At 40.2% G+C, this 258,710-nt stretch overlaps 15 protein-coding genes, 1 long non-coding RNA gene, 1 pseudogene and 7 gene segments (V, D, J or C); 18 read left to right on the top strand and 6 right to left on the bottom strand.

The window, feature by feature from the left end:
- Nucleotides 1-17,655: 17,655 nt before the first annotated feature.
- On the top strand, nucleotides 17,656-88,759 carry LOC129096877 (semaphorin-6D-like). The gene is made up of 16 exons (XM_054605561.1): nucleotides 17,656-17,740; nucleotides 35,931-36,059; nucleotides 67,857-67,958; nucleotides 75,133-75,369; nucleotides 76,525-76,639; nucleotides 77,163-77,220; nucleotides 79,230-79,286; nucleotides 79,765-79,866; nucleotides 84,155-84,245; nucleotides 84,893-85,015; nucleotides 85,740-85,828; nucleotides 86,277-86,366; nucleotides 86,526-86,653; nucleotides 87,094-87,225; nucleotides 87,323-87,478; nucleotides 88,582-88,759. Exons 4-16 carry the CDS (start codon nucleotides 75,222-75,224, stop codon nucleotides 88,757-88,759), a joined length of 1,467 nt encoding a protein of 488 aa, XP_054461536.1. The 5' UTR covers nucleotides 17,656-17,740; nucleotides 35,931-36,059; nucleotides 67,857-67,958; nucleotides 75,133-75,221.
- Nucleotides 88,760-89,099: 340 nt separating this feature from the next.
- On the top strand, nucleotides 89,100-123,277 carry LOC129097743 (semaphorin-6D-like). The gene is made up of 9 exons (XM_054606643.1): nucleotides 89,100-89,146; nucleotides 89,575-89,715; nucleotides 90,919-90,996; nucleotides 103,037-103,095; nucleotides 103,286-103,339; nucleotides 120,697-120,947; nucleotides 121,635-121,766; nucleotides 122,178-122,852; nucleotides 123,113-123,277. The coding sequence occupies exons 1-9, from the start codon at nucleotides 89,100-89,102 to the stop codon at nucleotides 123,275-123,277; spliced, it is 1,602 nt and encodes a 533-aa protein (XP_054462618.1).
- An 8,895-nt stretch (nucleotides 123,278-132,172) lies between these two features.
- LOC129096914 (zinc finger protein 771-like) lies at nucleotides 132,173-135,781 on the bottom strand. The gene is made up of 2 exons (XM_054605608.1): nucleotides 135,566-135,781; nucleotides 132,173-134,549 (listed from the first exon to the last, which is right to left on the bottom strand). Exons 1-2 carry the CDS (start codon nucleotides 135,762-135,764, stop codon nucleotides 133,888-133,890), a joined length of 861 nt encoding a protein of 286 aa, XP_054461583.1. The 5' UTR covers nucleotides 135,765-135,781; the 3' UTR covers nucleotides 132,173-133,887.
- A 672-nt stretch (nucleotides 135,782-136,453) lies between these two features.
- On the bottom strand, nucleotides 136,454-146,822 carry LOC129096899 (major histocompatibility complex class I-related gene protein-like). 5 transcript variants are annotated; one of them, XM_054605591.1, is made up of 10 exons: nucleotides 146,738-146,822; nucleotides 146,586-146,646; nucleotides 145,716-145,768; nucleotides 143,570-143,836; nucleotides 141,814-142,092; nucleotides 140,867-141,169; nucleotides 139,322-139,429; nucleotides 138,602-138,619; nucleotides 138,405-138,476; nucleotides 136,454-138,106 (listed from the first exon to the last, which is right to left on the bottom strand). In XM_054605591.1, exons 3-9 carry the CDS (start codon nucleotides 145,762-145,764, stop codon nucleotides 138,430-138,432), a joined length of 1,071 nt encoding a protein of 356 aa, XP_054461566.1. In that variant the 5' UTR covers nucleotides 145,765-145,768; nucleotides 146,586-146,646; nucleotides 146,738-146,822; the 3' UTR covers nucleotides 136,454-138,106; nucleotides 138,405-138,429. The 5 variants fall into 5 exon arrangements, 4 of the variants coding, with proteins under 4 accessions (XP_054461566.1, XP_054461567.1, XP_054461564.1 ...); XR_008531500.1 differs by lacking the exons at nucleotides 146,586-146,646; nucleotides 146,738-146,822 and adding an exon at nucleotides 138,218-138,257 and having other exon boundaries at nucleotides 145,716-145,991; XM_054605592.1 differs by lacking the exon at nucleotides 145,716-145,768.
- A 4,209-nt stretch (nucleotides 146,823-151,031) lies between these two features.
- Nucleotides 151,032-152,828, bottom strand: LOC129097742 (Ig kappa-b4 chain C region-like). The segment is given in 3 exon segments: nucleotides 151,032-151,504; nucleotides 152,693-152,768; nucleotides 152,820-152,828. Coding segments are annotated over 3 exon segments (420 nt in total).
- Nucleotides 152,699-154,330, top strand: LOC129096938 (immunoglobulin kappa variable 4-1-like). The segment is given in 2 exon segments: nucleotides 152,699-153,775; nucleotides 153,872-154,330. Coding segments are annotated over 2 exon segments (393 nt in total).
- Nucleotides 154,331-155,793: 1,463 nt separating this feature from the next.
- On the bottom strand, nucleotides 155,794-157,476 carry LOC129097741 (Ig kappa-b4 chain C region-like). The segment is given in 3 exon segments: nucleotides 155,794-156,281; nucleotides 157,126-157,177; nucleotides 157,468-157,476. Coding segments are annotated over 3 exon segments (399 nt in total).
- On the top strand, nucleotides 157,474-158,252 carry LOC129096937 (Ig kappa chain V region 3381-like). The segment is given in 2 exon segments: nucleotides 157,474-157,723; nucleotides 157,820-158,252. Coding segments are annotated over 2 exon segments (393 nt in total).
- Nucleotides 158,253-159,855: 1,603 nt separating this feature from the next.
- Nucleotides 159,856-163,925, top strand: LOC129096867 (gastrula zinc finger protein XlCGF57.1-like). The gene is made up of 2 exons (XM_054605549.1): nucleotides 159,856-160,238; nucleotides 161,215-163,925. The coding sequence occupies exons 1-2, from the start codon at nucleotides 160,046-160,048 to the stop codon at nucleotides 162,762-162,764; spliced, it is 1,743 nt and encodes a 580-aa protein (XP_054461524.1). The 5' UTR covers nucleotides 159,856-160,045; the 3' UTR covers nucleotides 162,765-163,925.
- An 8-nt stretch (nucleotides 163,926-163,933) lies between these two features.
- On the bottom strand, nucleotides 163,934-165,698 carry LOC129097740 (Ig kappa-b4 chain C region-like). The segment is given in 3 exon segments: nucleotides 163,934-164,440; nucleotides 165,293-165,344; nucleotides 165,678-165,698. Coding segments are annotated over 3 exon segments (408 nt in total).
- LOC129096936 (Ig kappa chain V region 3381-like) lies at nucleotides 165,297-166,458 on the top strand. The segment is given in 2 exon segments: nucleotides 165,297-165,916; nucleotides 166,013-166,458. Coding segments are annotated over 2 exon segments (393 nt in total).
- A 961-nt stretch (nucleotides 166,459-167,419) lies between these two features.
- On the bottom strand, nucleotides 167,420-168,043 carry LOC129097739 (Ig kappa-b4 chain C region-like). The segment is given in 1 exon segment: nucleotides 167,420-168,043. A coding segment is annotated over 1 exon segment (435 nt).
- Nucleotides 168,044-173,386: 5,343 nt separating this feature from the next.
- Nucleotides 173,387-177,761, top strand: LOC129096863 (gastrula zinc finger protein XlCGF57.1-like; annotated as a pseudogene).
- A 1,505-nt stretch (nucleotides 177,762-179,266) lies between these two features.
- On the top strand, nucleotides 179,267-182,699 carry LOC129097738 (gastrula zinc finger protein XlCGF26.1-like). The gene is made up of 2 exons (XM_054606642.1): nucleotides 179,267-179,459; nucleotides 181,014-182,699. The coding sequence occupies exons 1-2, from the start codon at nucleotides 179,267-179,269 to the stop codon at nucleotides 182,615-182,617; spliced, it is 1,797 nt and encodes a 598-aa protein (XP_054462617.1). The 3' UTR covers nucleotides 182,618-182,699.
- Nucleotides 182,700-184,424: 1,725 nt separating this feature from the next.
- Nucleotides 184,425-193,239, top strand: LOC129097737 (gastrula zinc finger protein xFG20-1-like). The gene is made up of 5 exons (XM_054606641.1): nucleotides 184,425-185,043; nucleotides 186,484-187,655; nucleotides 189,944-190,073; nucleotides 190,671-191,429; nucleotides 192,059-193,239. Exons 1-5 carry the CDS (start codon nucleotides 184,851-184,853, stop codon nucleotides 193,150-193,152), a joined length of 3,348 nt encoding a protein of 1,115 aa, XP_054462616.1. The 5' UTR covers nucleotides 184,425-184,850; the 3' UTR covers nucleotides 193,153-193,239.
- Nucleotides 193,240-194,221: 982 nt separating this feature from the next.
- On the top strand, nucleotides 194,222-198,536 carry LOC129096874 (gastrula zinc finger protein XlCGF57.1-like). Of its 2 annotated transcripts, XM_054605557.1 has the most exons (3): nucleotides 194,222-194,811; nucleotides 196,448-196,845; nucleotides 198,363-198,536. In XM_054605557.1, the coding sequence occupies exons 1-3, from the start codon at nucleotides 194,619-194,621 to the stop codon at nucleotides 198,414-198,416; spliced, it is 645 nt and encodes a 214-aa protein (XP_054461532.1). In that variant the 5' UTR covers nucleotides 194,222-194,618; the 3' UTR covers nucleotides 198,417-198,536. The 2 variants fall into 2 exon arrangements, with proteins under 2 accessions (XP_054461532.1, XP_054461531.1); XM_054605556.1 differs by having other exon boundaries at nucleotides 196,448-198,536.
- A 2,021-nt stretch (nucleotides 198,537-200,557) lies between these two features.
- On the top strand, nucleotides 200,558-203,538 carry LOC129096880 (zinc finger protein 260-like). The gene is made up of 2 exons (XM_054605564.1): nucleotides 200,558-201,176; nucleotides 202,185-203,538. Exons 1-2 carry the CDS (start codon nucleotides 200,984-200,986, stop codon nucleotides 203,369-203,371), a joined length of 1,380 nt encoding a protein of 459 aa, XP_054461539.1. The 5' UTR covers nucleotides 200,558-200,983; the 3' UTR covers nucleotides 203,372-203,538.
- A 4,331-nt stretch (nucleotides 203,539-207,869) lies between these two features.
- Nucleotides 207,870-210,151, top strand: LOC129097735 (zinc finger protein 236-like). The gene is made up of 2 exons (XM_054606638.1): nucleotides 207,870-208,215; nucleotides 209,187-210,151. Exons 1-2 carry the CDS (start codon nucleotides 207,870-207,872, stop codon nucleotides 209,930-209,932), a joined length of 1,092 nt encoding a protein of 363 aa, XP_054462613.1. The 3' UTR covers nucleotides 209,933-210,151.
- Nucleotides 210,152-214,420: 4,269 nt separating this feature from the next.
- On the top strand, nucleotides 214,421-215,294 carry LOC129096982 (uncharacterized). Its single transcript, XR_008531503.1, has 3 exons — nucleotides 214,421-214,505; nucleotides 215,084-215,140; nucleotides 215,236-215,294. It is a non-coding gene; the product is annotated as an uncharacterized LOC129096982 (long non-coding RNA).
- An 11,878-nt stretch (nucleotides 215,295-227,172) lies between these two features.
- LOC129097734 (gastrula zinc finger protein XlCGF57.1-like) lies at nucleotides 227,173-233,146 on the top strand. Its single transcript, XM_054606637.1, has 4 exons — nucleotides 227,173-227,258; nucleotides 229,115-230,441; nucleotides 232,854-232,930; nucleotides 233,091-233,146. Exons 1-4 carry the CDS (start codon nucleotides 227,222-227,224, stop codon nucleotides 233,144-233,146), a joined length of 1,497 nt encoding a protein of 498 aa, XP_054462612.1. The 5' UTR covers nucleotides 227,173-227,221.
- Nucleotides 233,147-234,297: 1,151 nt separating this feature from the next.
- Nucleotides 234,298-237,747, top strand: LOC129097732 (zinc finger protein 135-like). The gene is made up of 2 exons (XM_054606636.1): nucleotides 234,298-234,490; nucleotides 236,109-237,747. Exons 1-2 carry the CDS (start codon nucleotides 234,298-234,300, stop codon nucleotides 237,155-237,157), a joined length of 1,242 nt encoding a protein of 413 aa, XP_054462611.1. The 3' UTR covers nucleotides 237,158-237,747.
- Nucleotides 237,748-237,901: 154 nt separating this feature from the next.
- LOC129096895 (zinc finger protein 180-like) lies at nucleotides 237,902-240,802 on the top strand. Its single transcript, XM_054605582.1, is given in 3 exon segments — nucleotides 237,902-238,432; nucleotides 239,802-240,563; nucleotides 240,566-240,802. Coding segments are annotated over 3 exon segments (1,116 nt in total). The 5' UTR covers nucleotides 237,902-238,239; the 3' UTR covers nucleotides 240,727-240,802.
- Nucleotides 240,803-243,642: 2,840 nt separating this feature from the next.
- LOC129096903 (zinc finger and SCAN domain-containing protein 5C-like) lies at nucleotides 243,643-246,277 on the top strand. The gene is given in 3 exon segments (XM_054605596.1): nucleotides 243,643-244,168; nucleotides 245,321-246,094; nucleotides 246,097-246,277. Coding segments are annotated over 3 exon segments (1,050 nt in total). The 5' UTR covers nucleotides 243,643-243,975; the 3' UTR covers nucleotides 246,180-246,277.
- Nucleotides 246,278-251,357: 5,080 nt separating this feature from the next.
- LOC129096894 (zinc finger protein 177-like) lies at nucleotides 251,358-254,208 on the top strand. Its single transcript, XM_054605580.1, is given in 4 exon segments — nucleotides 251,358-251,579; nucleotides 252,810-253,526; nucleotides 253,695-253,742; nucleotides 253,745-254,208. Coding segments are annotated over 4 exon segments (1,158 nt in total). The 5' UTR covers nucleotides 251,358-251,386; the 3' UTR covers nucleotides 253,945-254,208.
- Nucleotides 254,209-258,710: the final 4,502 nt, after the last annotated feature.

Genomic DNA, 258,710 nt, shown 5'->3' with positions numbered 1-258,710 from the left:
TTATTACATTCTTCTATCCTTTAAAATTGTGTCATTTCCTGTGAACTTAACCATTCAGTCTGATTATATCTCATTCTAGTTTCACTTACTCATTTATTGTATCTACAGTTTGAGATGGTTAGACAGTTGTTATTGTTGGTGTTTTGTTATTTCACTGATACATCTTCTTTAATCTGCTCTGCCTCTATAACCGAGCTCATAAAGCCTCATCTGATCTCTTACCTGTGTTGTTCAGTAGAGTTATGGACGATGAAAGAAGCTGCTAGAAGCACTTTGATCGGAGCGGTCATGTTCTGTTAATGTTCTGTTAATAATTCAGAGGAGCATGAAACCAGATTTACAACATTTAGGTCTGTTCTAGAAGAAGTAGTACTGGACTCAGATATATCCTCTATCCACATAGATACACATAGATCTTATGGACATAATTCACATTTTATTGACTTTTACATTTTATTTGACATACATTTATGTCCATTTTCTCTCATATTTCTCTTTGCTGATATATAAGAGCAGCTGTACTGTTCACATTTCCCCTCAAGGATCAATACATTTGTCTGATTCTGATGATTCCGATCGATGTGTATGTTTGTTCATTTGTTTTAAGATCTTCTCTCTAATCCCGACAAACAGAAATAATGGAACGTTGTCACAGAAAACGCGTCTTCATTAAAGAAGTAAACCCGTTGTGTTGAGCTCATTTCAGTGATTCAGCTCTTTGTTTACCTCCTGAGCACGAACTTATAATAAATGACATCATTTTATTTCAGAGCGCTTATTCGTCTTTGTGCTTCGACGGCGTCCACATCCGTCACTTCAGCATCGATTGAAAGATTAGAATCTGCTCCTGCTGCAGGTTTCCTCTCTGCTTCTTTTGTTTCCAGACAGAAAGTTATTCCTAAAAACAATATGAGGTTTGTTATCTGCAGAAATAATTGACTTAAGGAGGAAGGCGGCTCAACGCTGAAACAATGCTGCACGCTTTCTATCCACGCCTATTTAAATGTAAAGTAGGTAGAATGGAAAACAAAAGAATGAACAACTGAATAAACATTAGCTTCATCCTATTTACCATCATCATCATCACCATCATCATCATCATCATCATCATCATCATCATCATCATCATCATCATCATCATCATCATCATCATCATCATCATCACCATCCTCATCATCACCACCACCATCCTCACCATCATCATCATCATCATCATCATCATCATCACCATCATCATCATCATCATCATCATCATCATCATCATCATCACCATCCTCATCATCTCTGTTTAAAACCAAAGTTACAGAGTAAAAAAAAATAAAAACACAAAAAGAACAAACATGGATAATTAGTCATGCGGCCGACATTATTATGCATTATTTGTATATTTTCATAAAGAAAGAGCTTTACCTCATAAAATGAGAAACAAACTGGAAATAGAGCATAAAACATACAAACACACATGTAAAAAGTAATGGAAACTATTATAAGGAAGATTGAAAACATAAAAACAGAGTTTGTCTCGGGGAACAGTTGGTTCTTTCGCCTCAGAGAACATAACGTCTGTTTGTCTGTGTTGAGCTGAATAATCAGGTTCATCAGTCTCTGGTTTGTTCTAAGCATCTCTTAAGACCTCGATCACACACATCAAAAATACTTTTCCAGGAGACAGAAGGTCGTCTCACTGTGCTGGTAGCTCACAGTAAATTTATTTAATAGAATGATGTTTCAGAGAGAAAGGTAAGTATGGGTGTCGTCTGCATAAGTACGAAAGTTGATTTCATTGTTTTGTGTAACTTTGCAGAATAGAAGCAAGTAAAAATAAATAACAGAGGCCCAGGATTGAGCTTTGGGGAACTCTGCATCACATCATGTCAGTCTGTTGAGATGAACTCAAAGTTTCCCAGAGAGAGTTTTGCTGCATAATGTTAACCATACATTTAGTATTTTATATTTGCATAGCCTTAACCATACTGTAGTTGCCATGCAGAAAATGTGGAAAACATGAAATAGTGTTGACATTGTACATAATTTGAGGTTTGCAGAATGGGTCAATGTTGATAGTCAGGATGAACATCATTCAGAACTAAAATTAGACACTACAGGTGAATAAAGTAAACAATTTTAACTAAAAGACATATATGAAACTTTTATGAAACAATTATTGTTTACATTACAAGTTTCCTGAAATGTTGTGTTTAAATATGCAAATGAGGCATAATCTAATTGTAACTCTATATGAATTTGAGGAACTCTACAGATTAAATAGACAAAGTAGTTTCTATAAATCTGAAAGAAGACATGTTATGGACGCAAATTGGCCGAAATCGCCAAATTGATCCTGAAAACAATGTTTCTGCCTGTAGTTCACTGCTGGAAAGATGGTGTCTTCATCAGCTATCACTTGGAATGCACAAACACTTTTGAAATTGGTGCAAGAAGACCAGAGAAATCAGAGAAAAAGTTTTTGTGGTATTTCCTTTGGTTCATTAGGTAAAATCCTCCACATTGACGTCTGGCTCATGTTAGATTAGATATTAGTCCTGAATGTCAGATTCCAGCGTTTAAATGTTAAAAAACACACTGGCTCCTTTTGGTGTTTTGTATAATGTGCTTTAAATGACCTTCTTGCTGAAACGTGCTTCCAGTGGTTGTTTTTGTGGAGAGGAGGGCATTCAAAAAACAGCCGGCATCATTAGCATAAACTGCTCAGAATGTAATGATACAAAGCTGGTTGGAAATGAGCAAAGTGTCTTGTTAATGAAGGCAGTGTTGAAACCATCTGAGGTTGAAAAAGACGACGTTTCATCTGAAATGCGGTTTGATATGAGTGTTTGGTTTCTCATCACAGATGTAAGTAGGATACTATAGAGAGGTTAAGTCTAGAGGAAAATCTGTGGTTTGAATGTCCAATATCTTTAGGAGATGATGAACTGTTGAGCCGATCTTGTTTTAGGAAACACTGGTTTATGTTTTCTTGTCTTCATTTGATGATCTTCCATCTTGATTATATTTTATTTTATTGTCATATCTCTTGCCGTGTGTGTGACGTGACCTCCTGATAATGTTTGTGGTGAATGTGGACGTTGCAGCAGCGTGTTGGAGATGAACGCCGTCGTGTTCAGAAGGAGGACGGGTCTGACTGAGCGAGCTTCAGACAGAACCACTGCTGCAGCTTCTGTGGGCCGGGACTAAATAATCCAGAGCAGAGGAATCACAAAGTGAATGCTGGATGACACTGTGGGTAAAGCGGCTATGAAGTAATCCGAGCAGGACCTCCCAAGATGCACTGCTGCTCCTAATGAAGCGCCGCCACCCTCCGCTGGCGTCCATATCAGATCCAAGCAGCAGCCGCTCAATAAAACATGGAGTCAACATCCGGAACCGACTGCAGGAAGTCACAGCAGAACACACAGAGACAGGGACAAGGGTTCGATTCCCTGCTTAGCTCAACGGCTACAGGAAGTAAACGTTCAGTCACATGACAGCTCCTCTTTTCTCGTTTATCTCAGAGGACAGGTTGTTTGTTTTCTCATATTTGTTGTGTTGTTTGTGTCATTAATTCAGAGTTACATGAATCTAAAGCATTCTGTTTGTTGGACAGATTACATGTGGACATAAAATAAAATAACCACTTTGAAGTATTAGATAACTACACTTAATGGACATACCATTTACATATAATCTTAATTCAATTACCAAACAGATAATTGTTTGTAGAATAAATAAAACATTAGAGATATTCAGTTATAACAGGAAAAAAAACCAAAAATAATTTCTTATATACAGCGTTGAAGCAGATTAGCAGTAAATAAAAAACGACCAAAAACAAAACAGAAACCATATTTTTCGTTCAAATAATCTGCAAAATACAAACAAATTACCATCAGTTTTCACAGAAGCAGGTTTTGAGAGTATCTACTTTATCATCAAGGTAAATATAAAGTGAAGTGGAGATTAAAGTACTAAAGTTCAGAACTTCGTAGTATCGAAGCGTTTCGGTCGGTCCACATCTCCTCTCTGGGGCTTTTGAACAGCATGCTGGGTAATGAGTAAATCTCCAGCGGAGGTGGATTTAGATAAAATGTGTGTTCATAAATAAACTTTGTTTCCGTGTTTAACATGGCAGACTAATGAGATCCGACAGCAGAAGGAGATCTGAGGAGGAGCTCCTTCCTTTAATCAAATCCTCGTCACAGCCGGCGGAGCAGAATTTATTCTGTTCAACATTTATTTCAACAAACAAATAAAAAGGAGTTCAGACGCGTCGGCCTGCCGAGCAGAGATAAATCTGCCCGTTAATATGCACTAATGTCAGACATTCATCCTGCTCCTTAAATACACACGTGAACATGTGGAACCAAAAGATTAATCCACTCCGACCAGAGTCCCTTTAGAACCCGGACGAACTGCCTGTGTGTGTGTGTGAGTGTGTGAGTGAGTGTGTGTGTGTGTGAGTGTGTGTGTGTGTGTGTGTGTGTGTGTGTGTGTGTGTGTGTGTGTGTGTGTGTGTGTGTGTGTGTGTGTGTGTGTGTGTGTGTGTGTGTGTGTGTGTGTGTGTGTGTGTGTGTGTGTGTGTGTGTGTGTGTGTGTGTGTGTGTGTGTGTGTGTGTGTGATATCCTGGAGTGTGTGTGTGCAGTGAAGTGAGTGTGTATGTAACATCATTAAGATAATAAACATCATTGAGGCTGTGATGCTCATACAACGTTTATTTTGAAAAGACAGCATGCATTGGAGCAGTTCTTGTTTCCATCTCGTGTCGTGTTTTTTCATATCACTGATTCTGGGTCTGTTTCTACCTCTCAGTTCTCTAATTAATTTAGTGTGTGTGTGTGTGTGTGTGTGTGTGTGTGTGTGTGTGTGTGTGTGTGTGTGTGTGTGTGTGTGTGTGTGTGTGTTGGCAGCCCTCTCAGAGTGGAGAGTATAATTAAGGAGGTTGCTAACAGGGTCACCTCCCCTCCACCCCCTCTCTCCTTCTTTTCTCCCTCCATCTTAAATCAACAGTCCATGTTTATTGTTGTTGTTGAGCGACCAGATTCTCTTCATGAGTTTCAAAATAAGAGTTTGAGGAGCAGAAACCAACATGTGTGATGCCGATCAGAGTTTCAAACCATGTTCAAGTTCAGGTATTTTACGTGATCTAAGTACTTTACTGATGCCGGTTACGTAACAATGTGACTTATTTTATGTAACAAACTTATTAACTTTAACCCGAACCATGATCTTCATCCTATCAGTATCTCCTAAGTATTTTTGTTGCGTAAGTAAATCAAAAAACAAAGTAACTCTATACGTTGGACGTTTATTTTGAAAAGACAGCATGCATGTAAGCAGTGGAGCAGTTCTTGTTTCCATCTCGTGTCGTGTTTTTTCATATCAACAAACTTTGGTTTCCTTTTCTTTGATTCCTCTCTTTAAGCCCTCTCCGTTTTGTTTTCTCTGCAGCTCCTGTTTGTGTTCTCTTATTTGTTTCCTTCTTCCTTCACTTAATTCCTCCTCCCTCCTTCCTTCCCTCCTTCCTTCCCTCAGCTCAGAGCTTAAAGACTCAAATCTTTGGGGTAAGCCGTTAAAAAGCCGAACTTTAAAGTGGAGCTTAAATGTGTTCAGCTGCTAATGAGACTTCATTCAGCACTTTAAGAGAGTTTTAACAACCAATTAGAGAAACGGAGGAAAACAAACCACACAAACAAAACTTTGATGGACTTTCATGCTGAATTTGTTCAATAAAAACAGGACAGAAACATGTGTTCTACTGGTGTTGGAGAGAAAAAACAACAAACTGATGATTTAAAGCTAAACATATTTATATCGCTTATGAGAGAATCAGTCTGGTGATACTTTCCATCATGTTCAGACCGTGAATAAGTAGTCAAAGTACAAGTATTGTGTGTATCACAGACTGATATCTTCTCTCCTCTGAGCCACATTAAAAACACAATGTCGCACTGAGTCAGCGTGTCAACATACAACGCTTCCTATGATATGTTAAAAAAAATAAATTCTTACATTTTCCTACAAAACACAAGTCAATTTCCAACTCAGTTACGTTTAGGAGCAAAAAATATTTAGTTATGTTTAGTAAAAGTTCTCAAATGTTTTTGTGACAAATAAATCAAAGTTGATTTCTGGTTTTATTAATGATGTTTTTGGATGGTTTAATTTCTGTCTTCCCTTATTTATGTTCATTTCCTTTATTTCCCGTCAGTGTTTAGTTGGTAGACTAAACTTTTTTATTATGTTCATCCGGTATCCAGATATGAAGGGACTTTTATCGTGATAGCCTTTCATAAAAGATATGTAACCTTATAGAATAGGAGCTGATTTATATGAAATGTCTCCTGAAACAACAAAATGGTTTGGACAAATAAATATAACATAAATCTAGATTACTAATATATACTAATAAACTCTATATGGGGACTATTTGTGAGGTGTTTTAAAGATGAATGACTTCGTTCTTCACCTGTTCTATCGATCCAGTGTGAGTGTCTGTAGATAATATTCATGTCTCGGCTCCTCAAACTGTAAACATGAGATGAAATGCTTCCTGTTTGTCAGATGAGACATAGCAAATGGAAAAGCTTTCATGACGCTGTAGATGTTTAAACAGCGAGGAGACCAGCTGACATTTATTTACAGCAAAATGTCTTTAATGAGGTCGATCTATTAAAGCCTCTAACATGGAAGACAGAGACGCATTTAAAAGACAAAAGACAGAAGGAGGGACACCTGAGGAGGAGCAGGAGATGAAAGGATGAACCGGAGAGTTTAGAGAAGAAGAAGTGTCGGCGACGGACAGATGAGAGGAGCAGAGAGGCCCTCACGCTGACTGAAGGAGGAGTAAATATTTAGAAAACGAGGTACCGGTAAGTCTTTGGCTCCAGGCGGCTTAGCGGCGTCTTAAAGCTCCGTTAAGTCCTTTAACTGCCCCCCCCCCCCACAAACCCCGGCGTGAACCTGGCAGCGGCGAGGATCCATGTGGCTCTGATGGTGCGATGACAAGCTGACGGGACGAACGCTCCCTGAACCGACAGCTGCAGTCACGAGGATTAGCCATTAGCTAATTCTGCTGTCAAGTGTTCGTCTGGACGGCGAAGCTATTTGTCCCCAAACTGTCTTCGGCTCATAAATGTCAGATTAGGGCTCCAAACGGCGCGGACTGGACCGGACTCGGCCTTCGTTAGCCCCAAAATACAGCTTAAGAAAATGCTGTCAGGCTGTAGCTATTTGGAATCCTCATCATCCACATTTTACTTTTAAAGCATGTGGTTCTTAAACTTTACTAGCACGCTAATATGCTAAAAACTTAACATGGGATCAGGTGAGTTGTTAAATGCATTTGGACAATGTAGCTATTTGGATTCCCTGCTGTCATCATCTTACTTCAGTATTTATGTACTATACAGCCTTTTACTACTTTGGTATGTTACTGACAATAAGGGAAAAAAACAATGGAGCCCTCTGAGTTTATCAGCAGTCCACAAAAAAACAACAATGGGACAGAGTCACTGAGTCAACACTGTGAAACGCAGTTGGACTCTGGAGCTATTTGGAGTCCCTTTCGTCGATATTTTATTTCAGTTCCTGACTTATGAGGTCAATACAACTTCGTAACTTTGCAAGAGAAAAGTAAAATGGATTGTTACTGATGATATAACAATAATGGGGCCTACTGTATTTAACAGTGTAAAATGTATTTGAACTCTAGCTATTTGGAGTCCCTTTCATCTCCATATTTTATGGATTTTTTACTTTACATCAGATTTAAGTTAGTGTGTTAATAACAGCAAATGCTACTCAGACAATGTTGGGTCCCACTTCATTTTGCTGTCCAATGCATTTGAAGGATAAAGCTATTTGGCATCCCTTCTAGTTGTATTTAGTTTAGTTATATATAAGTGTGGTTAGGTATGTAACTGAAAGTAAATGATGGAGAAACTAAAATTCTTAATTACTGTTTGTAATATGTGTTAAATGTTTGTTTATAACTCTGCACACATTTGGACTCCCTATTTTCTTTATTGTAATGTTTAACATGTTGTAGATCAGCTGCTGAAAAACTGATATCGTTCCAAAATATCATGATGCACAAGGAAATATTTCCATGTGATGGAATAAGAAAGTCTTTCACTCAGTGCTACCATTACACATAAATTAAACATAATGAAAAGTGTTAATGGTTTAGAGTTCAATGGTCAATAACTCGACAAATGGTCTCATTTTCTTTCTCTGAGGAACGTCACTGACCTCTGACTGACCTCTGCTGCAGAACTCCTCCGTTAGTTTGGCCTCAGAGAAGCGTCCGTCCTCGGCGGGTTTCAGGCTCGGAGCAGAAACGTTAACGGGACCTTAATGGTCTCCCGGGGGAACAGGAGCTCTGACCTCGGGACCGCCGGGCGCTGCAGAGATCTCATCGGTCGGACCGCCGGGTCGAGGGTTCAAATCCATCTGATCTACCCCCCCCCCCCACACACACACACACACGCTGCTAATGGATGTCAACTCACGCTGTAAAATCCCAGGATATTGGGTGATTCAGCAAAAGCCTCACGGTGCGTTCACAGGAAGACAAATGAGATTGTAAAACCAGATTTAATGCCACATTTATTACCGCGGAGCCGCCGGCAGAGAGAGGCCGTGTGAGTCGCCTTAAAGCTGAAATAAAAACCTCATCGCCGGGTGAATCACCTGATAATGTCACTTTTTACAAATGATCTTTTTTATTGAGCAGTTCCTAATTAAAAAAAAAAAAGGATGTAAAGTTCTGTTATTTCCACAAGTTAACTTTTAACCTCAGAGCTGCTCTCGTTCAGAGACAGAAGCTGGATCATTGTTACATATTCAGAATGAAATACACACTGCTGCGTGTTTTTAATACGCCTCATTAATTATTGGACGGTTTGTCATGAAGTTGGATGTAGATGGACCCTGAAAGACGAACCCTACAGATGTTACTGATCATCATGAACGAGGAAGTATAAAGACTGAAAAGATCCCACGGAGGGGGGGTGGTGGAGGAGGTGGATGAGTCCAACGATCAGTGATCTTTGACCCAGGAGACGGCTGTTCATTAACGAGAAACAAGAAGTCAACTACAACTACAAAGACACCCTACATATAGCAGAGACACAAAACAACCACACACAAATACAAAATGACCACAAAGAAACTCAATATGACAAAATGTTGTTGACATTTTGTTGACAAGACAAAATGACAAAAAAACAAAAAAATGACAAAGAGAGATACAAAATGACAATGAAAAGAAATACTACAAAAGACAAAAAACAACCACAAAGAGACACAAAAAACTACAGAGAGACACAAAACAATGAGAAAGTAACAAAAAAATTAGGAAAAAGACACAAAGACAAGCACAAAATGATACAAAATGTGTACAAAGAGACACAAAAAACTACAAAGAGACACAGAATGACTACAAAAGACAAAAAAACAATGACAAAGGACACAAAATGTGTACAAAGGGAAACAATATGGCTACAAAGAGACACAGAATGACCACAGATCTTTGTGTTCTGGACTTTTGTTCGGTCTTTCCAGCTGAAGACGGTCATCTTTGATCCTGATCGGGGTCTCTGTCTGATGCTGATCGGGGTCTCTGTCTGATGCTGATCGGGGTCTCTGTCTGATGCTGATCGGGGTCTCTGTCTGATGCTGATCGGGGTCTCTGTCTGATGCTGATCGGGGTCTCTGTCTGATGCTGATCGGGGTCTCTGTCTGATGCTGATCGGGGTCTCTGTCTGATGCTGATCGGGGTCTCTGTCTGATGCTGATCGGGGTCTCTGTCTGATGCTGATCGGGGTCTCTGTCTGATCCTCCCTGTCATGGTCTCTGCTGATGAAGACTCTGATAACTCACAGGGTAGAATATCTGCTGAGTCATCACAAAGCTTCTGACCCTGAGAGCAGAAAAAGCGAGTCAGCAGATTAAAGTGACAGGAGAGACGGGGGGGCGGTCTGTATGTCGCATTATATTTGCAAATCTTTGTGTGTATATGTGTTGTTTTATTGATCTGTGTGTGTGTGTGTGTGTGTGTGTGTGTGTGTGTGTGTGTGTGTGTGTGTGTGTGTGTGTGTGTGTGTGAATAATTTTGCCCTCGATTCATTTTAACCAACATTTGCACATAAATCTGAATACTTTTAATACCTTTGTGTATTTTGTGTATTGTAACTTCTGAACCGATGTTTTCCCTCAAGATGAATAAAGCATTTTATTAACTTATCTGATGTTTATCAATCAAAGTCAAAGTTTTATTGATAATCATTCCATTATTCAGTGAAAATGGTCCAATAACTGAAACGCTACAGTTGGTCACATGTGGAACCATATTGAACTCATGTGATTGTAATTTTATATTAATATTTTCAATCCTTTTATAACTAAATAAAATAAAATGAAATAAAATGAAATAAAATGAAATAAAGTGAAATAAAATTAATTAAATGAATTAAATGAATTAATTATTTTATTTTATTATATTATATTTTTAATTCATATAATTTTCTCTTTTTCATTTTTGACTATTCAATCAGACAGTCTCATTTAGATAAATATATTTTTACCAAGTTTGATAAAACATTAATTTATTGAAATGTAAAACAAATTTCATTAAAACCATGTTTTTGTTTTTGCTTATTAATATAAAATATTTAATAACATTGAGTTTAAATGTCACTGAGGTGTTTCTATGTTTCTGGTGTTTCAGGCGACAGCAGACTGATGGTTCTCCGTCCTCCATCAGCTCAAGGTGACTCCTCTACACACACACACACACACACACACACACACACACACACACACACACACACACACACACACACACACACACACACACACACACAGACACACACAGACACACACACAGACACAGAGGTGTGTGACACACACACACACACACACACACACACACACACACACACACACACACACACACACACACACACACACACACACACACACACACACACACACACACACACACACACACACACACACACACACACACACACACACACACACACACACACACACTGATTTGAATTTGAAATATGATTTGAATGATGACGTGTTCCGCCTCTTATTCTCTCACACACAAGGGTTGGGAAGTGATTAGCATAAGGACAATATGCTGCACACACACAAAAACACACAACACACACACACACACACACACACACACACACACACACACACACACACACACACACACACACACACACACACACACAGGAGATACGACTCAAGATAAAGAAGACGATTATTCTGACACAAAAGATTAAATTATATCTGGATCCATGATTAAAATGTCTCTCTTTGTTTAGCTCACACACTCTCTCTCCTGAGGGAAGGGAGGAGGAGGAGGATGGAGAATAAGACGAGGGAGGAGGAAACAAGGCGACAAAGAGTGGGATTAAGGGGATAAAGCGGCGGCGGCGGGGGTCTGATTGGATTCTTCCTCTGAATATTTAATGAGCTGCTTGTGAGGAAGACGTGGGGTGTTTAAAGACACTCCGTCAGCAACAATCAGCAAACAGCGAGACATGAGAATTATTCACATTTCAGCGTGGAGGTGTTTATGTCGGAGCGTCTCTGCTGTCTGACAGAACTACAGGTGGAAGGTTTTAGTTATTATTCCCTCTTTATTTATACTTTTAAACAACTAAACAGAACAAATCAAGATTTTCTAGGAATGTTGTCTCAGCATAAACACATATATCCTTGAAAAAGACACAAAAAAAGTCAAATAAGAAATAAAGTAATATAAAATAAAATGAATGAATATAATATAACATAATATAATAAAATATAATATAATATAATTAAAATAAAATAACCATAAAACATATTGATGAACACCAAAGATTACATTTCAATGTTGGTCCAGCATAAAATAAAATCATATAAAATAATTAAATAATTCAAATAAAATAATCTAAAATAAAACTGTATGATAAAAATAAAATAAATAAAATAAATAAAATAAATAAAATAAATAAAATAAATAAAATAAATAAAATAAATAAAATAAATAAAATAAAACATATAGGTTGATGTTTTAAAGGAGCAGCCACAGTTTGGCTTTAACTACTTTATATATATATTCTATTTCTCACTTTAAACATTGATTTATTTCTGATTATTGACCTTTAATTGAGAATGTGTTAACCTCCAGCTCAGTACGAACATTTCAAATCATTTTGAAACTATTTGAATGGTTGAAGTCTGAACTGTGTTGTTAGCATTGTTAGCATTGTTAGCACTGTTAGTCTCTCTTAAAGGGTAACTACTCCGTTTACAACCATCTCTCAGCAGATTTAAAAACCCCATGATCTACACACACACACACACACACACACACACACACACACACACACACACACACACACACACACACACACACACACACACATACGAGTTAGCTGTCATGCACGTGTTGGACAACACATATCAGGTGTTACACACACACACACAGACTGATCACTTTCTATTGTACTGTAATCCACACACACACACACACACACACACACACACACACACACACACACACACACACACACACTCTATGAAGCGTTTGTTGCTCCACCACTTTGTTCGGACTGATATATCTCAACAATTATGGGATGAAATGTTCTTCAGACACTCATGATCCACCGTCATCATCACAATCTCTGTTAGACTGTACAATATCGGTAAAACGGTAACCAAGTAAAAGTATTTTTACTCTAAAATGACTTGACTCAAGTAGAAGTACAACTAAAATAAAAAAATAGAAAAAGTATCTGCAAAACAAAATTCTGGTTGTATAGAAGTCTATGAGAAAATGACTCTACTTCTCTCTTGATTTATTCCCTCAGTAAACATTGTAAACATGAGTTTATGGTCTCAATCTCTAGTTTCAAGTCTTCTTCAATACAGCATGATGTTCATTTAGTAAATGATGCTCCATTTAGAGTCAAACAGACCATAAAGCAGGGGATGCTTTAGGGCGGGGCTACACACTGATTGACAGGTCCACACCACAGCGTTGATTAAGATGGTCGATCTTGACTGGGTGTTGTCCGTGTTTTCATCTTAAAACTTTTATGGTGTTTTTTTTTTACTTAATGAAAGTTAAATGTAACATTTTGATCCTAAAATGTCTTATTTAGCGTTAAACTAAGCTCCGCCCTCTGCTGTCACTTCCGGTTGCGAAAAAACAGGATGTCAACAGCCAAAAATCTAAATGTTGACGGCCAAAAACTTAAAATGGTAACAGCCAAAAAAAAAAGATGGCTTCTGTTTATAAACCAAGATGGTGACGGCCAAAAACTTAATTTGCAACCGGCAAATTCCAAGATGGCCTCTGTGAAAACCAAGATGCTGTCACTGGGCATAAAAACCAAGATGGCGTCTACGAAAAAACAAGATGGCGATGGCCAAAACCTTTGATGGTGACAGTTTATAAACTAAGATGGCGTGGACATGAAACATAAAAGTGGCGCCCAAAAGACTAACTCCAGTCTTCAACCGTAGTCCACAGACCAATGTGTGATGTCATTGTGATGTCTTTGAACGGACACACTGAAGGTCACAGAGAGGTCACAGAGAGGTCAGAGGGAGGTCAGAGGGAGGTCAGAATTTATTCCAACGTTCCCCAGGTGTTAACGGAGGCTACTCATCGAGATTTAGCCACAGAAGTCTCATTTTCATCAAAGTATGAGCTCAGCAGCTGTTCTCTGACCCGGTGTGTGTGTGTGTGTGTGTGTGTGTGTGTGTGTGTGTGTGTGTGTGTGTGTGTGTGTGTGTGTGTGTGTGTGTGTGATAAAGAGCCATATGGGTAATATTTCCTTTGTTAGTAGACACATTTTCCCTCTCCGTCATGTATACGATGCTGCACTATCATTAACTCTGGAAGACCTCAGACCGGATCTGATGCCGGTTGTTCTTGTGTGTGTGTTCCTGCAGCCGTTAAGCTTTCAGTCCCGTGGGGATCGAACGCCTCTGATTTATTGTTTTCCGTTGCGGACAGAGTGACGACTTAAAGCTGCAGAAGTCGATGTGTGAAATGAAAACGCTCATGCATTTATTTATTTCATGCATTTCATTCTGCGAGGCTGCTGCTGTTTAATATTTGAGCTGTATATATATATAAATATTTATATATATATATGTATTTATATATATACGTGTTCTGTAATCTGCTGTTTACATCTGAAGCAGATCACACTGGGAGGATGAAGATGATGATGATGGTTTTTATACTGAAAAGCCTCAGCACCAAAGAGTGTCTTCATAGAGGAAGAATCACGGTACTGTGTATGAGTTTGGGGGGTTGTTGGTGAAAATACGTAAAAGTAACTCTTATCAAACCTAACTTTTAGACACGTTCAACATTCTCTGAGGTAGAAAATGTCCCAACAATCTAATTTGTTGGACATTTTTGTAAAGTGCTGAATCAACAGACCAGTAGGTAGTTTTAGATGTCGGTAAAACACAGGTGATCTTTGATTTTAGGAAAAAGGAGGCGAGGACACATCAGTGGAGTTGAGAACGAGGACATGAACAGTTTTAGGATCCATGGAATCATCATCACGGAGACACCTGACATCACATCTCCATCCTGGAGAAGTTTTTATGAAGATACTTATGTGACAAGTTCTTCATAACTTCTAGAGACTAAAAAAAAGACGTGTGAAGTTTCTAACTCTTTAACGGGTGATTAAAGTACTGTCTACACGTATGCAGATATTTTTTAAACAGATATTTTCCTCTTTGTTTTGGCCATGCAAACAGACTTCTAGGTCACTAAAACAGATTTCTTTTTTAAATATGGTATACGGTGTAGGTTTTTAAAAGCTCTTGTTTGGGAAACGATGACATCTTAACATAACAGATGGTTTCACTTCGACAACTACCAGTGAAGATCAGTGAAACGTGGGGTGTCCACTGTGCCATTGGACTTTGACCAGACGGTCTTAAGATTAGCTGATATTCATGTTTATCACGTCTTTATCTTCAGGAAACTGGTTCTCCACCTTCTCAGCGTCTTCTTAACAGGAGACTGTTCCTGAAAGTCCACTGAGACATCTGAATATTTCAGATAAAAAGACTTCCAATCAACGTTCTCATCTCGTTGTAGGTAGAAACTCTACCTCGTCGTCCGTAAACACATAAGAGTCAATTTTTGTTTTTGCAATGGAGAAAAATATCACATATATATAAATCAGGTAATATTTAGCTATAGCTTTACTATTGTTTACTATTTATTAACAAAGCCAAAGGAGAACAAGCTCACTGAGCATGCTCAGGATCTTCTTCTCTGGTATTGGACGTATCGTTGACGTAGCGTTGGAGTCATCTACGTTTTTGGTTTCTAGTGTGGACAGAGATATTTTGTAAGACGAAGGTGGTGTGGACATAAGTTCATTTTAAATATATCTGTATAAAAAAACGCCCATAACATCATTGGTACCATCTACTGAGAATCAGTGATATTAGTGATAAGAGGTGCCTGCGCAGACTAAATGACATGAAAGACAAAACCCACACAGACGCATTCTGTCCTCCGTCTGGAAAGAGATAAAAAGAATCAACAAGTTCTAGCTTTCAACTTATAAAATATTGCCGACAACACTTATGTCATATTACGATATCCAAAATCTAAGACCATAACTAATCTCATACAATATAGATATAATATTAATATATTGCCCAGCACTAATCTGTCGCCCTAGTGCATGCTGGGAGGGTCCCAACACACCAACCTCATCTAACTGGGATCACATGACTAACCAATCATATCAACACCGATGGTTTCAACTCTCTACTCACTCAGCCTTTATTTCAAATAGAAACGTATCATTACCTTTACTTAGTTGAGCCACATTTGACTTCCTGTTCAAAGCTTTCTGTCCCTCAGTGTCTCCGGGTGGAAACATGGAAGTTCAGAGTGAAGACATCATCGTTTAATCAGGCGAACAGGAACGCTAACTCAAGCATAATCAAAAGATTATTTCCCCAGACATCACCACAGCTCATATCCTGTAATTTGTTATTTTTCATAAACAGGAGGAGGACATGAAGGGATTTGGTTTATGTTCTGAGCGTCTCCTTCACTTTTCTTTTTCCACTTTGCTCTAATTATCCTGCAGAGAAACAAAGTCGGTTTGTCAGCTGGAAATTTAATTGAAGTTTCCGTGTGGAAATCATTTTGCGGGCGTGGAGAGTTCTCAGGAGAGGAACGCTCTGATTATTACTACTTTTAATTTTTACTGCACCGAAGAGGAAGTAAAGCCGGCGTTGGACCTGCTGAGTGTGTTCAGTTTTATCTCCACAGCAGGAAATCAGAAGATGAATTATGAGTCTCTGTTTTATTCACACACAGATAGAATATAGTTTGTGTTCATGATCTTTTAAAACATAATTATTTTATTAGACAAGCAGCAGAAGGAAGTTTATTATATCAAACTAGAACAAATTGCACTCAATGATTAATTCAATATTTGATAAGCAGAACATTTAATTAAAAAGCATAAGAGGATGTGCTTCTATTTTGTCTTTCATATCATTATAGATTTAATGTTTTAGATTATTTTCATCTGACAACACAAACATCACATCGAGTATTTTAATATTTTCTGACATTTTATAGATGAAACCATTAATCGATTCTTCAGCAGATGAATGGATTAATGTAGCGCCTACATTACCCACAAAGCACCTCTTCCTCTGTCAGTTCAGTGTCAGATTGAGGTTGTGCAGAATCCCCCAGACCTCTTTCATTTCACACACTCATTTTAACAGATGTGCATTAGAAGTTAGAACACCTGGAGCTAAAAGTGAGGAGACGAGAAACAAAAAACAATTATTCATTATTTTACTATTATATCAGTCCTGCAGTCTTTAAATGGCTTATCGTTAATCCTGCAAGTACTCTAATATTACTCACTGTATTCCTATTAGTTGTTGCACTTATTGAATTTGTATTTGTTTGTTGCACTCGTAGTAAGTAACTTGCCTCTGCACTATACTTTTGCTCTGGTTTATGCTTTAAGATGCTTGTTTAAGAAAGGAGATGCACTGATGACTTCTGGTGACTAGTAGTTCTCTTGAATACCTATGTTGAATACACTTCCTGTAAGTCGCTTTGGATAAAAGTGCTAAAAATGACTGTAATGTAATATTATGATTATATATATTCAAATATATATCATTAAAAAAATGTATTGAGACAAATCATATTACAAGCAAAGGAAGAACATTATTTAATATATATATATTTTATTTAAAGAGAAATAGAGGTTAAATGATGAACACAATCAATCCTTTCCTTCTCTTCAACATGTTTTAATCTAGTTATTAACCACTGAGAGAACACAGTGGCTTTAAAGTGAAGAGGGGCGGAGTCAGGCCTCTGATTGGCTGCTGGGGTCTGCTATGTTAATGAGGAGGGCGTGGCCTGGAGCCGGAGCCGCTGCGCCGCTGAGCGTCACCTCAGAGCCGCCTGGACCCACACACACACACACACACACACACTGTTAACACACACACACACACACTGTTAACACACACACACACTGTTAACACACACACACACACACCGCACCGCTGGACTACACCGCACCGCTGGACTACAGCAGGCTCGGTACCGGAGCAGGACTGTGTCTGAGGGAAGAACAACCGGAGAGACTGTGGATTACCGGGAGCGCGCTCCGTGCCTGCGGAGCTGCGGACGCAGAGGTGAGCACACACACACACACACACACACACACACACACACACACACACACACACACACACACACACACACACACACACACACACACACACACACAGTATGTATGTATCAAGTGTATGTTAATGCGTGAAGAAGCAACGCGTCACGGGATGAAGAGTGAGTGTGTGTGTGTGTGTGTGTGTGTGTCAAGTGTGTGTGTGTGTGTGTGTGTGTGTGTGTGTGTGTGTGTGTGTGTGTGTGTGAGTGTGTGTGTGTGTGTGTGTGTGTGTGTGTGTGTGTGTGAGTGTGTGTGTGTGTGTGTGTGTGTGTGTGTGTGTGTGTGTGTGAGTGTGTGTGTGTGTGTGTGTGTGTGTGTGTGTGTGTGTGTGTGTGTGTGTGAGTGTGTGTGTGTGTGTGTGTGAGTGTGTGTGTGTGTGTGAGTGTGTTGTGTGTGTGTGTGTGTGTGTGTGTGTGTGTGTGTGTGTGTGTGTGTGTGTGTGTGAGTGTGTGTGTGTGTGTGTGTGTGTGTGTGTGTGTGTGTGTGTGTGTGTGTGTGTTAACAGTGTGTGTGTGTGTGTGTGTGTGTGTGTGAGTGTGTGTGTGTGTGTGTGTGTGTGTGTGTGTGTGTGTGTGTGTGTGTGTGTGTGTGTGTGTGTGTGTGTGTGTGTGTGTGTGTGTGTGTGTGTGTGTGTGTGTGCGCGTGCATGTTTGGCAGTTTTGATTGATGGCTGTCAATCACCCGGTCCTCAGTGTGCAACAACAACAAACAGTGTGTGTGTGTGTGTGTGTGTGTGTGTGTGTGTGTGTGTGTGTGTGTGTGTGTGTGTGTGTGTGTGTGAGTGTGTGTGTTAGGACTGATGTGTGTGCTGTCTGACGGACTGATGGGGGCTGTCTGTAGGACTGATGGGGGTCAGTCAGGACTTCCTCAGTCATGGGGGATGATGGGTCATCAGGACTCTGCGGCCTGAGAGGATGATGGGGGAGTAGGATGAGGGTCTGTGGACTGATGGGGGTCTGTAGGACTGAAAGGGTCTGTAGGACTGATGGGGTCTGTAGGACTGATGGGGGTCTGTAGGACTGATGAGGGTCTGTAGGACTGATGGGGGTCTGTAGGACTGATGGGGGTCTGTAGGACTGATGGGGGTCTGATGGACTGATGGGGTCTGTAGGACTGATCATGTGATCACTGATGGGGTCAGGACTGATGGGGTCTGTAGGACTGATGAGGGTCTGATGGACTGATGGGGTCTGTAGGACTGATGGGGGTCTGTAGGACTGATGGGGTCTGATGGACTGATGGGGGTCTGATGGACTGATGGGGTCTGTAGGACTGATGGGGGTCTGTAGGACTGATGGGGGTCTGTAGGACTGATGGGGGTCTGTAGGACTGATGGGGGTCTGTAGGACTGATGGGGTCTGTAGGACTGATGGGGTCTGTAGGACTGATGGGGGTCTGATGGACTGATGGGGGTCTGTAGGACTGATGGGGGTCTGTGGGACTGATGGGGGTCTGCAGGTCTGATGAGGGTCTGCAGGACTCATGCGGGTGCAGGACTTGGTCTGACCCCCTTCGCTGCTCCTGCTCCTCGTTTTCTTCACATTTCCTTTAAAACCCGCTGAGCTCCATGAAGACTCTTTATTTATGGATCCATATCCGGGTCCAGGTTCTGATCCTGATCCAGGTCCAGGTCTGTTGCGTACTGACCCATTAGGAGACTGGTTTTATCCGGGCTCTGCTCATGATGGACTCATTTGTTCAGATCCTCATAATGAGTCTTCATCTGATCCCCGTCCAGAACCCAGACATGTGATCCTGGATCTGGTTTGGTCCCGGTTCTTTGGACCCGGATCATCAGAGTTCACGCTGGTGACTCAGCATCAGTTTTATTTCATATTTGATCTCTGCTTTTATTTTGAAATATCTTTATTTATTATAATGTATCCTCTCTGATGACATCATGAGTTTATTAAACAACAGAACCCTCATAAATGATGTAAACACTGTGTTGTGGTTCTGGATTATGAATCTAATGACGTCACTAATGTTAAGTCTTGATCCTGGAAACGATCCATCAGCACTGAGTCTACTCTGGAGGGCTGGAGGTCATCTGACCGGACCCTGATTATCTAACCCAGTGGTTCTGAACCTCATTGGAGGTTCTGAACCCTGCGAGCTTCATCAGTGCATTCACCGAACCCTTCGTATTTGGAAAAATAAAATATGATTTCTTCAAAACATAGGTATATATTTTATTAGTGCACAAAATGAACCATGCATCAGTTCACTGTGTGCAAAGAACAAAACCAACAAAACATGAATTTCACACAAAAACATAACTCAGTGAATGATTTGCGATCAGGTACGCAAGTACGATGCTGTGAGGATCGGTTTGTCGACAAACAAAACATGAATTTCACACAAAAACATAACTCAGTGAATATTTACTGCAAATCAATGTGACTTTTGCTGTTGCCTTTCAGATACAAGTTCAGAAATGCGCGGCTTCACCTTGGCAAGTGCCACTCTCATATCATTTTCACAGCAAAGTCTGTTCCTTTTCTTAGTTTTCATGTCCACATCCTCAAAGGATTGCTCACAAAGATACGTTGTAACAAACGGTGTGAGTATCTCAAGGGCTTTCTGCAATACGAGAGTATGGTACGATTTGGTGACACCAACACGTTGAGAGCGTTGTTGTTCTGAAGAGTTGCTGTTGAAGCTGCTCTGCTGAAGCTCAATGATTTCGTCGAGGCATTCATCGTTGACATCTGCTGTCATCTGCTGAACGCAGCATAAGTTTTAGCTTTCTCCGTGCTTTTTGGGCTACCCGAGCCACCGTACCGTTATGCGGCGCTCGGTGTGAACGCACCTTAAGGAATAGACGGTCATTAATTTTTAAAGCGGCGGCTCACTTGACCGCAGTGTGTGTCTGCCGAACCCCTGAGAGTGACTCATGAACCCCTGGGGTTCGATCGAACCCAGGTTAAGAACCACTGATCTAGACCCTGATCAGACCCTGATTATCTAGACCCTGATCAGACCTCGATCAGACAACAATCAGACCCTGTTTGGACCCTGATCAGGATTTAAGAGTAAATTCTCAAAGTAAACATCGTCAGTCGTCCTAAACGTTTTTATTAACGGGTTTGAACTTTTTTATTAAACGTGTAATCAGATTCCTCATAACTTAACGGTCTAAACCGACCCGTGGTCCTGAAGGTCCTGAAGGTCCTGAAGGTCCTGAAGGTGGTCTTCCTGCTCGTCTCTTCAGGAAGGACGCCGTTCCGCCAATTAACCGCCAGTTATGAGTCGGATATTGAATTATTAATGCCAACATTGATGCTCTCCGGCCTCCTGATCATAAATATATTCATAATGTATCATAAAGCTGACGGAGGTTGAAGCGTTTGACACGGGAAACAGATTCCACGCTCCGTGTTGAGCGTCCAGAGTGTTTAGAGGCGGACGTCAACGTTTATGAGACGATGATTTCAGATTCATTCCTGGTTAAAACACAAACGTGTGTTTCCTGTGGAGAGAAATGGGTCGTAAAACGTCCCGATGCACCTGAACGCTGCGCAGGAGATTTATTTCATTTAAAGGCTTTTTACACACAATGTTTTATGGAAGATGAATTTATCAACTGGTGATAAATCACTTAGTTCATAAAAGGCAGAAAGTAGTGAATTCAATCTGAGAGGACCAGAGAATTAAACATTAGTGATTATTAAACATTTTATCATGCACGAATAATCATTTATTATTTGAGCCTTCAGCAGAGTCCAGAGGTTTACATTCTGTAACTGTTTAAGAAGTAACAGAAAGAATATTAAAACACTCATCTGGACAGAAGTATGTGGACACAACAAACCGTGTGTCTGTTTCCTCCTTCAGTCACATTTTGTTTCATAGCAGTGAAGGTCGTTCTTCTTTCTACCATGAAGACGGCGGGTCAGAAATATGGAATGTTTTTAAAAGACGATAAGAAACGATCAGATGACATGTTGGAAAAAATGTCCCTGAACACAACGTAAGAAATGTTGATCACGTTTGGTGAGAAAGACTTTTACCTCAATCACCTCTGATTGAACCAGAATAACCAAGACCAGGGTCAGGGTCAGGATCAGGATCAGGGTCAGGATCAGGGTCAGGATCAGGATCAGGATCAGGGTTAAGGAAGAAGGAAACAGTTTAAAATGGAAAACTGGAGAAATGAAACTTTGTCATCATCATCTGCAAGAAATAATCAAATGTTGGAGGGAAAGGAGAGAAGGGAGGGAAGTAAAATAAAGGGAGGGATGAAAGGAAGTGAAGAAAAGGAAAGTGAGGATAGTGGAGGGAGGAAGGGAAGGTAGTAGGAAAAGGAAAGAAGGAAAGGAAGAAAGGGAGGTGAAGGAAGGAAAGAGAATGGAAGTAAAAAAGGAAGGAGGGAAGAAAGAAAGGTAAAGAAGTGAGGGAGGAAGGGAAGGAAGTAGGAAAAGTTTCAGGTTCAGGGTTCAGGAAGAAGGAAGCATCCTCAGTGAGCCGGTCCTCCTCAGTGAACCTGGTTCATGATGTGTTCACAGACTCCTTCCTGTAGTTTGCATGATTTAAATCTATTGTTTTCTTGTTGTACATCCGTCTGTGTTTCCTCTGTCATCCTGCATGAGGTCAAAGTTCACCGGTCTCTTTGTTTAGAGAATATAAACCCGGATTAACACCAAAACCACAGTTCCCAGTAACCCCCCCGTCTAGACTGCGTCCTCTATTGTTCACTACGGTGTGTTCAGGTGTTGTTGTTAAAACCAGACTCACAGCTACCGGTCAGTGTGTGTGTGTGTGTGTGTGTGTGTGTGTGTGTGTGTGTGTGTGTGTGTGTGTGTGTGTGTGTGTGTGTGTGTGTGTGTGTGTGTGTGTGTGTGTGTGTGTGTGTGTGTGTGTGTGTGTGTGTGTGTGTGTTAACCTTGAGGTGCGTTTGAGGTGCGTTTGGTCACAATGACCCGGGCGTCCCCGGTGGGTGGGCGGGGGGGGGGGGGAGTAGAGAATAATGTTTTTCCAGAGCAGATTAGCGTCGTCGCCGTGGAAGCCTCCGAACCGCCGCATGTCATCAGACAATGAGAGCCACGGGACTCATCTTCTGTTCTAATCCTGTGTGTGTGTGTGTGTGTGTGTGTGTGTGTGTGTGTGTGTGTGTGTGTGTGTGTGTGTGTGTGTGTGTGTGTGTGTGTGTGTGTGTGTGTGTGTGTGTGTGTGTGTGTGTGTAAAAATGGAGAAATGAAACTTTGTCATCATCATCTGCAAGAAATAATCAAATGTTGGAGGGAGGAGCAAGGAGAGGGAAGGGAAGAGGGAGGGAATGGAAGAAGGAAAGAACTGAGGGAATGGAGGATAGGGGAGGTGAAGGAAAAAAAAGGAAGGAGGTGAAGGAATGGAAGAAAAGGAAAGAAGTGAGGGAAGTGGATGGAGGAAGGAAAGGAAGTATGAAAGGGAAAGAAGGGAAGGTGGGATGGAAGTGAAGGAAGGGATGATAATGGTAGTAAAAAAGGAAGAAAGGGAGGGAGGAAGGGAAGGAAAAAGAGAGGAAGAGAGAGTGTGGTTCTCTGTCAAGTCTTCCTTTGAGCAAGGCAGCTCCACTGGTAACGGGTCACTGGGACGACACACCATTTAAATATGATGATAAATAAAATGTCTCTGGCTTTTCTAAGATAAATTCTTATAATGGTGGAAAACACACACACACACACACACACACACACACACACACACACACACACTGTATATATGTGTGTGTGTGTGTGTGTGTGTGTGTTGTCGTGGCGCTCAGCGATACAAAACGAGGGAATCCAGACGACAGGAAGTTCTCAGACCTTTAATCTGTCTTCATGTGCGTTTGATTTCCACTCCCTCACCTTCCTGTTTCACCGCCTGTCTCTGTGGCTGCAGGGTGTGACGAATGAAACGCACCTTTCTTTTTTTTGTTTCTTCCTCTTCCTCTCGTTGGTTTTTCGTCAGTATTCCGTTGTGACGGTGACGCAACGCGGTGAAAACTGTGATGAGTGAGAACGACAGATACTGAAGATAAACAGGAAGTCAGACTCTAACGTGTCTAACGGAGAAGTTTACCGGGTCGTCCTCTCAGTGTTCGTTCATCTCCTCCTCTGGAGTTCAGTGGTGGTGTGGGTTCATTCATTCATCTCCTCCTCTGGAGTTCAGTGGTGGTGTGGGTTCATTCGTTCATCTCCTCCTCTGGAGTTCAGTGGTGGTGTGGGTTCATTCGTTCATCTCCTCCTCTGGAGTTCAGTGGTGGTGTGGGTTCATTCGTTCATCTCCTCCTCTGGAGTTCAGTGGTGGTGTGGGTTCATTCGTTCATCTCCTCCTCTGGAGTTCAGTGGTGGTGTGGGTGTTCATCTCCTCCTCTGGGGTTCATCTCCTCCTCTGGAGTTCAGTGGTGGTGTGGGTTCATTCGTTCATCTCCTCCTCTGGAGTTCAGTGGTGGTGTGGGTGTGTTCATCGTGGCCTCAGGTTCTCTGTGTGTTTGTAGCGTCTGAATCATGCATGAACGCTAAACAAGAGCTGCATAAAACATTAAACTCTCACATGCATATTTCACGTGAGAGCGTGTTGGGAGATCGTTGTGATCCTCCAGAGTCACATGACACACGGTGAGGCCCAAAGCGAGGACCGGCCTAACTGTCCTCACTATGAAGGTCCGACACGTGGTCCCCACAAGGATAGCTGTACAAGTACACACACACACACACACACACACACACACACACACACACACACACACACACACACACACACACACACACACACACACACACACTCTGCCAGGTGACCTCTGTGGAGCTTCACTTCCTGCTCTATTGATCAGCTGCTGGCAGCAACACAACACACACACCTCTGTCTCTACAGGTGTGTGTGTGTGTGTGTGTGTGTGTGTGTGTGTGTGTGTGTGTGTGTGTGTGTGTGTGTGTGTGTGTGTGTGTGTGTGTGTGTGTGTGTGTGTGTGTGTGTGTGTGTGTGTGTGTGTGTGTGTGTTGCTGACTGCTGGATCACAGCAGACTCAAACTTCCAGAGAGAGAATCAATAGTTTGGCAAAGGAAGGTGTTTTCTGACATGATGTGGATCAATGAGCTGTAGAGACCGATAAAAGATAAATGTTATATAATAGTAACTGCATGATGAATTAATATGAAAGGTAAATAAAAGCATGTTTGAACTTTGAATGAGGAGAAGGAGTTAACGACATAGAGTCCGTTGTTTTAAACTTAAAGACAAAAACATGTTTGGTCTGCTCCGTCTGCTGTACAGCTGGGCAAATCAAACGCACCCGGGGGGCGAGACAAATCAAACAACACCAAGGCTGCAAATATTATATGTCGAGGGCTTTTATTGTGAAAGGAGAGACCAGAAGGAGTGGATCTGGTCCGGCTGCATTTGTCAAGGTTGAAACGACTAATAAAGTTTGCTGTTTTTGGTTCTGTGTTGTTGTTTGTAAATAAATCAATGTGTTCCTGAACCTCACTGAGTTGTTTCCTGTGGAAGTTTATTTTGAAAAGGCCGCATTCATGTAACCAGCAGAATGTGACACGTGTTTGTGGACCTTTGTAGAAAAAACGAGGAGTAACTTTTGAGAAGATCATCTGAGCGGTTGTTTGAGGACACGTTGACGTGTTGACTTCAAGAGTTTGAGTTGTTTGTCTGCTTCATGTTGATGTTCTTAAAGAGGAGACACAAACAGAGACGGCTAGAGATGTTATCTTTTTCAAAATAAGAGATTGTCGTGTTTAATCCTGGACGAGACGGCAGGAATCTGATAAAGAGCTTTTACTCTGAAGCTTAAACGTGAATCTGAGATGTCTGATAAAACTTATTTACTGCTGTTTGTTGTGTCTGTAGTTTTATTTTTACATATTTGACTGACGTTAGCTTGATTTAAATTATTTTTATTGGAGGTGAAAATCTTCTTTCTCATCGTTTTAATTAAAGCAGAAACAGAATGTGTGCGTTTTATCTTTTAATCTGGCGGGGCTCCGTTCTGGCCGATTCTATTTGTCGTTTTATATTTAAAAAATAAGATATTAAAGATCTTGTTTTGTTTAGTGTTAATAAATCCAGAGCAGCCTCTTCCTTTACAGCGGTGCGTTCACTTGCTGTGGGAAGATCCGGCTCATTTCCTTTATGGAAACATTTATAAATGTTTTTATACTCAACATGCAGTTTGTTTCATTATTCTCTGAAACTCCAGAGGACGAACGAAATAAATGAACTGTGAAGAATTAAAAACACAACGAGTGTAAAGAACAAAACCTCATAAACCTCCACTATGAGGAGGAGGAATCATAAATAATGTTATAATTATCTATAAACTCATATCTCATATTCATGGACTACTTTATTGCCTTTATACAAACCCTGTAAAGTATTAAATGTTTTATATCGTAATAAAGGTTGAATATCCTGTAAACTATTTGATTTGGCTGCAGAATATTTAGTATAATGTAGATTTATAACACTTCCTGTTTCTAAAACATCTTAAACAATAAATGAACCTTCTCTGTAAATCTCATTTTGTCGTCTGATAGACGACAAAGCGTGACGACCTCACGTGACACGCCGGTCGTTATGACGGCATTTTCTGACACAGGAGGAGGAGGAGAGTGAGGAGGATGAGGAGGAAGAGGACAAGGGGGAAGAGAGTGAGGAGGAAGAGGAGCAGCAGGAGAAGGAAGAGGAGGAGGAAGAGGAGCAGCAGGAGAAGGAAGAGGAGGAAGAGGATGAGGGGGAAGAGGAGGAAGAGAGTGAGGAGGAAGAGGAAAAGTAGGAGGAAGAGGAGGACGAAAGGAGAAAAATAGAGAGGAAGAGGAGGAGGAAGGTTAAGTTCAGTACGTCTGCTTTACTCTTCTGTTGAAACACATCGAGTGTTCGCCTCAGACTACAGAGGTCAAAGGTCACCGGGTTCAGGTTGGGGTCTGGACAGCATGTGGTCCCGCCTCCTGCGATTAGTCCCTCCCCTTTGAACCTGGCCCCTCAGAACAGGAGCCTCAGTGTACATATTCTTTTTATCAGTGGATATTTGTGACGGTGACGTCTGATAAACAAAGCGTGACGACCTCTTGCAGAGTTTTTGCACGTGACACGCCAGTCGTGATGATATTTTTAAACACAAAGGAAACAGAATTCTGAATTATTCTTCAACAAACTGCCGAAGAAAATAAACTAATAATAATTGAAATAATTGAAATGAAAATGATTCTGGTTTTCTGACAGAAAGAGAGAAACTTCTTCATCTGCTGACGGGAAAGTGATTATTAAAAATAAAACTCAGAGGTGAGGAGGAGGGAGAGGAAGAAGAAGAAGAAGGAGGAGGAGGAAGGGGAAAAAAGTGAGGAGGAAGAGGAGAGTGAGGAAGAGGAGGAAGAAGAAGAAGAGGAGAGTGAGGAAGAGGAGGAGGAGTTCCAAGCAGAAATTGACAAATGTTTCTGAACTTTATTTTGAAAATACAGAAGAATAGGAGTTGTTTTTCATAATAAATCCTACAAATCGTCGTCTGAGGAGAAGTTAACTTGATATTTTATATATTTTAAGGTCTTCTTGATCTTCAGCATACGTTCTTCAGTGTGGTGTGAGAACTTAATGGTCTCCAGTTAGAGTTTGTTATCAGGACCAGTTCAGTCACTGGTTCCTCCTGTTCCCAGTCTCTCTCTGTTCTGATCTAACTGGTGAGGTTTCAGCTTCTCATCCACACAGTGAAGTGTTGCTGTAAAGTGCTGTAAACACTTAGAGGAGTACTTCATGTATTTATATGACGTTTACTGTCTTATGTACCAAAAGGATGTGATGCGTTCAGGGTCCCGACGCTTCGCCGTCGTTCACAGCTGCATGTCTCTGTTTGTTTCAGCTCGTTGTTCAGTGAGAAGAATGTGTGAAGAGCAGAAAACCATTAGAGCTGGTTGTGTGTGTGTGTGTGTGTGTGTGTGTGTGTGTGTGTGTGTGTGTGTGTGTGTGTGTGTGTGTGTGTGTGTGTGTGTGTGTGTGTGTGTGTGTGTGTGTGTGTGTGTGTGTGTGTGTGTGTGTGTGTGTGTGTTGGCTGACCTCCAAGCTACCAGGATCGACTTGCTGCCAAACATGTGCAGAGCGGCTGCAGCGCATTTCACACTCAAGCTGTGTGTGTGTTTCAATGTGTGTGTGTGTGTGTGTGTGTGTGTCTCTCAGCATGTGTGTGTGTGTGTGTGTATGTGTGTGCGTCTCAGCATGTGTGTGTGTTTGAGTGTGTGTTACCTTTCTGCTCTCGTTGATAATTTGTCGACTCATCCTCTCGTTTTTATCGTATCTTTATCCGTCTCACTGGAAAGATTCATCCGGTGACCTTCCATTCACTCTGATCAACACACACACACACACACACACACACACACACACACACACACACACACACACACACACACACACACACACACACACAACAATACATGGATTAGTCCGTTCTGTGTGTTAATTAGCAGCAGATTTACCAAACAGAAACTTGTTTGTTTGAGTTAATGAGTTTATTAAATGTATTACTTTATAGGTATTATTATTATTATTATTATTATTAATAATAATAATATCCTATTATAATAATAATAATCTTAATATTTTAAAAAGAAGTATAAATCCGAGCTGTTAAAATCATATTTTTTCTATTTCAATTGTAATCTTTAACACTAGTTCATTGGCTGTTAGTCTCATGATGTGTTACAAAGGTTTAATCTAAAATCACATCTATTGTGATTGATAATGACAATAATAATTATTTTTATATCACTTATCAAAACGAGCATTTTGCAGTATTTTACAGGCAAACAAAGAAGAATAAAAGATAGAATACAATATCAGATACACATTTAAACAAATCTGAACATATTTATTAAACTACAAGTAGCCTACAGATCTAACAGGATGTAAACATTTCTGTGACTTCCTGTTTATTCTTTACGCGTTCATGAAACACAAAATGAATCGTCTGAAAACACCTCGTATAAACCAGTAAAAATAAGAGTTTCTTCTTCTCTTTAATTCATTCTTTTCTTCTTGTTGGAGGCTGATCCTCGTTTTCATTCTGAAACGTGAAATAATGAATACTCCTGTTCATGACCTCCTGCTGTATGAGGTCTGATTTGCATCCAGCTGAAGTGAAATCTTCCAGCTTCCTGTTTGTTCTGGAGGAGAGCGAGTGTCTGATTTCCCTCGGCCATAAACCAAATCACAATCAAATCGGCCTCGACCGGCGGCTTTGCATGAGGCGGGAGTCTGACTCGGTGTCACGCTTCACGCCGCCGTCTCTTTTATTAATTTCATCTCTGATTCTTTCATTTTCTCCCCGGCTGCACGGCTTCCTCGCTCACAGCCTCAAAACCTCTCACAAGATGTTTTTTCGCCTCATTTGCTGAAAAACCTGCCGAGAACTCACCGCCCAACGGCTCCAACGCCGGGGTGTGTTTTATTTACAGACAGACCGTTAACCATCACAGTGTTAAATAAAGTTTTACTGACGATCGTTCTCCTCCAATATTCAGTCAAATATGAGATCAGAACGTCATTTATGCTTCTCTAGTCTCTGATCTCTGATAATGTTACATTGTAAACAACCAGTCTGTGTTTAAACCAACAGGAGAGCTAGTAACGTTAGCAGCACCGCTAACGGCTAACAGGAGGAGAGCTAGTAACGTTAGCAGCACCGCTAACAGCACCGCTAGTAACGTTAGCAGCACCGCTAACGGCTAACAGGAGGAGAGCTAACGGCTAACAGGTTAGCAGCACCAGCACCTAACGGCTAACAGGAGGAGAGCTAGTAACGTTAGCAGCACCGCTAACGGCTAACAGGAGGAGAGCTAGTAACGTTAGCAGCACCGCTAACGGCTAACAGGAGGAGAGCTAGTAACGTTAGCAGCACCGTTAACGGCTAACAGGAGGAGAGCTAGTAACGTTAGCAGCACCGTTAACGGCTAACAGGAGGAGAGCTAGTAACGTTAGCAGCACCGTTAACGGCTAACAGGAGGAGAGCTAGTAACGTTAGCATGATGTGTTCACATGCAATCTGTAAAATGTAGTGTTGGTGATAAACTTGAATAAATCCAGTAGTTGAAGGAGATGTTTGAATTGAATTTGAATTGTGTGTTTTTATGAATGAATAAAAACACTATAAATTACTATAACAAAGTAAAAGTATAACATTTAGTATATTTGATGGTTTACTGACAAATAGTCTGGATCCTTGTAGACCAGCTGCTTTAATCAAACAACAAAGGGATCTTTATCTGACAATATGGATCAGCAATGATTATTGATAAGTAGTCATTTTTTTTTTGTTAAGGATCTCTAAAAGTTATATTTGCTCCTTTTTTTATTTTGTTCCGATCGGTGAGTTTATTGACCCGTTGCTGGTCTATCGCCGTCTCTCAGGAGCTCCAGTCTTTGTCTGGTCTTCAGTTAGATAACGGCTTCATCGCTCTGATGAGGCTCTTCACTGATGGAGAGCTCAGTTTCAGAGACCGGAGCCTCCACTTCAGTCTGTCTGATGTTTGGACACGTTCACTGTCTCTTCCTCCAGAGTTTCATTAAGTGACGGTCTTCATTCGAGCAGCTCCTCCCAGGAGAGAAGAGAGCAGCTCAACCCAAATGATGTGGAACTGAATTAAGCAGATAACGACGAAATGAATCCTCAACACATTCAAATGAATTCACATAATAGAGCTCTGCAGGAATGAGTCCTAAACCCAGACATGAGTCAGCAGTATTTCAGTTCCTGTTCGCTCATCTGGAAGTCCATGTTCATTCTGAATGTGTCTGAAATAAAGTCTAAAACCAGCTGGAGAGATTTTAACGTTTAGTTCTACGATATAAAATAGGTCAGTGAACGCACCTCTGGTGAGTTTAGATCAGTGGTTCTTAACCTGGGTTCGATCGAGGGATGAGTCACTCTCAGGGGTTCGGCAGACACACACTGCGGTCAAGTGAGCCGCCGCTTTAAAAAGGAATGACCGTCTATTCCTTAAGGTGCGTTCACACCGAGCGCCCCGTTCGGTGTGAACGCAGCATAACGGTACGGTGGCTTGGGTAGCCCAAAAAGCACGGAGAAAGCTAAAACTTATGCTGCGTTCAGCAGATGACAGCAGATGTAAACGATGAATGCCTCGACGAAATCATTGAGCTTCAGCAGAGCAGCTTCAACAGCAACTCTTCAGAACAACAACGCTCTCAACGTGTTGGTGTCACCAAATCGTACCATACTCTCGTATTGCCAAGAAAGCCCTTGAGATACTCACACCGCTTGTTACAACGTGTCTTTGTGAGCAATCCTTTTCTCGAGGATGGTGGACATGAAAACTAAGAAAAGGAACAGACTTTGCTGTGAAAATGATATGAGAGTGGCACTTGCCAAGGTGAAGCCGCGCATTTCTGAACTTGTATCTGAAAGGCAACAGCAAAAGTCACATTGATTTGCAGTAAATATTCACTGAGTTATGTTTTTGTGTGAAATTCATGTTTTGTTTGTCGACAAACCGATCCTCACAGCATCGTACGAAGTTGCGTACCTGATCGCAAATCATTCACTGAGTTATGTTTTTGTGTGAAATTCATGTTTTGTTGGTTTTGTTCTTTGCACACTGATTTTGTGTGCAACTGATGCATGGTTCATTTTGTGCACTAATAAAATATATACCTATGTTTTGAAGAAATCATATTTTATTTTTCCAATTACGAAGGGTTCGGTGAATGCACTGATGAAGCTCGCAGGGTTCAGAACCTCCAATGAGGTTAAGAACCACTGGGTTAGATGCTTTTTCTGTGTCCTTTTCTTTATGGCCTAACGTTAGCTTTTATCTTTACACTTTAAAACATCATACAAGTTGTGTTTGTATGTGAAGACTATCTTGAAGAACAAGAACTGTAAGACTCAAATGTTTGTTTGGCCAAGAATGGAAGAATCCCATTGGCTGTTTGCGGAGGAAACCAGTGTGATGACTTCCTGTTGGACTACAAACATGTGTCATCGCTGCCGCTCTCCTTACCTTCCGTCTCATAGAAATAGAACCAGAGTACGACAGACATTGAAGTGTTTTCCGTGGTCGTTAGTTTAGTGCAAAAGAACGTGGTGATGGTCGCTAGTTGTCATGGTTAGTTGTCATGGTTACAACACACATTCGGTGGGGTCGTGAAGTGTTAACGCAGATCGACAGGTAGAGAGCGGACGCAGCGCCAAAGAAGAATGGCTGGCTAGTTAGCTAGGCAGCTAACGTTAGCTCGTCCTTCGTAATGTCGAGGAGTGAGGTGAAGGGACTGCTAGACCCAGAAGCTAACTAACGAGCTAGCTTGTTCTGGAACCAGTGTAGCATTAAAGCATTGGGAGAATTAACGAGTTAGGTAATTAGCTAACTACCTAGCTTGTTATTTCCACCATGCTTTAGTGCTACACTGGTTCCAGAACACGAGGCTCATCTGTTGATAGCAGAGATCTTTCATGGCTGTGAGAAGAGTGTGAATGAAGCAATAAACTTAACTAATTTACTTTTGCTCTCTAAACACAGTTATTTCACAGATTTATTCTAAATTATAACGACCAAACATAAAGTTTGAGATTGAAAAACAACAAAATAAAATCAAAATAAACATATTAAATCATCTCAGACTTTAGATCCCAGTGTTTATGTTTAGATTTAATGTTTAAATATTTAAATTAATGTTAAAAAGTTGCAGAATTAGAACGTAAATACAAAACGAGACTCAGTGTGAAGGTTCTCCTCACGGCTCAGTAAGCTCAGCCAATCAGAAAGTCAACAGGAAGCTGTGTGTGTGTGTGTGTGTGAGTGTGAGTGTGTGTGTGTGAACGATGTTAATGGAGACAAATAGATTTGAGTTTCAGCATGAAAACATGACACGGTGTTCCGGGCCGTTAATGAACCGACCTCGTCCGCTCCGTGCGTTCACGTGTCAGAGCGGTGCTGCAGGGGCTGCTGGGTAATGGCGTGCTGAGACGAGTCAGCTGTGATTTTAAATTAATCTGTGTTCTGCACATTCAGATCAGAGAGAACAAACGAAGCGTCTGCAGAACATTCTCTGGTTTATTTACTGCAGTTTGTCTCCGAGATGCTAACGAACTGACACAAAGTTAATGAGTTATTGAGTTAATGAGTTAATGAGTTAATGAGTTAGTTAGTGAGTTAATGAGTTAATGAGTTAGTGAGTTAGTGAGTTACTGTATGAATTACTTATTGAGTTAGTAAGTCAGTTAATTACTTAGTGAGTTATTGAGTTAGTGAGTTGGTGAGCTAGTGAGTCAGTTAGTGAGTTAGTGAGTTAATTAATTTATGAGTTAATGAGTGAGTTAATGACTTAGTGAGTTTATGAATTAGTGAGTTTATGAGTCAGTGAGTTAGTGAGTTAGTTAGTTACTGTATACATGACTTATTGAGTTAGTAGGTCAGTGAGTTATTGAGTCAGTGAGTTTGTTGAGTCCCCTGAGTTAAAGTGTGTTTGACCGGTCCCTCCTGCTTTAGAGGACTCTCTCTCTTTAACCCTCTGAACCCTAAAGCAGTTTGGGAGATGCTTTTGCTTCCACAAGTTTCCACAAGTGTTCCCAATGTTGGAAATAAAAATTGAGGTTCTACATATTTTATATATTAAACTTTTTACATTTATACAACCTCTCCTCTCTGCTCTGTGTTCAGCAGCCTGAAGTTCAGTCAAAGATTCACAGATTTGTTGTCACATGACTGTTGGTCTCAGATGAATCAATCATGTCTTCATAGTTTCACTGAGGAGTTCAGAATTTAATGTTTTTATCAGAATCTGGTTAAAACAAACCGTTTATTTGTGGCGAGATTTTAAATCAGACATGAAGAATAAAATGGTTTTGATGAAATATCAAGATTTTTGTAATGGAAGCGTTTGTCTCACACAATGTGTTCAAGGACCGTCGGAAAGATGACAATCTGACGAATAGGACTGATTATACAGCTTCTGTCTGTGATAAACGGTGTAGTTATGGGGATTGTTGGAAGAAAATATGCTTTCACTACGTCAGCTCAGAATGATGTCGTTGTGTTTACTTTGGAGTGAGTTGGAAGCCGGACGTCTCAGACAGACTAAAGGTCGTCTTGGTCACGTGCTCTGACAGTGAGACCAGACTGTTCCTTCAAACATGGACCTTTATCTCCACCAGCCTACGTCTCTTCTCATGAATCAGGCAGCATGAACACTGACTCACTACAGGAAGTATCTCCAGAAGTTTTCTTCTTCTTGTGCATGTTTGGTCTTTTTCTTCCTCCACACTGAAACATCTGGAGATCTTTTCTCCAGACCTTCGTCTTCTCATCGGGACGGACGTCTCTCTTTGTCTCTGTGCGTTTAGGAATCACATCAACTCTTTAGCTCCAGTGGAGACATTTGAACTCCTGTTTGAATTTGTCTCTGCAGCTCTTCTTGTGTTCTAAAAGGATCCTTAAGAGGAAATCAGTGCAGAGCAGAGTCGTAGCTCTAATGCATCACACCGCTGGGGTTCTTTGTCTGTGTTCTCCTTTGTTCTCTGACTGCGTTCACACAGAAGCTTCATGTTCCTCAGATTGCTGCAGAGAAACAAACAGCAAAGTCTCTGTTTTCCAATTAAAGCAGCTAATTAGAGCCGAGAGCCGGGAAACAAACGAAAGAAGAGAGTGAAATATATCGCAACGACGTGAAAACGAATAAAAGAGAGAAAATGAAGTTTTCAGACGGTGTTCAGTTTGAGCCCTCAGTCGGTGGTTTCATGTCTTTAGGACGCCGTTCTCTCTCTCTTCACTTTAACTCCACTCTGCTGGTTCTTTTACCCGTCGAGCCGCTCAGAGACTCAAACAGCGGCTTCTCTTTCTGACCTTTCTCGTCCTGAAGCGTGGACCCGGTCTGAGCCTCGGGCCTGGATCCGGAGCGGCGCCGCGGCTCGATGGATTTTCTGCTCCGCTGCATGTTTCTGGACTTCAAAGTGCTTCAGAGGCCAAAAACATGAAACCCATCAATACGAGTCGTCATCCAATCATCTGAACATTTCACACTATGAGGGAAAGTTCTGACCGGCTGAAATATTCAGGACGTCTGTGGAGGAATGAAGTCACATGATCAGAGAAAGTCACAGCTTTAGAACAGATCCCAGAACAGGAGAGGAAACCAGGGACAATTTATAATGAATGTATTGTTTTATGACACACGTTGGTTTATTTGATGCTGCTGCACGTCTCTCTTTCTAAACACACGAAAAGATTAGATTAACAGTGATGAAATAGAACTTTACTAAATCGATACAATAAGATACGATACGATGAGAGGAGATTAATTATTTTATCTTATCGATTCCTTTCAATGCGAATCGATAAGATAAAGTACGATATGTGACGTTTCATCATGTGCATCACGATACGGGAAGATATAACTTATTCATCCCAAAGGAAATTCTCTCTTACAGCGGCTGGTTTGGACAATTGATTTATTTTTTTGTGAAATATAAAATGAGACGTTTAGAAAAAAGTAATTTTGATTTAGATTCACTATTTTAAGATCTGGTCCATTTTTTGAAGCGTTCATGGACCGTCGTCAATTTGAAAATCAAATGATAATTTCAGTTTTTACAGATTCTGGCTTTGATAAATATTGTAAGTTTGGCCATCTTTAAAATCCAGACGGAGAGTTTTTGGGTCCCGATATAGATCTTTAATTTTCTTTCTCTTTATATATATATATATATATATATATATATATATATACATAAAAGAAGTTGGTCTGTGTGTTCAGACTCGGATATGAACCAGTCCTTCCAGTCCGCTGTGGTCTGATCTCTACGTCCCACAATGCATCTGGATAAAGATGAAAGCAGAGTGGCTGCCTCTCTCCTCTGACGGGGCCGCTGTGGCGTAGTGGAGAGCAAGGTAGTTCTCCAATCAGAGGGTCGGTGGTTCGATACCCGGCCTCGGCAGTCGATGTGTCCTTGGGCAAGACACTTAACCCCAAGTTGCTCCTGAAGGCCATCGGTGTGGACTGATGATGAATGTTAGTTAGAGTCTGATGGTGGCACCTTGATGGTAGCCTGTCATCAGTGTGTGAATGGGTGAATGATATGTAACATACTACTGACTGTAAGTCGCTTTGGAGAAAAGCCTCTGCTACATGATTGTAATGTAATGTAATGTAATGACGTCTCTTCTTCTGTGGTGTTTCAGATTTCCAAACAGAGGAGTTAACCAGGAAGTGGACCACACCTCTTCTTCTCTTCCTGGATTTGGACTCTTCTCCTTCACTGATTGGCTCTCCTGTGACGCTGCTTGTGATTGGTCGGACCTGGATTCAAGGTAAGGAGACATTTGATCTCTTCTTCTTCTTCTTCTTCTTCTCCTTCTTCTCCTTCTTCCTCCGAGAATCTTAACGTTTTTAATAGATTTAAATTTAGATAAACAGATCAACCATCCTGCTGTTTGTTTCCATGTTTGAAGCTGTGAATATCTTTCCATGTGGACAAGAAGCAACCTGTTAATGATGACTGTGTGTGTGCGTGTGTGTGCGTGTGTGTGTGCGTGTGCGTGTGCGTGTGTGCGTGCGTGTGTGTGTGTGTGTGTGTGTGTGTGTGTGTGCGTGTGTGTGTGTGCGTGCAGTTGTTACATGACAACAAACTGCAGTGAGTAATTAATGAGTAAACACTGGAGGATGTGTACAGTTTGTGAGCCTCAGGGTGTGGGTGTGTGTGTGTGGTGTGTGTGTGTGTGTGTGTGTGTGTGTGTGTGTGTGTGTGTGTGTGTGTGTGTGTGTGTGTGTGTGTGTGTGTGTGTGTGTGTGTGTGATATATCTTCTCTATAAAGTAGAGAGTAGTAAACTAGAACTGATATGATAACAAAATGTTTTACGGATGTCAATGATTATCACAATATATATTTATTATTAATATTATTATTATTGTTATTATTATATAGAAAATAACATTATAAAATAATGTTAATGCACATGGTTTAAGTTTCTTTTTCCTTTTTCCATTCATAAAAGGAATGTTACTGACATAACATCTACATCTATCAATGAGGTCATCACAAATACATAAATGTAGCAATAAATATTTAATATATAAAATAATCATATTTGTTTACATTCACATGGTTTTTGGGATAAAATACTAAAATAAATTAACAGTTTTAAGAGAATTCTCCTGAAGACAGAACAGTAAAGAAAGCAGAAGGTTAATTATGGGATATAATATTCAATCATTTATTATTAGAACAGATTGTTGACGGTTTATTATGTACTTATAGAAGTACTTCCTCTTTTTGAAGGAAAACACATTCAAAAATAACTTTATTGAAAATAAATCTCATAAATATACATAGTTTTTGTAATAAGTATTTTCAAAAATGTTCTAATAAGTATTAGGGGTTTGGTTTTGAAATCCAAAAGGAGCAGATGACAAATAATAATATGGTATTTCTGATGATTTTATACAGAACTCTTAATTTTGTTACAAAAATACTACAATTTTATATAAAAGTATTTTCTTCTCCATCTTTCCTCTTATTATGTTTATTCTGACGGAGATAAATACATTAAACTGCTGCTGACACCGCAGTGATGTCATCGGGTTAAATTAGCATATTCATGAGGGAGAACAGGTGTGGAGAACTCTGTTCCCATGGCAACGCTTGCTAATCGGTGCACTAATGACCCGATTTAAGGAGCATCACGGTTTGTCCGCTCAGATAACAGGACGCTTCACAGCCCGGTATCTGCGTTTCCCATGATGCATTTCACCTGAGAGTATGTTCGCTCCTGTGTTGTGGAAATTACTTTTTGAAAGAATGTAAAGTATGGAACTTTGTTTTGTTTCTCATCTTCTGAAAGACTAAGAAGTAAAATAAGAAACTTGTTGAGGAAAGTTTTTTGGTGTCAAAGCGGAGACATTTAAAGGGCAGTTTGAGGGTTTTGTGACTTGTTCTAGAGTTGAGGTTCAATTCAGGTGTAGTACATATAAATAAGTAATACAAAAACATATGTGTGTGTATATATATATATATATATATATATATATATAAACAACATCCTTCCTCTACCTCTGATACTGAACGTCCAGTCGTTTTATTCTCATTCTAGTTATTCGATTGTTGTCAGTTTTGGCTTCCGTCAGTCATCACAACATATTATTATTAATTGATTGATTGATTGATTGATTGATTGATTGATTGATTGATTGATTGATTGATTGATTCCACCAGACTGCTAGTCCTCTTCTCTGGTCGTTATTGCTGCTGATCATCCTCTCATCCATTCCTCTGTGAATCTGTACCGACTGTATCTAACAATCCACACGTTGGCCGGTTCACTTCAGCGGTTTGAACCCAAAATATGCAGATTAAGCTGTGATTTAATCGTAATAAACAGAACAAAAGGTTGCTGAAATAACTCCATCATGATGCAGAACTTTGCTTTATCTTGCTTCGTCAGGTCTCTCCTCAAGATGACAAACAAACAGCGTTTAAAATGCTTGTTTTCTGAATGGAGTTTGGTTCCATTGGTGATACGATTGTTTCAGTTCTCTTCTGTTCACGTCTTTGCATCAGCCTTTATAGGAAAACACAGCTTCTTGTTGGTGGGAACACTACCTGATTAGCATATGTAGCATGTTAGCATTCTAATGTAATCGTGGGGGAAGTCCCCAATAATCGTCCAGATATTTCCACGTCATTTATTGGACAAAGATACAAGATTTTTTCTGCACCATTTTAGACAAATTATTGATCACCATAAGAATTTCAGCTCTAGGTTCATTCCTATCTTGTACAGATGAGTTCTCTCTGTGGTTGACCCGACCTCCAGCCGTCTGTTTCCTCCCGCCGGACAGGAAGTGGCGTCTGCGTTGTGTCTGAGCGATAATGAAACTGTGAGTCGGCTCTGAGAGGAGCAGCACCTCCTCGTCCTCAAAGGAACATAACTCCTATTTTTACACAAACCGCCCGCTGAGACGCTGCTCTTCTTCTGTCTCCGTGTTTCATCCTGTCGGCTGCTCTTCTTCTGCGTTTTATTGACAGCAGAGCCGCTGCAATGTGGGAATATTAAATATAATAATAATATGTGGTGTTTCTAGAGAGCAGGTTGTGTTTGGATGAGGAGGGAGGAAAGTCAGATGGAGACATGTGATTCTACGGGAGGTTAAAAAAACAATGTTATTAGTTTCATTCACTTTGTAGATTCAAAAGATTCAGGAAAATATATTTGAGTTTCCAATCTAGAGCCGAATCAGTCTTAACATAATAAAACATAAAATACTGTAAAAATACATAAAAGATACTATTGACTGTAAAACATTTAACAGGATAAACAGCTGTTTTCTTTTGGTTTCAAGCTATAAAATGCAACATTTCTGCATTAAAATGTCTCAAATTGACTCGACCTGTTATATAAGTTGTTGAGTTGTGTTTTAACATTATCAAAAATGTTTACAACTAGTTTCAAAACTCAGAAATCTGTAATTTAACGTGACTGCTAGGAACTTTCGTGACTAAATAATAATTTATTGTCTGATATCTGCTGAACACAGAAGAGTTGTTGTGATCATCATTTACCAAAAGAGCAGGTTCAGTCGGAGTGTCTCTCTGTGGAGTGAAGACGTGATCTGCTGTTCTTCTTCTGTGGTGGTTGATGTTGTTCTGATATCTGGGTCACAACAACCTGATGAGAACAGGAATAAATATGAAGACTTTCATATGAAGCTTCTTGTCTTCATCTGTCAGTTGTTCTGCGTTTCCTGTCATCAACATAACGTCTCTCTGTTATTCCCATAAAGTGCTCTCTTTCTGTCACAAGGCTTTCTGGGTAATTAGACCTCTCTTCTCTTCTTCTTCTCTGGTTTTACAGACACATGAGTCTGTTGTCTTCTCTGCTGTTCAAACGTTTCTCTGCTCTCATTCACCTGATTCTGTCTTTTTATATGATATTATATGTAATATTTCTGACTGAACCATTGGTTTGTGGACATCAGTTCTCAAGCCTCCAGTTTGGCATTTTGTCCATCGCCATCTTGGTTCTTGGCCGTCGCCATCTTGGTTCTTGGCCGTCGCCATCTTGGTTTTTAGCCGTCGCCATCTTGGTTTTTAGCCATAGCCATCATGGGGCTTGGTCACCGCCGTCTTGGTTTATTAGCCATTGCCATGTTGGTTTTATCATCTTAGTTTTTTATATTCTCCCCTGTCACAGTCACTTATCACCAATAGAGTTATACGATTTGGGCCAATAAAACACCACCAATAAAACCTTTAGTCAGCTATTAGTATCTGTATGGTTGTTTCCAGGTATTAGCCACGTCCATTTTTGAATCACTTCCTTCAAACTGAGAGTTTTCAATTTTACTTTTTGCCAATAAATATTAAAAACCAACTGAAAGATTACTAATTGAAATATATGAGAGAATAATCATAAAAATAAACTCTGTCAAACATAATTTAGCATAATTAAAAGCATCGTTGGCCTTAACTGAGTTGACCTTCTGCTGTGTTCTATTCTCTTGGACCATGTTGGACTTTAATGTTCGTCAAAATGAAGAAGCGTCTCAAACAGCGTCGTAGGAGTTGGTGTGAAGCAGATTTTCGGGGCGTTCGGTGACTCTCGGCCCGCCGGAGGAAGGTGCTGCTTGGCTTCGGTTTCAGGACTCGAGGAGGAAGAAAGTGAATCCTGAGCAGCATTTGGTGTTTTTAATTTGGCAGGAAGGAAAGTGAGATTTAAAGCTGTCATTAAAAGGAAGATTTGGCAGAAACAGTTTTTATCCGTCGGCAGCGTTTGAGCCAAGAGGGTCAGCTGTAAAAATAAGAAGCTCTGGTTTCCTGTAAAAACATCCTGAACACTAAAAGAACTCGTTTTATTACCAGTTTATTGTTCAGAGCTGCTTCCAACTTTTATCTGCCATTAAAACAAAAACCTGGAACAAAGGAGTGTTAATGTTCTTGGACTGAACTCTGATCAGGAAGACGAGTTAAAAGCTGTGTTTTAAATGTGTGATATTAACACAAACACAAACACAGACGACGTTTGAGACTTTTGTTCTGCTTAATTAATTTTAGATTCAGAGAGAAACAAAACGTCCTGATCTGGTTCCTGCTCCTCAGTGGATGGGCTCTGATCTGGTTCCTGCTCCTCAGTGGATGAACTCTTATGTTTTAAAGCTAATGAAAGTGATGAACCACACAAACACAAATCTTTGCCTATTTAGGACAAACCATTTGTCCTCCACTGTCCTCTCTCAGGTCAGGGATGAAGAGCAGAGATTATCCATGAAGGCCAGAGACCCCCCCCCCCCCATGTCCTCTGTTTTTACAGCATCGACCACAGACACAACAACAATGATCCCAAAGTCCAATCATAGAGCTGCAGGATGAGCTAAGCCCCGCCCCCATCCGCTACTCAGAGCGACGTTACCACGGAGACCACACTGTCACTAACTACACTCCATGAAAAAATATTCGTATTATATTAAAACTAAAAAAGGAATTTGAAAGAGAAGCAGACAGATGAGTCTACAACATGTGTTTGAAGAATACATCAGGATGAAAACAGGTTAAAAAGACAAGACATTTATTAAAATACATTCAGTAAACCTTCAGTAGCTAGCGTAGCATAGGCGTGCTAATGAATGCTATGCTAATGTTAGCTCCACTAACGTTTTATACACGTATACCTTTACCAACCTCTCCGGGTAACGAGTATAACTACAACGTAATGTTTAAACGAGCTCCAGATCCCTCCAATGAGTCTGTGGAAGCAGAGCGCTGCTACGCTGTGATTGGCCAGTCTGCCTTTGAGGGGCGGGACTTGGCTAAAGGTCAATTTCAGCCGTCATTTCTCCGCTCAGTTTGTTATTGAAACCATAATTTTCTCTTCTGTACAATCGAAAACATTAGTTATAGATCCGATATTGTAAAAAAAAAAAGAAAGAAAGTCTTACTTCCTGTCCAGCCTGGTTAAATATAAAGACGTTTTTGAGTCTCTATTTTGTCAAAGTGAAATATTTTGTTTAGAATAATCTGACACCAGATTATTGAGCCGCAGCTCGTGGATTAAAATCTTTATCACAGATTGTTATTGTTTTGTTTTCAGACATTTAAAGTCGATTCTTAAAGTTTTTCACTAAAACCTGCAAAGTGAAGCTGTAGATACGTTTATATTTAGTTCAGCTCCACATGAGTTCTGCTTTGATCAACGTCAGCAGCAGTTTAACATGTAAATCTGGCGGTTGTGATGTTTGTTGCTGGTTTGAAACCTCAGACTGCTGCTCAACAAACAGTTAATGTGTCCGTGGCCTCGATTCTGAGACTCTAAAAGGCTAAAGAAGGGGTTAATCTGTGTGTGTGTGTGTGTGTGTGTGTGTGTGTGTGTGTGTGTGTGTGTGTGTGTGTGTGTGTGTGTGTGTGTGTGTGTGTGTGTGTGTGTGTGTGTGTGTGTGTGTGTGTGTGTGTGTGTGTGTGTGTGTGTCTTTGAGCGGTTGGGGGGTGTTCGTCTGTTTTTGGGTTTAATCCGATAAGATTTGACCTCCTCCCCGTTTCCCTCCAGTCTTTATCCCCCGACTGGAGAACCCCCAACTCTTATACAGTTGTGTGTGTGTGTGTGTGTGTGTGTGTGTGTGTGTGTGTGTGTGTGTGAAGGCATGTCGCTAATGCTAATGCTAAGCGCCCTCACATGCTTTAAGAGCCTCCTGTTAGTTTGAACAGCAGTGAAACCTGGTTGTGTTTGATGAACCTCATCACCGTTAAACGGAACAGAACAAAGATCCATCCGCCTGTACGTAAACTAGTGCTGCATAAACCCAACGATTAAATGAACACGATCGACGTTAAAGATCTCTACTTGTAGAAAACTCTGCTGCAAATCAAAATCAGGTTTATGAAATGATTGTGCTTTTGGGTTAAAATAACTTCTGAAGAATGGAAGTCACATGACAAATAAATCAGCTATAATTTCCTGTTTTCTCGCGGGGGAAACCCAGCAGCTGTTTCTTGTAATTAAATGACAGTGTGGATCAGTAGATCCAGTAAATACTGTGTTATGAATCCAGATTAGACTGTGTTAAACATGAGGTAAACATCGGCTCCTCAAATGATCCAGTGAGTAAAGATATGTGATCATTCACTTCCCGTCTTACTTTCAGAAGGGTTGCCATGACAACTTCATATTACAGCAGCATTTTTCCATTCAAATGTATTTTGCTAATGCTAGCCCTTTTCCTTCCTCTATGAGCTGGGACATGTTGTTTGTGCGTCTCCTCTTGTCTCCTCTTTGTCCCACTTTGGTTTTTTCTTTTCCACCGTTAAACTTTCAGTCTTTGACCTGTTTTTTCTGAGCAGCTCCAAAACAAAATCAGCTTCTCCGTCTGATAAAAGAGGGAGTGGGGGGGATCGGTGTCGACCCTCCTATTGGTCATCTGGTCCTGGAGGTGGCCCACTTCCAGCAGGTGTTAGTCACCTGTTTTTTATTAAAGCGTGTCCCACATTGTGAGCTGTCTGCCCCAGAAACCTGCAGGAGACTCCCAATGTGAGACTGGCTTCACGCTCCTCTGGGAGTTGCAAAATAAGAGAAGAGAAGCCGGATCGTTATCTGAAGGTGATCTTCAGCGTCTCTGAGGTCTGAAGGTCCAGACGGAGACGTTTAAACTCCTCGCTGTTGAGCTGCAGATAAAGGATGGTTCTAGTTATTGTAGCATTTAACGTCCTTTCTATCAGTTATACCACTTTAATCTGCAGGTTTATGTACCTGTATTGCACATATTCTCCATAAATCCCTTGTAAAACCACCGTGGACCACTACACGGACCTGATTGGACTCAGAATAACTTGGACCCACCCAGACCTGCGTTTGGTCTTTATAACCAAGAACAGCGTGGACCCATGAAAAAAAATGAAAAAGAGCAAATTAAACCAAAGTAATAACACCATGAAATCTTATTTCAAGGTGTCATTTTAAAAGGTCCTGCTATATTTCACTATTAAAATCAAAGACTAAAGCTACAAAATCAGGTGTTTAAATTCAAATATTAGCCCACTTGAGCCTGCATGAAGCTCAAAAATGATTTTAAAACTCTCCTAATCCACATATTTCATACGTTTGCTGGTAAAATGATATGCAGAAACTCTCAGTATGTAAATGTATTAGATATATTGAAGACATCAGACTTTCTCTCATGTTGCATTACAGACTGTGAAGCTGAAAAAGTTAAATTAAAGCATTAATTCACTTCACGATCTGAGGTTTGACTGTAAAAACTCCTCCAGTCAAACTGATATTATGTGGCCTTCAACATGCTTAAAGCAGTGCATTGTGGGTAGTTCAAATCCTCCGTCCTCCCAGGAAACGGCTCTGAGACTTTAGAGGAGTTATTTTAGTTTGATCAGATTCCTTTCAGACTGAGGGGACGAATATTTAAATCTCATGGAGATGAAGCGCCGTGAGCTCCGAGCTTTTAATCTGCGTCTTCTTTTTTAACTCCGAGATAAAAGATGGGGACGGTTTCAGGAAGACTCAGACGTTGTGGACCGACGGATCTGCAGGACGTCCATCAGAATAAATGTGATGGACGTCGCCATAATATATAATAACTGATGGGGGGGGCTTCATAGAGGAGCTTACAGACGTCCTACGGAGAGAGGATCAACAGCCAGACTGCTGATTAACAACCAGGAAGAAGTGAAGACGTCATGGAGAATAAGAGGAAGAAACCTCCACCTCTAACCAAACCTCATTAATATTAAAGACATTCATAGGAATGGAAACAAGGAGTTAAAGGAGGTATCTCTTAATGTGAAATGTCATTGATTTAGTTTCGTTTGAGTTTAGTTTAGAAGGACTAAAGGAAGTGACGAATGCACACAACAACCAACACATGCAAGAATCATCCGAATACTTATCTTAACACGATGGGATGCAGAACAAAAAAGAAGAGCAGCTGGTACCGTTGTGACGTCAGGCTGGTTCAGAAAGTAATGACGCCGAGTTAAAAACCGTCAAAGGAGGTTTGTCATCCGCTACTTCCTGTCTTCATAAACGTCTTGTTGTCGTCGTCTTCGTCCGGTCGTTGGCGCCTTTGTCTCTTCGCCGTCTACGTTCCGTTGTCGTCCCCAATGCTGCCGCCTATGTCACGTCACTGGCACCTCCATCCAGCTACCGTCCATGTCCCGCGTCCCATCGTAGCCCATGTCCTGTTGTTGGTGTCTACTTCCTGTTGTCTTTGCAATCCAATAAAATATTTCCACACTAGAGAAGAACAGTCGATCTGGACTTGGAGCGCCTCTTATTTCAGCTGTTTGGTGTCTGGAGGTTCCACATTTGTCATTTCGGTTCGTACTAAACAAGACAGATGTGAAAAGAACCTAAAACCCTCCTGTTCAAAGTCAAACAAAGATTCCTGGTTAAAAGAAACCAACACTGACTGATGATAAAAGACAGGAATAGAACCAGCAGAATTTTCAGAGCAGAGTTTGTTGTTGCGTTAATAAAACCAAAGTTGTAATAAAATAGAATTATCTTTTAAGGTTTAAGGTAAACACCGTAAAACACCTTGAACTTCTTTTGTAAAAAGGCTCTTATTTTGAAAGGTTGTGTCGTATTTCAGCATGAAAATCAAAGACTAAAGCTCCAAAATCAGATGTTATCATGAAGCTTCAAAATGACCTTTTTTAAAACTCTTCTTAATCCAGATGTGATGATTGAATCCACATATTTCATACATTTGTTTATAAAATGACGATGTTATTGACTAGATTTACTGAAGACATCAGAGTTTCTCAAGCTGAAAACATGCTGCACACTTTAACTGCAGATTTGACATCATTCAATAGGAAAATGACAGAATTAAACAACTCAATCACATTTTTACATAAAACTAAACAAACACACCTCACTCATTACATTAATTAATGGAGGTTTTAATTAGTTTAGTTAGAATAAAGTGGAGCGGGTCAGTTCACAGCGTGAGAAACAGCAAACACAGCGAGACATCCTGTTCCATCAAAGGGAATAAACAATGTTCACAACAAGAGAAGTAAAAGAAAACCAGTCCGGTAATAAATGCTTCACGTTTTATCTTATCTTAACTCCACAAAGTTTTGGGGCGTTTTATGTTCCCGTCACATTTTTTCTTTCTGTAGCTTTGATTTTCACTTCAAAATAAAAGTCCTGCTCCTCTATGGAAACAGATCCATCATGACTAGAAGTAGAGAGAACTCAGACATGTGTTGAGTGCAGAATAACAGCTAGAATGACATAAATCATAGAAAAGAAAAAAACGAAAAGTTGAATATCTTTGATAAGTTATTTTACAAAATAATACAAAAATTGTGACAAGTGTGACCAATGTTTCCAGCCTCTCCTCTCCTCTCCTCTTCTCCTCTCCTCTCTCTCTCCTCTCCTCTCCTCTCTCTCTCCTCTCCTCCTCTCCTCTCCTCTCCTCTCTCTCCTCTCTCCTGTCCTCTCTCTCTCTCTCTCTCTCTCTCCTCTCTCTCTCCTCCTCTTCTCTCTCTCTCTCTCTCTCCTCTCCTCTCCCTCTGTCTCCTCTCCTCTTCTCTCTCTCTCCTCTCCTCTCTCTCTCTCTCTCCTCTCCTTCTCTCTCTCCTCTCTCTCTCCTCTCCTCTCTCCTCTCTCTCCTCCTCTCCTCTCCTCTCTCCTCTCCTCTCTCTCCTCTCTCCTCTCCTCTCCTCTCTCCTCTCTCTGGTCTCTCTCCTCCTCTCTGTGTTCATGACTGTTGGTTTCAGATGAATGAATCATGTCTTCCTAGTTTCAGAATGTAATGTTTTTATCAGAATCTGATTAAAATAAACGGTTTATTTGTGGCGAGATTTTAATTGAGACATGTAGAATAAAATGTTTTTGATGAAATATCACAATTTAAAGCTTCGTTTTGGCTGCTTTTTTCTAAATGAAGTGTTCCTGATACATGATGTGTTCAAGGACCGTCAGAGAGATGAAAATCTGTGTTCTGGTCATTCCAGCTTCTGTCTGCGATAAGCGGTGTCGTTGTGGAGGTTGTTTGCATCAGATCAAATGTTTGATGAGATCATAACGAATGCTGCCTCTGAGCAAGGCACTCAACCCGACAGCATGCTAACAGCTGGTAGCTGTCTCCTTCCTCCCCCTTTCCCATCATGCCCTCTCTCTCTCTCTCTCTCTCTCTCTGTCTCTCTCTGTCTCTCTCTCTCTCTCTCTCTCTCTCTCTCTCTCTCTCTCTCTCTCTGTCTCTCTCTCTCTCTGTCTCTGTCTCTCTGTCTCTCTCTGTCTCTCTCTCTCTCGATGTCTCTCTCTCTCTCTCTGTCTCTCTCTCTCTCTCTCTCTCTCTCTCTCTCTGTCTCTCTCTCTCTCTCTCTCTCTCTCTCTCTCTCTCTGTCTCTCTCTCTCTCTCTCTCTCTCTCTCTCTCTCTCTCTCTCTCTCTCTCTCTCTCTCTCTCTCTCTCTCTCTGTCTCTCTCTCTCTCTCTCTCTCTCTCTCTGTCTCTCTCTCTCTCTCTCTCTCTCTCTCTCTCTCTCTCTCTCTCTCTGTCTCTCTCTCTCTCTCTCTCTCTCTCTCTTCTATCAGTGTTTTGTTGCCTCTGAGTGAGAGATCGCGTGTTCATTAAAAAAACCAAGACTGATGGCTCCCCCCCCCCCCCCCCCTCTCATTTGTCTAATGGATGAAGACTTAAGCCCCTTAAAACACACCGTGCACGCTCGCCACTTGTGCACGTCCATCCATTAATTAGCTTAAGTGGACCCGCAGGCTTCCTCTTCCTCCCCCCTCGTTCTTCCTGGAAGACAACAGATCCGACCATCAGTCCTCCTTCCTGTCGGTTCTCCTCCTCCAAATATTTATGCCTTAAAGTGGCTCGATGACAAGCCTCCTCATCCTCCTCCTCTTCCTCCTCTCCTTCTGCCTCTTCCTCTTCCTCCACCTCCTCTTCCTTTATTTCCTCCTCCTCCACCTTTATCTCTGCTTCAGAGTGATTATGAGTCGGGCAGAGTTCTGTCCTCAGAGGAGATGGTGCTCAACATGAGGTCCAGGGACGGGGACGACGACGCTGGGAGGTCTGTGGGGGGGGAGGGGGAGGCAATTTACAAGGTGACCAGCGATCCAAAACCTCGAGACATTCAGTTTATTTTCATTTAAATTCTCCCATTAGAGAAGCAGAAATCGATCAATAATCATATTGTTATTTTAAATTAAACTTTAAACTTTTCCAGCGTTTTGGTTCAATCTTAGTTTTGACCTTCAGAGAAGTCCACGTTTACTCAGAAATAAACCAGACACCGTGCATTGTGGGTAAACTGTGTGAGTGTGTGTGAGAAAGTGAAGCGCTCATCACTGAGGAATGCTGGGAAACTGGAGGACGCAGGAAACAAAGTTTATCTGAGAAGAAAAAATACATTCCTAAATGTCAGCTTATCTCACGCACACACACACACACACGCACACACGCACACACACACACACACACACACACACACACACACACACACACACACACACACACACACAGGGTTTTATTGTCCGATGGCTTTTTAGGGACTTTGTTGAGAGTCTGAGCCGAGAGGACGTGAAGTCCTTTATTCAGTGAAATGCATGCTGGGAAGTTTCTAAAATGTTTTGATTGTTGGTAAAATCGTCGCCTTCTCTTCAGATTGGATTTATTCTGGTGTCAGATTTATAATTACTTCAGAGTTCAGAAACCATATAAATAATTTAGTAACGAGTTTTAAAGTCGTTCTGCTCACAAGGATGAAATAAAAAGATGAAATATTGATGACACATTATGTAGCTCAGTCTGGAGGACTTTATCATTAAATTGATAAATTGAAATCATTACTATCATTACTATCATTATTATTATTATTATTTATTATTATCATTATTATCATTATTATTATTATTATTATCATTATTATTATTATCATTATTATTATCATTATTATTATTATTATTATCATTATTATTATTATTATCATTATTATCATTATTATTATTATTATTATTATTATTATTATTATTATTATCATTATCATTATCATTATTATTATTTATCATTATCATTATTATTATTATTATTATTATCATTATTATCATTATATTATTATTATTCATTATTATCATTATCATTATTATCATTATATTATTATTATTATCATTATCATTATTATTATCATTATCATTATATTATTATTATTATCATTATTATTCATTATTATTATTATTATTATTATTATTATTATTATTATCATTTATTATTATTATTATCATTATTATCATTATCATTATTATTATTATTATTATTATTATTATTATCATTATTATCATTATTATTATTATTATTATCATTATTATCATTATCATTATTATTATTATTATTATCATTATTATCATTATTATTATTATTATTATTATTATCATTATTATTATTATTATTATTATTATCATTATATTATCATTATTATTATTATCATTATTATCATTATCATTATTATTATTATTATTATCATTGCTGAACTGGTTATTTCATTTATCTGTTTTATAGAAACAACATTGTAGACTTCCTTCCTTCCTCTTTTTCTCCATCCTTTCTCTTTCTCTTCCTCTTCCTCTCCTCTCCCTCCCTTCCCTCCTCCCTTGTTGTCTTTCCTCACATCCGTCTCTCCATCACTCTTCTTCTCTCTCACGTCTCAAGGTTTCTGTGTCCTCCCAGATTGAGCTACTCTGTGATTTAGACTGAACACACACACACACACACACACACACAGACACACGCACACACACACACACACACACACACACGCACACACACACACACACACACACACACATACGTAATCTTACTCTTTGTCATTTCTTGCTCCATTTTTCTCTCTTCCTCCTTTTCTCCCCCACTCTCTCCTTCCCTTTCCTCTCATCTTCATCACCTCTCCTTCCTCGAGACTTCTCCTTCTCTTCTCCTACCTTTGTCTCTCTCCTTCCTTCCTTCCTTCCTTCCTTATTTCTCCCTCTTGTTTCTCCTCCTTTTCATTTCCTCTCCACTCTGTCCTCCTCTTGTTTCATCCCTCCTCCTCTCTTCCTCTCCCCATTTCTTCTGTTCCTGCCTACTCCCTCCTTGCTTCCTCCTTTATCCTCCTCCTTCCTACTTTATCCTCCTCCCTCTGTTGTTTCTCCTCTCCCTATCATCTTCCTCCTCCCTCTCTCTCCTCCTGCAGATTTTATTTCTTCTCTCCTCCTCCTTTTGTCTCCTCTCTCCTTCTTCCTAATGTAATCCCATCCTTCCTTCTCCCTCTTGTCCTCCTTCTTGGCCTCCTTTTGTTTTCTACTCGTCCTCTTCATTTCATCTTATTTTCCTTCTTTTCCCCTCCTCTCCTCTTCTTTCCTCTCTCCTCCTCCTCCTCCTCCTCCTCCTCCTCTCTCCTCCTCCTCGTCCTCTATTGTTGCTCCTGGCTCCCAGGTGATGGCAGCGGTTGCTATGGAGTTGCCAGGTGGTTGCTAGGTGGTCTGGGTCATGTGATATCTGTTTGTGTTGAGTCATTGTCATTAATCTGTATTAAACTGTCTCCATATTGATCCAAACAACAACAACACACACACACACACACACACACACACACACACACACACACACACACACACACACACACACACACACACACACACACACACACACACACACACACACACACACACACACACACACACACACACACACACACACACACACACTCTCTCTCTCTGCGTCTCTGAGGTCCAAACACACAAACGACACAAAGAAAACACTGATCCGGCATCTTTTTCTCTTTAATCCTCATAAAAAGAAAAATAAACCTTTTTGTGAATCTAAATGTAATTAAATGTAATTACATTTTATATTAATTTATTCTATTAAACAGACGTAAAGAAACAAAAACGTTTTGAGAAGCTGCATTATTTAATTAGATTTAATAAAGATATGTATTTGTGTCTAATTCAATATTAATATAAAGCAGTCTTAGATGAATAGGAGTTGTATGTCTCCTCACAGCGTGAAGGTCCAGCTTTGAATCTTGTTCTTAAATCAGATTATTGATGATGAGTAAACAGAAATGTATTTAATCTGACAGGATGAAAAAACGTCTGAAGCTTCGGTTAAAAACATTCAAATGTAAAATCGACTTAATCAAATGAAATCCCAGTGAACCCTGCAGAACCCAGTCCAACCAGCAGCCTCCCAGTTCAGAACAGCTTCTTTAGCCTCGGTCATGTTTAGCCCGGGGCAGCCAGCTGTGACAGGCTAACAGGCTAACAGGCTAACAGGCTAACTGTGTGACTCTGTTGTATTATTCATGGTGGAGCAGCCTCCGGCCTCCGATCAATGATTCATACTCAGCTTCCTGTCAGGTGTGAGTCTCTATAATCTGTCATCGCTCTCAGATCCATGAAATGACTTTCTGGTGAAATGATTTCAAAATAAAACGAGAAGCTGCCGATGGAAAAACTCAGAGTTCACCTGTGACTCGTTTGTTTGTTTGTTGTTGTGAGCGGCTCTGCAGAATGGAACTCTGTGACATTTAGAGTGAAACAGTGAAAAACAGTGAAAAACAGTGAAACAGTGAAACGGTAAAGCTGTTTTTATTCTTTTATTTGTGTTTATGTGTCTATTTCTTTATTTATTCATGTTTGTTTATTTATTTATGTATGTATTAATACATTATTAACACATACATAAACACAAATGTATTTTTCACATTTGTGTTTCTCAATTTCTCAATTGATGTTTATTTAATTCTTATTAATGTATGTTTTTACTTATAATGTATATATTTAGTTTTTTGTGTTAATAGATTCTATGGGTTTATCTATATATTTAATTTTATATATGTGGTCATCTATATGTTTTTATTTTTAATTTATGTTTTTAATTTATTTATTAATTTACTTAAATTTGTATGTTTTTAGTTATAATGCATTTATTTATTTATTCCTGTTCATAGATTTATTTATTTCTGTATTTATTTCTGTCGTATCCTGGGAGACAGACAGTTAGATAACTGTCGGCTGTTAAACTGACTTCAAGCTAAAATATAAACATTAATCAGTGAAAAATATAAATATAACATGAAACATATTTGCTTAAGAAAAAGAATAAATTGTGAAGAAGCTTTTGTTTTCATACTTCATAAAAAGCCGTCGGTTGATTCAGACTCGTTTAATAAATGTGATTAAAAAACGTCTTCAGAGAGAAAATTAATTTTAATACAAGTTCCTTTAGAGACGAGTCGGCCTGAAGCACACACACACACACACACACACACACACACACACACACACACACACACACACACACACACACACAGATTAAATATATGTGTGTGTGTGTGTGTGTTTGTGCGTGTGTTGACTGTCTGTCCTTCAGTTACCCAGCATTCCTTTGGAGCAGGCGTGGGGGATTGTGGGTAGATCTGATTGGCTCTTATCTAATTTGGAGGCTGGAGGGGGATTAACACACACACACACACACACACACACACACACACACACACACACACACACACACACACACACACACACACACACACACACGCACACGATGAACATTTCCCAAAGTCTCAAACTAGTTTCTTTAAGAGAAATCATTTCCTCTGGGTTTTATTCTTATTGAATAGAGTCATTGAAGAAAATATAAATATATAAAAACAGAAATGAACCTTTTCTGATTTGAAAGCTGCTGAAGAAATGAAAAACAAACCTTCTTGTTTCTTGTTGTTGTGAGAAAGAAACAGTCTTTATTTTATTATTTCATTCGTTTTAAAAGTTGATTATTTATTTCAAATAATAAAATGTGAAATGCTTGTTTTCCAAATTGAATCTCTTCTTATGAAGAGCTTTATATGACAAAAAATAATACAAATAAATGTGTTATTTATAATATCCTCATCCTCCATCTTCATCCTCCATCTCCATCCTTCATCTTCATCCTCCATCTCCATCCTCCATCTTCATCCTTCATCCTCATCCTTCATATTCATCCTTCATCCTCCATCTCCATCCATCTCCATCCTCCATCTCCATCTTCATCCTTCATATTCATCCTCCATCTTCCTCCATCTTCATCCTCCATCTTCATCCTTCATCCTCCATCTTCTTCATTCATCTTCATCCTCCATCTTTATTTCTAATCACTGTTTTTATTTTTACTCTCTGTTTCTAATTAAGCGTCTCTCTCTTCTCTCTCCGTCCGTGTTAATCGTCCGTCTAATGTGTCTATTTATCTGAGAGGAGGCAGCGAAAACACCAGCTGACAGGCCATCAAACACACACACACACACACACACACACACACACACACACACACACACACACACACACACACACACACACACACACACACACACACACTCACCAGCTGATGTTTATGGTCCAGATTGCAGTTAATAGCTGTTTCATAATGTCATGAAAGCAGAGTCGTGACGGGTGTGTGTGTGTGTGTGTGTGTGTGTGTGTGTGTGTGTGTGTGTGTGTGTGTGTGTGTGTGTGTGTGTGTGTGTGTGTGTGTGTGTGTGTGTGTGTGTGTGTGTGTGTGTGTGTGTGTGTGTGTGTGTGTGTAGCTGGCCTCCTTCCTCTTCCTTAATGCAGAGCGATGACTCAGCAGATGTTGACATTATATCATAAATCGAGAGTAAATAATGGGAGTACTAATGTTAGCACGCTAAGCTAACTAGCCTCCACCGTGATATCTATTGGATACAGTGTTTAGCCTCTTCACCTGCAGCATCTCCACCTAAAGTTTCTTGCAGGTAAAATAAGGAAAGATGATGCACATATTTGAGACATTTCTGAGACACAATAACACACACACACACACACACACACACACACACACACACACACACACACACACACTCAGAGTCAGTCGTGGCTGCTGTATCTCCGTGTTTCAGTGTTGTAGCTGTCAGAGAGACATTCAGCTCTGACAGCCTGCAGAAACACCAGCTGCATACATTTAAAACTCCTCTCTGAGTGTGTGTGTGTGTGTGTGTGTGTGTGTGTGTGTGTGTGTGTGTGTGTGTGTGTGTGTGTGTGTGTGTGTGTGTGTGTGTGTTTGCAGACCCATCCTCTCCTACTAAAACCCTCCAAACTGAAAATATTTCCATATTCCCAGCTGCCAGTCAGACCTGACAGAGAGTTTTTTGTCTGTGTGTGTGTGTGTGTGTGTGTGTGTGTGTGTGTGTGTGTGTGTGTGTGTGTGTGTGTGTGTGTGTGTGTGTGTGTGTGTGTGTGTGTGTGTGTGTTTTCTGACAGTTTGACTCGGTACCTCAGTGGATTCACTCTTAAACTCTGTCCACTGCTGACCTGTTTTCTTATAAATAGCAGAGTTCTGTGCAGGTTTGAGCCTAAACTGCTTCCTGACAGTTTAACCGTCCGCTCTGTCCTGAAATCATCATCGATGACCTCGTTTTAAAAATAGATGCTGCTCACTACAAACCAGAAAACACGATGTAACTACACGACTAATAAACTACTTTCCTATGCATTGATTACTTCCAATAATGCTGCAAGAAATTGTTAAATATGAACAGGTGATTTCAATGCTTACATTGTATGCTAGCATGTAGCCCTTGCATTCTTCTTCCCAGTTGATTTATAATATATAAATAACATAATATATATAAGGTTCCTCAAAACCCCTCAGAAAACACAATTGGAGATGCAGTTTGTTTCAGTTATGCTCCCAAACTATGTTCAAGTTTTCAAGCATCACTTAAAATCATATCTATTTTGCCAAGCCTGTCTTTTTTAACACTTTATGTTCCACATCTGTCTTTCAAATGATCTTTTTATATATTTAAACACTTTTATGTCTATACATTTTTATTTATTTATTTAAAATCTAACACCTGATGTCCCAAATCCATAACTTGCGGAATTACCCAGGGAATCATCTCGGGGCCATTGTTGGTTCAATGATAAATTGATGATTTTAAATCAGTCTCTATGCAGACGATGCTGCACTGATCCCAAAGAGTTAAACATGTTCAGTAGATGTTAATTATTGCAATCTGGCTCTCAGAATATAAACCTCCACTACATTTATATTAAAGAATAATTGACAAACCCCAAACAAAACTATAAATCACTTACTTTTAATAGTTAATAATTCAAAGTACATAAATAAACAATAAATCAACCAGCTCTGAAGCAACAAACTGTGACGTGAAGTTCTTGAGAAAAAATGTGTTTTCATGTCTGTTATTTGTGTTTTTTTCTCCTTTCCTGGTTAAATGTGTTTTAATGTCTTAAGGTTTGTTTACACTTCATCAAAACGTCAAAAGCTGAAGTTTGGTCCGTGGTCCTACACCTCAAACTCTAAGTTGTCCTTTAAAGTCAGTTTTAGTTTAGGTTTAGGACAGATTATGTTTGACGTGACAAAATGTCAATGTTTACTTTAAGGTTCACACGAGACACGAACAGAGGTCTGCTGGACGAAAGTCCTGAGTTTGTTTCTTTTTCAGCGTCTCCTCAGAAATTCTAAGTTCTAAGGTTCTAAGTGGTTTTTCATTTAATCATTTTGTTTTCGACTGAGTCAAAGTTATTTGTTTTTATTTGTTTTAGCTGCAGTATGAATTAATATCTCTCTCTCTCTCTCTTTTTTCCATGTGTGCCTCCTCTCCTTGATCGTCCCTCCTCACCAGGTATGTTAAACCAACACCTGTGTTTATTTGAACTCTTTGCTTCAGACACCTTTTAAATCACAGGTGCTTTCAGGAACCCTCCATGTTGTTTGTACGTTTGTGCTTCCTGTAGTTATGGGTTAACATGACATTATGATTGTGGATCATTTTGGTCCAAAATGCACTGAACCAGGTGTAAAGGTTGAGTTGCAGGTTTTGGTTCGGTCCGGTTCAGGATAAAGATTTAAAGTTTGATCGGATGGAAGTCTGATTTATTTGTTTTTTTGCTGTTTATTGTCTGATTATTGTGCAGCGTAAATGTCTTGATACATAGTGTGTCTGGTTTCATTGTCATGCATCTTGTTTCTCATCTGAAAGCACTATAACAGGACTATTATGGTATGTATGTGTGTGTGTGTGTGTGTACAGCTGCAGTGTTTGACCTGATTAAACCGCCTCAAAGCTTCTATGAAAAAATCCGCTTTTGGAAGAAAAACTTCTCAGTCTTTGTCCTCGCTCTCCAAAAATGTAAAGTCTGATGGCAGCGAGGCTGCCAGCGCCGCTTAACTTCCCTTCACTGAGTTTTAGCAGCTAATCTGCCAGATGGTGAGTTGTATGGGAGCCGAGATGGAGGGAGTCCCAGGTTAACGTGTCTGAACACGACCCAACACGGCCAGCCGGCAGACAGAACACACAGGTGGGAGGATTTACTGCGTCCTCGCCGCAGACGCCTCCGGGACAGAAAAGTAAAACTACTGGTCCTCTGGTTTAACAGCGAGAAACTGTTCCACCAAACTGTCTCCACTGCTGAGAGAACGTCTCCGATGATCTCCTTCTCACGGTTTCCTCTTTTGTAAGACGATGGATTGATGCTGACAGGACTTTAGTTTTCTCTTCAAGATAAAACACCTCGCGTCCAGAGAGGAGCACGCTGATGTCGATCTGCAGTTAAAATGAAGGATTCAGAGTTTTTAGATTTCAGATGTTCAGTCACATTGATCTGACGGCTGTAGTGAGCAGATGATGAGTCAAGTCTTTTCTCATTTTTGGAAGAAAGAAATCTGCAGAGGTTACATGGCTATGCTTTTATCTTCTGTTCTCTATCGTCTTCAGAGTCAGATGTTTCACAAACCAGTTTTATCTCAGTGCATACGTTAGACGTCCCAACACCAGAACTGTCCCTTTAAGTCTGGTTTGAGGTCTGACATGTTGTGGCACTTCCTCCTGTTCTGCAGAGTGAAGTCAAAGCTCCATGTCTTAAAGCTGCATTCTCTCTCCTGTCCATCAGGGGGCGACTCCTCTGGTTGTATAGAAGTCTATGAGAAAATGACTCTACTTCTCTCTTGATTTATTCCCTCAGTAAACATTGTAAACATGAGTTTATGGTCTCAATCTCTAGTTTCAAGTCTTTTATATATATATATATACGGATCCAAATATGGTCCACTACTTCCACTCCTATAGGCGTCTATGGGCGACAGCAGTAGAGTTCAGGGTGGCGTCTCAGTTTTAGGTTTCCTGCAGAGTTCACCAGTGTTGATATTTGTGAGTAAAATGCACTCAGCTGTGTTCAGAAAGCCTCCCGTGTTTGAACCGTTCTAAGGAGCGATACGTGGAAACAGATCAGGTGTGTTCTGAACCTCCGGACCTCCACGGGCTCCACGGGACGGCCTAATCCCAGAGGGGGGCCGGGAGCCGATTACCCAACGTGTGTGTGTGTGTGTGTGTGTGTGTGTGTGTGTGTGTGTGTGTGTGTGTGTGTGTGTGTGTGTGTGTGTGTGTGTGTGTGTGTGTGTGTGTGTGTGTGTGTGTGTGTCTGTCCGTCCTGCCATGTTGTCAGATCTCTGTTAATCAGATTACCTGCAGGTTAAGACTGAGTGTCGCCGTCTCATCTCTGTCTCATCCCTTCATCCTCAAATCCTTTCCTTCCTTCCTTCCTTCCTTCCTTCCTTCCTTCCTTCCTTCCTTCCTTCCTTCCTTCCTTCCTTCATCTACTCTTATTTCTTTGATCTGTACAGACGCGTCACCTTCGTCGTTGCTTCCCTCCCTTTCCTCGTTCTTCGACCCACTTCCTCCCACATTCTTTACCTCTATCCCTTGGTTGCCACGGTATCCCAGCATGCTCAGCGGGAGGATCAGACTGATGAGCGTCTGCTCGTATCGTCTGCAGCGAAGCAGAACATGTCGCCACAGAGCGGAGGAGGCTGATATGATGAAGAGATGAAGTGATGAAGAGGATCATATAGAAGAAGTTTACCTGCTGCTTGTAGTTTGGTTCTAGGTGAGGTAGAGAACGTGTTTGATCGTATCTGATTGGCCGATACACCGTGTCCTGAGTCTTTCTTCAGGAGGTAAACGCAAAGAGAGAAATACAGTTTTTTTAAACTCTGAATCATGGCAAGTTTTGTCAGATTTTTTATTCCTACAATTTCTGCTCATAACATTTATTTAGCTGACTAACAAGACGTCCAGTGGAATCAAGTAACTTCATCAAATATTCAGCTTCAAGTTCTCCGTTTAGAGGCGATAAGAGATGGAGAGAGAGATTTTGCTTATTTCTTATTTCATGCGACGGCTGTAAACAGATGACTGCTCAGCGTGAAGATGTGTGGAGTCTGAAGTTTGTTTCATCGTTCTGGAGCCACGACAACAAACAGTCGTTACTTTGTTGAGTGCATAGAATATAAGAAATGGACGTAGTCATCATGACGTCACAGATTGGTTTTTGGACGGCGGTCTGAATCCTCAAGTTTATAATTTTGGCCGTCAGCATCTTTGTTTTTTGTCATCAAGTTGACATCTTGGTATTTTGTCAGTTGCCATTTTGGTCTTTGGTTCTCAAGTTGAAATCTTGGGTTTTGTACCACGAGTCACCATCTTTGTTTTTGTTCTACAATTCGCCATCTTGGTTTTTTGTCCATCCTATCGTGGTTTTTGGATTTCAAGCTGCCATCTTGGTTTCTGGCCGTTGCCATCTTGGTTTTTGGTTTTCAAGCCAACATCTTGGTTTTTGGTCGTCAAGAGGAGAGAGGGCGGAGCTAAGTACATCTGAGCAACATTTTTAGGCTACTGAAATGTTACAGTTAATGTTCAAGATATGACTGTTGGCACTGGACGTCCATAAATCCATGACTCCTGGTATACCGGGCTGTTTTTTTTTCTACATGCGGAGCAGTTTTCTGTCTTTACACGGCCTCACAGTTTTCTCCCCGTTCACTTCATATGTTCTCAGACAACAATGGCCGACTATTCAACCTGAAACCGTTCGTTCCAGCTGCAGCTCCAACTCAAGAAAGAGGTCGTCTCTCGTTTCTGCATTAAAGAGCTGCAGCAGCTCTGCAGCCTGCAGGGGACACGTCAACACACTACCAGAAAGTACACTGTGTGTGTGTGTGTGTGTGTGTGTGTGTGTGTGTGTGTGTGTGTGTGTGTGTGTGTGTGTGTGTGTGTGTTTGTGAAGAGACTTTGGCAGGCAGCTGATTATTCCTGCTTCGTGTCTACCTGCCTGTCCATGTGTGGCCTTTATTATGTTTGGGCCTGTGAGAGAGTGTGTGTATTGTATGTGCAAACACACACACACACACCCACACACACACGCACACACACACACACACACACACACAGCGTCAGTAGCTGAGTATTTAAGAGCCGGCGGTGTGTCTGACATTATTGGAAGGACAAATTAATGGAGCTCAGATCTGATGTGTTCCCGGCTCTCCGCTCGGCTGCTCTGGACTGCAGCCAATTTGACTGGAGGCTGTGTGTGTGTGTGTGTGTGTGTGTGTGTGTGTGTGTGTGTGTGTGTGTGTGTGTGTGTGTGTGTGTGTGTGTGTGTGTGTGTGTGTGTGTGTGTGTGTGTGTGTGTGTGAGAGAGAGGTATACAGTCAATTTGTGCAGATAAAGGATGTTACTTCAGAGTCCCCTCCAGCCGGTCCAGACTGCGTTCTCTGAGCTGCTGAGGCTGAACTCTGTAAGCTGATCTCTGCTCTCTCTTTCACTCTGGACATCTTTCATTGACTTTCTCTTCAGAAGATCTTCTCCAGATCTTCTCCAGATCTTCTCCAGATCTTCTTCAGATCTTCTCCAGATCTTCTTCAGATCTTCTCCAGATCTTCTCCAGATCTTCTTCAGATCTTCTCCAGATCTTCTTCAGATCTTCTTCAGGTCTTCTTCAGATCTTCTTCAGATCTTCTTCCCAGTCCAAACACCAGTATGACAGTCTGTCCTGACGCTGTTGAGGAGCGTCAAAGAGAGTCTGAGCTCCAAGGGCCACGACTTTACTGTATAAAAGCTGTAAAAGAGACCGATATTGGCCTCAGGAGGTGGTGGAGACCAAAATCAGAGCTAAAAGAGAGAGAATATTGGAGTTACATTCATCAGGTGAAACGAACACAAAGACTTCTAATGGTTCATCATGTTGATCTGTAAATAAGCTAGTGTTGCTAACGAGTTCAACACATCAACCTAATCTGATCATATGTCAGAAAAAAGTTACGTGCTGTAATTCGTAGATATTTCAATGAAATAATTGTACATGTTATGCAAAAATAAACAAGAAAGTATAAAGACTGCAAATAAACCCAACCGAGTTGAGGAAAGAAGTTTATTTTGAAAAGACTGTATTCATGTAATGAGCTGAAATTTGCTGGAAAATCCATAAAAAATAGGAGAAACTTTTCTTGCGAAATCATACAAACTGTTGTATGAGGATACGTTGATCAGTGATGCAGCCAGAGTCTTAGGAAAAACATTCACAAATAACTCAACTGAAATAGAGGATTTTGTTCCTTGGGAAATACATTTTAATACGTTTTAAATGAGTCAGTGGAGGTCGAGGTGATGGACGGGTCAAAACACAGAGAGACTGCTGTTAGTGTCCCCTCAACATAAACAAGTAGTTCTGTTGCTTTTTTAATTTAATTTAATTAGAATTTTACTATTTAAATTCAAACCATGATGTTTTTTGCTAAAAGTAACCGATTACTTTTGATAGTTGTTCTCTAGTGTTTAAAGAAAAATCTATTTATGTTTCAGTTTTAGTGCAGTTTAGTTGTATGCGAGCTTTATTTAGTAGGAGACAGGGTTGCCCTGACTTCCTGCATGTGCTTTAAAGTCAATTATTTTATTGTGAAGGCATTGATGGACCTTTATTGTGAAATCTGGAGCGGTATTTTTGTAAAAAATCACGAATATGTTGGTTTTGTTCTGTGAGGAAAATAAAAACGATGCATACTGAAGTTACAGTCACAGATTCGTTTTCAAGAATCTTTGTGTTAACCGTGATTGTAGTTTGCAGACGGATCCTCGTGTCCACCTGTCCTTTCTTTTAAAAGTCTCCTTGTCTTCTTCTCAGATGGTTCTGTGTTTACAAAACAGACAAGACACTGAAATATATCCATGTCGTTACTTTAAGGACGTTTATTTACTTAATAATTCAGATATGTATACGTTTGGTGATGGTGTTTCTTTATGCGTTGGTTACATCAGAGGAGATGTGACGACGGATCACCGCTTTGTGTTGGACGATTCGTTATCTCGATGAAAAGGCTGCAGGTTTAAAGACGCAATACATCTTTAAAATGAGCAAAAAGTCATTTTCTCCAAACAGCTGAGTGAGTCACCCTGTGGCCACACACACACACACACACACACACACACACACACACACACACACACACACACACACACACACACACACACACACACACACGTTGTCATCAGCGTATCGGTCTTTGTTAGTGCTGCTGTTCACAGCCGGAGGATCAGCTTGTTAGTCTGAGAGATGTCGCCCAGCAGGAAATGTCACTGTGTGTGTGTGTGTGTGTGTGTGTGTGTGTGTGTGTGTGTGTGTGTGTGTGTGTGTGTGTGTGTGTGTGTGTGTGTGTGTGTACATGAATAAAACATGTCTACAAGGTGAAACAGAGCAGGAGGCTGTACTGTCAGCGTTTGTGCTGATGCCTGGTTATTTATTTATTGTATTTATATTTAAAATATAAAAAATAAAGAAACTGCTGAATCAGCTCATAATTTCTCCCCCTAACAAGTGTGTGTGATGTTCTTTATGTTAATGAGCATTATAAGTATTATAAATAAGGAAATAAAAGCTTAATAATACTTTAAAGCTGTTCAAACAGACTTTATTAAGATTACGATCGTTACTAAAGACGTTCCCGTCCATGACTTTGAACCAAAGCCTGAACTTTAGATGAAACCGAAACGTGAATCAAGAGACGCAATCAGTTGACTTTTAGCCTCAAACAGGACACGGACAGCGGTCTCCTGGGTGAAAGTTCTTTGAGATTATAAACAGAAGACGAGAGTTTTCTGTTCTAGAAAACCTAAAACTTCAGACTCTCCTCCGTCTCTCTCTCATGGAGGTTAAAAATAACTCGGGACTGGACGCTGGGCCTCTATTGGTCGTCTTTAAACTCTCGGAGAGATGTAATTGGCTCGGGGGGGGGGGGGGACACGTCTCCATGGAAACGAGCATCCAAGGAGCTGAACGAGGACCAGACGGAGCTCCGTGTTCGTCTGAAAGGGTCAGAAACGTCTCTTTGTTCTTTCTGAAGCTTCAAATCAGCGTCAGTTTGTTTCATTGTTGTTCTAAAGATCAATACAAACGACCAATAAATATTAAGTTATTAATATAAGGAAAAACGTCAGCTAGACAGGATTAAACACATTCTGACACAAAAGTTGTGATATTTATATAAAAAGTAGAGAAGTTAATTAAAGTCATAAAGAGTTTTCAAGAAAAGTCTCTATTTTTAGAATGAAGTAAAAATGTTTGGAGTCATAATGTAACTCCATCCATCCATTTTCCGTAACCTGCTTATCCAGTTAAGGGTCTCAGGGTGCTGGAGCCGATCCCAGCTGTCAATGGGTGAAGGCAGGGTTCACCTGGACAGGTTCACCTGGACAGGGTTCACCTGGACAGGGTTCACCTGGACAGGGTTCACCTGGACAGGTCTCCAGTCTGTCACAGGGCTGACATATAGAGACTAAGCTGAAAAATCATAATAATCCATCAAACACACTCGTGATAGAGAGCTTGAAGTGCACAATCACACACACACACACACACACACACACACACACACACACACACACACACACACACACACACACACACACACACACACACACACACACACATAATCCTGCAGACTCATATTGTATTACAACATGACAGATGGTTAAAGTACATATGACCAATTCTGAGCTTTCATAAAACACCAACACACACACACACACACACACACACACACACACACACACACACACACACACACACACACACACACACACACACACAGATCAGATAATCCAGTTTAATCCCGTCGTCTCCCGTTTCCTCTGCTGCTCAGAGACAGAAACAGTCTGAAGTCTAACGAGCCAACCAACATGAACTTCCTGTCTGGTCATCTGACGTCACTTCTTCTTCGGTGGTGTTGTGGTTGTCTCATCAGACGAGGAGGAGCTCATCGTTGAGCTCTGAAGATAATCTGAGCTCTACGACACGAAGTCTGGGGTCAGTGAAGAAGATATCAAAGAGCTTTGTTTCACCTGAAGCCACGCCCATCAGTGATGTCAGCATGCACCGAACACACCGGAATACACTGTGATGTCATCAGATGCTTGTTTGTCTGACGAAAACCAAAATCCAGTCATTTTTTTTAAAGCATTTTTTGCAACAAAAAACCCATTTTCCTGTAGATGAACCAATCGATCAATGGACTAATCGTTACAGCTCTAGTGTTTCATTTAATTATGAAGACATAAAATACCTCAAATAAAAAACAAACCACTCAAGGGCTGCTTACTAACTTTTTCTCAGGCTTTCAGTCACATCCCAGAAGACGATGATTGATATGGAACCAATGACATATTGATATCATGTCTGAGCTCACGTGTCAACACAGCGATCTCCTTGGCAACCGAGTAATCTCCATCTGCTGGTGAAGACCATGTGGTGTGATTAAAGGTCAGGAAGAGCTGCTAACTTGGTCATTTAGACGAGTTCCTTCAGTGGATCAGGAGTGAGATTTTAAGATGAAAAAGTCCCCAAAAAACTTCATATTCTGTCTTGTTGTTGCATCACATGACATCACAGCGTCTTATTACATCATCACAGCTCATTTTTCCTTTTCTTCTTCTTATTGTTTTTTTTAAATCTTATTGTCGTTGTGAGGGAGAACGAGGGACAGATGGAGGAGAAGCTTCAGTCCGGCTGGAAACGGATCAAATCTGAGGGTTTACCAGAGATTAAAAAACCTGCTGCCGGCCGAGCTGCCGACACTTAGTGACTGTTATTGTTCACCACGACGATAAAACACCGTCTGTACAGCCGGGAGCGGGTCTCGATCAATACAAAAATCAATAAATAATAATAATAAATAACACTAGGAGGTCCAGAGATCTACAGGAGATCTCTGAAGAGGTGATCAGAGACATTATTAGGCTCATTAATCTTTGAAGGAGTTCATGAAGTTCACAAACTCTCACATATCAGACGTGGTGAACATTTACTTGTTATGATGGTCGTGGTCGGGGGCGGGGCCTAATGAGCTCGTTAGCACCCCCTATAGACAATCTTCCTTTAGGTATATGTAACAAAAACTATATACTAAATACGTTCAAAATAGCCCTTTTAAAGGTTTACTGTAAACAAAATGGCAGAATTGACTAAATATCTTATAAACAAGCTGAATAATAGTTTTTAGATTTTTTATTTACCTAAGATCCTCCCTTATTGTCCGTGTTTTGGTTTAATTTGTTAAAAATAAATCAATTGGTTTAGTAAAAATCTAAAGTAAAGAAATAAAAATGAAACCCCAAAGTATGATTTATATTTTGTAATACTTCATTTAAAGGTAAATGTAACAAATAGAGACTTTAAAACGGTAAACCACATCCCAGAATTGACTAAATACGTTGCGAACAAGCTTATCAATAATGTTTGTTTTTAATTCAAAACAGATCTTTTTGTAGTTTAGAGGGTGAATTTACGTTTTGAAGATCGTTAGACATTCGTTGTTCTCAGTGGTCTGGTTCATTTTGAGAAAAAGATTAATGGAATCCTCAGTAAAGAAGTAAAAATGAATTTCTATAGTTATAAATATATATATAGAAATATAGATTTACAGAACCTCTTTGAGTCGCTGCTCTGAACGTTGTTGTCCACAAACAGGAAGTGTTTCTGGGTCATCGCTGACCTTTGACCTCTGGGGAACGCACCAATTAAGTTGATGTTGTTTGTTTGTTGTTTCTCCGTCCGTGACCTCTCTGACCTCCGACAGTCTGTGTTTAAACCTGAACTCTTCATCTACGTGTTATAAATATATTCAACTTTTTACATTTCTACAGCCTCTCCTCTCCTCTCGGTGTTCAGCAGCAGTTCAGTCACAGTTTCACAGATTTTTTGTCACATGACTGTTGGTCTCAGATGAATCAATCATGTCTTCATAGTTTCACTGAGGAACTCAGAATTTAATGTTTTTATCAGAATCAGGTTAAAGGAAACGGTTTATTTGTGGGGAGATTTTAGCTTCACATTTAAATTCCTGGAAACCGGAAACTGGAATGAGGAGCAGGAGTTTATGATGGAGAGTAAAATATGAGAAAAGGTGAACGTCTGTCTGCTAGAAGGATTTAGTAGTCTGTTATGTGATGATGGATCCGGAGTGGCTTCATAATCAGAATATGAAGTATTATATTTGAAAGCTGATATCTTTAGTCTGAAGGATCATTGGACTGGATGTGAGAGGTCGGGTTGATTTGAATAATTGATTGATCGGGTCTGACGTGAGGTCAACAATCCGTCATGATCACTTCACTGTGAGTCTGAAATGTGACGGCTGTGATTATGACGCTCCTGTTCTTCCATAAAGATATTATTTTATTCTGACAGGACGCCTCGGTGCTCTGATGCTGAGAAATCAAAGATTTTTCCTTTTTTTTAACTCAGAAATATCAGAGAGAGATGAAGAAGGAGATCAGGACAGAAACAGGATGAAACATCTCAGGTGAACGCAGAGGGAGAAGGATCTAAAAATACACTTTGATGATGAAGAATCCAGGCGAGAGCTCTGAGGAGAGGATAATAATAATAATAATACAAATAATAATAAAAAATGAAAAAATAATTATAATTATAAAAATACATATACTAATAATAAAAATAATAATTATAATAAAAAAAAATATATGATCATTATAATTATAATAATACAAATAAAATAATACTAATAATTTAAAATGTTTTAACTGAATAAAAGAGATTTAAAGAATGAGGCTTCGTACACGAGCGGCTTCAAGACGTCTCAATGTTTCTGCTGTAAACATGACGGAGGCCATGTTGTTTGAGCTAGTGGAAAGTGTTGCTGGACTTTTGTACGAAAACCCACAAAAAATAAGGAGTAACTTTTCATAAGTTATCATATGAACTGTTGAATGAGGATACGTTGACCCAGACCAAACTGAAGTAAACTGTTTATTAGTTTAAACTACTTAAATATATTTTATTGAGTTTCCTCTGAGAGAAAATCTCAGAGTGAATTTGAGTTCTGCAAAGCCTGCAGAAAAAAAGAGCTGCTCAGTGTTCAGATGGATTCACTTCACTTTACTGTAGAAGTCAGAGAGAGGAACAGTTAAATATCCGTTTTTAAAGAGTGGTCTATAAGAGGAGATGAAACTGATGATGAGGAGGTGAAGAAGAGGAGTTGAGGACAGATAGAGAGGAGGAAGACAGACGACGTCCATTAACAGACAAGTTTAATGAGACAGAGACGGATGGAGATTTAAAGTAATGAAAGAGAGATTTAATTAGTTTAAAGAGACGAGGAGAGAAAATAAATCAAAGAGAACAGGAAGCTGGGATCGATACCGCTGATTAGAACAGGAAGAAGGAGGAAGGAACACATAAGAACAGTTCATCAGAAAACAAGAGAACCGGAGGAAGATAAAGAAAAATCATCATTTTAAATATTAAAACACATTATTTAGCCTTTATGTTCCAATCCTTCTCTGCACTTATGAACAAAAATAACGAGGAACAGGACAATTGTTTTTGATAGAGACTTTATATTTAAGTAGGTCTACTGTAGAAAAATAAAATGTGTTTCTATTAAATAAAAAATAAAACCAGCAGCAGTGTTTTCTCTCTCACATGTTTTCATGTAGATGAATAAACTCAGAGGAGGAAGACAATGATTTGTTGTCACATGACTGTTGGTCTCAGATGAACCAATCATGTCTTCATAGTTTCACTGAGGAGCTCAGAATTTTTTTTTCTTTTACAGAATCTGGTTAAAGTAAACGGTTTATTTTTGGAAATATTTTAAATGAGACATTTCTAATAAAATATTTCTGATGAAATATCACAATTTTAAGCATGATGTGTTCAAGGACCGTCGGAAAGATGACAATCTGAGGTTTTTTACAGCTTCTGGTTGTGATAAACAGTGTAGTTTGCAGATTTCTTTTCAGGAAACATGCCTTTTTAATCCCGTCGATGGTTTTGGGGTTCAGATCAGAACTCAAAGATTAATGAGAAACTGTAGCTGATGTTGGCTGAGCAGGAAAATACACTTTTATTTTGAAACTGAGAATAAAATATGTAAATAAACAGAACGATAACAACGTCAAAATGTATTGACATTTGTATGACTCACTCTGCCTCTGTCCCGCTCGGCACTCTCCCATGATCCTCTGCTGTTTGACCTCGTTAGGGAGGTGGCCTCTAATTGGACGCCGCTCCTCTTAACGGCTCCCGTTAGCGTCAGCAAAGGTTACATCGAAAAAAACACTTCCTGAGGCCGCATCGCTAACGAGAGAGAATCAGGAGAGAACTCTTCTTCATGTGCTTTATTTATGACGTACCGAGGAAGAGGAGAACTCTTCTTCATGTGCTTTATTTATGACGTACCGAGGAAGAGGAGAACTCTTCTTCATGTGCTTTATTTATGACGTACCGAGGAAGAGGAGAACTCTTCTTCATGTGCTTTATTTATCCCCCTACTCCTCTTACTCTTCCTCCTCCTCCTCTTTTTCTTCCTCTTCCTCCTCCTTCCTCCTCCTCCTTTTCTTCCTCTTCCTCCTCCTCTTCCTCCTCCTCCTCCTCCTTTTCTTCCTCTTCCTCTTCCTCCTCCTCTTCCTCCTCCTCCTACTTTTCTTCCTTTTCCTCCTCCTCTTAATCTTCCTCCTCCTCCTCCTCCTCCTCCTCCTTTCAGTGGATCTGGACTTCAGCCATGAGACGAGATGAAGAACCTCCAAACATTCGATCCTCCGGTTGCAGAAATCCGATTAGCTTCAGAATGCAGCGAGTAAAAAACCCATGAAGAAGAAGAGTGTCTTTGTTTGAACATGTGAAGCTCCTGATTGGCTGGAAGTTCCCGTTAAATGAGTCGCTAATGAGAAGCCTCATGTTCTTCTGTTTCTATAAATATAAACCTTATTCATGTCTTTTTTTCTTCTGTGTTGTTTCAGGACGTCTGAGGGGGTCCACCCCCGCCTCCTGACTTCCTGTTTACTTCCTGGAACACCGTGAGCACTTCCTGTCCCGTCACCTGTCCGTCACTTTCACAGACGGTGAGTGTCTCCTCATGTCTTTCTATGTTTAACGTGTGAGACACAAAAAACAGATCATTTGTTTTTGGAAAATTGGTTTTCAAGCCTCGAATTTTGGTGCTTTGTTTTTATCCGCCGCCATTTTTAATTTTTTCAAAGAAGGAAGGATGAAGTAAAGGAGAAAGGGAGAACGTAAGAAAGGAAGTGAAAAAGGAAATATAATGTGGCAGCTGCAACAGTACAATAAAGAAGAAAGAAGAACATGAAGACAGGAATCCATCCTCATCCTTTATTCATTCATCCTTTATGGTTTTATTTCCTCTCCTCCTCTTCTTCTTTACTATTTTTCCAGCTGTCGGCTTCTTTAGTTTTTCTGTTTCTGACATCATTGAACTTCTTCTCTTCTCTTCTTCTCTTCTTCTCTTCTTCTCTTCTTCTTCCTTCACATTTCTTTTTCACTTTCACTCTAATTAACCTCCATTCAGTCATTCTGTACTTTTATTCTGGAGTTCCTCTCGTTTTATTAACATTCATTCTCATTCACTTCATTTACTCTCATTCTCTCCAGCTGACCCTCAGATTCACACACACACACACACACACACACACACACACACACACACACACACACACACACACACACACACACACACACACACACACGCTGCTAACATTTCTGACAGAGCTTTTTAGATCAAATATAAATAACAGACTTAAAGATTGGATTTAAAGTTTATCAACTCTAAACACATCTGGATGTTTCTGACCTGCATTGTGTTGATAAACCCAGACAGATGTTTAAGTATTTATCATTGAACAAACATCTGCATGTCTGAGTTTAAGAGGATTAAAAAGCTCCGAACACGTTCACAAACCGCAGAGACGGAATGATGAGTTTATTTAAACTGATTCTTTAAATCATTTTGGAGCCAGATTTCATTCCGCGCATTAAAACTGGAGAAAAAAAAAAGCATAATCAGCTTTTCATTTATCTTAAAGACTTTTATTGTGAAAAAGCAGAAACGTCTGGAAGCCAGAGGGAGTTTAGCTAACGCCTCCTCGTTATTAACACCGAGGAGAATCTGAGAACGAGAGGAGAAGAGGCTGGAGTCAGGATTTCACAGAGATTATAGATCAGTTTATTATCTATAATACTGAGGAGGAGGAGGAGGAGGAGGAGGGAGGAGGAGGGAGGAGAAGGAGGAGAAGGAGGAGGAAGAGGTGGAAGAGGAGGAGGAGGAAGAAGAAGAGGATGAAGAGGAGGAATGAGCTTCAACACCAAACACACAGCTCACTATTTATTCTGCTCATTGTCTCCTTTTCTCTCATAAGGTCTTTTTTTTACAATTTGTCCTTCAGCCTGACACACACACACACACACACACACACACACACACACACACACACACACACACACACACACACACACACACACACACACACACACCGAACACACAAAAAACGAACACACACACACCGAACACACACACACTCTGGTGGATTGCCTGTCAGGATGAAAACTGATTCCACTTTCTCAGTCTGGCACTCGGGGCTCATTCAAGGCCAGCAGACACACACACACACACACACACACACACACACACACATACACACACACACACACACACACACACACACACACACACACACACACACACACACACACACACACACACACACACACACACACACACACACACACACACACACACACACACACACACACACACACACACACACACACACACACACACACACACACACACGCACACACACACACACTGCTGGCAATAAACAGATCTACAGTGAATCAGTTTGTTTTGGTGTAAATGTGAAAGTCTAGTTCAGATCAACATGGAGGATATTTAAGAAATGTGCTCCATCCTCCATCCTCCATCCTCCATCCTCCATCCTCATCCTCTATCCTCCATCCTCTATCCTCCATCCTATCCTCCATCCTCCATCCTCATCCTCCATCCCTATCCTCATCCTCCATCCTCCATCCTCTATCCTCCATCCTCCATCCTCCATCCTCCATCCCATCCTCCATCCTCCATCCTATCCTCCATCCTCTATCCTCCATCCTCCATCCTATCCTCTATCCTCCATCCCATCCTCTATCCTCCATCCATCCTCTATCCTCCATCCTCCATCCTCCATCCTCTATCCTCCATCCTCTATCCTCCATCCATCCTCTATCCTCCATCCATCTCTATCCTCCATCCCATATCCTATCCTCCATCCTCTATCCTCCATCCTCCATCCTCCATCCTATCCTCCATCCTCCATCCCTATCCTCCATCCTCCATCCTCCATCCTCCATCCTCATATCCTCCATCCTCCATCCTCCATCCTCCATCCTCCATCCTCTATCCTCCATCCTCCATCCTCTATCCTCCATCCTCTATCCTCCATCCTCTATCCTCCATCCTCTATCCTCTATCCTCCTCATCCTCCATCTCCATCCCATCCTCCATCTATCCTCCATCCTCCATCTATCCCTATCCTCCATCCTCCATCCTCTATCCTCCATCCTCCATCCATCCTCCATCCTCCATCCTCATCCTCCATCCTCCATCCTCCATCCTCCATCCTCCATCCTCCATCCTCCATCCTATCCTATCCTCCATCTCCATCCATCCTCATCCTCCATCCTATCCATCCATCTATCCTCCATCCATCCTATCCTCCATCCTCCATCCTCTATCCTCTATCCTCCATCCTCCATCCTCTATCCTCTATCCTCCATCCTCTATCCTCCATCCTCCATCCTCTATCCTCTATCCTCCATCCTCCATCCTCCATCCTCCATCCTCTATCCTCCATCCTCCATCCTCTATCCTCCATCCTCCATCCTCTATCCTCCATCCTCCATCCTCCATCCTCCTCCATCCTCCATCCTCCCTATCCTCCATCCTCCATCCTCCATCCTCCATCCTCCATCCATCATCCCATCCTCCATCCTCCCTATCCTCCATCCTCTATCCTCCATCCTCCATCTCTATCCATCCTCCATCCATCCTCTATCCTCTATCCTCCATCCTCTATCCTCCATCCTCCATCCTCCATCCATCCTCATCCATCCATCCTCTATCCTCCATCATCCTATCCTCCATCCTCCATCCTCCATCCTCCATCCTCTATCCTCTATCCTCTATCCTCCATCCTCTATCCTCCATCCTCCATCCTCCATCCTCTATCCTCCATCCTCTATCCTCTATCCTCCATCCTCTATCCTCCATCCTCTATCCTCCATCCTCCATCCTCCATCCTCTATCCTCCATCCTCTATCCTCCATCCTCTATCCTCCATCCTCCATCCTCTATCCTCCATCCTCTATCCTCCATCCTCCTATCCTCCATCCATCCTCCATCCTCATCCTCTATCCTCCATCATCTATCCTCCATCCTCCATCCTCTATCCTATCCTCCATCCTCCATCCTCCATCCTCTATCCTCCATCCTCCATCCTCTATCCTCTATCCTCTATCCTCTATCCTCTATCCTCCATCCTCCATCCTCCATCCTCCATCCTCTATCCTCTATCCTCCATCCTCCATCCTCCATCCTCCATCCTCCATCCTCTATCCTCCATCCTCCTCCTATCCTCCATCCATCTATCCTCCATCCTCTGTCCTCCATCCTCTATCCTCCATCATCTATCCTCTATCCTCCATCCTCCATCATCTATCCTCTATCCTCTATCCTCTATCCTCTATCCTCCATCCTCCTCTCTTGAGGCTGTAAATGACCAGATCAGTGAACTAGCCTCCACCCTGACGGTGTTAATCACATGACCGATGATCAGCCTTCATAATAATCACCTCCTCTGATCCGCGTTGACCTTCCTGACACCTTTCTGATTAAAACGTTCTCCGACGTTCTCCGATAACGTTAATCCAGCAGTACCGACCCGCAGCGGAGAACCGGAGAACCGGAGAACAGACGCTGATTTGTGGTTCAGACAGGAATCTGATCTCCATCAATTATCTAAATGAAAGCAGCAGTACTTCAGAAGATGAGAAGAAGAAGAGAAGGAGAAAAGGAAGAAGAAGAAGATGAGAAGGAGAGATGAACCAACCTGAGAGATGTTAAAAAAAAACACGTTTTGACAGGAGACAGACTGTGAAACGAGAAACCTCCTCTCTCCTCCTCTTCCTCCTCTTCCTCTCTCCTCCTCCTCCTCTCTCCTCCTCTCTCCTCTTCTCTCCTCTTCTCTCCTCCTTAACAAGAAACTGAATGGCTTCCCAACAAACGCAACGAGAAATAAACCCCACAAAATGAACCTTATTTTATCCTTCTCCTTTCACCACATCGCCTCTGTCCTCCTCTTTTCTCCCCTCTCATCTTCTTTCTCCTCCTCACCGCTTCTCCTCTCTCCTTTGTTCTCTCTCTCTCTTCCTCGACCTCCTCCTCTTCTCTCCTCCTCCTCCTCCCCCCCGTTGTGTCACACAGTGACAAAGCAGAAAAGAAGGAATCATGAAGGTGACACACGCTCTCCTCTCATCTCCTCTTTCTTCACCTCCTCCCTGTCGTCTCCTCACCTCTTTGGCCTCCTTCTGTCACACATGGAGACAAATGAAAAGGAGAGCATCTCCCCCTTCTCCTCCTCCTCCTCCTCCTCCTCTTCTTCTTCTCTGGTTTAGATGAAGTAAACAGAAAAGACGTGTCACTGCTCATCTTTCCTCTGAGCTGTCGTCACAGATACAAACATGAACGTTTGATTTGACTGATCTCCTCCTCTGTCCTCCTCTGTCCTCGTCTGTCTTCCTCCTCTGTCCTCCTCCTCCTCTGTCCTCCTCCTCTCCTCCTCTGTCCTCTCCTCCTCTGTCTTCCTCCTCTGTCATCCTTCTCTCTCCTCCTCTGTCCTCCTTCTCTCTCCTCCTCTGTCCTCCTCCTCTGTCCTCCTTCTCTCTCCTCCTCTGTCCTCCTCCTCTGTCCTCCTCCTCTGTCCTCCTCCTCTGTCCTCCTCTCTCTGTCCTCCTCCTCTGTCCTCCTCCTCTGTCCTCCTTCGTCCTCCTCTGTCCTCCTCACCTCTCCTCCTCTGTCCTCCTCTGTCCTCCTCACCTCTCCTCCTCTGTCCTCCTCCTCTGTCCTCCTTCTCTCTCCTCCTCTGTCCTCCTCCTCTGTCCTCCTCACCTCTCCTCCTCTGTCCTCCTCTGTCCTCCTTCTCTCTCCTCCTCTGTCCTCTTCTGTACTCAGCTGAAGAAGTCCTCCTCTGTCCTCCTCGTCCTCCGTTACAGATGTGTGAGAGGAGGACAACGGTCTCATCAAAGTGATTGATAATATTTCATATTTGTTGTTTGTTTGAAGTTAAAGTGAAGCTTCATGTTTTAAGTCTTTACTTAATAAATGTGGACGTGATCGTTTGTCTGGCAGTGTGTGTGTGTGTGTGTGTGTGTGTGTGTGTGTGTGTGTGTATGTGTGTGTGTGTGTGTGTGTGTGTGTGTGTTTGTTTGTGTGCGTATGTATGTGTATGTGTGTGTGTGTGTGTGTGTCTGATGGACAGGTATGATGTCAGTAATTTAGACTCTCAGTCAAACCTGGATGATTACTCTTTTGCCACCAAATAATGAAATGGAATATGAAAAGCCTTGTCAGTGTGTTTTTTGTGTGTGTCTGTGATTGTGTTAGTGTCTGTGTGTGTGTGTGTGTGTGTGTGTGTGTGTGTGTGTGTGTGTGTGTGTGTGTATTTTATCCTTTAAATCATTAATTTGCTGCTCGGAGCCTAAAGTTGTCCTGATGTCAATTCTTATTCAGCGAGACAAGACTGAGACAAAGTGCTGCTGTAATGAAGGAGTACTGACACACACACTCAACACACACACACACACATTTTACACTTTACACACACACACACACACACACAGTTGTCACATGTCACATTCATTCACACACACACAAGACTGAGACAAAGTGCTGCTGTAATGAAGGAGTACTGACACTCACACACTCACACACACACACACACACACACACACACACACACACACACACACACACACACACACACACACACACACACACACACACACACACACACAGCTCACCTTGGAGGAGGCTGTTTGTCGGTAATCTCGGTTCATGTCTCCATGAAGCCGTTTAACGCTTCGGTTCATTCGTTCATCTGATTTATTAAAAGAAGACGTACCGTCTCTTTAAGGAACAGGAAGCTCAGTAAACACTGACTGACTCTCTGATCCATCACATGACGTCTGTTTTCAGGGTCCACGTCCAACAACAACACATATCTACATATCTACATATCTACATATCTACATAAATATCTCATATCATATCTAAATATCTAATATCATATCATATCTACATATCTATAATATCTACATATCTAAATATCTACATATCTACATATCTAAATATCTACATATCTACATATCTAAATATCTACATATCTACATATCTAAATATCTACATATCTAAATATCTACATATCTACATATCTAAATATCTACATATCTACATATCTAAATATCTACATATCTACATATCTACATATCTACATATCTACATATCTAAATATCTAAATATCTAAATATCTACATATCTAAATATCTACATATCTAAATATCTACATATCTACATATCTAAATATCTACATATCTAAATATCTACATATCTACATATCTACATATCTACATACATGGTTTAGTTTTCTGGGTTTTATTGTGTTCAAGAGCAGGAACGTCACAAAGATTCATATCTCAATAACTCATTTTATAGCTCTTTTGTTATTCGCTCTTTTGTTATTCGTATTTTTTCAAGATAAACGTCCAAATTTGAGATACAAATTATCATGATTTGCTGACTCATCAGTATATGTGTGTGTGTGTGTGTGTGTGTGTGTGTGTGTGTGTGTGTGTGTGTGTGTGTGTGTGTGTGTGTGTGTGTGTGTGTGTACGTGTGCTGTCAGCATCAACACAAACACGCCAAGGCTAAGCTAATGCTAATCCATGTGATCGATTGCAGGCTTTGCTCTGTGACCCGGCGGGTTAATACAGAGCTAACTGCGAGGCTAAATGCTAATCTCATAAGATATAGCTGCACACACACACACACACACACACACACACACACACACACACACACACACACACACACACACACACACACACACACACACACACACACACACACACACAGTTCTTCCTAACCTCTCTCTCTGTTTCTCCTCACAGCCGACGCCCACCATGACCTGCTGACATCTTCAAGCCCCGCCCTCCTTCCTCCTCCTCCTCTTCCTCCTCCCCTCTCTCTATCCTTCAAAATGGCCCAAACCAATTGGCCGTCGTCGTGGCGACCGCTCCCGTCGTTGTTTCTTCCACTGCTGCTCGTCCTCACTTCCTGTTTCCTGTCGGAGTCGGTCACGCCCTTCCCCAAAGACCTGGAGCCAATCAACGTGGTCACCTCAGAGCGTGAGTAGACCCTTGGTCGCCATTGGCAACCAGTTCTTGGCGTTGGCCTATTTTGGACTTTGACATGAGAATAATATCGACAACAAACAGCCAAAAAAGTTACACCAAAAATAAAATCTAATTTGTTGTATTAAAGATATTTACAGTGGAGCAGATGAAGTTTTCTGACTGTGAACGGAGAGTCTAATTAACACGTCAACACCACAAACGAATGTGCAAATTTATTCATTACATTACATTACATTACATTACATTACATCATTTAGCAGACGCTTTTATCCAAAGCGACTTACAGGAAGTGTGTTCAACATAGGTATTCAAGAGAACTACTAGTCACCAGAAGTCATCAGTGCATCTCCTTTCTTAAACAAGCATCTTAAAGCATAAACCAGAGCAAAAGTATAGTGCAGAGGCAGATTACTACGAAAACAATAATTGCAACAGACTAATACGAATATAATAAGTGCTACAAACTACTACGTGACTTCAAGTGACAAAGAACCAGATGAACCTAAACGACAGACAAAAAGAAAAATCGTCTTGGGAGTCGAAGTATCCTGTCATCTTTGATGACGGAAGATTAAACTGCAAACCATCGTAGTTTCTGTCAAATGAAATCTTGGTTTTTGACTGTTACCATCTTGTTTTTTGGCCATATCTCTTTTTCTTCATATCTTTTTTTTTTTACGTAACCAGAGACAACTGAACACTGAATAACATTTTTAGGCTACTTATATGTTACATTTATATTTGATGAAGTGAAAACACACTGCGAAATAGTTAAAGTTGCAAGACTAAAGAACCTGGACAACGCCATGTTAGAGACCTGTCAATCAGTGTGTAGCCCCGCCCTAAAGCATCCCCTGCTTTATGGTCTGTTTGACTCTAAATGGAGCATCATTTACTAAATGAACATCATGCTGTATTGAAGAAGACTTGAAACTAGAGATTGAGACCATAAACTCATGTTTACAATGTTTACTGAGGGAATAAATCAAGAGAGAAGTAGAGTCATTTTCTCATAGACTTCTATACAACCAGAGGAGTCGCCCCCTGCTGGACAGTAGAGAGAGAGAATGCAGCTTTAAGACACTTCCGTCCGTTCATTAACATCCACTCTTTGTGTTGTCTCTCTCTCTCTCTCTCTCTCTCCAGATTCCTACCAGTTTCCAGGTTTTCAGGGTTTGCTTCAGGACAACGACACACTGCGTCTCGGTCTGGACTTTCAGAGGTTGTTACGCATCAACCACATGTTGTACATCGCTGCCAGGTCTGTCAACACACACACACACACACACACACACACACACACACACACACACACACACACACACACACACACACACACACACACACACACACACACACACATTTTCATCAGATACACCAGTTCTTCTGCATCAAAGCACCTTTAGATGTTCAACATTGTTCAACAATCCCACAGGAATAAATCCACTGGAGACACATAAACCCACCAAAACAATGGTTTCTGTATGAGCTTTGGACATTCTTCAGCCTTTGAGAGCAGGAACAAGCTGTTTTTTGTTCTATGAATCAGCTGATGAGATCTGATTTGAGCAGGTTCTCTTGTTCTGTTGCTTGTAATGAAGCTCATTTCTTCTGGGTTTTAAGAGGCATTTAGGAAACATTAAATCAAAAGTTGTAGATTAAATCATGTTAACATGCTAAAGACATGGAGCAAACAAGCCGTACGTATGAACAGAACATTTATTCTAAAGTATGATTGAATATAAGAGTTGTGGATCAGCGTGATGACCCTTTGACCTCCTCAGGGATCACGTGTTCGCAGTGAATCTGACGACGGCTTCAGAGGAGTTCGTCCCTCGACTGGTGAGTAACAATATATGATAAACAGTTTATTTGTGGATCCGTAGCTTCTTTGAAAAACACAAATATGTTTTGCATTCAGACAGACAGACGAGTTTGAAGATAAATAATCTGCTGCTCAGCAACGTCGACCTCTGAACCACGGAGGAAGACAGTTATGTCCACAGATGATTATGTGATTTAACATAATAACAGACACTGGAACTGTTTAGTAATGTTTGAAACAACGGCTCATTGAGTTCAGGCAGAAGTAGAGAAAATAAAAGGCTTTCAGGATGAAGACTAATGAGTTAGACAAAGTCATCTCAGGTCAGCTCTGATATCACTCAGGACTGAATGTTTCAATCCTGACCGGTTTCCTATCGTACCTGTAACTCTCGGCCTTCAAAGTGATGCTGATTACCACTGTAGTTCGTCAGCTGGTTAGCCATGAATGCTAATGTTAAACTAAACTGGCTACAGAAAATGAGCTCAACGGACAGATTGTGGTCAGCGGCAGTGCTGGGTCTAAAGGTCGTTTTGCCTCAATCCCCGTCACTTCGGAGAAAGACAAGCTAGCTCGCTAACTAGCCAGCCATCCGTCTCTGTAGCGGCCTCTACTCTCTCCCTGACAAGCTGTGACACACTGACGTGTTTCTGACTATAACAAGTGACAGCAGCAGCCATTTCTTCTGTACTTCAACGTCAAATGACCACAGAACACTCTTCAGTGTCCGCTCTACTCTTTTTCTCCTCCTGTGTCTTCATCTCTTTCCTGTCAGATTAGGATTTAGTTTCTAGCTTCTTTTCAGAAACATCACAGAGACTGTGTTCTGCTGCTCCGCTCTGTGATTTATTCTTACATAAGAATCTTCCCCTCAAAGCGTCGAGAGCCGCATCAAACCTGACGGCTGACAAACGCAGCCAAACATCTTTTTCATTTCTTAGGTAGTAAATATCAGAGCGGCAGAACAAAACTACAGCAGCTCGTAACACAGAGGACACGTTTCCCTTTGATCCGCTCACCTCCTCCTCATCAAAGAGGAAGGGTTACAGGGTGGCCCCCGACTGTAATGGGCCTCCTGGTGCATTGTGGGACGGCCCACAGCAGCTCTTTGATCTGAGATGTTACTCTCGTTATCAGAGATCCGACCTCAGATCAGTGCTCCTCTCTGTTTGTCTTTAAAGGAAAGTGTTGAATGTTTTATTGTGAACTTGTGTTCTCCTCCGGTTTGACATCCTCAGCTGTTCAACATCCAAACGGAGACATTTTCTAGTTTTTGTTCTGCAAAACTGACATAATCTATTCTCGATGGTTTTCCAACGTTATGTTCCATAATAGATCTTTTTTCTGCATATCAGATGGAACAATAGCAGCTGATGCCACATTCACTTCATGTGGGATGGAGAGTAAAAATGGGAAATATTCCCATGTTTATAACTCGCAAGCATTCTCTGACAATTACAAAATTGTAGTGTTCGTTGTGTGAGGGTTAAAAGCAAACTGTGCATTCACATTAAACACTGCATTAACTGGCTGTCTGTTAAAAAACATTATCAGAAACATAATCAAAGTTTCAACATAAAAAAGCAATGTAATCCGATTATATTCAGTTACTTTTGGATTACCTCATTACCAAATATGCCAATAAAAACAACAGAAAAGAAAAATGCTGACATTTCCTCATTATTTGTGTGTGAAAACGTGAAAGAGCTCCTGTCATTTGGCTCGTTAGTGTTTCTGGATTTTAACTCGGAGCAGCAGCAGAAACCAAATAAATGAAATTATGTCATTAGCTCCTATTGAGGTTTTTGAATGAAACTTTTTTTACATCATCACCATTTAAAGGTGACTTATACGTCCATGTCAGGAGTGATTTATTGATCTGACGTCAGATTCATGACCTGGAGTGTTCCTGCAGTCAGACATGAGTCATTCTCCTCCTCACCTGAGTGTTTTTACATTTATATCAACGAAACGCTAACACCTTTATCTGATGAGTGTCCTTCTGAAGTCTCTGTTCCTGTTTCAGAAGCTGACGTGGCGATCCAAAGACGTCAGCAAGTGTACGGTCAGAGGGAAGAACAGCGTGAGTTTCTTCTTCTTCTTCTTCTTCTTCTTCTTCTTCTTCTTCTTCTTCTTCTTCTTCTTCTACTCCTTCTTCTTCTTCTTCTTCTTTTTCTTGTTCTTGTTCTTTTTCTTCTTCTTCTTCTTCTTCTTCTCCTCCCCTCAGCTTTACCTCAAATCCTCCAGTTCTTTTTCTTTTCTTTTCATTTTAACTCGCTGCTTCTTTTGCGAGTTGTTTATTGATAGATGGTTTATAAAACACATTATCTAATATGTACTTGAAATCAGACATGAGACAACTATTTTAGGAATATGTTTCATCGCTGACAGACTTGATAGATGATCAGCAGTGAAAGTTCAGCGACACTGAAGATAAAATTAGAAAGCCTCTCTGTGCTTCTGCAGAACAAACACACTGAAGACGTGTCTGTCTTTTAAAAAGATAAGATGTTTGTCTCACGATGAATGAGGGTCGTCTCATGCTGGTGTTTGTGTTTCAGGACGAGTGCTACAACTACGTCAAAGTTCTGGTGCCGCGAAACGACGAGACGCTGTTCGCCTGCGGGACCAACGCCTTCAACCCCACCTGTCGAAACTACAAGGTAGACAAAGCACTGAGAGCTCAGACAGACAGGACGGCAGCTGTGAGCTCATTTACCCAACTTTAGTTCTTCTACATGTTTCTACCCGTTAAATAAGAATTCTTTTTCAGCTCCACACTCTGACACTCTGTCATTGGTTTAATGTATTTTAAGACCTCATCAGAGCAGAAACACTTTTTGCTTTCAAAATAAAAGCCTTTAAATAACCACCTTCTCCATAAGAGATTCAGACAATATCTACGTTTGAGGGACTGTCTCCACACAGCTCTCAACATGGTGGCTGCTGAGCCGGCGACTAGCAGCTAACGGTGCTAACAACAGCGCGGGTGTTTGCAGATGCTAACAGAGCGACGGCCGTTAGCTAACCAGTGTGACACGCTCACATGCACTTACACAACGTATCCTCATGACAACCTCAACTATCTTACAAAAAAGTTACTCCTCATTTTTCCTGTAAAAGTCCTGCAACAGGGATCATTTTCAAAATAAACTTATGTGTTCACAGGAAACAACTTATTTGGGTTCAGACAATAAAACTACTTTAGGAAGAGATCCTGGTTTTGGTTAAAATAACTACAGAAGTTACAGAACTAACAACTCAAATGTTGTGATTTCTGGTCTACTGGATGAAAGTCTGTTGGTTTTTTTCGCATCCATCCACCTTCTTTCCACACGTTGTTTGACGCTCGTTATACTACCTTGTGCACGTTTACATGGAATAAATACGAATTGATTTTGTAGTATATATACGAATGATAGTGTATTGAGTATGTCACATCTTTACATAGAGGATAAAGGATAGTTTATTAATATATTAATGCTCTGAACATCGTAAATAACACCTCTAATTACTAACTTACTGCTTTAGTTCATAATTGTTTAAAAAAGGGGGGAACTTGATTTTTTGCAGCAACAACAAATGAAGAAGCTTCAGTTTAAATGTCACCTTCCCTGCACAACGTCATGTGTGTGTGTTTGTGATCCACTGAATCTACACAGTGTGTGTTTGCTCTTTAGCTTTCCCCGTTTCCCTCTCAGCTGTTGAGTTTCCAAACACAAACGGCGGGTTAATGAGCAGAGAGACTTTTATTTTGACGGGGCTCCTTCAGCTCCTAATTGAAAGTGTCAGGCAGCTCGAGGCGCCTCGTCAGGACCAAACACAACACCTTCATAAAAAGCCACAATCTCAGGTGTCAATCCAGAATTGTGTCCCCCCCTTTTTTGTTCACGTTGCCGCAGCATCACAAGTTTGATTGACAGGTGCTGACCCCGTTTAGAAGCAGCTTCCTGCGCTTTGAAACCTCCGGCGGCGGGAAAAACAACAAGTTTACCTGAAGACGAGAAGCTTTACATCCTCTTTGGATGTTTGGATCCAAAAGGAGAAAAGCGACACTCTGGAACACTGTGCTGCTCTCATTTCATTGATCGATGGCATGAAATGAAACCAGCTTATAAACAGGAAGTGGTTTAAAGGATGCAGTTTCACAGATAATCAGGGATGAAGCTTTAAAAATATCTTACTCTCATTTTATGATTGATGTGATGGAAGTGTTTTTTAATCAAAAGTTAAATTAAATGCTGCTGTCCAACGCAGGAAAGTTGGCCTTGAGTTCATGTTTCTATATCAAGTTTATTATTATTCATCTCTGCTGGTTCATAACGGAGTTGTGAGATTATTATGGAGGAAGACGAGACTGTTTATTTAACATAATTTGATTTTAAATTTTTTTAAAAAGCATGATGTTCATTTAGTAAATGATGCTCCATTTAGAGTCAAACAGACCATAAAGCAGGGGATGCTTTAGGGCGGGGCTACACACTGATTGACAGGTCCACACCAGAGACGTATACGGCGTCTCTACGTCACTCCTCCTCACTCCATATATGGTCACTTCCTGTTCACTGGTTGCACAAAAAAACAAGATGGCGATGACCAAAACGCTGAGCTTGAGGATTTAAAACGTCCAAAAACCAATGAGTGACATCACGACGACTACTTCCACTTCTTATATACTGTCTGTTGTCCCATCCCAGAAGTTGGCAGAATTCAATCTTTTCTTAGGTTTCCTTAAAAAACACAGACCTCTGAAACCACTATGAAGCTCGTACATATCAGTTTTGTCCTCTTTGTAAGAAGCTTTTTCCTTAATAAGGTCACGCAGTCTGTTGTGGAGTGAAGACGGTGATGCGATGGTTTTTAATGTCCCCCCCCCACAGCTAACGGACTCAGATAGTGATGGAGATGAAGCTGCTGTATGTGACTGCTGAGCACAAACTGATAAACAACAGATAAACAAGGAAGAGTAAAAAAAACACCTTTAATTAAAGCGTGCCATTAAATGTTTCATTTAATTTTGGGATGATTCACCTCGTCAAGCTGATTTCTTCATCGATTAGGACACGGAGTAGAGACAGGGAGGTGGTGTAGGAGGGAGGTGTTATCACTCTGTCATTCTTCATGATGGAGGAGGGCGAGAGAGATAAAGGGAGAATTAACACGCAGAGAACGAGGTCAGTGAAGGCACCGCTGGCAGCTATAAACAGATTCAGATCCTTCAGGGTGAAAAAACAGCAGACAGGTGTATGTGTGAGGCTAACCGTTAGCCACTCAGCTAACGTAGCTTCTGAACACACTTTGTAAAGCTTCTCTTCCAAAGTCTTCACTGCAAAACGGAAACATGTCCTTAAGTTTTCTGTCTTTATTCTTAGATTAATAAGCCTGTGATACTTTTCAGGGTAGTGACATTCAAACAGAGGCGATCATCTCCGTGTGAGGCCTTAACTTTATGTTTAGAGTCCTACACAGCTCAGAACGTTGCTCTATGCCATTTTAACAATTCATGACAATACATTTTAAATGAATGCTTGTGTGACTGAGCTTAATCATATAAAAAGTCTTGACTTGCTGTGAATGAAAGGCGTTAACGTCAGGAAATGAATTGATTCCTGGCAACTTTTTGAATAATATACTTTATAATCTTTGGGTTTCGGAGGGAAGTGTCAAATGTTTCCTCCAACCCCAAAAGGCTCAAGTCAAAGAGAAGTCCCAACTCATTGGTGTTTAAGTCAAAGTCGAGTTGCATTTCCTTTTTTGATTTCCATTAGTCGAGTCTGAAGTCGTCATATTCATGACTCAAGTCAAAGTCATGTGACTGGAGTCCTCACCGCTACTAAATGTTTACGCCCCTCAATAGATTTGATGTCTCTGCTGGTCCAGGATATTATCTAATACAGTTTTACCTCACTGAAGAAAACTTTACATTCAGCTCCAAAACACTTAAACATCAGTTATCTGGTTGATTATGGAATTATTCAGCAAAACACAGGTTGTTGTATTTTCAGTTAAATATGGTATGCATGAGAGCAACTATACACTGAACCAGAAAGAAAGAGAAGGTTCTCCTGAGTCATTTGATGGACAACACATTAACTCAAAACAAAGTCCAGTCATTTATTTGTCTGTTTGGGTTTAAAGTCTGAGGTCATCACTGATCTGTCTTCCTGTTTGTCCGTCAGTCATTGTGTCGTTGTCAAGGCCGTTGCTATGACGCTTGTTGCTCTTACCAGCAGTATCGGTGTGCTAACGGTTCAGGTTTACTGCTTCCTTCATAAAGTACACAGTAATAAAAACGCTGCGTTCTGCAGTAACTGCTAAATGTGTTTGGTCTCAAACGGTGGAGAACGCTGATATAAAATATTTTATTAAGCCGGGCAGAAAGTTTTATTATAGAGTTTACAAATAATATATGTTTGGTGGATTTTGGGAAACAAAACATGATATTTAATATGTTGATGAGCTGTCCATGGTGCTGAAAGCTGAGCTCGGGAAAACGAAAGGAAATAAGATTTATTTTTTACAAATTATACTTGAAATGATGAAGGCACTTTCAAATGACAAGGTAGTGCAAAATTCATTTTTCATTTTAACAAAATGAACCAAAACAATGAGAACAAAGAAGATCTTTGGTAGATTACAATGAGAATAAATATGGAACAAACATTTAAATCATACTTTCTATACTCTGAAACAAACTCATCACTGAGCTTGTTATTTATGAAAACACCTTTTTGTTTGTGGTACTCTTCAAAGTTGTTAAAGTATTTTATTGGTGATTTGTTCTGATGACATCATCATCATCTTCATCATCAGTAGACCTGTCAGTGTATTATTATCTGAGGAGTAACATGCAGTGAATCTCTGCTGAACGCTCTACATATACTCCAGCTAGTACTGTGTTGTGTGTACTTTTACTACCTAACGGGACCCGTTGACTGTGTGTCCTCTCAGATGACGTCTCTGGAGCAGGTGGGGGGGGAGGTGGTGGGTCAGGCTCGCTGCCCCTTTGAGTCCGGTCAGTCCAACGTGGGACTGTTCGCTGGTGAGTCATCAAACACACTACAGACATATTCTGATATGTAAGACATGTCTGAGTGAGACTGAAAGATGTATTCATAACGAACACAATCTCCATCTCCATGTGCATAATCAGGAACAAGTACTGAGATTATTTACCACAGTAAAAGTACTAATACCACACTGTGAAAATACTCTACAAGGAAAAAGTCACATTCTAACACCTTACTATATAAAAGTATGTGAGTGATATCAGAAGTTACAGTAAAAGTACTGATTGCTTAGTAAAAGAAAAAATCAATTATATCTGATGTTGAAGTACAATATGTACCTCTGAGATGTAGTACAGTAAAAACTACAATATGTACCTCTGAGATGTAGTACAGTAAAAACTACAATATGTACCTCTGAGATGTAGTACAGTAAAAACTACAATATGTACCTTTGAGGTGTAGTGGAGAAGAAGTAGAAGTACCTTGAATATGTACTTAAGTACTTGAGTAAATCTACTGTGCATAATTCATGTGTATTAAAATGGAATAAAAAAACAATAAAGGATAAACAGGAACATTTTAGCAAAGAAACGTGTTGTAACAGATTACTAGAGACCAGTACAGATGTACAATAAATACACAGTATTGTATTCTTAAACTGGCGATGATGTTTCCTCAGGAGGAGACTTCTACTCGGCCACCATGACGGACTTCCTGGCGAGCGACGCCGTCCTCTACCGGAGTCTGGGAGACGGACGGCCCGTCCTCAGGACCGTCAAGTACGACTCCAAGTGGCTCAGAGGTCGGTCGTTCGATTCCCACGTCACAGAGTTCATGTACACTGAAACATGAGTATTTGGAGGAGGAAGACAACCACGAGACTGTGATTCTACTAAATATTATTTTCAAATACCCGTGAATAAAGACAACAAAACAAATAATTTTCTCTCAGCTGGAACGAGACGTTGATTAATTGATAAGTTGATTTGTAGTTGAAAATTAATTAAATTAATTAAAAGAAGGTCTCGTCCTCATGTCTCCTCCTCATGTCTCCTCCCTCATGAGAAGGTGTCTCCTCCTCATGAGAAGGTCAGAAGGTCTCCTCCTCATAAGAAGGTCTCCTCCTCATGAGGAAGTCAGAGCGATGAAGATCCCCTGATGTTCCTTTAGGAGTCGATGGTTTATGAAACATGATTCTGCCTCCGTTTACAGTCTGAAAGCATCACTCACACATCCAGTCTGATAAAACCAACAAGGCCGTATTTACTCTCAGAGGGGTTTTGAACGGCATGCTGGGAAAATGAAGAAGTCAGTAACTGTGAAGTAAAGTAGACCATGAAGGTGATGTTATAAAAAGATCACAGCCGGAAGGTGTTGAACATGAAGTTACAGAGAAAGAAGAAAAGAGGAGAGGTTTATCTCAAACACGCAATAAATAAATCTTCTTCTTCTTCTTCTTCTTCTTCTTCTTCTTCTTCTTCTTCTTCTTCTTCTTCTTCTTCTTCTTCTTCTTCTCCTCTCTGCAGAGCCTCACTTCCTTCACGCCATCGATTACGGTAACTACGTCTACTTCTTCCTGAGTGAGATCGCAGTGGAGTACACCGCCCTGGGCAAGGTAAGTCTATCTATGTGTGTGTGTGTGTGTGTGTGTGTGTGTGTGTGTGTGTGTGTGTGTGTGTGTGTGTGTGTGTGTGTGTGTGTGTGTGTGTGTGTGTGTGTGTGTGTGTGTGTGTGTGTGTGTGTGTGTGTGTGTGTGTGTGTGTGTGTGTGTGTGTGTGTGTGTTTGAGCAGGTATTTGAACTGGTTCTGAATTAAAAAGCTGACAGAGTTATAGATTTGTGTGGATCTGTTTGTTTGTTTGTGTGTGTTTGTTTGTGTGAATATAAACTGTGATTATAGTTCAGTGAGGAGCTGGAGGACTCCTGAAACTGAAATATTCACACACAAACCTCAATATCTGCAGAGTAATGAAGTTTGTTAAACTGGTCCTGAACCAGTCTCAGTTTAGTCCTGATCCTCTATATGACTCAGAAGCACTCACAGTGTTTGTACCCTCTCTCCAGGTGGTGTTCTCTCGGGTCGCCCGGGTTTGTAAGAACGATAACGGAGGTTCTCCCAGAGTTCTGGAGAGATACTGGACTTCCTTCCTCAAGGTGACTTCACACTGACAGAAAGACAAAAGGACATGGACGAGGACTTTCATCTGAGGTTTATAACCGTGTGTGTGTGTGTGTGTGTGTGTGTGTGTGTGTGTGTGTGTGTGTGTGTGTGTGTGTGTGTGTGTGTGTGTGTGTGTGTGTGTGTGTGTCCAGGCCCGTCTCAACTGCTCGGTCTCCGGAGACTCCTTCTTCTACTTCGACGTCCTTCAGTCTCTCACCAACGTTCTGCAGATCAACCAGAGACCGGCTGTGGTCGGAGTCTTCACCACGCAGTCCAACAGGTAAAGAATGATGAAGATATTTTTTATTTTTTTTTAGAAATTGAGGAAACTATTTTAGAAAGTTTGGAACTTTTTTAGAAAGTGAGAAAACATGCTTAGAAGGTGAGGACACTTTTTCAGGAAGTGTCCTCACCTTCACAGTATTACATCTATATGAGTAGGTAATCTATATGTTTTCAGTGTCGGAGTCTTTTGATGCAGTTTGTTAGTTTTGGTTTAGTTTCACTTTTGGTTTATTGCATCAGTTTCCGTCTGACAGAAAAATGTCCTCTGAACTCCCTTTGTCTCAAGTCAAGTTTATCTTTATTTTACTTTATTTGTCCCTAGAGAGGTAGTTGGTTGAGCAGCAGTAAAAACAGCGATAACACTAAACACACTGTTAATAAAATAGAAGGTGAAATAAAATCTTCACAACAGATTGATGCTGATTCTCTCTGCAGTATCCCCGGATCGGCCGTCTGTGCTTTCTACATGGACGACATAGAGAAGGTCTTCAACGGGAAGTTCAAGGAGCAGCGGACCAGCGACTCGTCCTGGACTCCAGTTCCTGACGAGCAAGTTCCCAGACCGAGGTGAGACCCTCAACAGGTCCTCTGAATCCACGACTACTGAAGTCCAGATACCTAAATACTTTTTTAGAGAAGAACATTGATTATCTTTCCCTCTCAGACCCGGTTCGTGTGCAGGCGACGGTCCGGCTGCAGACTTCACGTCGTCGATTCAGTTCCCTGATGAGACGTTGACGTTTATTAAGTCGTATCCTCTGATGGACGAGGCGGTTCCATCCGTCAACGACCGGCCATGCTTCACCAGGACCTCCAGCAGGTAATGAGGCCGTCTCTTAACTGAACGACTGGTATTACTGGGATTACTGGGACAACTGGGGTTTGAGTTTGGTGGGTCAGATCTCAGGATCAGCCCAAAATAAGCACCTTGTCCAAGTCCCTACATGTCAAACTATGGCGCATGAGAAAAGCGAACTGTAGAGTCGTCTTCGCCTGTGATGGGAATGTTTAACACAGCTTTAGTTCCCTCAGTCAGCAGCAGCCAGCAGTGAGGCCGTCTTTAATCCGCCCAGATAACAGAACAAAGCTCTCCGGGAGCCTGAAATGACTCAGAAAGAGATCCGACACGTCAAGAGCAGAGTGGAGAACCTGATCTGAGGCCAGTTTGAAAGTTACAGCAGCTCTGTGAGGCAGCGAACCCACCGTCCTGGACCTGATAATCATCTGCATCAGATCTGATTGGTCGTCGGCTCACAGGGAAGTTCTGAAGTCACCTGACCTTTGAGAGACCTGCAGGTTTCAGATGAGTTTCTGACAGATTCTGATCACCGGACTGGAACAGCAACAAGACTCTTAATTCCACGTTTGAATGAGTCTCGGCCCAGATAACGATGACGTCCACGACCAGAGGGACAAACGGATCCTCTCACTCGGTTATATGACATCAGTCTGGGACAAAAAGAGACGAGAGCACTCCCTCCATACACCAACAACGAGACGAGACTTTGAGAATTTATATTTTAAGGTGACGGACAGATAAGAAGACGGAAGATAAGAAGAACTTTTAATGCCTAAAAAACGCCTGAAAACTCGGCACAAGAGACACCGTCCCAGAGGACCCTCGTCATTCTAAAAACCCAAATCACTGGTCAATATTCTCCTCAGGTTTTGTGATGGATCGGTTTCGTGTTGTGATTTAATTAGTAAAGTAATTGGCTTTTACAGGCAGAATGTGTCCTTGTGTCTACAGATCTTAAAAAGATAGAGCAGGTTTACTGTTGAGGTTAATGTCGGTAATAAAGAGGTGGATGATTTGCTTTTATTTCATTACATTATCCGCCAAATTCCCTCTGCGAGTTTTAAAGACTTTCAGATTTTTATAGTTCCTCACAGGTCACAGAGCGTCTTGTTTTTAACCGGCAGGTCCAAGCTGACCCAGATCGTGGTGGACGTGTCGGCCGGGCCCTTCAAGGACCGGACGGTGATGTTCCTGGGCTCCGACGACGGCCGGGTTCTGAAGGTTCTGGCCAGCACGCATCCCAATGACAGCTTCGGATCCAAACTGCTGGAGGACATCGACGTCTACAACCCGTCCAAGTGAGACCTGAGGGGGAAGTGTTCTAGAATGGGTGCTCAGGAGTTCACAAATCTGTTTCAGTTTGGGCCGTTAGAGGGGAAACGTGATGGGAACCTCCAAATACAGAACATAATCGTTAAATAAGTGTCACAGACTAACTAAAAAGAGCTTTTATTGGGACATTTCTATTGGCTAAGGATCTGAAATCTCTGTTCAATATCAACGATTTATCTTTCATTTTCCAGAACAGGTTACTTTGTGATATTCAGGAGTTCAGGACCAAACAGTTTCTCATGTAAGGAGAAAAAAAGAATAACTAAAGTGCAGAACGTTATTTGAAGTATAACTTAAACACAAGACAAAGATGTGCACAGTTACACTTAGAACCATCACCATAAACCTCAGAGACCGGTAGGTTGATATCACTCCAGAGGAGAACAGGATATATTTGTCGTGAAATTGAGATTGAAATTCACTTTTTGTTTTACTGTCCTGTCTGAGGACATAAGGGACGTACTCTTTTAGTAAAATGAGTTCCATTTATGTTGATTTATTTTTGCTTCAGGAAACAAAACCTTTTTTTGTATCAGATTGTATTTGCCATGCAGAATATTTAGTTTAAGACCGAGTAAAGTCACCTGACCTGTAAAGTCACCTGACCTGTAAAGTCACCTGTATCTCTGGTGTCTTATAAACCCAGGAGGGTTCGGACACGTTATGATCACGAGACGATAATAAAGATATCAATCCGTCCATCTGGTCCTGGTTCCTCCTGCTGAACCTTCTCACCTCCCTGTTCTTTAAGTCATTACCGGCTCTCTGTGTGTGTGTGTGTGCAGGTGTGACGTTCAGGGGCAGGAGGACAGGACGGTTCTGGGGTTGGAGCTGGACAAGGACCATCACGCCTTGTTCGTGGCGTTCACCAGCTGCGTCATCAGAGTGCCGCTCAGCCACTGCACCCGACACGGAGCCTGTAGGAAGTAAGAAAAACTGTTTTTATTCTTAAGAAAAGATATTCAAAGTTTAACGCTGGAGTTTTTATGACACTTAGAAATTCACTGAAAAGACTTCATCAGTTTGTTAATTCCTGAAAACATGAATAAAGGAGCTTAATTTGGCAACATAATCAATCCTGTAGAAGCTGTGTGTGTGTGTGTGTGTGTGTGTGTGTGTGTGTGTGTGTGTGTGTGTGTGTGTGTGTGTGTGTGAACATTTAAATATGAGCATAAAAAAAAGGCTGAACAGATCTCACTGCCCAAATTAGAGCACATTCATCTCTCTCTCTCTCTCACACACACACACACACACACACACCCGTAATGAATAATCAGACTAATTTTAATTACTGAGGAGGATGAATGAACGCCAGCTGCAGAGAGACTTCCACCAGTTTGGAGGAAAATAATCTGTTTCTCTGCAGAGCTGCTGAAAAGATGGAGTCAGGGTGGACCTGAGGAGTTTAGGATTTAGGACACTTGAGGACTTGAGGACTTGAAGACTTGAGTAGTGACTATATCTCTTTAGTGAAATCATTCAGGTCTACGTTTAGTTCTTTATCAACGTCTCTATTAGCTTCAGACTTGACATGGACTCGTCCTCAAAGACTTGAGACTAGATTGAAATGTCGTTTGACTTCATTTAAATGACTTAATTAAGGATGAGTCATTCCTTCTCTTCTCTTTCTCTATTTTCTTTTCTCTTCTTTTCTATAATTCATCGTTTCTCTCTCGTTAACTCTCAATCCTCACGAAGCCAAATTCCTTGTATGTGTCAAGAACTTGGCAATGAAACTGATTCTGATTCTGATTAATTCACTTTTCTACTGTTTTCCTCTGTTTCATTTCTTCACCTTTTTTTCTTTTTCTTTCCACCTCTCTTCGCCCGTTTTCAGATGAAGAGCCACACTGAAAGATGATGTCAGTTTCTCTAACAGACAAAGTTTACCATCTTAGCAAAGTTAAAAACAAAAAAATTATCATTTATTTTTTGTGACCTTGTAAAATGTTACATTTTTCCCATTTAAATCCATTGAAATTGTCAATCTAAACCTGAGAAGGACAAAATCTTTTTTTGAAATATGATCATAGAAGCAGTGCTGCTGTGGAGCTGTTGGTGGAGTATGTAGCAGTAGATAAGTAGATCATGTTGATCCGGATCAACCGGCCTCTCCTCTCTCTCTGCAGAGCCTGCCTGGCCTCTCGTGACCCATACTGCATCTGGCTGCGGACCGGGAGCTGTGCCAACATGGCGCCGGGTTTCAAGTACGTGTCACTTCCTCTTTCTCTCTCTTTCATCCGTCTGCTTCCTCTCAGTGGTCGTCAATCTCACGGCTAATAAAGCTCTGACGGCTCGGCTCGTATATCTGCCGCTGCGAGCGACGGCTCGTATATCTGAGGGATGTAAATCCACAGGCCTTTCACACTCGCCCGCCAAAGTAAAAGCACGAAGGAGGAAACATAATGAGAACAAATGTTAAAGCCGGCGGCGGTGGGAATGTCGTTATAAAAGGACTCGCAATCATCTCAGTGAGTTCTCTGAGTGCAGAGACGCTCAATTATTTCCTAAACTCAGTTCTCTCTTTCTGACAGCATCATGTTCACTAACAGGCCGCTTTGTTAGGAACACGCCGACATGTCACGCTGACATGTCACGCTGACATGACAGCGTCACACAATGTCAGCAGTTTTGTTTCCAAATCCAACTCTTGATGATCAGATCTGGAGAGTTTGGAGGCGACTGCAGCACAGCGAGCTGGGAGACTTCCTGCTGGAGGAAGGCTTCACTGCTTCCTTACAGATACACATTTAATCAATGTTTACCCTCCATATAGTTTCACTTTGTCTTTGGATCAATAGAAAACCTGATGAATGACCTGATGAGACAAAGGGGAAAACTGAACGACATCATTTTATATTAAAATTCTGTCTTTATATATTTTATGACGTCATCCCCCCCCAAAAAAACATTATTTTATTTTAATTAAATCAACTTTAAATTATTCCAAACTTTCTAGTTGATGTTGGTCGTCGTAAAAGTGATGGCGTTTTGTATTAATTTAGTATTATTATGGGTCTATAAATGTTGTTTATGGCGCTGTTAGATTGCTGCTTAACGTTAACGCAGGTTCGGCCTCCATTTGTGTTATGTGGGGAAGCAAACTGATTTTTGACCTCAGTGAAAATGTTTTTGAAAGGCTAAACGCCAACAAATTGGAGATTGGAGGCAGGAAATTTCGTTAGATAAAAACATTTTGACTTTTGGGGTTATTGGAAATGTTTCGATCACACAAGTCTGAAACAAATACTACAGTCACCACTGGAATCTAATCCTACAAGTAGTCTAATAATAATATCAGTGTAGTCGGGTCTTTATCTGCAACAGTGCAGAAAAAATGCAACAAGCAGCTCAGAATTCAAATGTTTGATTCCGGATTTGAATGTCATTTTTATGAACGAAGCTTTGAACTATTCCGTTCGGCTCTAAAACAAGGAATCAAAGCTCTACTTTGCCATCTCGGGTTCTCCTGATTGTTGAGTCAATAAACCTCATAAAGGAAATATGTCACGTTGTCCCTCGCTGCTCTATAAATAATGGTGTGGACTCTCAACATTAAGCAAACAGGAAGTGTCCTGATGTTTAGGTGCTGGAGCTTTCACATCATCTGAGGAAACGAGTTCCCTCAGGAGACGCTCAGCTGAGCAACCGTCTCAGAGGTCAGACGGCCAGCGGTTTGTGCTCGGCTGGTTCTCGACGTGATCGGATGGACGTGTGGCTGTCGACCTGCAGGAGTTCACAACTGATGATATTTACAGACGAGGAGGCAGCGAACGCACCGCAGCTCTCACAGGATTAAAACAACTCCTCCCCCGAGAGACGAATATGGAAATAATATCACTTCGATTTGTGTGGGGGGGTGGATAACTGGCGGTTTGTCCGCAGATCGATGGTCATGAAGTGTTGTGGAGTGGGCGCCAGCTACCTGACACTTTGGAGGTATTGATTGGAGGTTGGCGCGAGGGAACACATTTGATTTCACAAGCTACTTGCTGCTGCAGAGTGTGTGTGTGTGTGTGTGTGTGTGTGTGTGTGTGAGTGTGTGTGTGTGTGTGTGTGTGTGTGTGTGTGTGTGTGTGTGTGTGTGTGTGTGTGTGTGTGTGTGTGTGTGTGTGTGTGTGTGTGCACTGCTAAAATCTCATCTTGTCTCGGCATATTGATGGACTGGAGCTCAGGAACACGGGGGATTTCATCTACCGGCTCTCGTGTCTTGAATTCAGAGTCGGACTAAAAGCGTTTGGGGAGTTTTTAAAGAAGCAGCTGAAGAAGTCTCTCTGCAGGCTTTTGGCTCATTAACTACAAACACACTTTAAATTAGCGAAGGCCTTTTCCCCCCAAATGCTCCATATTTACATGCAACGTGAGCGGTGTAACGTTACATATTTAATGCAACAGGGAAAACAAAAGAAATGCATTATAAATAATAGTATTTTCCTCCATGATTCGGATCCCTGCTGCTGCACAAATCACTGATTGTATTTAATGACTTGATCTCTCTTCACTAACAACAATGACCTTATTTGTAGCGTCGTTGTTGCTATAGCAACAGACTACAGTCTAATAATCTCTGATACTTCCTCCTTTAGTTCTATTGTGCACTTCTTTATAAACATGCTGACTCATCGTAGAGCTGCACAGGTAATCCAATAATAATGCCAATTCATTATTTTTAGTTGGAGTTTGTTGGTGGGAATCTGCTGAAGGGGATTTGGATTTGGTCATGTTAGCGATGCACAAAAGTTACTTCTCATTTTATTTGCATTTTTAGCAACACGTGTCAATTTCTGAAATGCTGAATGTCAGAGGAAGTGTCTACATGAAACCCCCACATGGGACACGGCGTGACCTAACCCATAGAAGTACTGGTGTTTTCTAAACGGAGCTCGTCTCTGCTATTCAAGACTTCCATCAAATGTGAACGCAATCAACGTCAAACTCAAATATCCCAGCAGGCAGACATAATCCGTCTGTAGACAGATGACAGATCTTTCTATTCTCCCGTCTGCTCCCAACGTCTCTTCACATCGATCGACAGCTCGCAGAGCCTCGGGGGGGGGGTCTTATGTCTTTCTGTTAAAACGTACCGGGTTGGTCGAAAGAGTTCAGACTAGTCCTAGTGCTCATAGAGATTTATTTCTTCATGTAAAGAAGAACTCCTCAGACTGTAAGAAGAGATTGTTAACTGATGCTGTGGAAGAGAGTTCTCCACCCTATGATGACAGTCTTTACTGGGATTACTGGGAGTTCAGTGTGGCCGGAAGGAGGTGGAGAAACTGAGAAAAAACAGCATGCCTGTTTGCGTCTTACCCTGCTTTATGGTCTGTTTGACTCTAAATGGAGCATCATTTACTAAATGAACATCATGCTGTATTGAAGAAGACTTGAAACTAGAGATTGAGACCATAAACTCATGTTTACAATGTTTACTGAGGGAATAAATCAAGAGAGAAGTAGAGTCATTTTCTCATAGACTTCTATACAACCAGAGGAGTCGCCCCCTGGTGGACAGGAGAGAATGTAGCTTGAAGACATGAAGCTTTGACTTGAGCTCACAGTGCAAAAAGTTTGGACACCACATCAAATGCTGATCTCAGTATTTCTAAAAAAACCTTCGTCCTCTTGCTTTCCTACAAATGGAGAGTTTGAGTGAGTTCTGGTAAAATGAGAGGAACAGTTGTGTTCTGGTCCGTTTCATTTACAGACGTCTCTGTTCAGCTGTTAAAAAGGGAAGCAGGTCGACAGTCTGTTTTCTCCAGACTTCAGAATCAATGAAACAGGAAACAGTCGGTTTCCACAGCGACTGTAACGCTAAAAAAACACACAACCGGCAGTTTTTAACAGAAACCACACCAGCGTGCAGCCGGAGCAGAGAGGAGAAACTACAGAGGGATTGAAACGGACAGGACGAGTCGGAGGAGACCAGGACGGGAAAAACGGAGAGAGAGGGAGGTGAAGACGTGATGCAAGAGGTGGAAAGGGAAGAAGAAGAGAGACGGAGAATTACAACAAAAAGAGAGCTCACAGAGAGATATCTGTGGCAGAGCAGTAGAACCAGGAGGAAGTCAGGAGGATGAAAAGCGAGCGGTTTGGATGCTGCTCAGGTGATTTATACTTTCATTTACTCTCAGTCTCTTCTGGCTCCGACTTCAAGCTTCAGTGGATTCACCGACTTTAACAGCTGGAAGATTTATCGCTTTATTGTCTTCGTGCTCTTCTCTCTCTTTTGATTCTCAAAATGTCCGCCACAAAACGCAGTTATTTACCAGTAATCACCCATCACAAATACGTTTTTAGAGGAAGACGTCGAAGGACTTTGACAGCAGAGACGAGGGTTCACGGGGTCAGAAACAGACGTTTGTGTCGTAACTCATAAATATATGTGGTATATTTATTATTAATTAAGAATAACTAAAAGAGCACCTGGCGGGAGTCCAAGTCCAACAAACACGGATCCTTGACCCAGCAGACCGCTGTTCGATCCCCGCGTGAAACAAGATTTGTCATGTAACTTCTGTAGTTATTTTATATGTCTGAACCTAACTAAGTAGTTTAGTTGTCTGAACCTAACTAAGTAGTTTAGTTGTCTGAACCTAACTAAGTAGTTTAGTTGTCTTAACCTAACTAAGTAGTTTAGTTGTCTAAACCTAACATAGTAGTTTCCTATGTTTATTTTGAAAATAAGACACGTGTTGCTGGACTCTTTTTTTAGGAGGTCACATGACCGTTACATGAGGAAACATTGGCAGGTTTGGAAACCACCAGCAGTGCATCAATGTTTTATTGTTTTGTTGCAGACTTCGCTGAAGCGGTTTAAATCATTCTGAACTCCATTCTCCATCACGACAAAAGCAAAAACGTCAAATTACTAAAAAGAAAATGTCTCTTATCAAAACACATTCAGCTGAATAAGAACAACGATGATGATGATGATGATGATGATGATGTAACAGTGGCGATGGAGCGATCGTGTGAGGAAGAGACGAGAACAGAAAAGAGGTTAAAGAGTAATAATGGTGGACGGAGAGTATTTCTATCTGAGAGCATCATCAGAGAGAAGAAGAAGATCCTGGATCAGCGTTTTCTCTGTTTCCAGTCCGTTAACCTGTCACACTGAGCCACTAAACATCAGCCGACATCATTGCCTTTAATAACCATCATAATAATCTTCATAATCTCTGAGGCTGATGGGAGAGCAGTCGTAGCTCGGCGGAGAAGAGGGGCAAAGTTTGACCAAAGTTCGGTGATTACGCTCGATTAGTGTCAGTGAAGATCACATCACGACCGTCCTAGCGGAGCCTGGTCCTGGATCTGATCTGCTGCTGTTAACATCACAACCTCAGACACAACACAGTCCACCAGACTCTGTAGTCTGGATTCAGTTATTAATTACATATTGTTTGACTCTTATTCAGCAGATTATTTAACAGGTTTAGAACCAGAAACCAGAACCAGAGGGTCTTCAGTCTCTAGAAACCCGTCAGACTGGTTTCTAGAGACTGAGATTTAACTCAGAGCTTCACTCAGCTGTAAATATTCTGAGCTGAAGGGAGTTTAGTTTGTCAAACTTCTGCAGAGAAGACGGAGATTTCCTCCTCCAGGGAGAGAGAGAGAGAGAGAGAGAGAGAGAGAGACAGACAGATGAGGGTGAAGGAAGGATGGGAATAGAGAGAAAACGGAAGTTTTACAGCTTATATAAAATCAGCTAAGTTCAGATAGACAGATAGAGAGACAGACAGACAGACAGAGAGACAGACAGAGAGACAGAGAGAGACAGAGAGAGAGACAGACAGACAGAGAGACAGGGAGAAATAAAGACGAGGGACAATCAGACAGGTTCCAGAGGAGATGAACACCAGATGGAGTTGGTTGTCGTGGCAGCCGTTTCCCCTGGAGACGGTGTGTGTGTGTGTGTGTGTGTGTGTGTGTGTGTGTGTGTGTGTGTGTGTGTGTGTGTGTGTGTGTGTGTGTGTGTGTGTGTGTGTGTGTGTGTGTGTGTACTGTTCAGGTTGATTGAGAGAAAGAGCAACAGCAGCACAAACACACACACTGAGGCATGTTTGTCTCAACAAAGACTTTTGTCCCTCAAATGAAGATACAATGACGGAGACATGGTGATGAAGACATGCAGGTAGAGATGCACTGTGGGTAATGTAGGCAGGAGGTGTTGATGGTATCTCTCTCTCTGGAGTAATCTGTTAGCACAGAGGTGAGATCATAATTAATCATAAGTCACAGGAAATCATATTTCACACAAACGCCAGACATCCTCGTTAAACATAAACATCATTTTCATATTTAGCATTTTAATAAATTACTTGGTGAAGTCTCCTGAGTGAATATTTTATCTGCGTGAAACACACTAGCACACACACACACACACTCACATCTTTTATTCCTCCATCATCTTCACTCATCACCAAACCTCTCACCTCCAACACTTTAATAACTCCACCACATCTCACCTGTCAGGTGTTGAACATCTGCTGCCGTCTCATTGGTCCTCGCTGGGTCGAGTTTATGACTGTTGACGGTGCAGGAATATATCGCTGCTGTTCAGGTTTAAATAACAACAGGCTAACGCTAACCTCTAGTCCTGCTGAGTGAAGTCACTGCTTCCTGTGTTAAAGCTGCATTCTCTCTGCTGTCCAGCAGGGGGCGACTCCTCTGGTTGTATAGAAGTCTATGAGAAAATGACTCTACTTCTCTCTTGATTTATTCCCTCAGTAAACATTGTAAACATGAGTTTATGGTCTCAATCTCTAGTTTCAAGTCTTCTTCAATACAGCATGATGTTCATTTAGTAAATGATGCTCCATTTAGAGTCAAACAGACCATAAAGCAGGGGATGCTTTAGGGCGGGGCTACACACTGATTGACAGGTCAACACCAGAGACGTATACGGCGTCTCTACGTCACTCCTCCTCACTCCATATATGGTCACTTCCTGTTCACTGGTCGCGAAAAACAACAACATGTCAAAGCCTGCTATCCAAGATGGCGACGGCGAACCACAAACCAAAGGGTGACGACATGATGACTACGTCAACTTCTTACATACGATCTATGGTTCCAAATTAGACGTGGATATATTATTCTTCTCCCTAGTGTGCAAAAAAAACTAAAACCAAAACCATGACCAAAAGAGCCGACACAACAAAAACTTAACCGCTGCACCACCAATGAATATTAATAAACTGTGTGTTGACTCGTTGATCTGACGGGACATGATGGCTAGTTTATGCTGAGTGTGGTGTTATACGTACAGAGTTGTTTTTAAAACTTTTGGTGCAAGTCCTGTCAAGAGTCCTGTCAAGTCTTGACTCATTTGAGACCAAGTCCAGGTCAGATGTCTAGTCATTAGATTTAAGTCAAAAGTGATAGTCTCACGTCTTTTGGGGGCAAATCAAAGTCGAATCTTATGCTATTTGAGACACCCAAAGTTATTTAATTTAACACAAGTGTCATGTTTATTCTGGAGTCATTTGATTGAAGTTTCAGGTCAATTTTGAGTCATTTATGTCTCAAGTCATTTGAGAAAAGTGCAAGTCTCAAGTCAAGTCCAAATCAGGATTTCCAAGTCTTAGTCAGGTCTTGAGTCATTTGAGACCATATCGAGATAAGGTGTCTCGTCATTGATTTCAAGTCTACATTGATAGTCTCAAGTCTTTTGGGGCAAATTAAAGTCCAGTCTCACGCTATTTGAGACAAACCAAATCAAGTCTGAAGTCACTTAATTGAAGTCTTAGGCCATTTTTCAAGTAACCAGAGACAAGTGTCATGTTTAGTCTCAAGTTATTTGATTGAAATTTCAGATAATTTTGAAGTGATTTAGGTCTCAAGACATTTGAGAAAAGTGCAAGTCTTAAGTCAAGTCTTAAGTCAAGTCTTAAGTCATTTGAGTCTTGAAGTCTTTCAAAGTATTTTTTTAGTCCAATCTGAGCTGTCCAAGTCTTAGTCAAGTCTCGAGTCAACCAGGTCCATTTTTGACACAGTCAGTCAGAGACGCAACAGTTGGCGAGTCGGTCTTCAGGTCTGTTGGTGGACTATAATTGACCTCCTTTAGACAAATTTGTTCCAGTACCTTTCGTGAGAACCAAAAGCATTGTCTCTCTTCTGCTCGGATACCAGGACCGAGTTGGGACCAGCATATTTTCAGTCCAAACTGAGCTGTCCAAGTCTGAGAAAAGTCTCAAGTCATTAGAGACGAATCCAAATCCAGTTTCAAGTCTTTTAGAGCAAGTCAAAATTCAAGTTTCAAAACTTTTAGGGCAATAAAAAAACAAAAGTCCAAAGTCTCTCAGTCTCTTCACGGTCCCCATTAACCAGAGAGCTGAGATCACACCAAATAAAGTGTTGCATCATGGGAGTGCACAGAACCTGTAAGTGTTCTCTCTTCTGACTGAAGCTTTCTGCAGTCATTTATACGTCGTAATTACATTTCACAGCCTCTGAAAGCTGTTAACACCTCTCACTGCTGAGCTCCAACGCTGAGAACATGAAAATACAATTCAGCAGCAACGCCGCCTGATAACTCGGCGCTATTTTATAACCGGCGGAGTCTATTTCCATCTCCTCCTCCGAGTCGCTTCCCAGCTAGATGAACGAGGCGTTTAGGTGCCCGAGAGGTTTCTGGATTTATAGCCGCCCGCCGGCCGCAACGACCTCCTCCCGTTTCTCTTCCTCTCACAGCTCAGCCCACGCTGATGGAAATGTAGCTCCAGAGAGACGGTGATGGAGAGAGAGAACGAGTGATAAGGGAGATAAATATTGAGTGAGGGGGCGGAGGAGTTAGCAAATAAGTGAGGTGGAGGGAAGTAAATATAGAGTGAGTGAGGAGAGGAAAGCATAATGATTTCATGATAAATCCTTCATTAAGAATGATGGAAATGTTCTTCTGCTCCTCTTCTGTTCATCTTTTATCGGATTATATGATCTGCATTTATGCGCTATATGAAGAGAGAAAGTGGAGACAGGAAAGCTGTGTGAATGTAAAATCACAAAACACATATGTGATGGTTGAACATGTGATTCATGGATGAGCTGCTCTAACAGCCTCCACTCTCCAACACATTGGAACCAAACTCTATCTCCTACAAAACTACGTCATTGTACCAATAAACTGGAAGCTCAATTATTTCTCTTCCGGATAACGGTTGCAGTTTGAAACACTTTGAAACACGTGGTTGGTTAGGTTTATGAAACAAAAATATTTGGTTATGTTTAGGTTACAAAAGTACTTAGGTAGGTTTATGCAACAAAGGTACTTGGTTAGCTACAGAGCTTGTGAGGTGATTTTGGTGACATTTTATCCTCCACAGTCAGTACAGACGTCCCGGCTGAATGATGTACACAGTCTTATGAGCGTAAACAACAATATTACTATTACTAAGTATAATCTGAATTTCATTTGTTCAGTACAATAAAGTTGAAGAAGTCAAGAGCTGTATCAGTAAACTATTTTATCCCATTCATGTGTGCAGGTAGTCAGCTGGTTGACCAGTAGAAGTGACGGTGACTCTGCTCAGTGTTTAGCTGGATGGGCGAACGTACCCAGAATGCAACTTTCAGGGGAATTAAATGGGCGCCGTCTTTGAACATGGTGTCCTCTGTTCTGTCTGTCAACACGTTAACAAACTAGTTCTGTTCTAACCTAATCTGAAAAGATAAAAGTGATTTATAAATATGGACAACAAAGTGCAAAGTGAAACCAAAACTAAGAGCTAGAAAACAGATGTTATTGAATCTATACAAAGACACCAGAAAATAAGAAAAAGTCAATAAAGTAGGAGCAGGTGAGGACTCACAGTGAAGTCATTTAGTCACTTCTTTTAAACCAGAAAAGAAGTTTGAATAAATGTTTCTTCACTCTCTCGATCACTCAGGTGCTAAATGTTTTTGCCAATACAGACGGAACGTGACAAACCGAGCTGGAGACACTTGTTCCAAATAAACGGAGACGTGGGCTGAGCGTGAGCAGACTGATGGATGCTTCTGTCTCCGAGTTCAGCACTTTGAGAAACAAAGTACCTCCAAATTCTCTGAAATGTTTGTTTGTTTTCTGAGAAAATATCCGTCCGCCTCCAGAAACATGATAACGAGAACTCCGGCTGCCTGTTGATGGTTTTGAGACTTTAAGTTGGTTTATTGGGGTGTCGCCAAATGTTTATGGCATTTACATAATGCCAATGTTGTTATGAAAATGAATAACACAAATTGAATTATTTTTCTGGATGTTCTAAATGTTGGAGCTGGGTTTGCCAACTGTGGCCCGCTGCCGGTTTTTAAATGGGGAGATGTTTTTATTTAATTATCTAGAAGAAGGCTTCAGCATATTTCTAATAAATTGTACACTATGAACATTGAACATCATATTTTAAACACGAGTGAAATCATCTCTGTCTTAACCTCTTGTTACAGGAATCCATATTTTACCATTTACCATTCCACATCTTGATATAAGAAAGATTTACAGATTTAAATCTTACATTTACATTTGCATCATACTTTTAAACTTTTAAATCAATATTTCTGCCTGTTTTAACTTGATTTATTAACAGATTTACACAGAACAACATAATATTTTAACTGTGCACTGAGGTCATGAATGTATAAGAGTTTAATATTATTGAATTAATCTTAATTTCAATAATTTGTAACATTTATCTTTTATGCATTTATTTTTTTTGTGCAGTGTCAGATGTAAAAACATGTTAACTTAGACGACAAAAATATCCCAAAACTGCTATAAAAATACAATATATTATTATACTGAGTTAAATGTTCTACCCAGCTTCAGTCCTGATCATAACTAAATATTCAGTCATTTAGAAAGTGACAGAAATAGTTAGAGAATGAAAACAGTGTTTGACTATGTCATGATTCTGTTGCTGGACTGATGGAATTAGTGTTGAGGAAATGCACTTTGTACTGAATGTTTCAAGTTAACATCAATCAATCAAGTTTTACTCATATGGCACCTTTCAAACCAATCAAATCCAATTCAAAAGTGTTTTACAAATGATTGACAAGATGAAAAGCGACTGAAGTGGAGAGAAGGTGACGAGACGGCCAAATAAAGTTAAGAAAAATTTAAAATAGATACGTAAAAACAACTCTAAATAAATTGATCATGGTAGAACAGTCAAACAGTAAAATTTGAGTGAAATAAAATATGTATAAATTCTAAAACCGTAGCATAAAAACACATAAGACACTGAAATAATTAGATGTTATAATAAGTAATTATTTAATACAAATTAAAAAAAATATAAACACTATATAAAAGCCAGAATGATTAGATGTGTTTTTAATTTCTGTTTGAAAATAATAAAATTAAGGCAATATATATATATATATATATATATATATATATATATATATATATATATATATATATATATATATATATAGGTACAGTATATGTACAGTATATATATATATATATATATATATATATATATATATATATATATATATATATATATGTGTGTGTGTGTGTGTGTGTGAAAGGCTTCCTACTTTCTGCCTCCTCTTTTGAAGTATTGAAGTATTTGTCGTATTTATATTTTTACAGAGACAGGGTTTCTATTCTACGCCTGTTTTTCTTCAGCAGGTGAGCAGTGAGAATTAAAACAAGCAGAATGGATGTCGAGCTCCGCGGCTCAGACAGCGCCGTTATTCTGCAGCCGCGTTGTGCTGTGTGGCAGTAAAACCTGATTAGTTGCCTGTTTAGAATTGATTTGAAGGTCAGATGGAAACGGCGGCGGCGGTGACAGAGGGAGAGACGGTAAACAGCGGGAACACAAACCCAGAGGCTCGCCGAGGAAAGTAAATGTCTTCATTTAGTGAAACCGCAGAGAGAAACTCAGCGCTTCACTCTCCTGCTGCTCAGACTCAGTGAGGGTTTCATGGTCGCCCTCTTGTCACTGTCTGTCTCCTGATTGGACAAGTCCACCTTCCTTTATCCCTAATTGGACGATAAAAAAAAAAAGTTGCATTTGTCTGGTTTCTCTCCTCAGTCGACCTCTGAAAGTCTGCACCCTTCAAAGTAAAGGATGAACTATGTGACATGATCTAATTAACGTCGTCTTAACTCGTTATATGGATGCACATCATCGATTAATTGCCCAGGCAACGGTAACCCACGGCAACCGACATGAGCCGAGGCAGTGTGTCTGGTTCTGTTTTTTTCCAATCGATGTTGAATTCTCTTTTGTTTGTCTAAACTCCTCCTCCGTGTCTCTGCAGGGCCGGGTTTGAACAGGATATCGAGGGCGACCACTCGTTTCACCCGGACAGCTGCCACGGTGAGATAAACCCGCCGTTACACAGCCGCCATGCTCACGATAACAATATGATATGAGGTGTAAACAGTGTAGAAGATGGTGCATTGTACAGCTGCTGCATTGATACAGGAACAAAAAGAAAATAGTTTTAAGGGGGTGAATGTTTGTGCTCCAGAATGTGACCGTGGTTGTGTTGTTTTTCTGTTTGCAGCTGATGTGTTGGCGACGACACGGAACCAGGAGTCTGCAGCCGACTCCGCCTACGGTAAGAAACTCTTCTTAATGCTGGTTTTAATCAGGCAGCAACCTCCAGTTCTCAAAGTGAAGTCACTGCTTCATGTCTTAAAGCTGCATTCTCTCTCCTGTCCACCAGGGGGCGACTCCTCTGGTTGTATAGAAGTCTATGAGAAAATGACTCTACTTCTCTCTTGATTTATTCCCTCAGTAAACATTGTAAACATGAGTTTATGGTCTCAATCTCTAGTTTCAAGTCTTCTTCAATACAGCATGATGTTCATTTAGTAAATGATGCTCCATTTAGAGTCAAACAGACCATAAAGCAGGGGATGCTTTAGGGCGGGGCTACACACTGATTGACAGGTCTCTATCTCCGTGTTTTAGTCTTCCAGCTTTAACCCTTTCAAGGTGTGTTTTCATTTCATCAAAGTTAATTGTTACAGTTTTGGTCGCCTACAAATGTCAGCGTGGAGTTGAACTTAACTCCACCCTCCCCTGTAGCTTCCAGTTGCAAAAATGGCGACGGCCAAAATGCTAATTTAAAGGCTTCAAAACCGCAGTTCACAAACCAGTGGGTGACGTCACGGAGACTACGTCCACTTCTTTCATACAGTCTTTGATTTAATTCAGGTTCAGCAGCAGAGTCACTGGAAAGAGACAGACAGAGATGTATGTGTACAGGTGGATGTTTAACACCGTCAGAGCGTGGTGGAGGTGACAGGTGGGGTTTTACTCTTCTCCATGAAGTCTCACTTGTGGAAGTCCACATCCAGCAGGTACACAGCAACTTAAGGAATCATTTAGAGTCTTTGTGTTTGAGTCACCTGATCAATGTGAGACCAGTATCCGCTCTCTTTTTGCTCCGTTTTTGGTCTCCACCACCTCCTGAGGGAAATGTCAAAACAATATGATAAAAAATGACCAAACCATAGCTTTAAGTAAAGGCTTTAAACACTCTGATAAGTGACAGATGGGAGGGATTTATAAAATTAGAAAGGTCCCAGAAGACACAAATGAAATGAAAGTGAGGAGAAGACCTGGGGGGTTTTAAGAAAGACCACCTCCGCTAATGAGCTCAAACTCAACTGGAAGATATTCCCTTGTTACGGCTTCATTCGCTCGCATTGTCGTCCAGTAGCTGGTCGGTTTGACCTCATTAACCTCCAGCTGATCAAAGCGCCGCCTCGCTCTGTATTCACGGCTGCTTCTACCTGACTGTCAGCCGTGCTGCTGGTACACCGGCCGAGGTGAAGGGATCGTCATTCACGCCGCGACGGCCGACCCATGTGGTGAATCTCATTACGGCTCTTTAAGCTGCATCACTGTGATTAAAGCTACGGGGGGGGGAACAAACACAGATCTCTGATTGGTGGTGTACTTGAGCGTGAGTTTGTCTGCTAGGAACACTTGAGTTGATGTAACACGTCAGCAAAACTCTGAGAAACCTTAAGAGGATTAAAACACAAACTGAGTGATTTAAATGAGTTGTTCTTTTCCCCACAAACACTAATCCGGTCTGTTATCGGCTCTGAGCCTCCGTTTTCACCTTGTCATGTTTGGATCGTTTTGCGTCATTCCTGTCGCTGACGTATTGCTTTTTTTTTTTTTTTTTTTCTAGCCGAGCAGCTCTGATGCTATCGGAGAGCTGCAGCTTCTAAACTAAATACCACGTTTTCTTTTTTGTTGGGTGGTAAAGAGCAGCCGAGTCCTCGGAGCTTAGAGGGCGGCTCGCTTTGTATTCTGCCACCTCAGTTAATTGCATTCACCTGGAATCTAAATGAGGTCCTGTTAGACGAGTGGAATGAGAAGTACCCGTTAAAACAGACAAGACAGGAGCTGCTGTCCACAAAGGAGCCCAGTACATCTGAGTTCATATGGTTTTACTATCTGCTACAAGTTTTAGAAGGAAAAGTCAAACTCATTCAGTTCATTTTTTCAAGCGTTTATTGTATTTATGTTAACTTATCGGACGTCCAACTTGAGTATTTATGATGCAGACTTTTTATTCACTTAATATCGTTATACTAGATACGTTACAAGAAATACCAACCATCATAAATGGATAAACAGATCTGGGTCTGTCCACGGTGGACTGGTCTCTGCTGGTCTCTGAGCTGAAGGAGTTTCTGGTGAACCTTCATGATTTCATCTGGTTTCTCCAGAATCCGACCCGGTGGCTCCGATGACGAGCTTTAAGAATAACTTTATAGAAACAGACGATCTTCTCTCTGATGGTCTGTTTACTGATGGAGGTCTATAGAGGACCAGGACTAAACTGAGACTGGTTCAGGACCAGATCAAAGTTCCTCACAGTCACTTTAAAGGTTAAAATACGGCAGCAGGTATTGTGTAATTCCAGTGAAAGCTAAAGTTAGCATGCTAACATTTAGACTTGTGGTATATTTAATTCAGAGTTTTTTTGCCGCCATTATCTTGAAATCTTAACGGCCTTTTAGGAAACACTGATGTGCAACATCTGGAATCAGCTGCAAAGAGCCAGTAAAGCGACGCTGATTCCTCTTTAATGTTGTTCAGAATGAATTTGTCAGAATTGACACAGTTTCGGTTGCACCCAGAGGACAAACGGAGCTCGGGTGTATTTTATGTTTAACTGCTTCACCTCCACTTTGCCTCCTTAATGGCTGAACACAGCAGCAGGATGCAGAGGAAGAGAAGAGCCTGCAGTCACTCACATGCCGGGTTATAAAACAATGATTTGAACGCACCACGCTGTGCAGCGATTAGCCCCGACCGACTGACGTGATTACCGGCACAGCGGTGGAGAGGCGGTGGAGAACCCACGTTCATCTCTAACTGTGTGCTGATTAGCCGTGTCGTTTAAGTTCTTTAGATTTTTATTGACGCCTGCGGGGATTATTAGCACCGCCTCCACACACACACATCGCCACGCTCGTTGTTCACACCTCCACGCTGAACATGTGGCGGTTAAACAGAAACCACTTCCTCCACACCGCCGCCAACGTAGCGTGAAGGGCTCCGAACACGACGGATGGGTTTTCCGTGCTCGTATCTATTCGCCGTGTTCCGCCAGAGTGGCTGCCGTTACCGTAACGACATCACTTGGCGGGAGAACTGTTCCCCGTAACGACGTTTTCACTGCAAATTGGTTATTGAAGGCCCCCCCCACTCCTGCTCTGAATGGCCGTTATGCTGCCGGCGTGTCATTACAGAGCCGTTCTATCAGAGATTGGACGTCGTGCAGAATGTAAATGATGATGGTTCCTGGTTGACGTGAACGCCGTCTGCCTGCGACCTTTACATTAGTTACTGTAATGTTGGTGATCCAGGAAATGAGGTTTGTCCTGTCGGCGAGCTCACGAGTGTCAACATTTAAAACAGATGTCAAGTGTCGGATTAACGTGACAAAGAAGAAAAAACATGAAAGACAGACGTAAAGACAGATATACAGACAATAACATCAAGCAGTAACAATGACGAAGGGAATGAAATGATAAGCGTGGTGGCTTTCACTGCAAGAGGGTCCCGGGTTCGAATCCCGAGCTAGACGGGCCTTCTGTGTGGAATGTGTAATAGTAATAAATACAAATATAACAGCAATAACCTATTAAAAATAACAATATATCTATACGTTATCATTCAATAGTCATATGATAATAATAATAATAATAATAATGATTAATAATAATAATAATGACATAAGAATAGTTATGATAGCTTTGATAGAGCAATTAGGTGTGAGATTAAAGCAAATCCTTCTATTGGAAGAGTTTCAGTGATATTAAACCTCACTACATGTTCATTAAAGGTCATATAATGTAAAAGAAAGTAAACGTTTTATAGCACATTTCAGCCGCAACGGAAGTAGAAAGATATTATAAAAAGTTTTGTAAATACAATTAAAAACGGTCATATGAGAACCAACATTAAACAAGTCTAGAATAAGTAAAAGATATTTGGAAAGTGTCAACTGTTCTGGGATGAAGATTTACAGTGTTTTTCTGTAAAAAGAGAGGTGGAAAACAATGTCAAAGCATGAATATCACCAAATGAAGAAGTGTAACTCGTCTCATGCATGAAGGATTTGTCCACATCCGTCCCTCCTTTCTGCTTCCTGGAGCGAGACGACTGCCTTCAATGACATGAGAGTGGAGACTCTGACATTTACAGGATACTTAACGGCTCAAACGCTGTTTTAATTGAAGCGTGAAGCGTCTTATCGCTCCACAGCAACAGTCGCGTGACATTCCAAAGAAACGTCTTCCCCGTTTCCAATCCGACGCGTCCTCCTCCAAACATCATGGACGTCCCTCAGAGATGAAACCTTTATCTCGTGGGTTTGAAGCCAGCTGGAACTGAAAACAACCAGAATTAACCCTCACGTCCTGGAAATTATGTTTATATTCAATATGTGCCAATATGTGTTGAAGGTTAATGTAATGCTGACAGGATTATGTTTACTATTAACATAACGAGGAAATGTTGATTATTATATCTGTCAAGGCGCAAAAATTGTTCGCAGTTCAACATATTCAATTAGTGTTTCTGCAAATGATCTGATCTAACACTTAGTGAATGCTAAACTCACAGAAGTGTTAAACTGTTTTATGTTTTATGTTCAATGCACAGGTACATTTTTTGATTTTGGTTTATCTTTCTTCTATAACACGTTTTCTTTTAGATTAGTGGAAAGAAAACATTTATTTTACTTTTTTGTCTATTTGCGTCTGTAGATTTCTCCTAAATTTACCAAACGTTACCATTACATAACGCCTCATTTGCATATTTAAACATAATATTTCACAAAACTTGTAATACAAAGAAAAATACTCTTAATGTCAGTAATCACCTGGTGAAGTTTCATGTTGATATCTATTAGTTATTTTTTTACCCTATTCACCTGTAGAGTCTTCAACATGTATGTAATTTAACTAAACATTTCTTTAAAGGACGTTTTCTCTAAATGAGTTTTTTCTCAGACTCTGATCCATAAATCTCCACTTCAGTAGCTCTTACATACACCAAACTTTACAGCTTCATTCCTCTCTATATTCTGAAGGTTAACACAGAGGGGTTTGTTCAGATATCATTCATAGTCTGATTTATACAATATTTCTTAATAAAAACATTGGTGATTTTCTCTTTATTTCACTCTAATATGTTGATTAGATGAAACAAAAATGTCTTTTTGCAATGTTCATATTTCTACTCTGGAAATGTATGAGAATTAGCACATATTTAATTAGATAATGCCTCATTTGTATATTTAAACATAACTTGTAATACAAAAAAATCTCATATTGTCAGTAATCAACTGGTGAAGTTTCATGTTGATATCTGTTAGTTATGTTTTATACCCTAATCACCTGGAGTGTTTTCACTTAAAGCAAATAAAACCAAAATCATTCTTTGACTTTAACTAAAAGAGCAGCTCGATACATGAATAAAAACACGTCATGTCTTTACAGAATCCGGACAAAGATTAATGTTCGTCCCCACAAAATAATCAAGAAAACAATTTATAGTATTATTTTAATGTAATTTCCAGGAGAAAGAGTTGATATCATTTTCTTTTGTTTTTGTTTTAGATTGAGCATTTATTATGCTGAATTATTATCGGATTCAACACCTTCCATCTTTCCTGAAGCTCAAAGCAGCGTGGGAAGATGTGTTACACACACACACACACATACACACACACACACACACCCACACACACACACACACACACACACACACACACACACACACACACACACACACACACACACACACACACACACACACAAACTGCCTCCGAGGTGACATTTCTGCTCCATCATCTACTCCGCATCTCAAGGTCTCAGACATGCTGGGGAGAAATGCAGCTTTTCAGTGTGTGTGTGTGTGTGTGTGTGTGTGTGTGTGTGTGTGTGTGTGTGTGTGTGTGTGTGTGTGTGTGTGTGTGTGTGTGTGTGTGTGTGTGTGTGTGTGTGTGTGGAGGAGGTGAGGACGTCTCCATTAGATCCTCTTCTCTGCTGGAGTTGTATTTATATAAAACCAGGAGGTGACAGGTCAGTCCTAAAGAGACGCATCCTAAAATGCCACATATCCATTTTACAAAACGCTCCTCTCGTTAAGTGCAGCTGAATATCAAACCTCAACACCTTTTGATGTTTTAGTTTCCCAAACCACCAAGAAATGACTAATGTTATACTCGATATATAGACAAGAGACTTGTGCAGGTGTTTATTTTGAAGCACTTTTTACCTCTTTGAAGCAAAGCACAAGCTATAAATCCAGTATTCTCTCTCTTTTAGCTCTGTTTTTGGTCTCCACCACTTCCGCAGAAGAATATTTGTCCCTTTAGCTGCTAAATGCTCCACTTTGTTCACCAGCTAGTCTTTAATTCTGTCTTCTGTTTGCTGATCAGGAAATAATGCTGCAAAACAAAATGGCTAAAAGAGGCTAAAGAGATGCAGATGTAATATATATTTTTTCCTAGTAATTTATATTATTATAATATTGCTATACCAGAAAATGTTATGCGATATAAAGGCTTCATTTACCCAAAAGAGAAGGTGAACACTAAAGTGATACACATGACGGTTTTTATGCAATAATTATATATATATATATATACAAAATCACTGATGAGTTTTAGTTTTTTTGGATGTGTTGAGTGTTTGGTCTCAGAAATTAATCTACAGCCTCATTATAATTAACAGAAACAGAATTACACGATAAAACAAACAAGAGTCTTTCTTTAACGCCACCAGTCTTTATCTCCGTGGTAGAAATCCACAAGCTCACTTTCAGCTCTCCACTCTGCATAAGAGACGGTCTCCTAATTACCGAGTGTGTGTGTGTGTGTGTGTGTGTGTGTGTGTGTGTGTGTGTGTGTGTGTGTGTGTGTGTGTGTGTGTGTGTGTGTGTGTGTGTGTGTGTGATGGAGAGACAAAGAGTGTGATTAAACCCTACCAGTGTTTCTGATGTGCTTCCACACACGACCACAAAAACAAAGTGTGTGTGTGTGTGTGTGTAGCAAGTAAAAGTGTGTGTGACCAATTGCTTGGCGAGAGATTTTATGAGTGGTACATGAGTGTGTCTTTGCGTGTTATTGTTTGTGTGTGTGTGTGTGTGTGTTCATCACTGAGCAGGCAAAAGAGCCATCATGGTGTGTTTAAGTGTTTTTTAATGAGCTGGAGCTCTTACAAGTGGACTGAGTGTGTTGTGGCTCATGCTGAACAGGCGGGAGGGGGGGAGGAGGATGGGGGGGGGGGGGGACGCAGCCAAAAGCAGTTGTGTTGACACTAATTATCTTCATCTCCTCCCGGCGTCGAGCAAAATGAGGCTCAGAATAAAAGCAGCTTCTCTGCATGAATATGAGAGTCAGTAGTTTACAAGTTCTACCAGTAAGGTACATGTTCTACCAGTAGGATACAAGTTCTACCAGTAAGGTACAAGTTCTACCAGTAAGATACAAGTTCTACCAGTAGTTTAGAATACCAAGGATACAAGTTCTACCAGTACAAGTTCTACCAGTAGTTTACAAGTTCTACCAGTAAGGTACATGTTCTACCAGTAGTTTACAAGTTCTACCAGTAAGGTACAAGTTCTACCAGTAGGATACAAGTTCTACAGGCTGAAAACTCACCTCTTCAAGAAGTAGGATACAGTAGTTGCTGCACTTAAGTTCTACCAGTATCCAGTAGTAGTTTGTTGCAGGATACAAGTTCTACCAGTAGGATACAAGTTCTACCAGTAGTTTACAAGTTCTACCAGTAAGATACAAGTTCTACCAGTAGGATACAAGTTCTACCAGTAAGGATACAAGTTCTACCAGTAGGATACAAGTTCTACCAGTAAGATACAAGTTCTACCAGTAGGATACAAGTTCTACCAGTAGGATACAAGTTCTACCAGTAGGATACAAGTTCTACCAAGTTCTACCAGTAAGATACAAGTTCTACCAGTAGGATACAAGTTCTACCAGTAAGATACAAGTTCTACCAGTAGGATACAAGTTCTACCAGTAAGATACAAGTTCTACCAGTAAGATACAAGTTCTACCAGTAGGATACAAGTTCTACCAGTAGGATACAAATTCTACCAGTAGTTTAGAAGTTCTACCAGTAAGATACAAGTTCTACCAGTAAGATACAAGTTCTACCAGTAAGATACAAGTTCTACCAGTAGATACAAGTTCTACCAGTAAGATACAAGTTCTACCAGTAAGATACAAGTTCTACCAGTAGTATAAAACTTCACATCTTTTTTTATTATTCTTTCTTCCAATGTGTACAAGTACCTGCAGCCAATCAGAATGAAGTATTCCCTCAGCCTATTGTATCACAGTGTAGTAATTAAAGACACAATCAGCAGGTCACTTCCATGTTGGTCAATTATGGAATGATTACTGCGTTTCCTGGTAAATGCTACGCTGCTAACGAACTGATGAGACACGTCGCCTACACACACACACACACACACACACACACACACACACACACACACACACACACACACACACACACACACACACACACACACACACACACACACACACACACACACACACACACCTCCAGCTGATTTCATGAGACCTGCCTGATTGTGAACATTTACTTTGCTGTCTCCTTGCTGACCTTCCCTCATCAGTCTTGATTTACTCAGCCAATCAAGAGTGGGTGTTGCCTGTGGCTAACACACGCACACACTCACACACACACACACACACACACACACACACACACACACACACACACACACACACACACACACACACACACACACACACACACACACACACAGCGAGAAGCCCACATTGATTGACCCGGTCGATAAAAACACAATATGGAGCTCAGTGGGAATCAATCAACAGCAAGGAAGCACACAGTCGGAGGTGTGTCACCCTATCAGCTACCTTTGTGTGTGTGTGTGTGTGTGTGTGTGTGTGTGTGTGTGTGTGTGTGTGTGTGAGTGAGAGAGAGAGAGAGAGAAGATGGCTACCTGTGTATGAATTTGGTCCGATGCTGAAATAATTGAACACTCTTCTTGTTAAGATTGAAACTTGTCAGAAACACAAACACAACACACACACACACACACACACACACACACACACACACACACACACACACACACACACACACACACACACACACACACACACACACATATTTAGGAACGGCTGGTCTTGATCCAGACTCTTCAGAAACCAGGACAAAGAGAAAGATGAGTTCTACCAGTAGTTAACAAGTTCTACCAGTAGGATACAAGTTCTACCGGTAGTTAACAAGTTCTACCAGTATCGTATAAGTTCTCGCAGTAGTGTGTGTTAAAGTTGTGATTTTTCAGTCAGAATGATTATAACATGAATACTGTATTAAAAGTACGTAGCTAAGAATCTAATTTGCATACAACAGACCGTATTACTGGACCCACTGGAGGGAAGGGAGTCACAGGAGAACCAGGACTGAGCGGGGCAGACTGTCAGACCCTGCTGCAGTAAAATGAGAGGTTTTCTAAAGGGACTCTGGTGCTCTGAAACACTACCACTTTAGTCCACAGGGGGCGCCAGAATCAACACTAAATGAAAGTTCCTCCTAGTAACTTTAAGTACTTTAGTAAATGTACTTGGTAACTTTTTTTACCATCACACTGAGAGATTTAAGGGCCGTAGTAATCGGCAAAGATGGTTTGGAGCAATAAGCACAAACTTTAGGTTTCAAAATGTTCCTGCAGAATGTTGGGAGTGAAAACTAAGACGCTTCAGCTGAGTTTTGTTTCTCAGAGTTTCTTCTCGGTTAACTTTTGCAGCTCAACGTGTTCTTTTCTAAAACCGTTTGTCACCCAGAGACGGAGAATCCTCTGAGGCCGGTTCTCTGTTATATCACGGAATTAAACTCCCTCAAAACGTACTGATAACAACGCCGGGAATACCGCCATGAAAAGGTCGAGTGAGCAGTCCATTAACACCACTGAGGGAGCGTTTAGTGCCGCTTCCCTTCCCATTATCATCGTCATCATCATCATTATCATCATCATTATCATCATCATCATCATCATCATCACCACATCAGGGCTTAATGTGACACAAACATTCCCTCGATGGAACATGACTAAACCCAGTACGGCTAACTGGGCGGCCTTAAACACATCAGAACTCGTATTTCTGAGTGTTCCTGAATGCCTCGTTTGTCCTTCAGACTGCGTCTCGAGCATCTGTTCAGCTGCTAGCTGCAGTAATTACACACCTGACCATCACCTGCAGGACGATCTCCGTCTGCTCAAGGTTCCCTCCTCCTCCTCCTCCTCTTCTCTCATTGAGGGTTTCAGGAGACGTTGCCTTGATCCTCTAACGTTTCATTTGCTGTTTTGACGGCGTGAGAGCCGTGAAGACCTTTGACTTTAATGAACCAGACTGTCAGCAAGCAGCCGGCCTGCTGAGGTGACCTTGGGCCTGGACACTGAATCCCTCTATGAAGGTGCTTGTTTGTTTGTGTCGTAAAATGTGAGGCAAAGATAAGCTGAATAAATCTTATCTGTGTCCACTCCACGACCTGAGGTATAAATAAATCTGTCTTCAGACGGGGTAGTCGTCCTGCTGATTGTGGAGTCGGATCAGAAACACTTCTGTCTCTCCAGAGGGATAAATCACCTGTTGTGTTGCTGTTGAATTCAGTATTTTCTCACTAAATCACAGCCTGTGTTCCTCTAAAGTGACTCAGCACCGACGTCCAGCTTATCTTCTCCCCTCAGCTCAGTGATTTCACCGAGAGGACATCCTTCTCCTCCCAAACAGATCAATGAAGGATCTCAAGAAGAAAAGAATCACAACATTTCTAACGCGGTCTGATTTACCTCCATCTTTGTGCAAATAACGTACTTTTTAATCTTTTGGCTCGGAGGATGTCTGGTGTAAATCACATCATGAAATCACATGAGATCACATGAGATCACATGAGATCACGTTTGGTGGGTTGTTGCTTTCTTTGGCATGATACTCTTAATGATATTCTATAGTTGTGTTGAGCCGTTATTGTATTGTGTTTGAGATCAGAGAGAACAACATCTGTAAAGTTTCCGTATGAGATGAAACCCGGTCAGATCAGTTTTTTTATTATGAATGTTTGTCTGGACCAAGTTTTGCATTTCTGTTCTGCAAATTCTTCTCACGTATCGTCAAATATACACTGAAGCCAATAAACTAATAATAATTATTATTCCGCTCTTTTCCATGCAATTAATTCATAAATCAATTTTTTTTTTTTTAAGTGTTGAATTTGTCATGAGTACGCGGCGATAAAGCGTTTTTAAGTGAGATCGAGCATCAACCAATCACGTTGTGTGCAGCAGACAGATTCAAAACGCACACTTAAGTTTCGTATTCCAAACCAAAACCAAAAAACTTTATTTCTACTCTCAACGTTGACAAAGGCGGCGCAAACCAGATCCGCTCCATCTGTCAGAGACATCTCAGAGCCTTTCTCTAGAAGGAAGCTCAATAACATATCTCACAGTAGCTTTAGTTTATACAACATCCTGGTTGTTGGTCCACTGCCTTTTAAAACCTTTCATTAAAAGTGTTGGTATGAATAGTTTTGATTTAAAGTATTCGCTGGCGAGTATTTTGCATTTTGGTGCTGCTTGTTCGTCACAGCCTCCGTACAGTCTGTAAAGGACTTCAGAGTGTAAAAACATGAATGTGTGTTTCTTTCTGCATACATGTGTTCTAGTAGAGCACGAGTTATTATAGTCTGCATTACTGTGTAGCTGGTTCACCTGCTGCAAAGAAACAGCTTCATTCTTATTCAACACACACACTAAATGTGTGTCAGGTGTGTGTGTGTGTGTGTGTGTGTGTGTGTGTGTGTGTGTGTGTGTGTGTGTGTGTGTGTGTGTGTGTGTGTGTGTCAGGTGTGAGTTGTCTAACCTTTAAAGTGAGGGGAAAGTGTGTGTTACCAACATTTTCGGTGGCGAAGCGAAAAAGTCAAACTTGACAAGGTCTCTCTCCGCACACACACATACACACATACACACACATACACACACACACACACACACACACACACACACACACATACACACACACACACATACACACACACACACACACACACACACACACACACACACACACACACACACACATTCTCTCTCTCTCTTTCATTCTCATTTCTAACATTTCTCTCTCTCCCCCTTAATCCATGTCTGTCATCCCTCTCTCTCTCTCTCTTTCTCTCTCTCCTTCATCTCGTTGTCATTGCTTTTCTCTCGTGCCCTCGTTGCTCTTTCTCTCTCTGTCACTGCTGCCTGCCTTCATGTGAATACCAATGGATCTGGTGGAGAACGAGTGGGCGAGAGAGCAGCAGAGAGTGAGACAGACAGAGAGAGAGAGAGAGAGAGCATGCTAATAGGGTAGAAGTTTCTGGAGCTTGACTTCAGCGTGTGGATCGTCTGCCTCGGCCTTAAAGCCACATTTCCCTTTAAGCAGAATGTCGAGGTGTGAATCTGTCCGACCTTCGGTTCAGTGTTTATTTGATAGCTGTGAGGCGAGCACCAGTGTTTGTTGATGTCTACGAAAGGACACCTGAACTCATCATCCGTGGTGTCTGTTCACTAGAGCTTGGTGGTCAGAGTCCAGCCTCTTGTCCTCAGTTAGTTTAAGTCACCCTAAATACTTCAGTGACGACGGTTATTATTAGTTTTCTATCTCGGTCTCAGCCAGAGTTCTTCTCTATCAGTCACATCAGGGGAAGTAATGTGACGTTATTAGAGCACAACGGAAGAGGTCAGGGTGGATGGATGGAGGAGGTCAGGGTGGATGGATGGAGGAGGTCAGGGTGGATGGATGGAGGAGGTCAGGGTGGATGGTTGGAGGAGGTCAGGGTGGATGGATGGAGGAGGTCAGGGTGGATGGTTGGAGGAGGTCAGGGTGGATGGATGGAGGAGGTCAGGGTGGATGGATGGAGGAGGAGGGTGGATGGATGGAGGGGTCAGGGTGGATGGTTGGAGGAGGTCAGGGTGGATGGATGGAGGAGGTCAGGGTGGATGGTTGGAGGAGGTCAGGGTGGATGGATGGAGGAGGTCAGGGTGGATGGATGGAGGAGGTCAGGGTGGATGGATGGAGGAGGTCAGGGTGGATGGTTGGAGGAGGTCAGGGTGGATGGATGGAGGAGGTCAGGGTGGATGGATGGAGGAGGTCAGGGTGGATGGATGGAGGAGGTCAGGGTGGATGGATGGAGGAGGTCAGGGTGGATGGATGGAGGTCAGGGTGGATCTGAACATGGAGATGTCTGATCCGGTGGCTAGGAGCTAACAGTGCTAACAGTGCTAACAGTGTTAACAGCGCTTACAGTGCTAACAGTGCTAGCAACAGTGCCGACAAAGCTAACAGTTTTAACTCAGAGTGAATTTTGCTTCCAGTAGGGGACATCGTTATCAGCTGAAACCGCTGTATGATTGGTTAGCTAGCGGTGATTAGCTAGCCTGTGGGACACACAGCTTCCATTCCCATGATGGGTGTGGAATGAAGTACTCTAATGGTATTGGTGTAAGGATACTGGTATTGCCATTGTTTAAAGGATTCCCATCACTGCCATTGAAAGTACATTTTGATTAGAATTGGAGCTTTCTATCATATCAAAGGCCCTGCATCATCAAGTTTCACTCCATTGTGCTTCAGATAGTCTTCTGATTGCCTGCCCACATCACAAAGCAGTACACGAATATGAAAATCGATAATGTCTTTTCACCAAATCTGGTATTAATGATTCATTTTGAAGTTTCCGTTAACAGAAAGTACTTATGTATCGATTTGAGTTAATGAAGAAGAGAGAGGAGTGAGATTGAAAGCAAGACGGGGAGAAACACAAGGCGAGATGAAAGAGGAGGAAGATGAAGAGTTGAGAGAGCGCTGAAGGAAAGTAGAGAGAGTTTAAGAACACTGTAAGTTTTCCACTGACAGAAAAATGGTGACAGAAAAAGTGAGACGAGACTTCACCCAGAAGATCTCGCCCTCGATTTCTCGAAACTTTTACAGTCGAGAGTGACAGCAGAGAGAAAGAGAGACTTTCACACTGACAGTAGAGAGAGAGAAACAAAGAGAGAGAGAGAGAAGGGCAGAGAATGAAACATTTCCATGTCGGGCTGTAATTAGCATAATATTTCTCTCTGTGTGTCTCCATCATCCTATTTATAACTGTCAGAGTGAAGGACGGAGATGAAAGAGTGGAAATAACGAACATGAAATCGTCTCTGTTAAACACAGGGGAAGTGTGTGTGTGTGTGTGTGTGTGTGTGTGTGTGTGTGTGTGCGTGTGCGTGTGCGTGTGTGTTTGTTAATCCTGACTGGACGTGTAATGACTACTTGCTCTATTTCAACAGTATTTTGCATAAAAGAGGAATTTGTTCCATGGTGTGTTGTATCAAAGCGAAGCCTCAGAGGCCTCGAGGCAGCGCTGGCTTTGAGGTTGGAGGCGGTTGCCAGTTCGAGTCCTGGAGCGTCGGGGGTAGCTGGGAATAAAACCCCCGGACGGCCAACAGTGCAGGGCATGAAATTAGCTTTTTGTTTCTCGGGTATTTTGGGCCCTTTGATCAGGGTTTTCTCGGGGACATGCTGCTCCTTCTGAGCAGTTTATCAGAGCCATGAAATAATAGCATGGAGGACGCAGGTTATTAAAGCCATAAACCAAATACTCATCCATCTACAGCAAACACTCCTGAATGTGTTTGGATTCTAATACGGAGCAGTGTTCACTGTGAATCTTCTACACCATCAATCAGTAGGTTTCAAATATGTATTCAGTATATTAATAAGCACCCAATAACAATCGATAATGTGTACAAGCATATTGCTTATTAGTGAAATTATTCATTTGCATAAACCAACTTTTGACTGTTAGAGGCTACTTAGTGTTGGCCATTAAATATCATTACTTCATATATTTATAGAGACCTATAACAATGTTTCCTTGCATGCCATCGCTCTTCTGTCTCTGCTTTATTGTCCCTGTCTGAAGTCCTCTTCCTGCACATGCTCACATTTAGAAACATGGTTACATATATACGTTGCCATGAAGTCATCTTAGAAATCGAGCTGGAGATGTTTGGTTTCTCCAATCCCCGAAAGTGATTAAAGAAAGCAGAAGTCATGTTTACGCTCTGCAGAAACATCTGTGATTGACGTGCATGTGAAAACACAGGTGCCACCAATAGTAAGTTCATACAAATCATTCATATCCCTCAATAAACACAAGGTGAAGATCAGTCTGAGCTTCCTCTTCTGTTTTCTCCTTCTGTAAAAGTTAATCAGAGAAAACATTAGTTTTTTCCTCATAAATAATCCAGTCAGTATCTTTTACTTTACCAGAGTAAAATAATGCTTGAAGTGATTCTCAGGAAACGTTGCCCCTCCACCTGAAACCGTTCAAACTGTGTTGTAAAATTGTGTAAAATGCGCTGAGTGTCAGCAGGTAAATCAACCTGTCACTCAGGTCTGGGTCGCTGCCAGGTGAGAGTGTGTCGCTGTGAATGTGAAGCGGGGCGGCGGGAATGGAAAAAGGCTCCTGTGATGCTCAAATCAATCCTTCAGGATAAAACAGAGGTTAACAAAAACAGAAGATACCTGAAAGTCTCAGCTCTCATCTGTTTAACTGGATAACTGCTGCCTTCGAGTGCTCTAAGAAAAAAAAGAAAAAACTGTGACTTCAGCAAACACCAATGACACAAACACAACGCAGAGGAGTGTTGTGTCCAGCTGCAGTTTCTCTAACGGCCACTAGATGGCCATTCAATGAAAATTATACAAACTATATTTAAATGATAACCTTTTTTTTTCTTCTTCAAATGAAGTTATTGCCATTTTTTCACAGGTTATGGTCTTAATAATAATATAAAATGTTATTGTTTAATCTTGTTATATTTTTTAAACTGCACTCTGTCGGCTTGTTTTCAGCAGAAACAAGCAGAACGTCTATCTTTTACATGACGTACCATGCTTATTATGATATACTCTACCATGATTATGACATAATATACATCAACTTTTTATGACATTTCCATCACATACTATATATACTATGATGTTTAATGATTTTTTTATGGAATACTATAGTATTACATTTAATTACATACTATTTTCTGACTTTTCAGGACGTACTATAATACTTTTTTTAATGGCGTATTAAGCTATGACTGTTCTTATGATATACTTATTTATGATTGTTATTACTTTTGTTGAAATACTTTTGTTGACATTTCTATGACTTACTATACTTCATTTTTTTAACTATCAAACTGTAGCTTTTTTAATAACATACTCTCTCTAATATATTATGACCTTTCATGACATATCTTTGCTTTAACTTTTAATGACATTTCATAACATGCTATACCATGATTTCTTAATGACATACTGTACTATGTCAAAAAATCATAAAAAAGTCATAGTATAGTATGTTTTCAATTCATGAAGATAACTTCACAAAGATGGACAGTATAACAGAAATATAAATGTATTTGTAGAAATAAAACAAGGAACAAAACAGATGAAACACCATAAATAAATCAGTTTAATGTCAAACATTACTGCTTCACTTCACACAACATTCACAAATATGTAACTGAATAGTTTTTAATCAGCATCCATCATTTATTCATCGACAAAACCTGATTCAGTTCAGAAAGAACTGAAGAACATTTCAGGAACAAACACTTTGAACTGATTCTTTACTGGAACCTGAACGCTGCACGAGCAGCACCTGTGTATCACAGTATTGATTACTGCTGTGTGTGTGTGTGTGTGTGTGTGTGTGTGTGTGTGTGTGTGTGTGTGTGTGTGTGTGTGTGTGTGTCTGTGTGTGTGTGTGTGTGTGTGTGTGTGTGTGTGTGTGTGTGTGTGTGTGTGTCTGTGTGTGTGTGTGTGTGTGTGTGTCTGTGTGTGTGTGTCTGTGTGTGTGTGTGTCTGTGTGTGTGTGTGTGTGTGTGTGTGTGTGTGTGTGTGTGTCTGTGTGTGTGTCTGTGTGTGTGTGTGTGCATTGTTGGACAGACTGATGAGTCATTGTATCTGAGACGCTTTGATGTTGTTTCTGGACCCGATGAGGTGATCGCGGCCAAACAATGAACTCTTTCATCTCCTCCTTCCTTCATCCCTCCATCCTTTCTCCTGTTCTCCTCCCTCCATCCTTTTGTCATCCTCCCTCCTCCTCCCCTTTCTCTTACTCTCAAATGCAATCATAGTCACTTCCTCTTCCTTTCTTCTCGTCCTTCCTTTCTCCTCAGATGTCTCGTCCTTCACCTCCTCCATCATCCCTTCTCATTAAGTCTAATCCTCGTCTCTGTCGCTTCCTTTCCTTTCTTCCTCCCTCCTTCCAGGTGTAGCTCACACTTTGATGGTTTCATTATTTCATTGTTCCCCTCCAGGTGTGCGTCGTCTCCCAGAGATGGACCAGCGCTCCGCCGCTAACGTCCACTACACGCTGCTGATCGCCTGCGTGCTCGTGGCCTTCTTCCTGGGCGCCATCTTGTCGGGTTTCCTGGTGTCGTGTTACTGCGGCCGCAGCGCCGCTCAGCGGGCGAGGAGGCTGGGGAAGGACCCCGAGGCGTCGCTGCCTCACGCCCTGTCGCTGAGGTCGCTCGCCAAGCTCAACGGCCTGCTGGACGGACAGCCCAAGGTGTGGGGGGGATGTAGGACGACGGGAGGCGTTATCGTCAAACTTATATCTGACAGATGGAAGGAGGCTCTGATGTTGTTGTTTATTCATGTTGGAATCCTACCCAACGCTCTTTAAACATCTAAATATGAACACTGAGAGGACGAAGACGCAGCATTACTGCAAAGTGTGATGGCCAATTATTATTTAATAGATAAAAGAAAAGACTAAATACACACACAAATACAAACAAATGTGTTACGTTTTATCTCAGTTTGATGTGAAAAAGAGCTTTAAGTAGGTTGATAAAGTGCATAACTAATAATCAATAACGAAGGGAAACCGCCACGTTAAAGAGGAAACGACACAAACAAGCATGAAACTGTACGATGTGGAGCGTTGCATTGTGGGACAGTTGAGATCTTCTGTTCTGATCGGGACCATTTATGAGATCAGAACACAGTTACCCGTTTAATTATGAACTCCTTTCTTTATTTTCTTTAGATGCCCTTGAGTGAGAAAGTGAATCTCTGAGCTGCTGCTGACCTCTGACCTTTCCTAGTGAAACCAGTTCCTCATCATAGCGTGTGGAATACGATCTCTTTCCCTCAAAGCTCCTTGTGTGTTCTAAAGAGGACAGAGAGGATTCTTCCTCCTCAGCCAGAGACAACACTAACTGTCTTCTTCTTGTGTTTGTTCGTCCTGCAGGAGGACAAACTGGACGTGTCCACCCCGAAGATGTACAGCTCCTTCATCCCCAACGGCCGGGCGGAGCCTCACCTCCACCCCCCCGGACACCAGGGCCTGCAGCTGGGAGACCCCGACCTCAGCCTGTCCCAGGTAGGACCGCTCATCAGGGCTGGTTTGGGTTCATGACTAACGACTCTCTACCTGATTCTAAGTGTGTCAGCTTTTACAAGAATGAATATGAGAAGTCAGATAAATCTCTGCTGCAAAACTGCATTAAAAAATATGTGAATGTGTTTTAATCTACAGAAATACTAGACGGTGGCGTTTTACGCTGCATGAATTAGCTTAGCCGCTAGCAGACCTTTCTTTACTCATAGCTCTTCATAGCTGTTTTCATCTCTTTACATGACATACTTTTTATGTCATACTATACTATTGCTTATTTCAACATAGTATCATATGCTCCTAAGATGTGTAGGCTGGTTTAAATGCAGAGGTAAGATGTCCTGTATGTAATGCCTGTAATAATTAATAACATAATTAAATCTGTTTAATGTTCAGTCCCTGTCTCAGGCTGATGGAGAGCTGTCCGGCCTGCCCACGCCCGACTCCACCCCCGAGCTCCCCATCAAGAACATGAAGGCCCTGCGGCACCATCAGTACGAGAAGAACCAGAACTGCAACAACGCCAAGGACAACAACCCCATATCCGGGCCCAGCTGCTCCGGGTCCAGTCTGGGCTTCATGGCCGTGGTCGGGAACTCTATGACCCAGCAGGTGTTTCCGTTCTCTCATCACCACGGCAACGGTCTGAGCAACGGAGCGGCCCTCGGAGCGGGAGCCTCTTCGACTTCGCTGCACCTCCCTGAGGAGAGGAAGGTCTTGACTGAGGAGCGAGCAGGAGGAGGAGCAGGAGGAGGAGGAGGAGGAGGAGGAGTCCCCCATCACCACCACTCCCAGCAGTCCCTCCCCCAGGCGGTGGTGGACGTGTCGGCGCTGGACGAGCTGCTCAAACACATCCATGAGGTCAGCGCGTCGGGGACCGGAGGCATCAAAGTCCTGACCTCCACCTCCTCCTCCTCCCTGTTCCCCGGGCCCTCCTTGTCCTCCTCTGGTGGACTTCATCACAATCACCACCATCATCCTCATCATAGTAATAGTAATAATCCCCACGGCCAGACCCGCACCCACCACTACAACCACAGCCATCACCATAGCAACCACCACAACAACACAGCAGCAGCAGCAGCAGCGGAGGTGGAGGTGGAGGTGGAGGTGGAGGTCTCCATCACCAGCAGCAGATCCCTGAGACGGAGTCGGCTCCGTACTACACCACCTCCACGCTGCCGAGGGACGGCCTCCCCAAACGCCTGGACGCTCCCGCTCACAACTCCACCTCCTCCTCCGCCTCCTCCTCCTCCTCATCCTCCAACCACCCCACCTCCTCCACCTCCATCCCCTCCTCCTCCTCGTCTTCCTCCTCCACTCCGCTCCAGCAGCAGGTGATTCTGGAGAGACCCGGAGGGAGCAACGTCTCCGTGACTCGCCACCTCTCCCAGCGCCAGTCGCTCATCAAAATGGGCAGCGGGGGCGGCGCCGTGCCACGCCACCACAGCTTCAACCAGCGGGGGGGCAGCACGCACACTTTCTCGCCAGGATGAACACCAACAGCAGCAGCAACGGCCCCCCCCCCCCCGACCCGAACTCAAACTCCAATGTTGAGAGCCAGCGGCCGTCCATCGCCAGCGCCTGCCTGACGCGGCAGCACAGCTACAGCGAAGGGCCTCATGTGCAGCGGGCGGCGGTCGTCCGGAGAACGGCGTCGCTCAAACCACAAGTCCCGCCAAAACCGCTGTTCCTCCCAAACGCGGCGACGTCACCGGTAGCAGAGGCGGGAAAATACAACTACTGAGACCGCGGGAGGAGGTGGCGCCGTTCAAACATGGCTGCTGCTGCTTCGCTCTCAAAGCAACGCTCTCCCAAATGTCTGCAGGGCTTTGAGAAATGACAAAATGAGAGCATTGATGGGACGAAGAGACACAAAGGAGACTTTGAGCTTTTTGTCCCCGTCACTCCTCATCACGAGCCTTCAGTTGTGGTTCTACTTCCTGCTGAGAGGACGCCGCCCGCCGCCTCTCTGAGTCACAGCTGATCCTCCTGAGGATCGACAAACAAACACCATCTCTGACTCATCTCTTTCGGGGGAGGCGGGACTTTCCCTTCACGACAGACTGCAGATCAGAACCGGCTCAGACGAGTCTGAGAAACATTCCAAAAGCTGCGGAACATGTTAATGATTCAGACGGAGTCCCCAAGGCTCGCGGTGGCCTAAAAAAACTCCGTGATTAATGCAGTTTTCTTCTGAGCGCTTTGATCGGATGTCCCCGGTTGTTGCACCTTGGCACGGCAAAGATTTCATTTGCAAAGATTCAAAAAAGCAGGGAACCGGACTGCTGCAGACCCGACATGGAGCCACTCTGGGACCGCTGGGAGAGACGGACGTTTGAGTCAAACGGTGGCATCTTCTGCCAAAAGAGGAATTCAACAAAAAATCTTTAAATGTCAAAAACACTCAGAGGATATTTCACTTCCTTTGGAAGTCTGTCTGTCTCTGAATCTGGTCCACAAAATTAAAACTGAACAGAGGGTTTTCTCTGCTTTCCTGTGGTAAAAAGTCCAAAGGAGGAAAATTAAAGCTCTTAATTGGTTTTAGTTATCTCCTCCAGCGCTTCACGAGGACGGGACGCTCAGGAGATGGAGGTTGTTGAACACGTCAGCGTCACACAGGAAAAAGACAGCGATGCTTCATGAGCTGTAGGACGAAATCTAAATGTCAGAATGCAGCAGAACAAACCAACCAGATGAATGTTCTTCTTTATACCATATTGGTATCTGAAACTCAAGCGAAGCATTGATGTTTGGTACGGAGCCCAGTAGGTGATCGAGGGAGGATTTCTGATAAATGATTCCCTACAATTAGATAGTCACGCATTCAGTACTCCTATAATTTAGCAATTTGTATGTTCGAATGGATTTTCATGAATTAATATGACTTCATCTGCCCTCTCCACTCTCTCTTTAGCTTCTGTCTTTATCTGTGAAGAGGTCCAAAAGCTCAGAGCTGAATCTCTATGAATTAAGAAATGAGATGGAGCTGTTAATCAGATGTTTTCTCGTGAACCTACTGAGCTCTGTATCTTTGTAGAACAACAGGTGGACCTGCTAAAACAGAAGAGACAGCTCACAGGATTCAAAAGTACAATAAGGTCTGACCTTCACCCAAACTCATAAACAGACATGTTTCTCACTTACCTCCAGTGCTGCAGGTTCTCACTGCACGTTTAACCATAAGAGACATTTTTATATTTTCAAACATGTCAACAAGAAAAGAAGAAATAAGCAATAAAAGAAACTGTAGTAGCAAAACCTGCATGACATCCTGCAGTACATACAGACATGAGCTACGGCTCATTAACTTAACATCAGTGTCATCTGTTCTTAGTTTGGCAGATCAGTTGTGATGATGATTTTACCTTATGGTTTAGTCTTCGGTCAGTGAGGACCAATGAGACGGTTTCTCCAGTGGACCCGGTGCTCTATGTCCGTCTGTCTGCGTGGACAGATGCCACCGCGGTTGTTTTCCTGGTAGTTTGGGTGAACGTTTGGCTCACTTTGCTCCACATTCATTCTCTCCTGCAGACTTCCCAGTGCGACCGCAGTCTGTGGGAGCGTTTCTTCACAGATGGTCCAAAGATACGTGTCTGAGAAGAGAATCTGCTGTTTCCTGTTTTACTTTTACCTCCCACTGTTTGTCTGCGAGGCAGCAACTCTTTTCTGTTCTGTGGATGTTTCTTCTGTTTGAGTGCTTGGTCTGAAACGGCCGCAGAGGTCAGAGGTTAATGGTGAAACACACAGGAGGCAACATGAGCAACGCTGCCGGCAACAGCAATAAAAGTCTGCAACTGGGGAATAAAATACCTGTAAATAAAACAAAGAGCTGCATGGACCTAAAGCACTGGTTTAAATCCAAACAGCTGGCAGAGTTGACCTCCCGTGTTGCTTCAACTTGTTGCTGTGCAGTTTTGATCAAGTTTAAAAAAAGGTTTGGAACATGAATGTGATTTTTAGATTTGGAAAGTTATGAATGCAAAAAATTGAAATGAGCTGCAGAAGCTGGAGCCTGAAAATCGACTCAACTGTTACCGAGACCTAAACTCTAAAGAACCTGCTGGTGGCTCTGCATGTTTGCTACTTTATATTACTGCTGACCATACTAAATATATGATTTTGCATCGAATCAGTTTGTTTGTGTGTTTGTTAGGAAACATCTGTACAGTCTCACATGTGAGGTCAAAGGTCGCGTTGGTTGACACAGTGAATATCCACTCACCTTTAATTTGCTCGGTCGAGTTGGTGGAGAAGCCGTGGTGAGTTCAGGGAGGCTCCGACATCTTAGAAACGGATTCACGACCGTAGAAACGCTGTGAATAAATGAGATAAATCAGAGCCAGAATACAAACAACAAGCCGGTCCAATTTGAATTTGATAATGTAATATTAAAACTCTCATATTCAACAGCTGACTCTCAAAATGACAGATTTGATGTATCGTCCAGCACTATTTGGACCGTTTATCTTTAATAAAAAATGCACATTTTCATATAAATGAAAGAAACAAATGTGTTGAAGGAAGGTGATCGATCTAACAGCTGATGGTCTGCAGTAATGTGAAGAAATGAATGTAACTGGAGGTCCACTCTTTGAGCTTTCAAACTGAGTCACGTTAAAACAGAAGATCAGGAGTGGACCTCCAGTGGAGATTTACAAAGACTGAAAGAACGCTTGCTGTCTACTTTAAAGGCGAAACACCAACGAGTGTGAATCAAAGTAACACTGACCTCTTTGAATGCTGACAGGAATCTAAGAGTCAACAGAAACGAGAGTTGCAGTTAACGATGTCGGTTATTAAACTTTTTTTCTGTTTGGTCTTTAAGCTCCTGTTTGGTTCCCAGCTGCTGGTGAACCAGATAAACATCCAGCAGCTGGTTTTAGTTTTTATCTGAGTCGCTCAGCTGGCCGGACACTCACGCGCACACAGACACGCACACACACAGACACACACACACACACACACACACACACACACACACACACACACACACACACACACACACACACAGACACACACACACACACACACACACACACACACACACACACACACACACACACACACACACACACACACACACACACACACACACACACAGACACACACACAGACACACAGACACACACACACACAGACACACACACACACACACACACACACACACACACACACACACACACACACTCCCGGCACAGATTAAGCAATAACGAAGCCGCGGTGATGCTGCAGCAGAGTGTTAGTTAAGTATCTCTGCACCAAATGATGCAACTTTGAGTCCAGCAGCACCAGACGGTCGGGGGGGGATTTTATATTCTGCTGCCGGATGAGTTGTTTAATTTTAAAGCAGACAGAGTGATGGTTTTGTTCAGATTCAATCAGAGAGCACAGAGTCAGCGGTTGGATATTGATCTCTTCTTCATGTAAAGGAGGGACTGGTGTCACGCCTCCTCATCTGAAGAGGTTACATCATCCGCTTTCATCTCCGACCTAGAACCTCCATCAGGCTGGAGCGTCTCCACAGTTCTCAGAGACCAGTGTTGTTCTGGTCACTGGGAGCAAGCTGCCTGCATGAATCACAGTCTGAATTAACGGGCCGCGTTCACAAACGTCATCTTGGACTCTTTTGTCCACAGAGGAGGAAATACAAAGGTGATGACTCAGTTCTGTTCCACAAAGGAGGGTTAAAGGAATGCACTGCTGGTTGGGAGTATCTTACCTCATTAAATACACATTGCATATACTTAACATTACTGATGAGCAACATCTCCAAACATAAAGAACTCTTTAGATTGGTTTCCTTCTGTTCTTCTCTATGGAGGTCAACATGCTGAGACTTAAAACTTCTTCTAAATAAATCATTTAACACTAACTCATCTTTCTTGTATATGAAACTTACATTTCTGTCCTGATTGGTGCATTCAAGGACCCTCCGATGTCAGAGAAGTCACCGTCAGCTGGTGAGAAATATGGTGCTTGAGATTGAAAATCTAAAAGACAAATATATAGAATTTAGTTTTTTTGCAACTGCATCACTACTAATTTATATTGAGATGCATAGCAACATAAAGGGAACAAAGTTTTAACTCTTAACAAGTTGAATTTTCTATCAAAGGCTGCCTTTAATTAAGGTAGTGACACAGAAATGAATCAATGTAAAGATTTGCTGCTTTTCTCTGTAAACTGAATATATTTCAAGACTGTTGGCCTTTTGAATATGTTGCCTTCATTATGAACAATTTTCTGACATTTCATTATATGTTTAACCCATTAATAGAACAAATATTAAACAGATTAATGACAAAATAATGAAAACAATAATTGGTTGCAGCCCAAATTTAGCTGATTTTGCACATTCATCTCGTGTTCTGATGTGAAAAATGTTCCGGCCGGGTATCAAACTTCAAATTGTGCACAAAAAACTGTCACATAATAAAAACTGGCATTTAATTTTACTCTTATTAGGGTTCTGATTAAAATCAATAATTTGCAAATTTCAGACTGGAATTTATTCAGACAAAGTTCTTGTACATTTAACAGAAGGTTTTTATTTTTGTGATGAGTAAGATATTAACTAGATTATCACTTTGGGATCAGTACAGAAACTCACATATCAAACATTTTCAAACGATACCCGGCTTAAGAAGATGGTCAGTGGCGACATAAAGAAAAGGAAAGCTTGTAGTTAACTGGTTAAACAAATACAAAAGTACCTGAATGGTTGTTTAAAAACGCTCTCTAAGACCTCTCGGCAGCAGTGAGTCGTGTTTCCCAGAAAATACAATATGAGGAGAAGCTATAACAGAAATATCAGGTCAGTGTTTTTCACCCTGCAGTACACAGAGCAGAGATCATGTTTCATAAACATTGAAATCTAAGTGTGGTCTGGTCCAAAAACAGACAAACAAATCCAACTGGTCTGCATTCATAGTCATAGAGACAAAGTGAGACACAAGAACCTCCATCTGCTGTGAATGGAAAACGCTCAGAAGGGAGTTGAAACTTGATTAAAAGGAAGCAGCTGCTGTTCATTTGTGATCTGAACGACTCTCCACCGGTCCTCCAGGAGTGTTTCCACCAGGTGCTGCTGCGGGGGCGCTGCAGAAAACAAACACTACGGCTCATTTTATTAAAAAAAGGGTTTTTTTTATACGAGGATGCACTTGTAACCTTGAAAAATACATTTGTTTATTCATTTGGTGGTTCTCCGTTCCCGTCCTCTAAACGTGCTCTCTGTTGATTCAGTCATGGAGACGGGGGGGCAGAGACACTGTGACATCACTGATGGTGGTATCACAGCGCCACCCGGTGGGCCACACCAGAACAACAATGTAATAATGTCAAAAGCTTTTATGTTTGCCTTCCTGCTACTAATTACCAATGTGGATGACGGTGTAAATAAAGGCTACTGTGGAATATTCATTGGAGTAGAGTGATTCTTTGTGGACTTGTTTTCTTCTTTTTTTGAGTAAAAAGGGGGGTCATACTCACTATGGTGCACTAACATGGGATACAAGGTCTTTAGAAGTTCTTTGTGTGACTTTGGGAGTCCTTTAGATGTTTTCCACTCCAAAAGTGCTTAAGGGGATCGAAGGGCCTTTGAGGTATTTCTAGTCCAGGAGGGTTTATGGGATCAAGAAAGGAACTTCTGAATGTTTTACAAGTCCTGGAATGGGGTTCAGGGGCATTCAGGATGTTTATAAAGTCCTTACATGGAAATCCTGAAGTCCCTGAGGGTGTTACAAGAGTCCCTGACCCCTTGACAAAACCTCTTGCAAGTAGGTGGGTTCATGAGTTCTTGAAGGGTTCTAGGGGGGCTTATGGGTGTCGTAAGGGTGTTTGAAGACATTTCAGCAGACCTGTGGTTCTTGATGGGCATTAAAATGTCCTTAATGTTCTAAGGTGACCTGGGAGTGAAAATGTCCTTAATGTTCTAAGGTGACCTGGGAGTGGTTCCAGGGGTCTTGGTGGTTCTTGAGGGGGATCCAGAGAGGCCTGAGGAAGTTGTAGGAGTGAATGGTTTCCATTCCTGAACTTTAACAGTGTTCTAAGAATCATTGGGGGTCTTTCAAGACATCCTTAGGGCATTCTGGAGGTCCTCAAGATGTTCTAAAGAAATTCCTGGGTGGGTTCAAGAGTTCTTGAAGGGTTCTAGTGGGCCTTATGGGTGTCCCAAGGGTGTTTGAAGACAATTCAGCAGACCTCAGGAGTGACCAGTGGGAAGTCCGAAAGGTTCTCAAGGGAAATTCCCAATGTCTCTTAGGGTGTTACATGAGTTAACATTCCCTCTGAGTGCTTCCAGGGGTCCTTGTGGTTCGGTAGACCAGTAGTTCTGGATGTGGATGGGGAAGTTGCTGTAGTCGGTTGCATTCCAGGACTCTTAAAGGTATTAAAATAATATTTGGGGATCTGTTAGGAGTCCTTTAGGGTATTCCAGAGATTCAAGATGTTGTAAAGGTCATTTTCAAACTCTTTAAAGGTTTTACAGGGGTCCTTGAAGGGGCTGCAAAGGTCCTTGATGGTGCTTCATAACTCCAGAAATCCTTTTGTGGGCGAGAGAGTTCTTGAGTGGTCCTCATGAGTGTCCGACTTGTACCTGAAGGAGTTAAAGCTAATTTATTTTTTTGTCAAATAAATGAAAGGATGCTGTTGTCATCCCTCCCCAGACAACAGCATCTAATGCCAAATTGCTTCTCTGTTGAAATACTACTGTGGTTTCACTTGACATGTAGACCAGTCCTAAAACAGCTACCTATGTAGGTCTTCATACTATCAGCTTTGTGCTTCTGGGAATTATGAGGGTGTTCTGGGGTTTCAATGATCCCAGGAGTTTTTGACTAAATCTGATGATCTTTTACAGGGTTTTTGAAGATTTTAGGAATCCCTAAGAGGTTCCTTGGGTAACCTTGACGATGCCCAAGAGTCCTCAATATGGATTTCAGAGCAAATATATGGCCTCCACACAGCTCTCAACATGGAGACAGCTGAGCCAGCAGCTAGAAGCTAACGGAGCTAACAGTGCAAACAAAATAGCTGCTATATTAATGTTCTGTATTTTGAATTTGGCACCTTTAAAATGGTTACATGAGTCTCTGATTGGGTTTAAAAGTTTAGTGCAGAAGGGGGTTCAGGGGTCATTAATGATGTCCCAAAAGTTGGAGATATTATTGGCTGCAGTCCAAGGATCCTTGAGGATGTTCTAGACATTTTTTGTGAATGTAAAAAAGGACCGCTTAAAAATGTTTCAGGGATCCTTCAAGGAACTCAAGAGCCTTGAAAGGGCTTTTTAAATTCCAATATTGTTCGGGTGCTTCAAGTCCTCAATGACGTTCCATCGTCGGCTTCAAGGGGCCTTGGAAGAGGTCCTTGAGAAAGTCGAGGGTAGAGTGCAAATGGACAACATGGTAGGAAGTAAAGTTTGTAGTTTGGGGAAAGAGTAAAACTATGTTTGTGGTTTTTATACAAAGGTTGGATCTATTTAATTATTGTTTTATAGTAAAGGACTTGTACAGCGGCTGTGGCGTAGTGGAGAGCAAGGTAGTTCTCCAATCAGAGGGTCGGTGGTTCGATACCCGGCTTCGGCAGTCGATGTGTCCTTGGGCAAGACACTTAACCCCAAGTTGCTCCTGAAGGCCATCGGTGTGGACTGGATGATGAATGTTAGTTAGAGTCTGATGGTGGCACCTTGATGGTAGCCTGTCATCAGTGTGTGAATGGGTGAATGATATGTAACATACTACTGACTGTAAGTCGCTTTGGAGAAAAGCCTCTGCTACATGACTCTAATGTAATGTACAGTTTTGTTTTTCTATTTATGTCAATCAAAGTAAATTCATACAGGCAAAATATTTTCATTCATCAACTGTAATCCTGTGGGAGTTTTATATCATCTGAAATATTAAACTACTGACATACATTATATTGCTGATAATGAACAACATTATCAGCATGTTGTTTTACCAAGAAGCTGTTTCAAATAAAGTGTAATGCTGCCACCTGTTGGTGAAAAATAACCTGCACGAATTCAGACTTGATTTATATTTACAACCTGATTTTATGTCAAAAGGGTGAAAGTGTTCAGATTACTTTTTGAACGACATTCTGACTTTATATTTGTCTATTATGATTCCATGTCAGGCAAAAACACAAACGAGTTTTTTTGTGATAGATAATAAATAGAACAAAATATGAAGATAAACAGCCACATAATCCCTCAGTTACCCGAGAGAAACATTTGAAGAGAATTTAAGGATAAAAAGATGTTTAAAAGCTGAACTGATTGGAGATGGTGGATGTAAAGACTGTCAGCTGCACATTGTATTTTAAGATTTTAATAAATTACAATGTCTAAAATATAGACCACTTCTCAATTTAAATTTGCGACGACATGTAAATGGGAATAAATGGCAATATAAATAGCTGTTGTAAAATGTCAGATTCTGAAAACAAATCATTTGAATCAATGATAAGAACATGAAAATGAGTTTTCAATCATGTGATTTTATTACTTCAGTTAATGTTGTACAGTGTTGTTAAAGCACCATTGACTTTAGGGCCGGACAATATGTCAATATCAGATCTATATCGTGATATGAGAAGTTTGGATGTCGTAATATGACCTCAGTGTTGTCTTTCCCTGGTTTTCACCAGACTGCTCTAGCGGTTAGTCATTATATCCACATTACTGATGATCATTTATAAAATATCTTATTGTGTAAATATTTTATAAAAGCACCAATAGTCAACCCAATAAGGTCGTTGAATATCTATATCGAGGTATTTGTTCAAGAACATAGTGATGTTTGATTTTCTCTTTTGTCGACTGTGTGGGCAGCCATTCTTATTTGACTGGACAACCTGAACTGGGACTAAAATGTTCCTGACATATCAAAGCTCCAGACTTTCATGTTTCCATGTACCTGAAAAACATGACTGGAGGATAACTTTTTGTTTAAAGAGAATTTCAACCTTATCTCTATCTATACGCCTGAAGTTTAACTCATGTTCTTTCTTCATCATCTCAGTGACGTACTTTCACTGAGGAAGAACTACAGAGAGCTACTCTCATCTTTGGTAGCTTGCCTTGTCCTTGTTCTCCTCGCTTGTGTTTCATTTCCAAAATAGCATCCCAAAATAGGACTGCAGAGGATGTTATGGACGAGTCTATTTTTTGAAAGTGTAACCCGTATATTTCACAGTGTTTGGTTTGACGTTCATGTTCATTCCTGAGAGTTGCTTCATTATTAAGCATGAAAGTTTTGGAGACCTTCAGGATCAGGGAGATAATCTGGAAAAGACCAGCAGGGTGATTTTTGGTCGTTGTATTTTTCTAATTTAACGGTCTGCCTCTTGGCGGGAAAACATTGCGTAGAGACAGAATATCTCAGATATTACTCATGAAGTATATATTTAGACCAAACCAGAGTAACAGATTGTTGGAACAGTGGAATGACTAATCGAGACGTGGTGAGTGAGTTTATTTCAAAGTAAACAAGGCAGTTAAGTTTTCTTAATTCGGTGTAAGAGGAACTTAAATTATTGTATCGTTTAATAACTTTTAAATAAAAAAAATTGGTGAATTGTCCCTTTAAGGTGAATGAAATGAAAAAGCTCTTTAGTGGACACAGACTTGAGACTGTGAAGATATGTCTGATGCATCTGTAAAGTGTCACTGTTTCCTCCAGTGTATAAATGTCTGTTTAAAAAATATATAGAAAAATACAAAATATAAATATGTCTCTTCTTCTTTGTCTTGGTCCTTTTTTCACACCGAAGAGGATAAATATAAGAAATCCAAAAGTTCCCAGTTCATGTGTTGATCCACAAAGAAGCTTTCCTGTTAAATAGCAGCAGAACAACATGGAGAGGTGTTTGGTTGAGTAACCCGACGGGTCCTTCTGTTCCTCCTCCGACTGTCAATGAACCAGTTTCAGTTCGTCTGGTTAGAAAACAAAGCAAACGAAAAGTAAAACCAGGACACCTCCGACTGTGGTTTTACTTTGCAATGTTTTTAGAGGAGGCCCAATTATGATTGACATTTAAAAATAATATCAACGTAAACAAGTGGAGACCTTTGTCTCATGTCTTGGCTGTGTCTCGTCCCTCAGCTCTGCTGGGTTTTCTGTCCCACGTGAGTGCGAATGTGTCGTTTGTAGTTCGAGTTGTCGCTGAATCGCCGGCCGCACTCGTCGCAGCAGTACGGCTTCTCCCCCGTGTGAATCCTCAGGTGTTTCTGATAGCCGTCGAACCGCGTGAGTCTCTTCCCGCAGATGTCGCACGTGTACGACTTGTCCGCTTTGTTCTCCGCCTTGCGGTGCACCTGCACGTGTTTGGCCCAGTGGCCCCGCTGGGCGAACGCGCGGCCGCAAATGGTGCAAATGTAGGAGTCCACCACCTCGGACAGCGGCGCGTCCAGCTCCACGCAGTCCAGCTGGCCGTTACCTGAAACTACACCCGGAGCGTCACGGCCGTCCTCGTCCAGGTCCGAGCAGGTCTGCTGGACCGAGGTGCCCGGCTCGGGGTCCGGCTCCGAGTCGTCCAGGTCCTTGAGCTTCGAGAGCGATGAGGTCATGCGGTCGTCGTCCTGCTCGCTTCTCACGCCGCCGCTCTGGAAGAAGACGAACTTGACGTCGTTCTGCTCCGCCGTCTGAGACGCCTCCTCCTGCTGAGACGACCACAGCTCCTCCTCCTCCTCCTCCTCCTCTTTGATGGGTGGAGGCTCTACGTCGCTGAAACCGGAGCTCCACTCCTGCTGCTCACAGAGAGCTGAAGAAGAAGAAGAAGAAGAAGAAGAAGAAGAAGAAGAAGAAGAAGAAGAAGAAGAGTTGGGACACGTTTAGAAACTGAAGCTGTGTTTATACGGAGAAAAACTAGAAATGATCCAAACATTAATGAGATGTGAGTGTTTTCTTTGTGCATCAGCTGATTTACACATATTTATATATATATATATATAATATATATATATATATATATATATATATACAGCGGGTAAAATAAGTATTGAACACGTGACCATTTTTCTCAGTAAATATATTTCTAAAGGTGCTATTGACATGAAATTGTCACCAGATGTCGGTAACAACCCAAGTAATACATACATACAAAGAAAACCAAACAAATAAGTTCAGAAATTAAGTTTTGTGTAATAAAATGGAAGGGAAAAAGTATTGAACACATGAAGAAAGGGAGGTGCAAAAAGGCATGGAAAGCCAAGACACCAGCTGAAATCTATCAGTGATTAGAAAGCAATCCTGCCCATATATATGTATATACATATACATACATATATACATATACATATATATACATATACACATACATATATATTACATTACAGTCATTAGTATTACAGTCAGTAGTATGTTACATATCATTCACCCATTCACACACTGATGACAGGCTACCATCAAGGTGCCACCATCAGACTCTAACTAACATTCATCATCCAGTCCACACCGATGGCCTTCAGGAGCAACTTGGGGTTAAGTGTCTTGCCCAAGGACACATCGACTGCCGAAGCCAGTCGATGCGAATATATATATATACATGTATATATATATATATATATATATATATATATATATATATATATATATATATATATATATATATATATATATATATATATATATATATATATATATATATATATATATATATATATATATATATATATATATATATATATATATATATATATATATATATGTATACATGTATATATATGTATATGTATACATGTATATATGTACATCTCCCCTCCTCCATCACAGCCTCACCTCTGCTGTTGAGCTGCACAGAGATCTCTGGTTTCCTGCAGAGCTCCAGCATCCGTCGCTGGCGGTCGATCTCCAGCTTGGATCGGGAGATCTCCTCCTCGTACTCGGCTATGGTTCTCCCGAACACCCCGAAGATCTCCTCCGCGGCCGCGGTGAGCCGCTGGTTGATGAGCAGCCTCAACATCTCGATCTTGTTCATGTTAAACAGCGGCTCGCTCTCCGGAGCGTCGTGCTCGGTTGTTTACTAGCTGCACTTCCGGGTTAAGGTGTTTGCGCATGCTCAGTGAGCTTCTCAGGGGAACCGTTGGATTAGACGTGTGGATTTACTGCCACCTGCTGGACTGGAAGTCTACATTCATGTTTCGATTCTGTTCTTTTTAAAATATTCATAACATTTACAACGTTCAGATGATCTGTATTACTATCTTTATTTGTATTATTAATATTATTATTGTTTTAGAAATATGTCAGTTAAAAGTACAAGGATACAGATAAACAGTGGTATTTCAAATTAAAAAGATAAAAGGTAAATGTATATAAAGGCAAATAAATAAAACATAAAGTTAAATAACAATGCACAGTCTTACAGTTGTAAAAGCTTTAAAGAAATAATCTAAAAAAATATTTAAATTTTTCTCCTGAAAACATGGCAATGAGGCTAAACTTTGGCAAACTTACATTTAAGAATGTAAAACTTTGCATGAATGTAAATAGATTGTTTAGGAAATATTATTACTTATATGTGTTGAATCTTAAAAAATAAATAAAAATGTACAATCTAAGGTTCAAAGAGACTCATATTATTAACTTCCTGTGACTGAGTGAGTGTTCTCACAAAATTACATTTTAAAGAAGCCAGACTCTTGGATTATTAGGATTTCTTTATTGAAAAGCAAAACAGCAAACTGCACTTTAGACTGTTTGTATTTCTTGTCCAGCATTTTAAAGTTAAGTTTCAACCATTCTTAGTTGGTGTACATTTCCTTGTTCACAGATATCTTTAACAAACAAAAAAACAACACAATGACAAACGGTGTTTTACTCTTCAAAATGTATATATTCCAAAGTATGTGTAAATATATATTTGGAGGAACCATCAAGTTTAGTTATAATTATGTTATTTCATCCCTCACAACATTCAAATAAGTTATAAAAACCATGGAAACACTAATGACAATCCATTTCAAAAGTTTAAACTGGAAACTGCTCGCCTCTCCTCTTTAACAATAAACATAGATCATGAAGATTATCACAACGTAGACCCTAACAGCCAAGTTGTTTATTAGCAGGATCGGGTGATAATGTAAAATGTTATTGTTTAATAACCACCACTAACAGCAGCAGGTTTTACATTTACTGTGGACACTCTCAATACAGGAGCTATACTTGGTTTTATTTATTTAGCTTTCAGTGAGACTTTCTACAAATGCAGCACGGATCGTGTAAAATAAAAATATAAAATGTAAATATATATTTTTATTTGAATCTTAAACAACATATTGTCAACACTTTCTAAGTATCAAAAGATAAAATATAATAGTTATATTTGGCTTAAATTTGGTTCAAATGTAATCCAACACAAAGTACCGCTTTGAACCAAACTCTGTTTAATAGAAACATTTGAGAGAGAATATTTAAAGAAAATGTTTTTATTTTTATTTTTTTATATGCGTTGTGTTTGTGTTCATCTGTAAACATGTGTTAGCAAATGTGAGTGTGTCCATTCATGTGAAAATAAGCATAACATCACACCATTTAACAGAAACAATTGACGGTTTCAGGGTGACCTCCGAGTGGAGAAAAGATGATAAGGTGCCCTCTAAAGTTTCCTTCCAGTGGAGAAAACACCATAAGGGGCCCTCTGTTGTGTCCTCCCAGTCGATAAAAAATAGCACAGTGCCCTCTTAAATGTCCTCCCAGTGGAGAAAACATAATAAAGCGCCATCCAGGGTGACCTCCCGGTGGAGAAAACATGATAAAGTGCCCTCTAAAGTGTCCACCTGTTGGTGAAAACATAATAAAGCACCCTTTAGGGCGACCTTCCAGGAGAGAAAACATGATAAAGTGCCCTCTAAAGTGTCCACCTGGTGGAGAAAACGTATTACATTGCCCTCTAGGGTGACCTCCCAGTGGAGAAAACGTGATTAAGTGCCCTCTAAAGTGACATCCAAGTGGAGAAAACACAATTAAGTGCCCTTTAAATTGTCCTCCCGGTGGAGAAAACATAATAAAGCGCCCTCTAACGTGTCCTCCCGGTGGAGAAAACATGATTAAGTGCCAAATAGGCCTCTCTACATGCTAAAAAACGTTCTGGTGCCCGATCGCATGAAACTTTTGCCCTTTTATTCTTTTTGCTCCTCAGACAGCCTGAGTCCTCCACCGAGTAAAAGGTTTGTCAAACAATCTGTCAGGTTTCTGGATAAAATTTTAGGATCCAATTAAAAACATCAGTTTCATGCGAGAAGAATAAATGACCTGCTTTCTCCACTATTACAGATGTGACAACATCTCTTCTGGCTCCAGTCCACCTCTACTATAAACCTAGAGACAAACATGAGGGAGAAAGTTAAAAACACTTTCAACTGAAGCTTAATTTACATTTAAAGATTCAGGCCTAGTGTTAATATTGAATATGCTATAAATTATATTTACTCAGTATTCTTTTCCATCAGGAATGGGTTTTTTTAACACCCTATGAAAACCAAATAGAAGCATGTTTGGTTTTCCAAAAGCCTTTCTAACCCACACAAAACAAAAACAACAGAAATGTAAAGTCATTCAAACCCAAACTGTTTCAGAATCAGCACATTACCCCTCCACCTACCAAAATAAAACTTACTGTGAGCACTGAGGTCTGTGTGGAATCAGGATTCTGCTCTCAGTTTCTTAGAGAGCTCAATGTTGTCAGGAGCTGGAAGGTCAGTAACACATAGTAATCTCATTTATTTATACAAACTACAGTTTACCTGACTTAAATAAACGGCCCAGTGAGTACAGACGGGTTCCATGAACATCAAGAAGAAACAAAATACTTACAATTTGAAATGCACTTGGCTGAAATAAAAAGAAAATTCAAAATAATTATTCTGTATGTCGCAGCTGTAGAAGACAGAATACATCATCCTCTTTCAAAAGAATCAGATCTCAAAGTCAGAGAAATTGCTTGGAAAAATAGTTCCATACTGCTCACTATGCTGATATGAATTATCTTTTACAGAATTTGAATATTTAAACGCACAGAGAGGCGTCACTACTTCTGTTGTTGCTCTCGGTCGGCGCTGTCTGATTTAAATTAATTAAAGTAACTAATCCTGCGTCTGTGGTTACTCATCTCTGTTTAAATATGTGTTTTGGAAAATAAAATGTTCTCATGTTTATGACTCGCATACTATCATTTTACACTCTTATAAATAAGAGTGTAAAATTGTCATTTTACAGTCTTAGTAAAATGAAAAATAAATGTTTCCAGTTTCACCCGTGTGTCCCTGAGATAATTGTTTGTTTATCATTTGTTATATTCCAAAAAGAAATAAATCTGTATCACTCTTTTGTCTTCTGTAAAAAGGTTTCAAGTGTTTTTATTACTCATCCTGCGATGACAAAAATGAATCCAATGAAATGAGACTTCAGTAGTTTCTAGCTAGCCATCCCTCATATACATGACTACCAGGACGAGGAGGATGATCCTCTCCTGATATGTGAAGAACAGACTATTGAAGCTAAACTAACTGTGAGGAAAAAGTAAATTCCTCTCACCTTTTCTCTTCTTGTAAACGGAGACTCCGGCGGCGGCTGTGAGGATGATGAACACTGCGACCGCCGCAGACAACGAGATGGGGAGTGTTGAGTCAGCGGGCTCCTCAACTGAACAAAACCACAGAGAACAAACGACTAAAACATCTGAGGCAAGAAGAGAGAATATCCATCCATCTGGTTACTGTTTCCATCCTGTTTTCTGCTGTCTAGTAAAACAGATAGGGGCCATGCAGATTAGTTATTTCAGTTATAATTTAATTCAAATAAAGTTTGTTTAAAGAAATACTTCACACCCAAAATGACCATCATTTACCCGCCTCATGTTCCCTTGAAATCTTGAAGAAAAATCTAAAAAGTGATGAATTGAAGTGAATTGGGGTTTGAACAACTAACGGGACAACTGGTCAGCTGTTTCGAAGCCTTCAGTTCAACAATGCTATCTTCAGAAGTGACATTTTTAGGTGACCAAATTTTTTAAAATGAACTTCCATGAAGTGAAAACATCCTGTGAAAGGGTTAAAGTTATAAAACAAAAACATGGACAACACCCAGATCAGATGAGACAACGCTGTAATAATGACCTGTCAATCAGTGTGTAGCCCCGCCCTAAAGCATCCCCTGCTTTATGGTCTGTGTGACTCTAAATGGAGCATCATTTACTAAATGAACATCATGCTGTATTGAAGAAGACTTGAAACTAGAGATTGAGACCATAAACTCATGTTTACAATGTTTACTGAGGGAATAAATCAAGAGAGAAGTAGAGTCATTTTCTCATAGACTTCTATACAACCAGAGGAGTCGCCCCCTGCTGGACAGGAGAGAGAATGCAGCTTTAACACAGGAAGCTTTGACTTCACTTTAAAGAACTGGAGGTTGACTCCTGATTTAACAACAGCAAAAATACTTCACAACATCCGATTACAACCCTCTCACACAACTGGTGCAGGATCTAAGTTTCGTTTATCCAGTCACTACTTCACAAACGCAAGAATCTTCACTTAAACATTACTATTTTTTAAACAATTTGATGTGTTTGTAAAGTAGTGAGCACACCACTAGGTAAACGATACATTGATTATTCGGCACCAGTTGTGTGCGAGTTTGCAAACATATTTTTTGGGATAGTTTTGCTGCTGTTAAACCCCGCCCCCATTTACTTAATCAAGACTTTTCTCTGTTTGTTGATTCTTCGATAACCATGGAGGCTTGGGAGGAAAAAAGTTTGATTCATGAATTCAAAACAACACGAGGTGAGTGACTGATATAAAAATGGTCGTTTTGTGGGAGAAGTATTCCTTTAGATGGTTAATTTGCTTTGAAACTTCATTAATGATGCTGAGTTAGCATTATATGTTAAACAAGTTAGCAATGAAGATGTATCAAAGATTAGCCAAAAATGCTAGCTAGAGAAAAGATGAGCGAAGCGATCATCTTTTCTTGTTTTTTGTTTAACACCCAAAACAATCAATATAAAAAAGAAACTCGTTGATTAAACAGCAGACAAAGCTGAGTAAATGCATTTTATCTTTCTGTGCCACTCACCCCAGTTAGTCCTGATCACCGCTGGGTCCAGCTTGGTGAAGAGGTCATCCTCTACCCCGGAGAGCTGAAACACACACTTGTACCTCCACCAGTCATCAGGTTGGACCAGCGAGAGATCCAGGTCCACGCTCATCTGGAACGTACCGTCGTGGTTTTCAAGGAGCTCGCCGTGGTCCACCAGCTCGTGGATCTCCTCTCCGTCTCTGCTCCAGAACATCGCCGCTCTGTCGGGGTAGAAACCCGTGGCGTGGCAGCTCACTGGTGACGACGGAATCTTCTGGAGGAGAGACAGAGAAGGAAGCTCTGGAGACAAAGGAAGCAAGACGGCCGAGAGAGGAAAGATAACGAATTAATATGAAAGTCATGCATAAATTAACTTCATCTCCTCGTCCTTCAGGAGGAACACGAGATGATCGACAGGTCTCTCTTTTACTCACGCATCAACACGATCCTCGTCTGAATTTGATTTGGAAGACGTGCTTTTCCCTGATTGTCATTAGACGTTTTTGATTTTCAAACTGAAAAAAATCTGACTCCCGGTTCACTTAAGAACAGTTTAACTGCGTCTCTACGTCACTCTCTACGTCACTCAGTCCAAATATGGTCACTTCCTGTTCACTGGTTGCAAAAAAAACACATGGCGACAGCGAAAGTCAAGGCTTCAAAACATCCACAGACCAATGAGTGATGTCATCACGACAACATCCACCTCTTATATACAGTCTATGTTTTTCATCTGTACGTGCAATTTGTTATCAAGAATAAAAATATAAAATAACACTGGTTTTATCATTTAAACTGATGAACTGAATAGATAGGAACCAGGAAGACCTACGTATTGGATAAAGGAGCTGGTGTCATGCATTATTTAATCAACATCTCACATCTTATGCATTGGATACTTTATTTATACTAACTTTAAATAGGATTATATCATGTTATTATACCTATTCTGTTCAGAGTGCTCCTCCCGTACTCCAAACTGTTCTTCAGCCTCACGGGGCACTCCTTGGTCAAACGGTGCTCCATGAATTCTAACCAACTCTTGTCGTTATTCCACTTATGTTGGCTTCTAAGAAGCTGTGGTTTAGTGGCGATCCATCTCTGTGCCTTCATGTCCAATATCAAGATGTCGTCTCCATTATAACTGATCAGACCAAAACCAAAAACGTCCCCAGTCTCGTCGTCCCACTCACAGCCGTTCAACACCTGGATCACATGGATGCCTGAGAGAGAGAGAAGGGAATACTGAGGTCAGTAAAGCACCATGCTAACATTAGCTGATCAGCAGGGCGGCTGTGGCGTAGTGGAGAGCAAGGTAGTTCTCCAATCAGAGGGTCGGTGGTTCGATACCCGGCTTCGGCAGTCGATGTGTCCTTGGGCAAGACACTTAACCCCAAGTTGCTCCTGAAGGCCATCGGTGTGGACTGATGATGAATGTTAGTTAGAGTCTGATGGTGGCACCTTGATGGTAGCCTGTCATCAGTGTGTGAATGGGTGAATGATATGTAATATACTACTGACTGTAAGTCGCTTTGGAGAAAAGTGACTGTAATGTAATGTAATGTAATGTAGCAGTAAACAGAGTCCAGCAGTGTAACGAAAACACTGTCGATCCGTACTGATCCCCTTCACGGTTCAGCACGCATGTGAACCGCAGGTTAATTACACAGTTTGACGCTAACCATCACAGTGAGAAATAAAGTTTTACTGACGACTGTTAAGGACTTCATTTATGCTTCTAGTCTCTGATCTCTGATAATGTTATGTTGTAAACAACTGATCTGTGTTTAAACCAACAGGAGAGCTAGTAACGTTAGCAGCACCTCTAACGGCTAACAGGAGGAGAGCTAGTAACGTTAGCAGCACCTCTAACGGCTAACAGGAGGAGAGAGGTTAGCAGCACCTCTAACGGCTAACAGGAGGAGAGCTAGTAACGTTAGCAGCACCTCTAACGGCTAACAGGAGGAGAGCTAGTAACGTTAGCACCTCTAACGGCTAACAGGAGGAGCTAGTAACGTTAGCAGCACCTCTAACGGCTAACAGGAGGAGAGCTAGTAACGTTAGCAGCACCTCTAACGACTAACAGGAGGAGGTTGAGTTCAGTTACATTATGATACGTTCAGGCTCTGTTCAGTGAAAATGAGTATTGGTTGAAGGTAAATTATAACGTTATGATGTGTTCACATGTAATCTGTAAAATGTAGTGTTGGTGATAAACTAGAATAAATCCAGTAGTTTGAAGGAGTTGTTTTCACATAAATATAAAATAGATATTAGAGATGAATTATGAGCTGTTTAACTTCCTAACACTAGCGCTAAGCAGATTATAATATCATTAAAAATAATAATGAATAGATCTGTTTAATCCATAAAAATACATTATTTTATTATCATTTGATATTTGAATTTGATTTTTATTAATTAGTATTTAGTATATTTGATGGTTTGCTGATTTCAGAGCGTTGAAATAATTTTTTGGACAGTGGCAAATAAAAACAAAAGAATAGTCTGGATCCTTGTAGACCAGCTACTATAATCAAATAACAAAGGGATCTGACAATATGGATCATCAATAATCATCAATTAGTAGCAAAAACATATGATCAGGGATCTCTAAAAGTTATACTTGCTACCTTTTTTCTTTTCTGGGGGAACAATATCTGCACAAACCTTCATGGAGAAAACATTCAGTGAACACACCTTCCGTGTGGTTGAAGCGTGCCTTTAAAAGCTCAATGTTGACCCTTCCTATCTGCTCTTGACCTTCCCAGTACAACGTCTGCCTCTTCCAGTACTCCGGGTCGTCGGCCATGACCCGGCTCATCCAGGTCTGTGTGGGTACCGTCGTCTTGGTGACGCTGTCGTAGCGGTCCGTTTGATACCCATCGACAAACACGACGGCCACAAAGTCGGGGAAGTTGGGGACCTCAGAGGAAGCAGTGTAGACATGCTTCAGAGAGTGCAGTGCTGCGGGGAGAAGCAGTAACATGGTCGTCTTTAACTCACAAGGAGGCCAATATTTAGGGTTTAAGTGTCGGCACACTGTGTTGATAATGATTTCAAATGCAGACTAATGTAAACTGATATTTAGAAAAACATTAGGTAGAGAGGTAAACACATGCTACAAGAACTGCAGCAGGTTTATTTTATTTACCTCTTTAATCTTGAGTAACTAAAGCTGATTCAGAGCTTTCTGGCTCTATGAAGCCATTATTTAAACCAATAATAATAACAACAAATTATTATTATTATTAGTAGTAGTGGTAGTAGTAGTAGTAGTAATAATAATAATAATAATAATAATATATAATAATAATAATAACAACAACAATCAAAACTATATAAAAGCCTGCCTGAGGCTCAAATGACTTTATGTGACACCGTGTTTGGTTCAATAACAGTAATATAGAAATTAAGAAACGTTTAAGCGGCTGGTAAATTATTTATTTATTTAAAAAATATCTATCATTTAAACCAACATTTTGTCCAGAGCTCATAAAAACTGAAAGTATTTCAAATAACAAAGGTATTCAAAGCACTGGAAATGTGATCATAATACTGCATCTTAAAAATGCATTTATTCTTATCACTTATAATAATAAAAAAGTTGGTTTTGAATTCAGCTCCTGCTATAACAAGATTCATATCAGAGGGCTGTGCAATATATCATTATCATATCGATATCGTGACATGAGACTAGATATCTTCTTAGATCTGGATATCATAATATGACATAAGTGAAGTCTTTTCACGGTTCAAAGGCTGAATTACAGTAAAGTGATGTTGTTTTCGGAACTTATCAGACTCTTCTAGCTGTTAGTCATTATATCCACATTACTGATGATTGTTTTGCAAAAATCTCATTGGGTTAATATTTTAGATAAGGATCAATAGAATTACTAAAGTCTATTCTGAGCTCTATGGAGGAATTATTTAAAAAATCCTAAAAGCCTGTCTGTGGCTTACATGACAGAGACAGTTTTATTTATTTATTTTTATTTCAGCAAAGGGTAAATATTAAGTATCCGTCATCATGTCGTGTGCAAAATGCAACTCTTCTGAAAACAATATTTAATCCAGAGCTCATGTAAACATAATTAGCGTGTCTTAAAAATGCATTTATTCAAATTGTATAACATGCAGAGGTATGGAGCCAAATCCAGTCCAGGTCTTGATCATTTGAGAAAAAATAATTGAAACTGAAAGTTCAAGTTTTGTACTTGAACTTTGAAAAATACAACAATGTATTTGAAATAAAAATAAGTGAAGGAAAAGTTTTTGGGGGTTGAATATCATTTTGATTCAATTCTGGAATTGTTTGAATAAAATATTTATTTTCATTTTCCACTTTGATATATTTTTTTATATTTGAGGTCTTGTAGTTTTCATTTGCAGATTTTATATTTTGAAGTTTCAAATCATATTTTTTCGGTTTCAGATTCAGACCTTGATCTAGCATGGGCGTGGCTTCAACGGAGAGGGGTAAAACAATGAAAGTAAAAAAGTAAAATATATATTTTATTCAAAACAATTCCAGAATTGAATCACAATTATATTCAACCCCAAAACACTTTTCCTTCACTTACTTTTATTAGGAATACATTGTTGTACTAAGTTTAAGAACAAAACTTGTACTTTTAGTATCAATTATTTTCAAATCCATACAAAGGTCATTTAAATATTGATCTCGTGCTGTAACTGTCCCAACCTTAAGTCACAGAAACATTCATATATCCTGAAAAATATCTTCACTACAATAATAGTAAAGTGTCGTCCGGTGTGACATCGTCTAACCTTTAACCTTTTCTAACAGTGCTCACGTTAAAGGGGACGTTTTGGAACTCACCTGGAGAAGCGACATGGCAGGTGAGCAGCAGCAGCATCAGCTCAATCATCGCGCTTTAAAACGAGAGAAAGAAGAAGAGGAAACCGGAACACCTGAGAACACCTGAGAACACCTGAACCTGAGAACACCTGAGAACACCTGAGAACACCTGAGAACACCTGAACCTGAGAACACCTGAGAACACCTGAACCTGAGAACACCTGAGAACACCTGAACCTGAGAACACCTGAACCTGAGAACACCTGAGAACACCTGAGAACACCTGAGAACACCTGAGAACACCTGAACCTGAGAACACCTGAGAACACCTGAGAACACCTGAGAACACCTGGTCTCCTCCACAAACATATCAGAACGGCTTAAGCTCTGAATCTGACCAATCGGAGCTCAGAAGCGACTCTTACGAAAGAAATAAGTCTTTCAGAACGATTTTAATTTTCAAATACCAAATATATATCAAGGCAAAATATGTGAATTCGTATAAATATAACCTTTGTTCACTGTATTTCAATCTGCTCTACACACAGTAGACTGTATGTTAGGACATTTTTCAAAAGCAACTAAGACTGTTATCTATTTTCCTCTTTGGAAATGTGTATTTTCAGCCATGTCTCCTTTATGCCTGCTTCTCTTAATGTCCTCTGTTTGTTGGCCTTACCAAATAAAATTGCTTTAAAAATGAATGAATAAATAAATAGAATGTAACTCTCCCTCATTCCCCCGCAGCCGGTTGATTCCGAAAGTGAAACTGTTTTCAAACTACGTTTTGTAATAAATTGAATGCAGTAATACATTTACATTCACTTCTATGAGGGAAAATAAGGGCCACTATTAGAAAAATACATTTTGATGATAAAATCCAAATCTTACCAGAAAATAGTCCAGTGGAATATGAAGGAGCTGATGTTCAGACGTTTTGTTCCCTCACAGTCTGTAACAGAAAGCTTTTATAGATGTATGTTCATGATTTAAACATAAAGGTAATGCAGCAACTTTCTGACAAGAACTAATTTTAATTCAACCTGTTCAAGACGAGAGAGACGCTCATAAACACATCATATTAAAAACAGGATCTGTGTGAACGCACACACGATTTCCTGTAAATGGAGAGGGGAGGAGCAGTGTGTTCTAGTAACATGAGATCAGGGAGGAAACCTTGCATAGTTCAGTCCTTCAGGTCAGGCCACCGCTCGCTGCTTCTGCACCAGCAGCCGGATCAAAGCACCCACCATCAGGTTTTATCAGGAGGAAGCCTGCAGAAGACAAAAGCAGAGTTTAATGGATAAATAATACTGTTTATACGTCTCAAATCATTTAGCACCAACTGAGAATAAATCCAGAACTAACTCCAAGGTTCAGAATATCTGATACTTAATGAGACCTTTTCAAGAGAGATATTTTAGATCAATTTGTTGTAGAATCCTGCATTTTGCTGTCAGTTCGGCTATATATATATATATATATATATATATATATATATATATATATATATATATATATATATATATATGTGTGTGTGTGTGTGTGTGTATATACTATATATCAGTTTTGGTGTATAAAAAACAGATCATAATTAACAATAAATAATTTAATAACACTGAGGTATTGGTCATTTTACCCAATTAAAGAAGCATTAAAAACCATTGCTATGCTCATCTGCAACTAATTCTGCTGTAATACAATTGCCACCCTTTTTGTAAAAGTCAGTTTCTTTTATTATTTATATTAATTTTTATTTCCATTTATCTATTTAATTATAGTGTTTCTATTTATGTATAAGTGCATGTATATAGGTCTACATATTTACTCACTACTAGCTGAACTATTAGTACTCTTATTACTTCTATTATTTGTATCATGGGCCTTGTTTCTTGAGGGACTGTTCTATTTTGTCAGGCGAGGGGAACATGTTGGTTTTACTCTACAATGATTTATCCTCCCAAAAAAACAAAATACTTCCGGTTAATATCGTTGACAGTGAAGAAGTCTTATAGATAAATTAATTGTTTTCTGTTTAACACAGATTGACAGCTTCAGAAAAGTAAACAAATCAGCTGAGGTCCGGTAAGGTCTGGTCATCAATGGTTCCGAATTTTTTTTACCTTTTATATAAATAAAAAAAACAGTCACAGGAGGTGGAAGAAATATTCACATCTTACCACTGTAATAATAAGAACAATTTCAAAACTTGATATACTGTGAGGCAGTTTGATTTGTAAGGTGACATGTAAGTAAAATCTAACTAAAGGTAATAGTTTTCAGATGTGATGGGGTAGAAAGCAGAAATGGCTCAAAATTGAATTTGTTCTCAGTAATTTTAGATACTTTCACCACTTTTTTAAGTTTTAAGTTAAACTAGCAACAATTAAAAAATACTCTTCTACAACTACAACTTAAGTCAAAATCCCACTGAAGTGAAAGTACAGACGTATTATTAGGAACATTTTGTTTGGGCTGTGCGGTAAAAATGTCTTTTGTGACTGAGGGGTTGGGCGATAATTAAGAAATTAAAATAACATTCTGATAAAGATGTATTTTATATGTATATATATATATATATTATTATTATGTTTCATTTTTTGGGGTTTTTGATAGTTTGACCTCTTAAGGGCTTATACATTTACCAAAAATAAACCATGTGAAACGTTTAGAGAGGAAATGATTATGGAAAAGAGCAGAATTATGTATTATGTATTTTTTAGTATTACTTGTAAAGACTGGTATTAGGAATCTCCTCTTTGACAGAAACCTCTAGTTGAACCACTAAGTGGCAGCAAAGTAAAGTCAATGTCAACAACCTGAAATGTCTTTAAAGAGAAAAGTGTTTCTTTTATTTGGCAGGTTGAATTAACTGATTAACTGAATTGAACCTATTAAATAATTCACAGTTTACATAATAACTTATTATACTAAAACAGAATTAATTCAAACATGTTATATTGGCAGTGGTAATGTTCATGATCTTGGGGTCTTTTTGGATACGGGGGTCCAGAGGATGTTAATTACCACCGAAGCACCACACAACTATTTTTGTTCACCTTTAGAGGTTATTTTTTAAATAATAATTGTCATAAAGAATACACATATTTGTGCTCCAAAGGTCTCCAGATGTCGAGACACATTTTGGAGGAACCGAGGTTGAATCTGATTAAAGCAAAGAGAGAAAATTAACTCTGTGGGTTCTGTTGGTCCTGATCGGATGAAACTGGTTTCACTTTCCTCTCTGAGTTCAGTAACCATAGCAACAGAAAGGCATCAGTGCTGAAGCATGACAACAGACAGGTTTCAATACTAAAGATAACATTTCTTACTGGACCATAAAGTTTCATCACTAAGCAGAATAATATATATATATATATACTATGGTGACTATATATATTCAGAAAGATCAGTTCAAGTCACCTGTTTATAAAAGTAACAAAAAAGCTGTGCTTTAATTTGTCAAAATAAATGGTTTTCTGTATATTGTTAGTTTTTCCTGAGGCTGATTTGAATAGTGAGCTGTCGCAGCAGTGAGGAGGAAACAGCACGACGTGTTGGGGACAGTTCACTGACTGTGTCCTGTCTCTCTGCTCCCAGCCGTTAAGAGGCCAGTGTTGATCTTATGTCCAGGCCTTTCAGAGGCACTGACTCACTGCAGCACAATGATGATGTCACTGGTTCAGGATGCAACCAGGTTTATCACAATGATGTTCTGCTGTGATGGAGAAACACTGAATCAAGGAGCATTAACCTTCTTCCATCTGTGCTCCATGTTTAAGAAATGAGACTCTTCTATTTGGTTGCTGATCATCTTTCTCCAAGCTGGATTTGTCTAAATAACTTTCTGCTTATTTTTTTCAGGTTCATCAGGTCAAACCATCCTGACTCAGTCTCCTGGATCTCAGTCTGTTGTTCCAGGACAGACTGTCTCCATCAGATGTCAAAGCAGTGTTAGTACTAGTTGGCTGCAGTGGTACCTTCAGAAACCTGGAGAAGCTCCTAAACTCCTGATTTATCTGACTACAAGCCGTCAGTCTGGAGTTTCTCATCGTTTTAGTGGAAGTGGATCTGGGTCTGACTTGACCATCAGTGGAGTTCAGAATGAAGATTCAGGAGGTTAATACGGTTAGCAGGGTGACAGGTTGCCCCTCACACAGTGATACACCGTCACACAAAAACCTCCTCAGCTGAAGAGGAACTGATCTGCCTCAACGGCTGCACTGAAACTTAAAACAAAAAAATATTCAATAATAGTTAATTTTGAACATTTTAAAGTAAACATATTGTATTTATGCTGAAAAGTTATATTTCTTTAAGACATTATTTTATTTGAAACCATCTGCTGCACATCAAAACTAACCTCTGTTGAATTATGATTTCATTTCTTTGATGAATTTAATCCACGGAATATGATAAGACATGAACATTTAAAGTGTTAATGTTATTTACACATTTTAGAAATCTTTCAACATTTTTGAGAAATCCGAACACACTCATATTTCACACTAATTCCAAAATATGACATCATGACAAAATCATGTTTATAATATATTGTTGTCATTTTGGGGTTTTTGTATGACACTGAACAAATATATTTTATGATTGAAAGTAAAAAAAATATTTATGGCGCATTTAAATCAGTAACATTTAACTTCTGTCCTTTTGTCATCTCTTCTCTTTATGGTTGTGTGTCCTCAGCAGAAGCATTATGTAAATAGTAATAGCATAATAGGTTAGAATTACAGAAAACACTTATTTTATTTGTCTTTATGCTGATGATATATTGATTTTTATTTCAGATTTAGAAAAAAATGTCAGGCTTTTGTGCTTTTATTCAAAGGATGATGCATGTTCCTTGGAAACAAACTAAGTAATTCAAATATTATAGTTGTTACCATTGAGCCACTTCAGTTTTATGAGATGACTGGATGATTTATCATTGAAATATTCCTATCATTGGTTTTGTTTCAAAGGTTTATTATTACAGATAAATCTATGATGACTATGGCAGAAACAGATTTAAAGTTATGAAGGAGTTTATATCTATTGTTACAACAAATAATGGACCATCACTGTTTCTACTAATCGAATTATAATGAGGAATTTTATCTGAGTTTATAAACTCTTTGAATATCATACATATATAGACCTCTATCATGTAATTTGTCTTTCTAAAGTCATCATGGATAAATATAAACATTTTAATCTGCTCAGTTCTTCTACAGGATTTAGAACATTACTGTTACTTTTAAGAGAAAATCACTCAGACACTTTGATAATAATAAACATGAAACAGCTGATTTGATGAACACGTCTTTATTATCTGGAAACACTGAAATGATATTGAAACATTGCAACAAGCTGGTAAATATTGTTATTGAACCATGTCAAATAAAAGACAGAGATGGTTACAGAGTGCAGAGTGAGAGCGGGAGCAGAGTGAAACCAGCAGCAGAGTCCCAGTGAGTCAGGTCAGGACTGGGAACACTGGTCTCTCCTCAGTGTCTCTGAGAGCAGAGCCTGGGAGCCCTGGGTGGCCTCACAGGTCACAGAGCCCACCTTCCTCCACTGGTCTGCAGTGAGCCTCAGGGTGCTGCTCCAGCTGTAGTGGCCGTCCTTCTCCAGCACCCCGGGGCTCCTGCTCTCCTCCCAGCTGCTGCTGCTGCTGCTGCTGCTGCCGTCCACCTTCCAGGCCAGACTCCAGTCTGAGGGGAAGCCCTTGTTGGCCAGGCACATGAGCGTGGCCTTCCCCTGCTGCAGCTCCTCACTGGAGGGGGGCAGCACCGTCAGGGTGGGACGGGCATCACCTAGGAGACACCAATCAGCTTAGAGGACAGGGACCACACAGCTGTGCATCAACCACCAGACACTTGGACACCTTTACTGTGAGAGAGTTGATTTTCTCCTTTAAGGAGTTTCTGTCAGATGTTTTTTTCTGCTCCACCAGTCACTCACTCACACATTGTTTCACTTCCCTTTAAGAAGCCTCTCATGCATATCAGCACAGCGAGAACATCATACAGAATGATCCGAAATATATCAAACTACACTCAAAATAAAACATAAAAATTGTGCCAATTATTAAAATGTCATCCTCGTAAAAACACTTTACTAAAAATGACTTTGAAATAGTTAGTGAAAATGTAAACAAGTACAGAAAATGAACTGACTACAATCAAATGTTCTTCATGTGAATTTCAATCATTATAAAAAACTGTACAAAGATTTGAAATATCAATGCAATATTTGACATAATGAAGACGTTTGGCACATTTTTAAATACCCATCTTAATCTACACTTAATTACTTCAATTAATAATTCCGACACTGAATTTGTTTTAAAACAGTTTTCATTGAAGTGGAAATAAAATATATGTATATATTATTAAGTTTAAACATTTTTACATTTCATACTGTTTAAATTTCAGTATGAGATGGATGAGTAAATAAATGTTTAGTAAAGCTGCTCTGAGTTAGTCTCCATGATAAAGGAGGAGAAATATAAACATGAATACAAAAAGGGTATAATTAAAACAATGTATATTTTTCCGTCTCAAACATCCAACAACTACATTGAAAACATTACTTTACAGTTATTCATTTAGTATTTTTGTTCAGAGACTTACTTCCAACATCCAGTCTGGTTCCTCCACCAAAAGTCAACCACAGTGATACAAAGTCATTGAGCCGCCGTACAAAAACCTCTCACTGTAGAGAGACACGGCTCTCTGACTGTTTCAGACTGAGGTCAAACTACAAACTCTCAAGATGCAACTTTACCATTAAAGTTGGAGGTAATGATTTATTCTCTAGTTTAATGTTTTACTTTCGCAACAATTAGTTTTTTAATTGCTTCTGCTGACTTTGTTTCTTAGAGCAAAATATTTGTCAAAAACTTCATCCATGAAAGTTGAAAAGACAACTACTTTTGAAAATTAAAGAATACAAAGACAAATTACTCCTGAAATAATGAAATATTTAAACATTTGACTTACTTCCAACATCCAGTCTGGTTCCTCCACCGAACGTGCACCACAGTGATACAAAGTCATTGAGCCGCCGTACAAAAACCTCTCACTGTAGAGAGACACGGCTCTCTGACTTTGACACAAACAAACTCACCAAACACATTCACAGTTTACCCAGTTTATGTTACAACTGGGTAAACTACTTTCATAACAATTAACAAACGATACATATGTATTTAACAATTCATGTTTAAACTGTTTGGCATTCATGAGCAAAATTAACTTTTCTTTCAGTAAAACAAATTCATTATATATCAAGATATTCCTAAAGAAAAACTGTCCAACAAATCATACAAAAATTTAAATAATCATCATAAGTGCATATTTATTGTACACTATAATAAATAATGAATAACAATTTGACATACTCAAACAAAAGACTCGCCCAGCACATTCCCAGTTAACCCAGTTTTGTTATTACTGGTTATATTACTTTTAACCTGATTCACAACGATACCTATATATTTAACGATTTATTTGTAAAATGTTAGAATTGTATAAGTGATATAAACTTTTCTCTTGATAAAACAAATTGATATAAGATATTTTTAAAGATGAACTCTTCAATAAATCCTGCCAAATGTAAATAATTATTATAAATGTATGTTTATTGTCCGATATAATAAATGAAAATAAATAATTTTGTTAAAATTCGTCCTACAGTGATGATAGTTGATGTCCTAGTGAATAACGGGGAATTCAAAAAATACTGTGGAAGACTTTATTTCTAACAAACTCAAACCAAACACTAAAAAAGCACTGACACATCCCTGATCAATACTCTGATAAAGTGATTGATCCATTGATAAACAGCATCATCAGAGGGATCCATAAGTCCCTGTTGGAGTCAGTCAGAGCATTTCCATAGAGAGACACTTTGCATCAGCAGCACCATCCTCCAGTGCTCTGGGAGAGTTTATAGTCCTGAGAGTTGGACACTGGATGACTGACAGCTGTCCTTCATCACAACAGAAGACTCAGAAATCCTCCTCATCAAAAACATGACTTTGATCTCCGTCCTCATCTGGACTCTCCTCTGCTTCACTCAGGGTGAGGAAGATCATTTCTCTGTCATGTGAACATCTTTTGAGAGTAGCTGAGTTTCACCTCACCATCTCATGTCCAGTGTTTCTTCTCTCTCCTCAGGGTCTGTTGGACAAAACGTTGTCGTGACTCAGCCAGCGGCCAAATCAGTGCAGCCGGGTCAAACTGTTTCTATTGACTGTAAAGCCAGTCCGACGGTTGTTCAGTATTCTGGTTCACAATACTACCTGGCCTGGTACCAGCAGAAAACGGGAGAAGCTCCTAAACTTCTGATCTACCTAACATCAGACAGACTTTCTGAAGTCTCGTCCAAATTCAGTGGAAGTGGAGCAGGGAATGGAGTTGACTTCACTCTGACCATCAGTGGAGTTCAGGCTGTAGATGCAGCAGTTTACTATTGTCAGAGTTATCACTCTATCAACAGTCAGAATGTGTTCACACAGTGAAAAAGCGTCGTACAAAAACCTCCCTCAGTCAGAGTGAACAGAAACTGAACTGACTGCTGCAGCTGGAAGCTACTGCAGAGACTGATACACTTCACTGAGGACACAACCACACACGCACACACACACACACACACACACACACACACACACACACACACACACACACACACACACACACACACACACACACACACACACACACACACACACACACAACCGATGATTTGATCCCGAATTTAACATTTCATACAATCAATACATGTCACTGGACAAAATCTGGTTGTTTGTAGTCAGAGGTTCAAATTAAGACAAAGACTCAAACAGTTGATTAAAACCACCAGAAAGGTCCTTTATATTTAGTGTCTGAGAGTTTAAGTTGCTTCAACTATGAGAACTTTAGTCTCGGTTCAGCTGCTGTAAAATTATTTGTGACTTTCAACAACTGATTATGAACAGAACAATCGATCATGTTGCCTCAAGGCCAACTCTAGGAAGAGTCCTGGTGCTTCCACACTTCTTCCATTTCACATTTAATGAGGCCTCTGTTCTCCTGGGAACACTCAGAGCTTTAGAAATGTTTATACCTTTGACCTGATCCATCACTGAGGTCTACAGAGAGTTTATTGGACTTCATTGCTTGTTTTTGTCCTAACATGCAGTATGAATAGTCGGAAAATCATACACACAGTTGTATGTCTTTCTTAACGATGTCCAATCAATTCATTTAACCACAGGTGGACTCCAATCAAGTTCTAGACACATCTTAAGTACAATCAGAGTGAACAGGATGGACCTGACCACAATAAGGATCGACACAGCAAAGAGTCTGAATACTTACGTAAATGAGAGAATTCAGATTTTGCAAAAAGAGTATGTAAAACAATGACTTTGTCATCATAGATTATTAAGTGTAGCTTAATGGGCAAAAATTTAAATTTCATACATAATAAATTAAATCTACAACAAGATACTAACATTACTGTTTGTACTGATCCTGGTTTAAATTGCTAGATTTATTTCTCTCTATGCTGACGATATGATGCGTGTCATTCAAAATTGACAAAATACTTTAAAGACTTTTGTAATTTTATTCAAAGGATGATGCATGTTTTGAATACACCTAATGCATTTACACTGTTAGAAACAATTTGATAAGAAGAGATGACTGGATGATTTATCATTAAAAGGTTACTAGCATGAGTCTCATTCTAAAGGTTTATTATTACAGAAAAATCTATAATGACTACAGCAGAATCAGATTCAAAGTTTTATAGGCGTTCATATCTATTGGGACGACAAATAATAAACTTCTACTACTACCATCAATGTTTGTATTAATTTAAATACTAATCAGGATATTTTTCTGAGTTCATAAACTATTTGAATATCATACATATATAGACCTCTATCATGTAATTTGTCTTTCTAAAGTCATCATGGATAAATATAAACATTTTAATCTGCTCAGTTCTTCCTCAGGATTTAAAACAGTTACTGTTGCTATGAAGAGAAAATCACTCAGACACTTTGATAATAATAAACATGAAAACAGCTGATTTGATGATCACGTCTTTATTATCGGGAAACACTGAACTAATATTGAAACATTGCAACAAGCTGGTAAATATTGTTATTGAACCATGTCAAATAAAAGACAGAGATGGTTACAGAGTGCAGAGTGAGAGCGGTAGCAGAGTGAAACCAGCAGCAGAGTCCCAGTGAGTCAGGTCAGGACTGGGAACACTGGTCTCTCCTCAGTGTCTCTGAGAGCAGAGCCTGGGAGCCCTGGGTGGCCTCACAGGTCACAGAGCCCACCTTCCTCCACTGGTCTGCAGTGAGCCTCAGGGTGCTGCTCCAGCTGTAGTGGCCGTCCTTCTCCAGCACCCCGGGGCTCCTGCTCTCCTCCCAGCTGCTGCTGCTGCTGCTGCTGCTGCTGCCGTCCACCTTCCAGGCCAGACTCCAGTCTGAGGGGAAGCCCTTGTTGGCCAGGCACATGAGCGTGGCCTTCCCCTGCTGCAGCTCCTCACTGGAGGGGGGCAGCACCGTCAGGGTGGGACGGGCATCACCTAGGAGACACCAATCAGCTTAGAGGACAGGGACCACACAGCTGTGCATCAACCACCAGACACTTGGACACCTTTACTGTGAGAGAGTTGATTTTCTCCTTTAAGGAGTTTCTGTCAGATGTTTTTTTCTGCTCCACCAGTCACTCACTCACACATTGTTTCACTTCCCTTTAAGAAGCCTCTCATGCATATCAGCACAGAAAGAGTCCTCATATGACCTGATATGCATCAAACTGAACTGGAAATACTAAATATTATCTTATTGTATAATAAAATATAAAATAATGTATGATATCAAATTTTACATTTCAAAATTGGAAAAATAGTTGTCGGTTAATAAAATACAGTATATATGTGTATAAAACATTCTTAGAAGTCCTGCTAAAAAAAAAAAGACTTACTCTCTAAAGCCCTCAGCAGTGATAAAGTTCAGATCAGAACTATTGTTAATAATTGACGACCAAAATCTACGACTTGAAAAACCAAAAGCCTCAGAAAACTCTCAAACTAATGTAAAAGACAATCAGAGACATACGATCAGAGATTTAGCAGCATTTTTTACGTTTTTCTCTTCATTCTCACTGTTTAAAACTATTTTAACTAAACTTCAAACTACTTAAAACCGAGAGTTAAACACCAAAATTTTTAAAAATGTTTAAAGAGAAGTTCAGTAAAGCTGCTTGACTTTAACTTCAAGGTTAAAGAGGAGAAAAGAACAATAACATTCAGTCTATAAAATAATTTAGATCAGTCCAATTAATAATCAAATCTACTACAATGATCAGAAACATAAATTAAAACTATAACAGATGATACAATAATAAATATTTGAGCAGAAACTTACTTCCAACATCCAGTCTGGTTCCTCCACCAAACGTCCACCACAGTGATACAAACTGATTGAGTCGCCGTACAAAAACCTCTCACTGTAGAGACACGGCTCTCTGACTTTGAACACAACAAACTCAACATGAGCATTTCCTGTTTTTATAGTAATAACATTTTATTTATGTTTTTTCAAACAGCAACACAATTGTACGTAATTAACGACATTATTGTAGAAATATTTTTAAATTTGTCTGAAAGTAAAATTGATCTCTTTAATATTAAATGAAAACAGACACAAGACGCTCTGAAAGAAAATCTTTCTGCAGCCATCAAAGCAAATCCACATATAAATGATCACTTGATCCATTGATAAACAGCATCATCAGAGGGATCCATAAGTCCCTGTTGGAGTCAGTCAGAGCATTTCCATAGAGAGCCACTTTGCATCAGCAGCACCATCCTCCAGTGCTCTGGGAGAGTTTATAGTCCTGAGAGTTGGACACTGGATGACTGACAGCTGTCCTTCATCACAACAGAAGACGCAGAAATCCTCCTCATCAAAAACATGACTTTGATCTCCGTCCTCATCTGGACTCTCCTCTGCTTCACTCAGGGTGAGGAAGATCATTTCTCTGTCATGTGAACATCTTTTGAGAGTAGCTGAGTTTCACCTCACCATCTCATGTCCAGTGTTTCTTCTCTCTCCTCAGGGTCTGTTGGACAAAACGTTGTCTTGACTCAGCCAGCGGCCAAATCAGTGCAGCCGGGTCAAACTGTTTCTATTGACTGTAAAGCCAGTCCGACGGTTGTTCAGTATTCTGGTTCACAATACTTCCTGGCCTGGTACCAGCAGAAAACGGGAGAAGCTCCTAAACTTCTGATCTACAGAACATCAGACAGACTTTCCGAAGTCTCGTCCAAATTCAGTGGAAGTGGAGCAGGGAATGGAGTTGACTTCACTCTGACCATCAGTGGAGTTCAGGCTGTAGATGCAGCAGTTTACTATTGTCAGAGTTATCACTCTATCAACAGTCAGCATGTGTTCACACAGTGAAAAAGCGTCGTACAAAAACCTCCCTCAGTCAGAGTGAACAGAAACTGAACTGACTGCTGCAGCTGGAAGCTACTGCAGAGACTGATACACTCCACTGAGGACACACAACACACACACACACACACACACACACACACACACACACACACACACACACACACACACACACACACACACACACACACACACACACACACACACACACACACACACACACACACACACACACACACACTCTCTAACATTCAAACAATCCACATCAAACTTCAACCACCTCAAAGTTTCCTAACACCTGATTTTATCTCCCGTCTTAAGCTTTTACAAGCAGTAATTAAACAATAAATATATGTTTCTAACACATTATACCAAACTATGATATGGATGTATTTAATTTAAGGACATCTGTATTTCTATCTTTGTAACAGCTATAAGTCCTTTATGAAGCATTCAAAACATGAGTATAAACAGTTTACTATGGCTAAATAATACACGTTAACTTGTATCATATATTAACTGTATCATCTATTAACTGTATCATCTATTAAGTCAGACAAGAGCAGAAGTTCTCACATGAAACATTACAAAGCAAACAAAGAGATTTTTCTTTCATCCCAGACTCTGTCACCAAATAAATCTATTTAGTGAGCGTCTGTTCAATCATGTCGGGATATATATGTTTTCTTTCCTTTACCATGTCTTCCTATGCAGCACTAACATGTGTTCTAATGATTTGTGAGATACTAAAGTATATTTCTGATTATAATCCACTTGGATACAAATAACCTGTAAATTAAACGGACCAACCCTACAGGCTGTTTTCATGATTTTGAGATCCCATTTACCAGTCACATAGTGTCAGGAACAATGCTGTGCAATAACCTGTACATTTTTTATATGTTATAGTTTAAATGTTCATTCTGTACACATGCACTGTACACCTCTGTTGCTCTCCCTGAGGTTTCTTCGTTTTTTTCCCATGTTAAAGTGTTGTTTTGGGGAGAGAGGAGGTTGTATGTTGTACAGATTGTAAAGTGTTTATTTTTTATACTGGGCAATATAAATAAAAATGAATTTAATTTCTATATATACTATCATATACACCTATAATAATATTTTTATTAAAAAAAACAAGGCTGTAAAACAACAGAAATCTCAACAGAGAGGTCCAACAAAGCAGAACTAACTAAGGTCAAATAGATGAAAGTAAAAACCAATCAGTTCAGTAAGAACAAACTAAGAATGAAATAAATTCTTAAAATCATTTAGTCAAATTAAATAATACCATCAATGATAAGATCGAGTCTCTAAAAATGTGTTTAAAGAAGTGATTTAAAAGAGATTATGTCTGATAGACTTTTCTCCTCAAAGCCAAGGGGTCCTGATGGCAGAAGCACGGTCACCTTTAGTTTTTAGACTCGAGTTTTGAGCAGCCAGAAGGGCCCAACCTGAGGACCCAAGGCTGCCAGCTGGCTCCTAAGGGCTCAACATGTCTTCTTTATATTTTTTGGCCAGACCCATAACCCTCCTCATGTATACAAAGAAACCTGTTAGCTGTCTGTCTATTTCTGTGTAAGTGCATTGACATGAATAAAGACAATAAAGCTGATTCGGTTTCATTAAGACACACAGACGTTTTATTTTGAAGGTTACCAACAGGACCCGGAAGTACTTGCTGCTAGAACAAGATGGCGCCTCGCTGAAGATGCCTCGAGACTTTACCGACGTTCCTCTCTTTTAAACCCTTTATCTAACACAAACAGGAATCTGAATCTCCAGATAGACTACGATCCTAGCAGGAAGTTAGCTTAGCTTGCTAGCTTGAAATCAACAACCACTTATCTGACAAACGTGTGTTGGAACGTGTTTTGTAATTGTTTAAAACATGTCTAAAGCACAAATACTGAGATCTTTAGTCAACCAGCGACTCACTGCAGCTGCTGAAGAGATATTTGAGCTGTTTGAAAGAACGATAGCAGAGCACGAGGAGGAACTTTCTCGTTCTAAAGAGGAGAACGAGCGACAACGGAAACTCCTGGACGCTGTTTTCAACCCTGAAGTCCGGATTCAAAGAGCAGGTGTGTTCACTCCTTCTCTCAGTGTTCACTCTGTTTACACTGTAGACTGTGTAAAAGTAGCAGAAGAAGTTCATGTTGAGTTTAAAGTTCATGTTGACATCAGTTCATTGTGGGTCAACTTCCCCTGAATGGTTGTTTATTCTGTTCAAAGCAGCTGCCACTAAAAAGAGTGTGCCCATATTGTGAACGTTACAGTAAAGACTTCTTAGAGTGACAAAGTAAGACATTTTTGTCACTTTAAAAAGATCTTCTGCTGACATTAATGACAGACAAGATGGCGTTTTGTTGTTAAATGTTCCACGATAGTGAAAGTGATTAATGTTTTAGAGAATCTGGGTTATGACGGGGTGAATTCATGTGTATCAAAATATTCTGCTTTTGCATTCTAACAAACTAAGAATAAATATATTTGTTTTTAATAATTTGGTAAAATTAAATAATATAATCAATAATAAAATATACCAATAAACCGATGACATCACATATAAGCCAGTCTGTAAAAATGGGTTTTAAGAAGTGATTTAAAAGAGCTGATTTATGAGAAAATGACTCTACTTCTCTCTTGATTTATAAGATAAGATAAGATAATCCTTTATTAGTCCCCCCCGGGGTCTTCGGGACTGGTACCACACAGGACGTCTTCCATAGCTGTGGTACCCTCCCCAGCTTCAACCTCGAGTTGAAGACGTGCTCCACTATCCTGCACAGCTGGTCTGCGCAGGACCTGAGGAGCCTTGAGCTGATGCCGTCCGGACCCGTGGCTTTTCTCACCTTTATTCTCTTCAGTTCTTTTCTCACCTGGTTATTTGAGAGGGACAAGTTGGGGGAAGGGGGCTGTGTGTTGTAGGTTGTTGGTTAAGAATGTCCTGGGTTCTTAATAATTTAGAACCAGTTCCGATTCAGAGCCGGGATTCGGAGAAGTACACAAAACTATGAGTATGTGATACATTTACACAACGTGTTTGTCTTTTTTCAGTATTTCCTGCAAACCTCAAGAAGTTTACAGTGGTTAAAGAAGAGGTTCTACCTGAGCAGCAGGAATGGAGCTCCAGTCTGGACCAGGAGGACCCAGAGCCCCCACACATTAAAGAGGAACAGGAGGAACTCTGGACCAGTCAGGAGGGAGAGCAGCTTCAAGGACTGGAGGAGTCTGATACCAAGTTCTCATTCACTCCTCTGAAGAGAGAAGAAGATGAAGAGGAAGCTCAGTCCTCACAGCTTCATCAAAGACAAACTGAACAGATGAAAACAGAAGCTGATGAAGAGGACTGTGGAGGACCAGAACCAGACAGGAACTCAGATCCAGATAGACATCCAGAACCAGATACTGATGAGAAGACTGTAGACTCTTCTGAACCTGAGACTGATGACAGTAGTGATTGGGAGGAGACTCAGGAACCTCAGTCAGATTTAAACCCTCTGCAAAACAATGAAGTAAAAGTAAGTCATATCGACTGTAATACGGAAAACTCATCAATCAGCTCCTCTGAATGTGCTAGAAGCTTTTGCAACAAGGGACATCTGAAGAAACACACTGGAGGCTATTTAGGAGAACACCTGAGAATCCATTCTCAGGAGAAACCTTTCAGTTGTTCAGTTTGTAGTAAAGGTTTCACACTAAAAGGAGCTCTAAGACAACACTTGCTGGTCCACACAGGGGAGAAACCTTTCAGTTGTTCAATTTGCAGTAAAGGTTTCACACTAAAAGGAGCTCTAAGACAACACTTGCTGGTCCACACAGGGGAGAAACCTTTCAGTTGTTCAGTTTGTAGTGAAGGTTTCGCACTAAAAGGAGCTCTGAGACAACACTTGCTGGTCCACACGGGAGAGAAACCTTTCAGTTGTTCAGTTTGTAGTAAGGGTTTCACACAAAAAGGATCTCTGAGACAACACTTGCTGGTCCACACAGGGGAGAAACCTTTCAGTTGTTCAGTTTGTAGTATGGTTTTCACACAAAAAGGACATCTGAGACAACACTTGCTGGTCCACACGGGAGAGAAACCTTTCAGTTGTTCAGTTTGTAGTAAGGGTTTCACACAAAAAGGATCTCTGAGACAACACTTGCTGGTCCACACAGGGGAGAAACCTTTCAGTTGTTCAGTTTGTAGTATGGTTTTCACACAAAAAGGACATCTGAGACAACACTTGCTCGTCCACACAGGGGAGAAACCTTTCAGTTGTTCAGTTTGTAGTAAAGGTTTCGCACTAAAAGGAGCTCTGAGACAACACTTGTTCGTCCACACAGGGGAGAAACCTTTCAGTTGTTCAGTTTGTAGTAAAGGTTTCTCACAAAAAGTAGCTCTGAGACAACACTTGCTGGTCCACACGGGAGAGAAACCATTTAGTTGTTCAGTTTGTAGTAAGGATTTCGCACGAAATACAAATCTGAGACAACACTTGCTGGTCCACACAGGGGAGAAACCTTTCAGTTGTTCAGTTTGTAGTAAGAGTTTCACACAAAAGACACATCTGAGACAACACTCACTCGTCCACGCAGGGGAGAAACCATTCAGTTGCGTTGTTTGAGATCCAAGTTTTGCTCGGCTCTGTTAGGTCAATAAACACAAGTGTGTTGGCGAGCGCAACAGAAGTAAATGAAGCTGAAGAAATGCTTTTTAAGACAGTTTTTTCAAGAGCAAGGTTAAGACTCGGTAGATGAAGCTACTCAAACAATTTTTTCTCTGTATCGGTATTTGTGTTTTACTACCATTTGTTGTTCTAGATGGTAAGTTAATAATTTAAAGAACTAACTCCAAATAACAAAATGTGTTAACAATTTAATTGTCTTGAAATGCTCAAACTGTATTTGGGGTTATTGAAGTCAGAAGTCTACCGACTAACTTCAATTGGACACAATCCAACAGCTGAGGTGTTGGATTTTCCTATTTGCCTTTTATATGATGGGTTCAGATTTTTCAAGCTTGGGTTCATGTCTGTTGCTGTAGTTTTTCTTTTAGTGGGTGTCTTTGTCCTCGGGCTATAAATATGTTTTGTATGCAATATCTTATTAGAAAGTAACTAGCTCTCAAATAAATGTAGTGGAGTATTTTCCCTTTATGCTGATTTAAATTGCTACTCCGGTACATTTCAGATGGAAAGATGGTGCTACACTCGTGACGAGAGATTCTCTAGTTATATTGGTCACTCTTCAGACTAAGACTTTATATTGAAGACGTACAGTGAGTTACATTTAATCACAATGCATTTGTATCAATAACAACCAGTGGTGCAAAGTTACCTGTCATGTCTCAGATCAGTTGTAAGCAGTTCCACCAAAGAGACATTTCCACTCTAAACTTATTAAATATCTCATGGTTCCATTTAAATAAGTGTTTCCTGGCGAGGAGATTGTTTTTTACATTTTTTTTATGAGTTTATAAATCACTAAAGTTTCCTACATTCCTTATGTCCTCTCTTTCATTCATCATTGTGGTTCTTTAGCAGAATATAAATAGTTCCTGGTTTAAAGTTGCAGGATTTTACTCTTTATGCTGATGATATACTACTCATTATTTGATTTTGAATATAAAGCATTTATAACCTCTATCATGTATTCTTAAAATGTCTTTATACCGTCATTTCAGAGAAATTAAAACATTTTCATCAGATCAGTTCTTCCTCAGGATTTAGAACAGTTACTGTTACTATAAAGAGAAAATCACATATTTGGAAAATAATAAACATGAAACAGCTGATTTGATGAACACGTCTTTATTATCTGGAAACACTGAACTAATATTGAAACATTGCAACAAGCTGGTAAATATTGTTATTGAACCATGTCAAATAAAAGACAGAGATGGTTACAGAGTGCAGAGTGAGAGCGGTAGCAGAGTGAAACCAGCAGCAGAGTCCCAGTGAGTCAGGTCAGGACTGGGAACACTGGTCTCTCCTCAGTGTCTCTGAGAGCAGAGCCTGGGAGCCCTGGGTGGCCTCACAGGTCACAGAGCCCACCTTCCTCCACTGGTCTGCAGTGAGCCTCAGGGTGCTGCTCCAGCTGTAGTGGCCGTCCTTCTCCAGCACCCCGGGGCTCCTGCTCTCCTCCCAGCTGCTGCTGCTGCTGCTGCTGCTGCCGTCCACCTTCCAGGCCAGACTCCAGTCTGAGGGGAAGCCCTTGTTGGCCAGGCACATGAGCGTGGCCTTCCCCTGCTGCAGCTCCTCACTGGAGGGGGGCAGCACCGTCAGGGTGGGACGGGCATCACCTAGGAGACACCAATCAGCTTAGAGGACAGGGACCACACAGCTGTCCATCAACCACCAGACACTTGGACACCTTTACTGTGAGAGAGTTGATTTTCTCCTTTAAGGAGTTTCTGTCAGATGTTTTTTTCTGCTCCACCAGTCACTCACTCACACATTGTTTCACTTCCCTTTAAGAAGCCTCTCATGCATATCAGCACAGAAAGAGTCCTCATATCACCTGATATACATCAAACTGAACTGGAAATACTAAATATTATCTTATTGTATAATAAAATATAAAATAATGTATGATATCAAATTTTACATTTCAAAATTTGAAAAATAGTTGTCGGTTGAAAACATTAATAAAATACAGTATATATGTATACTTCTTAGAAGTCCTGCTACATAAAAAAAAAAGACTTACTCTCTAAAGCCCTCAGCAGTGATAAAGTTCAGATCAGAACTATTGTTAATAATTGACGACCAAAATCTACGACTTGAAAAACCAAAAGCCTCAGAAAACTCTCAAACTAATGTAAAAGACAATCAGAGACATAAGATCAGAGATTTAGCAGCATTTTTTAAGGTTTTTTCTCTTCATTCTCACTGTTTAAAACTATTTTAACTAAACTTCAAACTATTTAAAACCGAGAGTTAAACACCAAAATTTTAAAAAATGTTTAAAGAGAAGTTCAGTAAAGCTGCTTGACTTTAACTTCAAGGTTAAAGAGGAGAAAAGAACAATAACATTCAGTCTATAAAATAATTTAGATCAGTCCAATTAAGAATCAAATCTACTACAATGTTCAGACACATAAATTAAAACTATAACAGATGATACAATCATAAATATTTGAGCAGAAACTTACTTCCAACATCCAGTCTGGTTCCTCCACCAAACGTCCACCACAGTGATACAAACTGATTGAGTCGCCGTACAAAAACCTCTCACTGTAGAGACACGGCTCTCTGACTTTGAACACAACAAACTCAACATGAGCATTTCCTGTTTTTATAGTAATAACATTTTATTCATGTTTTTTCAAACAGCAACACAATTGTTAAGTATTAAGCTCATTATTAAAGAAATATTGTAAAAGTTGTCTGAAAGTAAAATTGATCTCTTTAATATTAAATGAAAACAGACACAAGACTTTCTGAAAGAAAATCTTTCTGCAGCCATCAAAGCAAATCCACATATAAATGATCACTTGTCCATCATTAATCAATACTCTGATTGATCCATTGATAAACAGCATCATCAGAGGGATCCATAAGTCCCTGTTGGAGTCAGTCAGAGCATTTCCATAGAGAGCCACTTTGCATCAGCAGCACCATCCTCCAGTGCTCTGGGAGAGTTTATAGTCCTGAGAGTTGGACACTGGATGACTGACAGCTGTCCTTCATCACAACAGAAGACTCAGAAATCCTCCTCATCAAAAACATGACTTTGATCTCCGTCCTCATCTGGACTCTCCTCTGCTTCACTCAGGGTGAGGAAGATCATTTCTCTGTCATGTGAACATCTTTTGAGAGTAGCTGAGTTTCACCTCACCATCTCATGTCCAGTGTTTCTTCTCTCTCCTCAGGGTCTGTTGGACAAAACGTTGTCTTGACTCAGCCAGCGGCCAAATCAGTGCAGCCGGGTCAAACTGTTTCTATTGACTGTAAAGCCAGTCCGACGGTTGCTCGGTATTCTGGTTCACAATACTTCCTGGCCTGGTACCAGCAGAAAACGGGAGAAGCTCCTAAACTTCTGATCTACAGAACATCAGACAGACTTTCTGAAGTCTCGTCCAAATTCAGTGGAAGTGGAGCAGGGAATGGAGTTGACTTCACTCTGACCATCAGTGGAGTTCAGGCTGTAGATGCAGCAGTTTACTATTGTCAGAGTTATCACTCTATCAACAGTCAGAATGTGTTCACACAGTGAAAAAGCGTCGTACAAAAACCTCCCTCAGTCAGAGTGAACAGAAACTGAACTGACTGCTGCAGCTGGAAGCTACTGCAGAGACTGATACACTTCACTGAGGACACACAACCACACACACACGCACGCACGCACACACACACAACCAATGATTTGATGATTTGATCCCGAATTTAACATTTCATACAATCAATACATGTCACTGGACAAAATCTGGTTGTTTGTAGTCAGAGGTTCAAATTAAGACAAAGACTCAAACAGTTGATTAAAACCACCAGAAAGGTCCTTTATATTTAGTGTCTGAGAGTTTAAGTTGCTTCAACTATGAGAACTTTAGTCTCGGTTCAGCTGCTGTAAAATTATTTGTGACTTTCAACAACTGATTATGAACAGAACAATCGATCATGTTGCCTCAAGGCCAACTCTAGGAAGAGTCCTGGTGCTTCCACACTTCTTCCATTTCACATTTAATGAGGCCTCTGTTCTCCTGGGAACACTCAGAGCTTTAGAAATGTTTATACCTTTGACCTGATCCATCACTGAGGTCTACAGAGAGTTTATTGGACTTCATTGCTTGTTTTTGTCCTAACATGCAGTATGAATAGTCGGAAAATCATACACACAGTTGTATGTCTTTCTTAACGATGTCCAATCAATTCATTTAACCACAGGTGGACTCCAATCAAGTTCTAGACACATCTTAAGTACAATCAGAGTGAACAGGATGGACCTGACCACAATAAGGATCGACACAGCAAAGAGTCTGAATACTTACGTAAATGAGAGAATTCAGATTTTGCAAAAAGAGTATGTAAAACAATGACTTTGTCATCATAGATTATTAAGTGTAGCTTGATGGGCAAAATTTTTAATTTCATACATAATAAATTAAATCTACAACAAGATACTAACATTACTGTTTGTACTGATCCTGGTTTAAATTGTTAGATTTATTTCTCTCTATGCTGACGATATAATGCGTGTCATTCAAAATTGACAAAATACTTTAAAGACTTTTGTAATTTTATTCGAAGGATGATGCATGTTTTGAATACACCTAATGCATTTACACTGTTAGAAACAATTTGATAAGAAGAGAGGCAGTGAGCCTCAGGGTGCTGCTCCAGCTGTAGTGGCCGTCCTTCTCCAGCACCCCGGGGCTCCTGCTCTCCTCCCAGCTGCTGCTGCTGCTGCTGCTGCCGCCGTCCACCTTCCAGGCCAGACTCCAGTCTGAGGGGAAGCCCTTGTTGGCCAGGCACATGAGCGTGGCCTTCCCCTGCTGCAGCTCCTCACTGGAGGGGGTCAGCACCGTCAGGGTGGGGGGGACTCCACCCACTGGAGGAGGAGACAGAGGGACAATATGAAGAAAGTTCATACAAAGAGAGAATGAGCTCCACCCTGTTGGTCGCAGCAGAGGAGCCTGCTGGTTCTGTGGGTTGTTTTCAGATCGAATGAAACTGGTCTTCAGTGTTTCACTTCTGTCTCTGAGCTCAGTAACCATGGCAACAGACAGGCATCACTGCTGAACCATAGCAACAGACAGGTTTCACTACTGAACATAAGATAAGATAATCCTTTATTAGTCCCGCAGCGGGGAAATTTGCAATAAATAAAGTTTCAAGACGGAAACTTTTAACGTTTAATCAACAAAGTTAAACATCAGGGATAAATAATTAAATGTAATATATTCTAGCAGGAAAGAGAGACTTTAAGTTGATCTTCTAAATGTTTCAACTATTAAACTCAAACTCATAAAACACGATGTCTGTTTGTTCTCTTCACTTACGCACCAGGGGTCAATGCTGAACCATCACAAGAGACTTCACTATTCAAAGACTTTAAATCCTCAACAGAACTCAAACCAATTAATCTAACAGCATATTGTTGTAAAAAAAATTAAGTGATATATTTGTGTGTTGAATAAAAAAAATGTGACACAGGCAATGTTTACAGATCATACACTATCAAAAGAAATGCTTGGTAGATTTCTACAGCTGAAATTTTGAATAATTACATTTAAATGAACTTTTATTCTTTTGTCACACTTTTAAACAATACATTTCTTTGAGGGTGAACTTGTGATTCAAAATATTGTCTTAATTCTTTTTGGCTGTGTGAAATTCTTCACCAACATGCTGTTTTTCAAAATGATACGCATGACTCTATTTTTTGTATTAATCTAATGGACAAACACTGTAACACCAGGAGTGTCACCAGAGACACCAAACACCCATTTTAACACTGCAAATATATAATTATTGTAATCAGTGGGTCATAGGCTGAATCACCATAATGTTCCCTCCTTCAGAGATAGATAATGACTTAACTGACATTAATTCAAATAAATGTAGTGGAGTATTTTCCCTTTATGCTGATTTAAATTGCTACTCCGGTACATTTCAGATGGAAAGAACGTGCTACACTAGTGAAGAGAGATTCTCTAGTTATATTGGTCACTCTTCAGACTAAGACTTTATATTAAAGACGTACAGTGAGTTACATTTAATCACAATGCATTTGTATCAATAACAACCAGTGGTGCAAAGTTACCTGTCATGTCTCAGATTAGTTGTAAGCAGTTCCACCAAAGAGACATTTCCACTCTAAACTTATGAAATATCTCATGGTTTTATTTAAATAAGTGTTTGTTCGATGCCCAAGTTATCCAATATTACCTAAAAAAAGTATATGAATACAAATAAGTGTAGCAGAAGGACAGGGCTGTTTGTAAATTGCATTCTGCTGCTTTTTTCCATTTTTTGTAATAAAATACTCTGTTCCAAGTAAAAGTCCTGCATTCATATGTGCTACAACACCACACCTTTTAAAGATTACTATAACTAATGACAAAATGCTGCTTATATCATGGAATCTGTAATAATAATAATCCAATAATATAATGAACTGTATGATGTAACAACATTCACAGGTTCAAGTCCATTTATGGCGTGTCCAACTCCACCTTTGTTAGTTAATCATAGTTGTGTTTTGGGTGTAACATGATATAAACCTCATCTCCCATTCCGGCGAACTGGACAAACAGGTAGTTTTCTGAAAGGGAAAATGTAGTTTTTAAAAGGTTTAACGCCAACAAATAAGGATTGAAGCAGAATATTGAGTTGGATTAACCCTCCTGTCGTGTTCATTTGTCCCCCCTTACTTTAGTGTTCCCGGTCAAATTTCACTGGTCTGTTTTAACTGCTCTTACATTAACACAAAAACCATTAATCATCACCAAATTTTATTTAACACCTTTTTAAGCTGTAAACAATGTCTCAGACTAGTGGTTTACATGAATAACTGCTGTGAATATACAAAGACTAGACCCTGAAAATGTATCGCTAAATTCAGTCCAGAGCCTCTCTGACAGAAAATTGCCTCATCAGTCGCCTACTCATTGTGTTCACAGAGTAAAATGAGAGGCACAAATAAAGGTTTATATAGGGGGAAAGTGAGAAGATATGAAACATTGTTTAGTCTGGAAGGTGTGGTTCACGTGGGGGGATGGCACATAAGCGCGGGATAGCACAGGTGCCGTGACCCCACTAATCTCATCTATCCCACTCTCTCAGCTCATGGTGAGCAAGTGGTGTCGGGGGGGCTTTGGAACTGCCAGTCGGCAGTGCCGAAAGCTGAGTTCATCTCAGGCTACGCATCCTTGCTCTCCCTCAACGTTCTTGCTCTAACTGAGACCTGGATCACACCAGAAAACACCACCACACCCGCAGCTCTGTCAGATGTGAACTCTTTCTCTCACACTCCCAGAGCTGCGAGGCGAGGTGGTGGCACTGGTCTGCTAATTTCCCCAAAATGGAAATGCTCTCTTGTCTCTGTTCCACAGTTCTCCCCTTCCTCTTTTGAATTTCATGCTGTTACTGTCACTTATCCAGTCAAGCTCACCATTGCTGTTGTGTATCGCCCACCAGGCCCTCTTGGTGAGTTCCTGGAGGAGCTTGACACACTAGTCTCGCACTTCCATGACGATGGCTCCGCACTCATGATGCTCGGCTACTTCAACATCCAGAGTGATAAGTTAGAACCTCTGCTTTCCTTCCTCTTCTCCTTTGACCTCTATCGCTCTTCTTCTCCTCCTACCCACAAGGCCGGCAACCAGCTGGATCTTATCTTCACTAGACACTGTTCTACTGCTAACCTCTCTGTCACTCCCCTCCAGCTCTCGGACCACTACTTCATGTCCTACTCCCTCTCCCTCTCCTCTCCCCCCTTACTTCCTCCACCTACCCACATGGTTTCTACCCATAGTCATCTCCGCTCCCTCTCCCCCGCTGATCTTTCCTCTTCCGTTACCTCTGCCCTCCCTGACCCTGGGTACATCCCAAGTCTCTTAAATTGCCTCCTCGATTCCTTCACTTGCGTCCTTTCCTTGCGTCTTAGTCCCGCCCACCAGGGATGCATGGAGAAACGCAAGGAAACCATGCGAGGAGAGAGGAAATGAGGAAATGTGTTTTAAGAGACATGAGACGTCCTTTCCTCTGAAGCGTCACGTGAAGCGACGTCTGTTACTGATGACGACGGCCGCTGATCACAGCTGATCAGCTGTCAGTCGGCTTTAACAGCTGGAGAGACTTTTGATTTTATGTCTGCACACATGATCACTGTACTAATATTAATAATGAAACAAAGTAATCATCACTGTACTAATATTAATAATGACACAAAGTAATCATCACTGTACTAATATTAATAATGAAACAAAGTAATCATCACTGTACTAATATTAATAATGAAACACAGTAATCATCACTGTACTAATATTAATAAGCGCAGGACCGATTTCTACCGGCGAAATGTGTTTGTCTTATTTATGAATTATTAACGTCTGTATGTTTTGAAATTGGGATTGTGATGTCATTATTAAATAATCCAGAATATGATTATGTTTCCTCCTAAACACTTGAATTATTTTATTAGGCTCAATGTTTAGGGGTAAATTGGAATTACATAACTCATCAACCTGACACTCAGGAATTATCAGCCTCATATGAATGAATGGAAATGAAGATAAATGATGTAAAAGTGTTTCTACTGACAGACAGACAAACTCTCCAACTCTAACTCTCTTTCTCTCTCTCTCTCTCTCTCTAACTTTTCAATCTGTTCGATCTGTGATCTGTCATCACTCTGGTATGAATCTCCAGTGATGATGAGTTATATCAGATCAGAATGATCGGCTGCAGCGTCCAATCAGATAACAGATGAACGATGAGGGGGTGTGTCGGCCCTCACAACACTTCCTGGAAGGAAGCTCTCATGCATCCTCGCTCATGGCTCCTCGGTGCTGTAATAAGAGCTTTGAGACGGCCGTCAATATGGCGGCGCAGAACGACTTCCGGTTCAAGCGAGGATCGAGGATCGAGGAAACGACAAATAAGAGACTTGGGATGTACCCCCTGAATCCTTCTCTCTCCTATCCCCTGATATTGCTACTGATCTTCTCCTCTTCCTCTTCTTTGGACAACCTCTGTCCCTTCACCTCGAGGCCTGCACGCCCAACTCCTCCTGCCCCATGGCTGTGGGACTCAGTGCGTACTGATAGACGGAGCCTAAGAGAGGCCGAGTGTAAATGGAGAACAGGCAAACTCCCGGAGGACCTTCTTAACTTCCTATCTCTTCTTTCCACTTTTCCCCCCTCTCTATCTACTGCTAAAGCGGCTTTCTTCCACTCTAAAATCCTAACCTCTGCTTCCAATCCTAAAAAACTCTTCGAAACTTTCTCTTCACTCCTCCAACCCCCACCCCCTCCTCCTACTTCCTCCCTTCTCCCTGATGATTTCAACAGCTTCTTTGACAAGAAGGTAAACGATATCAGATCCTCCTTCTCTCAGCCCCCCTCTCCCTGTCCACCCTCTCCCTCTCTACGCTCTTCAGCTCTTCCCCCTCAGCCCCCCCCTCTCCACACCCCATCTTACCCTATTTTGCTCCCCTCTCCCCTAACGAGGTCCTCGACCTTGTTACATCTAACCGCCCCACCACGTGCTCCCTTGACCCGATCCCCTCCCCTCTTCTTCAGTCTATTGCCACTGAACTCCTTCCTTTCCTCACCCACCTCATCAACACATCTCTCGTCTCGGGATGCTTTCCCTCGGCTTTCAAGACTGCCAGAGTCACCCCCTTCTGAAGAAACCATCACTTGACCCCTCTGATGTCAAGAACTTCAGACCGGTTTCTCTTCTACCCTTTCTATCCAAAACACTTGAACGTGCTGTCTTTAACCAACTGTCTTCCTACCTCCACCAGAACAACCTCTTGGACCCCCACCAGTCCGGGTTCAAGGTGGGTCACTCGTCAGAGACGGCCCTCCTTGCGGTGACAGAGTCGCTTCACGCTGCGAGAGCGAACTCTCTCTCCTCTGTCCTGATTCTCCTGGACCTGTCAGCGGCGTTTGACACGGTGAACCACCAGATCCTCCTCTCCACCCTCGAGGGGATGGGCGTCTCAGGCTCTGCACTCTCCCTGTTTGCATCCTACCTGACAGGCCGATCCTACCAGGTGACATGGAGGGGGGCCGTGTCGGAACCACGCATGCTGACTACGGGGGTTCCACAAGGTTCAGTTCTGGGCCCCCTTCTCTTCTCGCTCCACACAACATCTCTGGGTTCTGTTATTCGCTCGCATGACTTCTCTTACCATTGTTATGCCGATGACACCCAGCTGGTCTTGTCATTTCCCCCCGGTGAAACTCAAGTGGAGGCACGCATTGCTGCGTGCTTGGCTGACATCTCGAAGTGGATTTTCTCTTGAATACCTATGTTGAATACACTTATTGTAAGTCGCTTTGGATAAAAGCGTCTGCTAAATGACTGTTATGTAATGTAATGTAATAGAGATGGGTTCCCATAACAAACACCTTTTGTTTGAAGTTTGAAATGTGTACAGCAACAACTTTATATAAACGTGTCCTTTGAAGACATTTTGTAATAAAAGTCAAGAGAACAAGATGATTATACAAACATACTGGGGAAGAATACAACCATAGGGTGGCTGAACTGCAAAATCGTGGATGAAAACTACCAATAAAACCTCGACGAAGAAGACGAGGAGGTACCGGAAGTAGTTTACCTCCTGAGGCTAACCATGCTAACTTGATCAAAGCGGAGTCCGGCTGAAGAGGGTTATACCCGGGACCTCAAGCCATTTATTTCTCACCTTAGTTCTACTAGTCCATCACGTCATTCATCAGATACAACCGGAGCGGGAACACGTTTGTTTAAGTGGACTTTGGGCACATTTTCGGGATGTTTTCACCTCAGACTCGTCTCTGTTAGCCCAGCATGCTAAGCGAAGCTAGCGTAGCTTGCTAGCTGAAAGAGACGGAGACGGAGCTCGGCCACACACCGATAGTCGGAGAGACTTTTCGATAGAGACTAAACTGTATTATTCATGGCCCCACAATATCCAGATGAAATATGAAAGGTATATGTGCTGTTCCCTGTATGTGAAATCTGACAAACGTGTGTTGGAACGTGTTTTGTAATTGTTCAAAAAATGTCTAAAGCACAAATACTGAGATCTTTAGTCAACCAGCGACTCACTGCAGCTGCTGAAGAGATATTTGAGCTGTTTGAAAGAACGATAGCAGAGCACGAGGAGGAACTTTCTCGTTCTAAAGAGGAGAACGAGCGACAACGGAAACTCCTGGACGCTGTTTTCAACCCTCAGCTTCGGTTACACAGAGCAGGTTGGTTCACTTCTCTCACTGTTTACTCTGTTTACACTGTAGACTGTAAAAGTAGTAGCAGAAGAAGTTTGAAAAAGTAAGACATTTTCACTGTCACTTAAAAAAAAAAAAATCTTCTGCTGACATCAATGACAGACAAGATGGCGTTTTGTTGTTAAATGTTCCACGATAGTGAAAGTGATTAATGTTTTAGAGAATCCGGGTTATGACGGGGTGAATTCATGTGTATCAAAATATTCTGCTTTTGCATTCTAACAAACTAAGAATACATTTTATTTTTTCTATTATAAATTAGTAAAATTAAATAATATCATCAATGATAAAATAAATCAGTAAACCGACAACATCACATATAAGCCAGTCTGTAAAAATGGGTTTTAAGAAGTGATTTAAAAGAGATGATTTATGAAAAAATGACTATTTCTCTCTTGATTTATTCCCTCAGTAAACATTGTAAACATGAGTTTATGGTCTCAATCTCTAGTTTCAAGTCTTCTTCAATACAGCATGATGTTCATTCAGTAAATTATGGTCCATTTAAGATAAGATAAGATAATCTTTTATTAGTCCCGCAGCGGGGAAATTTGCAGGCTTACAGCAGCATAGGGTAAAGTGCACACAAGAGACATAGTAAAAGAAAGACAAGATAAAAATAAAATGAAATAAAAAACAAGTATTATAAATAAGCAATAAAAAACAGTAGAAAATCAACAATAACTGAAATATTATATTTACAGACAGAAAAACTATTAAAGCTATAATTGCACAGTGTATTGAAATGCACATGTGACGTGGTCTGCTGGGAGCAGAGCTGGTTGTGCAGCCTGACAGCAGCAGGAAGGAAGGACCTGCGGTACCTCTCCTTCACCACCGGGGGTGAAGCAGCCGGTGGTGAAGGAGCTGCACAGAGCTGCCAGGGTGTCCTGCATGGGGGGGGAGGTGTTGTTCATCAGGGATGACAGCTTGGCCATCACTCTCCTGTCTCCCACCACCTCCACCGTATCCAATGGACACCCCAGCACACTGCTGGCCTTCCTGACAAGTTTGTTCAGTCTCTTCTTGTCAGCTGTCGAGATGCTGCTGCTCCAGCAGACCACTGCATAAAAGATGGCTGATGCCACCATAGAGTCGAACGAGCTTCATAATGGCAGTTCCAAAAACCGATGGTTGAAGTCTCGATGACTACGTCCACGTCTTAAATACAGTCTTTGAGTTAAACAGACTGCTTCTTACAGGAGCCTCTTCATGTAGCTTTAAAAGCAGGCAAAGTGCTAAGCTTACCGACAAAGACAGAAGCTTAATTAGAATTACTTTGTGACAGTTTTTATTTTAGTGGTTGTGAAATCAGTTCATAAACGTCATCTCTTACCTACCATTAAATTAGAAGAATTTACTCGCTACCATAAGTTACACCAACATCATATTTACTCATCTGCTAATATCACTGACTGGTTAAAATGAAAAGAAACCCACTTAAGAATGTCCTGGGTTCTTAATAATCTAGAACCAGTTCCGATTCAGAACCGGGATTTGCAAAAGTACACAAAACTGTTTGTCTTTTTTCAGTGTTTCCTGCAAACCTCAAGAAGTTTACAGTGGTTAAAGAAGAGGTTCTACCTGAGCAGCAGGAGTGGAGCTCAAGTCTGGACCAGGAGGACCCAGAGCCCTCACACATTAAAGAGGAACAGGACGAACTCTGGACCAGTCAACAGCTTCAAGGACTAGAGGAGGCTGATATCAAGTTATCATTCACTCCTGTGAATAGAGAAGAAGATGAAGAGGAAGCTCAGTCCTCACAGCTTCATCAAAGACAAACTGAACAGATGGAAACAGAAACTGATGAAGAGGACTGTGGAGGACCAGAACCAGACAGGAACTCAGATCCAGACAGTCCTTTAGAACCAGTTGCTCATGAGACTTCACACGACTCTGAGACTGATGACAGTAGAGATTGGGAGGAGACTAAGGAACCTCAGTCGGATTCAAACCCTATGCAAAGCAATGAAGTACCTGTCAGTGACATGGTTTGTAATACTAGAAACACATCAATTAGCTCCTCTGAATGTGCTGGAAGCTTTGGCAACAAGGGACATCTGAAGAAACACACTGAAATTCAAACAGGAGTGAAACCATTTCAATGCTCAGTCTGTGGGAAAGGATTTACTTTGAAGAGGTCTTTAAAGACTCACATGAGACTTCATACAGAAGAAAAACATTTCAGCTGCTCAGTTTGTAATAAACAATTCAGAACCAGTGGCTCTTTAGTTGAACACGTGAAAATACATTCTCAGGAGAAACCATACAGTTGTTTAGTCTGTGATAAAAGATTCACAAGGCAAGTAAATCTGAGACGACACTCGCTCGTCCACACAGGGGAGAAACCATTTAGTTGTTCAGTTTGTAGTAAGAGTTTCACACAAAAGATAATTCTGAGACGACACTTGCACGTCCACACGGGGGAGAGACCATTCAGTTGTTCAGTTTGTAGTAAGAATTTCACACGAAAAGGACATCTGAGACGACACTTGAATCTCCACGCAGGAGAGAAACCATTCAGATGTTCAGTTTGTAGTAAAGGTTTCACAGAAAACACAGATCTGAGACGACACTTGTCTGTCCACATGGGGGAGAAACCATTCAGTTGTTCAGTTTGTAGTAAGGGTTTCGCACAAAAGACACATCTGAGACAACACTCACTCATCCATACAGGGGAGAAACCGTTCAGTTGTTCAGTTTGTAGTAAGGGTTTCGCACAAAAGATAAAGCTGACGCAGCACTTGCTCACCCACACAGGGGAGAAACCATTCAGTTGTTCAGTTTGTAGTAAGGGTTTCACTCAAACGACAGATTTGAGACGACACTTGCTCAGCCACACGGGGGAGAAACCATTCAGTTGTTCAGTTTGTAGTAAGGGTTTCGCACGAAAGGAAGTTCTGAGACGACACTTGCTCATCCACACGGGGGAGAAACCATTCAGTTGTTCAATTTGTAGTAAGGGTTTCACACAAAAGACGCTTTTGAGAAAACACTCGCTCGTCCACACAGGGGAGTAACCATTCTGTTGTTCCGTTTGTAGTAAGACTTTTACAGAAAAGAGAGATCTGAGACAACACTCACTCGTCCACGCAGGGGAGAAACCATTCAGTTGCGTTGTTTGAGATCCAAGTTTTGCTCGGTTCTGTTAGGTCAATAAACACAAGTGTGTTGGCGAGCGCAACAGAAGTAAATGAAGCTGCAGAAATACTTTTTGAGAATTTTTTTGCAAGGTTAAGACTCGGTAGATGAAGTTACTCAAGCAATTTTTTTTCTTTATCGTTGTTTTTGGTTTACTACCATTTATTGTTCTAGATGGTAAGTTAATCATTTAATGAATACAAATAAGTGTAGCAGAAGGACAGGGCTGTTTGTGAATTGCATTCTGTCGCTTTTTTCCACTTTTTGTAATAAAATACTCTGTTCCAAGTAAACGTCCTGCATAGTTAATCATAGTTGTGTTTTGGGTGTAACATGATATAAACCTCATCTCCCATTCCGGCGAACTGGACAAACAGGTAGTTTTCTGAAAGGGAAAATGTAGTTTTTAAAAGGTTTAACGCCAACAAATAAGGATTGAAGCAGAATATTGAATGTTGTGGATTTTAGACTTTACAGCACTTTGGAGTTACTGGAAACCTGATATGTATGTATGTATATATATGTATATGTATGTGTGTGTGTGTGTGTGTATATATATATATATATATATATATATATATATATATATATATATATATATATATATACACACACAAGAATACAAAGAACTTGTCAGTTTACATGGTAACTTAAACGTGTCCTTTGAAGACATTTTGTAATAAAAGTCAAGAGAACAAGATGAGTATACAGATTGAATGAACTACTTCCTGTTTGGAAGACTTGAAAAGTAAATTAAAGGTTAACACTTTGTAGGTTATTTAAGTTTGAATGAGGTCCAAATATGTTATACATGGTGACATTCCTTTACCCGTTGTATTAAAGTAGTGGTGTCAGTGTTTTAAGAGTATGTATTTTATTATTTGCCACAGGCGACCAGCAGCTGTTGGTGGTTAAAGAAGAGGTTCTACTTGAGCAGCAGGAATGGAGCTCCAGTCTGGACCAGATTATTAATCAAAGCTGAGAGAGTTGAGCAAATATCCTTATATCATGCAGTAAATGTACACAGGAAATACAAGACATGATGTCGCAATAACACAAAAGTACATGAGACTGCAAATTTCCCCGCTGCGGGACTAATAAAGGATAAAGGACTAAAATGAGATAAAATAAGATAATCCTCTATTAGTCCCAAAGCGGGGACATTTGCAGGATTACAGCAGCAGAGAGGATAGTGCAAACAAGAGGAATAAGTTAAAAAAAAAAATCAAAAGAAATAGTAAAATAAGTAATCACACAGTAAAGAATAATAAGTAAAAAAACTTTAAAAATCCACAATAACTAAAATAAAAATATTATATAAACACACAGAATAATGTTATTATTGCAGAGTGGATTGCACATATCTTTATATTGCACATATCTTTATATTGCACATATCTATATATTGCACATATCTATATATTGTCAGTATGTATGGAAACAGTGTTCAATGGAGGAAATGGTTATTTTGTTTTTTCCTGGGAAGCCGTTTTAAAAAATATGGATACTGGGGAAGAATACAACCATAGGGTGGCTGAACTGCAAAATCTTGGATGAAAACTACCAATAAAACCTCGACGAAGAAGAGAGGAGGTACCGGAAGTAGTTTACCTCCTGAGGCTAACCATGCTAACTTGATCAAAGCGGAGTCCGGCTGAAGAGGGTTATACCCGGGACCTCAAGCCATTTATTTCTCACCTTAGTTCTACTAGTCCATCACGTCATTCATCAGATACAACCGGAGCGGGAACACGTTTGTTTAAGTGGACTTTGGGCACATTTTCGGGATGTTTTCACCTCAGACTCGTCTCTGTTAGCCCAGCATGCTAAGCGAAGCTAGCGTAGCTTGCTAGCTGAAAGAGACGGAGACGGAGCTCGGCCACACACCGATAGTCGGAGAGACTTTTCGATAGAGACTAAACTGTATTATTCATGGCCCCACAATATCCAGATGAACATATATGAAAGGTATATGTGCTGTTCCCTGTATGTGAAATCTGACAAACGTGTGTTGGAACGTGTTTTGTAATTGTTCAAAAAATGTCTAAAGCACAAATACTGAGATCTTTAGTCAACCAGAGACTCACTGCAGCTGCTGAAGAGATATTTGAGCTGTTTGAAAGAACGATAGCAGAGCACGAGGAGGAACTTTCTCGTTCTAAAGAGGAGAACGAGCGACAACGGAAACTCCTGGACGCTGTTTTCAACCCTGAAGTCCGGATTCAAAGAGCAGGTTGGTTCACTTCTTCTCTCAGTGTTCACTCTGTTTACAAGTAGTAAGTGACTGTAAAAGTAGTAGCAGAAGAAGTTTATGTTACATTACAGTCATTTAGCAGACGCTTTTCTCCAAAGCGACTTACAGTCAGTAGTATATTACATATCATTCACCCATTCACACACTGATGACAGGCTACCATCAAGGTGCCACCATCAGACTTTAACTAACGTTCATCATCCAGTCCACACCGATGGCCTTCAGGAGCAACTTGGGGTTAAGTGTCTTGCCCAAGGACACATCGACTGCCGAAGCTGGGTATTGAACCACCGATCCTCTGATTGGAGAACTACCTTGCTCTCCACTACGCCACAGCTGCCCAGCTGTTGAGTTTAAAGTTTATATTGACATTCGTTCATTGTGGGTCAACTTCCCCTGAATGGTTGTTTATTCTGTTCAAAGCAGCTGCCGCTAAAAAGAGTGTGCCCATATTGTGAACGTTACGGTAAAGACTTCTTAGAGCGACAAAGTAAGACATTTTTGTCAGTTTAAAAAGATCTCCTGCTGACATTAATGACAGATAAGATGGCGTTTTGTCGTTAAATATTCCACGATAGTGAAAGTGATTAATGTTTTAGAGAACCCGGTTTATGACGGGGTGAATTCATGTGTATCAAAATATTCTGCTTTTGCATTCTAACAAACTAAGAATAAATTGTCTTTTTTTTATTATAACTTAGTAAAAATAAATAATATCAATAATAAAGTAAACCAGTAAACCGATTACGTCGCATAAAAGCCAGTCTGTAAAAATGGGTTTTAAGAAGTGATTTAAAAGAGATGATTTATGAGAAAATGACTCTTCTACTCTCTTGATTTATTCGCTCAGTAAACATTGTAAACATGAGTTTATCGTCTCAATCTCTAGTTTCAAGTCTTCTTCAATACAGCATGATGTTCATTTAGTAAATGATGCTCCATTTAGAGTCAAATAGACAGAAATAGATAAAGCAGGGTATGCTTTAGGGCGGGGCTACACACTGATTGACAGGTCTCTCTACCGGAGACGTATACGTCTGTATTACAAGACGGCGTTGGCAAAATCGCCGAACTCGAGGCTTCATAACGGCAGTTCCCAAACCAACGGTTGAAGTCCCGATGACTACGTCCACGTCTTAAATACAGTCTTTGGGTTAAAGAGACTGCTTCTTACAGGAGCCTCTTTATGTAGCTTTAAAAGCAGGCAAAGTGCTAAGCTTACCGACAAAGACAGAAGCTTAATTAGAATTACTTTGTGACAGTTTTTATTTTAGTGGTTGTGAAATCAGTTTAAAAACGTCATCTCTTACCTACCATTAAATTAGAAGAATTTACTCGCTACCATAAGTTACACCAACATCATATTTAGTCATCTGCTAATATCACTGACTGGTTAAAATTAAAAGAAACCCACTTAAGAATGTCCTGGGTTCTTATTAATCGAGAACCAGTTCCAATTTAGAACCGGGATTCAGAGACATACACAAAACTATGAGTGTGATACATTTACACAACGTGTTTGTCTTTTTTCAGTGTTTCCTGCAAACCTCAAGAAGTTTACAGTGGTTAAAGAAGAGGTTCTACCTGAGCAGCAGGAGTGGAGCTCAAGTCTGAACCAGGAGGACCCAGAGCCCCCACACATCAAAGTGGAACAGGAAGACCTCTTGACCAGTCAGGAGGGAGAGCAGCTTCAAGTGCTGGAGGAGGCTGATATCAAGTTCTCATTCACTCCTGTGAATAGAGAAGAAGAGGAAGCTCAGTCCTCACAGCTTCATCTAAGACAAACTGAACAGATGGAGAAAGAAGCTGAGGAAGAGGAATGTGTAGGACCAGAACCAGACAGGAACTCAGATCCAGATAGACATCCAGAACCAGATACTGATGAGAAGACTGTAGACTCTTCTGAACCTGAGACTGATGACAGTAGTGATTGGGAGGACACTCAGGAACCTCAGTCAGATTTAAACCCTCTGCAAAACAATGAAGTACCTGTAAATGATATCGACTGTAATACTGAAAACACATCAATTGGCTCCTCTGAATGTGCTGGAACCTTTGGCAACAAGGGACATCTGAAGATACACACTGAAATCCAAGCAGGAGTGAAACCATTTCAATGCTCAGTTTGTTGGAAAATATTTACTTGGAAGGGCACCTTAAAGACTCACATGGGACTTCATACAGAAGAAAAACATTTCAGCTGCTCAGTTTGTAAAAAGAAATTCAATACCAGTGGCTATTTAGGTAAACACATGAAACTCCATTCTCAGGAGAAACCATACAGTTGTTTAGTTTGTCATAAAAGGTTCACAGGGCAAAAAGATCTGAGACAACACTCGCTCGTCCACAGAGGGGAGAAACCATTCAGTTGTTCAGTTTGTAGTAAGGATTTCACACAAAAGGCACTTCTGAGACAACACTCGCTCGTCCACAGGGTGGAGAAACCATTCAGTTGTTCAGTTTGTAGTCAAGGTTTCGCACGAAAAGGACATCTGAGACGACATATGACTCTCCACACAGGAGAGAAACCATTCAGATGTTCAGTTTGTAGTAAGGGTTTCACAGAAAAGAGGGATCTGAGACGACACTTGTCTGTCCACACGGGGGAGAAACCATTCAGTTGTTCAATTTGTAGTAAGGGTTTCACACAAAAGACACTTTTAAGAAAACACTCGCTCGTCCACACAGGGGAGAAACCATTCTGTTGTTCCGTTTGTAGTAAGAGTTTTACAGAAAAGAAAGATCTGAGACGACACTTGCTTGTCCACACAGGGGAGAAACCTTTCAATTGTTCAGTTTGTAGTAAGGGTTTCACACAAAAAGGACATCTGGGACAACACACGCTCATCCACACAGGGGAGAAACCTTTCAGTTGTTCAGTTTGTAGTAAGGGTTTCGCACAAAAGACAGGTCTGAGACGACACTCGCTCGTCCACACACGGGAGAAACCTTTCAGTTGTTCAGTTTGTAGTAAGGGTTTCACACAAAAAGGACATCTGGGACAACACACGCTCATCCACACAGGGGAGAAACCTTTCAGTTGTTCAGTTTGTAGTAAGGGTTTCGCACAAAAGACAGCTCTGAGACGACACTTGCTCATCCACACGGGAGAAACCATTCTGTTGTTCAGTTTGTAGTAAGGGTTTTACAGAAAAGAGAGATCTGAGACAACACTCACTCTTCCACGCAGGGGAGAAACCATTCAGTTGCGTTGTTTGAGATACAAGATTTGCTCGGCTCTGTTAGGTCAATAAACACAAGTGTGTTGGTGAGCGCAACAGAAGTAAATGAAGCTGCAGAAATGCTTTTTGGCACATTTTTTTAAAGTGCAAGGTTAAGACTCGGTAGATGAAGCTATTCAAGCAATTTTTCCTCTGTATCGTTGTTTGTTGTTTTCTGGATACTATGGTTTTTAATGTCACTTTGACATTGTTTTAAACTGTCAAAATATTCTATATCCACTATACAGCACCATTTTATTGTTCTAGATTGTAAGTTAATAATTTAATGAACTAACTCCAAATAACAAAATGTATTAACAATTTAATGTTCTCTTGAAATGCTCAAACTGTATTTGGGGTTATTTCGGTGAAGTCAGAAGTCTACTGACTAACTTCGATTGGACACAATCCAACAACTGAGTCTTTCATGTTGGATGTTGTAATCGTTCTTGTAGTGGGTGTCTTCGTCCTGGGGTTCTAAATATGTTTTGTATGCAATATCTTATTAGAAAGTAACTAGCTCTCAAATAAATGTAACAGAGTATTTTCCCTTTATGCTGATTTAAATTGCTACTCCGGTACATTTCAGAGGGAAAGATTGTGCTACACTCATGACAAGAGATTCTCTAGTTATATTGGTCACTCTTCAGACTAAGACTTTATATTAAAGACGTACAGTGAGTTACATTTAATCACAATGCATTTGTATCAATTACAACCAGTGGTGCAAAGTTACCTGTCATGTCTCAGATCAGTTGTAAACAGTTCCACTAAAGAGGCGTTTCCTCTCTTAACTTATGAAATATCTCATGGTTTAATTTAAATAAGTGTTTGTCCGATGCCCAAGTTATCCAATATTCCTAAAAAAAGAATATGAATACAAATAAGTGTAGCAGAAGGACAGGGCTGTTTGTAAATTGCATTCTGTCGCTTTTCCATTTTTTGTAATAAAATACTCTGTTCCAAGTAAAAGTCCTGCATTCATATGTGCTACAACACCACACCTGTTAAAGATTACTATAACTAATGACAAAATGCTGCTTCTATAATGGAATCTGTAACAATAATAATCCAATTATATAATGAACTGTATGATGTAATAACATTCACAGGTGCCATTCAGCTTTACAAGCAACACAGACACATTTCCCCTTTTTGTATAATTAAAATCGTCCATGTTTGGAGAAGTCATGTCTCCAATGTATCCTACAGTTACTTCCTATCTATTTTCTAGCTGGTCCTAATTACGAAATAGAAATCTGATTAGTTAATTTACCACACTGACACTTAGGGTCCTATTTAAATGATCTAGAGCCCCACGGTCTAGTCTAGAGTGCATGGTGCAAGTCCATTTATGGCGTGTCCAACTCCACCTTGGTTAGTTAATCATAGTTGTGTGTCTGATATATATTTTTTATCTTTTTGGTAATAAAAGTTAAGAGAACAAGATGATTATACAAATGAAATGAACTACTTCCTGTTTGGAAGACTTGAAAAGTTAATTAAAAGTAAACACTTTGTAGGTTATTTAAGTTTGAATGAGGTCCAAGTATGTTATACATGGTGACATTCCTTTACATATACCTTTTCCCAGGAAAGCGTTTTTAAAAATATGGATACTGGGGAAGAATACAACCATAGGGTGGCTGAACTGCAAAATCTTGGATGAAAACTACCAATAAAACCTCGACGAAGAAGAGAGGAGGTACCGGAAGTAGTTTACCTCCTGAGGCTAACCATGCTAACTTGATCAAAGCGGAGTCCGGCTGAAGAGGGTTATACCCGGGACCTCAAGCCATTTATTTCTCACCTTAGTTCTACTAGTCCATCACGTCATTCATCAGATACAACCGGAGCGGGAACACGTTTGTTTAAGTGGACTTTGGGCACATTTTCGGGATGTTTTCACCTCAGACTCGTCTCTGTTAGCCCAGCATGCTAAGCGAAGCTAGCGTAGCTTGCTAGCTGAAAGAGACGGAGACGGAGCTCGGCCACACACCGATAGTCGGAGAGACTTTTCGATAGAGACTAAACTGTATTATTCATGGCCCCACAATATCCAGATGAAATATGAAAGGTATATGTGCTGTTCCCTGTATGTGAAATCTGACAAACGTGTGTTTGAACGTGTTTTGTAATTGTTCAAAAAATGTCTAAAGCACAAATACTGAGATCTTTAGTCAACCAGAGACTCACTGCAGCTGCTGAAGAGATATTTGAGCTGTTTGAAAGAACGATAGCAGAGCACGAGGAGGAACTTTCTCGTTCCAAAGAGGAGAACGAGCGACAACGGAAACTCCTGGATGCTGTTTTCATCCCTGTAGTCCTGATTCAAAGAGCAGGTGTGTTCACTCCTTCTCTCAGTGTTCACTCTGTTTACACTGTAGACTGTGTAAAAGTAGCAGAAGAAGTTCATGTTGAGTTTAAAGTTCATGTTGACATCAGTTCATTGTGGGTCAACTTCCCCTGAATGGTTGTTTATTCTGTTCAAAGCAGCTGCCACTAAAAAGAGTGTGCCCATATTCTGACGTTACAGTAAAGACTTCTTAGAGTGACAAAGTAAGACATTTTTGTCACTTTAAAAGATCTTCTGCTGACATTAATGACAGACAAGATGGAGTCTTGTTGTTAAATGTTCCACTATAGTGAAAGTGATTAATGTTTTAGAGAATCTGGGTTATGAAGGGGTGAATTCATGTGTATCAAAATATTCTGCACTTGCATTGTAACAAACTAAGAATATATATATACATATATAAATATATATTTTAAATAATTTAGTAAAATGATATAATATAATCAATAATAAAATAAATCAGTACACCGACAACATCTCATATAAGCCAGTCTGTAAAAATGGGTTTTAAGAAGGGATTTAAAAGAGAAGATTTATGAGAAAATGACTCTACTTCTCTCTTAATTTATTCATTACATTACATTACATTACAGTCATTTAGCAGACGCTTTTATCCAAAGCGACTTACAATAAGTGTAGTCAACATAGGTATTCAAGAGAACTACTAGTCACCGGAAGTCATAAGTGCATCTCCTTTCTTAAACAAGCATCTAAAAGCATAAACCAGAGCCACATTCAGTTTACCTTCAGTAAGCATTGTAAACATGAGTTTATGGTCTCAATCTCTAGTTTCAAGTCTTCTTCAATACAGCATGATGTTCATTTAGTAAATGATGCTCCATTTAGAGTCAAACAGACCATAAAGCAGGGTATGCTTTAGGGCGGGGCTACACACTGATTGACAGGTCTCTCTACCAGAGACGTATACGTCTGTATTACAAGACGGCGTTGGCAAAATCGCCAAACTCGAGGCTTCATAACGGCAGTTCCCAAACCAACGGTTGAAGTCCCAATGACTACGTCCACGTCTTAAATACAGTCTTTGAGTTAAACAGACTGCTTCTTACAGGAGCCTCTTCGTGTAGCTTTAAAAGCAGGCAAAGTGCTAAGCTTACTGACAAAGACAGAAGCTTAATTGGAATTACTTTGTGACAGTTTTTATTTTAGTGGTTGTGAAATCAGTTTATAAACGTCATCTCTTACCTACCATTAAATTAGAAGAATTTACTCGCTACCATAAGTTACACCAACATCATATTTAGTCATCTGCTAATATCACTGACTGGTTAAAATTAAAAGAAACCCACTTAAGAATGTCCTGGGTTCTTAATAATCTAGAACCAGTTCCGATTCAGAACCGGGATTTGCAGAAGTACACAAAACTACGAGTATGTGATACATTTACACAACGTGTTTGTCTTTTCAGTGTTTCCTGCAAACCTCAAGAAGTTTACAGTGGTTAAAGAAGAGGTTCTACCTGAGCAGCAGGAGTGGAGCTCAAGTCTGGACCAGGAGGACCCAGAGCCCTCACACATTAAAGAGGAACAGGAGGAACTCTGGACCAGTCAGGAGGGAGAGCAGCTTCAAGGACTGGAGGAGGCTGATATCAAGTTCTCATTCACTCCTGTGAATAGAGAAGAAGATGAAGAGGAAGCTCAGTCCTCACAGCTTCATCAAAGACAAACTGAACAGATGGAAACAGAAACTGATGAAGAGGACTGTGGAGGACCAGAACCAGACAGGAACTCAGATCCAGACAGTCCTTTAGAACCAGCTGCTCATGAGACTTCACACGACTCTGAGACTGATGACAGTAGAGATTGGGAGGAGACTAAGGAACCTCAGTCAGATTTAAACTCTATGCAAAGCAATGAAGTACCTGTAAGTGACATGGTTTGTAATACTAGAAACACATCAATTAGCTCCTCTGAATGTGCTGGAAGCTTTGGCAACAAGGGACATCTGAAGATACACACTGAAATCCAAACAGGAGTGAAACCATTTCAATGCTCAGTCTGTGGGAAAGGATTTACTTTGAAGAGTTCTTTAAAGACTCACATGAGACTTCATACAGAAGAAAAACACTTCAGCTGCTCAGTTTGTAATAAGAAATTCAGAACCAGTGGCTATTTAGTTGAACACGTGAAAATCCATTCTCAGGAGAAACCATACAGTTGTTTAGTCTGTGATAAAAGTTTCACAAGGCAAAGATATCTGCGACAACACTCGCTCGTCCACACAGGGGAGAAATCATTCAGCTGTTCAGTTTGTAGTAAGAGTTTCACACGAAAGACAGATCTGAGACGACACTTGCTCATCCACACAGGAGAGAAACCATTCAGTTGTTCACTTTGTAGTAAGGGTTTCACACGAAAGGGACACCTGAGACGACACTTTTCTGACCACACAGGGGAGAAACCTTTCAGTTGTTCAGTTTGTAGTAAGGGTTTCACACAAAAGACAGTTCTCAGACGACACTCGCTCGTCCACACAGGGGAGAAACCATTCTGTTGTTCAGTTTGTAGTAAGGGTTTTGCACGAAAGACAGATCTGAGACAACACTCGCTCGTCCACACAGGGGAGAAACCTTTCAGTTTCGTTGATTGATGTACAAGATTTGCTCGGCTCTGTTATGTCAAAAAACACAAGTGTGTTGTTGAGCGCAACAGAAGTAAATGAAGTTGCAAAAATACTTTTTGAGAATTTTTTTTTTTTAAAGTGCAAGGTTAAGACTCGGTAGATGAAGCTACTCAAGCAATTTTTCCTCTGTATCGTTGTTTGTTGTTTTCTGGATACTATGGTTTTTAATGTCACTTTGACATTGTTTTAAACTGTCAAAATATTCTATATCCACTATACAGCACCATTTTATTGTTCTAGATTGTAAGTTAATAATTTAATGAACTAACTCCAAATAACAAAATGTATTAACAATTTAATGTTCTCTTGAAATGCTCAAACTGTATTTGGGGTTATTTCGGTGAAGTCAGAAGTCTACTGACTAACTTCGATTGGACACAATCCAACAACTGAGTCTTTCATGTTGGATGTTGTAATCGTTCTTCTAGTGGGTGTCTTCGTCCTGGGGTTCTAAATATGTTTTGTATGCAATATCTTATTAGAAAGTAACTAGCTCTCAAATAAATGTAACAGAGTATTTTCCCTTTATGCTGATTTAAATTGCTACTCCGGTACATTTCAGAGGGAAAGATTGTGCTACACTCATGACAAGAGATTCTCTAGTTATATTGGTCACTCTTCAGACTAAGACTTTATATTAAAGATGTACAGTGAGTTACATTTAATCACAATGCATTTGTATCAATTACAACCAGTGGTGCAAAGTTACCTGTCATGTCTCAGATCAGTTGTAAACAGTTCCACTAAAGAGGCGTTTCCTCTCTAAACTTATAAAATGTCTCAGGGCTTTATTTAAATAAGTGTTTGTTCGATGCCCAAGTTATCCAGTATTACCTAAAAAAAAGAATATGAATACAAATAAGTGTAGCAGACGGACAGGGCTGTTTGTAAATTGCATTCTGTCGCTTTTTTCCATTTTTTGTAATAAAATACTCTGTTCCATGTCCTTCATTCATATGTGCTACAACACCACACCTGTTACAGATTACGATAAATAATGACAACTTGCTGCTTATATGATGGTATCTGTATTAATAATTATAAACTATATGATGTAATAACATTCACAGGTGTCATTCAGCTTCACAAGCAACACAGATACATTTCCCCTTTTTGTATGAATAATATCGTCCATGTTTGGAGAAGTCATGTCTCCAATGTATCCTACAGTTACTTCCTATCTATTTTCTAGCTGGTCCTAATTACGAAATAGAAATCTGATCAGTTAATTTACCACACTGACACTTAGGGTCCTATTTAAATGATCTAGAGCCCCACGGTCTAGTCTAGAGTGCATGGTGCAAGTCCATTTATGGCGTGTCCAACTCCACCTTGGTTAGTTAATCATAGTTGTGTGTCTGATATATATTTTTTATCTTTTTGGTAATAAAAGTTAAGAGAACAAGATGACTATACAAATGAAATGAACTACTTCCTGTTTGGAAGACTTGAAAAGTTAATTAAAAGTAAACACTTTGTAGGTTATTTAAGTTTGAATGAGGTCCAAGTATGTTATACATGGTGACATTCCTTTACATATACCTTTTCCCAGGAAAGCGTTTTTAAAAATATGGATACTGGGGAAGAATACAACCATAGGGTGGCTGAACTGCAAAATCTTGGATGAAAACTACCAATAAAACCTCGACGAAGAAGAGAGGAGGTACCGGAAGTAGTTTACCTCCTGAGGCTAACCATGCTAACTTGATCAAAGCGGAGTCCGGCTGAAGAGGGTTATACCCGGGACCTCAAGCCATTTATTTCTCACCTTAGTTCTACTAGTCCATCACGTCATTCATCAGATACAACCGGAGCGGGAACACGTTTGTTTAAGTGGACTTTGGGCACATTTTCGGGATGTTTTCACCTCAGACTCGTCTCTGTTAGCCCAGCATGCTAAGCGAAGCTAGCATAGCTTGCTAGCTGAAAGAGACGGAGACGGAGCTCGGCCACACACCGATAGTCGGAGAGACTTTTCGATAGAGACTAAACTGTATTATTCATGGCCCCACAATATCCAGATGCACATATATGAAAGGTATATGTGCTGTTCCCTGTATGTGAAAACGTCCGGATTGTCTCCTGATCCTCTCTGGAGCTAACGCAGTTAGCGAGCTAGCAGGAAGTAGACGGACGCGAACGTAACCTAGCAACACAGCACGTCAGAGTGAGCAAACTGTTTATAACGGAGTGTGTCTGGAGGAAAAGTTGCTGTGATTCAGTAAAATCCAAATTCCTTTGAAAAGATATCTGGGCTGTTTGAAAGAACGATAGCAGAGCACGAGGAGGAACTTTCTCGTTCTAAAGAGGAGAACGAGCGACAACGGAAACTACTGGACGCTGTTTTCATCCCTGAAGTCCGGATACACAGAGCAGGTTGGTTCAGTTTCATTGTTTTATTCTCACTTTATACAGCTAGGAAACCAGCCCTAGATTAAGTATTCAAATAATTTAATTAAATACAAGTACTATTACCACATACACCAAATACTCTGTAACAAGCAGTGATGCAATGTAACATATTGCATTTACTCAACTACTGCGGTAGTTACACGGTATGTAACATTAATATTTGAATATTCCACAGATTAATACTTTATTTTTACTCTGCATCATAGTGGTCAAAACTTCTATATTCATGCATGCCTTTGTTTCATTCAAAAACAAAATTCATAGAACTCCTGCACAAAAATTTTAATCACGATTTCCCACATTTCAGTTAACAGTGTACACGTTGTTCAGCTTTTATTCTGTGTGCATTATACAGTGACAAAGTCAACATTTTAAGTTTTTCTGCACGCAAAATTAATTTGGTTATATTCACTTCAGTCCCTACATTATTTGTAATTTATATTCATGTAGCTCCTTCAGTTGCCTTTGAGGATGCATTGTTATCAATTCTGATCAGCATTAAACCATAGCACATTTGTCTGCTATTGCACAAACGTTTTCTGTGTCACCATTCCTCTACAGATTTGGTGACAAACCTGAGGTCTTTCTTGCTCATTTGTCGGATTCAACTTTGTGCTTTTGCTGTCGCTATGCCGCGCTACAAATCAAATCCCGATAAGCGCAGAAAAAAGGATGCAGAGAGAAAGAAAAGAGCTCGCATGGCAGAAACACTACAACAAAGAGAGTGTCGCAAAAAAAAGGATGCAGAGAGAAAGAAAAGAACTCGCATGACAGAAACACTACAACAAACAGAGTATCGCAAAAAAAGGGAGTCAGAGAGACGGAAAGTAGCTCGCTTGACAGAAACCGAACAACAAACAGAGTATCGACGGGCACTTTATATAACCAAGAAACGTCAACAACTAGCAAACGAAACGCCAGAAGCTGCAAAGCGCCGCAAAGACTCGCACAGACTAGCCATGGCACAGCGCAGAGCACAACAAAGGGCAGAGGCTGCAGAACTTGGTCGAGCTCTGCACAGAGAAGCCATGGCACAGCACAGAGCACAAGAATCTCCAGAGGCAGCAGAACGCCGGCGAGTCTTGCACAGACAAGCAATGGCACAGCACAGAGCCCAGGAATCACCAGAGGTTGCAGAACGTCGGCGAGCACTGCACAGGCAAGCCATGGCACGGCACAGAGCACGGCAAACACCAGAGGCTGCAGAACGACGGCGAGCTTTGCACAGACAAGCCATGGCGCGGCGCAGAGCACGACAGAAGGCCGAGGCTGCAGGACACGGTCGAACCTTCCACATACGAACCATGGCACAGCGCAGAGGTACTTGTACTTTACATGGGTATTTTCATTTTATGTAACTTCTAATCCACTACATCTCAGAGGGAAATATTTTATATACAGTGTTATTGTCCTGTGGTTCTCACAAGACCACAACACTGTAGATTAAACAAGCCAACAGTACATAAAGGAGCTAAAACTACAGCAGTAAGTTGCAACATACACATTAATGCAGCAGTGTTTTTCACAGTGTGCTTGTGAAATATTCAACAATCAGGACTGTATGTTATACTGTGATTAACCCTGTGAACACCAAAACCCGCCAGCGGGATGGAAGAAGCATGTTTATTATAGCAAGAAGCTGAGAAATCTGTCATAATTAAAGATTGATTGGTTTATAATTTAAGATATTTATATTTCTGACGCTCCTTGAACACATTGTGTTTCGCCCCAAATAAATTGTGAGAATGACATTAGCCTTTGACAAGAATATAGATTTATTACAGTGTGACGGTAAAATGTGAAGTTTGACTGCTTCGTTTCCCCGTTGATGCATCCTCATGCGTTAATGTAAAAGCAGGATTTGACTGTTGTTGGTGGTGGAGCTACTTTTTTAGCTAATTAATACAGTTTTTCTAAGGTGTCTGTATTTTTTTTTCTTTTCTCCACAGATGTCCAGCAGCTGTTGATGAGAAGAGAGGTGGCTTCCCCTGAGCAGCAGGACTGGAGCTCCAGTCGGAACCAGGAGGACCCAGAGCCCCCACACATTAAAGAAGAACAGGAGGAACTCTGGACCAGTCAGGAGGGAGAGCAGATTCAATGGCTAGAGGAGGCTGATATTAACTTCCAATTCACTTCTGTCCCTGTGAAGAGTGAAGATGATGATGATGATGAAGAGGAAGCTCAGTCCTCAGAGCTTTATGAAAGCCAAACTGAGGAGAACAGAGAGGCAGAGCATTTGAAAACAGAAGCTGATGGAGAGGACTATGTAGGACCAGAACCACCCAGGAACTCCGATCCAGACAGTCCTTTAGAACCAGCTGCTTGTGAGACTTCACACTACTCTGAACCTGAGACTGATGACAGTAGAGATTGGGAGGAGACTAAGGAACCTCGGTCACATTTAAACCCTCTGCAAACTACTATCAGTGATATGGACAGTAATACTGGGACAACATCTATCAGCTCTTCTGAATGTGCTGGAAGCTTTGGCAACAAGGGACATCTGAAGAAACACACTGGAATCCAATCAGGAGTGAAACTATTTCTTTGTTCCATTTGTGGCAAAAGATTTGCACGCCAAAGTATTCTAAGACGACACTTGACTGTCCACACAGGGGAGAAACCATTCAGTTGTTCAGTTTGTAGTAAAAAGTTTGCACACGATTTCAATCTCAGAACACACTTGACTGTCCACTCTGGGGAGAAACCCTTTAGTTGCTCAGTTTGTAGCAAAACATTCACACTAAAGCAAAATCTGAGACGGCACTCGGCTACTCACACAGGGGACAAACCATATAATTGTTTAGTTTGTGGTAAAAAATTTGCACAAAAGGGACATCTGAGAAGACACTTGACTGTCCACACGGGGGAGAAACCATTCGGTTGTTCATATTGTAGTAAAAAATTCACACAAAAGGGAGATCTGGAACGACACTTGACTGTCCACACAGGGGAGAAACCACTTAGCTGTACTGTTTGCGACAAAAGATTCACTCGGCTCTGTTATGTCAAAAATCACAAGTGTGTCGGTTCGAGCAGCTAAGATCTGTCAGACTGGTACGGACTCCATAATAAGCTTTTTTTTTCAGCTAAAATGAACCTACACAACAATTTAGATTATTTTATTTGTCTCTGCAGTATTTTGTAATTTTGCATGTTTCATGTATGTATTGATTAAAATAATTATTGAACTATATCAAGTTTTTTCTTCAAGCTTTTAGAGTGTTATGTATAATATATACACTGAATAGAGTGCAGATCTCTCCGGTGTGTCTAATGTCAGCGGAAATGAACTTCATAGTCTCTGTATTATGTTGATGCAGAAAGCTAGTTGGAATATTGTTTAGGCTACTCGCTGGTCTGGTGAAAGGGAACGATTCTCTTCATCCTACGGACTGAAATCAAGGGACCTGGGTGCGGAGGTCAGTTGGTCACTTTCAAATTGCATGAGTTTACATATATATACTCCACTATAATTCAGAGGGAAAGATTGTGCTACATTTATATGATCTATAGTTATACTGGTAATATTTTTTATATTGACATTGTTCGTTAAAAGCAGTGTGTTACGTTGAATCACAGCATAGCATGAGCATTTATCCTTATATCATGCAGGAAATGTTCACACAATAAGGACAAGATATGGTGACAAAACAGCTACAATCTTATGAATCTTACTGAAAGTCATATCTTTCACAATGCCGGCATAATGTAAAATGTTGTATGTGTGCCCAACAATTGATTTTTTTTTTAGGTTTAGGTTAGTTACTTTTAACAGTCTTTGGTACGCCTGTGTTGTGTAGGTTGTGCTTGTTATTGTATAATACATGCACTATTATTTTTACTAGACAACACATTTCTAAATACTGTTTGTTTAGTGTCTATCAGGGTGTCTCATTTCACATGTCTCGGATGATTGTTCTTAAATACTGTGTTTTTACTGTGTTATTAATAAATTGAAGCTGAAGTGGTTATTTAGGTTTTTGGACCGGGGAGAATAAAACCTGAAGGTGGCAGTAATGCAACATCGTAGATGCCAACTGCCGTAAAACCATCAAAGAAGAAGAAGTACCGGAAACCATTCAAGAAAACTTCTGCCGAGTGAAGAGGTTTTTTCCCTCCTTGTTGTAAACCGGTTTTCCCCCGTGAGTCCCTCCCCCCTTTCCAGATACAACCGGAGTGAACCACTAGAGCCCGTTGGTGTGGATAAACTGGTTAAAGTGGACTTTGTGAAAGGTTTCACCTCAGACGTTTCTCTCTTAGCTAAGAATGCTAATTGAAGCTAGCGTAGCTTGCTAGCTGGAAATAGACGGAACTCAGCCACACAGAGCTCGTCGGTGGAGACTAAACTGCGTTTTTTCATTGAAACAAAATGTCTCCATAAACCTCTCCGAGTGGACTCTGTGTCGGAAAACATCCGGATTGTCTCCTGGTGTCCTACGGAGCTAATTAAGTTAGCATGCTAGCAGGAAGTTTGTCTGGATGGAAAGATTCTGTGATTAAGTAAAAATGTCTAAAGCACAAATACTGAGATCTTTAGTCAACCAGCGACTCACTGCAGCTGCTGAAGAGATATTTGAGCTGTTTGAAAGAACGATAGCAGAGCACGAGGAGGAACTTTCTCGTTCCAAAGAGGAGAACGAGCGACAACGGAAACTCCTGGACGCTGTTTTCAACCCTGAAGTCCGGATTCAAAGAGCAGGTTTGTTCAGTTTCATTATCACTTTATATTGTGGGAACCAGTGCTCGATCAAGTATTCAGATCCTTAACTGAAGTAAAATGACTGATACACACTGTGAAAATGATATGTTACAAGCAGTGAGCAAGTACTGTTTTTCTTTTTAGAGATACTTGGTTCTAACAGGATAGCGACGCTACAAACACGACAGTCGTATAGAATATGATGTGTTGCTGTAAAACACAGATTCCTATTGTGTTAAAGTGGCCCTATGATGCTTTTCCACGTTTCCCCTCTTCTTTAGTGTGTTATATATATTTTTGTACATGTAAAAGATCCGTAGAGTGTAAAACCTGAAGTCCACGCCTAAAAGGAGTTACCCTCCCCCTCAGAAGCTCCAGAGCTGCCTGAAACGGCTCCATTGAATTCTCTCCTTCACTTACGTAACTTTATGAGGTCATAATGTTACAGAAGTGACGTAAACCTCCTTCCGGCTAGTTTGGCCCTCAAACATCAAAAGAGAGAGACAGAGCTGAAGCTCCGGAGGAAGAGTTTTTTTAAATGTGAATCGTTGACCAATCACAACCGAGCGGGCTAGCTGACCAATCAGAGCAGACTTTGTTTTCTCGAGGGAGGAGCTGCAACGGAGCACTTCAGAGAGAGGGTGAGAAGAGGTGCTACAGGACAGCCAGGATGAAAAAAAGGAGGATTATGAGCATTAACGCATGTAAACATGTTGTAACTGTAACTTGAGATAAAAATATGTACCTGGAAAATAGCATAATAGGGCCTGTTTAAAATGTCTGTCATCACACACAAAAATAGGAATTTATGTTATAGTGCTTGTAGTGGCCAATTGTCCGAAAAATCCCCAAAACAAATTTAAATCAAAAGGCCACTGACGCACCATGGGTTTGTGGTTTACGCAAGCAAAAGAGATAATGCAGAATTCTGTGTTTCTGATTATTTATTTGGTCAAAGAAAGAAGGCAAACCAACAAAAGAACAAAGGTAATTCTGTCACTGACTCTCCTGCACTGGTAAAAAACCATAGGCCCACCCCGGTGGGTGCTGGTCCTATACCTGCCTACTCCTATATATAACCACAGGTGCCCACAGTGTTACCCAATTCAAAACAAATGACCAAACCAAAAACTAAGTAAACTAAACAATAACAAAAATATTATTAAACTAAACGAATGACCATCAATAGAAAAGCTATCTTAATATATCAAACAATCTAACCTCTCTGGGTGAAAGTCCTTGCTGAATGTCCTCACTTTTCTTACTTCTTGACCAGACAAACCTCTCTTCAAACAGGATTGTGGTAACATTAATACCAATGACAAACACACAACTTCACATATCACCTTTAATGTTGTCACACCATCATTGTAGTATTTGCTGTTTCTTTTGCGAGGAGACACTACTGTCACTATGCCTCGCAACAAATAAAAACCCTGATAAGCACAGAAAAAAAAGATGCAGAGAGAAAGAAAATAGCAAGATTTGACTCTTTTAGTTGGTGGTGATGGAGCTCATTTGGACTATTATATAATGATTCTTTAATAAGTGTTTGTATGAAATTCTTATGAGAATAAGAGAGTGATCAATATGATATATCAAAGACTTATGAATCTATTTTAATTACCTGCCACAGACGCTCAGCAGCTGTTGGTGGTTAAAGAAGAGGTTCCCCCTGAGCAGCAAGAGTGGAGCTCCAGTCTGGACCAGCGGGGCCCAGAGCCCTCACACATTAAAGAGGAACAGGAGGAACTCTGGACCAGGAGGGAGGGAGAACAGCTTCAAGGTCTGGAGGAGGCTGATATCAAGTTCTCATTCACTCCTGTGAAGAGTGATGATGGTGATAAGGAGGACGTTCAGTCCTCACAGCTTCATCAAAGACAAATTGAGGAAAACAGAGAGGAAGAGCATTTACAACCAGCTGCTGATGGGACTTCACACTACTTTGAACCTGACACTGATGACAGTGGAGATTGGGAGGACACTCGGGAACCTCAGTCAGATTTAAACCCTCAGAAAAACAATGAAATACCTGTAAGTGAAATCAACTGTAAAACTGAAAACGCATCAATTGGCTCGTCTGAATGTGCTGGAAGTTTTGGCAACAAGGGACATCTGAAGAAACACACTGGAATCCAATCAGGAGTGAAACCATTTCAATGCTCAGTTTGTGGCAAAACATTTGTATTCGTTAGTACTCTTAACAGACACTTGACTGTCCACACAGGGGAGAAACCATTTAGTTGTTCAGTTTGTGACAAAAAATTCACGCGAGAGCAAAATCTGAAACAACATTTCACTGTCCATACAGGGGAGAAACCATTTAGTTGTTCAGTTTGTGGTAAAAGATTCACTCAAAAGGGGGATCTGGGAAGACACTTAACTCTCCACACAGGGGAGAAACCATTTAGTTGTTCATATTGTGGTAAAACATTTGCACAAAAGGGAAACCTGACAAAACACATGACTGTCCACACAGGCGAGAAACAGTTCAGTTGTTCAGTTTGTGATAAAAGATTCACTCAAAAAGGGGCTCTCAGGAGACACATGATTGTCCACACAGGAGAGAAACCATTTAGCTGTTCAGTTTGTAGTAGAGAATTCACACTAGAGCAGAATCTGAAACGACATTTGATTGTCCACACAGGGGAGAAACAATTTAGTTGTTCAGTTTCTGGCAAAGAAATCATACTAAATCCACATCTGAGACAACATTTGATGGTCCGTACAGTGGAGAAAAAATTCATTTGTTCAATTTGTGGTAAGAGATTCACTCAAAAGGGGGATCTGAGACGACACTTATTTGTCCACACAGGAGAGAAACCATTTAATTGCTCAAATTGTAGTAAAAAGTTCACACTAGAGCAAAATCTGAAACGACATTTGATGGTCCACACAGGGGAGAAACCATTTAGTTGTTCATATTGTGGTAAAAGATTTGCACAAAAAGGAAACCTGACACAACACATGACCGTCCACGCAGGTGAGTAGCCACTTAGTTGTACAGTTTGCGATCAAAGATTATTTTGTCTCAAAAATCACAGGTGTATTGGTGAGGGTATCAGAAATAAATGAGACACGGTTAAACACTTCAAAACTGGCTGATAGACTGCAGAATAAGTTTGTTCAGCTAAGATGAAGCTACACATTAATTTAATAACACAATTGTGTTGGTATTTGTCTCTGTAATATTTTGTCCTTTTTAATGTGTCATGTATTTATTAATAATTGTTTTAAATTATTTATTATTAAGTATTTTATTTCCCCTATACAGCACTAAGGTTTGAGCTGAATCATCATAGGTGATGAAACTGAGGCAAATATTTAACCTTCTTTTTCTTGAGCAACATTTTCTCTCCAGTTTAAATTCATTACTTCATTGATTTTGCTTTAAACTGTAATTTTGTGCCATAATTGAAGTATGACTTCATTGAACAAATGAATTACAGCCAAGCTAGGCCTGTTTATAGTAAGAATCTGACACTTGCGTTAACCAACTTAATAGTCTGTGTATTACGTTAATGTAGAATGCTTGTTGGAATATTGTTTAGGCTATTCACTGGTCTGGTGAAAAGGAACGGACGACTCTTCATCCCAGGGACTGAAATCAAGGGAACCGGGCGCTGAGGTCGATGGGTCACTTGGATGAAGTGCAACATACATTTTCAAATTGCATGACTTTACATTTCTACTCCACTATATTTCAGAGAGAAAGATTGTGCTACATTGACTACAACAGTGTGTTACAGTCACAATAAAAATGTTATGCTTAAACCAGTGGCTCCCAGTCTTGTTACCACCGACATAGTTGAGCATATTTTCTTATATCATGGAGGAAATACATTACATTACATTACAGTCATTTAGCAGACGCTTTTATCCAAAGCGACTTACAGGAAGTGTATTCAACATAGGTATTCAAGAGAACTACTCGTCACCAGAAGTCATAAGTGCATCTCCTTTCTTAAACAAGCATCTAAAAGCATAAACCAGAGCAAAAGTGCAACAAACGCAAAGTACAAGAAATGATGACAAAACAGCTTCAGTCTTCTGAAACTTGCTGAAAGTAATATATTTCATAATGCCTGTATAATGTATCATTTTTTGTATGTTGAGAACATATGAACATATGACTCAACAAATCATCTTTCAACACAGGAGCCAATCCACTTTCCAACAAAGAGAATTCCTCCTTGAATGATGCTTGCTGACTTAAGGTAATAATGGCAGATTCTACTCTGGAGATGTCACTTACGGAGAGTGATTGACTACTGACTGCATCCCTGATGGATGAGCCGGCAACAGTTAAAGAAGCAACAACTTAATTCCTCTTTCTTCTTAGCTCGAGAAGAATAGCTTTGGTCTCAGGAACCAAACAACTAGGGTCTTTAGTTAGGTCCACCTAGAAAATAAGTTTATAAGTTTGGTGGTTGCATTTTCAGAATTTGTGATGATGGCGTTCGCCATTGGGTCTCTTTTGACCTATGGATCTTCCGGAAATGCGTTGGGGATTTAAGGGAATAGGGCCATACCCGGATATGTTTTTTTCTACACATTCCTTGCGACAGCAGTTTTGGTAGCAAGGTGAATGATGACAAGAATCCTCACGGGTCACAGATTTAACTGAGGATTGAAAGAATACCACGTCTGATGTGTGGTGGTTTCTCCACTGCAGGCTTGAATGTGAAAGTGTCACTTTCGGTGAGCAAATTCACTTCAAGTGCCATCTTTACAGCCAGGTTGTCTTGTTCCAAGTGCAGCTGCCTGGTTGTTTTGGACCGCTTTGCCTCGGGAAGAGATGACAATACAGCCCGACTATTGCTTGTCCACTTTAAAAAAGAAGAAATCCCTCCTTTAAAAATATATCAGTAAAATCTATTACCAGCTGCATTGGTTCTTCCTCTGTGGGCAAAGATTTTAAACAGTCATCCACGTAAAAGTCGTTGGAGATGGTATCAGTCATTTCCACTTTGAAGTCATCCTTATTGCCCACTGCAGTCTGGACTTCGGTCATCAGAGCAACATTCTCATGTCTAAATCTTGTTAAGACACCAAAGAGAAGGTTGGTGAGGTCAGGACTTTTCAAAAGTTGACAGTTCATGGAGGTTCCTTTTAAACAGACATAAAGCAGATATTACTAACGGCTCCTACAACAACAGTTGCTACAAAAATATTATAGTTTGAATCCTATAAACAGCTGTGGACATTTAAACGATAGTGTTCTTCTCTAAAATCACTTTGAAATAATACAGGTAGCTTCACTTGCCATATGTCACATTTCTCTATTGTATTTTACCTATATAATCAATTTTAAGACTGGTGGAATAAGTGTCTTTAGATTTAAGGGTTGGGTTGGTTAATGTTAAGGGTCTTTGGTTAGTCGTAGGTGTTGTGTATGTATTGATTGTTACTGTATGTATTTAACTTTTATTTCAGACACATGGGTCCATACAAAACATGTATAATACGTGCACTTTTCATACTACACATCATATATCTTAAATACTATTTGTTTAGTTGTTTTTGTATCAGATGATTGTTTTTAAATACTGTATTTTAACTATGTTGTGAATAAAATGAAACTGAACTGAAGTGGCTATTTAGGTTTTTAATGAGGACTGGACTGGGGGAGAATAAAACCTGAGGGTGGCAGTAATGTAACATCGTGGCTGCCAACTGCCGTAAAAAAGTCTACGAAGAAGAAGTACCGGAAACCGTTCACCAACGATATGCGGAAGCTGGTTGAAGGGGGTTTTCCGCCTCGTTGTAAACCAGTTTTCCCCGTGAGTCCGACTCTCTTAGTCACATAGTTATTCAGATACAACTGGAGTAAACCACCAGAGCCCGTATTACTTTGTTTAAGTAGACTTTTTGCAGTCGTATCTCTGTTAGCCAAGAATGCTAAGCGAAGCTAGCTAGCTGAAAATAGACGTATACGGAGCTCAGCCTATATAGACTTAACTATATATTCCATCGACCCAAAACGTCCAGATAAACCTGTGTGAGTGGACTCTGGTGTGTCTCTTAATTGAAAACGTCCGGATGGTCTCCTGGTGTCCTACGAAGCTAATCAAGTTAGCATGCTAACAGGAAGTAGACGGACGCAAACTTTAGCAACACAGCGAAGGTCGGAGAGAGCAAACCGTTTTTAAGTTTATGTCGTTGTGTTAACATGTCTAAAGCACAAATACTGAGATCTTTAGTCAACCAGAGACTCACTGCAGCTGCTGAAGAGATATTTGAGCTGTTTGAAAGAACGATAGCAGAGCACGAGGAGGAACTTTCTCGTTCTAAAGAGGAGAACGAGCGACAACGGAAACTCCTGGACGCTGTTTTCATCCCTGAAGTCCGGATACAAAGAGCAGGTTGGTTCAGTTTCATTGTTTTATTATCACTTTAAACTGCTGGGAACCAGTTCTGGAGGAAGTATTCAGATCAGTCAAGTAAAATTCCAGGTACTGTACTTATGTATTTAGGAATTATTCAGCTTTATGCTTCACCTCTACCACATCTATGAGGTAAATATTGTGCTTTTTACTCTACGAAGAGTTTCTTGCTTAGGACCGTACCACTCTGTCGGAGGGTTAAGTGGGGCACTGATTCTCATCTGGCGTCGGAGAAAAAAGCGAATGTCGACTTGAAGAATAAATGGATTTCCGTGATCGTCCTTGCGCTAATGTATATAGTCTTGGTGATGTCATTGCCATGTCACAGGGGTTCCCTGGGGGACTCATCAAAGGAGGCACCAGTGTTGTGGTTGCACTTTCCTCATTGATTCCATGACTTTAGCTTTGGTTCGGTTGTAGAGTATCGCTGTGTCAGTAACAATGCTTCTGTACTATAGCTATTTAAACCAAGTGGTGCCGATTGGATTATTCGGCTGCTCAATCTCAGCTGCTCTCACCCAAGTTCTGCTAGTATTTAGCGTAGTTTAGAACGTAAACATGACAAATGTGGATTATGTCGGTTGCATTGAGGGGCAGTTGTTAGCAATGGAGAGCCTGATGTCAGGGAATTGTAACAGGCAATCATAACATTGAGAATTTACTTTAAAATCAACGATTATTGAGTTTTTTTCCCCCCACCCCTACTAGAAATAGCCGCTCAGGGGAACTTGTTACAGTAAGTTGAACAGGTAGTCGCTGCATAGGCTAGTGAAAGTCTGTTGATGAGGGTGGGTAGTGGCGCCAGTCAATGCAACACAAGCCAATCTATGATGTTTATGATCGCACCATACAGCATTTCTATTTAGGGTCCATGCTTCTCTCATGTACAACAAATTCACCACTTCTTCAATGATAAACCTCTTAAATATTAGTGATATTGATATGAGGTTTCTAAAATGTGTGAATTTATTTCATTAATCTCCACAGACATCCAGCAGCTGTTGGTGGTTAAAGAAGAGGTTCCCCCTGAGCAGCAGGAATGGAGCTCCAGTCTGGACCAGGAGGACCCAGAGCCCCCACACATTAAAGAGGAACAGGAGGAACTCTGGACCGGTCAGGAGGGAGAGCAGCTTCAAGGGCTGGAGGAGGCTGATACCAAGTTCTCATTCACTCCTGTCCCTGTGAAGAGTGAAGATGATGATGAAGAAGAAGTTCAGTCCTCACAGCTTCATCAAAGACAAACTGAGGAGAATAGAGAGGCAGAGCATTCGAAAACAGAAGCTGATGGAGAGGACTATGGAGGACCGGAACCACCCAGAGACTCAGATCCAGAAAGTCCTTTAGAACCAGCTACTGATGGGACTTCCTACTACTCTGAATTTGAGACTGATGACTATAGAGATTGGGAGGACACTCAGGAACCTCAATCAAATTTAAACCCTCTGCTAAACAATGAAATACCTGTAAGTGATATCGACTGTAATACTGGAAACGCATCAATTGGCTCGTCTGAATGTGCTGGAAGCTTTGGCAACAAGGGACATCTGAAGAAACACACTCGAATCCACACTGGGGGAAAATTATTTAGTTGTTCAGTCTGTGGTAAAAAATTCACTTTTGAGCAAAATCTGAAACGACACTCGATTGTCCACACAGGGGAAAAACCATTTAGTTGTTCAGTTTGTGGTAAAGGATTCACACTAAGTCAACATTTGAGACGACACTTGACTGTCCATACAGGGGAGAAACCATTTAGTTGTTCAGTTTGCGGTAAAAGATTCACTCAAAAGGGGGATCTAGGAAGACACTTAACTCTTCACACAGGGGAGAAACCATTTAGTTGTTCATATTGTGGTAAAACATTTGCACAAAAGGGAAACCTGACAAAACACACGACTGTCCACACAGGGGAGAAACAGTTCAGTTGTTCAGTTTGTGATAGACGATTCACTCAAAAGGGAAGTCTGACAAAACACATGACTGTCCACACAGGGGAGAAACCATTTAGTTGTTCATATTGTGGTAAGACATTTGCACAAAAGGGAAACCTGACACAACACATGACTGTCCACACAGGGGTGAAGACACTTAGTTGTGCAGTTTGCGCTAAAAGATTCTCTCGTCTTTGTAATTTCAAAAATCACAAGTGTATTGTTGAGGAAATCAGTAAATAAATGAGACATGGTTAAAACAATTTTGTGCCATAACTGAAGTATGACTGAATTGAAAAAATGCCTTCGAGCCAAGCTAAGCAAGTTTATAGCAAGAACAAACTGAAGAGTCTCTGTATTATGTAAAGGCTTTCAAATTGCTCATTGAGTTGCAAACTTTATTGCCATTTTGAATAAAGAAGCCAAAAGATATCCTTAATGATCCGACAGCTCAGCAAGGAAACACACTTTGCGGAAACCTAAAGAGGGAATTTACTGTTGATTGACTAATCAATGAATCATTTAGGATCTAATGTTATATATTGTTGGGTAGTTCAATCTATGCAAACATCATATTTTAGAAAGTAACGAGAGACCAAAGCTGTCAAATGAATGAAGTGTAGTATTTACTTAATGCTACTTTACATTTCTACTGTACTTTATTTCAGAGGGAAAGTTTGTGCTACACTGAAATAACATTTATAATTATACTGGTAATTTTTCGTATCAAAATGTTATCTTAAAGAAGTGTGTAACATTTAATCACAATACATTTTTAATGATTAAACCAGGGGCTCCAAGTCTTGTAACCACTGACACAGTTGAGCATATTTTCTTATATCATCTAGAAATGTACACACAAAAGACAAGAAGTTATGACAAAACAGCTTCAGTCTTCTGAAACTTACCTAAAGTAATATCTTTCATAATGCCATGTTATCTTCACTTCCCATGTGTATATTTACTGTTTCTTACCTGTATAATCAATGTTAAGACTGGCAAATAATGTGTTTGGTTAGGTTAGCTAGCTTTAGGAGTTTTTGGTAAATCTTATGTTTTGTGTAGGTTGTGATTGTTACAAGCACTTTTTCATTCAAGACAACATACAGTGGGTAAAATAAGTATTGAACACGTCACCATTTCTCTGAGTAAATATATTTCTAAAGGTGCTATTGACATGGAATTTTCACCAGATGTTGGTAACAACCCAAGTAATCCATACATACAAACAAAACAAAACAAATACGTTCAGAAATTAAGTTATGTCGAATAAAATGGAATGACAGGGAAAAAGTATTGAACACATGAAGAAAGGGAGGTGCAAAAAGGCATGGAAAGCCAAGACACCAGCTGAAATCTATCAGTAATTAGAAAGCAATCCTGCCCCTTGTCAGTGCAAATTAATATCAGCTGGTTCAGTCCCAACTGATGGCCTATAAAAAGGTGTCTCATTACCAAGGTGTCACACAAGAAACATCTCATGATGGGTAAAAGCAAAGAGCTCTCTCAAGACCTTCGCAACCTTATTGTTGCAGAACATACTGATGGCATTGGTTACAGAAGGATTTCTAAACTTCTGAATGTTCCGGTGAGCACTGTTGGGGCTATAATCCGGAAATGGAAAGAACATCATTCACCATAAACCGGCCACGACCAGGTGCTCCTCGTAAGATTTCTGACTGGAGTGAAAATAATTATCAGAAGAGTTGTTCAAGAGCCAAGGACCACTTGTGGAGAGCTTCAGAAAGACCTGGAATTAGCAGGTACAATTGTTTCAAAGAAAACAATAACTAATGCATCAACCGCCGTGGCCTGTATGCACGCTCACCACACAAGACTCCATTGCTGAAGAAAAAGCATGTTGAAGCTCGTTTAAAGTTTGCTGCACAACATTTAGACAAGCCTGTGAAATACTGGGAGAATATAGTCTGGTCAGATGAGGCCAACATTGAACTCTTTGGATGCCATAATACACACCATGTTTGGAGGTCAAATGGCACTGCACATCACCCCAAAAACACCACACCAACAGTGAAGTTTGGAGGTGGGAACATCATGGTGTGGGGCTGTTTTTCAGCATACGGCACTGGCAAACTTCATATAATTCCAGGAAGGATTAATGGAAAATGTACCGCAGGATGATGAAGATGAAACGAGGGTGGACATTTCAGCAAGACAATGATCCCAAACACACAGCCAAGGAAACTCTCAATTGGTTTCAGAGAAAGAAAATAAAGCTGCTAGAATGGCCCAGCCAATCACCTGACTTGAATCCAATAGAAAATCTATGGAAAGAACTAAAGATCAGAGTTCATAGAAGAAGCCCACGGAACCTTCAAGATTTGAAGACTGTGTGGAAGAATGGGCCAAAATCACACCTGAGCAATGCAACTAGTTTCTCCATACAGGAGGCGTCTTGAAGCTGTCATTACCAACAAAGGCTTTTGTACCAAGTATTAAATACATTTCAGTTAGTGTTTCCCTGTGTCATTCCATTTTATTACACATAACTTAATTTCTGAACTTGTTTGTTTGGTTTTCTTTATATGTATGGATTACTTGGGTTGTTACCGACATCTGGTGAAAATTTCGCCTTCAGAAATATATTTACTGAGAAAAATGGTGACGTGTTCAATACTTATTAATGTTTAACTTCAATTATTTGCTGTAAGCATTTAGCTTTTTCAGACTGAAGGTTTAAAAAGTGCACATAGAGCAGAATATCAGTTATATTCTAAAATAAAAAATAAAAATCCATGTGACTTCTTCACTTGAAATTATTTTTCAAGTGTTGGAAACACATTCTAACGTATTTAAGAATCAACAGAACTTACGAAAATACTTTAAGAACCTTTTATTATTATTATTTTAATGTGTGTATTTATTTCTGTTTGATACATTTTTGCCAAGAAGAAAAATAATTATTTTTGAAATCCAACCCGAGAAGTGGTTATTTCGTTAGCTAGGTCGTCCTATAGAGGCGGTCCAGAACCAATCCCAATGTCCTCCCTAAACCCTTAAAACCCTGAACCCTCAGGGACCAACTGACTCACCTGGTAAATCTGTGTTTTACAAGCTGCAAGGGCCTGAAATGGTATAAATACAAAAGGAACAGCACTTTGCTGATATTACCTTGACAACGTCATAACATGTTATGCACAATTGTGGGTATTTATTTTATAATTCAATAAAAAAACGAAAATACTTAAAGTAGGAAAACACGATACAGCCAAAGAGGAAACGGTAGAACATGTTATTGTAAACTGTCAGAAATATGTGGGAGATAGAAGGCAGCTCATTTAAAACCTCAGCAAGATAACATTAGAATATGTTTTATTGCCAAGTATGTTACACAGAGAAGGAATTTCGCTTGGAACAATAAACACAGTGCAATAGTATAATACATCATTTAAAAATAGAAAACATGAAACTTTAAGATAAAATATGGTAAACAAACAAATGAGTACGTAAAACAAGAATGTCTGGTCTGCCACTCCTCAGGCACTGTACCCGACTTCCACGCGACAGTGAAGAGACGTGTCAACCAAGACAGCCCAACAATGTCCAGAGCCTTTAGCATCTCTGGTCGAATCTCATCCACTCCTGGCGCTTTGCCGCTGAAGAGCTTTTTAACTACCTCAACGACCTCCGCCAGGCATATGGACGAGTCTTCCCCTGAGTCTTCAGACTCTGCCTCTTCCACAGAGGACGTGTTGGTCGGGTTCAGGAGTTCCTCAAAGTGTTCTTTCCACCGCTCGACAATATCCCCAGTCCGGGTCTGCAGTTCTCCCCCCCTGCTGAGCACAGCCTGAGACAAGCCCTGTTTCCCCTTTCTGAGTCGTCTCACGGTTTGCCAGAACTTCCTTGAGGCCATTCGAAAGTCCTTCTCCATGGCCTCGCCGAACTCCTCCCACACTCGGGTTTTGCCTCAGCAACTGCCCCAGCTGCAGCCCTTCTGGCCAACCGGTACCTGCCGCGAAATAACTTAAGGAGTGTTATCAAATACTCTTTCAGTATCTTAGACTAACTGATGGTATTGTGAAAATATGGTTCAGATTTTTTAAATTTTGTATTATTATTTTTTTAAATTTATTATTTAATTTTAATTTTAATTTTAATTTTAATTTAATTTGTTTTATTATTTGTTTTATTTTTTTATTTTTATTTTTATTTGTTTTATTATTTGTTTTATTTAATTGTAATTTTATTTGTTTTATTATTTGTTTTATTTAATTTAATTTAATTTTAGTTTTATTTGTTTTATTATTATTTGTTTTATTTACTTTTAATTGTATTTGTTTTATTATTTGTTTTATTTAATTTAATTTAATTTTAATTTTATTTGTTTTATTATTTGTTTTATTTAATTTTAATTTTATTTGTTTCATTATTTGTTTTATTTGATTTTAATTTTATTTGTTTTATTATTTGTTTTATTTATTTAATTTTAATTATTATTTTAATTTTGTATTATTATTTATTATTCTATTATTTATTTTTATTTTTATTTTTATTTTTATTTTTAAATTTTAATTTTAATTTTTAATTTTAATTTTTATTTTTATTTTTTATTTTTTATTTTTTATTTTTTTTTTATTTTTTTTTTTTTATTTTTTAATTTTTTATTTAATTTGTTTCATTATTTGTTTTATTATTATTAATATATATTATTTTTTAACTTAAACACATCTTGCTGAACTGATAATCTTAGAGCTACTTAATACAGCAGCAGGTGGCGATAATGCTTCTTCCGGTTGCACCGTTATTACCGAAGAAGAAGAAGAAGAAGAAGAAGAAGAAGAAGAAGGAGTCTCATCCTGGAAGTGGTCGTCGCTGTTTACTTCCACGGTTCTGCTGCGTTCAAACAACACAGACATACAGAGTTCAGGCGTCTTCTTTCTTCTTTCTTCTCCTCTGTGTGTGGAAGATGTCCAGACTTCAGAGTCTGAAGCTGTTCGTCCAGCAGCGGCTCACTGCGGCTGTCGAGGACATCTTTGGACATTTCGAGAGAACGATAGCTGAGTGTGAAGAGGAGATGGACCTCCGCCATCGAAAACTGCTCCAGGTGGTTTCATCACCTGGAACAGGTTCGTTTTCTCTTTCTCCTGCTGGACTCTTGTTTACTTTCTCTTTAGACATTATAAACAGAGAATAACACATCTGTTAATGTTGTCATCACAAAATGATTTCATATTAATGTTAAAAAAGGACAATCCAAATGTATTTTGCCTTTGATAAGCAAAATAAGTTTATTGAATGGACCCAGAAAATGTTATTATATTATATTGTGTTTTTCAAACTTTTCACAACATTGAAGACTCTATATACCCAAAAGTATTTATGTTCAATGCAGGTAAATCTTTAATAAAACAAACTCTTGACTCTCACCCACATTATATTTATTATTATTTTTATTATAGAAGAAGCTTCTCCCCGCTGCTGTTTGCCAATAAACACGATTTATCCCAAATTTCATTTTACGATTCAGGTTGATTTCCAAGTCGGTCTCAAATGAGGCTGTTGCTTAAGAATATTGGTGCATAACAACAAACGTAGTAAGAGAAAAGAAGAATAAACGATTACGGGTATAATATTAATATCAAGTAAGTCAGTCAGTCAAATCTGTTCTGAGGGCTGCTTGCTTCAAATTAGAGCTTTAATTCTCTGCCACAATAGATTTATTTTTAGATAATGTATTATATTGAAGTATTGAGTGTTTTCTTTAGCAATTTACTTCTATGATTAGAGAGGCTTGTAAACGTTTTGCTTGCGTCACTGCCTCAAATGTCAAACTCTGTATCTGTAGATATATCAGCAGCAAAACTAAAAACTGCAGTTATAAACTTGACAGAGAAAACAGAACTTAACTTTTAGCTTCAGCAGTAATCGGTGAATGAACGCAGCAGTTCTTTGTGTTTCTTTTTATTAATGGAGGACACTTTTTTCTGAGGATAAATGAAGATGGAGCAGATGTATGCTCTCTGCTATGTTCACATGATTTCCGAGAATGTAATGAATATTTTCCTCATTAACAATGTAGTTCACTGTTTTCCTGCAGACGTCCAGCAGCTGTTGGTGGCTAAAGAAAAGGTTCCCACTGAGCAGCAGGAGTGGAGCTCCAGTCTGGACCCGGAGGACCCAGAACCCCCACACATTAAAGAGGAACAGGAGGAACTCTGGACCAGTCAGGAGGGAGAGCAGCTTCAAGGACTAGAGGAGGCTGATGCCAAGTTCTCAATCACTCCTGTGAAGAGAGATGAAGAGGAAGCTCAGTCCTCACAGCTTCATCAAAGACAAACTGAACAGACAGAAACAGAAGCTGATGGAGAGGACTGTGGAGGACCAGAACCAGACAGGAACTCAGATCCAGACAAACATCCAGAATCAGATACTGATGACTCTTCTGAACCTGAGACTGATGACAGTGAGGATTGGAAACAGAAAAAAAAACACCAATCAGGTTCAAACTCTCTAAAAAATGTCCTCGATGAGAGATGTATTACTGACAAGCACCTGTGCATCTGCTCCGAGTGCGGGAAAAGATTTGGCAACAGGACGAATCTGAAGGTACACATGTTAATCCACACGGGAATCAGACCCTTTTTTTGCACGCTTTGCCATAAAAGATTTCCTCAGAAGAGAAAACTAAAGCGTCACATGAAATGTCACATACCAGGAAAACCGTACAGCTGTTCAGTTTGTAAAGAACGTTTTAGATACAGCGGAGATGTTAAGCGACATATGGGAAGTCACACAGCAGAGACACCGTCTACGAGGAGCCAATCCAGACTGATCGGGGATTAAATGAAAAACTAAAACACATTTTCAGTTGATCTTTGGTTATTTGTTGACATGAAGTGACGCAGGCAAACTGCAGTTTAATACTGTGAGCAGTACTTTTTTTTTTGTATAACTTGTATAATTATTCAATTCAATTCAGTTTATTTTGTATAGCCCAGAATTACAAATTTGCCTCAGAGGGCTTTACAATCTGTACACATGTGACATCCTCTGTCCTTACACCCTCACATCCTCTGTCCTTACACCCTCACATCCTCTGTCCTTACACCCTACATCCTCCTCTGTCCTACACCCTCACATCCTCTGTCCTTACACCCTCACATCCTCTGTCACCCTCATCCTCTGTCCTTACACCCTCACATCCTCTGTCCTTACACCCTCACATCCTCTGTCCTTACACCCTCACATCCTCTGTCCTTACACCCTCACCTCCTCTGTCCTTACACCCTCACCTCCTCTGTCCTTACACCCTCACATCCTCTGTCCTTACACCCTCACATCCTCTGTCCTTACACCCTCACATCCTCTGTCCTTAGACCCTCACATCCTCTGTCCTTAGACCCTCACATCCTCTGTCCTTACACCCTCACATCCTCTGTCCTTACGTCCTCACCCTCACATCCTCTGTCCTTACACCCTCACATCCTCTGTCCCTTACATCCTCTGTCCTTACACCCTCACATCCTCTGTCCTTACCCTCACATCCTCTGTCCTTACACCCTCACATCCTCTGTCCTTACACCCTCACATCCTCTGTCCTTAGACCCTCACATCCTCTGTCCTTACACCCTCACATCCTCTGTCCTTAGACCCTCACATCCTCTGTCCTTAGACCCTCACATCCTCTGTCCTTACACCCTCACCTCCTCTGTCCTTACACCCTCACGTCCTCTGTCCTTCCCTCACATCTGCACAGGAAAACTCCCTGTCCTAACAAAAACCCCTTTAACAGGGAGAAAAAAGGAAGAAACCTCTGGGAGAACGACAGAGGAGGGATCCTTCTCCAGGATGGACAGAATGCAATAGATGTCATGTGTACAGAATGAACAGCATAACAGAGATACAACACATTCAATGTATATGACATAAATGATTCATATAATAAGAGTAGTAAGCAGAGTAACGAAGGAAAAAATGAAGCCTACTTATAATAACAGCAGCAATTATTATAGTAGAATTATAATTATGAAATGGGGAATAGTAACAGTAATGTGATTAATAATAATAATGGAAGTAGCAGTGGGTGTCAGTCGGCTCACAGCAGGAGGCACGACTACGGTCCAGGTACCACAACGATTCATGGAAACCTGCAGAACGAGAAAGCAAAAAGGGCAAAAATTATGTATAACTTAATTTGAATGTACATTCATTACATTTGCAATTACTGTCTAATTTATTTTATTTCATTTTTTAAATGCTTATTTTAACTTTCTATGTTTTTTTACTTGTGTGATCATCTTTTTCTTTTTGAAACATATTTAAGAAGCATTTTTTGAGGGAGTCTGAGATTATCATAGCCAACGACTGCATATGATAAATAAAGAACTTGAACTTTATAAATATGTTTTAGTTATGTGGAGTCTGCTCCCACTCTAAACCTGCCAAGCACCTCTGCACATTTGTGTCCTTTTGCATTTTTCTGTATAATTTATTTTTCCTTTTAGTGTTAACTTGTGGACTAGTCAGTTCTCATGTAACCTTTGGTACCTTTTTGAATGTGTTGAAACAACAGATGTTACTTAAATTCAGCTCTTCTGATGTTGCTGACGGAGGACTATATAAAAACTCCTTTACTGAAAAAGAGTTTCCATCTTGTACTTTCTGTTAAACGGTTCTCTCTCTCTTTCTCTATTATATTTATATATATTTATATTTATAAATATATATATTTATATATAAATGTATATTTATTTTATATATATATTTATATATATATTTATTTATATAAACAATTTACACATTTTGTGCATTACAAACAAAAAAAGAGATAAAATACAGGAGGACATTAAGGTTTTTATTTTGAGCTGTGATTGGAGGCTATGTAATATTTAAATGTGAGAGCAAAAAAGAATCTGTCTACAAAAAATAAAAAATGAAACAGATTGAATGAGGAAACTAAAGAAAACCTCTGGTTACTTTGGTAACCGACTCTGTGACCCTCCATGTACTTCCTTTCTTTTGTCGACTCTGTGGTGGCATCAGCCATCTTTTATGCAGTGGTCTGCTGGAGCAGCAGCATCTCAGCAGCAGACAAGAAGAGACTGAACAAGCTTGTCAGGAAGGCCAGCAGTGTGCTGGGGTGTCCACTGGATACGGTGGAGGTGGTGGGAGACAGGAGGGTGATGGCCAAGCTGTCATCCCTGATGAACAACACCTCCCACCCCATGCAGGACACCCTGGCAGCTCTGTGCAGCTCCTTCAGCCACCGGCTGCTTCACCCCCGGTGGTGAAGGAGAGGTACCGCAGGTCCTTCCTTCCTGCTGCTGTCAGGCTGCACAACCAACTCTGCTCCCAGCAGACCACATGACCACATGACAATAATAACATAATAACATGACAATAGAAACACTGTGCAATAATGGTTAAAAAAGTTAAAAGTAGTTGAAATAGTTGTTGTTTTTCTCTGTCTGTAAATATAGTATTTCAGTTATTGTTGTTTTTTCTACTGTTTTTTTTATTGCTTATTTATATATATATATATGTAACCGTTACTAACTCACGTTACTAACTCACGTTAACATTGACAGAGAACCAAATAACCCACATACTGCATATTTAATACCCATAGTTCAGCTTTTTGTAGGAATTTCTTGAATCGATACACTGTGCTGCATTTATGATGTATGATGTTGCAGCTTACTTATTTTTGTTTCTTTTGGTAGTGTCCAGTCGCTCATGTTCCCTGGGGATCTCGAGCTAATTTTTACATCATCATTACATAAAAATGTAGAAGTTAATTTACTGATGTCACAGGGCAATAAGAACAGTTTGGCATTTTTTTTATGAACAGCTGGACTTTGGCATTTGATAATAACTAAACTTGAATAAACTTTATTTCTTTATTGCTTTAAGTGGAAAACAGTCGATCACATTTAAAAGCAAAGACAAATGCAGATCAATGAAGACAATGAGATCATTGTTTTCTGTGATTATCTATATTTTGACTAAGATCCAAATATAGAGTGACAGATAATGACTTGCTGTACCTCCACCCTTTCCTCTGGTGCCACCAGCAGGTAGAAACCAGAAACTAGAGCCTGTGGCATATAATAATGTTTCATCAGCCAAAATTGGACATTTAAGTATTGATGAGGAAGAATTTTGTTGTTTATGTATACTGTAAACAACAATGGCCCCAGGATAGACCCCTGTGGCAACCCATTTCTGATGGTTATCTGGCTTGACTCAGTAAAATCAGTAACAACAGTCTGAATTCTCTCTGTAAGAGTGACTATCCCATGGCTTCATTCAGACCTATAGACTGTAGTTTGTGGAGTAAAAGGAATCACCTAAAATAGTTAAAGGATAACATTTAGAATTTATGACTGTTTACACTGTTTGGAATGATTTAAATTATTTTTTGGGACATTCCAGATGGTTGTGATAAAATCTAGTCTCTAGTCTTGTAAACCAGCTGCTATATCAAAACCAAAAACATGATTCATGATTCAGTTCTTGTGGAGTTTTTACTGTTTTTTATTGCTTATTTATAATACTTGTTTTGTATTTCATTTTATTTTTATCTTGTTTTTCTTTTACTGTCTCTTGTGTGCACAATACCCTATGCTGCTGTAATCCTGCAAATTTCCCCGCTACGGGACTAATAAAGGATTATCTTATTTTATCTTATCTTATCTTATGATAGGCATCGGCTGTTTATCAGGATTGTTACGCTTATTTTCCACTTAAAATACAGATACAAATTCCAAAAATGTTGCTGCCTCAACAAATATAGTATCAGCAACAAATATTTTTCAACAAACAAATACATTTTTTGCACACTACGATTTATTTCATTCAGATGTATTCAGACCAAAGACACCAAAGTGAACACCACTTAAAGAATTCAGCTCATTCTCATGAGAGTTACTACACCTTCTCCTGAAGGTGTGGTAGTACCACACCTTCTCCTGAAGGTGTGGTACTACCACACGCACATACACACAAAAACAAATCAAAACAAGACAAAGACGAACAATGACGAAAAAGTTTATTTTTAATCTTGTCAGGAAAGTAAACAAACATTTACATGAACGTCATAGGTATCCCCACTCGGAAAAAAGAATTCAACGTCATATCTGAGAAGAATGTCGCTCGACAGGTTTCTTCATGATGTAATATTAGTTATTATGAATGAGATGATAAACGTATGGCCACACCTTAAAAGAACAGGCACTTAATTAACGTCCTTGTGCAGAGCCTGACGTCATCTTACCTGCTTTGTGTGGATATAAAAGCTGCTACCTGTTCAGGGGAAGACATCAACCAGCAAACAACTGACAGTGAACAGGAGCAACCAGAGAGCATCGCAACTTCAGTCACTGCAGTCAAGAAAAGTCAAGGCCAGAGAAAAAATGTAAGTATTTCAATTGTGAATATTTTCCCAATTTCAATTAATGCTATTTGTGTTTCCTAACCTTTTTCAATTACTATGTTATGAAATTTTACATTTGTTCTTTATTATCTATGTTACAGTTATCTGTGCTCCTTGTGTAACTAATGCTTTAGTTATTGTGTGCGTACGGCAAAAAAAAAACATGTTGATATTTGACGGTTGTTTTAAATTAAAAGTTAAATTTTTTGACAAAGAAATATGTTTTATTCCAGAAAACAGTGTAGATGCTTATGGTTAAGCAATGATAATCCTAATTTATGATACCTGATCATTATTTTTCCTCTAAATAAATAGTATTATTTGCATCAATATCTAACAAAGTATCATTGTCTTAAAGATGCAGTAAAGGAAGCAATAAAAGTCATAAAACAAATTAAACATTATGGTATTTATGATATGACATTTTGGTAAATAAATGATTTACAATAATGCCTGTGAATATCAGTAAGTAATAATTTAATCACAGATTTTACAAAATGTACAGTTGTTATTGCTTAACTGAATGTAACTAAAAATCTGCTTTTGTGTTTGTATAACAGAAAAGCCGTTTACCATGATGATGATGAAGATCTGTGTCATCCTACTTCTGTGTGTTGGTAAGTTTAAGTGATGATTCCCAGTAAAAGATGCTGTAACATTTTTCAAATGTGGAATCAAAATCTGAACGTTTTACTGATTTATCCAACCACAGTTGCAGCAGCAACAACCACAGTTGCCCCTTCAACAACTACAGTAGCGGCAACAACAACACCAGCAGCCGCAACAACCACAGCTGTCCCAGCAACAACGACAGTAGCCGCAACAGCAACAACAACACCAGCAGCAACAACAACACCAGCAGCTGCAACAACCACACCGGCGGCAACAACAACAGCAGCTGCAACAACCACAGTAGCAGCAACAACAACAGCAACAACAACAGCAGCAACAACAACACCAGCAGCAACAACAACAACCACCAGCAGCAACAACAACCCAAGCAGCAACAACAACACCAGCAACACCAGCGGCAACAACAACACCAGCAGCAACAACAACACCAGCAGCAACAACAACACCAGCAGCAACACCAGCAGCAACAACAACACCAGCAGCAACAACAACACCACCAGCAGCAACAACAACACCAGCAGCAACCAACAACCACACCAGCTGCAACAACAACACCAGCAGCAACAACAACACCAGCAGCAACAACAACACCAGCAGCAACAACAACACCAGCAGCAACAACAACACCAGCTGCAACAACCACAGTAGCAGCAACAACAACACCAGCAGCAACAACAACATCAGCGGCAACAACAACAACAGCAGCTGCAACAACAACACCAGCTGCAACCACAGTAGCCGCAACAACAACACCAGTAGCCGCAACAACAACACCAGCAGCTGCAACAACCACAGCTGCAGCCGCAACAACCACAGCAGCTGCAACTACAACCACAGCCGCCACAACCACACCAGCAGCAACAACGACAGCAGCAGCAGCCACAGCTGCCCCAACAACTACACCAGCTGCAACAACAACCACAGTAGCAGCAACAACAGCTGTCCCAACAACAGCTGCAACAACAGCTGTCCCAACAACAACAACAACACCATTAGCAACAACAACAACAGCTGCAGCAGCAACAACCACAGTTGCCCCTTCAACAACTACAGTAGCGGCAACAACAACAACACCAGCAGCCGCAACAACCACAGCTGTCCCAGCAACAACGACAGTAGCCGCAACAACAACACCAGCAGCTGCAACTACAACCGCTGCAGCCGCAACAACCACAGCAGCTGCAACTACAACACCAGCAGCAGCAACAACCACAGCTGTCCCAGCAACAACGACAGTAGCCGCAACAACAACAACATCAACAGCAACAACAACCGCTGCAGCCGCAACAACAACACCAGCACCTGCAACAACAGCTGTCCCAACAACAGCTACAGTAGCCGCAGCAACAACAACACCATTAGCAACAACAACAACAACAGCTGCAGCAGGAACAACCACGGCTGCCCCAACACCAACAACAGTTGCCTCAACAACTACAACAACTACCAAAGCACCTGTCACTAACCCAGCTGCAGCCACAGAAGCAGCAACTACAGTTGCTGCCTCCTCTGGAGTCATCAACAAAACAAGTGTCCTTTTAGTCGTAGCGATTGTTACAGCAGTTATTGGGAATTAAGAAGTGGACTGGAGCAGGAGATTAAATACTAGCAACATTTAGACGCTGTATACATCATGTATTATTTATGAAGAGGCTGAAGGATTGAACTTAATTTATTGTCATTATTTAACATATACCTGTAATGTATTATTTATTATATGATCAAGCTCTGATATTATGCACTGATGAAGTACACTGAAAAGCCTTTTGTTTATTCTTTTGACAAAAGAGACAAAAGACACACATGAACAGCTCTCAAATGAGATATTAAATAGCCATAGTTCAGTTTTTTGTATTTGATGCTTTACACTGTAAGGAATACTGTGGTGACTGCTGTCATCTGTATTTGTATATCCATGTTAATATGTCATGTAAAGTATTAAAAGTATTAAATGATGAAATACAAAGAACAAGAGTGTATTATTTATGATGTATGAAGTTGCGTCGTATCTATATTTCTTTCTTTTGGTAGTGTGTGATAAGCCAAGGTTGGCTGGGCATACATCATGAAGCTAATTTTAATATCATTATTACAGAAAAACGGGCAACAGAGATGTCTTTTTTTGACATCACAGGGCAATTGTGAACAGTTGGGCAATTTTTCATGAACAGCTGGACTTGGTTTTTGCTCGTGATAATAAATAAACTGAATACACTTCATGTGAAACTTTTCTCAACCTTACAAAGTGCTGTTAGGAGAAAAGATCAGAGGACACTCTAAAAAACAAAGACAAATGCAAATCCATAAAGGCAATGAGATCATTGTTTTCTTAGATTATATATTTTTTAATGTAGATGCAAACATAGACTGCCAGATGTTGTATTCTAGTACAATGTATTGTTCTTGTGTCTCGTAAGGAAATGTTGACTTGGCATCTATTGTATGTGATAAAAATAATCTTCATCATTACAGTTAAATATGCTTCGCATACAATCCTACAATGCACCAGAAAGCATGAATAACAAAATACTATCTGAAAGTAAAAAAAGTGCAGTACTGCTGAACAACAAACTTCCCCCGGCTGTGCCTTGAAATCCTGTCCGTGAAAATCACAAACAGGATTGGTGACAATGGGCAGCCCTGGCGGAGGCCAACACGCACTGGGAACAAGCTGGACTTTGTGCCGAGTATCCGGACACAGCTCTCACTTTGGTCATACAAGGACCGAATGGCTCGTAGTAACGAACCAGGTACCCCATATTCCCGCAGTACCCCCCACAGGACTCCCCGAGGGACACGGTCGAAGGCCTTCTCCAAGTCCACAAAACACATGTAGACTGGATGAGCAAACTCCCATGCACCCTCCAACAGACCTGCAAGGGTAAAGAGCTGGTCCACTGTTCCACGTCCAGGACCGAAATTCTCCTGAATCCGAGGTTCGACAATCGGCCGGAGCCTCCTTTCCAGCACCCTGGAGTAAACTTTCCCAGGAGGCTGAGCAGTGTGATACCCCTATAATTGGAGCACACTCTCCGGTCCCCCTTTTTGAAAATGGGAACCACCACCCCGGTCTGCCACTCCACAGGCACTGTACCCGACTTCCACGTGACTAAAGAGACCTGTCAGCCAAGACAGCCCAACAATGTCCAGAGCCTTTAGCATCTCCGGGAGAATCTCATCCACTCCTGGCTCTTTGCCGCTGAAGAGCTTTTTAACTACCTCAATGACCTCCGCCAGGCATATGGACGAGTCTTCCCCTGAGTCTTCAGACTCTGCCTCTTCCACAGAGGACGTGTTGGTCGGGTTCAGGAGTTCCTCAAAGTGTTCTTTCCACCGCTCGACAATATCCCCAGTCCGGGTCTGCAGTTCTCCCCCCCTGCTGAGCACAGCCTGAGAAAAGCCCTGTTTCCCCTTTCTGAGTCGTCTCACGGTTTGCCAGAACTTCCTTGAGGCCATTTGAAAGTCCTTCTCCATGGCCTCGCCGAACTCCTCCCACACCCGGGTTTTTGCCTCACGACTGCCGTAGCTGCAGCCCTTCTGGCCAACCGGTACCTGCCTGCTGATTCAGGAGACCCCTGGGCCAACCAAGCCCGAAAGGCCTCCTTCTTCAGCTTGACGGCCTCCTTCACCGCTGGTGTCCACCAGCGGGTTCTCAGGTTGCCGCCACGACAGGCACCGATCGCCTTCCGACCACAATTTCTAGCAGCAGCTTCCACAATGGAGGATCTGAACATGGCCCACTCGGATTCCATGTCCCCAGCCTCCCCCGGGATGCACGAGAAATTATTCCGGAGGTGGGAGTTGAAGACCTCTCGGACAGGGTCCTCAGCCAGACGTTCCCAGTTCCCCCTCACCACACGTTTGGGTTTACCGGGTCTGTCCGGCAGCCTACCTCCTTTTATGAGTTTCTCCAGATTTCTGCACTTGATTTTAATGGGAGGTTAGCGGTGGCATTATGACATGCCACTGCTAATTATAACATGCCTTTATATCTCTGATGATCTTTTTTCACAACCACTCTTGTTTAAGTGGCATAAGCCCGTTCTTTGTCATGTGTGGGAGGTCGGTTCTGTTTTACTGGTGCGTGGTTGGTGTTATCTTAAATTCCACAGTTCCATAAGACCGGATTCAAATTACCATATTTATTTTAATCAATTGTAATATTTCTCATTCATTACTTTCATTATTTTACAAAACATGGTCTTTTAAAATAAATAAACACTTCAACACTAAACGAGTAAAAGCATCCCTCAAAGTTTTTTGTGGTTTTTTTTATCATTACTGATCGTTACTGAATATGACTCGTTTGGAGTTCACTTCCTGCAGAAGTATTTATCTGTGTAGACTGCCCTCTTTTGTTCTGCAAAGTGAACTACACATTTTGAACTCCTTGTTTTAAACATACCTATTCTCCTACATTTATACTAATAACCTCTGAATACAGTTAAAAGGCAAATGATTATATCTGTAGTTTTAAGATCAACTAGATCACAACATTTTAAAGCATGTAAGATAATAATCAGATGGTTTGTAATCTGATCATTAATTATGTTGGAAACCACACATAAATAATCTATTATCAATGCCAGAAATGTTATTTCATACACTCTATTTCAACTTCATTCATTATTTTACTTGATTATGGATTTGCAAAGAAACTTCGGTGGAGTGCTTTTGTTTAGCATTATTGACTTTTCTTTTCAGTGTCTGTGTGTGCACACAAAGACCGGCAGTCTCTCTTTTATGGGGATTGGCAGATCGTTTACATGCTAATTAGGATCACATGGACAAAGACAAAGGGTTTCATCATTATAATAACACAGCTTAGAATAACTCTGTGGTTTTAGAACACGTCATGAATCTGACGTAGACGTTTCTTAAGAACTAATTTAAGAACAATCTTGGGCAGATATTGGAAAGAAAAACCCATTGTTATTAAGTGTTACATATTGTGGTGAGATAAAACCATTTTGAATACTTTTGATGATTTCTTTGGAGGAAAAATCTTTTACAGTTTGAATTATAAAATTTTATAATAAAATACAATAAAGTTACGCATAGTAAAATTACAAAATAATTGAATTATTGGCCTGTAAAAGAGACAAACAAGTGTGTTAAATTAAAGTGGTCCTTGTAGTTTTTTCTGATATTGTATGTTTTGTAGAGATTTTTACATTTTAACTATGCAATACGTTGTTATCACCACCAGGATCATGCGATCCCTCACATTCCTTTGTGAGTGTGCACCTTTGTGTCTGTCCACAGCTAATCTCTCATTCTGCTGCAGCAAACTGAATTCTATTTTGGGCGTCTGGTTTTGGCTGCATGCTCAAGTACGTCTCCTGCTTGAGGTGACTCGCATTGACCTAAAAGGTTTAGACCAAAGCTTCTCATATTAACCCAATAGGCCTTCTTTGCTAAATTTAGAGTTTTATCATGAGATTGTCTGTGCTTTGTGTCATTTTTAAAATGATGGATCTATGTATGATGTATTTCAAGAATCAAGGATTCTTGCCTTTGTGCACATTATTCAAATGTATTATCATGTTGTAAACATTACAAAACAAACAATAGAAGTCATGGATTCTTGTAGTGCAATTGTTTGAATTTGCTTCAGGAGGAATGTAAACAGCATCAACAAGAAAAACAATTATCTGGCAGATAATATGTATGTCATCTTAACATTAACCATTAGACATCAGGGAAAAAATGTCCGTCAACTTTTACTAGGTTTGAGCACCACTCATCACTGAAGTAAACAAAGTCTGTCTCCTCTCGTCCAACTAGCCCTGTCCCTGTAAAGATGTGAGCAACAGTTTTTGGGTTATCCGGAAGTCTTCTGTCATCCATTTTATTTTCTTGCCACCAGACATCAGACAACCAGCAGCAGGCTGGGTAGTAGAGTGTCCTCAGGTCCTAGCCGGGTTAGCTTAGCTTAGCTTCCATCTCGGCTTTCATCCCTGGGGTGGTGGACTCCCCTTTCAGTGGCGTTTGGTCCAGAAGGTCTGGTTTGGTGGTCGGCTGCACTTCATCCAATCTCCAAGCTTCCTTCTTCGATGTTGATGAGTGTATTCTGTGACATTTCATAAGCGCTCCGGTATAAACACAAAGAGAAAACTAATGAAGACAGCGAAGTTCATGGGAGCTACCGTGTCATATATCACTGGATGTTTTCAGTCTGAGTCTATACGGACCAGGTGCTCTGTCAGGTGACCTGCCTGGTAGTAGGTGTTTTTGAAGGTGTGTCTCTGTATTATACTCCTCGTCTGAAGAAGGGATTGACGCTCGAAACGTCACTTGGTGGTAAATAAATACGTGTTAATGGGAGCATAATTGAATGTACCGACTCTATTTATCAGTCTGAAAACAGAATATCTTTTAACCAGATGGTCAGAAGAATCTTTGAGGATTCTGGCTTAACTGCTGTAGACTAACAATGCCATTAAACAACCTTTGGGTGTATCATTTGTGTTTTTTAAAACAGGTACTTAGCTCTCTGACTAATACAATACGTCATGGCCTATCCTGGTGCATGCTGGGATGGCCTCCAGTCAGAACAACTGGATAAACTGGATGGATGGATATTCGGCAAACAACGTAATGTTCCATTACGCTGTGAGGTGTGACCAACAGACTGATGAGTCAGCATCGCTCCTTGAATATGATCTGAACAAATGTACTAATATCATACGTACATAGTATTCCTCAAACCTTTTTCAATATGGACCATGATGACTGTTTAAATATTGACGTGAGCATTAAAGCTCAGCTTACTTTAGTTAATTAAGTTAAGAGAACTGCAAAAAAAAACTTTTTGTAATACGATCTTTAATAACAAGAGTGGAAAAGCTGTTAAAAAACAATAGTGATTCATGTTTCTATGGTTTTTAATGTCACAAGTTTCATGGTTGTCAAATGTTGGCCGTGCTCTGGAACAAGAGTGGATTGTGAGATGTGTGTTAAATGTTGTGGTTGAATCCGGGGTGTGACTTCTGTGAAGCTTTTTAAAAAAGTGAATTCAGTGTAGAGAAAATGTTTGTTGCCAACTGTAAAGATGTGTAAAGATGTGTAAAGATGTGTAAAGATGTGTAAATATGTGTAAACATGACCGTGTAAAAATCTAAATTTGCAAAGTTCTCAAACCTCAATGAAAAAACAGGTAGTTTGGTTCATTCCAAGTTTAGTATCTTTAAAAATGAACAGTTTGACTGTTTCAACTTCTTTTTTACAAAATGAACTTTATTGGCAGGAATCCTTTCAACCATGTTTTTAAAAAACACACTACTTAATTACTTGATGTGTACTATATTTAAATATATGTGTATATGTATGTATTTGATTTTATGTATGTGAGGATGATGTTGTCTGTCTTACTTCTTCTTTTCTCTTTTCCCTTGGTATAAAAAAACGTACAATCTGAATTATTCTGGATATCAGTTTATTAATCCCCTCACAAACAATGTATTACTCAGTGTTTTCAACATCTATTTTATATGAATTTGTTTAAATAATTATCGCTCTCTCTTTATTCCTGTATTTTCTTTCTTGATTGTTACTCTTTCTTCAGTGGTACTTCAGTAAATTGAGTTAATGTGCAATATAAAAAAAAATCTGGATTTGTCAAGAAATAAAGTTGTTATCACATGACCTGGATCATGTGACAACAACCCAATACAATGGATGCATTGAGATGTGCCTGAAAGCTCCAGAAATGATTTCATAAATAGATCTTGTGCTCAAGTTTTTTTGTCTACATTATGACTCACTATTCTGAATCTTGACTGGAACTAGTTTTGACGCCAGGCGAACAAACTAGTATTTTAAATAAGGGGAACCTGTAACTGTCATCCCAATATTATTAATTACCTCTGATGTGTACATGAAGTAATTAGCTGCAGATTTCAGTGAGGAAGTAGAACAAAACTATTTCAATGACCCAAATTATGAACAAGAGTAACACAAACAAATGGCCATTAAAGCCAACGAACCCAAAGTCACAATGTCATGCTAGAAAAATGTGACAGCACACGTTTGACTTTGGACATACGTAGTGGTTGTGTTGATTTTATCATGTAATAAAACATTTCTTTCCCGCACCTTAATTCCTGACGTGGGCACATATTTCTTTGGCTTTGTCGTCTGTTCTTTGGGTATAAAAAGAGAAGCTGAACTCACATAAACAACATCACAACATCATTCACTGCAGTGGATGACATTCAAGCAGAGAACTTAAACCTGTAAGTAGTTTTATTACTATTTTACTCCATTATGAATCATTGATTTAGTTTTTCAAGACGAAGATTGCAACGATTTGTAAAAAAAAGTAAATTCAAATTATGATTTAATAAATGTATTTTATTATTTTGTTTTGATATTTTTGTGTTTCTATAGTTAATGAAGGATTTCTCAACTTTGTATGGTGCATTAACTAATATATGCTCTCAATAGAGTTTCCAACTGACAATATAGTATATATTTTAAACCGTATACTTGTGATATTTCATTAAATTTAAATATCTACCTTTTTTGATTATATTTCAGTGATTTTAATGCCACCATTAATTTGCTTTATTTGTTAAATGTTATAATGGAAATATTTTTGATGCAATTTAATGCAAAGCTTACCATTTTATTGTTGTAATTATAATAATTAATTATCAGTCTGTATTTAGGATCATCACAGTATTAGTTGCCTTAGGGTGTGAGAACAGTTAGTGATTATGTAAATCATCATTCAGCCAAAGAAGAAAATTATAGTCATTAGTCAGTTACTATCTATAATCTAGTAAGGCGTAACCAGCAGTAGTTGAAGGTGCATTATTAAATGTTTCAAAAGGGAATAACTATTCATCAGATTAAAGTTACCAATTCTATCTTTCAGAGAGCAGAAAAGAGAAACTGCATCACCATGATTGCAAGAATGTGTGCCATCCTCCTTCTGCTTGTTGGTAAGAGAAACTTTCACTCTAAAGTTGTTCAATGAGTTTGGAATTAATGTGACACTAATCCAACAACTTCTCCTCAAAACAGTCTGTGTCAACGCTCAGGTAACCACAGTAGCACCGGTGGCAACCACAGCAGCACCGGTGGCAACCACAGCAGCACCGGTGGCAACCACAGCAGCACCGGTGGCAACCACCACAGTAGCAGCGGCAACCACAGCAGCACCCACAGCAGCAGCGGCAACCACAACAGCGGCATCCTCTGCCCTCATCAACAAAATCAGTCTGATTTCAGTCGTTGTGGCGGCGATGGCACATGGACTTCGCTCATGTTGCTGAAGGTGTTAAGAGCAGCTCTTATTCTCAAAATGAAGTGAAAGAATTGAAAGATTTGTTTGTAGATTTGAGATGTTGTAAATAAGCTCTCTGTTGTTCTTGTGTTGAAGTATGATGGTGTGAGTTTGTACCGTTGGTCATATATCACACTGGATCGTCCTGGAGGAGTCTATTATTAATCCAGATGTCTATGATGGGAGGACTCTGTGATGTTTCAATTCAGAAGCCAATCAGAGAATCTGATTATAAGATGACTGTCAACATTTTGTCTGTTATTGCATCATTGATAATAAAAGATGGTTTACAATAAAAGTTTTGCTAACTTATGAAGTTGTCACTCGTTACTTTAATATTTGATAATGGGGACTTGGTTAGAAAACATTTATTATTTCTAAATAACATGAGAAGTCTGGTAAAACATACATAAGTCATATTTATTAAAAGCCAATGTGCTTGGAGTGGTTTTATCAGACTTGATTGCTACTCAATGTCAAAGTACAAGCTTTTTCTTGTGCTTTCAACCATATCATACAGTCTTCATCAACGGCTGGAGTTTTATAAGTCAACACAGAGAGGGATCTGTTGTTGACACCATCCATGTTTAGAGTTACAATTATGGAACTGTTACTGAACAACAGCCACTGTGGTTACATGTGGAATATGAATGAGTAATAAAACAAGAGAGGAGTTAGTAATTCAGTGAAATTATTCTGTAATGGCTATTTAAAGTTTTTAAACATTAGCCATCATACGCGACTGGTCATACCAGGCCAAGAAAGGCTATAAAGCAAAACCATTGAGTGTGTTGATTTGAGCCACTGCGCATTTTTATTGTGAATACACCTTTTGATTGTTAAGAGAAGAAGGAAATGTTACATAGTCTCACTTCAGTCGTTTAGTTTAACAGAGGAGAGGATCCAGATTGTGAGTAGAGGGAACAAACCACAGAGAGAGACCAGACAGACAGCAGACAATCTAATACATTTAGATTTAAGGAAGCATCAAAGTCTTAAGGCCCTTAGCTCTTAAATGCTTTTTCCCAGCCTTCATTCCATCATATGGAACTTAACTCTTTACTTAAAGAACGATATTTAACATTCTGAACATGAATACATAAGCAAACAACTATCATCTATGTTACGATTTCCTTGTTTTGTTGACATTCCACACTATACTATCAAAAACACTATTTAACTGAACAAAGAATCAAGTTAAGGGCGTAAATACTTATAAAATCACTTAACGTAACAATTTAACAAAGAATCATCTTAACACAACAACATATCTGTTTAACTTAACAACGTAACTTAACAAAGAATCAACTGAAGGTAACAACGTAACAAATGAACAAAGAATCAACTTAAAGTAACAACGTAACAAATGAACAAAGAATCAACTTAAAGTAAGGTTTGTGACTGACATGCTGACGTTTTTAACATACCTGTAAGAAACACGATGCAGATATGACCCGATGAGCCCCAGGGCCTCGAAAAAAACAAAAAACATTGACTCATCAACACAGGAGCAAGAATCAAACTTCATAGTTATAGTGGTTTTTGTTTCCTTGAGGTCATTTTAAGTCTGTTTTTAGTCATATTTTAATGTTTTAAGGTAATCTGAGTCTCTATGTAGTTGTTTTTGGTTCTTTGAGGTAATTTTGAGTCTCTTGGTAGTGTTTTGTTGTTCTTGAGGTAAATTTGACTCTTTGTAGTGTTTTTTTTTTATTTAAGGTCCTTTTTAGTCTCTTTGTAGTGTTTTTTTTTCTCTGAGATATTTTGAATCTCTTGGTAGTCATGTTTTTTTTAGGTCATTTTGAGTCTCTTTACAATTGTATTTTGGTTCTTTGAGATCATTTTGATCTTTTTGTATGTTTTTGTTACTTTGAAGTCATTTTGAATCTCTTTGTAGTCGTTTTTTGTTTCTCAGAGGTCATTTTGAGTCTATTTATAGTACAATTCCAGAGGGGACGTTGACACCTTGGGCCCCTGGGCCTTTGGCCGGGAAGGCCCTGTCAGTAATCCATCATGTATGTGACTTACAGTGAAAGTCTGTACTGTACAACAATTGTGTGTCTCTGCAAGGTGCATTTTTACATCAGCACAGAATGAGTTCGGCTGATGATCAAATGGACATTTAGCTAAAGTTAAGCGAGGCTCACTTGAAGTTGCACTAATGAATTCAGGACACCCTGGCAGCTCTGTGCAGCTCCTTCAGACCACATGACACGGGCAATAAAATACACTGTGCAATTATAGCTATAATAGTTTTTCTGTCTGTACATATAATATTTCAGTTATTGTGGATTTTTTTTACTGTGTTGTATTACTTGTTTTTAAATTTTTATTTTATCTTGTTTTTCTTTTGTTTGCACTTTACCCTCTGCTGCTGTAATCCTGTACTAATAAAGGATTATTTTATCTTATCTCATCTCATCTTATCTTATCTTATCTTATCTTATTCATCATCTCATCTTATCTTATCTCATCTTATCTTATCTTATCTTATCTTATCTTATCTCATCTCATCTCATCTCATCTCATCTCATCTCATCTCATCTCATCTTATCTTATCTTATCTTATCTTATCTTATCTTATCTTATCTTATCTCATCTCATCTCATCTCATCTCATCTCATCTCATCTTATCTCATTTTATCTTATTTTATCTTATCTTCCGCTTTCTCTTCGTCTTCTTGTTCCCCCCCACCCCGGAAGTGAAAGCAGAGAGGTGCACCGTTAGCTGAGCCTGTCGGGTTCAGTGTTCATCGATCTGATCGATCAGAGGAGGATGGATGAGCCGCTGGACGTCGTTTTAAACCCCGCAGGTTGGTTTCTATTCCTCCTCCAGCTGGAAACACGTGGAGGTTTCTGGGAGTCCATGCTAAGCTAACGTTAGCCTGTTAGCCGCGGCTAGCTCCCAGGCCCTGTATACAATACAGACACATATGGAATAACAGACAGGTGGTGTTATAGGACTGTGAGGAGAAAGGTTGTTATCATCTCAAATGAAGCTTTAACGAGCAATCATCTTTATTTAAATCTATAACTAAAGCAATAAAAGTCAGAGGATGTTTAACTGAATATGAAACCTGCTGAAGTGGAACTGTGCTGTTTGGCTGTATTAATAAAATTGAATTCATTGTATGTTTTTTTTTTTTTTTAAAGAGAATTTAATAAATTCTAATCCTATCATTCTTTGTCTCCCACAACTTTGAAGTTGAGGCTGTGACTTTAAAAAAATCAAAACAATTCAATAACGTCTCACAACATAAAGTAAAGATCAATTCTGTATGAAAAAAAATGTATATGTCAGGAACTCCCTATGCAAAATAAATCCATTTTCCATCCTGTGAAATTTTAACGACAATTCAAATTGAAACCTATAACTTCTTATTTTATAACAATAGTGAAAACAATTCATTTTTATTCTTCTGTTGTGGTTATTCTGAAGCTCGGTGGCTCGATGACATGACTGGCTTTAGTTTCATAAAGGTTCTTCATCTTAAAATAAATATTTTCTAAAACAGACATTGTTTATGGACCCGTCATGGAAAATAGAAAATATATGATATTCTTTTTATTGATTCTCTTAATCTTGGGAAATTTTATTTACAAAAATCCAAGTAAATGAAAGGGAAACCTCATTTAGGTGTATTTCATTACGAATTAATTTTTATTTAAAAGCCATTAAAGTTCTGAAATATAATAATTATAATAATAATAATAATAATAATAACAACAACAATAATATAATGGAATAATCTGATTTACAAACAAATCCCTGGTCCAACATTAACATTTTTTATCCTGTCTTTTTTTCTGTATGTACTTGTTCCATTTTGTCTAGTACAAAAATATTTTGCCCCCAAAAAAGGTCCTAATCCTTGTATAGCGATTCGAAGCAATAAATTACGATTACAAAATAAAATATGTAATTAAAAAATGAATGATAACTTTGTTTTCCCATTAATAAAGTCAAATAGAGAACTTGGCAATGGTAATATCAACAACCTGTTACTATGAGAACAGGACTGGGAAACAAAGAACATTTACTGATAGAGCTGATAGAAATAGAGCGTGGTTGAGGTTGACTTTGGAATGAACTCCCCACTGACGTCAGGACAGCAGAGTCGCTGCCCATCTTTCGGCGCAGGCTGAAAACTCACCTCTTCAAGAAGTACTACCCTGAGCCTTCCTCGTAGCACTTATTGCATTCGTATTAGTTGTTGCACTTATTGCATTCGTATTTGTTTACTGCACTTATCCTATTCGTAGTAGTTTGTAGCACTTATTATATTCGTATTAGTCTGTTGCAATTATTGTTTTCGTAGTAATCTGCCTCTGCACTATACTTTTGCTCTGGTTTATGCTTTAAGATGCTTGTTTAAGAAAGGAGATGCACTGATGACTTCTGGTGACTAGTAGTTCTCTTGAATACCTATGTTGAACACACTTCCTGTAAGTCGCTTTGGATAAAAGCGTCTGCTAAATGACTGTAATGTAATGTAATGTAATGTAATGTAATGACATGGCTGATGAACGTCTCATGACTAGAGAGAAACTAACAAGTCAACGTTTACTTTTAGTTTTGCACTGGGCAGTCTACTGGACAAAAGTCCTGTAAATTGTTTGCACGAGATGACGAACACTCATAGTTCACGGCTGTTTGTTTGTCTTTCAGCTTTTACTTCAGACATCCACAAATGGATTGTTATTAAAGAGGAGCAGCAGGAGTGGAGCTCCAGTCTGGACCAGGAGGAGCCAGAGCCCCCACACATTAAAGAGGAACAAGAGAAACTTTGGACCAGTCAGGAGGGAGAGCAGCTTCAAGGACTGGAGGAGGCTGATACCAAGTTCTCATTCACTCCTGTGAAGAGAGAAGAAGATGAAGAGGAAGCTCAGTCCTCACAGCTTCAACAAATACAAGCTGATGGGATGAAGACAGAAGCTGATGGAGAGGACTGTGGAGGACCAGAACCAGACAGGAACTCAGATCCAGATAGACATCCAGAACCAGATACTGATGAGAAGACTGGAGACTCTTCTGAACTTGAGACTGATGACAGTGAGGATTGGAAGCAGACCAGAGAACCTCAGCCAGGTGACCGTGAGGCAAATATGATGACGCATAAGAAAACTCACACAGGAAAGAAACCATTCGGTTGCTCAGTTTGTGGTAAAAGTTTTTCCCAGCGTTATTACGTAAAAACGCACATGAAATGTCATTCGGGAGAGAAACCGTTCAGTTGTTCAGTTTGCGGTAGACGTTTTACTCAAAAAACACACTTAAAGAAACACATGATATTCCATTCAGGGGAGAAGTCATTTAGTTGCTCTGTCTGCAGTAAAAGATATGCACAGAAAGGTTATTTGTTATACCACATGACCATGCACACAGGGGAGAAACGAGTCAAATGCAGGGTTTGTGACAAAAGGTTTACTTGGCATTATCAGCTTAAAAAACACGATTGCGTCGTTGAGTCCTCACAGATTCAAGTAAACCCAACTGAGGAGAACAGAGAGGCAGAGCGTCTAGCCAGCAGCTCAACTGTACCTGCTGGTGTTTTGGGATTTAATGACACTGATAACGACTCTTCTGAACCTGAGACTGGAGTCAGTGATGATGAATTGAAGGAAACCAGAGAACCCCAGTCAGGTTTAAACTCTTTAAAAAACATTGAAGTTACCGTCAGTGATTCGCATTGTTGCGCTAGTGAGAAACCATTTCGCTGCTCCGAGTGTGGGAAACGATTTGGCATCAAGGGTTCTCTGAAGAGACACATGCGATGTCACACGGGAGAAAAACCTTTCAGCTGCTCGGTGTGTGAGAAGTCTTTTGGTTGGAGAGGGAGTTTACAGGTACACATGAGGAATCACACAGGAGAGAAACCGTTCAGCTGCTCATCATGTGGCAGAGGTTTTAGCCGCAAGGCAAATCTGAAGAAACACACGAGGATTCACACAGGAGAGAAACCATTCAGCTGCTCCGTTTGCGGCAAAAACTTCCAGCGCAAGGACCACATAGTTCGTCACATGGTAACTCACACAGAGTAGAAACCATTCAGCTGCAGCTGAGGGAGAGGAATATGAATAGAGCTGGGTACATTCCACTTAAACTGATACTCGTACTAAAAAGTATGTTTTTTTGGTATACATTGATTTCACTGTAATAACAAAAAATGAATTTTTTGTTTTAAAATTGAGCTTTTAGTGTTTATTCTGGCGGTCCCTGTGGACACACATGGTAGTGTTTCCGAGCACCAGAGTCCCTTTAGAAAACCTCTCATTTTACTGCAGCAGGGTCTGACAGTCTGCCCCGCTCAGTCCTGGTTCTGGTTCTCCTGTGCCTCCCTTCTCTGCTGGAGGCCCAGCTGGAGCCCGAGCTGAATAAGTTTCTGGTGAACCTGCATGATTTCATCTGATTTCACCAGAATCCGACCCGGTGGCACCAATGACAAACATTAAGATGACAATCTTCTCTCTGATGGTCTTTTTATCTGATGTGGGTCATATATATAGAGAGAGAGATTCAAACAAGAAACTTTCATCAGCTTACTTGCTTTTTTGTCTGTAATGTGTTACTGTTGCTGGTACATTCTGGTCATATTTAATTCATTTCTTTCTTCTCTGCATAGATTTAAGTGTGCCGATATCTATTCTACCTGTTTGAGCTTTTTTGATACTTCCAGCACCTTTTTTAAGATAAAGCAGGTTGAAGCGGTGGTTTGTCCTGCAATTATTTTCTTTGTAAGATTTAGATTTGATCTTCAAAATTTTGATCTTATGACCAAGGTCAATATCAGAATCAGAAAACGGGTTTTTGCCAAGTATGTTTGCACATATAAGGAATTTGGCTTGGTGATTGGTGCTTGACAATAAAAACAGTGTTTATTATTTATAAAGTAGGTATAAATATAAGCAGGTTAAGATGTCAGTCCTGTATGCACAACTTGAATACAAAAATGAATGTCCTCCCCAAACTGTAGGTGTACACTGGTTTCTCATTTTTATATATTCATGACAAAGAGCACTCTCGATGTAAAGATCTCCACAGGTTAGACTGTCTAACAAAAACATACACATTAACTTCACCTTTCTTTTTTCCATTTAAAACTGAAATGAAGGGGGTGAAAAAAAATACCATGATCTATAGAATTTGGTTCTTTGTTTTCTCAGAGCTCTGAAAATCTAATAAAATATTTGTCTGTCTTCAAACTGATTCGGTTGAATAAGTAAAAAATGTTTTTCTTCTTCTTTCAGCTAGCATCCAATGTAATGCTGTGCCATTCCACTTCCTGTAGCTTCATCTAGTGCCCCCAGAGCCTCATTTGTGTAATTGTATTAATCACTGGTGATTATAATAGATAACATTGATCCAATCAACTTTTTTGTTTTATGTTATCCATGAAAAATATGGATTTGAGGTCCTGCTTTTACCTCAGTTCTAGCTTTAAACTCTTCAGGGATTCCGCTGGGTTGCATTATACCATTTAAATATACTTCCTCCTAAACCTGTGGGCTCTCTTTGGGGACTTGTTTACTCTAATTATATTTCCTACTCGTTTATAAACATCTAATAACTATCAAAATATGGAGATATTTCATCAGGTGATGAATTCTCTGGGAGCCATAAATCAACCTGCGTTGAATACCAGATGAAGGAAAGGTGAACCTTCTAGTTGCATTAGAATCAGGATGAACTCTGCCTTTTTTTACACTCTTTTTTGTTGTATTTAAAAACATTCTTCTAAATTATGTTTTTCTTGAATTAGTACATAATGTTGTTTGGGCCTCCGGTGCTGGAATGTGCTCCCCTGGTGTTTTTTTGTATTCCTTTCCTCATGTTGTTTTGGGCACAAGTTGAAATGTATATGTTTACCTGTAATTCAAGATCATGGATTATTATACTCAACATGTCTGGACTTGTTTTTTGAAGTGTGTGTGTGTGTGTGTTTTAAAATCTATGTTGTGTACAGGACAAGGGAAACACATGTATCTCTATAGAGGGAAAAAAAAACAGCCTTCGAAGAACAGCTTATTATACATGCTTGATTATTCGGCCAGAAGTGATGCTAATGTTTGATACATCAACTAATCTTATGCTGATGGCTTTCTCTATTCCAGATGTTTGAAGAAACTAGGTTTCAGTAGTTTGAGTGTTAACATGAAATAACAGTTGTTTAAGACATGTATGTATGAATTTTGATCATTTGAAAACAGAAGCTGATGGAGAGGAAACCAGAAACTCCGATCCAAATAGTCCTTTAAAACCATCTGCTCAAGGGACTTCCCCTTCCTCTGATCTGAGACTGATGACAGTGAAGATTGGGAGGAGACTCAGGAACCTCAGATTAAAACCCTCTGCTAAACAGTTAAATACCTGTAAGTGACATGGACAGTTGTTTGGTTTGTGGTAAAAGATTCTCAAACAACTGCCTTCTGAAACGACACTTGACTGTCCATGCAGGAGAGAAACCATATAGTTGTTCAGTTTGTAGTAAAACATTCACACTAAAACAAAGTCCAAAGAAACACTTGACTGTCCCTGCAGAAGAGAAACCATATAGTTGTTCAGTAGTAAAACATTCACACTAAAACTAATTCTGAAGAAACACAGGACTGTCGACACAAACAAAGTGTGTTGACGAACCCAACAGAAACAAATGATGCTGCAGAGATGCTTTTGGAGCCATTTCTGTTCCAGCAAGATTAAAGAACTCAGGGCAAGACTTGGTTCAACACTGATCAGCTAAAAACGGTCAGACTTCATTCTGATACAGACTCCAAAATACGCCTCTACAGCTAAGATAAAGCTACACAATCATCCAATGGTGTTATCATTTGTGTCTACATTACTTTATCTTTTTCTGGGCACGGTACTTTTTGATATTACATTTATTCAATGATTTTCTTATGATTCTCTAAAAGAATAATCTGCCCCATAAACACGACTAAGGTCAATATTTGTTGTTTGACAGGGTCATTTATGAATTAAATCACCTAACTTCCATCAACACAATTTATTTCTTTGTAATTGATTCTCCTCTGAGCTATTTCATTTCTGTCACTTTAACCAGAAACCAATGTGTTTTAACAAATTTTCCATGTTGTTATATATGTATCTTGTCTAATTTTTTTTAGCTATATTAAAATACCACAGATACATATAATTACTTTAATTGTTAATCATGTGATAGTCATTGTTACTTTTATATTGTGTATGTAGACTGCTGTTTATATTGTTCTTAGAGATTTTATGAATAGATTGTTGCCGTTTTTGAGATGATGATAAGAAGACCCAGTTCACTAGAAAGATAATTAGCCTTTAGGGTGTACTGTACATTCATGACACAACATAAAGCCGCAACGTTTTGTTAACTTTTATTTTACTTTTTATATATAAAAGGTTTCTTTTTGTACTTCCTGCGTGTGTTTAACCTTGTTATTTCGGTAAAACCTCTGGACTTTTATTTTGAAGCTCAGGAACTAATCTGCCCCGGAAGTTCTGTTCTTCCCTGTTGCTAACTTCACACTATTAGAACAAGATGGCGTCTAGCAGGAACATGTATAAGCTGAGTTCCTTTGTTGTGTAAAGGAAGTATCAGTTAGCTCCATCAGTACTGAACCATCAAAATGTCCGAATGTCTGGATAAACCCGTCTGAAGGCTGTTCACCTTTTTTATGGTTGTTTTTGCTCTCTCCCGTTAGCCTACAAAGCTAATGAAGTTAGCTTAGCATGCTAGCTGGAAACAGAGCGAATGGGGGCGGAAGTTAGCAACACAGCGCTATTCAGAGTTTAAAGGAGAGTAAACGGTGTTTTTGACGGAGTTTGAGTAAAGAATACGTATCTTACGTTGTGTTAACATGTCTAAAGCACAAATACTGAGATCTTTAGTCAACCAGCGACTCACTGCAGCTGCTGAAGAGATATTTGAGCTGTTTGAAAGAACGATAGCAGAGCACGAGGAGGAACTTTCTCGTTCTAAAGAGGAGAACGAGCGACAACGGAAACTCCTGGACGCTGTTTTCAACCCTCAGCTTCGGTTACACAGAGCAGGTTTGTTCTCTTCACTTTTTATCTGCTCTGAAGACGTCAACAGCTGGTCTGCCATAATACAAATATTATGAAAAGCTTCTGGTCCGGGAGGTTATGGGGATTCTAATGATATGATATTAAAGAGAAACTGCACATGTAAACGTGTTTTTAATTAATAAAAATTGCTCAAAACGCCATCCACTGGTTTAAATCAGCCCTGATTTTCAAGGCCAATTCTGAGATAGAGTCAACCGTTTGGGATTATTCTACCGCCTAAAATAAAAATAAATCTTAACGCCTCTCCTCTCCAAACAGCATCTATTGATTTTACTCTTTCAATAACCACCGTGTAGCATTAAAACCACAGCACAAGCCTGTTCTCTCCTTTCTCTTGACTAAAAATTAAACCATCAGCACATTCAATCATCAGGTAAATAAGTGTTAATGACTTACTCTACACTAATTTACACCTTTGCATCACATTGCAAAAGGTGCTCTATTGGATTGAGATGATTTGAGCTTTGTGACAACGCAGCGTTATTCTGCTGGAAGTAGCCACAAACAAAACGCTGTGTCGAACAACAAAGAGATCTGTATCTGCCAATATAGATAATCAATGATCGACAATTAGTATCGGCAGCAAAGAAAATGTGATCAGGGATCTCTAAAAGTTGCTCCCTTTTTTCTTTTTATGCTGATCCGATCTGTGATCCGATCCGAACCTGGAGTTTTATAATCCGTTGTACCACTAATGACATCCCAATGTCACTGTTCATTATCGTGTGTTGAAGCTTCCCACTTCTGTTTTACTTACCTTAAACGATGCCTTAATGTAACGAGCTGTTATCTAAGTTTTATCCTTTAGTTTTTTCTGTTGTTGGATATTAATAGCTGTAATACGGTGAATTTTCCATATATCCTATTCTTTTGTTATTATTTCTGTTTCAGTAGCACGCACACATTTACATCCAGTCATATTATTTATAGCAACATGACTATTGCAATTTGTTTCAACAAATCATTAAGAGAAGACTCAACTGTCTGATGACTTGTGTTCTTAGCTATAACCAGTGAGGAACTCCATACCGTTATCAAAAGATACACATTCCAAAACCTCTGCTACACCTTTAAAAGCTGATGAAGATGGTATTCTGGTCCGTGTCTGTTGTCTTGGATTTTTGAACATAAAGCGTAGTCCAAATGTTGTTAATATTGTAGTAACACAGTTTGACTGCTGTTTTTTCAACATGGTTATTCAAACTTTATCAAAAATAAATAAACAACAGACATTTTATATTGTTAGACATGAATTATAATTATATATTTTTTAAGTTAACTGAATACAATAAAGTTTTATTATATATATATATATATATAGTCCCTTAAAGTCAAACAGATGTCATTATTTAACAGGAAGTTCATAACCAGCGGTTAGACGATGAAGAATTCAGATAAACTCACTGACCTCCATTTTAATCTGAACCTTTATTTACCTGCAGAAGTTTGTTTCCATTTCCGTTGTTCATCAGCTGAGCTTCATGATCACAATCAGAAAAAGCTCCATCTTTTGCAGGCATTATTATTGGTTTAAGTTTAGTGATGTTTAGTTCAGTAATGTGTCCTTACCTCTGTCCTGCAGACGTCCAGCAGCTGTTGGTGGTTAAAGAAGAGGTTCCCCCTGAGCAGCAGGAGTGGAGCTCCAGTCTGGACCAGGAGGAGCCAGAGCCCCCACACATTAAAGAGGAACAGGAGGAACTCTGGACCAGTCAGGAGGGAGAGCAGCTTCAAGGACTGGAGGAGGCTGATACCAAGTTCTCATTCACTCCTGTGAAGAGAGAAGAAGATGAAAAGGAAGCTCAGCCCTCACAGCGTCATCAAAGACAAACTGAACAGATGGAAACAGAAGCTGATGGAGAGGACTGTGGAGGACCAGAACCAGACAAGAACCCAGATTCAGATAGACATTTACAACTATCTAGTATTGAAAAGGCCTCACAATGTTACAAACAAGAAACTGAAGTCAGTGATGATTGGAATGAGACCAGTGAACCTCAGTCAGGTTTAAACTTTCTGAAAAATAACGAATACAATTCTTCAGAGAAATTATTTTGCTGCTCTGAGTGTGGTAAACGATTTAACCAAAACTCGAATCTTAAGACACACATGAGAACTCACACAGGAGAAAAACCATTCAGTTGCTCAGTTTGCGGTAAGAGATTTGGTCAGAAGGCTCATCTGCAGAACCATTTGAAATGTCACACGGGGGAAAAACCTTACAGCTGCTCATTTTGTAATAAATGTTTTGCTCGGAGTGAACATTTACAGTTACACATGAGGACCCACACGGGGGAGAAACCATTCAGCTGCAACGTTTGTGGCAAAAGATTCACATGGCTTGGTCAGTTCAAAAGCCACAAGTGTGGCGGTGAATCCTCACAGTTTCATGAGCTCTGGACCGGTCAGGAGGGAGAGCGGCTTCAAGGCCTGGAGGAGTTTCATACCGCCAAATTCCCATTCCCTCCCGTCGCTGCAAAGAGTGAAGATGATGAGGAGAGGCCTCATTCCTCACAGCTTCATCGAAGACATGCAGAGGACTGTGGAGGACCAAGACCAGCCAGGAACTCAGATCCAGATAGTCTTGAGTCACACACACTGACATATAATTCTTTCATTGGACACTTCTGGTGACGTTGCCGTGTTGTTGATCCTGTTTTTAACTTAAAATTTCAGATTGTGATAAAGAGTTAGCAGGTAGCATGTCAGTTAGCAATTAGCATTGATTATTACAGGTAAAGGTCCTGCATTGAAAATGTTCCTTCCAGTCAAAGTATGGAAGTATAATCAGTAAAATATACTAACTAAATATCTATTTATTAAAAGTATAAAAAGTGCCCACCATGACTATTATATATTCTATCATTCGATTATTATTACTCATGCATTCACAATGTTGTTTTATTTATACATTCATGTTATTAAAAGGAAAAGCAGCATTGTCACATTTGTAAAGATGGAACTTTTAAATGTTCTTGCATGAAAATGACTTCAACCATCAAAAAAGCTTCCAATTAATGTTTTGTCAATCGATTGATTGATTAAGAATACAATAGTTTCAGCTGTACTAAAATTTTAACAAAAATGATTTCATAAACTCTTCATATATATTGTGTGCAAACAAGTACTAATTTTTAACTGAAGTGAATGTGAAAAAGCTACAGCGCTAAATGTTTGTGAGGCTTCAGCTAAGTCTGTATATCAAACCTGCAGCCTGCTGGACATTTTCAGTGACCCCACTCCGAACACTTTAAAAATATATTTTTTTATTAGTTTTATGTCATTTATTCAAAACGTTATGAATATCTTGTCATGTAAAAAAAAAAATCTGGATGTTTTATTTTGACGGGGGAGAACCCGGAAGTGCTGTTATCCGCTCTTGCTGACTGCTAACAACATGGCGTCTAGCTTGCATTGCTCGTGAAGGCGTTGTTACGTTGATGAAGTATCAGTTAGCTCCAGCAGTACTGGTCCATCAGAGTCTGTATGTTTGGATAAACCCGTCTGAATGCTGTTCGCCTTTTTTTCTGGATGTTTTTCCTCTGACTCATCTCCCGGTAGCCTACAAAGCTAATGAAGTTAGCTTAGCATGCTAGCTGGAAACAGACCGACGGGGACGGAAGTTAGCAACACAGCGCTATTCGGAGTTTAAAGGAGAGTAAACGGTGTTTTTGACGGAGTTTGAGTAAAGAATACGTATCTTACGTTGTGTTAAAATGTCTAAAGCACGAATACTGAGATCTTTAGTCAACCAGCGACTCACTGCAGCTGCTGAAGAGATATTTGAGCTGTTTGAAAGAACGATAGCAGAGCACGAGGAGGAACTTTCTCGTTCTAAAGAGGAGAACGAGCGACAACGGAAACTCCTGGACGCTGTTTTCAACCCTCAGCTTCGGTTACACAGAGCAGGTTGGTTCTCTGCTCTTCTTCTCATTCTATTTACTCTGTTAATATTAAGAATACACAACAAGTCAAAGAAACAGTTAATTACATTTGCCTGTATCTGGCATTGTATGCTATCCTTTCTGTTCTTTTAAGGTCTGCATGGTAGAACACTGCTGCTGGTTTTGATGTGTGTTATATGAAAAAGCTTAACTATTATCTGAAAATACTGTATTATTTTTTCAAGTGCATTAAGTAAAGTTGTCAGTCACTATGGCTGGGTCCTTCCAATTTATGATTTTCAGTAACTCCTCCATGTTACTTCCTTTTCGGCTCTCGTGCTGTGGTGTCGTGATGTGGTGTGACGTAATCGTAACCTTCGACGTGGTTGTCTAACATCTCACAACAGAGCTACTCTCTGCAGGGGGAGCAATGTTTTGACACGTTTCGTCACCTCTTCATAAATCCTGGGCACCACACTGCTACATCCATCATGTGTCAGCAAGTCAGGATCACATAGCACCAAAGCCGCTGGATCATGTGACCGGTCGGGAGGTCACAGGCCTTAGCTTTTATGTAAACCTAAAGAAATGTAAGAAAAATAGACATAAAGGACAAGAAAGAAGGAATCAGAATACTATAAATATATGCAACAAAGCCACATTCACAGTATAAATAAGTGAATAAAAATTGCTGAGAAATGAATCTATTAAGTGTTATAATTAAAGAATAGTATAAATAAGAATTACACAAAAACATTTCTTGAAATGACACGCTCACATTCCTCACTAGGGTTGAAAAATGTTTTTCAAAATATCTAAATGAGGCATTTAGACCGATATTTGCAATTGAAATAATAGAGGGAATGATCATTTTTACATCTGTATTTTCATTAAAAAACACATTTGGTTATGGTTTGTTTTTCTGAGATCTGTACCAAACAAATGAGTTCTTTAAAGTCTGAAGAATATGATGAGTTGGCCAGGACATCTCTGCAGAATCACAGTGATTTAAAACGCTATTTTGACGCACTTTAATATATCTTTTTTTTCTGTGATTGAATGAAAATGTTTCAGGTCCAGTCTTCATTTGGCGACAGTTTTCATACATTTGATATGCTAACTTTCACAGACAGAGAAAAGCAGGCTTTTATTTGAAATGATTATCATTATTTCCAGTCATTAGTCACACTTAGGTTAGGCGTCATTATGTTTTTGCAGCAACAAGCACAAGCTCATTCACATTAATTTGAATGAGGTCCAAATATGTCTTAGAAAATGTGCAACATTTCTCCCCACATTACAGGAAAGTAGTGATATTAGTGGATTAGTTGTTAACATGTTAACATGAAATTACATTTTTTTAAGGTTTGTTTGTATTTCATTATTCTCCACAGACGTCCAGCAGCTGTTGGTGGTTAAAGAAGAGGTACCCCCTGAGCAGCAGGAGTTGAGCTCCAGTCTGGACCAAGAGAACCCAGAGATCCCACACATTAAAGAGGAACAGGAGGAACTCTGGACCAATCAGGAGGGAGAACAGCTTCAAGGACTGGAGGAGGCTGATACCAAGTTCTCAATCACTCCTGTGAAGAAAGATGAAGAGGAAGCTCAGTCCTCACAGCTTCATCAAAGACAAACTGAACAGATGGAAACTGAAGCTGATGGAGAGGACTGTGGAGGACCAGAACCAGACAGGAACTCAGATCCAGATAGACATCCAGAACCAGATACTGATGAGAAGACTGGAGACTCTTCTGAACCTGAGACTGATGACAGTGAGGATTGGAAGGAGACCAGAGAACCTCAGTCAGGTTCAAACTCTTTGAAAAATGATGAAGTCCCTGTCAGTGATTTGAGATGTGGGACTGGTGGGAAACCGTTTAGATGCTCTGAGTGTGAGAAAACATTTGGCACCCGTGGAGCTCTGAAGAAACATATGAGAATCCACACAGGAGAGAAACCTTACAGCTGCTCGGTTTGCAAGAAATCTTATAAATGGAGTCATAATTTACAGATGCACATCAAAGCTCACAGTGGAGAGAAACCTTTCAGCTGCTCAGAGTGTGGTAAAGGTTTTATTGATAGAGGAACCCTGAAGACCCACATCAGAACTCACACAGGAGAAAAACCTTACAGCTGCTCAGTTTGTGGCAAAACATTTTCACAGAGTGGAACTTTAGTTTTACACACGAGAATCCACACAGGAGAAAAACCTTACAGCTGCTCAGTTTGCAGGAAATCTTTTACAAAGAGTCAACATTTACAGATACACATGAAAGCTCACAGGGGAGAGAAACCTTTCAGTTGCTCAGAGTGTGGTAAATGTTTCATTGAAAAAGGAGCCCTGAAGACCCACATTAGAAGTCACACAGGAGAAAAACCTTACAGCTGCTCAGTTTGCAATAAGTTTTTTGCACGGAAAGAAAATTTACAGAAACACAAGATGATACACACCAGAGAAAATACTCACAGCTGCTCAGTTTGCAACAAATGCTTTGCAAGGAGTGGAAGTTTACAGTTACACATGAGAATCCACAGAGGAGAAAAAATCTTACCGCCGCTTAGTTTGTGATGAAAGTTTAAAGCCATGTCAGCTCTGAAGTTACACATAATAACTAATACAAGACACAACTGGCAAAAACTGGCAATTTCAAATGCTCAGTTGTGATAAAAGCTTTGCTTTCAAGTCAGGTCTGATGCTACACATGATGACACACACATGAGAGAACACGCTTTATTTCTGTTTGTGGTAATGTTTTCTACAGAAGGAAAATCTGACACACCACATGACACATCGCAAGGGGGATGAACCATTTAGTTACACATTTTGTTGTGAAAAGATAACAGAAAGAGAAACTATGGTAAACTACGTGGCAGTACACACAGGAGAGAAATGATTCAGTTGCAGTGTTTGAGTAACGTCCGCTGACTTTCCTCTGGCCTCTTGTTGGAAGAGCGTGCTCTCTCTCTCTCTCACTATGGGTTTCAGGTCTTCTACTCTCCTCTCTGAGTGCCTTGATCGCCCACCAGTGATTGAATTAGACTTTCTTGTTGCCTGTCATTTTGACAGAGAATGTTGTTAATATCCAAATCTACGACCTCCTGTCATTTTAGTATTATCTGTTAAAATATAAAACACTTTTGGGGAAAATCAGCAAATATAACCTCACCGTTCGCTGTCTTCTCTGTTTGTGCTTTGGAAAAGTCTGGTGTTCATACAGCGATGGTTCTATAAATGGGAAAGGGCTGTAATGCATTATTTTTTTTACATTTAAAGCTTTTATTGAAGCTTTCAAAAAATGTTTTAATGTCTGTTAAAACAGGGGCAAGTCTCCCTTTGTGTGCGGCAAGAAGGAGAGTTGTTTTTGAAAGGCTAAATGCAACAAATATGAATTGAAGCAGAATGTTTTGTTGGATAAAATCATGTTGTGGATTTAGGAGAAAAATGGCATCTATCTTTTGTCATTTCATCTTGACTTTTTGACTGAGGACTTTTACAGACATTTACAGAGACATGGGCTGTTTACCGCAGTGTAAACTTCCAAACAACTTTAAAATGTTTCATTCCCAGTGTTTCCTGGTTTATTAAATTTTTTTTCTTTTTTAACAGGAGATAATAATTGAGTGATACATTTGACTTGGTTGCTGTAGTTACTTTATCTGGTGATTGAACCTTCAAATTGATCTGATTTTATCTGATATTATGATTTAATATATTGGGACTTGCCACTCAAAATGGCACCTGAGCCCTTGAACTCAATTTCCCAGGATTATTGAGTCCTGCATTCCACCCAATGACCAAACAATACCTGTCAATCGTGATCCATAACGTCCCCATGTCAACAAAACCCAGCCCTGCGGTTTTGTTCACTCTCTTCTTCTCTTTGAATTGAATCTCTGATCACCGTTCAGTCTGCAGACTCACCGGACTCTTATTGTAGCAACACAAATCCCTCCTGAGATCATCCCTATTTATCTAAGTATGTTCAGCAAAAACAAAACAATAAACAAGTTCGTCAGCGGCTACCTCAATGTCTGTCAGCTGTTGGTACAACAACTGGAGTAACAAAGCCAGGTCTGAGCTGTTCCTCTTCTCTACTGGTTCTCTGCCACAACAACCGGAACGAAACCAGATAAACTTACTACTAGCACGCCAAGTAACTCTTCTCATGGACTGTTAAGCTTTGCCAAACATATTGTTGTAGCTTAACTTTATTGTCGTGATATCATTGCAGTCAGGATATTTGGACAGCTGGTTTCCCACAGTTGATGTGATTTGACTTTAAATTCAGAGGGAAAATCAAAGGTTCCTGCTCGAATGTTTTCTGTGTTGTGATCTGACTACGGAACACACAAGGCAGAACAAAGAACACACACTCTCTCTGTTTTGGTTTGTTTGGTTCAGTTATTGATGTTATGTTTTTAGCCCTTATTATCTTGTAAATAAATGTTTTTGGAATATACACGCTGGTCTGTTTAATGTTGAATAACGGTGAACACTGCTTACCCTCTGCTATGGCAAGAAATGAACTATTGAAATGTTGGCAAAAGTTATTATTTTAAATGTCAAAGATCTGAATTGATGGCTATGTATACTTTATAAGACTTTCTATGAGACCACATTAATTGGCTATTATTTTCTCTTTAAAAAAAAAACTTGTGCCTAACTAATAGTTATTATAAATTAAGTAATTTTATTTTTAATATAATTAACTATTAGTTGATGATCACTAATTTGTATTGATAGCCATTTTAAGCCATTCTTTATGAACTACTGTGCCTTCACAGTTGGGTGCCCTGTTATTATATCTATTGTATTATTAATAATTGCGTTGATATTAATAATTATCTTTAATGTTTGCTCATAAACAGACCTGCTCATACTTGCAGTCCAAACATACAATGAACTGACAAATCACAGTTTAAACCTATCAAGTGGCTCCAAACTTTTCAATGGTAGTGTATTTGAACAAAAAAAGGATGAAATCACACAGTGTCGTCTTGCATTGCAGAGGTGCAGAAAAAGACCAGAATGCAATTCATTGGATATAGCTTGTATTGTTTTTCTGCAGGAGCAAATAAATGTTGGAAAACAATCCCTTCAGTCGTCTATTGCCCTTCCTTATCATCGGTTACACATGGAAAAGATCGAAAGTAACTTTAAAAAAAAACAAAAAACTTTTATTTTGTAGGTTACCCACCAAGTCACAGCGGAACCGGATGTTCGTCAATGAACAACAATGGCGTCTGACGTTTGTAGAAACAGAAGAGTCCTTTTGTTGTGCTGATAAAGTATCCGTCAGCTCCGTCAGTACTGATCCAGCAGAGTCTGTGTATGTTTGGTGAACCTCGTTAATTAGAGTTTGTGCTGTTCACCTTTTTCTGGATGTTTTTCCTCTGACTCATCTCCCGGTAGCCTACAAAGCTAATGATGTTAGCTTAGCATTCTAGCTGGAAACAGACCGACAGGGACGTAAGTTAGCAACACAGCGCTATTCAGAGTTTAAAGGAGAGTAAATGGTGTTTTTGACGGAGTTTGAGTAAAGAATACGTATCTTACGTTGTGTTAAAATGTCTAAAGCACAAATACTGAGATCTTTAGTCAACCAGCGACTCACTGCAGCTGCTGAAGAGATATTTGAGCTGTTTGAAAGAACGATAGCAGAGCACGAGGAGGAACTTTCTCGTTCTAAAGAGGAGAACGAGCGACAACGGAAACTCCTGGACGCTGTTTTCAACCCTCAGCTTCGGTCACAAAAAACAGGTTTGTTCATTAAAGACTCAGTGAATCGTTTTCTTCTTCCCTTTATGACAGGAAGTACTTCAACATAAAGTAAAAGTTTGTTCGCTTTCATAACACCAGCATGAGTTATTCAGCTCAGATGTTTTGCTTGAAAAAGTTTATCTAAAATATGAGAACGTTCAGCGTGTTGAAACCTAAAATGTGTTTATCTAATTTTACTTAAACGAGTGAATAACATAAATGTTACACAAAATATTTCAGGTTGAGCTTGCTCTTTCTCAAATATTTAGAGCAGTAGACTCCAAACGTTGTTTTTCTTTTGTAGAGCAAAATAGATTGTTTTCTGCTAAATATTAATTGTGAAGCCGGAAAATATACTATTACTTAGTATTCAATTATTTGAACACATTGGTGAATGATCTTTTTCAAAGCATCAGCAAACATTGATAACTTTGAAGAACTTGTTGTCTAACCTATTTTAATCCAGTAACTACACACCTAAACATTTTGGATGTAAACTAAATAACGTGTACTATGATGAAACGCTTAAATGTTAGGTGTTAGCCTCTCTTTGGACTATGATTGAATATGGGAACAAAAACGTGCGCTGACATGGCTTAGTCTATCTTACCCGGCTTATTCATTTCGATGCGCCGGTTAGCATCATGTCTAACTCTGGCATGTAGCAGCAAATAGCCAAGGTAGAGTAGCGGCTGGTCTTACCGCAGACATTCTGGGTCGGCGGCCCTGCACGTGTTCAGAACGGATCCAATCCTGACAATGCCTGGAAAAAAACGTCAGCAGCTCCGTACAGCTTAATCGTTAGTTAATAAAGTAAGGTTAGGTAACGTCAGATACTAGATGCTAGACTAATTATGAAATGACTCAATGTTAATGAATAACCTTAAGACCAAAGGCAGGATCTTTCTAAAATTAGAACTAATATGAATCTGCTTTACAATCTTCCCTGGCGCTTCTTAAACTCTCAACTGCTGAACGGCACATTTGAGTTAAATATAATTGATAAAGTTCAAACAAGAAATTCAGTCACTGATTCTACCTGCTGTGTGATACTCAGTTATCTTTAGAAGTTCATTAAGGAGATTTTGAGCTGAGATCTGAATGAACAACAATTCTCTCTAACGTCTTTGTGGCTTTACTTTATACCTGCAGATGTCCAGCAGCTGTTGGTGGTTAAAGAAGAGGCTCCCTTTGAGCAGCAGGAGTGGAGCTCCACTTTGGACCAGGAGGACCCAGAACCCCCACACATCAAAGAGGAAGAAGAAGAGGAGGAACTATGGTCCTGTCAGGAGGGAGAGCAGCTTCAAGGGCTGGAAGAGGCTGATATCAAGTTCCCATTCACTTCTTTCACTGTGAAGAGTGAAGATGATGAAGAGGAACCTCAGTCCTCACAGCTTCATCAAAGACAAACTGATCAGATGGAAACAGAAGGTGATGGAGAGGACTGTCGAGGACCAGAACCAGACATGAACTCAGATGGAGATACACCTTTACAACCATTTAATGATGAAAAGACTGGAGACTCTTCTGAAGCTGAAACTGAACACAGTGATGACTGGAAGGAGACCAGAGAACCTCAGTCAGGTTCAAACTCTTTGAAAAATGATGAAATCTCTGTTAGTGATTTGACAGGTAGCACTGGTGAGAAACTATTTAGATGCTCTGTGTGTGGGAAATTATTTGGCTTCAGGGGAAATCTGAAGATACACATGAGAAGTCATACAGGAGAAAAACCTTTCAGCTGTTCAGTTTGTAAGAAATCTTTTACACATAGTAGAAGTGTACAGAAACACATGAGAATCCACACAGGAGAGAGACCTTTCAGCTGCCTAGTGTGTGAGAAAGGTTTCATTGAAAGTGGAGATCTAAAGAGGCACATGAGAATTCATACAGGAGAAAAACCTTTCAGTTGCTCAGTTTGTAAGAAATGTTTTACACAGAATGGAAGTTTACAGAAACACATGACAACTCATACAGGAGAGAAACCGTTCAGTTGCGTAGTGTGTGGTAAAGATTTTACTGAAAGTGGCCATCTGAAAAGACACATGATAACTCATGGAGGAGAAAAACCATACAGCTGCTCTGTTTGTCATAAATCTTTTACACATAGTAGAAGTGTACAGAAACACATGAGAATCCACACAGGAGAAAAACCTTTCAGCTGCACAGTGTGTGGCAAAGGTTTCATTGAAAGTGGAGATCTGAAGAGACACATGAGAATTCATACAGGTGAAAAACCTTTCAGTTGTTCCGTCTGTAACAACGCTTTTGCACAGAAAGGATGTCTACAGGCACACATGAGAATCCACACAGGAGAGAAACCTTTCAAATGCTCAGTTTGTGATAAAAGATTTGTACGCAAGTCAAGTCTGAAGGCTCACATGATAACTCACATGAGCGAGAACTCCCTTTAGTTGTTCTGTTTGTGATGAAGGTTTTCTTACTAAATGTAAATCTAACACGCCACATAACAGTCCACATGAGAGAAACCATCTAATATAATAACTAGAAAGTTGCGCAAAGATTAGTGCAGATCTCCGCCAGGTTTGCCACTATTATTGTGAGGGATTGAACGAGTACCACCCACAATTGGCCAAAACCAACGTAATAAAACACACTTCATTCAAACCCGAAAATCAAGCAATGATGAATGCTCATAGTCAACGTAAAAGACACGTCATTCAATCTTAAGATAAGATAACCCTTTATTAGTCCCGCAGCGGGGAAATTTGCAATCTTGCTAACTTTGTAAAATCCAGGCTGATAGCTGAGAAAAGTGAAGGTAATATCACTAAAAAAAACAATAAACAAGCAGTTAGTCTTTCAGTTTGCATATAATGTTTAGATAGACGGGTGAGGAGAGAGAGACAATTGAGACAAACCTGAATGCTCGGCAACTAATTAAATAACTTCATATTGAAGCATGTAACGTTCTTGTACAATGACTTTTCATTTGCATTTAAGATATTCTGCAATGGGTAAACAAAGATGCTGGATTCACATGAGGAGTGGAGGGACCAATATTTATAATACTGGTGTTGAGAAGTGCAACAGTTACCTCGCTCATTGTATAACATAAACCAGCACAAAATTAAAATTACCAAAATAAACCTGTATGTTTTTAGCTGACACTTGTTTTGCAACATAGAACAGCAAACTTAACACGATGCTCGAGCACTGCATGATGGGAAATGTGAGCTCTCTTCCATCCAGCTACAAGACCATCCAGTGAGCTAATTTTCAGCTCAGCAGGTCGAAGCTTGAAACGCATGGACTTAGGTTAAATTCTGGAACTGTGCCTCACCTTTTTTTAACACAATGTAGCCTAACACTAGGCTAAAAAAGACAGTATATAGCTATATAAATAAGGCTACCATTTAGTTAACATTCATTGTTTACTAAGTCTATATCTACCCATTTCTGTGGGCTGGGGAGAAAGACAACACTCCGATAGCTTTTAATCGCTATCTGCAGCAGGATTACCGTCATGGTGAACGCCGCAGAGCTCAGCTCTGACATTTATGCTACTCTTATGCATAAAGTTGGTGGATTGCCACTCTGGTTTTCATAACAGGGTCGGGTGGGCGCTGGTAAGAAAAAAACACGAACCACGAAAATGTATTGGTTAATTATGATCAGTCACAAATCAATTTTCTGGACATTCAGATCATTAAAGAAGACTAAATGGCAACAGATCTGTATAAAAAAGCAACAGACAAGATAACAACATTACATGGCTAATGTTTATATCCAACCTCTCTCAAAAAACATCTTTTAATGTCAATTTGATAGAATACGCTGCATTTGTAGCTCAGATGAGACTTACTTTGAACATAATAGGTACACGGTAGATGGATTTATAGAAATGCTGTAGATAAAATCTAGAATTTCAGCCAAAGTGACTGTCCCAACAAGAGAAGGAATTTTTAAGTATCGATGATAAGACATCCAGTTTCTAATCACAAGGTTGGCGGGTCGGACCCCGGTCCATACTTTCCACTGCTCTTAAAGATGCTAAGGATGGATAAAATACAGATAGCAAAAATCATGTACTTTTATGTAAAAAATGACATTTGTCGTTGTATAATTTCCTTGTCTCTGTTTAGTCAACCAGCCCGATTCAGCTTTTTGTTTTGCCCACCAGGTGTGCCTGTCTTTCCTCCTGTATATTGTTTTTCATGGTTTTGAGATTTGTTGTTATGAATGAGGTTAGATGTTTTGCTGTACATTTTAATAGCTCTTGACTGCTTATAGGCATCCCAAGCTGAGTACATACAATAATGTCAAATTATGTATCTGTATGCATTTAAAAAAAGAATTAAATCACACAATGTAGTTTTGCATTGTTAAGGGAGCAGAGGTGCAGGAAAATACATATATATATATATATATATACATATATATATATATATCCAAATTTTAAAGAAGCTAAAACGCACAGGGTGGAGCCGAGTCTAAGACCGTCTCCCGTGAGAGTCTACTAAGAAGACTTCCTGCAAGCACCCAAAAGTTGCTTATAAGAAGCACGTCTAAAAAGACTGTCTCTCAAGGAGAGGCTTCTGCTTTTATGCTGACTGGCGACAGGATGCCCAGCTCACACATAGCTTTATGCTTACATAACTTCCTGTCTGCACTCATTTTAACATATATGGTCATAACTTAAGTGCTTAGCAGTGAATGCAGGCTATGAGTACATATGTGGTCATATAAGCACAGTTACATCTAATGCAGGTTATGATTCATGGGTGTGCAAGCACAGTTACATTTAAAAAGGTAATTCTTTCAACAATATCCAAATACCAGAGTGGTTTTAGAAAAGGGAGAAATACTATAGAACCAGCTTTAAGTTTAGAACATGAAATTAGAAAAGCCCAGATTAACAAAGAAAGTGTTGTGGCTGTCTTCTTTGACATAGAGAAGGCATATGATATGTTGTGGAGAGAAGGGTTATTAATTAGACTTTGTAAGTTGGGTATTAAGGGTCGAATGTATGGATGGATAAAATATGTTTTATTAAAAAGAGTTATAGAAGTCAGAATAGGAAAGAGCCATTCAGGCAAGTTTGGCATTGAAAATGGAACACCTCAAGGTAGTATAGTCAGTCCTTTACTATTCTCCATAACGATAAATTAGGTATTAAGTGAAATAGAAAATGGGGTGGGATTGTCGTTATTTGCAGATGATTGGGAAGAAGAGGGGAGTAAAGAAACTGCAGAGAGCCATTTCTAAGGTAGAAAAGTGGTCATATAGGTGGGGTTTTAGATTTTCTGTAGATAAGACAAAGACAATGTTCTTTACAAGGAAACGAATTGGTAGTGAAGTAAAACTAAAACTATATAATCAAGAATTAGAGAGAGTAAAACACTTTACATTTTTAGCTTTGTGGTTTGATGAAAGGGTCACATGGGCTGAACATATTAAAAAAGTAGTGGACAAATGTGTTTGGTGGGAAGTAAATGGGGGGCCGATAGAACTGCTTTGAAAGCCATATATAGTGGATTAATAACATCTATATTAGATTATGGTTGTATGGTGTATGGATCAGCAGCAAGCACATCTCTCAAAAAAATTGGATAATATTCAATATCAGGCAATGAGACTATGCACTGGTGCCTTTAAAACAACCCCGACACCTGCATTACAGGTGGAAATGGGAGAAATCCCGTTAGAATTAAGAAGAACCCAGTTAGCATTAAGTTATTGGGCTAATCTACAGGGCTACAGTAAAGAGCATCCAACACAGGAAACTTTAAAACCTTGCTGGGAAAAGGAGAGGAGGAGGACACAAGACCATTGAGGGCAATAATTTGTTCAGATTCAAGTTCATCATTAGCCAGCTTACAGAACAGCCCTTCAGACAGTAGACCAGACATACTTGTCGAAATACAACAAACATTATATAGAATTCAAATATGGGTCTGACAGTAGTATTCCTATGGGTACCAGCCCATGTTGGTGTCAAAGGAAATTAAATGGCAGACACAGCTGCACTGATGTTGTAGTCAGCTTCAGTAAATCAGAAACAAAAAGTTTTATTAAACAGAGGTTGAAGGAAAGGTGGCAAAAGCAATGGGAGGACGACAGAAAAGGACGATGGTTTTACCGAGTTTAGAGGAAAGTGGGAGAAATGAGATGTGCAGGAAGGAACAGGAGAGAGGAAACAGTAATATCAAGACTGAGATTTGGACACACTGGGCTGAACAGTGCGCTACCAATAGTAGGAAAACATGAGTAGGGTGGTCATATAAATGGGGTTTTAGATTTTCTGTAGATAAGACAAAGACAATGTTCTTTACGAGAGTAGGGCGGCTGTGGCGTAGTGGAGAGCAAGGTAGTTCTCCAATCAGAGGATCGGTGGTTCGATACCCAGCTTCGGCAGTCGATGTGTCCTTGGGCAAGACACTTAACCCCAAGTTGCTCCTGAAGGCTTGCCATCGGTGTGGACTGGATGATGAATGTTAGAGTCTGATGGTGGCACCTTGATGGTAGCCTGTCATCAGTGTGTGAATGGGTGAATGATATGTAATATACTACTGACTGTAAGTCACTTTGGATAAAAGCATCTGCTAAATGACTGTAATGTAATGATACAGGCAAATGTGAATATTGTGGACAAGAGGAAACAGTAGAACATGTCATTGTACACTGTCAGAAGTATAAGAAAGAAGGTAGCTAATCGGAAATCTCAGAAAGATAGAAGTGCAGTTTGAATTAATAGATATTAATATTAGTGACAGAATATGATCCCCTTTATTTATTATATATGCATTATTTTATTGTTTACTTCTTTTTTATTTATTTTTCTTCTTAAATTATTTTTTATTTATTGATTTTTATTATTAAATAGAGTAAGTAATATACATCCTGATCCACACTCCATACCAGATGGTGGCGGTAATGCACCAATTCGTTGTTTGCCAACCGCTAATAGACCTCGAAGAAGAAGCAGCAAAACGAAACCGGATGATCCTCCATTAGCAACATGTTGCATTACGTTAGTAGAAACAGAAGTCCATTTGATGTGATGTTAGTTTATCAGTACTGATCCATCAGAGTCTCTGTATAAACCTATCTGGATGGACTTCGTGCTGTTCCCCTTTTTTTCCCCTGGATGTTTTTCCTCTGACTCATCTCCCGGTAGCCTACAAAGCTAGTGATGTTAGCTTAGCATGCTAGCTAGAAACAAAGGGAGACGTAAGTTAGCAACACAGCGTTAACATGTCTAAAGCACAAATACTGAGATCTTTAGTCAACCAGAGACTCACTGCAGCTGCTGAAGAGATATTTGAGCTGTTTGAAAGAACGATAGCAGAGCACGAGGAGGAACTTTCTCGTTCTAAAGAGGAGAACGAGCGACAACGGAAACTACTGGACGCTGTTTTCAACCCTCAGCTTCGGTTACACAGAGCAGGTTGGTTCATTAAATAATCAGTGAATCTTGTTCTTCAGATCTGTTCGGTCAGCAACTATATGACATACATCATTTAAACTTAAAGTAGAACTGTGTTCTCTTTGATAACATCATTTTTGCAGCTCAGATGTTTTCTGGTTCATAAACAAGTTTATCCAAATGTTGAGGAAATGAATTTTGTTGGAATATAAAATCTGTTCGGGTAAATGGTCACATCAAGAGTTAATTACATAGAAATGTAAAAAAAAAAAAACACACAAAACAATCACAGGTTTCAATGCATTGTATTTTTGCCTCTAATGAGCAAAAGTACAGAGGCCCATTGCATTCATAAAAAAAAAGTTGTATCTCATACTTACAGGAAAATACCTCCTAATTATGTAACCATTTATACAAATTGCTGGTGGCTGTTGCTAGCAGGTCTGGGTGATGGCAGAGGATAGGGGAAGGACTAGTCAGGCCAATGCAACTAATAAACTTTAATAACAAAAAAATGTCTGTTTTAGAAATGTAGTTAATAGATCAGTATATATTCAATTTATATATAAAGGACGTGATATTGTTATTGGGAATCACTGTACACTAGGGCTTTCCACGACAAAAGAAGTTCTTAATTGACCATCAATTTTGTAATGGATCAGTAAAAGATCTGTCAAACTGAGATTCTCCACAAAGAATAACACTTCACATTTTGTGTTCACCAAAGATGTGCTCATAAGGATCTTGGAAATAAGTCACTCCGTGCAAAAAAACCAATTTTTTTTTTACTGACTTAAGAGATATTAGACAACTACGACCAAAGCGACAGATTAGTAAACTAAAAGCGGGCAGTCTTACTGTACACTATGTCAAGAACTCTATAGTAACAATGAGATAATTTGACTCAATTGATTAGTTTTAAACTCATTGTGTCCAACGCTGAATACCATCAACTCCCTCCATCTTTACACCAATTTACTAGTTTATGATTGGCAACATTGGATTACTAATTATAGTTACATATTTTGATAATTCATTATTAGTTTTTAAATCTCCTAGAAACAACAATGCAGAAATACAGCATTGTGATATTGCAATTACTTACAGGTGTTTCATAGAGACCTGACACAGCTGATTGAACGCTGAAGCTGTTTGATGCTCTGTGATCTGTAGATGTTCAATAAGGAGTTTTTGAGCTGTGATGTCAATGAAACAAAAATTCTCTGTAACGCATTTTCTGTTTTCCTGCAGACATCCAGCAGCTGATGGTGGTTAAAGAAGAGGTTCTACCTGAGCAGCGGGAGTGGAGCTGCAGTCTGAACCCGGAGAACCCAGAGCCCCCACACATTAAAGAGGAACAGGAGGAACTCTGGACCAGCCAGGAGGGAGAGCAGCTTCAAGGGCTGGAGGAGGCTGATACCGAGTTCTCAATCACTCCTGTGAAGAGAAAAGAAGATGAAGAGGAAGCTCAGTCCTCACAGCTTCATCAAAGACAAACTGAACAGATGGAACCAGAAGCTGATGGAGAGGACTGTGGAGGACCAGAACCAGACAGGAACTCAGATCCAGATAGACCTCCAGAATCAGATACTGAGAAGACTGGAGACTCTTCTGAACTCGAGACTGATGACAGTGAGGATTGGAAGGAGACCAGAGAACCTCAGCCAGGTTCAAACTCTTTGAAAAATGATGAAGTCCCTGTCAGTGATTCAAGATGTGGGACTGGTGGGAAACAGTTTAGATGCTCCGATTGTGAGAAAACATTTGGCACCCGTGGAGCTCTTAAGAAACACATGATAATGCACACAGGAGAGAAACCTTACAGCTGCTCAGTTTGCAAGAAATCTTATAAACGGAGTCATACTTTACGGATACACATGAAAACTCACAGGGGAGAGAAACCTTTCAGCTGCTCAGAGTGTGGTAAAGGTTTCATTGAAAATGGAGCCCTGAAGGCCCACATCAGAAGTCACACAGGAGAAAAACCTTACAGCTGCTATGTCTGTAATAAACATTTTTCACAGAGTGGAGCTTTAACTTTACACATGAGAATCCACACAGGAGAAAAACCTTACAGCTGCTCAGTTTGCAAGATATCTTTTGCATCGATTGGAAATTTACATACACACATGAGAGTCCACACGGGTGAGAAACCTTACAGCTGCTCAGTGTGCAAGAAATCTTTTGCACGGACTGGAAGTTTACAGACACACATGAGAATCCACACAGGAGAGAAACCTTACAGCTGCTCAGTTTGCAAAATATCTTTTGCACGGAGTGGAAAGTTACAGACACACATGATGACTCACAGGAGAGAATCACCTTTAGCCCTTTAACCCAATCACCCCCTGCCAAGTTTCATCACCGCTGCTCACGTGAGCTTTGAAGTCCCCCAGCAGAACTGTTACGTCCCGGTGGGGACCAGGGAGTAACAGTTGATGGTAAGTGGTCGAAGGAAGAGGGGGAAACGCTGGTTTAAAGAAAGAAAATGGTTTATTAACACAAGAAAGGCAATGGCAACAAAAGAACACTGCTCCGCAGAGAATCACACAAAAAGCAGGCTTACACTGAGCAGGCCGAGACTGATCTAAGAGACCAACAAAAGGAGAAAACACAAGGTTAAATAAAGTTACACAAGAAAACAACTACCTTGCTGCTAAACTAGAGCAAGCCCAACCACCACCCTCCTTTTAAGAGAAAAGGAGAGAAACCTGCCAAACCTGGATTAACAAGAGACACACCTACACAGCACGCACGGCTGTCAACTGAGCAGAGAAGGGCTGTCTCAGGCTCACTTCCTGGTCTTATACTGCTCACAGGGGGCGGAGCTCAGTGAGCACACCTGCACTCACTCAAGCAATCACTGCAAGCCAGCCTGAAGAAAAGGGGAGAGGGAGGAGAGAACAGCATACCCACAACAAAATACCATGTCACATGTAACAAGAACTATAAAGCCGGCCGGGTACTCATAGCTGCTGTTCATGTGCTTAAGCACAAACAACAGTCAGAGACTAGAGTCAGTCTGTGAAGCCAGGAGACGGCAAATCCAGGTCCCTGTCTTTGTCTGCCGCCCAGTTCACGATGCACCCAACCTCGATTCCTATCATTGCGTTCAGGCACGTGCACAGACATTTTGGGGGCAGGTGCTCAAAAAAAAAAAAAAAAAAGGGCACCCATCGCCAAAATTATTTATGAAATTAAAAATAATAATAATAAATAAAAAAAACACAGGAGGTTTTCAACTTATATATTTATTTGTGTTAACAAACTAGATCAAATGATCAAATTGAATAAATAAATGAATAACAGGCATAAACAGACAAAACAAGGCCATATTGTATAAGCAAATAGTATGTTAAATAATCGAACAATATTCTAACTTAAAACTTATCAAAACTCTGCTCTGGATAAATAAAAGGATCTTCACAGGAGCATCCTCCTTGGTGCCATGTCTTGGAAGATTTGTATCACTTCACTGTGATTTATTTCAATGTCTTGCTCAATGGCAAGCAGGAGAAGGTCAGAGAGTCTTTCTTCCCCACAGAGACTCCTGAGCCTGTTCTTTATAATCTTCAGTTTTGAAAAGGATCTTTCCACTGAAGCTGTTGTCACTGGCAGTGTTGCATAGATCCTTACCATCTTCACAAATGTTGGAAAGATGAGCTGGCCAGAGTTCTCCTCCACAATGGCAAGGATTTCTTGCAGGTTCTTCGAGGGAAAGCTGGAGTGGAACACCTTTACCTCTGTCTTCAGCTGGTCCTCATTTTCCTCATAGAAGTCACAAAGAACATGGACAGCTTCCTCTGCCTCTGGGTTTGGGGTGCTTGTCCAGTTGGCACACACTGTTAGAGAGTGGAAGGACCGTATGATTGAGCCAGTTGGACTTCCAGTGATGCTCCTATGGAATCTCCTGTTGAGCTCTGCAGTCAAGGTATCAATAAATGTGTAGTACACATTCTTCCTGTAGTATGACTCCAAAGAGTCAATCTCATCACTCACTTGTGATGCAGTTGTGCTTTGGTTGAAACGCACTGGCACTTTCCGTTTCCTCTCCTGGCCAGGCACAACGGTAGGTAAAGGAATGTTGAGAGCCTCTGCCTTCTCTGACGCACCTTGAAATATCTCGGCAAACTTCTCCTCAGACCTCAATGCTTGTATTGTGTGAATAACACCATCAATTAGCTTGTAGGCTGTGGAGTGGTCCAGTCCTTCTTCTTGCAGAGCGTTTGATGCAAGAGCAGTGACTTCAAATGCTGGGGTGGTGATTTCCATGCAGAGGATGAATGCGAAGTTAATCGCATTACTGTACATTTTTGCATCCCCTAGGGCCAGGTCAGGTGGAATTCTTTCACAGATCTCATTGAGGAGCATCATAATAGCCTCCAGATTTTTCTGAAGGGCCTTCAGTGCTTGTTCCCTGCAAGCCCAACGGGTATCTGAAAGCCTCTTGAGCTCCACAATATGTCCCTTTGGATGCAGGGACTGCTGCAATCTGACTAAAGCAGCATGGCGCTTTGAGGAGCCACTGCAAAAGGCATACAGCTTCTCAACCAGGTTGAAGAAGGTCACAAAGTGCTTGTTTGACTTTGAGGCTTCCACCAGGACCAAGTTCAGGCAGTGTGCTTTGCAGTGCACATAGAGGGCCTTCTCATTCAGTGTGCGTATTCTGGCTTGAAGGCCATTGTACATGCCACTCATGTTGGCTGCTCCATCATAGCCCTGGCCATACATATTTTTCACCTCCAGACCATTCTTCTGTAGAAGGGAGACTACAGTTTTCTCCAGCTCCTGCCCTGTTGTCGTGTCAATGTTGCAAACTTCAATGAATCTCTCTTTAATTTGCTTTTGATGTAGGTATCGCACTACAAATGACACCTGTTCTTTGTGTGAAACATCTGTGGTTTCATCCAAGAGAATGGAGTACATTTGAGCTTCTTGTATTTCTCTTTGGATCTCCCTCCTGATGTAAGTACCCAGTGCTGTGATCAGGTCATTTTGGCTTCTGTTTGACAGCAGTGACACCTGGGGCCTTTTCTTGGTGACTTTCACTTTTGCAATGTTTTCTGTATGCATCTTCAGCACACTGTCATAGCGGGAAAACAGATTAACAAGTTCCAGAAAGTTCCCACGGTTGTTACTCGAGTGACTCTCATTATCACCTCTGAATGCTAGTCCCTGCCTTGCGAGATACACTGTGAGATCTACTAACCTGGTCAGTATCTCTCTGTTTGTCTGCCTCTCTCGCTCTCTGGCTTCCACTCCCTTAACGTCTGATACATCAAATGATGTCTGGAGTGCCTTTTTTCTATAATTGGTCCACCTCACCATGCTTGTCATGTGGACCTCTGTGACAGAGTGCTGCTGGATTTTTTCAAGAGCAGTATTCCACTTTCTGATACCATTTCTCCACTCCTTTCTGCTTTTATACTTATCTTCAGGTAGAAAAAGCCGACAATTGAAACAGTGCATTGAATCTGAACTTGGGGAATACTCCAGCCACCCATTTCCAGAAAACCATTGCCTTTGGAATGACCGCCCTTCATCATTTTTGGGGGAAAAAAATTCTGGTTGACAGGGCCCTACACTGCAGCACATAGCTTTGTAGCTCTCATTGCACCTGATATTAAATGCGTCAACATGGGACGGATCAGTAGGGTATGGCATGGTGGCTATTTTGGAAATTGCATCCTCATTTTCAGCTCTTTCCTCCACATGCCCTAGCTGTGATGTAGAGGGGGCTGCTGTCACTTCACCCTCTCCTTCACTCATCTCCTCAGGCATCACTGTTTCTGTTGCTGCCCCTGAACATAACTGAGTCTGTCCTTCCTCATCTGTGATGGGCTCCCCTGGACCAGGTAGGGTAACTGATTCTCCCTCATTTAATTGGCTCGTTGATGGCCTGATCGAAGTCAAAAGGGAGCGGCTACTCTGAGCTGCTTGCTGCAGTTCCCTGTCCTTCTGCTTTTTGACTCTGTCTTTTTTTGGCATTATGCTGCAAATTTTGTAAAAGAGATAAATGAATGTTGTGGATAATAATTGTACTGTTTTCTGAAGGTTAAAGCATAAGCAGCATTACACTAATTATGCTCTTCTCAACCTGTGTTTCCTCTTGGCAGGATTAGACAGCTAGCTTACATTTCCCTTATTTTACTCTTTTTCACCCTCTGCAATTACTCATACAAGTTTGATCGTTGTAAAACAGGCAAAACGAAGAGATACATAAATATCACGTTAAACAATTGTGGGACAAGGATAGCATGACACCGAGAGCTAGCATAGTTTACCTGCTATTTTCTAGCTGTGAATTTTCGTGACATTTATAAACATAAATTCAACATACTTTCGAAATTGTCTAAACGGCATTTATACAACACAAAATATGCACTTTCAGACAAATAATGTCATTTAACATGACAAACGTCAGTAAACAGCTGGGCAATGCTTTGAAATCAAGTTAGTTGTTTGTTTATTTTTTTAGGAAACGTCGGACCAGTTATGTTTTCAGACGTAATGTTTTCAGCGGCACTAATGTTGTTGTTAATTTATAAAAAACAACGTCGGGGGATTGCACAAACACTGTCATTACCTGTTAGTCTGATGCTGCAGGTCAGTGAAGACGTAGTCTGCACCGGTGTGGCCTTGCGCTCAGCACTGATGTGGGGGATGAGGGAGAGGCGCGGCGGGGGCTTGTGAGCACCCGGGAGCATAGGCATAGAATACGTATTCTACGTCTATGCCGCGGAGCATGTCGGGGCGAAATTCTCACAAGAACTCAAATAAATAACCCCTCAGATATCAAAACACATTTGGGGAAATTGATGACAGAGAAACTAATTTGTATTCTAAAAATATTGATGAATGAAAAAAAAAATTGGGCTCAAGAAAAAAAGGGCACTTTTTCTCAACCAGGGCACAAGGGCTGGTGCTTGAGCACCACTTGGGGTCTATCTGTGCACGTGCCTGATTGCGTTGTTGGCCCACAAGGCAGCAGATCAATATACAATTTTTGGGCTGATCCTGGTCAAACCTCTGGTCTCATGTCCTGACAAAACAGACCCTCACCAACAAGCCCCCCGTCCAGGTTGGGTCTGGAAAAGGTCCTTGGACTCCCTGATATGGGCAAGGTGCCACAACTCTATTCTGTTTGATTTA

The sequence above is a fragment of the Anoplopoma fimbria genome, chromosome 10 (assembly GCF_027596085.1).
Source record: "Anoplopoma fimbria isolate UVic2021 breed Golden Eagle Sablefish chromosome 10, Afim_UVic_2022, whole genome shotgun sequence".
Taxonomy (NCBI): Eukaryota; Metazoa; Chordata; class Actinopteri; order Perciformes; family Anoplopomatidae; genus Anoplopoma; species Anoplopoma fimbria.
Note: the sequence above shows the minus strand (reverse complement) of the source record. Positions and strands in the feature narration are given on the sequence as shown.

Bases quoted from the DNA above. Each gene is read 5' to 3' on its own strand.
- LOC129096877 (XM_054605561.1), top strand. From the start codon at position 75,222: ATGGCCCAAACCAATTGGCCGTCGTCGTGGCGACCGCTCCCGTCGTTG. The intron at 76,640-77,162 runs GTCTGTCAACAC...TGACCTCCTCAG, and splicing joins ATGTTGTACATCGCTGCCAG to GGATCACGTGTTCGCAGTGA. The intron at 86,654-87,093 runs GTAAAGAATGAT...TTCTCTCTGCAG, and splicing joins TTCACCACGCAGTCCAACAG to TATCCCCGGATCGGCCGTCT.
- LOC129097743 (XM_054606643.1), top strand. From the start codon at position 89,100: ATGTGCACAGTTACACTTAGAACCATCACCATAAACCTCAGAGACCG. The intron at 103,340-120,696 runs GTAAGAAACTCT...GTTCCCCTCCAG, and splicing joins TGCAGCCGACTCCGCCTACG to GTGTGCGTCGTCTCCCAGAG. The intron at 122,853-123,112 runs GCAGCAGCAGCA...ACTCCGCTCCAG, and splicing joins GCAACCACCACAACAACACA to CAGCAGGTGATTCTGGAGAG.
- LOC129096914 (XM_054605608.1), bottom strand. From the start codon at position 135,764: ATGAACAAGATCGAGATGTTGAGGCTGCTCATCAACCAGCGGCTCACC. The intron at 134,550-135,565 runs GTGAGGCTGTGA...CTTCTTCTTCAG, and splicing joins TGTGCAGCTCAACAGCAGAG to CTCTCTGTGAGCAGCAGGAG.
- LOC129096899 (XM_054605591.1), bottom strand. From the start codon at position 145,764: ATGATTGAGCTGATGCTGCTGCTGCTCACCTGCCATGTCGCTTCTCCA. The intron at 143,837-145,715 runs GTGAGTTCCAAA...TTCTCCCCGCAG, and splicing joins CTGCCATGTCGCTTCTCCAG to CACTGCACTCTCTGAAGCAT. The intron at 142,093-143,569 runs GTGTGTTCACTG...TCTCTCTCTCAG, and splicing joins ACGCTTCAACCACACGGAAG to GCATCCATGTGATCCAGGTG.
- LOC129096867 (XM_054605549.1), top strand. From the start codon at position 160,046: ATGTCTAAAGCACAAATACTGAGATCTTTAGTCAACCAGCGACTCACT. The intron at 160,239-161,214 runs GTGTGTTCACTC...GTCTTTTTTCAG, and splicing joins AGTCCGGATTCAAAGAGCAG to TATTTCCTGCAAACCTCAAG.
- LOC129097738 (XM_054606642.1), top strand. From the start codon at position 179,267: ATGTCTAAAGCACAAATACTGAGATCTTTAGTCAACCAGAGACTCACT. The intron at 179,460-181,013 runs GTTGGTTCACTT...GTCTTTTTTCAG, and splicing joins AGTCCGGATTCAAAGAGCAG to TGTTTCCTGCAAACCTCAAG.
- LOC129097737 (XM_054606641.1), top strand. From the start codon at position 184,851: ATGTCTAAAGCACAAATACTGAGATCTTTAGTCAACCAGAGACTCACT. The intron at 185,044-186,483 runs GTGTGTTCACTC...TTGTCTTTTCAG, and splicing joins AGTCCTGATTCAAAGAGCAG to TGTTTCCTGCAAACCTCAAG. The intron at 187,656-189,943 runs GTTGATTGATGT...TCCTTTGAAAAG, and splicing joins GGGAGAAACCTTTCAGTTTC to ATATCTGGGCTGTTTGAAAG.
- LOC129096874 (XM_054605556.1), top strand. From the start codon at position 194,619: ATGTCTAAAGCACAAATACTGAGATCTTTAGTCAACCAGCGACTCACT. The intron at 194,812-196,447 runs GTTTGTTCAGTT...TACCTGCCACAG, and splicing joins AGTCCGGATTCAAAGAGCAG to ACGCTCAGCAGCTGTTGGTG.
- LOC129096880 (XM_054605564.1), top strand. From the start codon at position 200,984: ATGTCTAAAGCACAAATACTGAGATCTTTAGTCAACCAGAGACTCACT. The intron at 201,177-202,184 runs GTTGGTTCAGTT...TAATCTCCACAG, and splicing joins AGTCCGGATACAAAGAGCAG to ACATCCAGCAGCTGTTGGTG.
- LOC129097735 (XM_054606638.1), top strand. From the start codon at position 207,870: ATGCTTCTTCCGGTTGCACCGTTATTACCGAAGAAGAAGAAGAAGAAG. The intron at 208,216-209,186 runs GTTCGTTTTCTC...GTTTTCCTGCAG, and splicing joins GGTTTCATCACCTGGAACAG to ACGTCCAGCAGCTGTTGGTG.
- LOC129097734 (XM_054606637.1), top strand. From the start codon at position 227,222: ATGGATGAGCCGCTGGACGTCGTTTTAAACCCCGCAG. The intron at 230,442-232,853 runs GCGCAAGGACCA...TTGTGGTAAAAG, and splicing joins GTTTGCGGCAAAAACTTCCA to ATTCTCAAACAACTGCCTTC. The intron at 232,931-233,090 runs GTAAAACATTCA...CGAACCCAACAG, and splicing joins ATATAGTTGTTCAGTTTGTA to AAACAAATGATGCTGCAGAG.
- LOC129097732 (XM_054606636.1), top strand. From the start codon at position 234,298: ATGTCTAAAGCACAAATACTGAGATCTTTAGTCAACCAGCGACTCACT. The intron at 234,491-236,108 runs GTTTGTTCTCTT...TCTGTCCTGCAG, and splicing joins GCTTCGGTTACACAGAGCAG to ACGTCCAGCAGCTGTTGGTG.